General features: G+C 42.3%; 5 protein-coding genes across 6 annotated transcripts; 2 read left to right on the plus strand and 3 right to left on the minus strand.

Moving 5' to 3' along the window:
* Positions 1-18777: 18777 nt before the first annotated feature.
* kcng4a (potassium voltage-gated channel, subfamily G, member 4a) lies at positions 18778-46290 on the minus strand. The gene is made up of 3 exons (XM_069686669.1): positions 46091-46290; positions 45337-45978; positions 18778-20474 (listed from the first exon to the last, which is right to left on the minus strand). Exons 1-3 carry the CDS (start codon positions 46196-46198, stop codon positions 19593-19595), a joined length of 1632 nt encoding a protein of 543 aa, XP_069542770.1. The 5' UTR covers positions 46199-46290; the 3' UTR covers positions 18778-19592.
* Positions 46291-105569: 59279 nt separating this feature from the next.
* LOC138613531 (solute carrier family 66 member 2) lies at positions 105570-177526 on the minus strand. The gene is made up of 5 exons (XM_069687225.1): positions 177439-177526; positions 173739-173994; positions 172141-172274; positions 134691-134907; positions 105570-109717 (listed from the first exon to the last, which is right to left on the minus strand). Exons 2-5 carry the CDS (start codon positions 173945-173947, stop codon positions 109543-109545), a joined length of 735 nt encoding a protein of 244 aa, XP_069543326.1. The 5' UTR covers positions 173948-173994; positions 177439-177526; the 3' UTR covers positions 105570-109542.
* Positions 177527-178361: 835 nt separating this feature from the next.
* Positions 178362-182131, plus strand: hsbp1b (heat shock factor binding protein 1b). Its single transcript, XM_069686433.1, has 4 exons — positions 178362-178540; positions 179909-179975; positions 180194-180320; positions 180890-182131. Exons 1-3 carry the CDS (start codon positions 178496-178498, stop codon positions 180313-180315), a joined length of 234 nt encoding a protein of 77 aa, XP_069542534.1. The 5' UTR covers positions 178362-178495; the 3' UTR covers positions 180316-180320; positions 180890-182131.
* Positions 181968-214228, minus strand: LOC138612909 (DNA topoisomerase I, mitochondrial). The gene is made up of 20 exons (XM_069686432.1): positions 214156-214228; positions 213807-213943; positions 212483-212537; positions 210776-210816; positions 206829-206948; positions 206554-206641; positions 206318-206445; positions 206031-206146; positions 204347-204468; positions 201650-201772; positions 201338-201525; positions 200683-200827; positions 197275-197418; positions 196613-196798; positions 192039-192107; positions 186292-186406; positions 185546-185673; positions 185222-185322; positions 184205-184354; positions 181968-182070 (listed from the first exon to the last, which is right to left on the minus strand). The coding sequence occupies exons 2-20, from the start codon at positions 213926-213928 to the stop codon at positions 181968-181970; spliced, it is 2244 nt and encodes a 747-aa protein (XP_069542533.1). The 5' UTR covers positions 213929-213943; positions 214156-214228.
* A 2653-nt stretch (positions 214229-216881) lies between these two features.
* On the plus strand, positions 216882-232305 carry mlycd (malonyl-CoA decarboxylase). Of its 2 annotated transcripts, XM_069686551.1 has the most exons (5): positions 216882-217483; positions 221731-221843; positions 224854-225010; positions 225418-225570; positions 230463-232305. In XM_069686551.1, the coding sequence occupies exons 1-5, from the start codon at positions 216938-216940 to the stop codon at positions 231006-231008; spliced, it is 1515 nt and encodes a 504-aa protein (XP_069542652.1). In that variant the 5' UTR covers positions 216882-216937; the 3' UTR covers positions 231009-232305. The 2 variants fall into 2 exon arrangements, with proteins under 2 accessions (XP_069542652.1, XP_069542653.1); XM_069686552.1 differs by lacking the exon at positions 225418-225570.
* The last annotated feature ends 56053 nt before the right edge of the window (positions 232306-288358 follow it).

Genomic DNA, 288358 nt, shown 5'->3' on the forward strand with positions numbered 1-288358 from the left:
ATTTAAGATTCAGCCCTGTTTAAGAACCAGATCATGTACACTCACTCACACCTCCTCACACACACCGCTGCTCTTGCGCTGCTGCACACACTGCACACACTGCACATCTGCACGCCCCTATAGCTTGCAGATATCCTTTCATCCATCTCCACATTTTTCACAGCCCCAAAGAATGTTTCGACAGTCGTTTTTTTTTTCTTTTTAGCCGAGTGTGAATTATTCTGGTGAATGAATAGGAGAGCAGAGCGGAGCACAGAGAGCTTCCTCTGCAGGGCGGCTGACAGGGCTGTCAGAAATTCTGCAGACACACGCAAACTCAGCTAACAATTGGTGCAAGGCCGAGGGGGAAAAGATTTGACCTTTTTGATGTGGATAAGCATTAAGCAGGTTATACTTTGCACAAGGGGTGCAGGAACAGGTGTGTCATTAACCCCTCCTTCCCTTTTTTAACAAGCTACTTTTGTAAGAACAATGCAGACAAAATGCTTTAATGTTTGACATCAGCATGTCCGTAATAAGCATCTTTCTTTAGCTAAATGTACTTTAAGGGGGATGAAATGTCCTTAACACTCTCTAAACTGCTAACTTGATTTTATTTACAGTAATGACACTTCAACTGTGGTTTTATCATCTGTTTTAAACTGAGGATACGTTGAAGTAAAGTCTCTGCCTCCATGACTTCCAGCTCTGCGTCCCATCTCGTGCCCTCCACCTCTGCCTCAGTTCTTAAGCCTTTTCTTGTCTCTCTGTGGCACACTCCCAGAAAGCACAGGTGTGTGTGGGCTTACCCAGATGGCGGTGTTGTTGATGCTGAGAAGAGGCAGCCAACTAGCGGGCTGCACACGGGTCACACGGCAGTCACACAAAACCTTTTCTAACACTGGCAAAAAAGACAACTTTAATCAGTGTTTTAATGATTGTGTGTGCAGGTTAGGATGAGAAACCAATTGAAAAATTTGAGGTTTGCCTCACAGAGAATTATCATATCAGTAACAAAATATCTGCCATGGACTTTCTTTGACACCTCTGACATATCTGTAAAGTTATAATGAAGCTAGAGCCGGGGTAATTAGCTTAGCTTAGCATAAAGCACCTAAAAGCAAGGGGAAACAGCTCTTCCCTGCTACTGTTCACTAAACCCACTAATTACCATTGTTATATTTTTCACTTTGCACGGATAAATATTCATTAGTGCGCATTAAAAATGAAGCTAGATGGTTAGCTTAGCATGCAGACAGAAAACGAAGAAACAAAGTAAAGCTGCTTCTGTCTAAAAGTTAAGACGAAACACATATGTGTACCTCTAAGGCTCGATAATTTAAGTACTAGAACATGCACGGTGGCTTCATGAAGGTTACTCAAACTGTTAAACTGCTACTTTACACTTGCTACCTAGAGATCTCCTCTGCTGAGTCATCTACATCAGCAGTAAGTAAAGGGAACTACAGCTGCTGATACTGCTGGATGTCTCATGCCCTTGTTACACACTGACATACACACTGGCAATATTGGTTCCAGATCAATGGCTGACAACTGAGATGTTTGCTTGGTTCTCCTGTCACCATGGCACCACAGCCAACAGGAGAAGCATTAGTGAAACCTGACCAGCTTCTCCTAAACATAAACCATTCACATGCGATGAAAGAGGATTTAACACACAATTATGGAGATAGTGTTAGAAAATGCACAGATCTCAGAACACGAAACTGTAAATGGTTTACCTCTCCAGCTGATGTCGAGCTCTGCTCTCCAGGTGAAAGATGCGTTGAGTCGGGAGGTTGTTTCCAGGAAGTGCAAAGGTGTTTACAGGTAGGATACAAGAGGGAGGAAGAGCTGGAGCTTAATGAGAGGGATCAGCTGCTGTTGGAGCCGTTTTTTGGAAAATAAAGATTTCACAAGGGAATAGCTCCCCTGAGGTTGTTAGCATCCACCTTCCTGTATTGTTGAACAAAGATAATGTTGGAAAAATGAACAAAGAACAACTTGTTGTATAAACAGCAGGACATGCAGCATGTGGCTGGTTTATTCTTGATATATCGATGTTAGGATGCTGTTATTTTTTCAGAAATAACTTGATAGCAATCTGGCAATCCATGCAGTAGCTGCCAATCCCTTCGTCGATTGCCATGAAATTTTCAAACTGTTGTGCAACGTTTAACTTGTGTTGATGCTTGAAAAAAAGTCAGCTAGGTGCACATATGAGGGAAATATATAATCCATTTTATGTGTACGGTAACGAAAAGTGCAAACGCGCTGCAATGGCAGGAAAGATTTCCATTTGGAGAAACATGCTGCAAATTCAAAAACACATGCAAAAGTCCAAAGTCCAAGTCAGAAACACACAGACCCGAAACATATGCAAACAAGCAAATCCAGTTGTCACAAGAAAAGTGCTCCAGGCCTGTAGGGGGCGCTCGGTGGGACTTTTTGAAGCACGTTTCAGTCATTGCTTTTGTTTTGGACTTTTGCATGTGTTTTTGAATGTGTACCGTTTATAAATGTGCAGCCTGTTTCTGCTATTGGAAATCGTTTGAGGCGTTGCAGCGCTTTTGCACTTTTTGGCCACCGTATTTGTTTGTACTCAGGCCATCTTATCCAAACAAAGGCCATGTTGACCGCCATCTACTGTAGGTAATACACTGTGAATATACAACCCTGCTCCAAAAAATCTAAACTCTCCCTTTAAATCACACATCAAAACACTTCACAACTAGTAATACTTTATTTACAAGCCTGTTATGCAGCCAGAAAGAGAGCTCTTGTCCCAAACATATCCATCAACTTTGAGCATTAAACAACACAACCCTCAGAGGAGCTGATTATCCTGACATGCTGTCCACACCTGTGATATTGAGAGGGGCAGCTTTGCCTGACCTCTATTTGAACTACAAGTACAGTTGCCATCTGTGCTTGGCACAAATTACAGTTACACACATTGTGAAGGTCATATATGTATATGGCTAAAACATGGGTTTCATAGTTTGACTTTATTTGAGGAAATAAGTTGCTTTATATTTGTCTCCTGAAGTTATGACAGAAACCTACCAGAGACAGCTTATTTAAACTGCTCTATGACACGATGGGAAAGTTGACCAAGACCAAAGAAGCTGCTCTATTTGATTCTGGTGATGCTTACAGCCTCCCATAGTGACTAACATAAGGCAACTTGACCTCCCAGCTATCAGGGAACATCCCCATAACATTGGCTAACATTACCTACAACGTTTGAAGGATGTTTATCATTTCAAATAAAGTTCTTGTAATGTTAAAGTTAAACTAAGACAAACGTTTTGACTGCAACATTCTTAAGATCTTTTCAGGATGTTATTGAGGCACGGGACGTCAGAACGCCTTTTATAAAACATTTGCTCGATGTTACATAAAAACAAAGGTAGAACATGTTCACTGCAACATGCTGAGGATCTTTACAGGATGTTAGTACGGCCTGAACGATCAGAACGTGATTTATAAAACGTTCCTGAAATGTGATTTCTTAACAAAAGAACATTCTCGCAGCAACTTTCTCCTACTATTAAAAGGAACATTCTGGGAACCAAATAAAACCTTCACGCTCAAAACATTACCAGAACATTGCACGTAACATTCTCAGAACGTTCTTAGAACAATACATTGTTATGTAAATGTACATTTTTCAGACAAATGAGCCTCAACTCTGACTTAACCCTCACTTCAGTCATACATGTTATGTGTTCCTTCCTCTTGTTTTATTTTCCCACTTAGGTCCTATTTATGTTGTCATCATTCACAACTGAAGTAAACAACATGGGGTACGGATCTGGAATTGTGATTCAGTATAAAGAGCCTCCTTTTGTTTTCATTACAGGCCTCATGGCTGCTGCTGAACGCTCCTCCTGCTGAGCTTCAGGTAGTTATTGATAGTTTCTGTTCATGTGTGTGTCCTGTTTTTTCGTTTTAAGGGGAAGTGAATCATCAGAGGGAAGTTAACACCACATAAAGGGCTGATTCAGAGTCCGAGCACATACTTGAGCTCATTATGAAGCTGAATAATGTGTGCCGGGCTTCAGATAAGAAGGCAGATGAAGAGGCAACTTTCTCTCCGTCCGCCCCCTTTCTCTCTTTGATATCTTACCTCATGCTGTCTTTTTGTCTCTCCTCATTTCTGTCGCCCCAAAAGGTGTTCTGTTTTCCTCTATTTCTGCATTAATCTCAACCCCCCACGCTCTCCTGATTTCCCCTGCGCACTCTGCAAAACCACCTTCCACATTTCATATCAGAAATCGAGCAAAACCACTTGTCTCTGTCTTTACATTTGCTGTTAGTCCACAAATTGGTTGGAGTGTCCCCACAGTCATGCAGTGATGGCTGATTCTATAACAGATTTCCCATTTCGTTCCTCCAAATTAGGGTTAGCAGACACTCCAGGACTCCTTGCAGACTTGTTCAGCTGATTAAATTCTACATTTGCAGTCTGAGCCAGGGTCTCTCGCTTGAGATGGTAGGATATGGTCTCTATAGGGGTTTCTGTCCTGATATTATGTATCTGTGAGGTTTAATTGGATCCATGTCTTATCACAAATCTTGTGGTGTGCATCCACCCTGATGCAAACAGCAGGGAGCCGACACAGACAGATCATATCTTATAGAAAAGAAGGAATTAAAAAGCAAAGGAGAAAAAGGGATAAATAGTGGTACTAAAAATAGAACAGAGTATGCATGTTACAGTCTAACATGCAGGTAAAATTCATACTATGAGATCTATCCACTGCAACCTGGTCTTACTGATTTACTGCAACAACATGCAGAACAGCACATTTGCAAACATTAGTGTCAAAAAACAAAATATCCTCCTTTTATTTCTCTGACCTTGAAAAGCCATTTAAACTGTGTATCAGGGCAGAGATGAATATAGTTCAGTTGAACCCTTTTTGCACTATTCAAGTTTTCTTTATAGGTTTCAGTCTATTTAAGCTTTTAGTCAAGACTAGAGTATCAACGAGATCAAAAGAGATCAAACTCGTTTTAATGCACTGGACATGAAAAGAGAGCAATTTGCAAGATTCAGAAGTGTTTTTATCCACAGCTAATGTCTTGAATGGTGATGTTTTTACCTTTTGCTTTATTTTTTCGGACAAACAAGTTATTATTGTGTGCACACTTTAAATTCTATTCATGACTATACGTCACAAATATTATAAATTACTCCAAAGTTGTGCTCAGGTGCAAATAGCAAACATATAATGGATAGAACCATATGATAATTAAGCATATTAACCTTGAAATATCATACAATGTAATTCTTTTGGCCTTTGATCTCAAAAAGATATTTCTTCACAGATGTTTATGCACCCTCTTCTGCCGGAATGCTAGTTTACATTGACAGACCCTTTGCCTGTTGAGGATCCTCAAAACAGTAGTTATACTACATAGATCAGTCACGCTTTATTTAACTGATATGATCTTATTTCCAGAACACAATCAACTTGTGGGTCAGATAATCACTCGTTTGAGTACAAGATTTAAAAGTATTAAAATTAGTAGTAAAATCACCTTACTGAAATTTAGCAGCTCTTTATGTTTCTGCCTTAAAGCAACAGTTCGCCACTGTCAGTCAAAGCTGGTGTTCTCTGTAATCGATAGAAGCAATAATATTTGAAATTGGCGCCATAGCTGTGGAGAAAGTTGCACAAACAGCTCGTGGTTTCGGCCATTCTACATTCCTACAACACCCTGCGTGCATTGCGCCCCTCCCTCTGAAAGGAACGGCCCAGCGAGAGACGCTGGAGTGAAATACTACCGTTTTCACTGCAGGCAACGGCTCAGAGCGGTACAGAATCCGAAATATAACGAGAATATACCGATGTATCGTCTACCAAACTTTGGGACTTCAGTCTACATTTCAAATCTGACGTTTTTGAACGAAACATGACTCAATTATAAATGTGGAATGTCTGGGAGGAAAAACAGGAGAGCAGGCAGCGTTTCGAGGCACCACACAGAACAAATGATTACATTTTACGGTATGGGGTTTTTTCAACCAAACTGCAGACATCGGAGGCGGGCGTCCTAGATTGAGGAAGTGTAGTTTAGCGAGCTCCCTGACCTTCGCCAGATGACGCGTTTTACGTAGTCTGGCGGAGGTTTTCCAGGGTCCATTGGAGAAGCGGATAATGTCCTCCAAAGGCACAGAGCGAAATTGAATTTTTTTTCTATCATAATAGCATGATAGGACTGAGGTTGAAAATTGGTGAAATGGCCCTTTAACCACACCTGTATCTATAACTGCAGCAAAAATGTAATGATTTAATTAAAAAAAAAAAAATACACTCTTGTATTACTGTTAATAATCTTTTAATACAGGATCACTTCTTTGTTTAATTTGATGTAAAGGCAATAGTTATAAACTTACTATAAAACATGTATAATGTTTTGCAGGCTAAAATGTCTGTTACCAATCTGTTTTACAGCATTAGAACATACAGCCAAGATTACTGATGTCTGTCTGATAGTGAGTGGTAAAGAGAGAACAACACTACACTACACTACAGGCTTTCACCAGACACTTTGCTGCATTGTAATCTCTCTGCAAACACAGAAACAAAAGCAAACACAGAAAGTCATCAGACATAAAAAACTGAATTCCTCCTGTTGGATCTTAATCTGCCTCGTGCTGTCGGAGAGATTTGTTTTTCCAAAAGCCACAGATTCAGGTGTGTATACTGGTGAAAGGTGACCTATCCGAAGGGCTGACTACAGCTCAAAGTCAAGCAGCACTCTTGATCCATCTCTTCACACACATAGAAAACACTGTTTCGCCTATATAAAACCTTTGACCATTAATGGCTGTAGAACACTGAAAGTCAAGTGGTGGCTTCACTGTGAAAATTACAGCTCCTCTTGCAGAGCAGCCCTCAGCTCAGACCACCCTCAGCACTTGATTGTAGCTGCTGAGCCCTCATCAGTATATGAATATAGGATGAAAGTTAAGCTGCTATGAATTTTAAACAGGCTTTCTCCATCCTTCCCTTCCAGCCTCTTCTCATGCCTTTGGCTCTCCACAGGGTAAAACCAAACCAAAAAATCAGACCTGGCTCTTCAAGATAATACAGTTCATTAACTGAGTTTGAACGCCTCACTCTCACTCTCTTGTGCAGGAACATGCCCACCTTACTCAGCACACCAACAGTATCACGGTTACCTTTACGCTACTATGCGAACTGCCAGTTACCGTTGCGCTAGCATGCTAACCGCCGGTTACCTTTGCGCTAGCATGCAAACCACTGGTTAGTTTGTCCTACCCAGTTTGAGGCACCTACCTGTCCAATAGAAAGAAGGCCAACTCTATTTATCTATATTTTATTTTTCTAGGAAAATCCTACTTATCATACCTTTGAGTAACTGTTTAAGAGATATGCTTATTAGCCTTCTTGACAAAAGTTAGAGCTAGCAGAAGCTCTGTGAAGGTTTATGCAGCACGGTTATCGGGCTGCACAAACCTGCTGTGGGAGGTGGAATGGTTCCCTCATCGGTTGTACGCGTCCTGTGTACAAACAATCACTGTTAGTCTGATGTAAAGGTCTTAACCTTTCTAAACACTGCAATAGAAATGGTCCACCAACATGGAAATACTCAAAAACTCTACTTACTGGTCTTGTTGGTCTTGGAGGTCTTGGAAGTCTTGGTGGTCTTGGTAGTCTTCTTGGTCTTGGTCGTCTTCGTGGTCTTGGAGGTCTTGGTTGTCTTGTTGGTCTTGGAGGTCTTGGAAGTCTTGGTGGTCTTGGTAGTCTTGTTGATCTTGGTCGTCTTCGTGGTCTTGGAGGTCTTGGTCGTCTTGTTGGTCTTGGAGGTCTTGGAAGTCTTGGTGGTCTTGGTAGTCTTGTTGGTCTTGGAGGTCTTGGTCGTCTTGGTAGTCTTGCTGGTCTTGCTGGTCTTGTTGGTCCTTATGAGCTTGCAAATACGTTCTGTTCATAACTCGTAGGCAACCCTTTTCTTGCTAACGTTACTGTTAATTAGCCAGCGTTACCATTAGCTAGGAAGTGGCACCTTTTCTATCTTGTGGTGTAACACAACAAACCGTAACGCTGGCTAGGAAATGGTTGAATTGTACCTTTAACTGTTGTTAAATGGGTAATAAGTAATAAGTTTTTCTCCTAACAGTCCATTGTCTTTACAGTTTCTGTTCAATTGCAACGCAGTGAAATGATCAATAGATAGATTCATGAAGTATATATGATTAGCAAAACTAGATTACAGCATTAGAACAACATTTGTGCTTTCCACCCTGGGCAAGACGTCAGAGGAAATATCCACTGTGTGAATATGATGAATGAGCTCATTCCCCACAAACCAGTTGATGGAAACACACTTTAAACCAACTTTTAGTACCTTAAGCCTCCAGGTGTCGGACTCCGTCTTTATGAAAAAGAGGTGCGCCCTTATCCCTTGGTTGAGAAGATCGTCAGGTGGCACACCCAGAAGATCGACTATTAACTTCATCTGGAGATAAAAGAGTGTCACGTCAGGAAATGCAGCAGGAACGCTTCGTTTCTCGTCTGCTCTACATGCTAATGCTAGTAACTACTGCCATAGCTAACATTCAAAGATCTCTAAGCATCAAACATCACATTACGTCCCTCAATCATCCTGAAAGTTAACTTTAACAATGGACAAATCGCTTTCTTGCGTTTGTAGCTGGACTCAATCTTTTAGGAAGAGTGGACAAAAAAAAGTCGAGTAGAAAATTACTTACTGCTTCATATTCAGACTTTGCTCTGATTAGTAGACAACCAAAGAGCATGGTGAAAACCAACTGCCCCAATGCCCACATATCAATGGCCTCTGAAAATGGTAGGCCCAAATGAATCTCTGGAGCTCTGTGGAAGAACGAATCACAATGAGCTACACTGTCATATTTTAGGATTCAAAATACACACAGAGAGAACATCTCACAAATCGAATGAATGAATTGAAAATCGTCATTTCTCTGGTTCTTACCTGAAGCAAATAGTTTGCATAGCCATTCCCGGCATGGCTTGAGATCTGGTTATGGCCAAGCCGAAGTCTATCAGCTTGACTTCAAAGGGTCGTGTCAGAGTCACCAGCATGATGTCGTCTGGTTTAATGTCCGTATGGATCACCCCAACGCTCTTCAGTGTGTTAAGCGCTGTGGCCAGCTGCAAGCACAAAGTCAGAAATAATTTCAGAGACTGAACCATGTTTTACAGACCTGTACTTTCTAATGATGGTGCTGTATTCATACCTGTTGGGTGATGATCCTAATGTCATCTAACATCATAGCTTCAGATTTGTTGTAGTCAAGGTAGTCCGCTAAGGCGATATCTAAGTTCTCAAAGGCGAGCCCCGGTCCAAGTGTTATGTCGAAACAGCCGCAGAACTTGACAATGTTGCAGTCGTCCATGTCTTTGTCCATCAACTTTCTCAGTATGGTGACCTAAAGAGGCAATGACAAGTTTTTAAAGTAAGTCATTATGTTTACAATTATAAATATCAGGAAAAAGAATGGCTGCTTAGAACAATTTGAAAGCCATGACATCATGTTGTTACACGTCCTCCAAATGACAGAGAGGTCGATCGTCAGTGACCCCTACACCCACAAAATAATTACCAAATTATAATATAGATTTGTGTTCGTGGACACATATTTCCCTTTTTTCTGTGTCAGTCTACACAAACTTTAAATGAATGTATTTAGATTATCAGGTGATGTAGTTTAGTAGAGAAATGGTGGCGTTCAAGGAAACCAGAGACCAGTTTTAGTCCAATGTGAGACCAAAAGTCAAAGTTCATTTATTCTAACTGATGTAAGTTACATCATGTTCCTGACTTGTCCTGACTTCCTACTCTTAAAGTCTCCTCAAAGTCCCAAATGTTAACTTAAACCACATCAGAGTCAGCATCTCCGAGTCTGACACCATGGTTCTCTGACTGAAATGGTGGATTGCTTCCTCTGGGTGGGGATTAAGTAGTTTAAGAAAAGATTCAGCTTTTGGCTTAAATAATACTAAAGATATTCATCAAATTGAAAAGCAGTTTGTAATTTGTGCTGACCGACAAAAAAAAAAAATTTGTGTCCGTGTGCACTCTCATCATTATCATGGGCAGGCGTTAGACTTTGTTCAGGAAAACATTGTGTTTTGGGTTAAAATGAGCAAAGAAGTTATGAAACTTAAATTCTGTATCGGGAACATATTGGACACAAATATTGGGACTCCTTGGTAAAAGTCTTGTTACGAAGTTTACTCCCTCTTAATTCTACGTCACCTGACTTCCTCCAATGCTTCCGTCATAAAATCTACGGCCACTAGAGGCCGCCACCTTAAAACGTCCTAAATATGGGTCTTATTTGCTGCTTGAATTGACGACATTTACTGCTTTGATGTTGGTGGACTGTCTGCATGGTGGTGGATAATTGTGGAAAAGATGCACACGTTAGCTCAGCGTTGATGGGTATACTGGTGCGTCCTACAATGTAAAACCAGACCTACAGACACATCCAGTTTACATGAAATACACGTCAATAACCCTCGAGAGCGAACCCACTGATTCATTAAGTCCACTGACATTATTTCAAATAGTGATGAGAGCAGGCCTTCACTGCAGCTGAACCTGTCTCACTTCACATTTTAGCACAGAACATAAAGACAGTTTATAAAGACATCAGTGGGATTAAACACATCCTTTATTTCAGACACAAGAGGACAAAAGCAGCTCGTCTGTCGGCTGAAATCACGACTGTAGCAGGCAGACTGTTTCATGTTTTAGACGTAGAGCCTCATCAGGTTATTTTTCAGGACAAAGAAAGAGGACATTTTGAATAAACTGGATGACCCACATGGAGCCATCAGGTCAATTTATAGAAGGACTTATAACTAATAACATACCAAATATCATCAGGGCTCCACACACCTTCAATATAAATGGACAGTGGATCATCATGTACAAAAAGCACAGAGTAATAAGGCTCTATTGAAGTACACTGAAAAATATCCTCAGCATCATATTAATTAGTAGCTCATTATATGCTTCTTAGCTGCATACATGACATCATGCTAACAGACTGATGCTAAAGCTAACAGGCCAAAGGCTAAACATCAACATCCTCATCAGAAGATCCATGTAGAAGACATTTAACCAAAAAACATCTTATAGTGTGAAGATGATTAATCCCAACATTAGTTCAGTATTATACGGACAGTGTAAAATCAGACTGCTAACATGACTTCGTTTTGATGCATCTATAAAAAGCATCACAGAGGTTAAATTTATATGTTTGTATTAATTAAAACAAATTGAGTGAGCTTCTTCACGTTGCATAAAAGACAGATTGTTAACACCAGTGTTGCTCTTAGATCCCCGCGACGGCCCATTGGTAGATTTTCGTGAAGGACATTGGGCTAATCCAATGACATCTCTCAACCCCAGGGGTCGCGTTAACCGAATATTTTCCGTCGTTGACCGTTTTTTTAAAACGGTGACGGAAAAATCTGAAGGCCATCTGTCATTTTGACAGATTGCAATTCACACCCCTGACCACTTGGTGGCGAGTGAGCATATTAATTAGCTATGGACAGGAGGCTTTGGAGTGCGTCTGTGACCACTGTGGGTCACAGACCGGTGCCGCTCAACCACTGGTGCAGAAGGAGCACATACTGCGGGATTTCCTCCCGCTGAAGCAAGTGCTTGCGGGATCAGGAAACCCCTCGTTCAGAGAGTCTTGCCGACTTCTGATCAATTCACAGGCTGGACTGCTTCATCAACTGAGATCTTTGAGATTATATCTTAAATAATTCTTTAAAAAGCTGCGACTTTAAAAACTCTAAAGTCTCAGTGATTTCAATAAAAACCTGTTATGAACGGTTATGGAAAGTCTTACGAAATGATTCCAGGGGTGACTGTGAAATATTGGAGTCTGCTGTGATAACAAAGGTTGTGAAATAAAATCAAACATTTCCTGCATTAACCCTCCACAAACCTGAAAGTACATGTAGGACACCTGAAAGCCTGGACAAGTGAAAGTAGGCTTTGTTAAACTGTAACTTAACTTCCTGTTCAGGGGCGGATCCAGAGGGGTGGTCTGGGCCCCCCTTGAAATCTGATTGGCCACCCCAACTGCCACCCCAAAATCCTAAACTAGGATTGGCTATTTGCCTTGTCAGAGGCGGGACTTGTGTTAAAATGAACTATTTGGGCTCTGTTGCAACAGGCTGCTAGAAGCTTTCTTTCCATTTCAATGTGGCACATTTCCTTTAGTACTGTAAATTGTTACTCTGACCACATCTTCTGTTTGAGTCCTTAAAGAATTGAACTCAGAAGGAAGGGTTAATTAAATGCTATTCATTTGCGTGTGTGTGGACAAATACTTCAAGTCAGTGCCCCAGTTGGGCCAACCCAGTCAAAAAAGTCTGGATCCGCCCCTGCCTATGGCCCACTGATGAAAGCCTTTGCATTTACAGTATTATGGACTGGATGTCTGTGGCGACATTTGCGGAAAAAATCACAAGTGGCGCCCAGTTAGTGATGTGTTTTTCATCACCCAGCAGTGGTTGGTCTGCCAGAGAGGGTAGGCGGAGCTTAGCGGCTGCTTTTCCGGTCTCTGCAAGTGTTGCGAGTAAACAGTAATCTACTATGGCTGAACAAACAAAGAAAAGATCGATGACTACAGATACAACTTCAACAAGAAGTGAAAATCCAAAGAAAAAGAAACAAACTCGACGCTCAGATGAAGCAAACAGTCTGAAAAGGAAAGAGACCATCAGCGAAGAAAAAGAGAGAGTTACAACCGAAGCCAACCGTGGACGTCTGGTTAAATTGGGAAGTGTACTCCTGCAATTACTGTTTATCGCCATTAGGTGGTGCCCACGAGAACAAAACTGAAATATTCAAGATTGTTACTTTAATATCAGGTGGTTAGAATAGCTTAGCCTTAAAACTACTAAAAAATCTCACTAGAATCCATCTCATCCATTAACTATTGTCTCAGGACGATATTGCCTCTAAAAGCGACTATTATTCGTTTCAGTTGTAGCCAGCTGTTTTTCAGAAAAGGGATGAAGGATTTCTCCGCCAAGAATTCTGGGATTGCATTAAGGTCACCTTTTTTCGCTCTCCACCATCAGCCAACATCTGCAGAAACACTAATGGACAATACGACTATGCAAACGTAAAACAGAGCGCTTCCAAGACCAAAAATCTTGAACCTTGCCTACAGATTCTATATTCAAATGCAAAAGCTGTTTATAGAGAACATAGAGAAATAAATGAGGAGCAAATCAGGAACACAAGGATTAATGATTATTTAATGAAGAGCCATCATTCATTAATCATCATCACTTCCTTATGAAGAACCTTATATGATCGTTAATCATCAGATCATTTCTAAATTGTCTCTCACTTGTTACACACATTGATATGTACCATCCTATAAATGTAAGTATTGTTATGCTAAGCTACGCTAAGTATTTGCTATTAACTATTCATATGTGAGAGGGATATTAATCTTCTTATCTTACTCTGGGCAAGAAAGCAGATAGTTTGGTATTCCTAAAATGTCAAACTATTAATTGAACCTTTGCGTTTGTCTTTGACTGCTGAATAAACTTTGTTTACGTTACCTAGCGAGAGATGACAACAGAAGTTCTTATAAAAGGCCAAATTTCAAAGATTATTTACAATTATTTTCTCAACCCTTCCATTGTCATGCCACTGATTATAATTAATGCGCACTGCAATAAAGTCATTCACTCAAATCCTACTCAGTCTTTCTGTAGCCCCGGGAATCTTCAATGACGGCTTTTTCATTAATATTCATGTATTTATAAGAGCAAGTTCAGAACTGAGTCACATTTATAAACCTTCCCCCGAGCTGGATCATTTATCAGAGAGGAGAGGAGAGAGTGTGAAGGAATGATAATTTGAGAATATCATCACATTTTTTTCCTTGACTTTTTTCCAGTATTTTCTGTGACTGTAACACGAGTTTGAAAGGGTTTTTTTAACGTCACAGCGCTAAGAGGGAGGCAGATGACACACATGGGAGTCGGTCCATCTGCTGACTCTCCGTCATCACCGTACAACATCAAAACACCTCTCTCTCCGCCCCACCAGCCCTCTGCACCGCCATCAGTACTTACCAGCAGCAAGAAACTCACATTTGCAAGTAGAGTCTGTTTGCACAGCCTCTTTAATCACAGTTTCAGTCTCAAAGGGCTTCCCAACGCCTACAGTATAGGAACAATGAATGCATGCGCTGACCCCTCCGACCTTTAGACTTTGGATGAGCAAGAAAAACTCCCACTAAAACCTCCGTCTCCAATGTGAGTAGGTGTGTGTGAGAGAGCATTTGTCTGTGTGTATGTGGATGTTAGAGAGAGAAAGAGTGAAACAAAGAGAGAGAGATCACCGACATGTCTTCATAAACTTTTGATGGATGTGTTTACATGTTCTAACTTTTTGAATACATTAGATATTGCTCCATTTATTATGTGCTCTGTTGTTCTGTGAGACTTTCTGAGTAATGGTTTGGTCATACTGTTTCAGCCGTGCAGTCATGTTGGTGATTGATCTGAGAAGAAAGGGACTAAGACAATAAAACAGCATCACAATAAAAGAATTTGAAAACAAGAACAAGACAGTAACAAAGAACATCAGAGAAAGTAACACTGCAGAGATAAAAAAAAAAAAAAAAGATAAAAGAAAAGGAGTCTTATTCTGGTGGGAGTGAAACAATTTGTGTTCAGCGGGAGAGTTTGTAAAAGTCTTTGAGAGCAACAATGTATGTGATGAGCGTGCAGACAAGGTCCTCAGAGACGGCTGATAGAGGGACGAGACAGGAGATCCATCCCAATGAAACAGCCTCTGCTCTATCTGCTTGCCTAGGTGTGTGTGTGTGAGAAGAGACAGTACGACCATAGAAAAACAATGGGATTGTAAATGCATGTTGTATTCTTTAAATGATCATAAATCTTTATTAAAGTAAACAACAACTATGCTAGTTATACAACTGAAAACATTTACGCTGTTGGCTCTTGAAGAGAGACTTGCAGGTTGGAGGACCCCAGTGCATTAATGTGTAGGAAAATGATTAAGCAATTAGTATATTTTCAACGAAATATTGAATTAATACACTGGAGTCATTTTCTGGCATCAAAACAGACAACCGGATGTGACATAACATAAGGGAGACCCGCAGATTAATACAGGGTTTACATGAATACATATGGATCTAAATGCCAGTCTTGTCATTGAAGATGAAGAAATTGTTCATTAATATGCATACGACGGACCATAGCCTTATAATTATGAGCCTGTTAGTCGCAAAGAGACCAGGAACAGGCCAGGATGAAGAGAAATAATGGCCCCAGGAGAGACATTGAGATGTGGTGCGACGAGAACCAGTAGAGAACTAAGCAGGCGTTGTGATGAGTGACCAGTGTAGCTAGCGATAACTAACGCTGTGCTCACATCACAACGTTGTCAAGTTTATCACATATCAAAACAAATCATGAGTAGTAGCAAGTGGGAGCATTAATACTTACCCATTACAGTTACTAATGGGCGAGTGTCAGCTTGCATTAGTTGTATTTTGTATTGCCTTCTTTAACGGTAAACCTGTACTGCATTTTACGGTGCCACAGGGGTGGGTGTGTGAGAGAGAGACAGAGAGGGAGAGAGAGCGATGACAAATCGCACCCAGGCACCAAAGCTCGCTCGGTTCCTTTTCCTGTCAGGAGAACGGTGAGCTTGATGTCCTGTCAGGCTAGAATTTGTGCAACAGGCACAAAAACTAGCCATCATAAGAACTGGAGAAATGCTACGTTAGACTACCAAAATAATATGTATACCATACAACCTCACACTCACTACCACCTACTTCTGCACATTGAGCTAAAGCAGAGTCCCTCTTGTGATGTAATATGGCGTAATGTTGGGGAAAAAAAGCTGTTTTTAGCAGCTTAACTGAAAACGGACACTTTTTCCTCTAAATTTGTGCCCTTATGTCGTTAATAATATGAAATCAAGGATTAACCTTTTCCACAGCAATTTTCAGACAAGGTTATGTATAAATGTTGGGAAAAAATTTAACCTGCAAGTTGCTCTTTAAGCTGTTTCACCAGTTAAATCCAGTGATGTGATATCCCAAATCTGTTTTGACAGTACAATTTAAGACTGAACAAGTGTGTTAAAAACATCATCATCTTACATCAGTTCCACTGACTGCTGTTCGAGGTTATTCAATTAACAGGAATAATGTGAGTCATTATTCAAGCTTAAATATAATGAGAGGTTTGAGTGAAAAGGATATAATCGTTAAAGTTATCGTCCACCCTTTGACTTAAATTGTAATGAGTTAAGTGTTACATGGAGAAAACAGGTTTGTGAGTGAACCAATGACTGTATAAAGGTGGGCGACGCATCTCCACCTCCTCACCCCGCAGCAGGTGCTCTTGAACATTTGTATCCAGAGTGTTCTGCAGTGTGTGTGCAGTAGAGATGGGCTGGTGGAGCCGCAATATTGACGTCCTGCCCCTTCCTCTACCCAAAACACACCTTTACCTTGTGGCCTTGAAGTGTTGGAGCCCTCAGGTGGGCTCAGTCTGCAGCAGAATAGCTTATTGCGATGATCTGAAACAGATATTCACGGTTATGGAGAGTTCAATGACTGTAGTGTTAGTGTTTGTTAAGTCTCCTCTTCCTCTCGCGACCCCCCTTGAGGGTACACTTGTCAGAAAAACTAACACTTGGACATAAATCAGCATGATAAGAACTAAACTATAATGGCAGAATCCATGTTTGAGAAAAAATTATTTGATGTATATTTTGATTTTATAGTTTGACTCATGTCCCATCTGTTAACATGGAGGGGGCGGGCTTTATGACCTACACTGCAGCCAATCAGCAGGGGGCGATAGAGAGAAAACAGCATGTGCAACTTTTAAGAGAAATGGTTGTTTTCTCTATGATGATGCTCCATAATCGAGATAACTGTGACCCTTTTCTGTTAATTCTAGTTTTATGATTTGTGGATTTAGGATTTATGGAAGTATATGGAATCATTTTAATGACAGTTTCATACTGGTGACAATATTAAGAATTATTATTTAAAGAACAGAGCCTTAAATACTGCTGAAAATGGGGCCTATGAACAGAGTTTGTGTCCTTATACAACATTATTTGGACCTTTCATTGTTGCTAATAGCTACATATTGGGGCTAATGTAGAGACATGAGATGTTTTTAATCTCCTTAATAAACTTTGCAAAAAAGTGACTAATTTCCCTGAATGTTGAACTAATTCTAAATTATTAAATCTTTAAGAAATTGTTCGACTTTAAGAGAGTTAGATGTTTTTCTTTCTTACAAAGAGTTACATTAGGAGGCCCACTGGAGCTAGAGCAAAAAGCTAACTAGCTTAGCTTTGTTAGCACTGTTAGCTATCTTAAGGAACTCCTGGTATAACAATGTTCTTTATGTGCAAATTAAACATATATGAGAATTAAACACGTGATGCTTTGTGAGTTTAAGTTGTCCTTTAAGGGAGATTTTTTGAACACCTACATGACTCTACTGCTTTTTTTTTTATGAATCTAACTCTTAACATAAAGGGAACATATTTTCCTAAAGGTCTAAATAAATAGCTTTTATCGTTCTTAAATTTGTTATTAAAATGTAACTGTCCTTGAAAGTGTTTTACTTCAGTGAATGACGAAAGGATGTTTCAGTGTGGAATTCAGTTATTACCTCAGTAAAAGCATTGACTTGTGTCATACATTTATTTCCACGTGAAGTTAAGCCAAATGAGCCTCGTCCTCCCGTCTGAACAGCTAAAAGCATATTTATTACCTGATGTGCATCTTTATTGCTCACACGAGGATGCATTATCCCCATCACTGTTTTTAGAATGATGATGGATGTAAGTCGTCATCAGTGCTGTGAAAATTATGCACATACTGTTACCCATTGTATCAAGGTCTCCTACACTATTATGGAGAATACAGACCGATAACATGGATTGCAAGTGGATTGCCTCCTTCTGATTGACAGCAACTGGGCCATATGTTACTGCAGAGGCTCTGATTACATTGTATACACTGTAAAGAGCTATAGCTGGTGCAACTGGATACCATATGGCCAGTATGTGACTCCACAACATGCCAACGTGAGTGCATGTGGAGTCACTGCCCACATTTTATTTTTCTTTATTTTCAGTCCCTTGAAGGAAACAAAGAAAGAAAAATCATATATAAAACAACGGTATGAGTTTGAGTTGCAGGCAGTAACCCGTTTGCCTGTGGGGCTTTTAATCCCCAATTTTAATCTAGATTACATCCACATCTGGCATGTCCTGCGTGCCTCCCCATCCCTCTTGGACCCCATTGTGTGACTCACCGCTCCTGTCAGATAAAGGACGATGACACTGCCTGTTTCGGAGGTCACCCCAGGATTTGACTGAGGATGAGAGAATTGGTTTATCCCAATCCTGGATATGTAACATTTAGCAGAGCAGAGGCAGGAAGTTCCACATCTACTGAGCACAGATCTGTAGACAGACATGGCACCCTTCCAAAGGGGTGTAATTGTCCTCATGCGGTGGTGTAAGACGGGGATTGTCGCAGAATTGTTGTTCAGAGAAACCATATCTCTGTGTCTGCATGGGACAGCTGTTTGTTTCTGCTTTTCTCAGAAATGTTCGGTGGCAGGACTCTGATTGTGCATCCCCGGCTAGCCAAGGAGATTAGAACGAACGAAAAAACTACAGCCCAGAAAATGGATTTCTCTCAGATTACTAGGAGAGCTTTTATTTGGAGCATTGCAAAGTACATGTCATGGTTGTTATAGCTGGTTCTCTCTCACTCACACATCCTTTCTCTCCAACACAGACACTCCTTTCTCTCCATCCTCCTCAGCTTTAAAAACAAGCTTAACTTCTGCAATATATTACATCACAGTTTACCTGGAGTTCACAGTAGAGAATGAAGAAACTCTCACCTCTTTGAGTCCTAGCATACAGTCATACAAGAGAGAGAGCGAGATGGATATATATCATATCATATATGGGCAAAACTATTAGTTTATATTGTCTCTCAGAACATGGCTTCAAGCTTGTCAAAAATAAATCAAGAGGAGCACCTCTTTGAATCCATGACAGAAAAGTCGAGTATGAGACGCATTTCAGGTCATACTGTAGGCAACATATTCAAATGTAATAAGAATAAAACTAAAAGTTGCAGTTGGGCTGATATATATATTTTCACAGTGGAAGGAAAAGCAACTTTGGATTGAATATTGCATGTTTATGGAAGCAGCCGCTTACTAATATTGCTGCAGAGGCTTTCTGGTCAGACTAACTGGACTGTCCGTTTTAAAGGGTTTGAAGTCTTTCATTGTCTGTGCAGTCAATAAACCAAAGGGCAAAGAAATGCTGTTTATTTAATCTCCCTTCATCCAGTCCAACACAGGTACCTTCACTACCTTGTGGGAAGTGAGGCCTTTAGAGGAATAGTCTTTGAAGTTTGCACTTTTATTGTATGCAACAAAGAGATCAGAGGACTCATCCTCTTGGAAGTTTAGGATTGAGTTAGTCAGTGTGAGTACTGTTCAAAAAGCTGCTGGTGGCAGGCTGTGGTTGTTATTCCCTGCAGCTTCCTCACCCTTTCCTAAAAGAGCGAGGGACTCCAGTGAGTGCACACTGTCCTTGTCCAGGCGTAACCCCAGTCCAGGCACAGATGAGTTCCCCCCATCTCCTTCTCCTCCGGCCTCCTGCAGCTCCCCGGTGGCAGCAGCAGCAGCCGCAGCGGCTGCACACTCCTCTTTGAACAACCGGTCGTGCTCCATCTTGAGCTCTTGGTAGGAGCGGGAGAACATGTGGAAGATGGACGTAGCGGGGAAGGCCATGATGAGGATCCCGCTGAGGATGCTGCTCAGTGCTACAACCTGTCCTGGAATGGATCTAGGCACCATGTCTCCGTAGCCTACAGTTGTCATTGAGATAATGGCCCACCAGTAGGAGGCGGGGATGCTGCTGAAGTCATGGGCGCCCGTGAGCTCGCTCTCAGCCAAGTGGACCAGTGGGGAGAAGAGGGTGACGGCCACGCAGAGGAAAAGCAGGAGGAGGCCGAACTCCCGGGTGCTGCGTCTGACTGTCAGTCCCAGCGTCTGCAGGCCGAGAGAGTGTCTAGCCAGCCGCATCACATAGAGAATTCTCAGCGCCCGGAGAATCCTTAACACCAGGCCCAGTTTGTCCAAGTAGCCCTTACCTCCTCCTGGCCTCTCGTGGTCCTGGTCTGGGTCCTCCTCCTTCACGACCAGGGAGACGTAGTAGGGCAGGATGGCCATGGCGTCGATGATGTTGAGCGGCCCACGGAGGAATTCAAGCTTGCTGCGAGCCTGGATGAACCGCAGGATGAACTCCAGGGAGAACCAGGCCACACACACCGTCTCTATGATGAACATGTTGTAGCACTTTGAGGAACACTCGCCCTGAGGAAGAGAGGGGAGGCAAAGGATAGGGGGAGGAAGAGAGAGTGAGAGAGAGAGATTGAGGATGAGAGGAGCAGGAGTTTGACAGATGGGATAGAAGGCATGGAGGGATGGAGAGAAGACAAAAATCCTGAGGTCAGATAATCACCCTCTGTAGTCATTAATAAAACATGAGCTACAGTCACTCAGTACGCTGAAGCTACTGCAGCAGCACTGATAGATAATACAGTGACACAATCAATCACCAATTTTATTAGGGCAGGTTTTAGAGATCATTTGACACTTAGTGGGAGCGGTGACAGAAAGCAATCAGGTCTGCATGCCTGCCCTCTAACTACAGTATAAAGGAAGAGCAATGCAATAATAGGAAACCCTATATGAACCTTGTCTGTCACTTTTAGAGGCCACTGCTTTCAACAAATAACCTTTATTCCACTCCTTCTCCTCACATTTCCATATCTCAGTGCAGGTAATCTCTATAATCACGTTATGTTTGGAGTAATCTTTCATATCTAACAACAAGATTTCGATATATATTTTCATTTTGATTTATTAAAATAGCAACTTCAAAAGGTAGGCAATGATACCACTACAAAGTGCTTGAATATACATTTCCACTTATAAGCATTGCCGGCTAAAAAAACTAATGATTATGCAGAATGAAGTGGGGAAACACTCTTAAGACAATCAAGGAAGTTAATTCAAAATGACTTTGTAGGTTACAGTTCCATCAAAGGAATCCTGATACCAGGAAGAAGCAAAAGTTTATTTAACAAGTGAAATGAGAAGTCCATTATTCTGTTAGGAAACCAAGTAAGCTTGAAACAAACTAATTAGTCATTCAACAACTAAAGCCAAAGCTGTTTATAGCTTTTCCAAATGGCCTCGCTTGAAGGCTGAGCTAAAGCTACCATCACTGAGAGAGGGGAGAAGAGATGAATCGTACAAGTGGGGATAAAGGAGAGCATTTTAGGACAGGGCTGCAGTTGTGTGAAGAATAACAAAGACGGCTTTAGAAAGAAGTCAAAATCCTGCATATTTTCTCTTCTCCACACAGCTGGCCTATTAGATCCAATGAAGGATGTCCAAGATTGCATACAGTCCCTTTATTCCAACAGTGGAAAAGAGTTTGGAGCAGTTTTACACATTGGCCAACAAGGGCAATCGCGCTGCGACGGCCCAAACTGTTTCCGTTAGAAGAAACAGGCTGCAAATACAGAAACGACACAAAGTCAAAAACACACAAACTCAGAAAACACATGCAAAAGAAAAACGCTGCAAATTCTGTCATCAACAGAAGTGCTCCAGAGTCGCTTCCATTACCTACAGATCTAAGTTAGCCGTGTGCAGCTAGCGGTACTATAAGTTGATTCTGCCCCGTGTCTGGCTCTTAGCACAGGGGTGTGTCAGTGCTCAATCATCTAACTCCACCAGACTCTCAAACCCCCTTGTCATTAATAGTTGTGATTTCTTTGCTCATGTTATCAGTGGTACAAGGACGACAGAGACACTCCGCTCTAATGGCTGATCATTAATAGATTCACTGTCTCATCTCCCTCTCTCTCCCATCAATAATAAACTGTTCCTCTGAGCGCCTCCTACAGGCCTGGAGCACTTCCGTTGTGATGACTGGATTTGCAGCATTTTCTGGGTTTGTGTGTTTTTAACTTTGCATCATTTCTGTACATCTAGCACGTTTAATGTTAATGCATTTTTTCGGGCTTTTGCCACATGATTTATTCAATCGCAGCGCGTTTCTGTCGTTGCATTTGTTTTGGACTTTTGCATGTGTTTCTGAATTTGCAGTATTGAATAGGCATTCACTTGTGACTGTATAGGTGATGGTATACTAGTTGTGATGTTTGCCTTGGGTGTCGGTAAGAACACACAGGATGCTCCGCTATGCTTAATACGTCTTTACTGTCTTATTTAAAACTCAACAGCACAGTATTGCAACCGATGCGGCTCACAGTGACGAGTCTTTGATGGTATGTGTGGTCTATAATGAGCAAAAACAATAATACAATATCAGAACAATAAAGTAGCCAGGTATACTTAACTTTCTCTTAATAAACAATAATAACTCTAGCAATAAGCAATACCTAACAATAGCAGATGCATTCGATATGCCTGTTACTACATACACAGTACATAATAACTAGTTACACAACAGAAAGGAACACAACACTGTCCACTTTGGTTGTAATTCACACTTCAAACATGCCAAAATAGAACAAACTCAAATGATATTACCAGCTTGTTTCTTCTAATGGAAACAGTCTGAGCTGTAGCGGCGCGGCTGCCCTTGAAGGCCACCGTAGTTTGAGCATGTGCCGTTCAACCATACTGAAGCACTTTGAAGCATACTGATGCCCTTAGTGTACACTCAGAAATGGTTGTTGCCACTTCTTTGTCCTCTGGGACTTCACTTGTAATTGCCCTCAGAACAAAACTTATTGCTTTAATTTGATGAGCCAATTAGATCTGCATCATTATTTGTCACTGTCTTGTGAAAGCATTGTGTTTAGGGTCAACATTTTTTCATCCATCCATCCACCTCAAACACTTTAATTCTGTGGGCTCTGTGGCTCTATTACATCACACGGCTTCTTCTTGTGCTCCTGCAGGAGAAGGGTCATTACTCCTTAGTCTTTGTCACTTTAAGGGAAACATCATCAGGACTCTGCATCAGGTTTCTTCTCTTGTAATGAAGAAATAGCATTATAACACTGAATATGAAACCACATGACTTGATGTTTATGATCCTAAAGGTCATATTTTGTGCGTTCTCTCAGCCTCTTTTTTCATCAGCTTCTCCTCACTCCTCATTGTTCACTCTCTGCATTTATCTCTCTGCCACTGTGTGTCTCATCTATTCTCCTTCCCCCTCATCTTTTTTCCCTCTCTTCCACCCTCCTGCCTCTGTCTCCACCTCCTCATCACTCATTCTGTTTCCTCCTCCATCACCCTCTCTGGACTTCCTCCCTCTCATCCTTCATTCTCTGGTTGCCCCTCACTCCACTCTCTTTCTGCTTCAACTCCTTCGTTCATTCAGTGCTCCTCTAAGTGAAACACAACTCCCTCCCCTCTTTCTCGATACATCCTTCACACACGTGTCCCGTTTCTAATGTTCTCATATATCACTCCTATCCTCCCTCCCTTTCCCTGTGATCCTCTCAGTGTCCCAGAGTGACTTTTAGCCTTTCACTTTGTTGCTGCAGAGCGCCATGTATGTGTAATATGTTTTGTTATACAGGGTATGCAGAGCTACTACTGAATTGTAAATGACATTTTGACTTCACATTTCCCTTTACGCCGTTATTCTGCCACCACAGATATGGGTGATAGTGAGCAGTATTGTGCTATATGTGTTCTTATGCATCCATCTTAGCTAATATCATCTAGCCCAGTGGTTCCCAAACCTTTTCTGCAGGACCCCCCTTTGGTAGACGAAAATATTTTCAGGCCATGAACCATACATCGTTTAACAATCGCAGTAGCGATATGGCATGTGCGACAGTCACATTGCAGGACGTGCGATGGTAAGACAAACTGACTGAACATGTAAAGCTGCTACTTTATTGCTGCTTGGTGCAAAAGGAAAAGTCGTCATTTTCTGGTTTTTCACAACTTATCTACAGAATAAGTCTGATATCATGTTAGTGCAGCTCTTCAGCAGAGCACACAGGGAGCTGACCGCTGTGCAGAGTCTGTGTGTCACCTGCCTGTAAACTGTAAACAAGCACCTGACGCTGCTGCTGCTGTCACACGCAATGTTGGCTGGATGATCGAGGCTTTCAGTTACGCCAGGCGGCTTAGTGTATTCCCGTTATCAGCTACACCTCACCGCGGTGCTCGTTAGTGCTGTGGCCACATAAACGGACCGTTCACGAAGCGGACATGCTAATAATGGGGGGGCTGTAAAAAGCTACTTAGAGGCACACCATCACAATGTGGTCTCTCTTGATTACTCACCATTGTACAGGTGAAGCAGAGAGAGATCTAGTAGTTGTGACATATAGATTCATCGTCAGCCTTATGTTTACCTGGCAGTCCCCCCCCCCAGATGTACTGATGTACTATAAAGTACTTCATATAAAGCTTATGTGGCAAACTTACTGCCTTTTTTACTCAGACGAAGAGACTACCTAAGTGTTGATCTGATCTGCTGTTGAATGTAGCTTAAGTCCATTATTTACCCTGGTGTTAGCTCTGTTTTTGGTCTCCTCCAACTCCTTAAGCATCTAAATGCTCCATTTAATCAGCCGCTAGTTGGAGGCTTTGTAAGTCTGCCATTTGACCTGGTAGCACAGAGCTCTTAATCTGAAAACAGCTGCCTGCTGCCTCTGGGAAAAAAGTTAAAGCTATGAAACAATCAGCTGATAGATGGTGTAATGTGCAGCTGAGGGGAACTGAGAACTCTCTGTTGAATTGTCGTCGTTAAAAGTAGACCCATGATCCGATGTTCATACAGTTTGACACAGCGATAAAGCATGTAAAATCCCCTGATCATTGTCCCTGCTGAGGATATTAGCTTTTTCTAACCTCACATTAAAGCTAAATCACATTAATACGGAGCGAAGTAATTAAACCCAAGACTCCGGCTGTGTCCAAAATCATTAATTAATCACTATAGTCCACTAGTGAGTTCCCCTTTTAGTAGTGGTAGAAGTAGAAGTAGTGCACAGCCAATGGTTACTAACCCAGCACTATGTAGCTTACCATGCTTACATATAACTTCCTAGATAGCAAGAAGGGAGTAGGGAATGAGTAAATTACTCTTTTCCCACACAGGTGATTGGTTCTAGCCCAAAACTTTTTAGCATCAAATCAGCTCACCTGGAGCCTCAGCCAAGGTGACTCCAAAACAAATGTACCAAGTACTGAACAATTGCCAATGGAAAATCAGAAAAGAGCAGTTACAAGTGTTGAAGTGTTCAGCTGAGTCACAGTGGAATGAGACAAAGCTGCTAAATGTTAGTCACAAATTTAATTCCAAGTACTTTTTATGACTTCAAGTGGTAAAAAAGCTTTCTGGTAATTCTTGAGATGAATTAAAGTTTATGAAGGATATGTTCTCAACTTAACTGTGCTGTTTGTCAAACTTTACGAGCATTAAGCAGAATCCTGTCAGAGCTTTATTTCAGCTTTTTCATCATCCTTATCGCACCAGATGGTTTTCTTAATTTTAGGTCTATTAACTATTATTACTGCTGCTTTACAAAAAGGACAAACAAAAGGACAGCAAAATTCTTCATGAATAAAAAACAATTAAACCTCAAATATGAACTCCTGTAAATTGCTTTAAAGTCCTGTGTCTTAGTCTGTAACAGCTTCATGTAAAAATAACACATACCCATTCTGGTCTGTGTTTTGTAAAATAATAGAGTTGTTTTTTTTAGGGGAAGCAGATTTAGCCAAAACCACAATATTTTATATCCATCCATCCATCCATCCATTATCTATACCGCTCATCCTGTTCAGGGTCGCGGGGGCCTGGAGCCTATCCCGGCTCTCATTGGGCGAGAGGCAAGGTATACCCTGGACAGGTCTCCAGTCAATCACAGTGAATCAATCTGATTCACACTTACGGGCAATTTAGACTCAACAATTAACCTAAAACCCGACGTATTACGTGGTCAAACGGCTTCCGGTTCTATAATCCTTGGTTCCGGGTCTGTTCAACATCATGTGTCAATACCCGAGTGGATCCGGGAAGACCCGGCTGTGATTAGAAAGGGTTCATGATTAAAGTGCTGTGTGTGCATCTGTGTGTGTATTTTACCTTGCAACAATGTGTCATTCGCATGAGAACGTGTGGGAATTAAAGTGGAAAAAAACATAAGAAAGCGCAGCAATGAGTTGAGTGACGTGTCACGTGACTGCAGGTTCAGAGAAAAGTTGAAGCCAAAGCCGGAAAAGATGGATACCTTCCTCACTGATGTGGACAAAAAGCTAAAAGAAAATTGATACAAAGAGGTAAAACCTTGTTTATGCAAATTGTGGACAAAGACGAGTAAAGTAAGCGCAGTGAAGTGTAACACGTGTGTGTGGCTTCTAAACGAGCCGCGCGTTTGTCATCCGTCTGCATGACAGCAAGTGGACTTTTAATCTGGAACTAGAAAATGCAATTTCTGAAGAAATTGCGGTGTGAATGCTGTCTGCTGAATAGCTTACGCTTAACTGCTAATGCTGTGCTTGAATTTTCAATGAATACAAGTATGAAAGATGTGGAATATGTTGTCTAAGAGCTGATGCTAATCTGCTAATGCTGCGCTTGAATGATGAATGAATAGAAGTATGAAAGATGTGTAAGGTGATGAGAGTTAGTCTGGAGGTGAGGAAGAGGACCAGGAGGTGATGAGGACAATGGAGGAGTTTAAAATGGAAGACCAGCCTTGAAAAATGCTTGAGAGACTGTTCAGATATATGTCCTGTGTGTGTGTGTGTGTGTGTCAACTGAGCTCCAATTGAACTCAAGTGACCCCCAGCTGAACTCAGCTGTTGCCATGGCAATGGTTCATGAGTAGCAGTTGTGTCACTCCTTAGTTTGGCAGTTGATTTTAACTGAGATTTCAGCTGAAAACGTCCTCTCAAACTTCTGCCATTGTGCCAAGACCGTAAATGCTATCAACACAAAAATTAAATCTGACCATCACGAGGGTCTGAGGTAGCTGTCAGGCAAATTTGATGTCTCTACTTCCAAAAATGTGGCCAGAGCAGCGAATACAAAAGTGCTCACATTTGGAGTTCTCCAGAAATGTTTAACATTAGAGCAGATGGGGCAGTTGGTCAAGTTTCTGTGACAGTTGGCCATCTCCTGGCAAAAGCGTTTTGATGCTTTATTTATGTATGTGGAGTGAACATTGTGGGCGCTGTGGCAATTTGTTTGGAAGGCGTCCAAGTTATTTTTCAGCAGCCTCTCCCCTCTGAATTTGAAATCCTGCACTCTGATCTTGAACATTTCACTGAAACTTTATGTGCTTTGAAAGGTGACTGTGAAAAAAGTATGAATGGTATGAAAAATCTGAAACGACCCGATGGAAGCTGAAAAGCGTGTGAATATTTTAAAAGTAGAATGGATTTTCAGAGTGAATGTATGAATGAGCTGTGAGGTCTTAAAAAATGCTGAAAAAGGTTGAAAATGTTGAATTTTTGTACATTCCACTATTCATTTGAATGGGCAAAATTTCCTCTTAAAGTGGGAATATCTCGGACACGATGAATGGTATAAATGAGAAGTCATAGCAACAATGTCCTGAATGAGCTGAATGTTTTAATGTTTGAATGGTTTGAATCAGTTGAAAAATGTGGAAGAAGAAGCGGTGGGAAAAAACGCGGCGGAATAATAAGAATAAGAATAATAAAAAAGAATTCCGTGCGTAGAAGAACATATGCTGTGAATGCCTTCAGCATTCACAGCAATAACTAGTGGATCAGCATCTCTGTTTTTATCAACACGACATGGATACCAGAAAACCTGGAAGTGTTTTATGAACTTTCTTGACGAGGGTGGATTATAGCCACGCACAGTGGAAAAGGCTGCGTCACACAGGTAGGACAAAAAAGTTTGTTATGACAGCTGACTAGTGGTAACTTGTTAATAGCAACCAGCTGCGAAGTCGGTGCTGATCGGGTCTGTTTCGCTCGGTCGGGGTCGGGTCCGACATAACTCAGTTCAGGCCCCAACTTTCAAATAATAGACGGGTCCAGCATCTCTCGGTTCTGCATTGTTGCATGTGCGTCCAGAGCAGCAGGACAGCTGTTGTCAGGTCGGGAAGTGGAACCACATTTTTTTCATGTGGACAGTCCATGATTTCTCCAGAGGTCTGCAGGACTGACTGGGAGACAGAAGGAAAATACACATTTGCCTCCCTGAGAATAACCAACTCAATAAATCTTTAATCAATGATTAACCTTTACACCTCTCCTGCTTTAACTTGCCTGCTTTGCTCATGTTTCTCTCTGCCCGAGGTCCAGCTGAGGTTTCTGGTTGGCTTTCTGTCATGTATCAATCTTCTACACTTATCTTCCCCTCAGGTCACATGTTATTTCTCTCACGTGCACACTCGGCCTCTCATTTGTTACCTCCCTCAATGCTCCCTCATGAGCTGACATTAGGCCCATCAGGGCTTTGTGACACCGTTCTCGCCCTCTGCATGATAGGCCATTTGTTACAGTGTGAAGCTTTCCACTTTTGTCTCTCTGTCTTCCAAACACACACACACACACACACACACACACACACACACACACACACACACACACACACACATACATACACACACACACACACACACACACACACACACACACACACACACGCAATACCTCCCACAATACCCTCTATCTTCCTGACCTTATCTCCTCCCTACGACTCTCTCCGGATCTCATGTCAGTGACAGCTCATTCCAGCACCAACACAGCAGCTGTCTCACACCGTGTTTCATATCATATTAACACAGCTCAATGTCAAATTAAGACAAAGACTGCAGCAGGAGGGGAGTCATCGTACAACATGTTCATGGAACAGAAACATTTGCAGCGACCACGCGGGAAACAACTGTTTCATTATGAGGCTGCATCGTTTCCTTTTGTCAGTGTTTGTTATGTTGAATTTCTCAGACAGAAAATGTTACAGGAAGGAAGGTGGTTGGTTAATAACACACTGAATTAAAAGCCCCTATGTTGAGGAAACCTCCTTCCTGAACAATAAATAAGTCTGTAATGTTATAAAACAAAAGAGTTACCAAGAGGACACTAAAATCCAGACTTATCAGAGCTTTGTTACTGAAGCTCTGAATATCTGAATGAAGCAGGAGGATTATGTCCTTCATGGCCTTAATGAAGATCAGTTCAAAGGGAAAGCTGATTACATTGAAGTTGAAGTTATGGCCCTCAGTGTAAAAGCAACACACAAAGAGGATCCTAAGCTGTATCATTAAGCTGACTGAGAAGTTTCATGCAGAAAACCTGGAAAAAGCAAATGCTCTTGACACTTTGAAATAGTATAAACTGGTTCACAAACAAGGAATAGATTGTAGACAGATATAGGCCTAAGACAAGAGCTGCTGGTAAAAATACTTGAATTCACATACTGTCAGAATTATTAGTGTCCGACCGGGACAAATCATGCTAGGAGTTGGACTCCTTGCCTCTAAAATTCCTAAATGTTGCACCCTTCGATCTACGATCCTGAACATTTTAGTTTCATAATCAATCATAAATTCAGTCCTATTCAGAAGTAAGGAAACTAGAGGACATGAGGATGTTTGAGTGGAAGAAAAAACACTTTGTTCGAACTGAACAAACAAATTTACATGACCTTGAAATGTTTTAGTCTTTCGAGGAGATAAATGAAGAAACTCTAAGTTATTACATTTATATGTGTACTGTTTTTTTAAAGGAAATCCTCAATATGTGATGTCTAAGAATAAAAAGCCACATTTTTCTTCTTACTGAACGAGCTTATAATTGCAAGCTAATGTTTGGCTCTGACTCTGCAGTGTAATTGGTTGGTTTTCAGTCTTCTCTCTGATTAAACATCTGGCATTTATTGCATAATGTGGTTTTCAGGATGTTACATTGATGCCAGCGTTCGCGTTAATGACTGGGCAGATGGTGGGAAAATCGAAATTGGTGCAATATGTTATAATTCCCTTTCACACACACACACACACACACACACACACACACTTTGACTCTCACTTGTGTGGAAGTTAGATATGAATAAGGCCTGATATGGAAAACACACACACATACACTCCTTCCTCTGTTTAGTTATTGTCTGGGTTGAAGGTGAGCACACAGCTTGTCTAAAAATAAAAATCATCTTCAGTCGAGTATACCAACACTGCATCTCCATCCTGCTGTTTTACTTGCACCAATTGAGTTTAACATCCTTGTTGACAGCCTCCCGTCTCCCCTCTGCTGGTGACCCGTCACTGTGCAGTGAGACAGCTGCCGGATGCCTCAACAGCAGGCCAGCAGGGTTTGAAGTGTAAATGTGTCTCTTTATTGTTGGACAAGAGAAAGCTTCTATAGCACTGAATTATGAATGTGTTTTTCTTTCTTACTGGATCAGATAATGCTCCACATTTCACCATCTTCAGTTGGTAATTAGGACGACTCTTCCCCCTATGCAGCTGTAGTCTAGTTCCATGAATGATATAGAGATGCGTGGATACGTGCTCTCTGCTGCGCTATGCACCACAGTGTGTTTAAAATTTGATTATCGTCACTGGGACTGCTCCCCGGTGTTCCCTTCGTGCTTTTAATTTCATTCTCTGACTCTTTCACATTATGTCTCTAACTCCGCAGCTCCTCCTCTCTCTTTTTATATCCCTCTGTTGGGGCCTCTCTCTCAATCATGTAGAAAAGCCCCCCGTGATTATCCTACAGGATCCTTGGGTTTGGGCTGAACAAAAGAAAAGATTCTGCCAATCAATCAGCTTTACCTAGACCACACTTTGCACCACTGAATGCTGCTTTTCTCTCTGCATGCTGTGCGGACCTTGTGCTTCTAGGACTCAGAAAAAGGAGGAGAGAGGGGACGGACGGTGATGACAGAGATGGAAAGACATGGAGGGAGAATGAGGTTGTGTGGCTGATCGCAACACTGCTGGCTTTAACCTGGAAAACTGCACATTAAGCATTGTGTTCACCAGTCATGGGTTATTAAAGGGCTTGTATTCAGTGACACCTGCATCCATCATCAGGCTGTTCTCCGTGTGACCTGATAGCTGCACAAATGCACACAGGGTTACACATGTTATGAGTTTTGTGGCACCTTTAATTTGCGAGAATCCTTGATGTGTATTAAGATAAAAGAGCAACAAACAGCCACCCAGACCCCTCAGACGCCCTGCCCGCCGACTCTAATAACACCACAGTCAATACACCAAACAGTGCACGTGAGTGTGAAAGCAGAGCCGAGCAGTTTTATCCCCATATGAGGCTGCTTTAAGGGCTGCCAAGCATCCTAGCGCTGACAAAGACCAACAGCTTGTTCGTGTAATAGAGAGAAATGAAAGAGGGAATGTGGGGAGGATGGATGGAGAGAACAAAGGAGAGGTGAGAATAGATGGAGGGAGAGTAGGAGGCTCAGAGAGGGATTACAAGATCAGTTTATGAGGGAAAGATGAGGTGACATCTGAGGCATTTAGTTCCCTTCATACCCCATAAGTCTCTATTCTGCTTCTGTCAGGACGCTGCACACACAAACGCACACTCAGTCATAGTAAGACTCACACAAACACGGCAAATTAAGATAGCTTTCCAGTTTGTTGGGGACTCTCCTCCAGGATTATTGCATTAAATATGTGATAGAGATCAGTGTGCATTACATTAAAAACTAAAGGAAAATGAGTGAACAATAAATATCAGCATCCATACACAATCACAAAACTACTACACACACACACACACACACACACACACTGTACAATTCCCTACAAAATGCTGTTGTTAAATCAGTTTCTAAATGTATGAGTGTCTCTTTCAATTCATGATGTTATAGAAACATCAGCAGTGTGCTCACACAGCGACTCAAGTACACACACAGCGAGGGAGCTATGTGCTTTTATCATCCCTACAAAGTAATAAACGTATTTCTCTATTTTTCATCTATTGCGACACACTGAATGTGTCCCATCAATTTGTTGCATCAATAGGCACATCAGAAAAAGAGATTTAAAAGAAACACACGCACACTCACACCCATCTGCTGCTGGCTCTGCAGGCTGCATGAAGGAATGCTGAGGCTTGGTGCAAAGGCTGTGTTCGCGACTGTTATGACAGGACGAATCTGCGGTCTGAAGGAGCTGTTTGCTTGTACAGTAGATTTTGATGTGCTGCAGTGACCCGAGAGAGCAACTTGGCCACCTGCTCTTGGTATGTGACCATGGGGGAACAGACCTGCTGATGTGTTTGCTCGTGTTTGGATTCATGTCATGGCCACAACTGTTTTCCTCTGCATCCCCCTCTGCCCTCCGTTTTTCTCTTGTAATATTGTTTTCATGTAATGTTTTCCTGCCTGTGTCATTCCTCATGTGCTGCATGGTCCTCTGTGTGCTCGGGTTCATCTTTAATCAGCCAAAACCTGAAGCTTCCACAGCTGCTCATATTACCAATTAGTGTCAGTGTATGTAGAGTGAGGTGTTTAGTTTGTTTGTTTGTTTATTTGTCGCCAGACTGTCTGTTGAGACCCTGTCTGCTATTTGCTTGTGGAGGTTACCAGATCTGCACAAACTTTGGTCAATATTGACGTGCGAATTGGTGCCATGGACCACTAGACCAGAATGTTAGAGTCTAAAAGAGAAAGCACAATCTACACTTGTGTCTTAAAACAGAGTATAAACTGATCATCACAATCGGGAGGTTTGCAGGTTATAACTCAGGAATTGATGGAAAAAATACTTGAATTAACACTGTCTACTTATTATCCCATTAGGGAACCGAGCTAGCTGTGTTTTATAACCGTCAGATATTTTGACTTATGCTGACATTACACCAAAGTACTTCAGGAGAGCTCTCTGTCCCAGACAGAGTCAAATGTTCATCATGAGACTTTTGCTGCGGTCATGTGGATCGTTTGGTGTAAGGTGGTCAGAAAACTCAATCCAATCCCAGTCTTTTGGTCTTGGCAAATGCAAAATGTGAAGTTCATTGACAAGAGCATTGCCAACAACTACTACATGCTTGCCCAGCACCAAACAGGAAGCAACAATCACACAGATGGTAAACATGGAGGGGAGTCAGTGGAGGCACGAGCCACTGCATACACAAGCTGCTCTCACCATGTCCTAACTGAATGTGACTCCATAGCTGCTCACTTGTGCGGGTTAAATTTTGAAGTGGGGAGAAAATGCCTCCCTCCCAGCCCATTTAAAAGTCTTCCAGTCTTTTAGTGTGTGTTAGGTATTGCATTTAGTCTCTACATCACTGAGCTTCTGGTATAACATTTTTTTAACAATGTGCAGATAATGCGGGGTACCATATAAACTATTCTACATTAACAGTTGTCCCACATATCCATTCCTAATCTATAAAGTCCAGAAGACAAACCTCACCAGGTCACTTACAATAAGGTGAGTGATAAGGGCCTCACAACAGAATTGCACATACATAAATGAAACATGATCATCTGAGAATTTCTATCCTTTTGAATATAGGAAAAATCTACAATGCAATTCACCTTTCGCTAAGCCCCTCCCTTGAACAGCCACTGTCCAATCCTACATTAGCAACCTCACTAGGCGTGGGAGGCTTGTCAAGCGTTAAGAACAAGGAGAAATGCATAAAAGGTGTGCATATGGAATCTGCAAGTCCAACAGCAGATCCTCAAAGTTTAGAGGGGGGTTTCATATTTTTTCTCAAGAGGAGAGATGTTGGACATGGATAAAAAAAAAAAAAAAAGAAGTCATTTCCCATCGCTGTGCTAGGATAACGCAACATGGGAGTGATGATGTCGGCACAGCCTTTATTTTACCACCCCTTGGGTTGTGCCATTGTTGTGGCAAACTTGCACAGGATTTTGTTGGGCTTTCCTGTTGTGCCTTTAGGAGATCCAGTGTTTGAAACGAGCCCACGATATGCAAGCAATATCCTGATGTGCTTTAAACAAAACAGTTTAGTTTTGCTCGCAATGGGCTAAAACATATTATAAATGAAAGTTATAGGGAGTCATAACTAAACATTAGCTTCAAATAAAACAAAACAATGACTCACACTGCTGTGTGAGAACACTGCTATATCATTGTCCTAAACATAAAGTGTCAAGACGTGGGGTGTCTGACGCTTGCATTGGGACTGGTGAGCTTTTGCCTCGATTTTTATGTCCTCTTCATTCTAAACTCTCTGCTGATACAATATATTCTGGATGTAGCTTTCAAATGTGTGTTGTTGTCCTTTCTGTCGACTTCTCTCTGATATTTTGGAACTATTTGCTGTTTGCTATTATTCCCCTTGGAACATCTCTCACTGTTCTAGTTAAAAATGCCAAAATATATACAGTGTATGCCAGTGCGAAAGCTTAACAGGCGTAGCAACAGTAACCAAGGGAGGCGGGACTTCACGAAGGGTCAAGTAGGAATGCCACTGTCATGATGGACATTATAACGTTCAACACAACATCTGAAACAAAGTGGTAGCCGAAAATTGTGTTTTAGTTTTCTAGGTGGAAAGCATCTGTGAAGAACTTCCCCACAGACTCTTTCTTAATTCTATACCATTTCCCTTTTTAAATTCTGCCACCTGCCATGCAGAGAAAACATTCATAATTTGATTGTCTCAGGTCAGATGACACCTTTTATCAGTGAATCAATAGATCTGTCGACTAACTTGTGACAATCTCTAAGGCTACTCAAAATACTGCAGCCTCCTTTTACACAACATTTGGAGGACAAGTTCCCACAGTCCATCTGGTTCATTCCAGTGTTTGTCAATGTCTGGTTAATCAGGTGCCAGGTTATATCGACAATGTACATGATGGTTATTGACTTAGTGAACTGTATCGTTAAACATTCCCATGTTTTCCATTAATATTTATCAGAGATGTGGACTTGAGACTTGGTGACTTGGACTCGAGTCGACTCAAGTTACTGTTTTGATGACGTGCGACTTGACTTGACAAAAAATAAATGACTTGAGACTCGACTTGACTTGAGCATGATGACTCGGATGAGTTGAGTGTGTTCATAAGTTTGAATGTTAGCTGTTAAATATAAAATGATAAAATCCAAACGTTCTGTCTAACTGTCAAGTATGTATGCAGCGCAAACTGAACGACTCAAAAATGATTGGACGACTCAAAAAGCTCCCCGGTATGTGACTGTCATGATCGGATGGCTGGCTGTCAGTCAAACTCCTCGCTATGGCAACACGCAACATCATAGACCCCAGCTACCTGATGTTTTTCCCCAAAGAGAAGCCTCATCAGTCGTACTCGTTACACAGATACAATTCACTGTCATACTTTTTGAACAGGTTATATAAATTGGCCAATAATATCATTATTAGACGGGCTGCTAACACCTTGTCTTTTCTCTTTATAAAGACTAAATACTACAGGTAAGAGTGCTGGATCTTGGGTGGAAAAAAGTGACTTGCCTTAACTAAGGACTTGACTTGACTTGTCTTGGCCAAGAAAAATGACTCGAGACTTGCTTGGGACTTGAGCAAAGATGACTTGGTCACAACACTGGTATTTATCACTTTGGGTGCTTTTTAACAGCCATGTCCTCTTTTAAACTTAAGACTTGTCTTGTTGATGAACAGTCCATTTCCCCCTAGATGGCCTTCAGTCTTTCATGGACACACTTTTCATAGAGCATTATAGCATTACTCTCCTTTTCCTACTCTCTGCAGAACTGTTATCAGTCCTTGACATTTAAATAGTGATAATAATAGTAGAAATCACTATTTTACTGCAACATTAACAGTCACCAACCATCTCACAACAATATCCACCATATATGACTCTTAGCAGGCTCTACGTCACTCCCTGCATTGTGCTTAAGTCGCCCATGCTGTGTTGTGCATTACAACCCCATCCTGGCACGGACGGGATAAACACCTCATACTTTGCTGTTCTCTCCCATAATCCCACTTGGCAGCCATGTAGCACATCAGACACAGCGGGAGAACAGCTCAGAAGCAGATAGGCAGCAATAGGCATGGAATCTGCGCCACACTGATACGGTCACGCAGGACATGTACATGCCTGCAGACATTAACACAGCAAATGTGAATGCAAGTTATTAGTGCTTGTACATACACTCACATATTAAGCATAAAAATGTTGTACATTAGCCTAAAAAAACAGATGTGGTTTGGGGTGTAAGATTGAGAGTATTGCTTTCACAAAGTTGTAACTAGCATCTTGAATTCAGCAGAATTTTAAAGCTCAAATTGTCTCTTTCACATCATCTCAGTTTTGACAATAAGGTCATCTGCAGTCCCTGCGAGGTCAGCTCCCCCTGACTGTAAGAGTCTGTCTGTGGGAGACAGTATGAATGCAGCAGTGGCATTCAGTGATTCTAACACCCCTCTGTTCTTTTCTGCATCTGCTTTATTTTTGTGTCTCCTTCTCTCCCTCCAGCCACCAGCATATCTAAAGACTTGTTTCCTTCCCTTGACTTACAGTCGCTCTGACTGACTGTCAGCCTCAGTCTCTCCCTGCTGAGCCCACAAACTTTACACACTCGGACACTAATTTATGCTCCATTCATGTTCATTTAACGGCGGTTGAAATTATGAGGAGGGGAAAAAAAACAAATGTGGCACATGAAGAATGCATTCTTAATTTGGTCAGCCTGTTGTTGCGCACTCAAACGAGCGTCATGATGGATGACGGTGCTTTGTCCTCTGGGCTCAGCAGATGTAGCTGCTGACTCTGTGTACAGACACGCACACACAGAGACACACACGCTCACACGCTGACACCAACTGAGTAGTTTAAAGCCTTACTCCTAGGTCTTTGCATCTCCTGTTTCAGTTTGTGTTTCACATGTCAGGTGTGGAATTAAATTACCTTAAATTAAACTATATACTGCAGAGGCTTACAACTGTATTGCCCTTAAAACCGAATTTACAATTGCTTCCTCTTTTGTTGCAGATCAGACTGCTGGCTGTGCTGCTTCAAGCTGCAGGGGAAATTCATTCATGCTTCCAAGTACAGACAGTCAAAAACTGTTGGATAACAAATCACAACTCCCCCTCAGAGATAATAAAGACTGGCTTTGTTGATCCACATAATGCAATTCAGCACAGTTCAGTAATTGGAGACGGTCACGCACAACCAGAAATGCTTCTGAGATTTTATCAAAGAAAACACTTTGATCTTTTCCATGTGATTCTCGGAGGAGCCGGACACTGACGCAAAGTGGCAGATAAGAGAACAAACTTTGCTTTTAGTTTCTGGCCACTGGAGATATGAAGAGCAGATTTATCCAAGCAAAAGATTTAGTCCTTCTGCTCATCCAGTTTGCCTTTTTTCATGTGTATTGTGCTTGATCAGAGTCCTGTATGATCATATCAAATGTACACCAACTCTAGCCATTTTCAAATCTGACTTCATAACTTGTTCTCTTGTGTCCATGATTGATTGTTTTCCCTGCACTTTGAATTTCCTTGTTGGACCTCAGGCAACTTACAACCTATAATCTGCATTGTAATATTTACCACTCATAGTTTTGTTGTGGTTTTATTCCTCTATTTTCTAATGTTGAACGCTTTTCTTTGCCTGTGTAAAACCCTATAAATTGCCTCTGTGTTTGAAATATGCTAAATAATTAAAGCAGCTTTTCCTTCCTTGCTTATTGGACACATTCTTCCTGCATATAAGGAAACTCCCTGGGATCAGTGGATGACCCTGATCTTTAAACAGCTGTTTAAACACCTTCAAGCCAGGAGCGTATGAATCCTCTTCAATAGCCAAACACCTGCGGAGAACTGTACATCCTTATAGGAAAGTTATCTGTTCCAGGTTAATATTAAAGACTGTACATTTATATTCCATCCCTGCAGTGCTGCTGAACATGACAGAGAAAGACAGAAAGAAAACTAATTACCAACTTTTGTGCTCGTGATGAAGAGAAAACCTTTGCTAAACAACTGTTTTTTAACCTATCATTTCTCTTCTCTATTCCAGCTGTCATTGGGAAAGAGGCGGGATTACACCCTGGACTGGTCGCCAGTCCATCACAGGGCTGACACATAGAGACAGACAACCTGTCACACTCACATTCACACCTACAGGTAATTTTAGAGTCACCCATGGACCTAACATGCATGTCTTTGGACTGTGGGAGGAAGCCGGAGTAGCTGTAAGGAACCCACACATGCACGGGGAGAACATGCAAGCTCCACACAGAAAGGCCCTTTTTACACTGCGATTCTGCCTCAGCACCGTAACGAAGCTCCGCCGTCATGCTGCCTTTGTCATTTTACTTTGGACCAAGCAACGCCGGCGTTAGGACGCCGCAGTGTGTGTTTTTAGAAAGCGCTCCGGCACGAGGTGTAAACAAACAGCACATGCAGGATGCAGGCTCCGCCATTTACACAGACACAGTTTCTCCTCTGTTACTTTCTCCGTTGCCAGCTCAGAGGCGAAACGACTTCGCCCCACCATTCCGCCTCCGTGCATTCTACATAGAAGACGTAACGTAACATAGGCGTAATAATCCCGCCTTGAACTGGCAGTGTATAAGTGGCTAATGACTCCCTACGACTGAACCAGGATTCAAACCAGGAACCCTCTAGCTGTGAGGTGGCACTGCTAACCACTACACCACCGTGCAGCCCACCTTGTGTAATACTGGGAAGTGTTGGTTCTTCCCAAAAACCCACACTTGTAAATAAGCTTTTCCAAGTCTTCTCAACAGTCACTTGCGTACGTCTTTGTAAACTTGTCCTATATAATCCTGAAACATATATTTAATATATTGATTGCACTCTTAAAAATAAGAAATATGTTTGAAGGTAACGATGAAAGTATGTGCAAGTGTTTGGAGTTTGTGTGTCTCCTCCTCCTTAAGAGCCCGGGCAGTACTGCTGTGTCTCAGACAGTCTTTAAACTTTTAGGAGCTCCTCTGGGAGAAAATATAAGGGCCGAAAGGAGAGAAAGGAGGCTCCACGGCTGGTTTTGTTTACGTCCTCCCCTCTTACTTTGGTTCTCTTGTTATCTTCAACTTCTCTGAGACACACACTCCTCTGTTTCCTCCCTCTCCTCTGATACATGAAGAATTATCCTCAGACGTCAGAGGACACATTATCTCTGTCCCTCTCTGTCTCTTTCTTTTTCTCTCTTAACATAAAAAGAAATCACTGGCCCGTGTGCCCTCTCAATAATCACTCGTCCAGACAAGTTTGATGGTTCAATAAGATTATTGACAAGTGTCTGCTTGAGAACAAGTGGATAGTCGATCAGAAAACGTGTGACAGTCTGAAGCTTTAGTCTGCTATCTTCCTGAGCCTCTCTCTCTCCATCACTCTCTCTCTAGATACTTGTGATTGATGCCCTGGGAGGTAATTATTGAACCACAAATCCCTCTCCAATTTATGGCATTAAGGATATAAAACAGCCACTTGAATTACTCCCCAGGCCAGAAAACAAGTGAATTAGGAAAAGCAGAGCAGATCTTATGAGGCTGCCTGAAAATGCTCCGTCACCCAGCGAGAATATTAAAGACATGAATCTGAGCGGCACTCGCTGAGACGACAACACTTTGATGCATCGGCGGTAAATTAATGAAAATGAATGCAGAGAAAGTAGCGTTCCTGAAAAGTTTTACTCAAGTGTGCACAGGAAGTAAGACTCTTCAGTGGATGTTTGACATTTAGACAGCAGCGCGATGTAAACTCAGGCAGGTTATCAATGTGTGCTGAGCCCTGCTGCTTTCCAGAGAGAGAAACTGCACACATCCTGCTCTTTGCAATCCAAACGCTGCTGCAGGAGATTACTGGGGTCAGTGCTGGGTTAGGACAGTAGTACACATTTAAATTCATCTCATGAACTACTTAGTATGTCCACTGCACTGTGCAAAGACACATGCACCCACCAGAGAATGATTACATTACAGAGGAAAGACAAGAAAGAGAAGAGTTTACTCCATCGGTTGACATTGAACTAGTGAAAGCAAGGTCGTCACTGCAGTAGTGGATTGTTACATAAAGTGCATCTTTCTGGAGCTTTGGTACCCTTCAGTACTGAGTCCATGTGAAGATATTTTCCACATCACATGAGCTTTTAATACTTTCATTACTTGATTAATTTATTCAGAGTTTTTTTTCATGTTAGCCCATTTCTTGACCTTTGCCCAAACTAATACTAGCAAGTGACTTTTCCATTTCGGACATCATTTTCAAACAACAAGTAGCAGTGGTTGTTGTCATGTTCAGGTTTAAGAGAAAGGGTGAGGACCCAGGTGCAGACAAAAGTCCAATCCAACTGAAACAGGTGAAAACACAGGGAGAGACACCAAATAAAATCCACAGTAGTCCACAGGAAAAGACAAGGGAGACTTGACGATGGGTTTGACAAACAGCAAACTGGCAGAGACAGGGGGAGACAAAAGCTGTGTCCCAATCCAGGGGCTGCAGCCAGCGAAGGATGTATTTGAAGGCTAATTGCGTCACAGAAGCCCTGTCCCAATCTGAAGGCTCCTTCAGATGCAGCCAACAAATGCGTCCTCCGTTTCCCCGTCCGTGTAGGATGCATCGGGTGCATCCTTTGCAGCCCATCGTATCCCGAGATGCATTGTTCAAACGAAATGCCGGACTTTCATATGGCCGAGGAATACACTTTAAAATGTAAACGTTTTTGGTTTCAACTCAATCGAATAGCTGAACACGTTTAACTTACTCAACCTTAGTTATGCTAGCTAGTTAGCCTGCTAGCTACCTGTTGCTAGGTGACAGGAGTGGCGCTTGGTGACGCAAGGGTCGACTGTAACGGTCTACGCAGGCTATGAATGGAGCATCCTCCGTGGACCGCCTCCTTCGAAGGCTGCAGCCCCTGGATTGGGACACAGCTGGTGACTAAATACACTGGGGAGGTGAGGCTAATTAGACACAGGTGACACAATCAAGGGGCAGGTGAAATGGTAAATGGACTGTAGCGCTTTTCTATTCTTCCGATCACTCAAGGCACTTTTACAAGACAGTCACATTCACTTATTCACACACTGATGGCAAAGGCCTATGTGCCGATCTCCAATCAGTATCTATGCACATTTATACATTCATTGCATGCATACATGCACGTTCAGGGATCGAACCGCCAGCCTTCCAATTGAGAGATGACCAACTTTGAGCCACAGCCGCCCCAATAAAGGCAGGGCACATGATCAAACAAGCAGGTGAAAAAAGATCGGCAGAAAGTAAAACATGACAAGGGGAGTAAATAACAAAACAGGAAATGTTATGAGCAACAAAATACACAAGAAATACACAACTAGACAAGACTAACAGTTTTTATAGGAGAGAGAAGAGTAGTTTCATACAGTGTCTACTTTTATATTTTTATATAGTGTATATTTTTGATTCTATTTTAATTTAGTTTATTTATTCTGATGCTCTTTTATCTAATTTTATATTTTGTAAAGCTGACTCGAGGAGAACACACACACATTCCAATGTACCTGTCCTGTCCTGTACCTGTGCAAATGGCCATGAACATCTGTTCTATTCTAACTCACTTTTTAAAGTGGTTAAATAGTTATTGTTTTGTCATTTCTGTGGACTGACAACAACGTGTTCAGTGATATAATCTAATCAAAGGCTGTTGCTGTTCCATTTTTCAGGGATTTCTCCACTTAGCTAACAGGCTACATAGGAGGACATTCCCCTTTCTTCATCCAGCCGACAAGGCTCGGGTTAATTAAAAGCAGTGAAAACAAAATGTGCAAGAGCGTTATATTTGATTATTGACCTTGGACATAAAGTGTTGGACATATGTTTTTGTTACAAGCCAGTCATTTTTCTACTTTAGTTCTGTTCCTAACTTTGAGGTCAGCATGCTATCTGAATATTCACTTACATCCATGTGGATCAAAGACTAAATCTTAACCTCAAACACTGCAGCCCTGCAGAGTCGATGGGCATGTCAGTGTTTCTATCAGGTGGGTCTTCACTGGCATTTGACTCTTTAATTTCATTTTAACATTTCATGCATCTATTTGCAATTCTGACACCCATTACTCGAGGCCGTGCTTCCCATCAGAATGCTGCAACTGTACACAGCCTGAAGGAATGTTAGTGGCTCCAGAGTTAAACTGAGGTTTAGCATAAAGAGCAGAGCACTTATACAGCAGAGACACACTGCAGAGTATGGAGGAGTGATGGAGCAGTTATTATCAGTGGGCCTGAAACTGAGATAAGATAAAGGCCCATCCCAAAGCATTCAGTTCATGGTGATGCACTGTTTGATAGGGGGATCAACTGAGGACATGCAGAAACACATTACAGAGAGGTAGGCAGAGGGGGGGCAATGTTTATCTCTTGTTTTCTCCCACCAGAAACTCACACTCATCCATCCCCCTTTTTAATTCACTCCCTGAAGCATACTTCTTCACTCCATCTCTCATGCTCTCTCTTTCTCTTGCAGAAATATCCTTTATTTTTCCTCTTCCTACATATTCCACTTACTTTATCTCTCCTGTCACACCTCTTACCCAAACTGAGGCAGGCAGAGAGGCAGGATGAATGATGATTGGACGAGGGAATTTTGGCCCACTCCAGCACAAAGCAGACAGGGACAGAGACAAACAGCAGGGCCATGTGAATTAAAGATGACAGCAGTCCTGCTGCTCATGCCCGGGCTAAGCCGAACACTGCGGCTGGAGTTCAGTAGTCGAACACACGAAAACAGTCTGAAACTCAGGAGCATGCGGAGAGAAAACATGAAAGCAGCAGATGGATTTGTTTACTTTTGCGGGCAGCTGCCCTTCTATTTCCAAGAAGGAGCATCGACATGCAAAGAGATGCTTGGGTGAACACACACACCTACAATGTCCCCACAAGGCATTAAGACTGAGACACAATCATTTACACAAATACGCACAAAAGATATCGCTACTGCATAACCCACATTGTCCATACAAGTCAGTGAAAGGTGAGACATAAAAAAAGCAGACACACACACACTCACACACACACGCACACACACACACACACACTCACATGCACAATGTCCTTGCAACCCAGAGTGTCCTCACAAGGCATGAAGATGTTAGACACAATCACATACACAGACAAACACCTAAGATAACCTGACTGTACAACAAACGATGTCTTCACTAGGTAGTGAAATGTGAGACACAATAAAGCACACACACACACACACACACACACACACACACAAAATATCCTTGCGAGCCACAGTGTCCTCGCAAGACATGGAGATGTTAGACACAATCATTTACACAAATAAACAAACAAGATATCACTCCTGCATAACCCACAGTGTCCTTACAAGTCAGTGAAAGGTGAGACACAAAAAAGCACACACTCAATGTCCTTGCAACCTAAGGTGTCCTCACAAGGCATGAAGATGACATACACATACAAACATGCACACAAACACACAGCACTATAAAGTTTCAAAAAACTCAGTTTTTTCCTGAAACACTCTCCAGCCCGGAATCAATACAGTATGATGAAGGGGACTATTTGCGTGCATGTGTGTGTGCCGTGTGTGCAGGTGGAAGTGAGCAGCCCTCTGTGGAGTGTACCGACCCCTGAGGACAGCTTGATTTCTCCCGTGGAGCTCCACCATCTCTGCAGCTGTGTGGACCTGAGAGATTTACAAGCAGGATGCCCAATTTCCTGTTCACATCACAAATGAAACTGTGAAGCTATACATCAGGAAATACAATCTTTTTGCATTCAGCTACACTTTGCGCCCTTGCGTACTCTGCGGCATGAATATCTGCTTTCTTGTGAATGCTGATATCTGATTCTTATGTTGCCACTGCTGTCAGGGAATGAAAAGGACTCCTCTGTGCCTGTTTTCCTACAGGCTAATTCTTACAGATTTTTCCTATCATGTGCTCTAAAAGGTTCATATCGAAGGCATCTCCCAGTCATGCAGGTTTAAAGCACTCAGTGAATCAGACCCAGAGACTCTTTCCAATCCTTCCCATCTGTGTTCCCATGACTATCACAGACTACTGGACTCCTGGCAGCGCTCTTGAAATCCTCTCTTCAGCCTTTACAACTCATCAAGCATTCTGCAACCGTCGCTCTCCTCCGCCTCCTAAATTCTCCACTATCACACCCGCCTGCACTTGATCGTTTGGCTGCCTGCGACTGCTCATATCAAAATCAATGCAGGGGTGCTGCTGCTGAGGACTTCCCAACAGCTGTTGGACAACTGCAGAGAGTTTTCCTGCAGCAACCAGTCTCTGCACACAAAGCTCACACACATGGTTTCCATTTCTTATTTAAGTGCAACCGATCATAACTGAAAAGGGGATACGCTGCAGTCAAATGTAAGTTAAGAGGGAAGAGAAGACTCGAGAGCAAAAGGGTGCAAAATTCAGTGAGAGCTGTATCAGTTACACTGGATGAGTTCATTACTATTGTATGTGCATGTGACCGTGAGTGTGTGTGTGTGTAGGCATGTGACTGCCAGTGCACGCTAGTGTGTGTTTTTACTCGTGCAAGTCTACTGTGTCTACTGGTGCTGTCATTTTTTTGTGTCTTTTGTGGGAGATACAGTAAGCCCATTTCATTATTCCCCTGTGTTTACTGACAGATACTGGACAGGCCTCAGTGAGCAGCTCTGGCTTCATTATCCCACGCTGCTATGGGTAGATACAGATCACAGGACATGCAAGGCCAACACACACACAGCAGCAGCAGCAGCATCCCACTGGGATATTTAAGAGGGTGTGACGACAAGGATTTTTATGCTTGAATATATTGAAGCCTGACTTTTCGCAGCATTACAGTGCCTTCGATCAGAATGTATGAAACAAGCCTCTCACACATTTGTACTTTTTCTCACTCTCTGACATACTGTAGGCACCGTCAGTGATAAAATTCAAGGTTATTTTCCAGGAAACATCCTTAAATAAACATCCAGACATATCAAGCTATAAGCAACTGTGTCACGTCATGATCACTGTGTCTATGAGCAGAGAACTGTGAGAAGAGACAGCTGCAATCACTCCCACCACTCATGATAAATCTCAGTGACAGACAGGGTCGCTGTGGATATCTCACTACAAACCTCGAATTTATGGGCTCTTTTCAAGTTTAAGTATTATTTTTGATTAATGAGTATTAGTTTGGCTTTGATCCAGGGCCATGTGCTGCTAACAGCTAAACTCAAAGCATGCAAACACTCAGCTTTACTCACCCTTTCCTCCTCCTCTCTGAGATCTGGCATGGTGCTGATACACAAGCTGACTACAGTCACCGCCACCATGATCACCGACATGCAGGCAAAGATCTTCCCCGGTAGGCCCGACTGCGGATTCTCCACCGTGTCTCTCAGCCAGTTCATCACCTTTCGGTACCTCGTCTCTTCCACAGGTACACGCTGCATGGCATTTCTCTGCCTGCGCTCCTCCTCGCGCCGTTCCAGCTCGTGCACCTCCTCGATGCGTGTGTACATCTTCCTCTTGCAGCAGCGCTCCATGTACGTCATCTCCACACCCCAGTAGGTCAGCTCATCGTGCAGGGACAGGACGCACATCTCCCGCAGCAGGCGTAGTTTCCCCGCAGCCAGGAAGTTCAGGATTACCCTGAAGGCGGATGGCGAGCGGTCGAAGAAGAACTCCTTGCGGGCTTCGTCATAGTCGTCACAGACTCTGGCGATGTCCTCAGGTGATCTGCAGCCACACAGACGGCCAAGCCGTGTGAGGGGGAACTGCTCCAGGGTGCTCCACGGGAAGGTGTAGCGGTTCCCCCCAACGTTGATCAATGCCAGCAAGGCGTGGTCGATGGATACCAGGTCCTCTGGCCGGCGGATGAACTGAGCCCTCTTGTAGTATGCACCCTGGAGAGTGAACAATGATAAGCTTCAATGCAAGAGCAGCCACATCTGAGTTGTCTACAACTTGAAGATTTATTTGAAAGATTGCAAAAGATAGATGAAATGTTATTCATACCTTGATGGTCTCAGTCTCAGGTATCTCTGTGAAGATGTGGTCCAGACTGCTGTCGTCACTGACGGACAGATTGCTGAAGTCATGGTTGGCGTTGCTGATGATGGGCATGGCAGCATCTGGAAAGCTGGCTGCTCCAGGCTGGGCAGCTCAGACGAGGTAACAAAGACAGAAAAAGTCTACAGATTGCACAAGGTTCAACTTTTCAGTCTCAGGACACAGCAGTCCTTTCTTGTCACAGTGTGCAACAAGTTACCTTAAAACCTCCACATGAGAAAAGCTTTCCTTCCACAGCCCAGGTCTGTTGTAGACGAGCTGAGCAGAAATATGGCTGTAGCTTTCAGTCTTTTTGGTCTCAGAGATCCTCATAACAAGGAGTTTTCCTCACAGCGACAGACAAGCTATGGCTTTGGATTCCAACCAACAAAGCAAAAACCCAGAAAAGAGAGGACTGAGGAGTGTCAGTAAACCTGTTGTCTAATTGATACGTGGATGAGTTCTGACATTGCTGTCAGTCGTCCACAATAGACTCATGTGGCGTATCAGTATTCAGTATCAGATCAGTGGGTAATCCTGGTCTATAGCGAGAGTCTGGAGAAGTAAAGCCTGAATAGAGGGAGTGTGTTAGGATTGATCATTGGCTGATGGCTGCAGCGGATGAGCAGGATGAGTCAAGGAGCCAAATGTGTAGCAGTGAGGCGTCTGGGGACTGAGGGGGATCCTCTGTGTCGCCGGAGCAGGATTAGGAAGGGCCTAGACATGTGGTGGCTTTATGCAGGCACTGAAAGAGAGAGAAAGAGAAATGTCAGAACCAGGATGGACTGGGATTAAGACAGGGATGTGACAATATAGAGCAAAAAAAGGCAGAGATGGTGAGAATACAGAGGGGGTGAGGGGGAATCAGAGAGCACACCTCAATGAGACTGCAGTGCTGTATGCTCCACCCCCCTCTTTAACTTCCTATCAGTGAGGAACACACCAGCTCTGCTGCTATAACGAGCCGGTCACTGTGGTCAGTGCAGGATTTGAACTGATAGCAAAGGAATTTACACTCTCATTAACATTCATTGAGGACCGCCTGGCTTGTTGACTTAGAACGATTGTTGGAGAATTCAAGAATTAGCCAGAGAAAAGAACATTCAGGTCTGTGCTGTTATTCACACGAAGACTGAGTTATTGGCTGTGGTGGATGGGCAGCAATCCTAGCAACAGACACTGAAGCGCAGGGTCCAAAATGCTTCCTTGGCTATACTACCGCCCTGAAACTTATTGGCACAGTTTGTTGCTGCAGCTGCCCAGAATGGTTCAACATGTATCTGAGCCTTAAATAGCTACAGTTAATTTCTACAGGGTCCTATTATCACATTATCGGTCATTTATCTATTGCAACTAACTTGCAGTTTTGTTTACTGCAGTGATATGCTCCCTGCATGAAAACAGTCAAACAGTAAAGGCGGATGTCAAAAGGCCGACATTAAGACTTTTTTTGTCCATCACAGCAGGAAACGCTCACGTGCAACTAATAACATTGATATAAAGCCAGAATTCATCGAGCTGTGCTATTTATAACACCTGTTCTTTTGCTGCTATGACATGTCAAAATGTGTGCTGTGAAAAGGGTACGCATTTTACCAGTGACAGATAGGAGCACATTCAACCAGCTCCACAACCTTTAGAGATAAATGCCACTCACAAAGCAGAGGACGGGGACGTTTCGAGTACTGAATGGTTTGTGGCAGATGATGAAAGAACAAAGCTTAGGCTGAAACAGCTGGAATCTTCCTGTGGAACTCATTGTTCTGATGCTCCTTGTATCCAGCTACTGACAATAAAGCTGACTTACATTTGGGTGGCTGCCCCGCACTTTTCTCCTGCCAGATTTTGTTGTGAATATAAAGCTGTAATACGTCTTCTACACCTGGCACTGCAGTTTAGATACGCCAGAACCTCCAAGGGCAAATCAGGACTTTTCTGAGCACACGTGTAGGTAAAAGTTTCCCTGCACAGAAACAGTAAATCACTCATCTGTCACTGTGACGAGCACTGACTCACAACCCTGATGTGAGCTGTAACACTTCATCAGACCTCCACAGTCAGAGGTACAGTAGCACTGCATTTTTGCTGACTTCAGCTTTTATATAATAATTCTGTGATCATAGTTGAGATTACTCTGCTGGTTCTCTCTCTACAGTAACCACAGGCTTATTGAATGTGTGACTGGACTGCACGGACAGTTTGAAGCATTGGACCGCACCAACATGCGTCACTAACTCAGATCCAGGAGGATCCGATCCTTTAGAGGAACCAATAAATCACCTCTGTCACCATGCTGGGGTTTCATTTCCACCTCACACGGGGAGGAACGCGCGATAAACTATTTATTAATCGATTTGTATTCCCTGGTGATGTGGCAGGTTTTTCTTGGGGGAAGTTAATTGAAGGAGGTGTTTTTAGCATCACACTGGTGTTCTCTGCTACGCTCGACCTCTTCTGCTTCACCGCTGGACACAAATCACAGACAGGAGAGGAAGAATGTCTGAGGAAGTGGAAAGAAGACTGTTTTCTCTTATCTGGAGTCTGGTGATGTGAAGGTTGAATTACTCTGCAGAATTTGCTGTAAACATAAACAAAGTACTAGTGAATTAATCAATATGTTTTATGGAAACGGCATGTACTTTATCTTTAATTACGTTGGCATGCTTTTTTTTTTTTAATGAGAGGGTCTTTCTGCATTCAGCATTCAGTCAGAAAGCTTATATTATATTCATGGGCAAGTCACCAGTGACTGCATTTGCCAGGAGCGGGTGGAGGACCCTGCGCCTCATATGGATCGAGTTGCTCTCTCGCTCTCGGTCCCACCAACTTGCCAAAGCGCGCGCTCACGCGCACACACTCGGTGCCAGAAGTATTTCGCGCCCTTACCAAGCGTAGACCTTTAATTAAGCCTGATTCAATTGGGCGATTAATTTAGATCTCATTAACAAACCGTGTTCAGACGATGCGGTAGTGAGAAAACCAATAATAGGACACTTAAAGTCACATGTGGTTAAGGGGGCAACGTTATACATCTGTCCCATATTAAAGTCAATGTTAAGATGAGACAATATTGTTTTTACATTCTGGAAACACCGACTTAATTACACACATTATCACATTATTACATTAACATTTTGTGCAATCATTCCGTTTGTTGCAGTGTTGGCAACATAAAAATACACCAGCATCCCACACTGAAGTATTCTGACAACATTATAACTTCAGACGGATATTCAGCTACAAACACTGACCCGGCAGGCATCAGAAGAACTTATGAGGTGCAGCTTACCATCCGGAGCCCCGCACTCATCTCCAGACGGCCAAACCGGCTCGGTGATGATTCCCTCTGCCACCTCGCAGTCCCTCCGATCATTCAACACCAAATCAGGCTGTCAACGACTATTCCCAACCACCACATGGTATAATAACAGGGATTCCTCTCCTGCGTCTGCATCATCCCAGCCGGTGGAAGGCGCGCGCAGAGTCTGTGAAGTCTGAGAACATACTAGCGATGGAGGCGGGTAAAGGTTTGGTGCGCTGAAAGTGTCCCGTTACAGCTCGGTTAGTGGTGCTGCAGGAGGAGGGGGAGTCGGAGGAGCAAAGGAGGGGGGGAGTCGGAGTCGGAGCCGCGGTGCGCAACAGAGGAGGCTCCCGGTACCCAAGTTCAAGTTAAAGGTGATGACAGGCGAAATAGTCACAAGGAGTAAATGAGAGAAAGATGCCATGTTACTATCACAGTAGGAGCAGTGTGGCTTTCAATACTCGCTCGACATCACCCCCTTCCTTCTTAGATAAGATGAAATTCAAGGACACTGAGGAGACGCTCTTATCCATGTTTCCTACCCTTATCGCTACACGCGCAACAGGGGGCGCGGTTACCTCCCAAATTACCTTCTCTAAAGGTTGCTGCTGAGTCTGCAGGGGGGACTCGAAATTTCACACACTGCATGAGAATGACGTCAAAGCGCTCTTACAACTGAAAAAAGAGGGGGGGAAAGGTGATTTCATAAAGGTCATTAAAGGAAACGCGCATATTGTATCCAAATAGCAAATATCTTAATTGAGGTTTGATGTCACTACGTTTTAAATATTCTATGTTTTCTATTTTTTCTATTTTGGAAGAAGATACACAGATTTGCTTTGTGTGTTGTCTGAATGTTATAGATAATCTGTTTAATTATGTTTGCTGCATGAGGAGAGAAAAATGTACAATTAAAAACAGAAATATTTTTTGTGGGTACAGATGTTGAACAAACACTGAGTTTGCTGTTTATACATGATACATTAGATCAGCTGCTAAGCTGGAAACATCTAGGCACCAGTTTTCACATAAAGTGCTTATAATGTTCTGTTATTGTAAATATATCACAGCAGTGTCTTGTTATCCCATGTAGGATCGTTCTGGTGTTCGGGTTAGGGTTGAACGTCGGTGATACAAGAGAAAATAGAAGTAGAAAGGGCAGTGATAAATCTAAGTGACACTGAACAGCTGCTCAAACTTGCTGCTGTGTTTTAAGTAAATAGACCTTCCTGTTCACTCCTGACTTTGAAAACCATGATGGATATCTACCTCTGCAGCACTGGAAGCACATTTTTCCAAGGTGAAAGTTCACAGGAAAAATATCATTATTCCTGCTGATTTGTCTGCGTCGCTGGCCTCTCGCATCCACTCTGTCCTTGAGAGGCAGCTCATTAGGTTGCGTCCGCCTGAGGGAGCTGCTAAAACAAGCAAACACTTTGGTCTTCTGGCTGCTAACGGAGCAGACAACACATTAGAGAAGGGAGAGATGGAAACTGGAGAGGTGGGGGTCAGTGTGTGTGTGTGTGTGTGTGTGTATGGAGAACGTATATGTTCAGCTTATTGAATCCCTCCATCACTATTCATTAACCTGCAGTGCAGCATATGCCCAGGGCTGGTTAGTGTATGCAACATGACACTGATCACACATGCTCCCTATTAGTTCTCAGTCAGCTTTTTTTGTCTCACAAAGGAGACGACGTTTCAGTCACAGCTGAATGGATTATGAGCCCTGCAATCTGCCTCACTGAGACAGTAATGCAATATGCCTTTTTAATTCTGTCTGTCATTTTCTCATACTCTATAACACACATACACACACAAACAGTCATGCACACACACACACACACACACACACACACACACACACACACACACACACACACACAGGCGTCTGGATTTTTGCACAGGTGGTAGATGGGGAACACCTCCTACGTTGAAAAAGCTAACTTATTTATGTGTTGCACCACCACCCAGCACACGCTCTGTGTCCCTGCCTCATTGTTTTTTATTAATCTCACACACACACACACCCATACCTGCAGCTGCCAACCATCCATCTCACACACACAAACCATGCAGCACAACAGAAGCCGGCACACACACGCATCAGAAAACAAACAAAGATAGCTGCAGGCCTGTTGGTACTAATAGCGAGCCTCAGTCTGGCGGATTAAGAGTTTAATCCCTCACAGGCGAGAGCGGCTGAGATGAGATCGCAGCAGCCGGCGTGCTGGGGTCTGATGAGCCGGGGTGTGAGGTGCGTGCATGAGAAGATCAATGAGTCATTCAGCTATTTAAAAACTGTTTGAACGCAGACTCTCACACTGATGGCCACCTGAAGGTCCTGCCAGATGGTCCTGTCCAACCTTCCCTCCCTCTCGCCTCAGAACCCTCTCTTCTGCATCTCCTCTGATTCCCCAGTTTCTCCCCTGTCCTCTCTCTCTCTGTGATTCTCTCTCCACCCTCTCCTGCTCAAATTTGTTTGATCTCAGCAAGTTTTGATCAGGTTAATTGCTCTCTCAGCGGACGTTGTGAATAGACAGATTAACACCGGTTGCCCAGGATGGAATAAAGAGCAAAGAGAGGAAGGGAAGAGAGCAGAAAAGGGACAGAATCAGCATAATGGAATAGAGGAGGTGAAGGCATGTGGTGGGATAGACAAACACCTTTGAGAGGCCAGGAGAAACACAGGAGGTGAATTAAAAGGAGAGGACAGGTTGATGAAACAGCAGGCTGATAGGGGAAGACAGCGTCTACATCAGGTCCGTTTCAATTAGTGTCTCAGACAACAGGGCTCATATGATCCTCAGACAACATTGTTGTTCTCTTTTCACATGAATTAAACATCTGAACTCTGTGGTGTTTATCCTTAAACTGTCACCGTGGACCGAAAACTTGAAGGCATAAACAAATCCTCTGGTTTACATCTTGTACACCGCTGGGCAAGACGGCAACAGCATAAACACACTCATAGAGTATTTGAGGCTGGTATTGAGAATTCACAGCAGCAGGGACACAGACGCACCTTTAACACAAAACAGGTGACCTTGACAAAAAGCTCAATAACACAGTAAAAATAACACAGTGCCTAACTGTCGCCCAGTTTCTTTGCTTTATCATTTTGTTAAGTAAACATTCAGCCTGGTATGATGACTTGCAGAAGTTTCACTCAGCTGAGTCAGCTGACAGTTAGCCTCCCACGCTCAGCACACAGATTTTTCAAATTTTATAATTTAAACTTTTAAGCTGCATGTCAGGTAAACATCTGAGCGTATTGTTTCTTTCTTGAAATTGCTCATTTGAGGGATTGAAATGCATTTTTCTTGACTGGCATTGACTCCTTTAAGGTCTGAGGTGTCTGCAACTGTTCACTGCTTCCTGTGAGTCATGCAGAATATAACAGGTCTGGACAGAAATCTCAATCACACCCCAAGACAACAAACTCTGCAAAACAGTCAGTATCGTGGCCCCACCTACACACTCAGAGGTGGAGAGAGTGACAAACGAAATCTTCTGGGTGGAGAACCTACAGCAAAATCAGCTCCTTTTCCCTGCAGAAGTTTGTCATTCTTTGCTGCTTCGTGTTGTCAGACTTTAACGTGGACAGCAGCGAGTAGCAAGGTGAGAGTTAACATCTGCTCTTGTTCATGGTTAAGCAGTGTTAAGCAATGTTAGCTCTTGGTAGTCTCGTGATGGCTGGTTTATTGGCCCAATGGTGGATAGAAATGCAGACAAAGGAGAGATGGACGCAAGAGTTTATCACTCAACAGGTGAGAGTCAGAAATGTGCCGATCCTCGGCAACATATGGTTTGGGCTTTTGCAGATATCCAAAACGTTAAAATTTTAAATATGTTGGTATGTGAGGAAGAGTAATGTGATTCCAGACATGAACTGTATGTAACTCCTCTAGTTTTAATATCCTTCTATCCCGCTCCACCAGACCGTCTTCTCTCATGTTCTGCATGTTGTGGCGGGAAGTTTGGCCAGTGGTTTGTTGCTCATGCTCCTACACTATGCCCCACACTTCCTGCAGGCTGATGGAATCCAAGGTAAAGAGAATTTATGATGTCATTCATAAATCATAAAGGTTGTAGTTGACAGGTTAAATACATTCAGCCGCGATAGCGGCAGTTGCTAAAATAGTGATGAAAGTATGATAGAGTCATGTAAATGGACAGGAATTTCCCTGTTTTCGAGTCAGTCAGCGCAAATTTTAAACTAATGTAGCTAAATTGGAAGTATATTTCCTGCCTGCACACCAAACCTTTGAGTGACAGTCGGCATGGCTGCATTACCCCAGTCGAAAGGCTGTTTCTCTTTTCTTTGGGAATCGCTGCCAGTGTCCCATCAACCAACAGTGGGTGTTGATCTATTATTTTAGCCAAAAGATCTTTACCACACTCTTTTCATAGTTTTATATTGAGTTTTAGTGGTGCAACGGATCATAGTTGATCCGTACAGATAACCCCTAAATATGACACAAGTTCAACCGTTTATAACAGAGCTTATAGCCAGCCACAGCAGGAAGAAAACTTTTGCAACTTCAAACCCTGAAGGTGAAAGTTAACACTGTTGACCTCAATGAAACCAGTTTTAAATCTGACTGCACTTTCACTACAATTGTGGGGTGGATGGTAGCTCAGTCTGTAGGGTACCGGAGGGTGGCTGGTTCAAGTCCCGATACGGACCAAGAGTGGAATGGTAGCTGAAGAGGTGCCAGTTCCTTTCCTGGTCACTTGAGCAAGGCACCGAATCGCCCAACTGCTCGGGGTCCATGTGCAGCCCCCTCACTCTGACATCTCTCCATTAATGCATCCATGGAGTCCTGTTTGTGTATGTGTATTTCGAGCCTATTTTTGTGTAGTAATAAAAGAGTGAAAACATTGAATTTCCCCTTGTATCTCAAAAAAAAAAAAGTTAACTCTTAGCAAACTTTTTTTTCGTATTTCTAAATCACTTTTCTTAATATGCCCACCCTTAAGTATCAGACAAAACTCTCAAGATCACACATTTATAGTGACTTTTTGCATTTTTTGTTTTGGAAATATTCTATCAGACCTATGTATCTGCCTTATCAGCCCTGAGCAAGCCACCTTGGCCTCCGGTCCTCAGACGCAGTTTCACTTAAATGCGTCTCTTGGAGCAAGTCACAGGAAAGTTATAAGTAATTCAGAATCATTTCATACCTTGTTGCTTTTCATGAAACCCCTTTCACAGTCCTGCTAATGATATGAACATCTCATATGTCTCCACAGACGGTCTTGCTGTCAGATTAGTGACAACAGAAGCGGTCACCATTGTTGTCCAGTTGGTTCTTCTGCTTTTCATTTGCTACAAGCTGACGTCCCTTTCCCTTCTGTTGTTCGGCTTCCTCCTGAGGTGGCTGTGTTGGATGCTGAAAGTTGGAATGGTTTTGCTTTTTATTGTTCTGATGTTGAACAACCAGAGCGTCAAAGAAATCCTGATAAACAGACTGCTGTTTATGGGGTCAATCTGCATCCTTCTGATCATGTGGCCACTAAATGGCTAAAACCATAAATAAATATATACCATGGCTGTGAGAGTAAGTCATCTGGAGAAGCCGGTGAAGATCTTAGAAAATCAAGTGAAAGAGATGAAGAAGAAGACTTGCTATTTTGTCCTGTTTTCTGAGAAGTCAGTTGTGTTTGATGGGTTTTACAGCCCTTATTTCTGTCATATCCTTTGCCCATTTAAAAGGCCATGTGAGTCCTATTTTTGTTGTACAGGTTTTAAAACTTCAGGGATGAAACATTGTGTCAGAAGTGTTGGGTTCAATAAGTAAAGCAATGCTATTCTTGTTTTCATGTGAAACTACCACTACTTTTATTTGTGTATCTTTTCATTGAACCTGAACGCTTGTCATCATAACAACGATTGATTCCTTTTTAAAAACATTAACAGCTAAAACAGTAAGCCAAACTCTGCCTTGGACATAGTCAAAGACTCATGGGAGCTGTAGTTCTATCTGTACACTTGGCCAATAAAGCTGTTTCTGATTTAAAGGTATAATAAGTAGGATTTTCCTAGAAAAATAAAATATAGACTTTTACAAATATAATATAAATCATCACTTATGGGCCTCTATACATGGTGGTCTATACATGTGTGTTGGTGAGTGTGTGTGCAGACCCTCGTGAGACCCTTCCCTTTGCATCTATTCTGTTGTTTTGCTTTGCACGGGACGTTTTCAGGAGGGGCGCTGTTGTGGTTCCCTGAGCCAATCACAGCGTACAGGTGAGTGTGGGAGTGGTTCAAATTAGCAACTGGGCCCCATTCAGACCGGCGAACATGGCGAAAGAGTGATGCAGAGTAGGCCTTCTTTCTGTTGGACAGGTAGGTGCCTCAAAGCTAACTGGTGGTTAGCATGCTAGCGCAAAGGTAACCGTGATGCTGTCGGTGTTCTCACACGAGACAGCGAAAGTGAGCTCCTGGTGATGAAGAGTTCAGGAGGAGGGGCCCAGTTTGAATGTGTTGTTGACAAAATGCAGGAAAGATCCTACCTATTACACCTTTAAGGTTCATCAAAGTTGTATAATTTGTCCACTTTCTTTTATTTTAAGACTCAAAGGGTTGGCACACCTAAACCACAATGGAACTTACATTTAAATCAGGAGAGAGAAGTAAATGAAGTAAGGATAAATATGTATCATGCAATGATGATGTGGTATATCCTACAACCTACTTAGCTTGTATTTTTACACTGCTTTTAAAGAAAATACATGGAGCATAGAAAAGATTGACTTTGAGCCTTGATCCTCCAACCTCAACATATTTTTGAAACAATTGAAAAGATAGAGTGCTGTGCTGTTTTTCAGGGAAATTAAGAAGTCTATTTTTTTTAGCTGAAAGTCAATTTCAAAAGCTTTTTTAGCGCATTCTTTGGTTTGATATTGGCAGGGCTGGACAGTAACAAAGTACATTTACTTGAGTACTGTACTTCAATTTTGACTCCACTACATTTGAAAGACAAAGATTGTACTTTTGACTCCACTACATTTCTATGAATGTTCTTGTTACTTGCTACTTTTGCTCTGAAGGCAGCTGATGAATTTTATTTTCTAAAATCTGAAAGACAACAAACTGTGTTCATGTAGTTCTGCGTGTGATTTGTCTAAGTGGTGTTGCCGTACCTGTACCTCGCGCGTCTCCATGGTTGACTGTAGCACGTTTTGGAAAAATTTGGGTTTTTGTTTTTATTTTTCCCAAAAACAACATCAAATTTACAAACCAAAAATGTAACAACTAGGCCTATTAAAGAGGTCAACTTAATATAACTCTACTTAGGCTGAGAGGAACTAAAATGTGAACATAACAAACAGACCTGCCATAATGAGACAACAAGGGAACATATATCCGGCTTTGGCCAAACTAACTCGAACACAAGGGGTAGACAAAATGGACACCAAGTGAAACTTAATACAAAGCTGAACTAAACCCAAATCCCCCCCATGACATCAGAGCATTTGGTTTCTTCCAGTGAGCTAGCTCCAGCATAAGAGAGTTCACAAACCTAGGCGACACCTTTTGCTCCAACCAGGAAGTGCCATCTCCCAACAGTCAGGTAAGTCAAGGACCAAGAAAAAGAAAAAATGATTAGTCTAACAGAAATGTGTCTAATCTTACAGTGTAAAAATGTGCACACTAAATGTAAACAATGTAAGATTAAATGCAAAAATAAACTAATACCAAACCAAACTAAGCGTATCAATTGTTTGTGTGGTTGACTGCATATAAAAAATGAACAGGTTATGTCAGAAAACCAATGAGGTGAAAGTGTAGGTGAAGGTGAGGGTGATGTGACCCTTGTGTGGCTCTGGCAATCACAGGTCGTAATGATGGCTACGGGTGTGTTCTTGACTCAGGCATTGTGAAAATACAAGGTTTTGAGATTTTTTCAAAAGTAGTTTGAATACTTAAGTGTAATATATATATATATATATATATATATATATATAAACTCCAGTACTTTAACTCAATTAATCATTTGACTGAGCAACTGTCACTTGTAGGACCAGCCAAAAACACCTGATGACCAGGGAAAATGTCAGCCAGGCTTTACACAGTGAGAAAACATTATGGCCATGGGTGCTCAGGTGGAGAATGGTCATCCTTCTCTGCTGTAGCTATCACTACCACCACTAAATGAACTGCCTGATCTGAGTGACGTATGCTCTGCGTATGCTCTTCGTTCAGATACAGGTACGGCAACAGCACTTAGACAAACCACACGCAGAACTACACAAACACAGTTTATTGTCTATTGGATTTTAGAAAAGAAAATTCATCAGCTGACTTCCATTGTAACGAGAACATTCATAGAAATGTAGTGGAGTCAAAATTTCCCCAAAAATACTCAAGCTAAGTACAGATACTCAAATGTATTTAAGTACAGTACTCAAGTAAATGTACTTGTTACTGTCCAGCCCTGCCAAAATCAAACCAAAGAATGCAATATAAAGCTTTTAAAATTGACTTTCAGCCCAAAAAATAGACTTCCTAATTTCCCTGAAAAACAGCACATCACTTCCATCTTTTCAACTGTTTCAAAAATATGTTGAGGTTGGAGGATCAAGGCTCTTAGTCAATCATTTCTCAGATTTTAGAAAATAAAAATAGAATTTATCAGCTGCCTTCAGAGCAAAAGTAGCGAGTAACGAGAACATTCATAGAAATGTAGTGGAGTCAAAAGTATATTTGTCTTTAAAATGTGTAAAAGTAACATGTTTCCCAATAATATGACACTCAAGTAAAGTACTGCTACTCAAAAATGTACTTAAGTACAGTACTCCAGTAAATGTACTTTGTTACTGTCCACCCCTGATAATGACAAGGCTTTCTATATTGTATATTCAGTTCTATATGTGCTCACATTAGCTAACTGTTGGATACCACAGTTTGTGTTTCAAATCAGATAGAATATAACAGTTACATTTTTTTAACTGTTTTCATATTTTTTGTAGCTGATCACATACTGATGTTTGGGATGTGGTCGGCTGTTGCAGTGTTTAAATAGACAGAAATAGGACCGACTGCTGGAGCTATGTAACCCTTCTGATTCATAACCATCAACTCAGTCTTTATAATCATGAGTGACTGCTGATTTACAGAAACCAATGTAATGTGATGTAAAAATATTCACACCCTTTACTAGGCTAAGTCGGTCCAAATGAGCCAGTGCTGTGTCGCTGCTCAGGTTGAAATAATTCATATTCAAAGCAGGCTCACAGCTTATCAACAAGGCTCCCTACTGACTTCAGCATATAGAGAATCCTTTACAGCAGACTGCCGGCTACCAGGTGGGTAACACAGTCTGCTGTCACACTTTCTGTGTGTCTTTAATCTAAATGTCTTTTTTCTTGTTTGATCACATCTGCTTAAGTGCGCGTATATCCCTCTTCTTCTCAAGGTGCAGAGCGGTGCTGACTGGCCTCTTTCAATCCACTTAATGCAATAAATCAAAAAATAGAAATAAACAAGCAATAGTTCAAAGCAATCAACAAGCTACTGAATAAAACACCCAATTTGTGTCTCAGCTTTTGGCTGAAAGCCTTGCTGCTGCATTGTAAACAAGCCTGTATGTGAGGTGCTCTTCACTTAGGCAGGAGTAAAGGGAGCTTTTATCTCCCTCAAAAAAGAGAAATAAAAATGTACAAATACCAAATGTGATAAATGTTTTTATTCTGAAAGGTTTTCTCAGCTACAGAAAGCTGAGAAAATACTCCTGACCTGTTCATCAAATCCTGGACGTGTATAAGCCGTTATCTCCGGCAAATTCCAAATCATAACAAATCACATGAGAGAGGTTTGGGAGTCTTGTTCATTTATTCATAAAGGTGTTTGAAATCTGATTTCTGTGCAGCAGAACTCTTGAGCCCCACACTCAAGATAGTTTCTGCAACTGCTTTCAAACCAAGCACCGCTGGGTGGGACTGCCTATCGAATCCTTAGAATGAGTACACCTCCTCAGACGTTTGTTCAGGGGATAACAGGAGTGTTTTTCCTCCCCACTGCCCTGATTTGAACCTTGAGGTTTCCTTTCTATATGTAGACAAAGGAAACAGTAGCCATGCAGTTTGAAACACAACCCTCTCTGACTCAGTACGCTCTCAAGTTCTCACGTAGGTTTATACGTCTCTCCTTCGCTACCTCGTTACAGAATCCTCACTATCGTGCCCTGGGATCAAAGTGGAGACCTTGATAGAGTGATAATATCGCTGGCGAGAAGAAGAAGAAGAACCTAACCCACCCAGGTATCGTCAGTGGTCACCTATTCCATCAGCATTATGTTAATTGGATGGGTATTGATCCTCTTGAGGGAGCGGGCAGCGTCTAGTTGGTTACACAACTCTCCAGGACAGCACGTTCAGGTCTCACTCAACATTCCCATGCATGTGATTTTCTCTGTCTGTGAGAGTGTGTGTGTGATGTGTTTATTAGTTGTGTGCATCCCCCCCTCTTAAATGCTACTCTTCACCATCAGACACAAAGACAACACAGATGAATTTGCAATTATAAGATAACAGTGTTTTGAAATAAATTGTGACTAAAATAAATCAGCACGTAATCCCTTTTTATTTAAAGTACTTAAACAGAAACATCACAGACAGTGTGTCTTCTACCACACTGATAGAAACTTAAACATGGACAGTGATACTTTAAGCCTGCACCTAAGGAGGGTGAGGAGTAGACACCGATGACCTCAGTTCCCGGGTCAGTGTCCTCCCTCTGATTCGGTATTTCCAGTTTCTCTGAATAATACAACACTTTGCTTCTGTAACCCTGAGTAGACAGTGCTGGTAGGAAGTAGGAATAACAGCTATTGCTATCCCTACTTGGCTAGTTTTGACTGTAAGTTCAATCTCCAGCTAGGCTGTCTCTTATTTAAGTCTCTTAAATTGCATCCCTGCATTCCTCACTTGTGTCTTTTCCTTGCAACTTAGGCCCTCCCACTCGGGATGCATGGAGAGACGCTAGGGAAGCAGGCGAGGAGAGACGAAACGAGGAAATGTGACATGAGATTTCCTTTCCTCTGAAGCGTCACGTGAAGCGACGTCCATTTGGGATGACGGCGTCAGCTGATCACAGCTGGATCAGCTGATCACAGCTGTTTGTATCTGCTCACGTGTGCACTGTATTAATGTAATAAAACACACAGTACAGTGTTTCTCTCTGTGTCCTGTTACCTGTTTACCTGTCCTGTTACCTGTTTACCTGACCCAACTCTCCTGATCTCTCTGAATTTAATTTCATTCAGAATAAAACAGGGAAATAACTGATCATGACCAGAGATATTTTTTAAATGTAATTTAATAAAAATGAATCGTTATTTTGTAAGTAACCGATTTTTAGATTTGATTGTGACTCAGACAAATCAAACTGGCAGTTATACTCTCTGTTGTGTTTATTTTATGAGAAGTTAAGCTCAATATTTCGCTTTAAATATGATCCCAGGTAGTCAAATACCAACCCAATACCAATGTCGTATATAGTCGGTTTCAAGGCGTCCTTTAAACTCTGCTTCTTCCTCTCTCAGGTATGAAAATCCTGTTTATCGCTCCTCAGAATTCCCTCCTCAATCCACCGATCAGTGATAAGAGCTTTGGAACGGTTCGAGTGAGGATCGAGAAGCAATGAAATATAAAATAAGAGAGCTGAGCCCTAAAGGCAGCTTAGTCTAACTTCCATTTGTGACCTTTGACCTGTATATGTTTGTATTTGTATTTGTATCTGTTACTCTGAGTCATAAGCACTCTCTAGACACAAACCTTGGTGGAAAGTAAAGAAAAAGTTAGTAATCCAGTAACGAGTGCAGTGAGTATTCAGTGATTTCACAGTATGTTCTGCATTGTAAGAAAAAAAATGGCTGCCTAAAGCAAAATGAGCAGTTAAATCAAAACATTTTCGGTCTGTGTCGGGGTGAAAGATTTAAAATGTATAAATGAAAATAATCAAACAAAGAAAGTGGAACACGTAACTTTCAAACTGTGATCGGATTGCATTTCATTTTTTCACGGATGATGAGCTACACTTTCACAAAGTATAAAAGTTTTCTTGCATCTCATCATGAAAACTAAAGAACACGTGTTTGGTAATGAAACGTCTCTGCTGCCTTCTGCTGGCAAACACTGAAATGCAATAAGTTTAAACTGTTTCTGTGTTGTGCTTTGATTTTAATTTGGCGTCATAATAAAGTAATAAAAAAGAAGACAAAGCTAAGTCATACATAAAAAGTTTGAATTCTCTTAAGTTCTTATTTGATTTGTTTTCAGTCAGACATTTAAAACTTCCATATACCTTCATTCTTCTTCTTTTTCACTAAGATGCAGCGGCACTGTGTGTAACCTTTATACCTTAAAATATAACGTCAAAATCATATTGATGGGTATATGTCGTGTAATGGGACGAATGCCACAATTCGTGGGCATCTCCCGCAGGAAGCGCACAGCACTTTACGACACGGCTTTCAGGCACATCGCCCTGTATTCTGAGTGCTGACATCATGGCAGATGTGAAGATATTGAAATGGACGTTAACAGAAAAAGGCAAGACGAGATGAAGAGAGAAAGACCGAGCAAGAGACGAGATTAGGGCAAATCTAAATCTAGAACTGGATTGCAAATTGGTGAGACTGACTTGCGTCCTGAAACAACATACCAGTTCTTATATAATGTTGACTGCACAGGTCGAGGCAGTGGCCAGCATAGCCCTTTTTAATGAAGACATGTAGACATCTATGGAAACATACACCAATCAGCTATAACATTATGATCACGGATAGGTAAAGTGAATAAGATAGATTATCTGGTTACAATTGCACCTGTCATTGGGTGGGATAAGTTAGGCTGCAAGTGAACATTTTGTCCTCGAAGTTGATGTGTTGGACTCAGGAAAAATGGGAAAACGTAAGGATGTGAGCGACTCTGACAAGGACCAAACTGTGATGGCTAAACGGGTCAGAGCATATCCAAAGCTGCAGGGTTGTTCCCGGTCTGCAGGGGTCAGTAACTACCAAAAGTGGTCCAAGGAAGAAAAATCAGTGAGCCGGTGACAGGGTCACGGGGAGCCAAAGCTCGTTGATGTGCGTGGGGAGCGAAGGCTGGCCCGTGTGGTCCGATCCAACGGAAGAGCTACTGTAGCTCAAACAGCTGAAAAAGCTGGTTCTGATAGAAAGGTGTCAGAACACACAGAGCATCATAGTTTGTTGTGTATGGGGCTGTGTAGCCGATGACTGGTCAGGGTGCCCATGCTGAGGCCTGTCTACTGCCAAAAGCACCTTCAATGGGCACGTGAGCATCAGAACTAGACCACCCCTTAATGGAAACAGTATTCCCTAATGGCAGTGGCCTCTCTCAGCAGGATAATGCACCCTGCCACACTGCAAACATGGTTCAGGAATGGTTTGAGAACCACGACAACGAGTTCAAGGTGTTGACTTGGCCTCCAAATCTCCCCAGATCTCAATCCAATGGAGCGTCTGTGGGATGTGCTGGACAAACAAATCTGATCCATGGAGGCCCCACCTCGCAGCTTACAGGATTTAAAGGATCTGCTGCTCACGTCTTGGTGCCAGATACCTCGGCATACCTTCAGAGGTCTATTGGAGTCCATGCCGAATGTTATGTCTGATCGGTGTATATATTAACTGAAATGTTACCTGTTTTTGGATAACAGATAAAAAAAGAACATGTTTTGACCCTAGGGTGTGTAAAGAAAGCATGTGACTGCATCATCTTGACAGGTGCGCAGGGCTACAGACAAGTTTATGCTCGGGGGAAACATATGGTAGCCAACTAGAAAGGGGTCTAAACATTGACACACTAACAGTGAGTTGCAGGAGTAATGAGAAAGATTTGGAAAGACAGTTAATGACAGCCGTATCCATATTTCTCCTAAATGTGTGCAGAGTTTGGATTTGATCTGTGGATGTGAACTTGTGTTGAAAATTCTGTGTCCTTTGTAGCGTTTTGGTTAATGTGTGTCTTCCTCTGGTTTTATCTTGTTTACTGTGGACCTATAGATTGAAATGTCCATGCATTTCTGTCTGCACATTATGCTAATAAGGTTGGCAAGTGGCTGTGTTGCGTGCCGCTGAGTTTTGCCAGTAGTGTTTGTACTTTTCCCTGTTTAATCTGTGCAGCCTAGTGTGTGAGAGTCAGCTGCCCTCGTTGTTAATCAGAGCGTCCCCTCGAAACATGTCAGCGCGCTATAATGTATGTCGAGTGGTCATTTTTTACCCTTACTGCCCCTGGGTTTCTGGGTGGTGCGGGAATGAAGCACAGCTTTCACTGCCTGAGGTATGACGGCAATTAGTCTCGATGACAGAGGGAGAAACAGAGAAGAAGAAGGAGTGATGAGAATGTGCTAACAGGAGGCGAGGACGGAGACAGTTTCACCTTATTGAATCCCTCCATCACTACACAGGGGCCTAAAGTGGAGCATATGCCCACGGCTGGTCAGTTTGAGACTGATCACAAACAGCCTGTTAGTTCTCACTCGTTTGATGTTTCTGTCACAACTGAAATGGATTAGCCGTCCTGCAGTCTGCCTCTCTGTGTCAACAATGGCTCTGCTCTGTCATCCCGTCGCCGGCCTTATCTGTCTGCTGCCCATTTCACAATCATTTACTCTGACACAATACATGAAATGAAAACAGGTATTCTGTCGTTACTAAACAGCCTGTCTCTAACACTTCTGGTGTATTTTCATATGACGGTGTTAAACGCCCACGTCACCCGGGGACACAACTAAGATTAGAAAACAGCTAGTGAGTCATCAGAAACCCAAGCAGCAGCACGGTGATCATCGTCATGATGAAGGTGACAATACTCAATCGCATAAATACCTTTAACCTTTCTTATGACTATACTGGAGTGTTAATTCTTCCAGGATGGAGTTCCTTTTATATTTTGGAGGCTTGGCTGTGTTATAGCTTATACCACATTTCTTAATTGCACCCAACCTGCACTGCTTGCTGCTTGTTCGTTTGGAGAACAGGTGCTTGGGTGAAAAGAAATTACCAGAGACACAGCAGGGTGAGTAAAAGCCTCCAGAGAGGCTTGGGAAGGAAATAAAAGGTTAAAAAAAACTCAGGTAAATAGTAAGAACTCTTGAACCTCATGGAGCGTCACAACGGCTCAGCGTCAAGTATGATTATCAGACTGTAGCTGCTCTCATAGGACATGGCTCTCAGCCAGCCAAAGTGTACAAAGTGGCAGAAAGCAGTGAAGCAGAGAATACAAAACACCTTTTAAGAACTCAGTGAGAGAAGAAAATGTCACAAAAGTGCCATATTTTATTTTTAACTGCAGCATTTGCAGCCGCGCTGAAGCTGAAGGAACATTTGGAACTGTGCTTAATATCTTAATAAAGCCTGACATTATTCTCAGGGTGCTGAGGGGATGTAAACAGGAGGTTCATTCTGCTTGTTAGTTAGCTGTGGGCCACAAGTGGAACCTTGTTTTCTTTAGCCAGTATTTTTCCATTTAGGAAAATGTGGCCCTTTTAAAGAATGCTGAAGCTTTTAGCTCTTTGCTGTATACCAGCTGATGTCCTGACAACTTCCACTTGATTTTCTTTCAAGAAAATGTTCTGGAGTGAAAAGGAGCATCTTTTCTGCACCCAGGAGTTTGGAAATATTCTGTAATGTTCAGCTTATGTTCCCCTCGACTAAAAACGCCTCCAAAGCTGCTTCTCGAGTGGAGGACTGTGCAGGAGACCAGCTGCAACGCACTCCAAATTAGGGATAGGCATTTCCACATAATAACCAGGCGCTGGTAAAAAACAATGGAAAAAATATATTTTTAAGATGAGATAACAGTCACATTGACTTTTCTATTTTTCATAAATTAATGACAATTCGAATATTCCAAATTCATGACCCATCCCTAGTCCAAACACCCCTATGGAAACAGAGGAGATGGTGTTTGATCCCAAGTTTCACTCACCTGTGGTCATGACCAAACCATAGCACAGGTGCAGTCCTACAGGTATACCTTGGCACAATGCACTTGTGTGAAAGGCCCAGGTGGACACTGTCTGTTCCAAAGTCTCAGAACCTTTGGTGTGACCTGAGAAGTGCAGCTTCTCTTCTATCATGCAGTGGTGGAGAGCCTCCTGAGTTATGGTTTGGTGATTTGACCACCCAGTCAATCATCAGACTCATACAGACAGCCATGGAAATCATGGGAGTCCATCAACATCCCAGCATCCAGGATATTTTGCAACAAACCAAAATCATCTCAGACCCAGCTCAAGGTCTCCACCCTGACTACCAGCTCCTCCCTTCAGGAAGATGATGCATGGTTCCCTTGAGCAGGCACCGCCTGCTTTAAACACTCCTTTGTCCCCCTGAGCATTAAAGCCCTCAACACCACCTCGGCTGTAAAGTGTAGCTGTGCTTTATTTAGTTCATTGCCATTTCTATTTATTTATTATCTATCAAGGTTTTACTGTGTGACATTTTATGATGATTTTAATGTGCCATTGTTGTATTAATGTACGTTTGTGTATAATTTTTTTACTGTATCAGAGCACTGTGAAGTCCAAGGCAAATTTCCCACTGGGACAACAAAAGTCTATCTTATCTTATCTTTAATTTTCTCTGATTTCTAAGCAGATTTTTGAGTTAGTTTGACACAATCATTGTGAAGTGCAAGATGCTCTAAAAAAAAACAATTTCCTTTTTCTGTTTTGATGTTGGGTTAAATAGTCATTCAGAAAAAGAAATTGCGTCCCCTTTAAACTCAGTTCCTGTCTAGGAGGTGTAATAATAATAATAATTATAATAATACATTTTATTTGATGGCGCCTTTCAGGTCACCCAAGGTCCCTTACAGGGAATAAAAGCATAAAATAAAACATCAAACATTATTAAAACCAGACATCAACCTAAAACAAGTGACGTGCACAGTGTCAGAGTGAATAAGCTAGTTTGAACATGTGGGTTTTGAGTTTGGATTTGAATGTTGTGATGGAGTTTGACTGTCTTATGTGTGGGGGGAGGGAGTTCCATAGTCTGGGTGCCGAGCAGCTGAAGGCTGGGGCACCCATGGCGCTGAGGCGTGATGTGGGGATGGTTAATAGTCCAGCAGAGGCTGAGCGGAGGGGCTGTAATCTTGGAGGAGGTCGCCAAGGTAAGAAGGGGCTAGGTGGTGGAGAGCTTTGTATGTGAGAAGGAGTTTTTTGTATTGGATGCGGTATTGTACCGGGGGCCAATGAAGTTGGATGAGAATAGGTGTGATGTGGTCAGACGATTTGGTGCGGGTGATGATCCGGGCGGCGAGTTCTGAATAATTTGTAGTCTGTTGATGAGTTTGGCGGGGAGTCTGGTGAGGAGGGCATTGCAGTAGTCAAGGCAGGAAGTGACAAATGAATGAACCAGGATTTCGGTGCTGGATTGGGACAGTGATGGGCGGAGTCTGGAGATGTGTCGGAGGTGGAAGAAGGCAGTCCGGGTGATGTTTTGAATGTGAGGTGCAAATGAGAGGGTGCTGTCCAGAGTGACGCCGAGGCAATTCACAGTATTACCATCTTTAATTTAAGCCAGTTGACCTAGCAGCAGCTCTAAAACTATGTTAATAGCATGGTATGTGTTGCTTGTTTAATTCATATGAACTAGATGTTTAAATATGACAATACATAAGAATTAGTTTTCATGCTTAGCTAACCAGTTGGTGGGTCCAGCTTTAAATAACAACAGATGTGAGAGTCACATCGTCCTTCTAATTTCACCAACAGCTAGATTAGCTTTTTTTTTTAATACATGGCAAAGAAGGATGGTAAGACAAAGTGACTAAGATAAAGTAAAGGTGAGTGTGAACATGTCAGTGACTGTCTGACCCGCGGTAGTGCTCACATTTTCCTCTGCAAACACACTCAGGCCTCTGGAGTCAATTTACTGGAGGTGCGAGTGTTTTCTAGCCCAAGGACACACACACACACACACGCACACACACGCACACACACGCAGACACACGCATCCACATCCATACATTCTAATCAAATCCCTCAGCGCATTCCGAGCTCAAACAGCAGCGCTACTTAATTCCCAGCCCTGAATGAGGAGGAGGAGTGAGGAGCAGCGAGCAGGAGGAGCCATGTCAGCCGCAAGCAGAATAATAAGAGACAGGAGAAGAAAGAATGAGGAAAGTGTGAAAAAACAACAAAGCGGGCTTTCTCTCCATCATTCTTGTGCTTTCTTTGTGGCCCCGACGGACTCTTACACAAACACTGTCTCCTTTCGCTTCGGCTGCAGCTTCCTCAGGAACACGGACAACAATTAACCATTTGCAGGGATACAGGTTCTTTCACTACAGTGGGCTTCTGTTTCCTTGAACTGTATGTTATGAGGTCCCTTTAGAACTGGCCATCAATAATGGATCATACCTTGCATCGATAGCCCTGTCTTCCGATTGATTCAGATTAATGGAGCAAACAGAAAACCATGAGAGGAAACTGGAGAGCGGAAACAATTGATCGCCGTGCTACCTGCTGGACAGGATCTGCCTTAGCAAGCAGTTTATTCTCTGATATGTTCCACACTTACTGTATGCAGACGTGTGGATTTAATTTGTGATTAAAATGCAAAATCACGCTCAATCCTGACCTGCTTCACGTGGAGAGGAATCAATTTAGTAAACGCAGATTAAAAGACTTATTTGGCACTTTGGAAAATGTGTTTATTCACTTTCTCGCTGAGGGATGGATTAAAAGATCATCACTACCCTCATGTCTGTATGGTAAATATGAAGCTACCAGCATTAGCCACTTAGTTACACTTAGCCTAAAGACTTTCTTCCCCTTTTCCCCAGGCAAACAAAACCTGCCTGGAGGCGTTTGCAGGGTGGCTGTCGTTACCTTCAGACATAGCTAAAGATGGTTTGGTTCCACAACTCAAGCCTCAAATTCGCCATTTGGTCGCTGCCATGTTGGTTTTTTGCAGTCAGAAGTGACCATATTTGGATGAGAGGGTGGTGCTGGAGAGGTACTAGAGTTAGCTGGTTAGTTTACCCTCGTGTTTTCCACAGAACTAGTTTCTACTTATGACAGAAAAGACAGACATGTAGATTGTATTAGCTGTTGATGTCTAGAAGAGAAGGAAAAGAAGATGAGCCCGCACACTTACTCAATGCCACAAAAAGTTTAATACTCACAATGTTTCACACAATGGTCAGGTCAGATGATAGTGTGTCAGGTAAGACAATTGCCTGGAAACCTTGTGATTATTAAACCTTTTGTGACATTGAGTAAGTGTTCTTTTCCTTGCAGCTGTTTTTTGATTGCCCTGCACCTGCACCGTGATGTTTGTATAACCACCGTCCTTTGATGTCCAGAAGACAGGCAGCAGTATCCACCTGTCCCTCAAAGTGACGACGCCCCTAATTATGCATAACTTTAGTTATAATCTAAGTAATAATTTTCATGTAAAGAAATGTCTGTTAAGTCTCTATCTATCGTTGAATGAGGTAACACAATGGTGATTGAGCCTGTGGCCCACTGATGAAAGCCTTTGCCTTTGCAGTATTACAGACTGGCTGTCTGTCGCGAAAAATCAAAAGCCGCGCCCAGTTAATGACGCGTTTTCCATCAGCCAGCAGTGGTTGGTCTGCCAGAGAGGGTAGGCGGAGCTAAGCGGCTGCTTTTCCGCTCTCAGCAAGCGTTGCGAGTAAACAGTAATCTACTATGGCTGAACAAACAAAGAAAAGATGGATGACTACAGATACAACTTCAAAAATAAGTGAAAATCCAAAGAAAAAGAAACAAACTCGACGCTCAGATGAAGGTAAACAGTCTGAAAAGGAAAGCGACCGTCAGCCAGGAAAATCAAGAGTTACAACCAGAGCCAACCGTGGACGTCACACATGCAGCACTGTCTGTATATCTGGGAAGTGTGCTCCCGCTATTACCGTTTCTCACCATAGGTGCCGCCAAAGAGAATGAAACTGAGATCTTTGAGATTATAACTTTAATAATGATGAACAATGATATTAACTTTATTTATATAGCACTTTAAAAACAAGAGTTTTGACAAACAAAGCAGAAACAAGATACTCAGAAGGCAACAGAACAGAAACATGGCCAGACACAGTAAGACAATATGAAGGAACAGTCTTTATGAAGTTAAACCAAGAGGACAAAAGATTGTTAATATAATTAAAACAGGTGAGTTATCTGAAAGTAGTCATGAAAGGAGACATGAGCAACTGAGACTAAAAGCTGTTATCATGATTATTTGTGCTGTAAAGTTGGACATTTTGATATCTGGGATATTTTGGCTTTTGAGGACAGCCTCAAGTGGACACTTCAGGAACTGCAGTGTAATGCACGTCACTTTTCAACATGGAGGCAGCTGCTTCAGATAAACTGGCTATTTCCCCGTTTCCAGTCTTTGTTATGAGCTAAGCTAACATGCTGCAGGCTTTAGCTTAACACCTAACACACAGACGCCAGGTTGGTATCGATCTTATCACCTAACTCTGGACCAAAAAGTGAAAAAACTTGTATCCTTAAATGTTCCATGATTGCTTTAAAGTGGTGTTTTGTCATAGCAAAGCAAGTGTTCATTTTCCTGCATTGTAATGAATGCACAAAAGCGCAGTGAAGTACAGTTGAAACGTGTGTATTCATGTTGTTGTGTGTTTCCACGCATCGCAGCAGTGCGTGTGAGCGAAGGGGACGATTATATTTTCTGTTTGAAGTGTGCTCTTCTGACCTCAGGCAGTGGAAGCTGTTCAAAGCTAGCCAGAGCTGTTTGACAGAAAAAAAGTGCGTGCATGCGTGTGTGTGCGTGTGTGTTTCTGAGAGAGGGTGAGAGAGAGAGAGAGTGATGAAACATGACTTGAATTCTTTAGGTGCCCAAAGGAAAGCCTAAGGAAAAACATCCAGTGATGAGACCACGCTCAATCCTTTCATCAGTCTTTCTCTTCTCTCGTTTTTGTCATCTCATCAATACTCTCTACTTTCTCTTCTCACTTGCTTTCTAGGTTTCCTTTTCTTTCGCTCTCATTCACTCCAATTAAATATTCGTGCACACACAACAATGAAGGGGGCATATTAAATTACAATCAACCTAGAATCATTGTTCACTGTTGAATAGTACAGAGATGTTGTGTGCAGCATCAACATATGTATGTGTAGAGCTGATCTGGGAGGCAGAAAAGGCCAACTGTTCTCTCTAATTGTCACGCAAGGCTCGAGAAACGAGCGAGAACAGTGCTGCAGGCGAGCTAGCTGGTTCGCGAGAGGAGGAGAGGACAGGCTGTGACGCAAAGAGTTTAGAGAAAGAGATCGGAAAGGAAACAAGTTTTAATGAGACGTCGACTCTAACCAGCTTTCTGCGATTGTTTTCTCCACTTTCCATAATTTTTAAATCCCTTCATTCATATTCATAGAACAAATGAGCTCTTGTTCCTCCTCCAAACACACAAAGTAAACAGTATCTCAGAGTTAAACCTGCACACCACAGTAATTGGCTCATTTGTAACTTCTGGTTAACATTTCAGTTTTTGTGTCCTGTGTTTGTGGTTTGCACCCTCTGGAATACAGTAATTACACAGGGCCAGTCCAAACATGCAAATGAATGTGTTGTGTTTCTGTATTTTGAGCTCTACACTCCTCTCTTCATTCCCTCAGCTGTTACTTTTGAGGATTTCATATAAATGATAGAACAAGCTGGCTGAAAGCCACGTTTGTGTGCCAGTAGAGTTCCCATCAATGTGCGATTCGCAACTTTTCACTTTGAGGAAGGAGGTATATTTAGTCGTGCCCTCCTCCTCCTCAGATGGTCAAGTTTCTGGCCCAGCGTTTGTCACTCAACATGATGAGCTGTCTACCTTGAAGAAGCGTCTCGCCTGAGGCGGAAGAAACCGGCGTCTCTCGGGAACAACAGAAGAAATAAAACACAATCACAGAGGATGAGTAATTGTACAAAAGAAAACCTGTCGTTGATTGCGGTGTGGAGCAGGTCAGTCTCCTACATCTTCAACCACGTCGACATCAAATGCATCACCATTCACAAATATATACATAGTCCATTTCTGGTAAATAAGATTTAAGATGACACAGAAAAAAGCAAAAGCACTGTAGTCTGCAAATGTAAAAATATTTTATCTTATGTCACAGCAGATTGTTTTATTTATCATTGCAGGGAGAGCACAGGTTTTCTCTGTGATGTGTTAAAACATGTTCAACATTAAAGATTCAATCTGTATTGTCGTGATGCAAAACAACAAAACAGCGAAGCATCTCCCTGAGATGCATCGTGCAGAATAAGATAAAAAATAATTAAATAAAGATTAAAAAAATAGAACAGAATAAATAGATCTAAAAATTGTCAGCTACTTGTTTACACATAGTGTAGAGTACATTGACTGTGACCTATTGTTCCACGATAAAGGTCCTTGTGTCCCTGCATGAACAACAGAACTGTCAAAGAAATAATGTTTGTACTAAAGTTATCAAACTCAAGCTAATTTCAAGACCTGCTCCAGTCATGTTTTCAGACATACAATGCTCTGCTTGAAAAAATAAATTGTATCTGATAAGATTAATTAACCTTTAAAAAATCCTCCCAAGGCCTCTCCTCCTTCTCCTCATTAAAAATTCCTGAATCTGCATAGGCCCCGCCCACTATGCACATTTTGGCTCCTTAGGTTTGTGACGTCTCAAACCTGCCAATCTGAAAACGTGTTGTTCAGCCTGTCCTTGGTACACTGCAGTTTAAAAGCAGACAGGCCCAGCCATGGAGATGGCTGCTGATGTTGTCCCTGATATGTCTTGTAGCACATGAAGAACACCACATGGAGATGGAGAAGGTCACACACTTGATTTTCACTGGAGGGGGCCTTTAAGACTACAAAGTTAACATTACCATGTCCATAGAAAGCATTTTGTAATCCATTGACCTTAAAATAAGTCCTTGAAGAGAAAAAAAAATGTCACAATGAAACATTTTGGATAACTGAAGCAACATAATCGGTTTGAAGTGTCGATCCACCTCCCTCTGTAAGCATAGCTGGATATTAGCCCTTTTTGTGACTCTTGTGGTTTACAATTAAATTCAACTGAGCTAATGATTTTATTTAAAAAGAGACACCTAATGATGTTTTAAAAAACTATAATGTTATTTATCTGGAAGAAAAAATATGTCCTATACTGCATGATGTATAAAGATACTTTAGACCTGATTTAAGAGATCAAAGATCCATCCATCCATTATCTATACCACTTATTCTGTTCAGGGTCGCAGGAGGGCTTGAGCGTATCCCGGCTGTCATTGGGTGAAAGGCGGGTTACACCCTGGACTGGTCGCCGGTCAATCACAGGGCTGACACTTAGACAACCTTTCGCACTCACACCCACATCTAAGGGCAATTTAGAGTCATCAATTAACCTTACCAGCATGTCTTTGGACTGTGGGAGGAAAGAGGGAACCCACGCATGCACAGGGAGAACATGCAAACTCCGCCGGGGTTTGAACCAGTGACCTTCTAGCTGTGAGGCAACAGTACTTTAAAAAAGCCTGCCTGCTTTTGGCTTCCACAGCTTATCTATTCATAAATTTGTAGTTTTATCTGTCCAGGTTTCTGTGTGTCAGGCTCCATCCCAATTCAATGGACACGACTTGATTTCTCGGTGGTTCTCGCTACAATTAAAACAATTGAATGGAAATTAAAATAAATCATCATAAAAAAATATTCACCTTCAGAGAACCAGAGCAACTTATTTCTCTATGAAGTAATCCATTCATTGCCAAAGTGACCATTCATAAGCAGAGTAACACATCGTACCCATTCTAGTCTGTTTGCACGTCTATATCAAGCCCCTCTCTTTGATTATTCAGGGCTATCAGTGAACATGCAAAGAGTCACATATCACACGATTGAAATGATACGTTGAAAGGAACCGAGGATCCATAATAATCATATGATCAAATGATTTCCGCTCTGTGAATCAGAGGCTCGCTGTGACATACAGTAAATGCAGCGTTTGCACTCTTGTGGCCTTGGCGGTGGCTCGGGTCACGTTTCACCGCAGAGACTGAACAAGCTGTGTGTGTTGTATCTTCTCTTAGTAGACATCTCTGCATGCTGTGGTTCAGCGGCTCCCTTCACAGACTTTGTGATGCATTTCAGGCATTCATCAGAATATGTAATGTTATATATAGTATGCATGAATAAGAAGGTGAATGGGTTCTTACATTGTGGTATTTTGGAGCGTATATATTTCCTGTGGAGCTGCTTGCTATCAAACAAGTGGAAGTCAGGGCAAAATACAGCACGATCCACGCACTAAAGCTAATTCAAATTATTGCTTAACATGTTGAGAGTCTGTAGCAGGAGACGCTCGAAGAAACCAGATAGTAATGCTTTAAAGCAGTGTAGCAGTATCAGGATAATCCTTACTACTGCACTCACACATGAATGCAAGAGAACACTCACTCACTCACTCACTCACATGGCAGAAGTCTCATGGATTTCTGTCTCGTCTATCACCTCGGATGAGGTGTCTCCTTACACAACATTCATTATTGACATCAAAAGAAGAGAAAGCTTCACAAGAGATACATTCTGGTGTTCATGAGCAGACAGTAATAGAGTAAGAGGACACCCCCACCCCACCCCACCTCACCAGCACTCCCACACACTCAGCAGACTTTCCACAAGTGTTTCCATGGCCGGCGGGCGAGTGAGAGGGAAGCACTGCTAAAAACTAAAGTTCTTTTAAGCGGAGTGTCTGAGAGCTGCTCTCCTCTCCTCTCGCCTGTCTAGGCTTGTAGAGCGATAGTTAATAATTCACAGTGGGAACAAGAGGTCCATAAAGGCTCACAGTGATACAGCAGAGGAGAGAGAGGGAGCGAGCGGCGCCTGTTTTAGAAAGCTAGGTGTGTGGGAGGAGAAAAGTCTACTCTCTCCAGCTCAATCACCGTCTCTTTCTGTGTCTGTGCCATGTATCTGAAAGCAACAGAGAGTGACAGTGAGAGAAGACAAAGACAGAGACACAGAGCGCTACAGTGTGTGTTTGTGTGAGCATGAAAGTGATGATGCAACCATACAAGCTCTCCATGTGGGCGGGTAAGTCACTCAGAGGATGCCAGAGTGGAAAAAGGTTGAGGAGTTGTTTACCAGCAGAGAGGAGACTCAGTGGGCATCCCCTGTGTGTGTGTGTGTGTGTGTGTGTGTGTGTGTGTGTGTGTGTGTGTGTGTGTGTGTGTGTGTGTGTGTGTGTGTGTGTGTGTGTGTATGTGTGTGTGTGTGTGGTTTGTGTAGGTTTGTGCATGGTGACTAAGTTGGCTTTTGTGTTTGTCTATGTCACATTGTTTTCCATGAATATGTATAACCCATCAATAATTTCACCAGTGTGTATGTTATGCTTTAAGATTTCAAATATTGGATATTTCCAATGACAGTTTGGGCCGGTTTCACAGACAAGGCTTAAGCCTAGTCCCAGACTAAAATGCCTGTTTGAGCTTTCTTAATTTAAAGCGACTTGCACAGACCTATTTTAAAATAGTCACAGACTTGGCCTGTTCTGGATTAAACTAAGCTGATTGCAAGAGGGAAGGTTAGAGCTACTCTAGGACTAAATTGAAGCTTAAATTAATCCTTCAAAGAGGCAGGTTTAACTTCTGCTTAGTATGGTTTGTGAAGAAGCATGGACTATTTGGAATATCTAAATGATGACCAACATGCACTACAGAGGCCTGCCAGATGAGTACTTGTGGATAAGTGTAATCAGAGTGCTGCACAACTACCTGAAGCAGCGCTGCTGTTCCTGTTTTTATTGTTATCCTAATGCACAAGGGGGGAAGGGGGGGGGTTTGCCTTCTGGGCCTTCCCCTACCCCTACCCCAAACCCTGACCCTGCTGGGGGACATGGGTTTCTGTTGGGGGGCTTTCTCACAGGGGGCCCTGGGGGCAAACTCCTCCCACTAGCTATTACAATTTTAATGTTTTTCCACATTGTTGTATTATGTGAAGCACTTTGTGTTACATTTAATTTGTATGAAAAGTGCTATACAAATAAAGTTTGATTGATTGATTGGTTGCTGTCCTGATCCTGCAATGGAAAATCAGGATCAAGCAGTTGTGACCGTGGCTGAGACCAGCAATGACAAACAAGGACTTGCATACAGAGATGCTTTTACATTGAAGCACAACCAGATGAGATACATTTAAATATGTAGTGTATTTATTAGGGCTTTTTTTATTTAATTTTTTTATTTAAATAGTGTCCACGGAAAATTAAATGAGAAAATCAAGGCAGTCTTAAGTTTGTGGTGATTAAAATACTCCATTAGAAGCAATAACCTCATTTGGTTCTTAGTATGAAAAAAGAATAAAGATTGAGACAGTGGAATATATTTACCAAAAACACGAACCAATTTACTTTCGATCGTCATGTGGTGTACAATTCACCGGCATTAAATCGCTCTTTTCCGATCTCTGCATTCTCTATTTGTTTACACCAGTTTAAGGTTCTTCCACAGAGTCTATAAAGGCAGATATCATTCTAAAGTGTGTCACAAAAATAGAAATATGAGAAAAGTAAAACACTGAAAACAATAAAGATATCTCACAAGAAGTTAAACTTTTCTTGTTATATTTTAATTTGTGTTGAATTTACTGCAAATTGCAGCCCAACCACTCGTCTTCTCTTGCTCAGTGAAAGCAGTCTGGCTTTTACTTTCAGTTACTGGATTGTTTGACACAGTTTTGTTTTAGTTTTTTCAGACTCACTAAAGTATTTTGAACAAATTCTCTTTGCCTATGCCGTTGTTTTATCTCCAGGTTCACACCAGTCACTGTGTTTTTCAATTCCATTCCGGGTTTTTAGGAGCACCATTAGACCAACAGCATGTGCTCATACTTAACCTAATGAGGCTTAACCCTGGTGTTCTCTTTTAGGCTTACTTACCTTACTCCAGGACTCCATAGTCACCGACTAACTAAGCTAAACTTAAGCCATGTCCATGAAAGCCACTTAAATTTCCTGGTTTAACTAGTACACATTAAGGCCTACTCCTGGCTTAATTAAAGCCTTGTCTGTGAAACCGGCCCTTTGTCTTTTTCTTTTATATTTCTACTTCCTGATCAGCGGCTTATTTTCTTTTCCTCTTATTATTTTCTCTTCACTTTCCTCTGTTTTCCGCAAACTGTGGTGATCACTGTGCAGCAAAAACACAACAACACACAATATGGCCGGACAAGACTAGTAATCAGTAATGTTTTTTGCAAAAGCTGACCTTATGCCCTGTGCCAACTTAAAAACAATTCTTGGTTTCTAATTTCTGTGCAGGGCAACACAGCTGGTCCAGGTTTGGGAAAGATCATGTTATCAGTTTAAGGGGGCAATTCCCTAAAGGATTGCGTGATTACAGAATGATACAGAAAGACTCCGCCTCATTCTCTAAGCACATGCAGAGGGTTGAATGTACCCCAAAGTGTGCTGCAGAGCAAACAGTGTCTCTGTGCTGCGGTGCCGTTTGCATGTATTGCTGTTGCTCGCTCGTTTAAAAAATAAAGCTCTGTTCAAATAGTTAAACTAGTAAACATCTGTCGAGTCTGGACTTTACAATAAACTGTGCTCCTCTCCCTGCTCATAATCGATCTGTGCATGGAGTTGAGATCCGTCAGTGTGCGCTCAACTGATGCCTGAGAGAGCAGCAGAGAGTGGAGGTGCAGACAGCTTCTCTCCCCAATCAGATGCAAAACAAGAGCAAACTGCACGTATCTGTGAAACTTTATGGGCGTGTTTGCACTTGAATATCATCAGTGCAGTTTGCTTTGTGAATCGGACCTTGAGACGGAGCAGATAGAGGGGGCAAATAATGCACAATTTATGGAGCTATCAGCGGCCACAATTCATACTTGAATGTTGTATTCATACAGCATGTTAGTTGCAGGAGTGTGAAAAGACATAAACTCAGGTCTCCATGAAAGTCCGACACACTCCGCACTCATTCACCCCCTGATTCTCCATTCATGCTTTCTGCCCTGCTACGACTACGACACACTTCTCCCTGTATTTTCATTTTAATTTGGTTCTGAGGTTGATTTGGAGTTGCAGGTTTGTCCTTTAATATTGACGTCGTATTATAGAGGGGTTATTATGCCATTATGTCATTTTAAGACATTTAGGGCCGGTTTCACATACAAGGCTTTGATTAAGCCAGGAGTAGGTCTTAATGTGTACTAGTTAAACCAGGACATTTAAGTGGCTTTCATAGACGTGGCCTAAGTTGAGCTTAGTTAGTCGGTGACTATGGAGTAAGGTAAGTAAGCCCAAAGGAAAACACCAGGGTTAAGCCTCAGTAGGTAAGTATGAGCACATGCTGTTGCTCTAATGGTGCTCATAAAAACCCGGAATCGAATCGAAAAACGACATGACTGGTGTGAATCTTGAGATGAAACAACGGCAGAGGCAAAGAGAATTTGTTCAAAATACTTTAGTGAGTCTGAAAAAACTCTGCTAAAACAAAACTGTGTCAAACCGTCCAGTAACTGAAAGTAAAAGCCAGACTGCTTTCACTGAGCAAGAGAAGACGAGCGGTTGGGCTGCAATATGCAGTAAATTCAACACAAATTAAAATATAACAAGAAAAGTTTAACTTTCAGTATTTCACTTTTCTCATATTTATATTTTGGTAAATTTTAGAATGATATCTGCCTTTTTAGACTCTGTGGAAGAACCTTAAACTTGTGTAAACAAATAGGGAATGCAGAGATCATAAGAGAGCGATTTAATACTGGTGAATTGAGTGACTTGCTGTCTGGAATAATAGAGCACCAGCAACCTCTGGATGGTGTACCTGAAGATGACCATTCAGACGGTTCAGATGAAAACCTGAGCACAAATGATAAGTATACCAAAGAAAGTAAATTGGTTACTGTTTTTTGGTAAATATATCCCACTATCTTTATTCTTCTTCCATACTAAGGACCACATGAGTTTATTGCTTCTAATAGAACATTTTAATCACCACAAACTACATCTTAAGACTGCCTTGATTTCCTCAAATTGCTGCACACTATTTGAATTTTTAAAAAAGCAAAAATAAACCATAATGAAGACATTCCTTATTTAAATCTCATCTGATTGTGCTTCGGTGTAAAAGCATCTCTGTATCAAGTCCAAGTCTTGCAATGCAAGATTTTCCATTGGAGGATCAGAACAGCAGCGCTGCTTCAGGTAGCTGAAGCACTCCGACTACACTTATTCACAAGTGCTCATCTGGCTGGCCTCTGTGCATGTTGGGCTTCATTTAGATATTCCAAATAGTCCATGCTTCTTCACAAATAGTACTGAGCAGACGTTAAACCTGCCTCTTTGAAGGATTAATTTAAGCTTCAATTTAGTCCTAGAGTAGCTCTAACCTTCCCTCTTGTAATCAGCTTAGTTTAATCCAGAACAGGCTAAGACTACTTTAAGAGAAGTCTGTGCAAGTCGCTTTAAGTTAAGACAGCTCAAACAGGCATTTTAGTCTGTGACTAGGCTTAAGCCTTCTCTGTGAAACTGGCCCTTTATTTTCCCTGCAAAGCCAAGACGATAACATCCTCTCTCCCTAAGGAGACTCCTCTTTCTTTCTGATTGTTCTAACTCATTGAGAGCCTCCTGGTTAGCTGAAATGGAAAGCCACTTAGCTGTGCTCTTCACGACAATCTAGGTAATGGTACGGTCAGTGGAGAACAAGGCCTTGCTGATAGCTCTTCAATGTAGTCATATTTTAGCCTCCTGCAGCCAGTCACTGCTCAATGCAAGGCAGTGTGCTGGAGTGTGCTACATAGTTTGAAGTTGATGGACTTTAAAGTGACAGTAAAACATAAAGTTCACTTTTCCCTTCTCTGTAATGTATAGTTAGTGCTCCAATAATATACGTCTGACCTCTTACTCTTTCATCTTACCTCTTTGAAATATCTCTAATGGACAGACTGTCGTTCTATTTTGGTTCTCTAGCTCTGCCTCATCTGGAGTTGCATGCTTTCAAACAACCAGTGATTCATATCATGGCATTGGTTTTCAGCCTAAAAGCTAAAAGAAACAGAGACTGTTGTCCCCCACAGCAGTCTCGTACACCAGATGTGTAACAGAAGCAAAGCACAGCAAGTAAAAGGCTTTTTACATCTCCTCTTTCCATTTTACCTGACGGCCTTTCATGTTTCACTCGTCCTCTCTGGTTCTGTCTTTCTTCTCCTTCCCCTTTGTTGTCTCTGTTCCAGCCGTTATGTTGCTGTTGCAAATATAGAAGCCATCTCAGCTTACAGACCCATTCATTGTCATGTCTCAGAGAAGCTAATCTAATGGGGTGGAAATATACTATTAGATTTTGTGAAGATCTATTCAGGCAGCCCCTCAAATAACGCTCAAATAACAGAGGGGTCAGAGGCATCCTGGCCTCTCCCAGCTGCAGACATGTTTCACGGTGACCTGACTTGTTTTTCGTCTGTTTTACTGTTGTTACATGTGTAGGTTAATTTAGCCACCAGAAGAAAGCTGAATATACTGTATGTTAAGGTCTATATATAACAAAGAGTTCATTAAACAAAATCAAAACTCTACCAGAGCTATAACCAGAGGGGATTGGAAAACACCACCTTTGGACAGTCAGCCTTTTCCTACCATGCAGCAAATACCTGGAACACTTGTACACTTGCAGAACAGCTTCTCGTGTTGGTCTGACGTTAACGTTCACAGGTATGGAAACTTCAGTGACTGTAGTGATTGTTTTAGTTATGTTTCCTCTCACCGTTCGTCCTCCACTCTGCTCACCCGGAAGTGATTGGCTGCAGGAGCCGTATTTGTCAACAGAGCTGTCAATCATCATTTTGACAGCATCAAATAACTAATTAAAACTAAACTTGTCAGAAAAATGAACACTTGGACGTAAATCAGCATGATAAGAACTAACTATAATGACAGAAACCATGTTACAGAAACATTTATCTGCCGTGTATTCTGATTTTATAGTTTGACTCATGTCCCATCTGTTAACATGGAGGAGGCGGCTTTATGACCCATACTGCAGCCAGTCAGCAGGCGGTGACAGAGAGGGTTTGGCTTCACTTTTAGGGACCTGTCATGTCGTCCATCTTTGTCTGCAGTCTATGATCAAGAGTAGTAATAAGGTCAATGTGAGGTCAAGTGTTTATTGTGATGTGTTAATTACGACTTGTTATCATATGAAGTGTTTGATGTTTTTGTTTGTTTCTTTTATTGTTTCATGTGTTTTCTATCATTTATAAGCCATCAACCTGCCGGGGACTGCAGGTGTAAATTGGCAAAATCTGGCATATTTACATGATGTGTTCAAGTGCTCATGTTGATTAATGTGCATTGTTTTTAGATAAATAAACTCAAACTCAAGGTAGAAGTGATTTGAAAAAATAATGGCCGCGTTTCCCAGATTCGATCGTTCTTAAGGACTTAAGAAGGCTCTTAAGAAGGGTTCGGCTAAGAAGGAGCGCTAAGATAGGGGTGTTTCCCAGACGCGTTCTTAACTGCCTTCTTAAGATCCCGCCAAAGAAGCTTCTTAAGAAGCTCTTAGTGGGAGCTGTCCACCGCCGTGGTGCTGAAACTAAATCAATCGATGCCAGGCAAATCGATCACCCACCACTTTATCAGCGCATAAATCACACACAACACCCTGTGGTCCCCACACACAGGTGCAATTAGGCTACGCGCGCGTGTGTGTGTGTGTGTGATCACAGCTAACAGGTGTATCCAAGTAGTAATCAAGCCCATTAACGCATGTATACCCCCCTGTGGCTAGGCACACACATGTGAGAATGGAAAAAGCAGCCAGCAAACGAAACAAGAGGTCACCCTCGTTTACCGCAGAGGAGATGGCCGTATTAGTGGACGAGGTCTGGCAGCACCGTGATGTGTTATTTGGGGGAACAAAGGGCAAAAAAAACATCGCATTAAAGAACCGAATTTGGCAGGCCATAGCCCAAAAGATGTCCCCCTCTAGTCCCTGTGGCCTGCGAGACTGGGGTGCTGTAAGAAAGAAGTGGCAGGAGTTCCAAAGCCAAACCAAAAAAAAAGGTGCAAAGGTGAGGCGAGAGAGCATGGGCACGGGTGGTGGCGCACCTGGTGCTACAACCCTCACTCCGGACGAGGAAAAAGTCCTTTCCATAATTGGAAAGACGGCCTCTGAAGGCATTAGTGGGGGCATCGATCTTCTGGGGGACGAGGGCCTCTCAGAAAACAGCGAGGGCGAGGAGGAGGAGGAGGAGGAGCCATCTGGGAGCAGAGCGGCGACATACACGTCCCCAGGAGAGGACGACCCCCGACAACTGAGCCCTGTCCCCGCGCGCCAACCAGCAGGGCCCGGTGTCCGCATGCAGGGAGGCTTAACAGGGCGGCCCCCCATAACGACCTGCACCTGCAGCGAGACGCTGGTGCGTCTCGAGAGGGAGAAACTGGCGGTGCTGCGGGGGATAGAGGGCCAACTGGAGAGACAGACTGCCCTCCAGGAGGAGATGGTGCAGATCAAACGCCAGAAGTTGGAGCTGCACCGGAGACAGCTGGCACTTGCCGAGGCGCAGTTCAACCGTCCCTCCATCTCGGTCCCAATAATTCTCCCCCAGGATGGAGGTAAGGGGCATTTCTATTTTTTTTTCTCCGCATTGCACAATGTATCCCGTTCAATTTCACTAATCAATCTCCCTTCATTGCAGGTGATGCAGATGCAGACGCCCAGTAACGACAGCGGTGCCACTGCTTTTTGTTTCTCTTTGTTTTTTTTAATAAACTACTTTTCCTTTTCAACCATGTGTTGTGTGGATCATTTTGCGTCATTTCCTTGCTTTCAAGCCCTATACATGATAGTTGATATGGGTTGTGTGATGGTAGTGGGTTTAATGTTGGGAGTAGGGTGGTGCTGATATCAGTGCTTGGTGACTGGTGGTGACGGGGTAGGGGCAGATAGACATCAAAAGAGATTCACAAGCTCCTCTCTGGTCTGGACACCAGCTTGGTGGAGTGCTGCTCGGGATTCGCAGGGGGCGGGGTTGGGGGCTTCGTCTTCCGATGTTTCCCCATCTTCATTCACAGGAGGCGGCTCATCTGCTCCAACGCGCACTGCTATGTTGTGCAGCATGGCTGTGACAACAATCACGCGGCAACATTTCACAGGTGACAAGCGCAGCCCCCCGACGAACGATGGATACATCGGTAACGAGACTTCCACCTGCCAAACACCCGTTCAATGTGGGTCCTTGTGTGTGTGTGGGCCTCATTGAACCTCTCCTCCTGTGGTGTTGCTGGGTTGGTTATCGGTGTCACAATGTAACTCCGGAGAGGGTAGCCACTGTCCCCGAGGAAGATGCTCCTGCCGAACTCTCCTCTGCCAGCCTTCTGCCCCACAGCTGAGTTGGCCCACACGAAGCTGTCGTGTGTGCCTCCTGGCCACCTGGCAACGATGTCTGTGATGAGGCCATCGTGGTCCACCGCCACCTGAGTGTTGATGGCAGCGTAATGTTTCCTCCCAATCCAGCACGGATCCACCAGGGAGGGATTGTGGATTGGGATCAGTGTGCCATCCACGACACCAATCACCCGGGGGATCCCAGCCATGGCATGAAATCCACGGTGGACCTGGCGGACCTCGTCCCGTGTGGTGGGCATTCTGATGTGTGTCCGGGCATGGCGCAGGAGGATCGGTGTCACAGCTGCCACACTCCGTGAAACCGATGCCTTGCTGAGGCCGGTGCCATCCCCCACCACCTCCAGGAAGCTCCCCACTGCGTAAAAACGCAGCGCGGCCAGGAGCTGCACCTCCGGGCTGAGGGCAAAATTGCAGCGGGTTGCCCTCTGGATGTGTGGTGACACTAGCGTGACGAGGCGTTGGATCTCCACACGGGGAAGCCGGTACTTGGACTGGACAGCCCGGTCCGACAGCACATTAAGTGGGGAGAAGTGCTGACGCACATAGGCATTTATGTAAACCATCTGGCTTCGCGCACGGCGACGCTGTTGGTTAGCAGCGAGAATATGCTGTATTGCAGCCATGGTGTCTCACACGCGTGGACTTCAGCAACGCCTTTATATAGACTAGCAGGTGGAGCCTCTCTTGATGAGGTTCCAGCCGAGTTCAATTACACCTGTCAGTTTCCCTGATATCTGTGAAATACCACAGGGTTGTTGATGTTTTTATAGCTAATGTAAACTCATATGCAGATGCCGAATGTGTGTGAAAACGTAATGAGTGATAGTAATGATGATTCATTTTATTTATGTAGCTACAGGAACACATGGGCAATTCTTTATTTTTATATCGTTATTTTTCTTCTTATGCTATTATTTTTCTTGCGTCAGTGTTCTGCAGCTGTGGGCGCACATTCATCATTACGCATGGTTTTAGTATTCCTTTGAGTGTCAGATATAACTTTCCCTGACGCGGCTGCAGTGAGCGTTTGGTCGCTAAGAAGGCTGTTAAGAGTGGGTCAGGCTGATCTTACATTTCCTTCTTAGTGAAAGATCTTCTTAAGCTAAGAACGACTCTGGGAAACACGTCCTTCTTTCACAGCGCTCTTAAGAGCGCTCCTAAGAAGCTCTTAGCGCTTAAGAGCTTCTTAACGAATCTGGGAAACGCGGCCAATGCCTGTATTTTGGGATTGTTACATGCTTTCGAGGTTGTGCAGTCACAGCTGCCTAACACATTTTCTTGCAAAAACCCATGAAAAAATCGTTCCATTGGCACATTGGGACAAGCATGCAAAAACCAGAAGATTATCAGCCATTTGGAGATGTGTCTTTGTCTACCTGGTGCATGTAGGTCAAATATTGACTCTCTTTTGGTCTCCACCATCCCCTTAGTTAGGAAAATATTTGGATCTTTAACTGCCTAAGGGCCCGATCAGACAGAATGCGTTTTAGCAGCTGGGGGCTTTTTTGTCAATGTTTTCAATGAGAGGGACGCTTTTTTCGTGCTGCTTTTGTGTGCGCGCCTCGCGTTTTTGAGGAAACGCTCCAAGCACCGCGAGTTGAAAAAACTTCAACTCAAAGCAGAAAAGCGCCCCACGACATTTTCTCAGCGTTTTTTCTCATTGTCCAATCAGATGAAAGGAGAGGTGGGTCCTCCGTCAATAAAAAAAAGCTGCTCTTTTTTTTTTTACTGTAGGCTTCAACAAAAAAGGAAATGCGGTGCGCCTCGCATTTTACAGCCTGCAAAACAAGCTCTGTCTGATCGGGCCCTAATGCTTCACTTTGTTCAAAGGATAGTCACTGACTGTTCTTGCAGGGGGATAATCAACTCAGGAGCAGAAACTGGGATGTTGCGAGACGTTGCAATGAGCTAAAAGATGCTAAAATGTTGTGTGAAGCTGAGAGGAACTGCAGAGGGCAACCTGTAAGAATCTGGATTGTCCAGGGATCACACAAAACAACTATTCCAAATCCAGAGTGTGCAATGAGCACAAATGCAATAATTCATAAGTCAGTAGCATGTTGATACAAACAGTTGAGTGGGACTCATAAGCAATCATTTCCACATACATTAAAACATTTACTTACTGTAAATCATCTGTGCTTTATCCTGCAGTTAAAGTGATTTCCTGCAAGAGGGACTGTTAGGATAAACTGTGAGAGCCGTACAGACCTCCATGTCGCGTCTGTATTAAAGAGAGGTGTGATTGAGAATGAAACTGCTGTATCAAAAGATTGTCAGACTGCACAACTGCCAGGTACAAGGTGTTTGTTATTCTCTCTTCATATCACAAGAATCAACAATTTACTGTGATGATAAAGCTGTTATCAACGACAGACTTTCATCACCTGTTGTTTTTTTTTACCTCCCAACACACTGTGAGAAATAATGAGGATACAGCTGAAGCGTGCATACTAAATATCCCTCCACTCCTGTGTGTAGCCTTTAACCTCCCGTTCCTTTCATCGTCTTTTGCATCTTAAATGTCATCCCATCCCTGTCAAGTAGCCTCGCCTTGCAAGTCTTTTTCTTCACAGTCAGACTCACTCATCCTCTCCCCCTCCTCCTCTGCCCTTCTTATCTCCACCTCTGTCCTCTCAGCCTCCAGCCATCTCCCGCAGGGTGAGGCAGGGGGAGGACACCGCTGCCCTTGGATCTCAAGAGCACTGCCAACATCTGTGGCTGGATTTTCACTTTCCTGCAGAGGAAGGTGACACAGCAAACTCACTGCACGCAAAACACTACAAAATGCACGAAGCCCCAGGATGGTGTCAGTTGAAAGCTCTTTTTCCTGAAAGTCTTATGCATTAGATGGCAAAGTTTTAGTTGTTCAGATGATCTTTCAGGAATCTTGCACTAACAGGTTACGATCCTGCATTTTTGGTTAATTCTGACATTTTTACTATGAAAATTGGGGGTTGTGCTATAAGTATGTCTTGCTATAGTTATGTGTTTGCAGGTATTATGAGTGTTCCTACATATTAAAAAGGCAGCTTTTATGTATTGTGCAGTATCAGCATTGTAAAATGTGTGGACCTTGGCTCTAATGTAGGACATAATTATGTGATATATATGTGGGTTTCTTATAAACCAAGGTACCCAGATCGACGAACACATGTAAGTCAAGAGGATACAATACCTCATTTAAAATGAATTAATCTCATGCAGCTACTGAGACCAGTACAGCATAATCAGTCACTTATGTAGGAAATTACTTAATGTAAATTACATTTCCTCGATGTCCTCACACCATTAGGCTGGTTAGCCTCAGAGCAAAGATTACATCCCCTCACATCGATCATCTTGACCTATCAGATGGACTCTCTAATCGACCAAGTTCATCATTTTTCTCAACCAACATGACCACGCCAACACGGATGTCAACCCAAACTAGTGCTATATTTTTTCTTTTATGTATATGTCCTGTCTACCAAACATGGCTAGGTGTTGTATGAATTGAAAATGATGTAGAATTAAGATTGAACCAATGCAGGGTTACAGTAACTTCAGCCATTCAACTAGCCATGCTACTCGTTTGTAACTTTCACATCATATCCCTCGTTTGCCAAACAGTCCATGTGAAAGGGCAACAATGTTAAGCAAGCTAAAGGTAAGGCGTCTTTTACAATGCTAACAGTACCATGTGATGTACAGCTCCGGAAAAAAACACTGCAAACATATGTTTTTCTCCCGGTTGTTCTATTTATAGGTTTGTGTTTGTGTTTGTGTAAAATTAACTTTTGTTTTATTGTAAAAAAAAACAAACATGTCTCCTACTTCCAGATCAAACGTTCTCATTTAGGACTTTATTTGCAGAAATGACGACTGGTAAGGAAACAAAAAGATGTTTTTCAGAGCTCAAATAAAGCAAAGAAAACAAGTTAATCTTTAAACAACTGAATACAAATGTTTGAACTCAGGAAGAGTTGCCAGAGCAAAAAACTTACAAAGAAACCAGGGAACAGGTAATCCAAGGGAACACAAGGAGTCAGGGAAAGCACGAAGAATATCCAGGGTAGAAACACAAGGAACAAAGTACAGGTCACAGACGTAGACTTAACTCCACAGGAAGGACGACAATGAACAGGCACAGAAGGGTAGGAACACAGAGACTAAATACACACAGGGTAATCAGGGACAGGTGAGACTAATTAACACAGGTGAACACAATCTAAAAGGCGGGAAACAGAACAAAGGAAGAAAGTAAAACAAGACAAGACATACAAGGGGCAAGAACTACAAAATAAAACAGGAAATTCTCTTAATAAAATGCAACTAAACTAAACCATGGAAACAAGAGACAAAGTGACCGAGGAAAAAAGGAAATAATATCTAAACACCAAAATACAAATCAATAACATAAGTAAACTAGAATGACTCATGACATGCTGTCCTCCGGTCTGTCACAGTGCTGCTGGGTGACGTTAGGCCGCTCTTTGTTCGATGGCTTGTGACCATCCAACTTCCTCTTGATCACATTCAGGAGGTTTTAAACAGGGGGCCACATCTGGTTTGGGCGGCCATGACATGTAAAGAGAGATGCTGATTTAAGGAGTGCTCTCTTAATTTTTTCTGTATATAATAGACAAACTAGTTAACTGGTTAACTACAATATATGTTAATTTTCCCTTTAAAAGAAGGTCTATGGTGGTCAGCAGCAGAAAAAAGCCTGACGTACAACCAAACCAGATTGACCTCACAGCACTCACTGTGATATTAAGCATCTCTTCTCATTATCAAGTAAGCTTATAATTAATGAGTTAAACAAGTTTGTTGTACATCTACTTTCACTTACACTTTTTAATGGCACTTAATTACAAGGAGTTCTGCAGAGGTTGGTGTTATCTTGGCATGCACATCACACAGATGACCTTTGGTAAACTCACCATCAGCCACATGCTCAGAGGTGTGCTGTGAAACCTGAGATCATCAAGCTAATGCAGAACCATAACATGCAAATGAGCCCCGCTGGTTCATGCTGTCAGTAATGGGGCATAAAGCCTGTGGACTGAGACGTATTGCAGATGGACTTTCCGCCTTTTGATCCTCAAGTAATTGTGAGAGGAAATCAATTTGCTGCTGATGGCGATGAGGGGTTATGACCCGTATCAACATCTTCATCATGGAGGTGTTTTTATCGTCGGCATCATCATCAGTATTAGCCCCCACTGCTTACTTCACCTGTCCAAAGGTCAGTCTGGTGGCTGGTGGGGGTGCTCAGTGGTACGTGCAGCCCCTCCTTGTCATAAAGACATCATAATTACTTCACCTGAGAGCAGAAAATAGCTTCCACCCAAAGATTAATAGTCCAAGAAGCTACAATAGAGTCATGGTGTTCACTTTAACTGCCAGATTAGAGGTGGGTTAATTTGAATCTAAATTGAGTGAGGAAGGTGAAAAAGAAACTTGTTTTTGAGGGAAAGGAACTGGAATTGATTAAAAATGTTACACAAAATGGGCAGCCAAGGAGCAGGGGGTATTGACCTCAATCTAATCCTGAGCTAATTGCTGAGGGAACGGAGGAATTGGATGTGAGAGTGTGAAAAGGAATGAGGGAAAAAAGCCTTTTGGCAATCTCAATCTAACCCTAACCAGAGAATGGCTGCGCAGGGGCAGAGGCATTTATGTTAAATATGCCGCTGAGGTTTCCACTGAAGCCTTCCTGTCTGCTGCTTCTGCTGCCGCACTTTGTCTCAGTGCAAAGAAACAGCTGGTCTGTGTGTGTGTGTGTGTGTGTGTGTGTGTGTGTGTGTGTGTGTGTGAACGGGTGGATGAGTAGATGGGTTTGTGTGAGATTGCTGCGTGCATGACCTTACATGCCAACTACTGAACAGAGGAGAGAAAGCAGCAGAGTGCTGCTGGGGCAAACATGAGGCAAAAGTGGACTGCAAACAAACACACACACCATCAAATGCACACACACACACATACACACACACACGCACACACGCACACACACACACACACCTCGGAGTCGGAGAACACATGGGCAAACAACACAAAAATGCTAGCTACTCTGTTTCAAATTGAGGGCCAGCTGTGCCACGGTGACAAGGTGGATATTTCACTCTCGGACTGCACTCCCCTCCATTAAACTTATGGCGTCCTTTTACATCACAGGGAGACCAGGAGAGATGGAGAGAGAGAGACAAAGGACTGACAGGGAATGTGGCACAAGAAGAAATAATAATGACAGTTTGGAGTCCTCATTTGGTCTATATGCATTTGTTAAAAATACTCTTCCAAAGTCTTCAGATAGCTTCTTTTATCCAGCCAATCATTGAAAACATTTGGTACTTGGTGGCTAGGGCTTTGAGATAGAGTTGAGAGAGTAAAGGTTGGCGGTTCAATCCTCAGCTCCTCCTGTCTGCATGCCAAAGTATCCTTGGGCAAGCTACTGAACCCCAAAATGCTCCCTGTGGTGTAGGGCTGGGCAATATGATCATTGTATCATTAAACAAATTGAAAATGTCTATCATCTGTGTTTTTCTATATCGTCTCTATCGTGATGTCACAAAGCCAGCGGTTGAACTGCTTTACAGCTTTTTCGCAATTCAGTCCAGAAAAGGACTCAGAAACGGAAACTCAGTACTTTATTTGTCAAATATTTTTGACAAAATTTGTTTACCATGTGGTTATTTCATATGCACTAAGGCACCAAGCTTTTTAACCATTTTTACCAAAACTAAGCTATTTAAACAAATTATACTTAACAGTGATATAAAACAAAAAAAGCAGGACAATACATTTGGGAAAGCTAAAATGTTTGGAAACATTTTTGCCTGTTTAATGATTTGTTTCTTTCACATTAAAGTGGTAATCTCGCAGATCTCAGTTTCATTCTCTTTTCGCGGCACCTATGGCGATAAACAGTAACTGTAGGAGCACACTTCCCAGATATCCAGACAGTGTTGCATGTGTGACGTCCACGGTTGGCTCCGGTTGTAACTCTTGATTTTCCTGGCTGACGGTCGCTTTCCTTTTTAGACTGTTTGCTTCATCTGAGCGTCGAGTTTGTTTCTTTTTCTTTGGATTTTCACTTATTGTTGAAGTTGTATCTGTAGTCATCCATCTTTTCTTTGTTTGTTCAGCCATAGTAGATTACTGTTTACTAGCAACACCTGCAGAGACCAGAAAAGCAGCCGCTTAGCTCCGCCTACCCTCTCTGGCAGACCAACCACTGCTGGCTGATGGAAAACGCGTCACTAACTGGGCGCCGCTTGGGATTTTTTTCTGCGAATGTTTCCACAACGTCTGTAATACTACAAATGCAAAAGCTTTCATCAGTGGGTCATAAACTCAATCACCATTGTGTTACCTCATTCAGCGATAGATAGGGAGTTAACAGACATTTATTTACATGAAAATCTTCAAGATTATCACTTTAACTAATTATTAATCAGTACCAATAATTCTCACAATATTTGTAAAACTTTCAAAAGACAAGACAGTTGATATAACGATATTTCAAATCCCTGGATTATGTTCAATGACAACATCAATGACAATGTTGGTATTCCTCGTCTAAAGTCAAACCTTCTACGATAGCTGCGTATTCCAACTACCATATGGGGAAAGGTGGGGACAGATTGTGGTTAAGGCAAATTACTAAAAAATAAATGACTGAAGATTGCAGTTCCATTACATTGTTGGATTCATGTTGGGGTGGCATAAAAAGTGAATCAAAAGAGATATAGCACATGTTGCCTTAAGTTACTCGACTCAAGCAGAGATAAGGAGCGGGCTACAGAGGTCCCAGCCCACCAGTTTATTTTCAGTTTTGTACCTATAGTCTTTGACCCAAAGTGACACTGACTCACAGACATCACTCAAGTGCCAGTTTAGCTCCCTTTGCAGCCACAAAATATTCCATGCAACTTATTCAGAAAAATGCTGGAGCAGCCTGAAGACCTGTCAGCGATACTCAAAATGCAGTCGCTGTATTCCAACCGATCCCCAATTAAGAACAATTTTTGGACGATTCTGCAAAACCTTTTTACATTGACAATCAAAGAACCTCCACAAGGGAAACTGCACGTGGTTACTGTCAGATAAAAATTGTGGCACTGAAAATAATGTCGTACAAAATAGCATCCAAAAAGTCTCTGAATAAGACTTTGGTAAATATCCTCACCTATCCTTTTCATTGACTCCCACTGATTCTGCATCACTCTCAGCAGGACGTTTGTCTTTGAGTTTTATGTTACTTTTCTATGTTGCAGCTCCTTTTAGGTGCCTGAATCACTGCTTGGTGGGATGTGTGAAATTTCCACTAGAAGAGTAAAAATGAAAGAACACTCAGGGGAAAGTTTATTCAAGTCCATGTTGAACACTTTTCCTGTGAAACATTCTCTTGTTAACGTCATTGTTCTCATGCAGATAACCCCATCGGGCTCAAATGTGCAGGTTGAATTCTCTCTAGAGATCGAGCTCATATAGACTTCCTCTGCCTTCTTCACTCTCTGTCGTTGCTTATCTGTTTACCTGCCGGCTGGCATGTCTTCTGGCTCCACTGCAGCAACAGCAGCTCATGTCAGCGTTCCGTGTAACATGACACTTGCTGTGCTGCATTCTCCGCCGTGATAGACAGCATGTACACACCCACACATACTGTACACACACAGCAGTCAATATGACCACGCACACACACAGGCATGCACATTTGGCTCAGTCACACAAACTCCACAGAGAAAAACTGGCAAATGTTCACGGATAAAAGAACCTGTCTCCTTCACAGAACTAATGAGTCCAAAATAAACTCGAGCCAGAACAAGACGATGTAAAAAGAGCGGTTTGGCCATCTGCAGATCTTCAGATGGAGAAATGTCGGTGAAAGCAAAGGAAAACATGCACTCCACAGGGGAGCTGCTGGTGAAGTGAGGGCATCCTCAAGGAGACTTACAAAATGTTCCCATCTCTTCAGTTCCAGCACCAACAGGAGCCTCAAACAAACCCTCTCTATTGCCTAACCAACCCCATCTTTAAAGCTCATATAGAGGTCAGCTCATATAGCTGCATTTATGGATCGTCTCAGCTGTCATGCATGTCCTTTACATGAGCTGTGACGCTCTGCTCTGATCTCTGTTGTGGTTCTGACTCAGGCCAGATGAGACCGTCCATCAGAGGGGTTTGATCCTTGTCCTGCTGGGTCGTCTCCTCCTCCTCATGCTGCGTGAAGCTTTACTGAGCCTCTATACCATCTGCCTGCTTCAGGCCTGGTTTACTCTGTCCACACTGACTAAACACTGCTTAAAAAGGTAAATACATAGCTAAATAAACAATCTTTCATGTTTCTATCAAGCCAAAACTTTCGGGGCTAAGAAATAAAGCCAGAAGTGTTGAAAGCTGCAGTTCCTCGAGTGCCATTTGCTCGAGTTGCCATTTGCTCCAACAATTAATCGATTAATAATCGGATAAAAAGAAAAAAAGCTCAATTTTAGTATTACCATTATATTCAAAACAAAAAATATGTGACTCAAGTAATATCTTTATTAACTTCTCATAATTTCACATGAAAAAGGACAGATGAGGCCACTACAATAAAAAAAAGGACATTGGGGATACAGCCATGAACTGAGTATAACAGGGAAATGTTACTAACCAATATACAAAAATGTTTTTGCTCCCATTTTTCATGAGCTGAACTCAAAGATCTAAGACTATTTCTATGTACACAAAAGGCCTATTTCTCTCAAATATTGTTCACAAATTTGTCTAAATCTGTGTTAGTGAGCACTTCTCCTTTGCCGAGATAATCCATCCACCTCACAGGTGTGGCATATCAAGATGCTGATTAGACAGCATGATTATTGCACAGGTGTGCCTTAGGCTGGCCACAATAAAAGGCCACTCCAAAATGTGCAGTTTTATCACACAGCACAATGCCACAGATGTCGCAAGTTTTGAGGGAGTGTGCAATTGGCATGCTGACTGCAGGAATGACCACCAGAGCTGTTGCCCATGAATTGAATGTTCATTTCTCTACCATAAGCCGTCTCCAAAGGCGTTTCAGAGAATTTGGCAGTACATCCAACCCGTCACACAACCACAGACCACATGTAACCACACCAGCCCGGGACCTCCACATCCAGCATCTTCACCTCCAAGATCGTCTGAGACCAGCTACCCAGACAGCTGCTGCAACAATCGGTTTGCATAATCCAAGAGTCAACCATTTAAACTATATAAAGGCTTAAAGTTATGCAATATTAGAGGAGTGTCCACTTTTAGTGACAGGTGGTTGCTGCTGCTCATTAATCCTTTCCGCCGTGTTCTTTTGTTGGAGCCTTTTGAGGATTTATTCATGCAAATATCAGATGAATAATCTATCTTGCTGTGCGCTTTACTGTTCATCAACAGATCTTTCAAGAAGCCTCGTCTCAAGTGTTTTTCTGGTGAGTGAAATCCTAGTTACGCTTTCTTTATATCTTAGCACCAACTAACAGGCGTCTGTGCAAACCATACTTTGATTGTTAGCTTTTTGTCTTTCTCATACAATGATTTAAGTGTGGCAGCCAGTGCATGGGTATCAGGAGTGTTGTCAGGCTTTCCCAGCAGAGGAGACGGTGGGCAGTCAGTTCTTCAAAGTGACCAGGGCTCTCATTTATTACAGAGTGCGCAGAATCCATACTTCAACTGTACCTACAGAGAAAACCCGGAAATGGAATGTGCTGAAAATAATAAGGAGGATTTATTCTATGTATAGAGAAGGAGAGGGCAAGGTTCTTCTGGGACCGCTTTAAGTTTGCCCTCAGCCTGTAGAGGAGAAGAAGAATGGGAAGTTGGAAGCCACCAAGCAGGAGCTCGAGGAGCACATCAAGAGCCAGGTAGGCAACCCTGAGAAGAACATCCCACCCGGCTTGCCAGGATATGTACCTCGCCCTGCTAAACCAGCTTCCCAGTTTGACACTACACCACCAAAATGGTCTGCGATCAATGTAAGAACTGCCCCACAGTGCTGAAGCTACTCTGGAAACTGATGAGAGCTGCCTGGAGTCCCCCGCCATCCCATCAAAGTTGAGCAGAGCAGTGACCACCTTCATCCTAAAAGAAAAAGATTCCCAGAATATTAACCAGCACAGAGGCATCGCCTTACTGAACGTAGAAGGGAAAATCTTCTTCTCAGTGTTGGCGAAACGATTGACCAACTACCTCTTGGAAAACAGTTTCATTGACACTTGCTGCCAGAAAGCAGATGTTCCAGGATTCCCTGGCTGTGTGGAACACTCAACCATGATCTTGGAGCAGATTCAGACAGCCAAGTGTGAAAAATCCAACCTCCACGTAGTCTGGCTGGATCTAGAAAATGCCTATGGCTCCGATCCCCACCAACTCATCACCTTTGCCCTTGATTTTTTCTACATCCCAACCTGCACCCAGACCATGGTATCCAGCTATTTTGGCAGCTTCCATGTCGGCTATACAACACAGGAGTCTTCAACCGGTTGGCATCAGCTTGACAAAAGCATAGCAATGGGCTGCACAATCTCCCCGATCCTTTTCACAGCAGCCTTTGAAGTCATCCTGATCGGCGCGAGACAAATGGTTCGAGGAGTCTGATCACAGTCAGGCAATCGACTGCCAGCTCATGAGCTACATGATGATGTTACAAGCCTTCTCCAAACAGCAGCTCGCGCTGCCCGGCTCCTTAAAAGGTTGGAGGAACTTGCATGGGCCAGGATGAGGATCAAACTGTCCAAGTCTTGCAGTCTCTCTATCCGGAAAGGATCCAGGAATGATGTCATCTTTTTCACAGCGGAACAACCTGTCAGAAGTCTAGGGAAACTGTATGCAGGAGATCTGTCTGATAAACCACCATCAAGAAACAACTCTTCAAAGGCCTGGAAAGGATCAACAGAGGCCATCTCCCAGGGAAAGTCTGGTGCTTCCAGTTCAAGCTGATGTGGCCGCTTAAAATGTGCGAGACCACCACCTCCACAGTGTTGAGGATGGACTCCAATAGTTACAATCTGTAAGTGGCTCCAGTCCAGTCTCTTCTGCGCTCAGGGGGGACTGTGAAGGTGAGACAGTGACAATAACGTTTGATGATCAGTGAAATTGTGAAAGGCATTGTAAATGGTAAATGGACTGTACTTATATAGCGCTTTTCTAGTCTTTGCGACCACTCAAAGCTGCTTTTACACTACATATCACATTCACCCATTCACACACACACACACATTCATGCACTGATGGCAGAGGCTGCTACGTAAAGTGCCTAACTGTCAATCAGATATCACATTCATACCCGTTGGCTATGCCACCGGGAGCAATTTGGGGTTCAGTGTCTTGCCCAAGGACACTTCGAACCTTATGGAGGAGGACCATACCAAGTGCGCTGACAGCATGGGGGGGGGTAGGGTTTCGTTGTATTCAGGTTTAGTTTGTTGTATGTTGTCCTCCCCTGCACGTTTAGTCTTGGTTTGGTCAGCTTGTATAAATGTCCCCCTCAGTTCTCATTTCGTTAGGTCTGTTGGTTGAGTTCACATCTAGTTTAGTTATTTTTCAGTAGAGTTCTTTTCTGTTGGCCTCTTTTAATTTGCTTGTTTAAGCAATATTGCTTTTGTTAAACCCCTTTGGAATAAAAATCCTGATTTGTGAGCTTCAAACCTGTGTTCCTTTGTGCCTTGACTGTTTGGTCCACGACATTTGGTGGCAGTGGTCGGATCAGCCAGTTAAGGACACAGTTTTTCTTTCTTTTTCTGCTGTTTTGAACCTTTTTTATTTATTTATTTATTTTCTCCAAAGAAATGCAGCGAGGTGGAAGAGGTGGAAGAATACTAGAGGAGATTTTCAAAACCGACTGCCTGAGCCTGCAGCACAAATAAATGGTGAGGAGGAAAATGGAGCTTCTGGAGGGGTGGACAGCACTGAGGATCAAGGTAAGGAGCCGACAATATTAGACCTGCTCTCCCTTCTTCAGTCCCAGATGGGGCAGCAGGAGGCAAGAGAGACTAGGCAGATGGAGGAAAATGCACGGCAAGAACAGCGCTTAAGGGCGCTCCAACACCAATTCCAGCTCCTACAGGTGGAAGTGCAGGCCCGAAACCCCCCAGTCTCTGAGCCTCTGTCAGCCAGGCCCAAACCACCAGATCCTGAACCACCAGGAGTAAACATGCCCTTCCCAGCTGCTCCCAGCAATGAGACAGTCAGTCAGTCCGATACCTCAGCAGGTCGGTCCCGTATTCATGAGCCAAGACTGGAAAAGCTCACAGATGATGATGACTTTGAACATTTCTTAATAACCTTTGAACGCATTGCTTTGGTTTGTCGATGGCAGATAAATGACTGGGTTTTTCATCTCATACCATTACTCACTGGCAAAGCAAGAGCTGCATATGTACACATGGATATGGATGATACTCTCGATTATGATAAAGTCAAAGAAGCCATTCTTCAGAAATATGATATAAATCCTGAGACATATAGGCAGAGATTCCGCTCCCTTGACATAAATCCAGATGAGAACCCAAAAGAGCTGCATGTACGGTTGAAAGAGTTGTACGGGAAGTGGATTAACCCAAAAAGTAAAACAGTCCAGGAATTTGGTGAAATCATAATTTTGGAGCAATACTTGAGAATGCTTTCTCCTGAGTTGCAGGTGTGGATAAAGGAACACAACCCAGGTTCTGCTGCTGAAGCTGCTAAACTGGCTGATGTGTTCGTAGCAGCACGGGGGAAAGAACAGGCATGCAACTACATTGCATGGGAAAGGAAGGATGGCTGCAGGTCAGCCTCTCAGTACCATCAAAGGCCAGCCACAGGTGTGGGTAAGCCCCTCATGAAGGACCGTCAGTCGACTAATAAGCCTCCTGTCAAAATGATTATTTGTTATCTATGTGGGATGGAAGGCCATACAAAACCAATGTGCCCCCAGAACTCATCCAAGATAACCCAAATGTGTTTTGAGCCAAGAATTGTTGAAACTGAAGTTACATTTGACCCATGTGCAAAAATGGTTTCCGTTTAGATCAATGGTAAAGCTCTAAAGGCACTAATTGACTCAGGCAGTGACCAGACTCTTGTACACAGACATTTTGTACCCTCAAATATTATCAGAACTAATGAGACAATCCCCATTTGCTGTGTACATGGTGACAAAAAACCTTATCCAACAGCAGGTAGGTTAGAGTTAGGTTAAGGTGGAAGGACAAACTTACCTTCTTAACGTTGGTGTAGCTGACAATCTTCCATTTTCTGCTGTACTTGGCCGAGATCTGCCTGTTCTGTTTGATTTATTGGATTCCAGCTATGGATGTCATGTGGCAGTGACCAGAGCTCAAGCTCTAAAGATGGAGGAGCCATCTAAGACACTCAGTGCTCTGCCGTTCTATGATGCCGACCTGGAGAAAGCACCTGGGAAGTCACGTAAGTCGCGCCGACAAAGAAGGCAAGAAAAATTCCATCACACTGTTGTATCACCTCCTACTAGCTCTGCATCTGAACTGCTCTTAGGTTTCAGAATCCCTAACAATGTCATTGAAATGCAACAGGATGACCTGTCATTGGCAAAACTTCTGCAACGAGCTGAGGCAAGGGGACATGGAAGTAGCTGGAAACAAGGAGTGGTGAGAAATTCTTAATGAATGGTGGTATTCTTTATCAGCAGCAGGGATCAGACATACAGCTGGTAGTTCCTAGAACAGCTAGGGAAACTGTGCTGACCTTGGGACACTCGGTTCCATGGGCTGGCCATCTTGGGAAGCACAGAAGTTTTGCTCGCATTAAAAGACATTTTCATTGGCCTGGCTTGCGCACAGATGTAGCCCTCTTCTGCAAAAGTTGTCCTCAGTGCCAGAGGACATCCCCCAAAATCCCCTCCAGAGCTCCACTCCAGCCACTACCAATCATCAGCACACCATTTGAGCGGTTGGGCATGGACATTGTTGGCCCTGTTGAGAATAGCAAAGCAGGCAACCGCTACATGCTGGTAATAAAAGACTATGCCACAAAATACCCTGATGTTTTTCCTCTGAAGTCCATTAAGGCGAAATCGGTGGCCTTTTGCCTTGTGCAGTTTTTTTCAAGAGTTGGTTTTCCTTGTGAAATCCTCACTGACCGTGGAACTAACTTTATGTCCACTTTGTTAAAACAGGTCTACCAGCTGCTTGGTATAAAGAGCTTGAGGACAACCCCGTACCATCCTCAGACAGACGGCCTCACTGAGCGCTTTAACCAGACTCTCAAGTAGATGCTGAGGAAATTTGTGAGTGACACTGGTAGGGACTGGGATCAATGGCTGCCCTACCTCCTCTTCGCATATAGAGAAGTACCTCAGGCCTCCACTGGTTTCTCTCCCTTCGAACTGATGTATGGGCATGAAGTGAGGGGCCCTCTTTCTTTACTGAGATAAATTTGGGAGGGAGATAAGACAGGGAAGGGGACTGTTAACATTGTGTCTCATGTTGTGCAGATGTGAGACCAACTGGAGAGGATGAGTGAGCTTGCCCAATCCCACATGGCGGAGGCTCAGCAGTATCAAAAGGCCTGGTATGATCGGTCAGCCCAGCAGAAGTCCTTTAACCCTGGCTAAAAGGTACTCATACTCCTCCCTAGTGATGACAGTAGGTTGCTGGCAAAATGGCAGGGACCTTTTGAGATTCAGCAGAAAATGGGACCAACTACCTACCAAGTTTCCACCCCAGGCCAGCCTCGCTCCAGTAGGGTACTTCATGTGAACTTATTAAAAGAATGGGTGTAGAGACCTGAAAAGAGGGCAGAGGTGTTGCTGATCAGCACGGTTCCAGAGGAGGAAGAAGTGGAGGAACAATACTTGCCCTCTGCTGCTTCCCTGGACCTGGATCTTAGCCATCTCCCTGAAGAAAAGCAACATCAGTTGAAAATGTCATGCAACTCTGAGATTTTCAAGGAAAATCCTGGAAGGACTAACCTGGTGGAACATGATATTGTGTTGAAAGAGGGAGCTTCTGTGAGACGCTTGAGTTACAGGATACCAGAGCGCCTGCTGACCTTGTTAAAGGAGGAGGTAAACCTAATGCTATCCGTGGGGATCATTGAGCCATCAAAGAGTGAGTGGTGCAACCCAGTGGTCCTGGTCCCAAAGAAAGACGGCAGCATACGGTTCTGTATTGACTTCAGGTATCTAAATGCAATCTCTCAGTTTGATTCATATCCTACTCCCCGAATTGATGACCTGATCGAGCGCCTGGGAAAAGCAAAGTATTTAACAACCATAGATCTGTGCAAAGGTTATTGGCAGGTACCACTCAATAACAGCTCCAGACAGCTGGCGGTCTTCCGTACGCCCTGGGGTTTGTTCCAATTCACGGTCCTGCCCTTCAGACTGCATGGCGTCCCTGCAACCTTTCAGAGGTTAATGGACCAGGTACTGTACAATCTCTCAGACTTTGCTGCAGCTTATCTAGATGACATTGTCATTTACAGCACTACCTGGGAGGAGCACCTCAAACATCTGGAGAGGGTATTGGAGTGTCTCCAGTCGGCCGGGCTGACCGTCAATTCATCAAAGTGTATTTTTGCCAAGGCCGAAACGGAGTATCTGGGCTTCGTCATAGGACATGGGATGATAAAGCCACAAGTAAATAAGATCCAGGCCATGAAGTCTTGCTCCCCGCCAGAGACAAGGAAGCAACTGAGGTCTTTTCTGGGGATGGCAGGATTTTATCATTGGTTCATCCCCCATTTCTCTGCCAGAGCAGCTCCCCTCACAGACTTGACGGGGTCCAGGTGTTCCAACCGGGTCCAGCTGACGAAGGAGGCAGAGGCAGCCTTCTGGGACATCAGACAGTCACTGAGTAAGAGCCCAGTCTTGTACAGTCCAGATTTTCAAGAACATTTTACCCTTCAAACTGATGCTTCGGAGAGGGGTCTTGGGGCTGTTCTCTTACAGGGGCCAGTAGATGAGCGACATCCAGTGGCCTTCCTCAGTCGTAAGCTGTTACCAAGGGAAGTCCGGTACTCAACAGTAGAGAAGGAGGTGCTGGCAATCAAGTGGGCCCTGGACTCTTTGAAATACTACCTCCTTGGAAGAGAATTCACACTGGAGATGGATCGCAAAGCTCTCTAGTGGCTGGATAAGATGAAGGACACAAATGTAAGGACCACTCATTGGTACCTTGCAATGCAGCCATTCCATTTCACTGTCCATCACATTCCAGGAAAGAGCAACTGCACAGCAGACTACCTCTCTCGCTGTCCCAGCGAGGAATTAGAAGGGGGGGAGTGTGTGATGGCCACAGCCCCACAGTGAAAGATGTGTCTGTGGGTGGAGTCTGGCTTTATGGAGGAGGACCATACCAAGTGCGCTGACAGCATGGGGGGGAATAGGGTTTCGTTGTATTCAGGTTTAGTTATGTTGTATGTTGTCCTCCCCTGCACGTTTAGTCTTGGTTTGGTCAGCTTGTATAAATGTCCCCCTCAGTTCTCATTTCGTTAGGTCTGTTGGTTGAGTTCACATCTAGTTTAGTTATTTTTCAGTAGAGTTCTTTTCTGTTGCCCTTTTTTAATTTGCTTGTTTAAGCAATTTTGCTTTTGTTAAACCCCTTTGGAATAAAAATCCTGATTTTTGAGCTTCAAACCTGTGTTCCTTTGTGCTTTGACTGTTTGGTCCATGACAGGCATCAATATACAATCTGGCTTCAGTTCCTTCACCATCAACGTCGCCAATTTCACCCGTCTCCAAAATGTACGTACACATATGGGTCACTTTTTTTTTTTATCACAACTTTACAATGAAAGGTTCTGAGAGTACTTCACGTTTATAAATGAGACCCCAAGTCAGTACCTTCCACTGGCTCTTTTAGCTTCTTTGGTAGCTCCACCCTCTCATCAAGTCAGAAAGTGGAGAAAAGCTGGGGGGATAAATCTCTTGTCACGTACCACAGTCATTTTATCGACTCAAATTAGTTTATGTTTAAATATATAGAAGTGCAGCTAACAATTCATGCTGAAACTACAATTTGAATAGCTGAGTAGAAAAGAATCCAACAAAGAGCAGAGTTAACACTGAGGTAGATCCATCGCTCACATCAGTTAGACGGAGAGAAAGTCAGAGTGAGGGATGTATAGAAGACAGGATTATCCTGCAGAGGTGTGCAGAATGATTTCTCTTTGATGGATTGTCTACCTTCATTTCAGCAGCTAATTCCCTTGATCAGTATGCTGAGAAATGTGCTCACCATTCCCTACACATGCCTATACATGAGGGACGCACAAGGTCTCTACATCAAGCTTCTGTGCTGTTATGTAAATGCATGTAATGTAACTCTCGTACTGCACGTCTGTTATGTAACAGGCTTTTAAAACCAAAAGTGAAGGTTTTAAATTAGACATTTTGTGAGCAACCAAATCTAAAAAAGCAATGATTCAAAGTTGACATATATTTCTTTTAAATCCTCAAACATCTGATTTTTAAAGACACCTGAGTGTGTTTCACATTTTGTCCCTCTGGGTGCTTTGCTCCTCTCCTCCTCCCCGCACTCCTCTGTCCTCTGCAGTCTGTGACCTCAGAACAAACTCATCCATCTTGAGAGTTTGATCCTGTCCCACTGTGCCGGGCCTGTCATTACATGCCTGGGGGGGCTGACTGTCCTGGACTGTGGGACCGTGATGCTGCTCTGAGCCTGGAGCCATCTGGCTACGCTACATTTCCCAAAAGCATACAGTTTGAGTTGCACTCTGTCTCTCCCTCCTGTGCCTGTATTCAGCAGTAATGTCTTGTGTTCATTGTTAACCATTACATTCCCGCTCTGACGCTGACATTTACTTCATTAATATAAACTGCCCTTGTTCTGTCCCTTGATTTCTGCATTATGTCTCCCTTCACTTGAACCTTGCTGAATTACAAAACCATCTGGTTGTCAAACTCCCAAAATACTTAGATAGTTTTTGCTGCCTTCTCTCATCACAGCCTCTCCTCTCCTCTCCTCTCTGTATCCCATTATCTAAGTTTTGGCCATAAAAAGGGGTCAAAGGTCAATTTCAGAAGCGACTACTACTAAAAGTGAGCACTGAAATGTTTTGATTGGTTATGATGACAAAATAAAAGATCGTTTTCTCTCCCCGTCTCCGGCTGAAGAGCTTTTAAAGTGGCTCTGCTGCTTACCTGAAACCATTAATATAAGAACATCTGCCTGGCTACACTTTGATCTCTCCTTCTAGCCCTCTGCCCCGCTCATTTTTCTTTTTATCACTGGTGATTCTGCCTTCACAGACGGAAAATAGTCGGCGGTATGGCTTCTTTTAAAACTCAAGGTTCCCATTAACTGAAGCTTTTGTTGGAAGGCGAGTTGGACGTCTGTTTTTGCTGTTACTCTGGAATTTATGAGAGATGTTTCCAAATATACAAATGTGAGTGCTTGATTAGTGTGCAAGGTTATTCAAGTGAGGGACTGATTGTTTTTGTAAAGAAGTCATTATTGCAGCTGTTGGTGGCAGTTTTGAAGCAAATCATTTTAAAACACAGTAAAATACCTGCTCTTGCAGGTTACTGTGCTTTAAAGCCTGATAGGTGTAAGAAATATATACACTACCTTTCAACAATCCAGCCAAGCTGACACAAAGTAAGAACAGAAATGTATAGAAATCTTACATGTGAAATTACCTGAGTGAGAAAATATGTTTTGAAGGCTCAGAAATTGTGATTGGAAATAGTATAAATGCACACATGAAATCAAAGTTGTCTCACTAAAGATTGAGCGATAATGAACATAAATAACTATAAACCTTAAAACACAGCTCATTTTGCTTTTAGACTGTTTTTAAGATTGTGTGGGCATGGCAGATCATCTTTTGACTGACATCAGCATGGTCCCGCCCACAGCAACGAGACATGTGATAGTCAGCGTAGTGCAGCCCTAAATTGTATGTTTCAGTCGACAGGGTCAGAATCAGGTGAAGCAGAAGAACGTCGATCTGTAAAGAGAAATTCAAAAACTGCTTTTCTATCCATGTCATAATTAGCACATGCAATGTGAGCTGAACGGACCCCAATTGTTCCAAAGACATGGATGCAAATCCAAATTATAGCTGTAGTGTTATTCAAACCATAAATAAGAAAACTTTAGAGAAACTTTAATGACATTTTTAGTTTTTGATTGAAGCACATTTGTTATTGTGGAGTTTAAAATCTGAAAATCCCAAAATACTAGTTCAAAAGTGCGTTGAAGTTTTGCAAAGGTTTCAATTTTTTTCGCAAATATTGTTATATATATATATTTACAAAGGCCCTTATCGAACATGCTGCCATATATTTTCTTTACTTATATTTTACTTTATTTTCTTCTCGTGATCTCAACTTATGCATCTGTTATCTTGAGATAACAACGCTGCACCACCGTAACGTCAGGTGATCATCACTCGTGTCCTCAGAGCTGCAAAAGCACAAAACAAACATAGAAACAGGCTTAACTGCAGCATGGCATGTCACAGGAAAACTGAGTAAATAAAATGTATGGATGCATGTCCGCTTAGAGCTTCCGTAGAAATTGATGGAAGGAAATTTGTGTGCATTCATACAAAATTAATATCAATTCATCCCCAAACTAAACCCCGACCTCTAACTAAAGATATGTGGTCCACTAAATCTACTACTGACTGAAATGTGTGTGAGTTAGAAACATTGAATGGAGGTGAAAAGTGCACATTAGTGTCTTTCACAGGATGATGACACTATCATTAATATATGGAGCAGGACAGAGCCGTGCAGCACATCACAGACGTGAAGTGCAGGTGGACAATTTTAGCTCAACTCATCAATCATTAAAAGAAGCCACTGTATAGACGGACAGGTGGGATGATTGGCTGATGGATGGGTGGACAGAGAGACAGGAAGGCAGGTGACAGCAGGCAGGCATACGAGTCCTTTAAGAGCTAGATTTACTGTGAATTATCTTTAATATTTCATAGGTAGAGTCATGTCTCTTATAAGTACTATATGGTGCAGGTACAGGTATGACATATTACCAGCAGGTACACAGAGAAGCTCCAGCCTGACTGGTAGTCAACGTATTACTAATGTATGTACGAGCCAGGACAGGAGATGGAGTAAAGCCTCCAACAGGTGCAGCACGCTGTCTGTCCTTGTCCAACTCATCTATAAACCATAAAGAATCGCCCATTATCTACTGTAACCGTGTTAATATTTTACCATCCACACTGCAGTGCTGCGCTGCAGACTACCAGAGGTCTTACCTTGAGCGTGTATGCATGTGTGTGAGTATGTGTGTGTGTGAAGTGATGCATTAGCCAGAGGGGGATTAAAGCCTTGAAGCAACGCACGTCTTAATTAACCCCACTCATCAGTCCCCTCCCCGGCGCGTCCAGCAGCAGGCACAGTCCGGCTCAGCCTCAATCCGTTTCCTGATTTATTTGGTGCACAGGTACACTCCCAATCCTTTCCAACAGAGGAATTCAACGGTTTTCCCAGGACAACCGGCACACACACTCTTTATCAAAGCTTCCTGTGATCGCCGCAGTGGGGACGGGCTTATATACAGGTGCATAAAAGCAGATTTTTATCCTCGTGTGCTCCAGGGCTGTTTGTCCTGTTCGGCTTAAACTCAAAGGGTTCACATCAGGTTTCAGATCAGATATTTGGTAGAAATGTTCTCCAGCTGATAGTAGCGGCAGCAGCCTGCTGGGCTCACTACACAGGTTTTATTTTACTTTTTAAGTGTCAGTATCAAAGTTTTTCTACCTGACATGCCTCGGGGCGTTCATTTATTTCAACACTCAGGCAGTAACAACACTAGACCACATGCTGAAACATAAATAGTTTATATTTGAGACAATAACATGATAAATATTTCAGACATACAGTCATCAGATAGTGTTGGACAGTAACATTTTGTGTTTATTTTGCATTTATGGTTTTCACTGTCACACACCTTTAAATCTTTCGGTAACAATCACAGTGTCACATCTTATTTCCTTTCGCAGTTTCTCGTCGTTCTGCTGCTCGAGAAATACTTTATAGGCAACATTTATTTTTGGTTTCACAGATCTTGTACAAACATTACCTGAATAAACATATGTGAATATTAAAAAAGTATCTAAAATGCATAAAATGTATTGATAAATTGTTCAATGATATAGTGACATCCATATATGCATGTGGTAGTAGTAACGATCCAGCTCGCTCCCTCCTCAGCACTGAATAACCACCCTTTTCTTATCAGTATTGTAGTGGTAAGGCAATAAGCACATTCACCACAATGTGAACTTGGCTGAGGGATTATCACAGCCAGGCGCTGTGTGCTAATCTGTCCCAACGCCCTTGAGAAGAAAAGGCTACACGGAGCCCAAATGTTAAACTAAATCCAGCGAGGGTGCAGCCCTGAGCGTCTGCTGAGAGCGAAAATATAAAGATACTCATCTGCTGATAAGAGCATATAGAATACAGAAATAATGCAAACGCAATACAACTGTGGTATGCAGCAGGGAGCGGAGATAAGACACATACTGCTCACAATATTGCTCACAGATTAAATGTAAGATAAGTGGAAGTGAAGAACGTATAAATGCCCACATGGAGTGAATTACACAATGGAAGGTCACAGAACAACAAAGATGGCCGTCACAGAAGTCTATCAGCAACCTGAGCTCTTCTATAAATGTCAGTCTGACACTTACAGCACCAGAAGAACAATATTCATGGATGTGTAGGCTCATATATATTGTTTCTTTGAGATAGGCATGTAGGTTTAATATATACATAAACATATAGGGGACATAGATGCATTAAAAGGTAAAAGGAAGTGATTTTTATGTTAGATTTGGATTAAATCTCCTTATAATGTTAAAATGATTAATTAAAAGTTAATATTAAAACATGGTTAGACATTTCGGGAAATACGCTTAAAAATTGGTATAGCTAGCATGTTTATACGGTAAATACAGAGCTACAGCCAGTTAGCTTAGTTTAGCATAAAGACCGAAAGACAGAAACTGCTTAACTACGGAAGCCCTTCGCAAACATGCATCCATGTTATTTACTTGGTTTTCTCGTGATAACGAGTTATTTCTGGTTGTTTTCTCGAGATCTTGACTTATTTTTCTCGTTATCTCTGGAAAACAAAGCTGGATCATTTTCTGCCGATCTAGAAAACAGAACAACAGGCTGGTCACTGATCTTACAGAGCAGGACATGCCATGCTGCCATTGCTCACACTAATGAGGTAAGTTAAGCCTGTTTTTATGTTTGTTTTGTGCTTTTGCAGCTCTGGGGATACGAGTCATGATCATCTGATGGTTTTGCTGGTCATTGTCTCGTGATAACGTGCTAAATAAGAAATAAGTCGTTATCACGGGAAAACAGAGTAAATATAATGTATGGATGCATGTCCGCTTAGGGCTTCCACCTGCCAGCTCTCCTTGAGCTAAATAATGAATACGTTTTACCTTGTTTGCTAAGTCTGCTCACAGACTAAGGTGGTAAAACTAAAAATGTAACAGGCGCTGTGTGGTGATATTTGTTGGCTAGGACCAGTTATTTCCAGGAGCTTCTGAGCGGCTAGGACTGTGACGATTACTGCATGACTGCAATACCCCAGTTACATGATGCCAAACGTGATCAGGATGAAGAAATTTACACCGCAGTGAGTGACAGGAGGGACAGGAAGGACTTTGCTGCTTGTGTTGGCTTTATAGATGTTAACAAAGTTTTTAAAAAACGATTGATAACAAACGTGTTTTCTCCGTCTCTCAAGCGACATTTTTACGGTATGCATTAAACAACAAACAAAATATATACTGGGGTTAACCGCCAAACTGCAAGGGGGTGTTGGTGTTAGAAAAATTCATTATTGTCACAACCCTAGGAGGGGCAGCAGATTGTCTTACCTTACGACAGAACAAAGCTAGCTGTTTACCCCTTTCCAGCTCTAAATTAAAGCTAAACTAACTGGCAGCTGGCTGTAGCCACACATTTACTGTACAGACAAGCTTTCTGCAAGACAACCAAAATGTGCATTTCAAACTCTAGTACAATCATGGGAAATCAATAATCTGATGCAACATCAAAGCTGAAGACCCGACATGATGCTCAGTCACTGTTACATTTTGAAGGATCTTGTTCGTGGTCATATTGGCAGCTACATGAAGATGTTGTCTGCATGATGCAAACCACTGCAGTGTGTAATTTAAAAAAGGTGTTGAGTGAGGAGAACCTGCAAACAGATGGGTTTCGAATAACAGACGGACACTAACTGGCTGCTAAGTAAAAGGGTGACTGGTAGTCTTAATAAGCAGGTACAGTAGATTTATTACTTAATTAACTGGATCCTGGGGGGAAGAAAAAGGAAACCTGTTCTGACTACTGATCAGCTGCTGCTACTGATTGGTTTCCTGCAGCGCTTTTAAAAGAGGAAACAACGAGAAAAAACACAAATCAACCCTGATCATTGTTTTTTTTAATCAGTGTTTGATTACAAACTGAATTTTGAATAAAATATTTGTGAGTATTTTAGTATTTTGGTTGGCTGAAATGGATGAATATTTTTGTAATGGTGTGCTTTACACAGACTTCTTCAGCTCTGGGTGAATGAAGAGGCTTTAAAGTTTGTTTACTAGTTTAGATCGCTGCATAAACAATAATGAAAGGAAAATTTAAACGTATCTAAGGGACTGTACAAAAATAATTTTGGGGTAAGGTAGGATCAGTAGTGTGTAGGGTAGTTTGAGATCTAATTTCAAGCCCAGATCAGATCAGTGCTTCGCAACGCAACAAAACAGATTTAGAATGTTGCAGAGAAAATTGCAGCGGTGTGAACTGGTAAGTTGCAGAGCGTCTGAAGCCGTTGCGTGGAGTTGCAGAAGATTTGACTTGTCAAATCTCCAAATGCAGTTTGAGAACGGAATGATGTAGCTATTTCACTTTAACTCTGTCTCTGGCGCTGCAGTAGCCAAAGACGGCTCCAGATCCTCTCTTCCCAAACTCTCTGTCTTCAATGTTTATTAATCAGTGTTACAGCTAACATTGTGAGCATGTTACTGTCACTGTCATCCACTTCTTTTCAAAACGATAACAGAAATACAGCCAGACAATACATGTGACCTGGACCAAAGTCTAACATTGCGTCGTTGCTATGATGTGAATGGCCCAGTTTTAGAACGTTTACGATCAGATGTTTATGGATTATTTTGCATCCAGTCTTGTTGCCAATCATTGATCTGAACTGGCCTTTAGCCTTCCATTAAAATATGTTATTAATTACATAAATAGCTACAAAGGGATTGTATGTTATCAAAACGTTAGCTACTGTCATTGGATCTTTTTTGCATTGGAATATTTATTCTTTGGAGTCTAGGCTGGCGTGTAAGTATTAAAGCCTAAGTGTCCCAGAGCTGCCTCTTGTACATGCATCACTCAGTGTCTGTAGTAACAGGTTATTTAATAGTGTGTCTGGTGGAATTTTGTATTAGTGGAGGTATAAATTGGGTTGCTCAATCAAACAAGTTGATTCAATTTTGTTCAACATTACTATCAAGGAGAGGCTGCAAAGAAAATATCAATAATGCAGGAAAGGGTCTTACTTCTGAAACTTAAGATGTAGAACCCTCTGGTTCTAATAATTTAATATTCATACAGTCTGTAAAAGTAATTTTCTTTAGCACTCTTCTTGGAAAAAGGGTCTTTCATTCATACATTTTTAAACAAAGTATTTCTTGCTGTGTTGAATAAAAGATGATGGTAAATTGAACTTAATATTTCTGTTGAGCAGGTGGATTTAATGTTTACTTATCAATGATGCTTTCACTGTCGCTGTCTTAAAAAACAAGAAGCCAAACGACATCACAGTAACAACCAAAGATTGGATCCTGAAAACATGATGGGAGGATGACTGATGTGATAGACATGACACTAACTCAAATATTCAGCAATACTATCACTGTCGTATTTTGACCTGCAGTGTAAGTGCATAGCATGCAGCATTTTTTCATTGGCTTTTATATAGCTTGTGTAAGACCTGCATTGCTTGTCAGTTAAACCACCAATGCAGAGCCTTGACAGATTAATGTCCTATGTAGTTACCCTTACTTGGTGTACGCTCTGTAGCCGTGGCTCTGCGCTGGATGCCAACGGCAAAAATCAATTTGGGCTGCGCAGACACACAAAGAACACACTTTCACACACACTGTGCATCATGAGACCAGTCAAGTGAGGTGTGTAGTGTGAAGAGGAAGACTCATCAGTCAGGCAGTAGATTCCAGTGCAGGGCTACCAGTGCAGGACTGGTTGTAACAGCTGCCATTACAGATCTGCTGTTAGTGAGCTGCCAGCGTGAGTAATGTTTCCATGTCCAGCATCCAAGTCAGGTTAAACAGGGAACAAATAAATATTATGAAATACTAAAAATGCACAAAAACATTCATATCTTACTCACCATTTAAAAAGCAAATAGTTTTATCATAAGTGCTTGAATGAAATGCTGCTGTAGGTAATTTGTTCGAGGCTAAAACTTTTTGCTTAATACCACTTAAACATTCTTGGATCTGTGTGAACCCATGAGACAGAATACTTTAAATCAAGGCTGAACAACAAAAAATTCTACACTGACTTTTTCTCCATTTTCTTGAGGCTAAATGTGTCCCATCATAATGCCATCGACTTAATTCAAGGCTCTTTAAAAGCCTTAATATTAGACTTCACACACAATCCCTGGTTTATAAGTTGCCGAAAGCAACAGCCATGATCAACCCAGCTTGGCCCGGGTGTCTTGGTTGTAGAAAAGGACCTGCAGCAGGATGGCCACATCGATGATGATCTGCACCGAACCACAAACCGCGAACTGAGTCGGGCTTTCGTTCATCACAAAGTAGGTGGTCTTGAAGACGTCGCCGGCAGTCCACAGCAGCACCATCTTCACACTGGAGAAGTGGAGACGCAGAGAGACACAGTGAGTATGTGAGGAGAGAGAATTTCAGAGTTTTAACTGAAGGGATATTTTCAAATTTAGGGATTGGAGACGGGAATCAGCACGTCTGGTCCTGTATAATGACAAAAACGGGCCCCTCTAAAGCTTAATGAACATGTTGTATCTTGGTGGTTAATTTCAAACAAATACAAAACTGCAGAAACAACATGTATGTTTTTTTGACAGGTTTATTATTTAAAGCTCGAGTTATTTGTTGGCCGGGACGAGCTGCTTCGCGACCAGTAAAGTTGAGGTGTGAATCTTTCAATATCTCACAATTCGATTTCGATTCTTAAGGTAACGATTCGAAACAAAATCGATTCTCGATTCGACCCGATTCACAATTCACAATCAATGCCCTATTTGTTACAAAGGGTGCTTATTTCAGGATTTACTCCAGTCTGCTGTGTGCTAAGAAAACCACAGTGGGAAATTATTATATGACATTAAAACACAGTAAAATGTGTTCAAGATAATGCAGCTTTTATATTTGACACAATCATGTAAATACACAGAGGCAAACCTAAGACACAAGACAATTTATTTCTGCTTAACTTGCATGAATAAAACATTGTTTAGTACTCGACTTCTACTGTAACATTTTAAGAAAAATAAGTTTAAGTTGTGCGAAATAAGAAATACTCTAACTTAAATAAGACCAGCTACCTCTTTATTTATCAGAAACTTGCCATTTAAAATAATATTTTTACACAAATAGCACTGTAAAAATCCTATTTTCTATAAACAATAAAAGAATAATGCTCGACAGCTCTTTGAGACGTCGAATTTCATCTTGTGTGTGGGCAACTGATTCACGTTCACAGTTGTGTGGCTTTCATGCATCACTTGCGCTTGTATACGAGACCCGAGCTGCCAGGCGTCCGTGATGTACTGAGCTATGAATGTCGCGAATGACTGGGTGGCTCGAGAGGTCCATGCATCGCAGTTAAGAGCTGTTCTGTGGCCGTTGGTCACAGCTTCGCCCGTACATTACCGACGCCGAGAGCTGCAGTGCTACTGACTAGCCAGGACGGACACACTCCTTGCTGGAACTGTGTAGAACGGAAGCTGGGGTGCACAGCAAATAATGCATGCAGCGGGCTGATGTTGAACATTTACTTAGGATGAAAAAAACATTTATAAAAATTGTTTTTTGGAAGCTTCAAATTGAATAAGAATTGCGATTCTGACATGAATCGATTTTTTTCAGCACCCCTACAGTAAAGCTCCTTAAAGTTACCAGTTCCAGCCTAAAACAGTTCAGAACACAACCTCCATTAAATCCCAGCATATAGTTTCTACACTTCAATTTTGTGCAGAATAAACAAGCATAATGTGTGCTTTGGAGGTAGCTCTTTCCCCCTATTTTCAGTGTTTATGCACTCTGTGCTAATGAATCAGCCTGCTAGCTTCAGCTACATACTCATTGTTCATGCATCGTTTCAGTCTTTCCATCCATTTCCTTGCAAAAATCTTATTTCCCAAACCAGTCCTTAAACTCTCTCCTCTTTTACAATTCAGAGCAATTATCCTGTTTTTGACGTTCTCAAAAAGACCCAGAGTAAAAGAAGTAAAGTAAAACAGCTGTCTTCTTCCCACATCCACCTGCTAACGTTTAACAGATTCTTCAAAATGTTTTTTCCTTGATTTAGTTCCTGCTGTATTAGAAACAGTGAGAAGGCAGTAAAAAAAAATCAATGAACAGGGTGAAGCAAACGATCCATTGATCACACCGTTAGAGAAAGTGAAGGGAAGAGAAAGACGCACAAAGATTGCCTGTCTGAGAGAAATGGAGGCGGAGAAGAAAGACCTTGAAGAAGACGCGAGTCATCTGCCGTGCCGGCGGCCTCATGCCAACACGAGACCCTGGAAGAGTTCTCTGAAACTTTGCAGGAAGCGGGAGAGCGTAGACGGGATACTCTTCATCATGAATCACTGCTTGTCGTACTCCTCCACGCTCTGTTTTGTCTCCATCATTCATTTTTTCTCTTTTGCTTTTTCCTTTTTGTCCTCTTTGTTGCCGTCTTGGCTCATTTACTGCCATGTTTTATCTCTACCTTCACAGTCTCTGCCCTCTCGCCTGCTCCACCTCCTCTCCGCTCCCTCCTCTATTCCTGCTCTTTGGACAGTGAAGTCCCATAGGTATGAATGGTGTCTATGCCTTTTATTAGGGCCGACTGGGCATTGGGACGAAGCAGGACCATCAGTCATCAATGAGACATACACTGAGGGTCAGAGGGGTGAGGACAGGAGGGAGACAGAGAGACTGCAGAGGACAGCATTTATTCTGCATTCAGTTAGAGAGGGAGGACAATCAAACCACCAGAGAGAAGGAGAGGACCTCTGTGAGTGGGAGGAGACCTCTGTGAGATACATGGGGACGATGAGTGCATATGGGGGTTCAGCAGTAATGACTATGGGGACAGCTGTCCTGCACTGTCCTTGAGCTCTCTTTGCAGAGTCAAGTCAAACTCCCAACTCTCCCCTGGGCTCCCTGCAGGCCCAGACGAGGACCCGAGGCATTGGTGACAAACTGCCCAACCTGGCATGCAAATGAGGACATTATTATTTAAAATAACTGGGAATGTTTAAATCCACACACTGCACGAGATATTTAAAAAGTGAGAAATAACCCACACTGACGCAAGCTGCAAACACAGGCTGTGCAGGAGAGTGACAGGATATTAATGATAGGTTGTTCCTACAGCTGGTACATTACATGGGACAGTCAAGCGGCACATCTGGACGCTTTCATACACAATCATATCCGCACTGATGCACTCATTAAAAGTGTCAGAAAACGGACTGATCATCACTGTAGAGGAAGTTGTTAAATGTATTCAAGTCACGCTGAAATGAAAATGAATGTTTAGCTAATAAATCAGTTTTTATATCCTGACAAAACCACTGGTGACATAAATAACCCATGCACTTATTTCACCACAAAGAAAAGAAAGTTGTGTTCATGTTTGGCTCTGACTTATCTCAGTAATTACTGGTTATATGATTGGTCGATAATCTTGTGTTGGCAATGTGTGATACGTCTGTAATACCCTCCGATGAACACACAGACAATTAAGCAGACATCTTTATCTGTTGCCTAATCCCAACTGAGATTTGAACATGCCATACTTTATTCTGTAAATTTGGACTGTACATTATAACTCCATGTTTGGATTTAAGACAACTGAGATCACATGACTGCTGGTTAGAGTGAGGTTTGAGAGGTGCTGGTTTAGCTCAGTCGGTATAACAGGCACCCCATGCATAGAGGCAAGTCCTCGACGCCCCAGCCTCTTCCCCATGATTCCTGTCAATCTCAAGCTGTCCTATGTAATAAAAAATGTTCTTACGCTGTGGTGATATACGGGCTGGTAACGGAGCGAACGTGCCGCGGAGTGTTTAACACACTGCGAGAAGTTGTGTGTGCCGACAGGAAGTAGGAGATGGTGAGCTTTCATTTCCTTCCACACCGGGTGCCACATTTCCTTTCATTACCGTCACTGAGCTGGTCACGCCTTATGTCATTAATCGTTTCTAAAAGTGCATAAACGATTAATGACATACCGTATACACTCACCGGCCACTTAATTAGGGACACCTTGCCAGTACAGGGTTGGACCCCGTTTTGACGATTCAACAAGGTGCTGGAAACATTCCTGAGATTTTGGTCCATACTGACATGACAGCATCACGCTGTTGCTGCAGATTTGTCGGCTGCACATCCATGATGCGAATCTCCCGTTCCACCACATCCCAAAGTTGCTCTATTGGATTGAGATCTGGTGACTGTGGAGGCTGTTTGAATTCACTGAACTCATTGTCATGTTCAAAAAAACAGTGTGAGATGATTTGAGCTTTGACATGGCGCATTATGCTGCTGGAAGTAGCCATCAGACGCTGGGTACACTGTGTCATAAAGAGATGGTTAGCAACATTACTCTGGTAGGCTTTGGCATTAAAACGATGCTCCATTGGTACTAAGCAGTGACGTGCGGTCAGGAGAGGCAGGGGAGGCAGAGCCTCACCTGTCATCATAAATAAAATATATAATAAACAGATAAATTAAATGGTTATATTTATCAAATGGTTTGAACTATAAACTGATTTTCCATTTAACGTAAACAATTTGGATCGTTTTTTATTAAAAATCGCTGAATTTTCACATTTCCGTTCAAATACGGGGAAGAGACGCACAGTGAGGCAGCAGCAAGCTGAGCCTCACCTTGGATTGCGCAATCCCTCACAAACTGTGCTCTGCCATGCAATGAGAGCGTGTTACTGTCTCTCTGTATGTCGCCAATAAAACACTTTTAATATATGCCCCCCTGGCTTTCCATAGTTTAGCTGATGTATATAATATATATGTGTAACTTGTTTAGTGTGCTCAGCGATCTTACAACGGCAGTGAAGAGGCACTGGGTGAGGCAGGCAGTTTTCTTGCCTCAACGTAGGGGGCGCTGGTGAGCCCAGAAATGTTTATGCTACTCCGCAGCTGCAGAGTAAGTGGCAGGTCAGTGGCAGCTGCCTCAGACACCGGCAACTGGAGTGGAAGGCAGGAAGAAGGAAGTGCCACTACTCGCTGCCGCTGCCACGAATTGAGCCAGCCCTTGCTGTCAAATGGTGAATAATCTACTCTGTTGTTGGGTTCATATATTTGTAAATCTGATTCTGATGCAGTCAGTGCCTCACCAGCCATGAACCTCACCGCACGTCACTGGTACTAAGGATGCCCAAAGTGTGCCAAGAAAATAAACAAACTACACCACCAGCAGCAGCCTGAACTGTTGATACAACGTGAAAGGATCCATGCTTTCATGTTGTTTACGCCAAAGTCGAACCTTCCGAATGTTGCAGCAGAAATCGAGCCTCATCAGAACAGGCCACGTTTTTCCAATCTTCTACTGTCCAATTTTGGTGAGCCCCAGTTTCCTGTTCTTAGCTGACAGGAGTGGCACCCGGTGTGGTCCTCTGCTGCTGTAGCCCATCTGCTTCAAGGTTCGACGTGTTGTGCGTTCGGAGATGCTCTTCTGCGTACCTCGATTGTAACGAGTGGTTATTTGAGTTACTGTTGCCTTTCTATCAGCTTGAACCACTCTGGCCATTCTCCTCTGACCTCTGCCGCTCACCGGATATTTTCTCTTTTTTGGAGCGTTCTCTGTGAACCTTAGAGATGGTTGTGCGTTTAAATCCCAGCATAGCAGCAGTTTCTGAGATACTCAGACCAGCCCGTCTGGCACCAACAACCACGCCACGTTCAAAGTCACTTAAATCACCTTTCTTCCCCGTTCCGGTGCTCGGTTTGAACTTCAGCAGATCGTCTTGACCATGTCTACATGCCTAAATGCATTGAGTTGCTTCCATGTGATTGGCTGATCAGATATTTGTGATAACAAGAAGCTGAACAGGTGTACTTTAGTAATGTGGCCGGTGAGTGTAAATAACGCAACGGCAGACCAGTCTGTTGGTATTTATTTTATATTTACTGGCACTGCAACTGAACCCTAGTTAGATTGCCCTCTTTAAGGGAGGAAAACAACATGTGTGTGCAGGAGCTGAGGATTGAAGCTTAGACGATGTTTCCAATAATACATCAAAGCAATAAATTTAATTTGCTTCTGACAAACAGAAAATGTAAACAACAGCTGCAGCATCATTTCAGTTTCCTTCCACAAACAGCGCGCAATGTTCAGACTTTAAAGTAAAAATAGATTTGTATTGTTTCTTGAGCTGATCACCTTTATGCCAGAAAATGACCAGGCGTCTACGGTCAACAGATCTTTTATGTAGTCTGGAGAGAGGCCATTTAAAGCTTTAAAAGGGATCAATACATGTTGAAGACTCATCCTGCACTCAGCAGTGTGGATCTGTTTCACGTCCAGCAAGCTTCTTCCCAAACTTTATGTCTCTCCACCATGACAATAGACTCAGTTTCTGTTTGCCGCACAACACCCTCAAGATAGCAAAAGGGTTAGCATCCCATGCTAGCAAACTTTTTGTCTGCCCCTGTCCCTGATGTTCTCCTGGATCTTCTATTCCCACTGTTTTTTTCCCCCCAAATGATGAAAAACCCTCCCATCATCATCATCATCATTTGTTTGTGATTCTGTACTACTACTTGCTGTAGTACTTATCCTGCAGTAAGTTATATACTTATTCCTGACCTCTCCACCATTGCCTTCTGTAAACACCAATCAACATACAAATACAATACAAAAAATAAATAAATACAAATATTTCCAAGCTTTTTAAGGACAACACAAAAATATGCACACACAAGGGAACGTTTAAGTATTTTGTAACTTTGGAAAGAATTCAAATCATTCTTACACGGCATGCACAATATTATGTGCACGTTATCAGAATCTGCAGATCCCGGCTTGAAAATGACATATCGGTATCGGCACATATGTCATTTTTCTGCCGATATTTCCGCTGATAAAACGTTTTATTTCTGCCTAAATGCTCCATGATTCCCTAAACACAGAAAATAAAATGTTACAAATAAAAATGGCATTTTGTACATAACCTAAGTATTTTTTTTATATTGCCCAGTGAACGTGTACATTTAAAAGCACTGTATTGTGTTATTTCTGCATCTGCCAGTGGGCCACTACAATAAGAGTAGGCATGATATCAGTTCCACTACAGTGGAGACTTGATGTTTTCTGCAATTAGGTGGGAAAAAAAACATGTGCCTAATGTATCGGTATCAAACGCAACGAGGGTTGAAAACATCAGCATATCTGAAAAATCCAATATCGTTTATCCATAATTCTTACTTTTACAAATGAAATGTTTTCATCCTTACTTCATTGCCATGACCTGTAGCTAGTAAGCTAATGTTAGCAAACTTCTATTAGTAATATGACATCACTAAGTCAGGCTGACTGTCTTTGTAACTCTTCTCTTGTTCTGCTCCTCCTCTAAGAACTCTTCTAAAGTTTGCCTACAGGCCTTTGATCAGCAAAAGTTTGCCACTTAAGTGTGAATATATTTATTTAAACACAAAGCAAGAACGCGTCTCCCCACAAAGTGAGATGAGCAAACAAACTGCTGCTTCATGTTGTTTCCGTCTTTGGTCAAATCGATCTTCCTCCCTCAAATTTAACCCCTTCAGGCTGCGTTAGAAATCTGTTTCCCCATCTCCCAAAGGCTGACCAAGAAGCACTTGCTACAAGCACATCTGAGTCTCAATGGCATGTCCTGCTCCCCTAACAATTTAAACTTTGGGGTACACACTCCTGGGTTTGATTGAACTGCTCCTAAAATAAGAGCACTAAAGAATTTAAATCTCTCTCTAAGTTTGCAGTATTCCTCTGGGAGAGGACTCGCTCTTTGTTTCACTGGAGTTTTTCTCCTCAGAGAGGTCTCTTTGTTGAACTTCAGAGTTCTCTTTTCATCTCCCTCCTCATCTTTTTCCTTTAACTTCACCACTTTCTTCTTCTCTGCCCTGTCCCACTCAGACGTCATCTTTACTTTCATTGTCTCTGGCACTGCCTTTACTCTGCACCTTTCTGCTCTATGAAAGGGAATAAACTCACATTTATCAGCTTCCACTCATACTATGCTAAAGTTTACTAATAAAGTTCTATCTACAGCACAGTAAGCCAGCTGGCAGGAACAAATACTCCAAAACCAACTAACAAAGAGGTAATAAGACATTTGAAATAATGGCAAAAAAATTGATTCATAATAAAATTGATTTGCGACGTGGCAAACTAGTGAGAATGTTTGAATTCTTCAACTTGGTTTGGATAGGGGTAATTTTTTATTACTCAGATTCAGGCCAAATGTGTAACCCTCAAATTCCACAGGATCCGTCTCTGGCGCATTACGTGTGCGCCGCGACCTCCGCAATCGATTGCGCCCCTTCAAGTCAATGCTCGTGATTCCACAGCACGCGCCGCAGTCCCAGAAGCATCTCTCCTCTCTGCTCCGCTAAAGATACGCGCCGGGTCTAGGCCGCTTCAAACACGCATCAAGCTGAACAGAGCAGATCGTTCCAAACAGGAAGTCAGACATTAAAATAGCATACAGCATCCGGTCATTTCAAAATAAAACACCATGTACAGACCGGACTCCCCGTTTTTTTCACACTGAAATCTTGGAAAAAGAACACTTTTAACTAAGTAGTGTACTCCTCCATGGTAGAAGCACAAAAATCACGGAATGATCTCCAAACAAGCAAATAATCAACCTCGGAGGTGCAAACTGAACTGTTGTTTGTGTTGCTCTGTTTAACACTGATGTTATCGTGAGATTTCACAATTCTCGTGCGATAATGTAGTTCTCCCGCGAATCTAAGGTTGGTGCTCTGCTGCGCTGCAGATGAGACACGCTTCCCTTTTGCTCTCATTTAAGTGTTGAATTCCTTTGTTTTTCTCTGGATTATCACCTCGCTTAGAAGTTACATTTTCAATAGTAGTGATGTAAGATATTGGATTTCTGATATCTTACACCTAATTTAACCAACTGCAGACTCCAATAGCAATAAATGCAAATATTTTTTTCAGACCATAATGTCTATTTAGTAGTGGAATAAACAAACTCTTATGTCTACTGTGATCATGATGGCAGATGCAGACATACAATAGTATTTTTCAAAATGTACACATATTTATTCTTATGTGACATTTTTGAAGGTGCATGCAGCCTCTCTCTGTCAGGTAGTGAACGTCAGCAGCACACATACAGAAACGCTCCTTTGGCAGACGACGATGTGTAACGGTAAAGCCTTGATGAAGTGCTGACATTATTGTGCATGTGTAGTCGGATCTATGTCCTCAGTTTATTTGGCCTTGGTGTTTGTTTGCTTGGGATGCTGATAGAGACAAAAAAATAATGTAGCTGGAGCTTTTTTCTTCAGAATATCCTCACGGACGCCCAGTTTGTGATGATGCAAATGAAGGGGCATTTATCAGAGAGCCAGGGAGATGTTTAATTTAGTTTAGATCATTTTTCACTTTACTTCCAAAATAATGCATCTTTACATTTCACGTTACTATTAGTATTTAACGCTGTCACCTCTGTCCTTCTTTGCAACCCGGTGACTTTCATTTATCCTCCTCTGAGCCTCTCTCTTTCTCTGCTCCCCTCTCTGCCTCTTCCTAACCTTCCCTCCTCTCCTTCGCCCCCCCTCCCCCTTCACCCTCCTAAATTCTCTGCTCTCCCCTTTGGCTAATTTCTTTGCCCAAGAGACGGCAAACATCATTAACGAGGATGAGTCATTAACAATGTAATTAAGGAGGGCGGGTCATCTGTACAAAAGCGGCCTCTCCGACAGTGCTGCAGAATGGAGACAAAATACACATTTGAAGTCGTTCATCTCTGGCAGGAACACACACACACACACACAGACTCTGTTTGTCATGCTAGCTCCATCTGGCTGAGATACCTCTAATCTAGGACGTGTGGCTCAGCTGACAGGTGACGAAACACACACAGAACAAACAATTGAACTTGGTCTTGTGTGAGGCTTTGAGCGTCCACGGGGAGAGGGAGTTATTAAGATATTGATTGAGAATATTGACTGACTGACTACATCACTCTCTCAAACACACGCACACATAGCCATGAGTGCCAGTTTATATTAATTTGCACAAAAAAAACACATTAAACGTGAGAAGCAGAAAATGCAAACGAAATGAAATTGCTCATTTAGTTCACGTTCTCATGAAAGCACACGCACACAAACACTCTGACTCAATCCAGCTTCTCATTGACATCATTGATTACCTCTGACCTGACACCTTCATCTGAGCCAAGTGGCAGAGGTGAGAGAGGAAAGGGTGAAATGGTGAACTGCTCACTTCAGGCTTGAAAGGCGCAGACGGGTCTGGGAGATGGATGAGGGAGGATGGAGGTAAAAGGGAAAATGATGAGAGATGGATGACAATGCAACCTGGCAGGGGGTGATAAATCTACAGCGGGGTGAGAATCGAAGCCCCCTTGATAGCTGGAGAGTGACAGAACAGGGGAGAGCGATGGTGGGAGCAGGAGGGGGTCTGATTGCACTGTGTGATGACTGTGACTCATGTGGGCCGGGCAGTAATTGTACTGTGTATTGAACGAGGGCTGTCAGGCCGGCTATTAGCTCTTCTAAGCAGCCGGAGTGGACGAGTGGAACGCCGACACAGGAAACAGGCTGAGTGACATTTAGAGGGAGAGTGAGAGCAGGAGAGAGAGAATTTAAAGGACATGAGTGTGGTGTGCAGTTTAGTGATTTCACGTCCCAAATATTTGCAACGTGCCTAATGCATCTTTAAATGTCACTTTGCAAAACTGCATCTAATGACGGGCCTTAAATCACCCTAAAGCACACACGCTCTTGTAAGTCATTGCATAATTACTTTATCAGGAATAATTGATACAAGTAAATGTTCTTCACAGCAATAAATAGCTTACAAAAATTTAAAGGTACAATGTAGTTTCTGACCACTGGTTCTAAGACGAGGGCCGAATGGCGTCAACATTATGTGGAAAACAGACATAAATAAACCACATTTTCATCAGAGGCATTATGACAAATTAGTCATCCAGACATATGAACAAACATGAACATACACGTCCCTGAAGCTCGAGGTTAAGCGGAGTGAGATGCTTCGTTACGTCGCACAGAAATGCCAACTCACTGATTGCCACGCTCGCTGTTGCAGTGCATGTTGGGATATGTAGTATCAGCGGTGTGCGTGCTGTATACCGGTGGGCCAGTTATGATAGACATATGACATTATCTCGCGGGCCTGATATAATTTGAGTTTGAGACCCCTGATTTAGAGTAAAAGCTTGAAAATGCAATCAACGATAACATTTTTGCAAACTCACGACTGACTACTAACGTTAACGTTACTTCTACTAATTACTACATTTCAAGCTAGCTAAGTTTCAACAAGTTGCAACTAAACGACGGCAGAGACGTGTTTTGTTTTCGGCTGTAACACAATTTATTATTTCAAGCAGAGCATTTTTATATGTTTTAAAACACGACTGGCGCTGGTCTTTAAATATATACTGTACTTAATATGACTAAGATCTAAAAAGCGACAATGATGAGACTGGAAATATTTACCTGTCTAGTCGTCCGGTGGACAGATGAACCATGTGGAAAATCGGAATGCTAAATTAATGTCATGAGTTATTCTAGTTTCATTGTGGTTTTGATTTGTATTTCGGTGTTCAGTTATTATTTCTTAGTGTGTCACTTTGTCTCTTGTCATGAGTTCTCAATGTTTAGTTTTGTATTTAGTTTATTCTGTGTTCTTGTCAGGGATTAGTCTTGTTTAGTTAGTATTTAATTTGTGCTTCGGTGGTTAGTTAATTTCCTGTTTTACTTTGTCACCTTGTCTCTGGCGTTGGTCCACTTCCTGCCTTTGTGTGTTTCCCGCTTGTTTATGTGCCCTGTCCTTATTGTTTTCACCTGCTCCTTGATTGTCTCACCTGTGTCTGATTAGCCTCACCTCCTATTTTGACCCAATCCCAATCTTCACCCTAAAGCCTAAGCACTGAACACTCAGTCCGTGAGGGTTTGCGAACTGCATAAAAATGAGGAATGGGACACACTATCATGGCATCACACGTTGCCTGGAAACCAGACGGGCCATTAAATCTGATAAGCAGAAAAGCTGACCTGCAGCATGTATTTGTGTGTCTTACAGTGTTTACATATTTTAAGATAAGCTTAATTTAACAAACTATCAAAAGTCATTCATGTTAATCATTTGCAAAGATTTAATTGTTGTCACTTACAACATATTTGTGGTTCCCTTCACCATCCACGCTCGCATTGTTTACATTTGTTAAAACTTTATTGAGTACTACTTCAATGTACGAACATTTGTTTACATTTAGAGGGGGGGCTGGACAATCCCGTTCAAATACGGCAGTTCACTAGTTCACTATGAAGTCTTGGTAATACCCACAGGAAAGTCTGTTGATATGCGGACTCACAGAAAGTCCGTAATATGGCGTTGAAAAGTCCGCATCAGAGCCCTCACGCACTCTGTGATCTGACAGTGGGACAGCACTAAGCACTCACGCACTTACCGGGAACGCGTCTCAAAGTCTGTGAGTCTGTGAGTGTGGAGATTGGGATGGGCCATAGTTTAGTCTTTGTGCTCCCGTCTCTGTGCTGGTTCATTGTCTTTGTCTTTGTGTAAAACCAACGTTCGTCTAAACTTGTATTACCTGCTCCTTGTTTCCTCGTGGCTCCTCGTGTTACTGCTGTTTTTATTCTCTGTTACCTGGATTTAGTTTGAAGTAAGTTTTTGATCTGCCTTTCTGTTTTCCTTTTTTTGTCTTTTGTTGGATTTTAGATTTTGTTTTTGCATTTTTGCTCAGTTAATTGAACTCTTTACTATTGTCTGCACCTGGGTCCTTTACCTTTTTTATTTTACCCAAACCCATGGATCACTTTGACAATCAGAACTTGCATCCCAACAATACATAGTCTGCTTTGCATGCAATCAGTTTACACCCATAGATCTTCATTTTTTATTCAAGTAACATTCCCAAGATTGTTTAGGGCTACAAGGAAGCAGGGGTACAATGGTGCACAAGCAGGTTCCATTTATTGTAGTGTTGTTTATATTAAACTTGGATCGGAGGCCAATAGGATCTCTATTTGTGCAGCTGGTTGATTTATTGCAGGTTTACTTCATCTGAACCAGCACTAGATTTGGTTTATTCTGTGTCCACTTTGCATCTTTCGACCTCCCTGCAAATTGCCCAGTGCCCTCGCCTCCCTAAAACCCTTACACCCGCTGGTTTATATGTACACCTGTCTGTCTCGGTTTTTGTCCTCATTCCTTATACACAACCACCTAATTCTTCACCCTCAGCCTTCCTTTCCCTTCTTCACTCTACTCCTATCAACTGCTTTCTCGTTATGTTCTTGTCCCAGCCATCGCTGCCACCTTTCACTCTGACCACTGCCCAAGGGGCCACCGAACTGATGGATGGATGGATGGATGGATATTGGGACGAATGAATGGCCAAGTGGAAAGAAGGATAGCTGAAAGTTTCTTGCAGGCAAAGAGCAGACTTCTAAAATGTTTCTGCACTCTTGCACATAAATTATGTAAATTTTAGAGATTAAATTCTTCAAAAATGAAATCAACAGAAACATTTAAGGCCGTCTGCACTGGTTTGTTGCTTTCACACTGACTCTGACTCTCTGTCTGGGTCAGGTGGATAGATTTGTCTCCATTCTGCGGTGAATTCCTCACAGCTGAGCACATTTTGGGACCTGAGGTCTCTCAGTGGACTCACAGCCCATTTTCCACGACTGTTGTGGAGATAAGTAGGCAGCTGATCACAAATTAAATCTAGTGCAGGCTTTAAGTGGAGGATCACACTTTGTATGGGAGACTTAAAGAGTCTCCAGAGGGGGGTTAGGCGGTCCTCCTAAACGCTTGATAATACTAATACACAGCTCTATGGGAAAGAGACACACTTAAGCAGCAGGGGCTCATGTTTAAAGCTTCAAAGAGCTTCAATCACTTCCTCCATCTCTTTTATCAGCGCGGCCATGCATGTGTGCTTTGGCATGATATGTGTGTTCACACTTTAGCATCTTTGCATACACACATGTGCGCCCACACATGATGATGTGTGTGAGGTGATTTAGCAGCAGGGCTGTAGCTCTCACAGAGGGGAGCCGGTAGAGTCTAAAATCAAAGGGCCCAGCGAGAGAGAAGCCGAGCTGCTCTTAACCCACTAACTATGAATTATGCATGTTGATCGATCGCACACGGGCAAACAACGAAAAGTTCCCAACCTGCCAGGAAAAGATGGATTCTACTCCACCAAATGAGGCAGAGGGGAGGCGGGGGGAGGAGAAGTATCACACTGAGTTTGCCTGAGGATATTTTGGACGTTTTTTCAGAGACTATAAACAAGTCAGAGTAGATGAGACGGCCTGTTGGGCTATTTCAGTTGATTTATTACGTCTTTAATCTTGTGTAATCCTTAAAAAACACTCAATTTGTCAGAGCTTTGTTCTTAAATAAAAAGTCAGCTGGGAACGCTAATAGAAAACTAAATAAATGTTATTCTGCAAGGCTTCAAATCCACTTACTTACATATTTAATCTGATCATTTATGGCGCACTGAGGATTCCTGACAGGAACACTTCAAGCTGAGCCTCTCTTCACGGTGTGAAGTCAGGCAAGTACTGAAGGAAAGCAGACAATCAACACAATACATCCTATAGTGTCGCCTTTTCTATTGGTCCACATGTCTTTAGAGTCAGTGGATGAGCAGTTCTAGACATAATAAGACAGCAGTTCAAGGCTATAGATGTAATGATTACTGTCCTGCTTTTAAAAAAACCTGCATCTACATTTGTATTTGCATCAAAATACACATAGTGAGAGACAAAATTGGATACAGGTTCATTTAAATAAGTGGTGGGTAATGAGATAACAATGATGCAATGTCAGGAAACACTTCATGGAGCTACACTCAGACATGGAGCTGGAAACATCAGTAACACTTTGAGCAGCAAACTTATTACCTGAATCTTTATTCAACAATATAAATTGACACTACAGCAAAAGATGCTTCTGTATTATTTTCTCCTTTCACCACGGCTAACCTCGCCACAAGACAGAATATATAAGAAATATAAAGTGAACCTGCTGAGCTGCCCTGACTGCAGGGGGTTTATGTATTATTTCACTTCTCCTGTGGATCCAGCTTGTTCAGCCACTGTATGGTTATTTGATATTATCTCGACAGCACCTGGACTGTGGGTTGTGGAGGTCAGATGTTTTTCTTACCACAACAGTAAGTTTGTCATGCAACAGTAAGAGAAAAATATGCTGCTTTTCCCTGTTTGCAGCACTGTGTTTGTTTGGATGGAGAATAATGGGCACAGATGTTGCAGGGTGTTCTGGGGTGGTTGTAGCTCAGCTTCAGAGTTGTAGGAACATTTCTTCTTCTAATATAAGATGTATCTATGGCTGTTATAGAATAAATGTATTTTTGTCAGGAAAATTATTTGTACACGTTCCCAAATACACTTGCTTACTTTAATTCATAAATGTATAGAAGCAGTAAAATAACAAGCGTACACAGAAAACAAACCCTGAATTTCTCCTCTCCAGATTCATAAGAAATCTGAGGCCTCACAGCACACACTCGTGCCCTGCATTGCCCCAGGGCAGACAGGACTGCTGCATTGACTTATATAATGGTTTGATCGTATTAACTACACCATGGTGAACACTTTAATGTGTGCTTTGTTAACACAGAACACTATGCAAGCACAAATGTGTGCACAAACTAATGCAAGCAAACACGCATACATCTCACGTGACATCCCTGAGTACACTCACACTTCACACTGTGGAAATTTAACGTGTACAAATGTTAGTGATGGAAGTGAACTGGTTCTTCATATGCAAAGTAACATGTCAAGTTCCTCAATCATGAGAAGGCATGCATACAAACAATACCTTAATACATAATCCTTTGAAAGTAGGGCTGCAGCTGGATCATTACCTAATAAATTAATGAATACATTTTGTGAATAAATTGTGCAATCATAACCTTCAAAGCCCATGGTTACATCATTACTTTGTGTTTGGTGCAAATTAGTTAATAACATGCTAACAAACTAAGATGGTTAGACATTAAACCTCTACAAAAAGATGGACGGCATGACAGCTCCCTAAAAGTGAAGCCAAACCTCTCTATCGCCCCCTGCTGACTGGCTGCAGTATAGCTCATAAAGCCCGCCTCCTCCATGTTAACAGATGGGACATGAGTTGAACTATAAAATCAAAATACACATCAAGTCCACAAGTTCAATGTGTGTTTTTTGTAGAGGAAGGAGTGGGACGTCAATACTGCGGCTCCACCAGCCGATCTCTATAGAGATCCAGAGTCTGAGCAGTACACTGCTGTCTGGATACAAATGACGTCACCAGCGCAAGATGGCGGCAATATTATGACTTGACATTGGTACAACGAGAGGAGGAAAGAAAGATGGATTTGCATTTAACACGCTGACTGTTAGCATGTTAGCAGGCAGACATTAGCATTTGCTTCAAAGCACTGCTGCTCTACAGCCTCACTGAGATACTAGCATAGCTTTAGGCTCTTGATGATCTATAAGTTTTGTTCATGAATATAACTTTCATTATCATTAAACATTAATAGATGTATTTTTAAATCAAGTCAACTGTCCTTACATTCACCTCTCAGCTCTGGTCCCTTTAGAGACACACAACTCTGGTTCAAGGGTCATAAAGTGCTCAGAGGTCATCTCAGTGTCTGCATGACGTTCTGCGGATCCAGACCGAAAAGGTACGGGCACTTTGTCTGAAATGGCCACGAGGTAATGGCGGCCTCAAGAGAAAAGTGAAACCACCATTAGGCTGCTATTGAAGGGTCATGGTGAAAGGAACACCATTAACGCTTGGAGGGTGTTACCCAGAACTGAGAGCAAGAAACAAGCTGCTGGCTGGAGGGTGTGAGGGAAAGAGAGAAACAAACAGGAGATAGGAGCTAAATATGCAGTATACTCATAATAAAGGGAAATGTGATCATTTATACTTTTATATATCTCTTTTTCTAGACTCAATTAAATGAGGGACTTTGACTATTCTTGTCACATTCCCAGCAAGAAGGACTCAACTGTTCTGAGAGAGACAGAGTGGAAGAGAAGAGACAAAGGAAAGCCGACAAACTGTCTAAAGAAAGGAAAGAGATAAGTATCCATTTAAAAAGGAAGCAGTACTGTATTGGTCTGCAGATTTTCCACTCAGTACGACAAACACACTTCCAGCGCCACTGTCGCTGAGTGACATTGTGAAGGTTGGCTGCTTTGCTGCATAGCCGAGAGAGGAAAACTGGAGAGGATGCAAAACAGATAAAGTTTAATGAGAGGGAAGAGAAAAACAGGCGGGCTTCCCGGGCAGCAGAGCAGAGAGCGCTGAGAAATCATTCACATACAAAAACACAACGTTATTTATTTGCAACTTTACCATTCAATTAGCTTCCACTGGAGCAATGAGTGCCTTTAAATGCCAAGCGGGTGACAGAATCCCTCAATGACTGAATGTGTCAGATGAAAACTGGCATCTACATAAAGTCAGTGTTTAACAAGGAGATGGAACAGCCATATTCTTTTACTTAACAGCATGTTATACTCTACGTGCTGTAGATACTGTTTTTTTTAAACAATATATAACCAGGGCTTGACATTAACTTTTTTGCTCACCAGCCACTGTGGCTAGTGGTTTTCCAACGTTACTAGCCACTCAACATTTTCACTAGCCACAATTTTTTTCTTCACCTTGTCACAGCCATACGCCCTACAGTCAGCGCAGCTACATTATTTTCTTTGTTGGATCATTATCAGCCAATCTCGACCTGACATATTGGTCTTTTCTTTTTCTTTGTCTCTTTTTCATTTTCTGTTCCATCAAGTTTTCTCTTCTGTGTTGTCTCCTCCCCGGGCTTTGTTACACTTATGTGCAGCCACATTATGATTCTTCACAGGGGCTTCATGTGTGGTCACTGGCGAGCAAACGCAAGGCAATACTGTGTGCAGGTAGTGCTCATGTCCCGCTCTGTATGCAAATGAACACGGAGCCTCATTCACCTTCATAAGACTTGAAAAAACATATCATACAAAAAACTGTGATGCAGACTCACAGCACAGAGAGGGGGAGAGCTGCTGCGCAGGCGCACAGAGGGAGGGAGCAGGTGAGTACGGACTGAAGTGATGGCGTGAAACTTTGTTTGATGATGAAGCCTGACGCCTGTGTTCATCAGTGAAATATATGAAGTACGAATCATATGGACACATGACAGCATGTGGAGAGTTTATACTTTATAGTAGCCTACCTGTGCGCGGAAATACGGACAGATCGCAACGTTATTGAGCCAGGTAGAAAGACAGATCTGTGTCATATCTCCTCCTCCCTGTGGATCACATCCGGTTCACTTCATTCACAGCCTGTGGACGTAGCTGCTTTATAAAGATGATTGTTCATGGAAATACGGGGACAGATCACGACCCTATTTAGTCAGTGGCAGAATATGAGAACCACACACAGATCGGTGTCATCACTGTGCTGCATGATTATAAACTGCTCACTGCTGGATCACATGATTATAAACTCTGATAAACTGATAATAGATCACACTCTGGATCATCCCTCCCTCTCGTCGGTTCTGGATTGTCCCGTATTAAAAACTTTAAAGCAGTCTCCTTACTGAAGAAAATGCCATCCGCCAGAGTGGCTAGTGAGAGTGAGTGAGTCTTATTACTTCTTTTAATCCTTTTATGTATTCAGAGAAGTTTTACTAAGAGCATGAGGTTAAATATAATTAAAAATGCTCAGTTTTGCAGGAGAGCACTGCTCACACCCACACATTACACACTTAAAGATGCCCAGGACAACTACAGTCTGATTTCCAGGCGACCCCATCTGAATTTATCCTCCAGTCAATCTGGCGACCTCCCAGTCAGACCAGCATCTCCAAACTTATATCCTATAACCAGTATTTGTTGATGAATAAATGTTAAAGAGGACACAAGCTTAACACATGTCAGGTTTAACCTGTTCTCTCCTGATCGTATTTCAGTCAGACAACTCATGTTTGCGATAGTTTTAAATGTTTATAGCAGCAACAGAACATAGCTTGCGTTTGGCGCCTAGGCTCCGACCTCATCACTCCTCGCAGATTTATTTTACATGCAGAAATTTGAGGGGTGATGAGATAATATCTTTAATCCCCCTAGCCGGAGCCTGCAGGTGGATGCCGGGGTGGTGGTGGGGCTAAAAGTAAGAGCGCAGTACCGGTGCAGGGCAGTGGTGGCAATGAGGCAGAAGGAGAGACCGAAAATGTTGCAGCTTAAAGTCATAATCTCAAAGATTTTCATGTTTCTGTTAAGTCTCTATCTATCGCTGAATGAGGTAACACAATGGTGACTGAGCCTCTGGCCCACTGATGAAAGCCTTTGCATCTGCAGTATTACAGACTGGGTGTCTGTGGCGACTTTCGCGGAAAAAATCCCAAGCGGCGCCCAGTTAGTGACGCGTTTTCCATCAGCCAGCAGTGGTTGGTCTGCCAGAGAGGGTAGGCGGAGCTAAGCGGCTGCTTTCCGCAAGTGTTGCCAGTAATCTACTATGTCTGAACAAACAAAGAAAAGATGGATGACTACAGATACAACTTCAACAAGAAGTGAAAATCCAAAGAAAAAGAAACAAACTCGACGCTCAGATGAAGCAAACAGTCTAAAAAGGAAAGCGACCGTCAGCCAGGAAAATCAAGAGTCACAACCGGAGCCAACCGAGGACGTCACACATGCAGCACTGTCTGGATATTTGGGAGGTGTGCTCCCGCTATTACTGTTTATCGCCATAGGTGCCGCCAAAGACAACGAAACTGGAACCTCCAAGATTATAACTTTAAATAGACAGCAAATTGGGAGGAAGTGTTTGTCAGGTGATTGAGGAGAATGACTCATGTCAAGTGTGAAATCAGTGCAGCATGAGTTGCCTGCATGCTAGCTTGCAGGCGTCGCTCCATATGTTAAAACTGTTACTAAATTATCTTTCATAATCATATAGATTTGTATAAAGTTGCTTAGGAGATCTGTCCTCGACAGTTCCCACACTCAGTGCATGGATTAACTGAAATGTATTTCACGACACAACACCAGTTTGTTTGAATGGCTTTAGACTCTTATTTTCAATCTGTCTAACGTTGGTTGTGCAAATCACACTATCTCAACACACTGAACCAAATGTTCCAACCAACCAGAGTTTTTTATTTCTCTCTCTTCTGAAGTCTTCGTTCCCATAAATATTTACATTTTTATTACATTTTTCTCTTTGTTCAAATCCTGTGCTCTGCCTCCCTTTCACTGCCTCTTTAATAGTATGGGTTTCCCTGAAGTAGTGGAACGAGCGTGGATGTGTGTGCACCCACAGATTGCTACAAGTGACCCAGAAGCATAATTACACAGTGTGATGTACTGTAGCTGTGTGTGGTGTGTTAGTGTGTGTGTCTCTCTCTAACGCTCTGCTCTTCCCGTCATCTGTGGTGAGCAGAAATGGATCCATGCTCTCGCCATCACAGTTCAGTAATAGGCCTCCAGGGAATCTGACCGAACAACAACCGAGTAAGTGTTTCACATGGGGCAACATGAGCGGAGGAGCAGACTACGTGCTGCATCATCGTATCTGCAAAACAGTTAACTCAAGCTTAACTGAACAAATGAGAGAATCCTTAAGTGCACATAACGAGGGTCAAAAGATCTGAAACATGCTTCACACGCAGAGACAGAAGAGCTGAACGGGCTGTTTCATACAGCGGGGTCATTTGTGCAATTAGGCCGCTTAGATCGATAGCGAGGTTAGAAATATTCATGGTGAACTTTTAGTACTTTTCAGAGAGTTGTGAAGCACTTCCCAGAAAGTGTGCGTTTCTCTGGTGGCGTATATCATTTAATTACATTAGTGTGCATGCAGGTAGTGTGTCTGCCATAGATCTGAGTCTCTCTATGTTCCTGACTTATTCATCAGTCATCTCAGAGACCTAATGTAGTGTTATTGAGGATTAAATCTTTGGCATGATTTCAGCTCTGAGTTCTCACAGGAAGCCCAGATGTACACCCTGAGGGCACTTTATGGGAAATGGGGCATATTAAGGAGAGAAAATGTCTCACCATTCAGACAGTAAATCTACTGTACTGTTGCATCTTTAAGTACTCCAACACATTACCTAATAACTTCTAAACTACAGTGTTTCCTGAGATTATTTCTTGTGATGCATGTGAGGCATGAGGCAAAATGTGTGCAGGCTTCACTGAGTTTCTTTGCGTGTGTTTCGGTACGAAAGCTATGTGACAGTGCAGGCAGTTAACCAAGAGAAGACACGGAAGAGGAGGAAGAAGAGTCTATATACGGTATGTGCAGAATATATACAGTTAATTAAATCTATGTCACTTTCCTGCTGGGATTTTCTCTCAGGGGAAAAAAAACATGCACACAGCCTGCATGAATCAAACACCTTCTCTTTTATTTTCCTTCCCAACCAAACAGTATTACTGTGGTGTCCTTGTGCTTGGTTAATAAACCAAACAGATATAATAAAACAAACGAGGAAAGGACAACACTGATGAAAAGAATAACACAGGGATTTGCAAATTAAAGCAGTGAGGAGTTAAGGGAGTCATGTATCTATATCACAGTCTGAGCACCTATTTTATATAAGGCGTTCCACAAAACCGAAGCACTTTTTATGAAGACATCGGGCAACAAATCCATAAAGAAGCTCCACCAATACGCTGAATATTTACACTGAATATATCATATTGCTGCCAGAGTGTGTTTTTACACCGCATGCTTTCATTTCACTCACACAGTCGCCCTTCCAAATTTACACAGATGTTGATTCGACTTTATACTTCTACTGCTGCATAAAAAGCTAAACAACAACAACATTGTCCCCTCGATTCCTTTTTAGTATCTTATGCAGTTATGCAGAACGGGGAGGAGGAATAATAGCTAAACAGCCCCACTTTGAACCGGCTCTGTCAAATGTTCTTATGTTCTGTGTTTTGCATGTTGGCCATAATCTCTATTCTACATAGTAGAATCTGTAGGCAGGGACGTGGATTTCCGGGAAGGCAAGAGTTATGATTTCCATTTGAACTACGCTTGTAGACCGAGTAATACTGACCAATCATGTATCAGCAGGCTGCTGTAAAGCTGTAATGCCAACCCGGCTCCCATCAGCGTGATCTGACGATGATTTATCTTCTTATTAATTTCTATAAACAGACATCTGCATGCTAACAGCTTTTTACTTCTCACAAATCTGCATCATGATGTTGAAATTTGGGCAAAGGTAAGAGCCGTTAATAACAAGTAAATCACAAGAGAACGGTTTCTCTTTCTGTAACAATGCAGCACGCGGGACAGGAAGTCTTGACGGGAAGTCGATTATCGCTTACCGCCCGGCCACTGACTATACCAATGGGATCCCAGATTGGCTGTGACTTTGCAGTTAAAAAATTAAAATGTATCAACTTATCTTTTAGTTAATTGACATAATAAAAATCAGTATTTTAATTATAATCAGTAACCAAATGGATCAAAATCATAACAGTAACTTAATATTCGATGTGAAAACACTCTGTAGCTGTCTCGCAAGTTCTCGCGTGTTCTCTATGCCCTCGATGCACTCTCTTGGTCCCTCTTAGTATCTTTGAATCCACAAAACGTCGCTTTATAATTTACTTTAGTAACAACAACCGTTTGGTGTGTGATAATGATGGCAGAGAATTCAAATCCCAGGCCGGCCGGAGAAAAGATAAGCCTTATTGATCCCCCACAAGGTAAATGTACTCGTTACAGCAGCTAACAAAGCAGGCGAATTAAAAAAGTACTCAAGTAATAAAACAAGACCAAAAGTACAGGTGGCAATGAAAAGATTTTAAAAATATATGACAATATAAATAATAACAGTAACAAAATAATTCAAAATCTATTCAAACGGAGGACGATAATGTCGTAACAGCCGTGACTTTGCTGTTACAAAAATTAAAATGTATGAACTTATTTTTTACTTATTTGCCATAAATATCAGTAAACAAATGGATCAAAATCATAAAAGTAACTTTCACTTGAGTGAGTTACTCGAAGGATTTTAACAACCTCATCAGTCCTTTACAAAACACCTTCAGCACCTTTACCTTTCGTTATAGGAATTGTTTCTAATTTTCAGAAATGCAGTTGTGTAAATGATACCTTGATTAATTAAGAAAATTACTAGATCAACAAAAAGGGAAATTTAAATTTGGTCGCAGCCCTTAAAAATGTATATTTTGTCATTCTGCATTTCTGTATGAAGGTATATTGAAGTATATTCAACTAATGGAAAACAAAAAACAAAATAAATCCCAGTGGGAGACGCTAATCCCATCTGATGTCACAGTAAAATCCTTATTTTAGGATTAACCTGGAATACATGTTTACGTCTGTCTGACTACTAAACTGATGGAAGTCATGATGAAGAAAAATCTAAATATTTAGCTTTGTCTCTGGAGGCTTTTTAAGAGATGAGTGACCATCAAAGCATACAACTACACTACACTATACACACACACACACACACACGGTAAAGCAGTATGCATGGTGTTTGCACTGATGACAGACAAAAGACATAATGAGGAAATAATGATCATAATTAGTTTGACGTTCTGTGCCATTAGGGGAGTAATTGATCTCACAGTCCTTTACCTGAGAGGCTAATCAGTTCACACACTGACCTCTGCACATGGTGACATCATCGGAACATGGAAGACTTTTATATGCAAGCTCAGCTCTTTGTTTGCCTCCCCTCCTTCACCGTCCTTTACCCCCTCTCCATTCAAGGTGACTTTAAACTTTTCACGGGTAAAGTCTAGGGATGCACGATATTGGATTTTTTGCTGATATCCGATATGCTGATATTTTCAAACTCTTTTTGCTGATTTCGATACCGATTTATTAGACACGTTTTTTTCCACCTAATTGCAGAGAATATCAAGTCTCCCCTGTAGTGGAATTGATATCATGCCTACTCTTATTGTAGTGGCCTACTGGCAGATTCTTGAGATGAGCGATTCAACTTGTAGTGTTGAATGAATGAGATTTTGCTCCTCCTCCATGCTGAGCACAAGCTGTCCGTTTCGGAAACTTTGAAAACGGACATCTTGCACCCTTCTTCACGCCTGACGGAAGAGGCGTGGTGCACGCAGTGCGCGCACACTCACGCAGAGTTAATGTCTTAGCATTACGTCGAGGGAGTCATAGAGCATTTAGGCAGAATTAAAGCTTGTTTTACGGTGTAAATGACATATCTGTGGATGCCGATATGACTTAGACTTAGACTTAGACTTAGACTCAACTTTATTGATCCCTTTGGGATGACTCCCTCTGGGAAATTCAGTCTCCAGCAGCTTATACAGTACAATACAATAGGAAAGAATCAGCACACAGAGGGTAAAAAATAAAGATCAAAATATATATATCTATCGATATATATATATATATAAAAAAGTACAACATTAGATAACAAAATATATAAAATATACACTCTAGAAAATGTACAAGTAAACAGTGGGTAATAGTTCGATTAAACTAAATTAGGTTAGTGCACTGTGGTGAGAGATTATTGCACATTGACAGATTTTTATTGCACATATGACCCTTTGAGAAATAAATAAATATTACTATTGAATAAAGGAGGATAACTACTATTAACTTTAATAGTAATACTTTAATACTTTAATATGTCATTTTCAAGCCATAATCTGCAGATACCGATAACGTGCCAATAATATTGTGCATTCCTAGTACAGTCTAAACTCTACAAAGGAATAACCTTAAATGTGGGCTATAATAACACTATCATGAATGTTTCTTTAAGAGTAAATGTTGATTCTTTTTTTAACAGAATTCAGAGGGCCTTTAAGCTTTATTGTCACTGCATTTCTACCCTTTTTGTCTATAGCTTTGTGCAGGTAGTGCAGTGTATTCAGGTCTGAGAGGAGGGACTGTACACAAAATAAATCTTATCTTTAAGAAAAAAATCAATGCATCCTAGTCCGTTGTATTAAAGCATTTATCCTTGTCAGTGAAACAGATATTTCGTAGATAATTGTTTACATTGTCTCTGGGTTTATGCAAACCTTGACTCACTGTTTTGTTCATGTAGCCTCTAATGATTATAAATGACCTTATTAGCATATTGTGTGCATGAGAATTTGAACTACTCTTACTCCCTGCTCATTAAGGTTAATAAGGGTAGTGAGCACTATGGCTATTAAAGTCCTGCTGTGCTACTGAATGCCAGTGGGATTACAGTGACTTTAAATCTCTCTGCAAAGTTCTGTTTGACCTCAAAGCGTACTGTACCTCATGCCTTTGGTGGAACGGTTGTGGAAGTTTTGTAGCAGCTGCGGGAGGCCCAGCATGGCCTCAAACATCACCGCCAGGGAGCCCAGCATCTCCACAAACACAGCAGAGTCCAGCAGCAGCAGGGTGACGACCGCACACAGCACGGTGAAGCCGAAGCAGAAGAGCAGGTAGTCCTCAAACGCGCTCCACTTCCAGAAGTAGCGGAAATCCAAGTCTGGAGAGGAGAGGGAATATAGCAGATACAAACAAATCATTTTACTGGTACTCAATGCTTTTCCTTATTTATATATTTTATTTAGTTTTAATTCAGTCCTGAAAAACATATGAGGTAGAGGAGAGAGGAAACAGGACAATAAAAATTGGAAAAGTGTGTGAGGATTAAAAGGGAAGAAAGCAGATAAAGCCTGAAGAGATGATTGAATAAGAAGCAGAGTATAAGTGGTCAAGTGTGTATGTGTGTGTGTGTGTGTGTGTGTGTCCTTACAGTATGTGAAGATGGAAACAGAACAGAGCAACAGTGACAGGCAAAGATTGAAAGCAGCGAGGCCTGTATAGTGGGAATAGACGGGAGGAGGAGAGAGCAGGAATAGAGCGTTTCATTATAGGATGCATAGAAATTCTGCAAAGACAGCACTCCTAAATCAATACTGTGCACATGCATAAGTGGAAGGAACAAAGATAAATGAGATACTCGAAAGCTTTTACATTTCTATTACTGTGGAATAACCTGGCCTTTGGCGAGGCTGGGCTATACATTTAGAAAGTTTATTACCTTTGGTATGAAGCTATCTTTGCACTGACACAACTCGATTTATCATGTGCGGCTTTAACAACTCAGACCAAAGCTGCCTACAGCTGTTGTTAGTTCTCTAAAAACAGATATTAAAACTGTAGTGACTGAGTCCAAAAGTCAGAGTGTACTTTTCGATTACAGCTGTAACAACAGTTGAAGAGTCAGCGAAGTCCTGCAACCCAAAACGACGCGTCTTCCATCGTCCTCCGAGTCCACAGCTTCAGTTTTGTTTCAGGCGCTTATGAGAGGAAACATTATGCCTTCTACATCTACATTCTGGTCACCACCAGCCACCTCCTCAATGGACCATAATGTGAGATGATTGACGGCCTCTCATTGCTTATGTATGACCATGGAGCTGTGGAAACCAGCTGACATAAGCTAAATGGGATTGATGGCTAAATAAGAGCACATTAGTTAGCGCGAGGACCCGAGTGTGACGCTGCAGACTGCCAAGCACCTGACTTCAACATGTACTGCTGTCACACTCACTGAGTATGTGTGTACATGCGTGTACTGTACATTAGCATGTTAGTGTGCTCTTGAATTTGTATTCTGAAGAGAGACTCATGTTGACATTAAATACGTAACAAAAGTCCTCTCATATTTGTTTTAGTTCATCCATTCATTCTTTTTTTTACCTTTAAAGCTATAAAATGTTAAAAACAGTGTGAAGGTCAGAAAATGAAACAGCAACATCTCTGCTTTTCGTGATTCCTGCTGATGACCTTAGCTTCATGTCAGCTCACTCGCTCTCTCGGCCCTCTATCCACTGTCAGCTATTTAATACACTCAAAAAATTAAAGTCACAAAATAGGGAAAAATGCAATTTTCAAGAGGCCAAGGTGATTCTGCACCTTTTTTATTCAACTAACTATCTAACACTATCACAGATATTTAGTATAATTTCAACACTAAACAAGCAAAAAGTCCTTGAAAGGTGGAAGAGAACGCCTGGCTGTTCAAAAGTGTTGTTTATCAGTTTAAAGAGAGAATATACTCAGCCCAACTTTGGTCAGGACTTGGATTGGAATTAAAAAGGTACTTAACAATTAACAATAAACAATCAATTAGTCACGACTACCCAATTAAACTGCAAACATTGTCCTGTGCAGTATTAAATGTGAGGATGTTCTTGCTGTAGACATCCATCCATCCATCCATTATCTATACCGCTTATCCTGTTCTGGGTTGCAGAGGGGCTGGAGCCTATCCCAGCTGTCATTGGGTGAGAGGCGGGGTTACACCTGGCCTGATCACCAGTCAATCACAGGGCTGACATATAGAGACAGACAACCTTTCACGCTCACATTCACACCTACGGGAAATTTTAGGGTCACCAATGAACCCAACGAGCATGTCTTTGGACTGTGGGAGGAAGCCGGAGCACCCGGAGGGAACACACGCATGCACGGGGAGAACATGTAAACTCCACACACTACGTCTGAACCGGGATTCAAAAAACATCACTGTCAGCTCTAGAAGGCTGTGACAGGTACTAGTGCGACATTTATTAGTTTATTAAAGTAATAACCTTGAAGATTTTCATGTAAATAAATGTCTGTTAAGTCACTATCTATCACTGAATGAGGTAACACAATGGTGATTGAGCCTAAGGCCCACTGATGAAAGCCTTTGCATGTGCAGTATTACAGACTGGCTGTCTGTGGCGACTTTCGCAGAAAAAATCACAAGCGGCGCCCAGTTAGTGACGCATTTTCCATCAGCCAGCAGTGGTTGGTCTGCCAGAGAGGGTAGGCGGAGCTAAGCGGCTGCTTTAAGGTCTCTGCAAGTGTTGCGAGTAAACAGTAATCTACTGTGGCTGAACAAACAAAGAAAAGATGGATGACTACAGATACAACTTCAACAAGAAGTGAAAATCCAAAGAAAAAGAAACAAACTCGACGCTCAGATGAAGCAAACAGTCTGAAAAGGAAAGCGACCGTCAGCCAGGAAAATCAAGAGTTACAACCGGAGCCAACCGTGGACGTCACACATGCAGCACTGTCTGTATATCTGGGAAGTGTGCTCCTGCTATTACCGTTTATCACCTTAAGGTGCCGCCAAAGAGAATGAAACTGAGATCATCGAGATTATAACTTTAAGTAACAAGTGGGGGGAAAAAAATCTTTTAACCTTTAGCAAAATTACTTATTTACTTACTTATTATAAGGTTATATGTTTAATGTTTGTTCATACTGGTATAATAAAATGACTCAATGTCTACTTGGTATATTTTCAAAGTTCAACATTTCCCAGCTACTATTTGTGGAGGTCTAAATGTTTGGATTATTTTTTTTACTTAATGAGACTGAAACAGACCTCTTATGGGTGGTTAGGGATCAGGGACCTTGTATGTAGTCCTGCATACTGAGTAATTGTAGTCCCAACATCTTTCTCTCATCAACAGAGGAGCATTTTCAGTTTGAAGTGCTTCTCTGTCTGAACATTATTTTCATCTAAGACACTGTCTGTGTACGGTCCCACAAAGTATTCAGAAAGCACACACACACACACACACACACACACACCTATTCCACAGGAGTGGGACATGTCCCATTCTGCTTCACTGAGCTGCATCTGCTGTTGCATCCTGGGATGGATAGAGTGAGACATCTTGCAGCGTGTGCACTGTGGCATGTTTGTGGCAAACAGTGAACGTGATTAATGACTTTATTATTGAGAGCCACAAAAGACCTCATCTTCCACCGCTGACAACACACATGCTAGGTGGGAGAGGAGACACCACATGCACACACATACACCTGCTTCTCAGCTCTCACACACATTATGTGTCATATATCGCCTCTTAGGGCATGACTTACATCTGTTCTCACAAACTATGACACAGACAGAAGCGGAGGAGCGGGAGACAAAGAGCCTGGCACAGATTTGCTCTTACTCACAGCTCTCTTCTGACTCCAGATGCCCCTTTTTTTCCACACAACATCAAACCCGAGTCGCTGCAGCCACTGGCGGCTGGCAGAGGGAGGCTGGAGATGCTCAGAGGCTGCTCTTTATCAGCAGCATAAAAGCCCTTTTATCCATTTGAATGGAGCCATGGTGGTAAAGTATAAACATGCTGACAGCAGCAACACTGAGAGAAGTCGTATTTCAAAACTATTGTCAGTGAAGCCTCCTGCTGAGCTTATCATGTTTCCATTTCTTCATTTTAAATTCAGCTTCCCCTCCCTCTCTCTCCTGTTTATCGGCAGCACACACACACACACACACACACACACACACACACACTCTGAAAAACTTTACTCTTGTGCTCTTAGCAGGACATGCAATCCATTTTAATCCATAACGCACCACACCCACTTCCTCTCCCCTTCTCCCCCCTCTCTCTTTTCCATTTCATCCCTCTCTCGTACGGCCTTGTATGTTTACCTGCATAATCAAATTGCCCGGTAGAGTATAATGAAGAGGGAAAGCTTTGCATCATTCATGGAGCCATCTCTTTTATTTGTCTTACTCTCATATCATCCCGGCTTCCTGTCCTCGAGCAGCTCACTTCTTTCTCTCACCGCTTTTTTTTTCGCCGACCTCACAGACTTAAAAAGTGTTTTCACTTCACACACACCTCCTCTGTGGCTGCTCTCCTGTCACCCCAGGAACAGACAGGTGGCCTGGCCTTTTCTAAACAGCATCCTCCTGTCTGGTGTGTGTCGAGGCCAGGGCTGCACTTCAAAGACCCCGGAGACTCCGGAGTGCCAGGAGGAGGTGAGGCGGTGACGCTCTTTCTTCGCGCAGATTCTTTGTCTACACAAAGCCCATTCAAGATCAAACAATTCAATTACTAAAACGGGGAGGAAGCAGCCAGGGGATCTGAGCACCTGACTATGAAGTTACTCTGAGAAGATGCAAAGCTGCTCAGCCAGATAAGTCAATCAATTTGAGTAATTGTGTGTCTGTTCAGGTGTGAGCTCTGACAGATGTAGAAGATCTATATCGAGGAAAAGCAGCCTCACGCAAGCTTTATTGAGGAGGGGGAGAGTGATTGGAGATCGAAGGTGGGTAAGTCAGAAAGAGAGGTAGAGTAGCCTTGAGTCAGTAAAGTAGATTTATGGAGGCTAAACTAAAGGTATTTCCCATCAGGCCATGCAGAGAAATCACAGTCTGTAGCAGAGAGAAGAAGAGACTCTGAGACAGAGACAAGGACAGACTCTGACAGCTAGAGAGCTTCGAGATGTGCTGACTCAGCACCGACAGTCTGCAGCTCAGCTCGGTGCAGTCGCTCTGTGTGTTTCAAGATGTGTGAAAGTAGCTGTGGTGACACTGAAGGCTTTCTATTTACAGCTCAGCTCACTGGTCAAGACTGCAGCATCTTGTAGGACATGTAGTATTTCATGGGCTGTTCAGATTATGATAATAGACAAACAGGTATTTCTAATAATCTTTCTTACATCATCCAGAAACTACTGTACCGGGTGCGATCACACGGTGTCCATGAGCTGGGCCTGCAGACTAGCTGTGCTGTTTCAGCTCATGAACACAGCTCCACAGAGGATTGACAGCACAGGCACACAGAAAAAATACGTCTTGACAAGCTTTAATAGGGACACCACAGGCGCTCTGCAATCATCTGGACGGACAGAAAGTCACTGAACCATTCTGGACTCTCTCTCTCTCTCCAACAGACTGGGGAAATATAACCTCAGAACAGGTTTGATTGACGACAAATAGGAAGGCGCCCACTGCTCTGTGCTCTCTGTGTCTTCCTTTTTCTCTGTCAGCTCTCTGAATAAAACAAAAGCTTCTAAAATATTGTCCACTCATTAACAGACTGTGAGAATACCACACACAGGGACAAATTGCCATCCCAGGGAATTTACTCTCCTCAACTAGTTCATTTTTAACTTGGAAGAACTATCATTATTATTATTAAACCAAACAGAAGTAATGCTGTAAGAGAATTTCCCCTACTTCTCCCTGTAATCCCCTTAGACACACTCTAATGATCAGAAAACAAACAAAAAACTCCACTTTAACACTTATTTATGAAACAATCCACAAATTGACCAGGCAACAAAAAAAGGGAAAAATCCCACAATGATGCAAGAACCATATCATCCACATAATCTGTTCCATCTGATCCTCCCTCCCGCTCAACTGTTCAGATGCTGGTTGGAGGTATTTTAAAGGGGATGCTGCCCAGTGATTGAACCAACACAGGCTCTGTGTGCAGAGCGGACAGCTCGGGTCCAGCCGTGCGTTACAGGGGCTATTTGTGGTATCAAGGTCGGCTATTTCAGTACAAATTTACACCTGCCTGGCTGCAAACTATCCTGCTCTCGAAAGCATCACGCTCAGTCAACAGCTACTGTCATCCTGTCTTCAAACACACACGAAAAGGGAACATCTGAAACACAAGAACAGGTGCTTATTTTGCCTCTTCAGCACCCTGATACGAAGCTCCAAGCTAAGTGTTGTCATTTAGCTGACGCACAAGAAACTCTCTCAGTAAAGTAATTGATTAATTTATAGGAAAACATAACGACAAAATAAATGAAATGTGCAGGACAGTGATAAGAAAAAGTGGACTGAAAAAGCGAAAAGACAATGCAGCTGTTATTTTCACTGTGGAAAGCAGGACTTTCGTGCTGTATTCTTTAGGCTAATTCTTTCTGTGCTGAGAGAGGAAAATGTCTGACCTCATCATGACAATGTACAAATACTGCTTCCTGTATACACACACAAACACACACAGAGGAAATGAGGAAATGCACTGGTAATTGTGATTCCTCTAACTGTTATCCAATAGCTTGTGTGTATGTGCATGTTTGCAGCACAGGACTGGGACATCACATTATTTACTGAGTTTTGATTTGTTTCCATCCCATTATTTCTTCAGCTTACACATTAAATCCAGTTTTGGATTTGTTGCCTTACTGCCCAGTTTGTGAAAAGTACATCCTATTTTATCTTTTGTGTGCAGTAAATTAACAAAACAAATTAAGTCGTAGCAGAGAGCCGCATTGTCTCCTCGGTCCCGGGCGGCACTGCGGTGGTCTCTCTCAGCTCTGTTTGGTCACATCTGAAAAAACACAAAAGCCTGTCTGCATCTTCATATGCATATCTACTCAACTGGCACTTTCATTTGCATAATAATTTATGTATTACAAAATTCACTGATGCAGAAACATCCGAGTAATAAATTCACAAGTCAACAGTTTACAGTTGCTTTTTGAATGCCTAGTTGTGAGGCGTTTTATACTGGAGGTTTGCTACTTACAACTACAAAGAATTAGCTGTAAGCGGCAACGTTAATAGGGGAAATTGAGTTTGACAGTAGGACTGTTAACTTAGCATTAATACTTGATACTAAAGAGGCCAAGAGCAGGTCTTTCATAAAGATAGAGATGTAATAATATGCTACGGCTGCACTCAGGGTGCTTTCACACCTAGAGTCTGTTTGTTTGATCCGAATCAAAAACCAAATTGTTACAATGCTGCATTTTGCCTCGAGTTTGGTTTGTGTTCGGACGGCAGCTTTTCTCAAACGTTTTGATGTGCGAGGAAACTGCTCTCTGATTGGTCAGAATTTCCACCTGGGAAAAGTCCCTGAAGTAAACAAACAGAGAGAGCACACTGATCAATCAGACTCAACACGATCGCAGACTTTAACGTTTTGTTTTTAACCATCATTGTTCCAGAAGATCGATCAGCTCCGATCAGTTTGAACACCTCTGTGTTCTTCTTCTGTGTTTGTTTCCACAATTGTTTACTCAGCTCATATTTCTATTAGAGCCCTCACCTCGTCGCTCCCCCACGTCTGTCCTCTACTCATCGTGCTGCCTAGCTGTGTGGCTGTCCCTGCGAGTGTCAACATCTGTTAACAACCCTAAATTAGGTCCTACTTTAATTCCGTTTATGTTCTCACCTGAATCGAACCGGACCGTGGTTCGTTTGGAAACGGGCCGAGTTTCCAAATGGACTGTACTATCGTCTTTGCGACCACTCAAAGCTGCTTTTACACTACATGTCACATTCACCCATTCACACACGCATTCATACACTGATGGCAGAGGCTGCTACGTAAAGTGCCCAAGTGTCAATTCACATCACATTCATACCCATTGGCTATGGCACCTGGAGCAATTTGGGGTTCAGTGTCTTGCCCAAGGACACTTTGATATGTAGCCTGAGGGATAGGAATGTAGCCTGAGGGATGTAGCTGGGGATCGAACCTCCGACCTTCCGATTGAAAGGTCGGCCGACTCTACCACTGAGCCACAGCCGCCTTCGACATGTAGCCTGAGGGAGCTGGGCATCGAACCTCCGACCTTCCGATTGAAAGACCAACTCTATCACTGAGCCACAGCCGCCCCTTTTCTAGCGGATCATGGTCCGGTTGGTGTTCTCACCTGTCCAAACGAACCAGGCTTTCAAAATAAAGTCGGAGATGTCCGGACCAAAGCTGTCAGATCTGAATGCACCCTCAAACTTTTTCCAATCTTTTCCAATAACAAACATAAAACCTAAAAAGAAACATTATCAGTGACAGTTTCAGCATTTTCATTACAAAAAATGCCAAAACTGATACTGTACAAAAAATTATTAACACTATTTGACCAAAATACTAAACATTACATTGATTCTGACCAGCTGCTGTAAAGTAATCCAGTGGTCGTATTGGACACAAAGCAAAGGTTCAGCATCAGGTCACCGGTTACGAGTCAGTTTCTTTGCAGTGCCAGAAGAAAGACAAGCAAAAGAAAGTGTCCTCTTGTGTTGCTCTTGCAAAAAGAAGCTAGCCTGTGAGCTTCTTTTAGCATCTGCATGGGGATTGCATGGCATACATTTCGTCATCTTCTGTTAATAAACGTACTTTTCCCACTTAGATCCCCTTGTTTACTGCCTCTTTTTACAGCTTATTTGGGAGAGAAATGAGTAATGTCTTGTTCACAGTCAGGTCAGCTTGCAGATATGATCTTTGGTCGAGAGCTGTCAGAGTTTGTGCTGCAGTTGCACTTCTCAAAGTGGGCAGCTTTGACCTTGCCAGTGAACCATGACTGTGTTTTTTCACGATTGATTGCTTTTGCCTGTATGTGTTTGTACTTTCTGGCCTCTTGACCCCGGCAGCGCTTTACTAATGAGCTGATTGGCCTTAACGATCCACGTGTACCATGCTGTGACCACATGAGCGCTGTTATGTTATTGTTTTAGAAAAGAATAACTCCATAGCTCCATATCCAAGTCAGACTACCCACTCCTTCACTGACAGGGGCTGAACAACCTTCACAATGACAGGAGCCTCTTCTGTGTGATACTGCAGTCAATGAATAGAGACAGAAAAGGTCTATTCAAATTCTTTCCTCTTAAACATATACAGCTGATGACATTCTGCTTCAGTGACAGGTAGATTGATGGCCCACTCCTGTGCTTGCTTGTGTGTATCATAACAGAATGCCATGTTTCTGTCAGTGCAGTCAGAACACGACGTCTCCATACCTTACAACATTTGTTTCAGGTTCAGGTCCATTGACTATTCTGGCACACTGTCAAACTCACTCCACCAACATCCAATCTACCTTTTAACATTCACTCTCGCTCTGCTGCCTGCGTCCACTTTCCTCCCGAAAAGTCGCTGCCTGCCGCCTGCTGCTCTGAGATAAAATGGAGTCAGCTGGTCGGCCTCTGGTTCACCACAATCCCAAAAATGACTCCCAGAAAAGAGTGCCAGCTAACTGCCATGACCGGGGTATCTGTCTGTATGTATACATGTAGTGGACATGTGTTTGCTTTTGAGGTGGAATTTGAGTTCATCCATGTGCGCACGTTAGGCTGGCCAATAGTGGAAAACAAAACGATGATTTCATGGACCTTTATTATCATTCAGTTCATTCTAATTAAACCCAACTTCTCCCTCGATTCATTACCTCAGTAAATATTTTCCTAATGAGTTTATGGAGTTAATCTCTTGTGTCAAGTCTCCTTTTTAATACAGCATGATATTTATTGTTATTTATGGTCCTATTTAGAGGAAATCTGACAATAAAGCCAGGTATGCTTTAAGCTGTGGCTACTTGTGATTTACAAGTCAATAACACAGCTTCCTGCCAACCAGGATAAAGCTGTTGCAATGCATATCAACCATGTCTATCACATATGGTACCTTCCAGCTCCAATAAACCAAGACAGCAGAACCCAAGGCTTCAAACAGACAGTCCACAAACCAACAGTTGATGTCCCGTCCACTTCTAACAGACAGTCTAAGCTTTAATGTATGATTAAAATCATAAAATTCACAAAGATGGAAATAAGAAAAGAAACCAATAAAGCTATAAATAACTGAACTAAATTAAATGATATTCTGAGCCAAAGACTTTGCACATTTCATTCTTTCCAAACTTTTAAATAAATAATTGTTCACTCTTAATGAAGTCTCTCCTGTTTGAAACAGAATAAACCAAATCAAGTACACAGCGTGCCTTCTCTTCAATTGCTTGCACATCATAGACGTGCTCCCCTGATAAGCAGGGTCCGCTTTACAAATCCTGTAGGCGATCCTTTTCTCTGAAATGCTCCCAGACTGTAGAAGTTTTAGGACGCGATGTTGTTGCACTTGCCGCCACCATTTTGCTACGTTTTGTTTACCTGTTGCTTCCCGGGTCGCTGTTTAGCATGCGCAACTCTCAGCAGTAAGGCACGACAGGCTCGCTCCTCAGCAAACTCAGCTCAGGAAAAAGATGTGATGTCCATGCACAGCAAGGAAGTTCGTTGGCAACTCATTTTGTCATCTATTTTGGTTGACAATGTCAAGTAATCGCTGTACCCCTCCATCCTAGGTTTATAGAAATGCACCACTTAACAGGGCTGGCAGACACTCACACAAGTATAAGACATATTCACACACACAGGGGACATTTGACAACACCATGGGACCCATTTAACCTGATACGACTGAATACAATGTGCAACCAGCCTGACTCAGGTCCTGGTCCTGGAACCAAGAAGACCTCTACCTCTTTCTGCACCGAGGTCATCTTTATAATTCTTTATATTTCCTTCTCTATTATTCTCCAGTACTCTTGGTTCCATTAATAAGACAAAATCTGAGATAAAGAAACCCTTCATTGGCTTTGTCCTTCACTCGCCCTGATAGCATCCGTATAAGCCTCTGTGTCTTTCCTTGCATGGAGCTGCAGCTTTCTCTCTTTGAAGTCTAGTGCTTGTTAAGTATTTGTTGTCTGCAGCCAAATAAAAGTCTTACTTTCTGTTTCTTTTTTGTGTTCTTTAAAGGTTATCTGAGTTTTTGAGACAGCAGATATTTTCCCTAATTAGTTATGGCTGACATCTAGTCAAAACACTGCAGCTATTTTTGTCTCTGCTTTCAATAGCAGAACAGACACGTAATCAATGTAACCACCCTTTTACCCTATTAATTTATTTTTAACTATTTCTTATTTCTCCTCAGAAACTTCGGTGGAAGACTGAACCGACTCATTCTCACCAGCACAAAAAGGGGCTGAACATCAGGAGAATGAGATAAAGGAAAACAACCCATACTTCTTTTAAGACTTGAGCTTTCAAACCTGTGTTGGCAGCTCAAGCTGTCAGACGCGGGTTGTGTGCAGCTTGTTTGACAGCAGAACAGCAGAGCAGCACAGAGCAGGATGTCCACCTTCAGGCTGTTTTATACCCATTATAGCAACTATGTACAATGTAGCTCCACAGTCTGTGAACACTGACACACTTTCATTGTGCCAACATGCTGGATTAGGAATGAAACTATGAGATAAAGCTATCATCTTTAATAGCCTGACGTTCATGAGCATATTGGGTTAACAATGTTGCATTCAGGGCTTTTTTTACAGTCCGGCTATTTCAGGACAATACAGCAGGACAATGGACTGTTGGCTGTACTGCCTTACTGCTTATGTGAGCAGCATTTCACATTGAATGAGTCACGGTGTTGAGTCTGGTAATTGAGTCATTTCCACCGAGCAACATTTTCCTATTCTCATCCTAAAATCCTTTTACTTTTTGCACGCAATTGAGATTGGGTTTTTGTGTAATCTGCACAAATCATAAATTACTTATTCTAACATGATTCATTTTTCCTTTTAAAGAGGACATGTATAATACCTGCACCTGCACAATGCTCCATAAAGCTACCTGCTCTCCTCCATCTGTGTGCAAATTTTATTCATAGAAGGAGTAAAAATAAGAACTACAGACTGTCCACGTTAAAGTTACAAACAGCTTTAACTGCAATCGAACCGTCGGGTGTCGACAGGTAGTGCACAGAGGCAACACACAGGGTGTACAAAAGCATCATCATCATCATCAACAACATCCTCAATATCACCATCATCAATAGCATCAATATCATTAAGTGCAGAGGTGTTCATGAAAGAGCTGGGTCTTTAGCCTTTCTTAAAGGTGAAAGGGTCTCTACGGACTGAATGGAGTTTGGTAGCTCGTTCCACCACCATGGGACTACTGAGGAGAAGAGTCTAGTTAGAGACTGAGGGCCCTGTTGTGATGTAGGGATTAGATAAAAGCCTTCACAAAAACGATGATAATATGATAATATGAAATGATAATAGATTTCTGCAGGTCCAAGCCCCCTCTTCAGCCAGTGAACATTTGTGGGGTGGACCTCGAGGTGGTGCCAACCTATAAATATCTAGGCGTACACCTGGATAACAAGTTGGACTGGTCCCTTAACACAGACGCACTCTACAAAAAGGGGCAGAGCTGCCTCTTTTCCTTAAGGAGGCTCAGATCTGTAGACATCTGCAGTAAGATGCTGCAGATGTTTTATCAGTCTGTGGTGGCAAGTGTTCTGTTTCATGCTGCAGTCTGCTGGGGAGGCAGTGTAAGACACAAGGATGCAAGGCGACTGGACAAACTGGTGAAAAAAGCTGGCTCTGTGACTGAAGCCAGGTTGGACTCACTGGGGGATGTGGTTGAGAGATGCACACTGAAGAAGGTTGAGGCCGTTCTAAACAACACGGATCATCCACTTCATAACACCTTGATGGACCAAAGAAACAGCGGTGGTGGACGACTCCTCTCTCTTCGCTGCAGGACGGAGAGATGTAAAAGATCTTATGTACCCACAGCCATCAGACTTTTTGATTCAGTCAATGGTAGTCGAGATGCCAGACAAGTGAATATCCCTTTGGGGATCAATAAAGTTATTGTTACTGTTATTGATGAGAGTACCAGGCGCCTTTCAGTGGCAGAGTGTAGTGGGCGGGACGGAGTGTAGACCTGGATGAGGGCGCTCAGGGAGGCAGGAGCCGTTTTTGTTGCTGTTTTGTAAGCGAGCAACAGGGTTTGAATTTGATTTGATCAGAATGGGAGCCAGTGGAGGGACATGAACAGTGGAGTGATGTGCTGTTTTGGGTTGATTGAAGACCGGTCGCACTGTTCTGGATCTTCTGCAGAGGTTTGAATGTGCATGCAGGGAGGCCTGCCAGTAGGGAGTTACATTTGACAAACAGAAAATAAATGTTGCATTTGTGTTGATGTTGGTTACAGATTAGAACCCCAAATGATCTCTGGAAATGGCATTTAATTCATAAAATCAATCAAGTGATATCCAAGTAGAAGACTGATAAGAACTTAACTGATATTAATTAATACATAAATTGAAAGAATGGTGACGTTTTCCTCGCACATGCCACAGAACACATCTGTTTGTTTTAGGGCTTCTTTGTGAGTCCTTTGTTAAACAGTAAGAACATGCACTGAGGTGTAGTGACCTTGGTGCTGATGATGGAGGGAGGAGTGGATGAAATTGAGGAGGTGAAGCATCACTGGAGAAATCACAGTGAGAGAGCACGACAGAGACAGACCTTATGGGCTCTCTTGTGCTTGACTTGTTCTGTCTCCCTAAAACAGACAGAGTAAATACAGTACAGTACTTCATAATAAACACAAAAGTTCTCTCCATGCCCCCTGCCTGTTACCACACACAGACACTCACAGAGTCAAAGTTAAGCCCGGCGGTGTGTGAAGGTGATCTGCTCCGATAATAATCAGCTGTTGACCAGATGGAGGAGTCGGAGGTCCAGATAAGGACACAACAGCACAGGAGACCAAAAGGGTCCAAATTGGGGTCTACAAGGGCAGACAGGTTATCAACGGGAGACTGTCTTCCAATAGAGATAAGCAGGTGTAAATAAAAGATAATGCGACAGGAAAACAAAGTCAGGGGCAGCAAAGCCACTATTATTAGCTGCAGAATTACAGAGTCAAAGCTTTCAGATCAAACTGTGACCTTCAGAGCAGAGATGATGGATGGTGATGTGGCATGACTGCAAAGAGGAGCTCACATTAAACATACATTTCTATTGTTTGTTTTTTATGTTCAAAATATTTAAAGTGACCGTTCAGTTTAATGTTTAACCCACACTGACAACTTATCACTGCCCATGTACTTGAAATGCATGTCTGATATAAACAGCAATATTGCAGTTTATTAGAAGGATTATAAAGTAATAAATGCCCAGGGCTTGTGACAATAACATGATTTAATTATTGGGCACATTAGGGCACATGTGGACATTTCCTAATGCTGTGTATTTAAAATAGTACACACTCAAGTACATAAACCCCGTTGCTCCCTTTTAATCACATCACTTAATTTCTGTGATCGATCCCGCTGATATGAAGTGAACAGCCTGGGTGAGTGTGTTTGCAAATACAAGGCTGTATTTTATTCCTTATTGGTGTAGGGACCGTGCACAATAAAGACTTATTGCACCAGAGCTAGCTAGCAGTTTATTTAGTACAGAGTACTCTGATTTCTTTTTTGTAGTAACACAATACATTACTTCTGCAATTCAAGTAATCTGTTATTTAGTTACTTTTTCATATAAAGTCATCTGTTACTGGAAAAAAATAATTTCTCTTTTCCTTTTGTCACCACAGAAAAAAAAAATCCCTGCACTGTTTCTGTTTCTCTCCTGCTTCTTGGCAGGTTACAATGTTAAAATGTTACAATTTCATTTAGCAGATGCTTTTGTCCAAAGTGACGTACATCTGAGAGTTAATACAACACAAGCAACGATCGAGACAGGAGGGAACAAAGTGCCAACAAACAGCTTCAAGTGCAATCGAACCGCCGGGTGCCGACAGGTAGTGCACAGAGGCAAACGTAGAGCTTCAGATGTGAAGAAGCATCTGCAGCTAAGAGGACTAAGAGCCTGTGTTGTATTGTTGTCATGGAAACAGCTGCACATAATACTGTATGCCTCTGCCCAGTTCATTGTCAGATTGTTAGCATAATAAAGAGCTGTAAAGGCTATACTGCGTCTGCGACTGTCATTCCTGTTATTAGGCTGCACAGTTACAGATTATGGGCCGTAAACGAGGCTCTGCAATGACGTTGAATTCAATTAATTCAAAGGTGTGGTCACCAAACCTGACTGTAATCCAACTCATATGGAGGACTGTATTGATCAGGTTGGGAGTGCAGAATGAAAGGTGACAAGTGGCGCCCCATCTGATTGGTTGCCTGGAAAAAACAGTGGAGGTGCTGCACAAAAAAGGCGGAGCGCGCTTAAAAAAGCGCTTGGTGCAGCAGTTTTTCTCCAGGCGGCCGCCTCATTGGGAACAATTGAATAAAGATGGTGGCGCTCAGAAAAAGGCGCTACGTGGACACGGGGCCTTATATGCACACATTTACGATGACAGTAACAACAAAAATAACAACACCAGGAACTCTGTATCTATTGTGGTCTCGTCTCACATAAACACACACAGACACACACAGGTGCATACACAGCCACAAACACCTCTTCATCTCCCTCATTAGGGTACAGTTTCCTCATCAGCCAGTCTGAGCCGACAGTAATTAGCACCACGGTGCCTCATTAAAAGTCATTATTTAGATAGAATGTCCATTGACCTTCCTCATTACACAACTGGCTACTCACCTTTGTTCCCTTCCGTGTGTGTGTGTGTGCAGTTACCAACCTTAGTTTCGTCCACTGCAGTTTGTTGGGACAGTTGACACCTGTTGCCCTGTATGCTATGTTTCTGTGTGTGTTTGGCAGTAGGAGGTGAACAAATCAAAACATTTACCATCTTTGGCAAACAGCAGGAGGCAACAAAAATATGATGTTGGTGTCATTTATTAGGAATTGTTGAAAGGGTCATGTTCTTTGCCTTTGTCTCCCATTTTTCTAGCATTTTCTACTTTAACAATTCTTCACAGAGGAGACAATGGCATAGGAAGAAGCAAATGAAAACTCAGATTGTGTTTATTTATCAACCATGTTAATTTAAACCTGTGAAATTAAGGTAAAGTCTTACGTGTTTCTAAACTGAGGGCAGTAGAGGTGTTTGCCTGTCAATGTGTTGGTGATGCAAACACCTTGCAGGCTACACTGACGCCTTTTCACCTCTGTTAAGCCTCTGTTAGTACCTCCGATGCCGGCTCAGAGGCGGAGCAACTTCACCCCACCATTCAGCCTTTCATCCATTTTACATAGAAGAAGAAGCGTAACAGAGGCGTAGAAAAAACAGAAAGCTCCGGCACCACAGGATCAAGTAGAAATGACTTTAATGTGCACATTAAAGTCAGTTCTTCTGTGCATGCTACAAGTCTCCCGAAAAAAACACCAAGTCATACAAGGCAAACGAATCATTTCCACAGAACCATATACCAATGACTGTATATATAGATGGACGACGCGTCTCCATCTGCTCTCATTGAACGGAATTGATGCCAAAATAGCCCCTATGATAGGTGCTGCCATCTTGTCATTTGGAGCCAGAGACTGCGCAGTAGAGATCGGCAGGTTAACTTAACTTACCAAAAAACAGCAAGGATCCCGCACGCCGGCGTATTTAACAGCAGAACAGCTTCTCGTGTTGGTCTGAGGTTAACGTTCACACATATGGAAAGTTCAATGACCGTAGTGATTGTTTTAGTTGCCTCTCCGTTCGCCATTCGTCCTCTACTCAGCTAATCCGGAACTGATCTGCTGCAGGAGCCGTATTGGTCAACAGAGCTGTCAATCATAATTTTTACAGCATCAAATAACTAATTAAAAAGAAACTTAGAAAAATGAACACTTGGACATAAATCAGCATTATAAGAACTAACTATGATGACAGAAACCATGTTTGAGAAAAATGTATTTGACATGTATTTTGATTTTATAGTTTGACTCATGTCCCATCTGTTAACATGGAGGAGGCGGGCTGTATGACCTATACTGCAGCCAGTCAGCAGGGGGCGATAGAGAGGGTTTGGCTCCACTTTTAGGGAGCTGTCATGTCATCTATCTTTTTATACAGTCTATGCTCCATACACATCAATTAGGGGTTCAGTATCTTGCCCAAGTATACTTTGACATGTAGACTGGAGGAGCTGGAAATCAAACAATCAACCTTGAGCCACAGCGGCACTAATGATTAATGAAAGGCATGTTGCTTGATTAAAAATATTTGGTATAAACAGATTTGTTTAAAAATAAGGTTGTATATAGACTTTTTTTCCAACTCCATCAAAGAGCAGTAAGAGGTTCCAGCTTCATGGACATTGGCTGCTCTGACAGTACAGCCCTTTCATACCAAACAACAACATATAAACAACATATAGCCTAGCAAACATTATTTGATGATCTCAATAATGTTTGTATGCAAGAAAATACCAAACAAGGAAATGAACTCTGTGTCTACAGTGACAGATGTTGCACACTGAGCTTGCAGAGCCCATTGATGAAGAACTTTATAAGAAACTTTTACCAGCATGTCCTCTCACAAATGTATTATGAGCTCTGGCTCTCAGTGCATGTTTTAAAACATAATGATGATGGAATAGGATTGGAGTATCAGAGAGCATGTTCTTGCTGTGGGGTTGCATCAGTGTCCACTTTCTCGCTTCAACAGTTCAGACAGAAGAGGAGATGAACAGACAAAGATTAAGGGTCGAGAGAGAAGAGGGGAATCGAATCGAAAAGGACCAGGGGGAGTTAATGGAGGGCACACAAAAGAGGGTGGAGCAGAGAAAGAGATGGCTGGCTTCAGAGATCTTTCTGCTGCTTCTCTGAGGAACCTCTCAGGGGAGGAACCGAGAGTTAATGGGACTAGTTGAAGGCGGATCATGAAAACACACATCCTGCAGGACTGAAAGCCGACTTGCTGTGAGAAAGTTGCTGTACAACCACATTAGTAACACATCCTGTCCACATCAAATACGCTTTATATTACCAAAACCTAGCTGATAATGAGAATATATTTGAAATATGCAGTACATAAATCTGAGTGTGCTACCTGTTACTGAGAGTTCGGCCTCTTGCAGTGTTCTTCCACTCTGATCTGACCCAGCCTTCTGGCAGATAGGGCACTAAATCGATTGTGGTGAGCCCGTCTGAGGCAAAATGTCAGGGCTAATTCTTTTGACCCCATCCAGCCCTGCATGCATTGGACATAGCTTAGCATTCAGTGTGCCTGCTGTTCCAGTGTGAGATTGTTCATTACATCTGGGAAAATTGTTTTTCCTTCCATACTTCATCAAGTCAGAGTGGAGCATTTGAGTTGAATAAAAATAAGCCTAAATACAACATTTCCAGTCCAAACACGTTTAAACACCAACTGTCCTAAAATCTGCAGAGAATAAATCTTCACACAGTAAAACAGAATAATAGCGGAGTTTGAACATTTCCATTTCTTTTGCTTGAACTTCTTGTTTGCAAAAAATGACGCAAAATAAAGGAGGCATAGTGGGATGTGCTCTGTGTTAAATAAGCCATGTTAAATTGGTTCTGTTACAATTCGAAGGTGTTGGTCACAGCTATAGACTGTATAAAAAGATGGCCGACATGACAGCTCCCTAAAAGTGAAGCCAAACCCTCTCTATCGCCCCCTGCTGAATGACAGCTGTATAGCTCATAAAGCCCGCCTCCTCCATGTTAACAGATGGGACATGAGTCAAACTATAAAATCAAAATACACGCCAAATACATTTTTCTCAAACATGGTTTCTGTCATTATAGTTAGTTCTTATCATGCTGATTTATGTCCAAGTGTTCATTTTTCTGACAAGTTTACTTTTAATTAGTTATTTGATGCTATAAAAAGGGGGTGTGACCTCATGATTGACAGCTCTGTTGACAAATCGGGCTCCTGCAGCGATCTGTTCCCGAGTAATAGAGTAGAGGATTAACGGCGAGAGGAGAGGTAACTAACACTAACTGTGCGTTCACACCGAATGCAAATGGACGCGAATCTGGGGCGAGATTCAATATAAAATCAATGCAATGCAAAAAAATTTAAATTCCGTGCGAATTTGCGTCACGTGGTGTACCGAAAGCCTATCAACATTGAGATTCTTCTGACGCTGTTGGTAACCAGGACCAGGTAACCGTGGAGATAAGCCCCCTCTTCCTCTCCTCTATTCTGGAAGTGAAGGGCGAATATTCGCCTGTTATTTAAACGCAAATTTTGATCCGCCGGTCAAACTTCCGCGGGTAACGCAAGGCAAATATTGGCTTCATGTTCGGTGTGAATGCACAGTAACACTACAGTCATTGAAGTTTCCATATGAAGATCTGCTTCAGACCAACACAAGTAGCTGTTCTGCTGTTAAATATGCCGACTGTTTTTTCAGTGATTAAAGTGTGTGTTTTGGTTACAGGAAGTGGCCATGGCGGCTCCACCCACTGATCTCTACTGTGCAACTCTGGCTCCATATGACATCACCATCGATGGTAGCGCTCTAATTATCTGAGCTATGTGATCTGTAGGAGCAGTGAAACCTACAAAATGACTCAGGAAAAAGCCTGCAAGAGTGACAGACAACGTTGTCAACAAACAACACACTCTAATCATCTGGTTGGCCATGTTTTCTGGTGCCCTTGTTATTTTTCACGCCGATTTACATATGTGTGTTTGTGTGTATGTGTGTGTGCTGCAGGCACTGATGCACTCAGAGAGCACAGTGTGACATGTTGGAGACGAGTCAGAGAAGTCTGTGCAAGTCTGGAGTCTCATGGATGGCTCGCTGCCCAGGGCACACTAACACCTCTCCAATTAGGACAGCAGCAAAGCAGGCATCCTGCTACATCCGCTGCTGCACACACAGCTGCAAGTTCCGCTTCCTCTGCAAGACTGATCATCCCAGTGTTTTTGTAGAGTTCAGAGTTTAAAAACCTTCTATGACAGGATGCGTTTTCAATAGAGTTGTAGCTCGGATGACAACAGTAGCTCATTAACTTAGTGATGCCTCTAGGGAAATCTGCCACAAACAGATTTAATCATGCTACAAAAATCCCAACACTGTAGATAATGTTTATTTAGCCAGTAATTAACTGCGGAAAATCAATTACTAAATAGTTTAGTGTGCAAATGATCTTTGAGGCAGGAGTTTTTGTGTTGTTCAGTGTGTGAGAGACAGAGAGAGTGTTCTCTTAATGAGCGAGCTGGAGGATTTTTAAAGTTTGACATGTTCACGGTCCCTCTGACGGGGGCTAATCAGAGCACAACACACCAAACAACAAAGCCTGGAGAGAGCAAAGGAGGAAGGGTTGAGGTCGATCTCATTTCAATTTCACTCTCTGAGGAATAATGAGCCTAAACCTCACACATTTCTGAGTTTCTCATGAGGCCACCTTGACATCGTGGAGTCAAGGACTAATGTGCATTAACCTGCCAATAATTGCATGGGTGACTGAGCCATTTTGCTCACATTATATCAATTGCTAGACTTAATAGATAGTCCTGTGTGATATCAAGAGGCCACTGCAATTTCAGATTGGTAAGCATTTAAAAAACTTCTATAGTCTGTAATCAGCAGTTCAGTAGTAAACAGCTTAATGCATTGATCTCCATCATCATCATTTGGTCACAACAGCTGACCTGACAGAAAAGCTGCAAACCTCTAAAACTAACTGATGTTTGGTTCCTCACTGAAGATAGACATGCACCAGGCAAATCAACAGATACTGTATTGCAAAGATGTGAAGCAGAGAGAGAGAGAAGGGAAATGTGGTCAAACTGAGATTATAAATAAACAAAAAGAATAAATAACAACAGAGTGTGGGGTCGAACAACTACTGAGGTGAATTTCTGCCACAGTAAAGTTTTCACTTTCTGCAGGCTGCCACAAGCCACTGCCCTCACCCTGACAAGGAAACTACAACAAAATGACGGTACAATTTTCTCCATAGGGGTGATACACTTACACTGGGAATGTGTATTAAATGTGCTTCTTGGTGTGTGGCTTTAATAATTGAGCCAGCCACCAGCCACAATGGAGCTGTTCAGGCTGCAGTGTGATTCCACAGTGTACGAGTCAGAGCAGCCGTCAGACCAAAGGGAACGACGCAGCAGTGGTGTATTTTTTACCCTCCACACACAGGCGGTTTGGAAATGTAAAAACAGCAAGGCTTGGACAAACATTAGAGAAGTGCAAATGAATCTACAGCCGCAGAGCTTTTTAGAACAGGAAGCTATTCTCCTCCATCACCTGAAAAGGCAACAGACCGGTGGGTACACTGTGAGCACGAAACAGGCTCATGCAGGAGAAACACCACAACAAGGGTATTGTGGTATATTTGGGGTTACAAATCCTAATAATCAGCCGACAATAAAAACATGTTAAGACTGACAAATAACACTGTGTCTGACTCAAACCACCTGAACAGTCAATATGAACTATTATCATCAAACCGGAGGTCCCAGGTTTTAGTGAGGTTAGACTGAAGCACTCTTTTGTTCACCAGTCTGTCCCAACATTAAATATCTGGCTGAATCCCAAATCTAAAGCACGTTAAAGGGCCCTGAACAGTTTTCTGTGTCATGAAATGTTAAGTCAAATGTATGTTTTTTGTATCCTGTCCTTAACTTGAATCTGGACTATGACAATGAAAGTAACAGAAATCAGGAAACTCTTTGTTCATAGAGAACGTTTATGTTTTTTGACCAATTTTGATAATCTCTTAATCATTGAAGTACTCTGGGCTGTTTTAAATCACTCTCAAATGTAATACTTCTTGGATTTGGACTGTTGGTCGAATAAAAAAAACTAATGAATGATGCCAACCTCTTTACTATCAATAGATATTTTTCTCTGTTTTCATGACAGTAAACTAGGTTGCAGCCCGAGACATGTTTGCAGAGTTTAACGTTTATGCAAAACGAAGAAGTTTACAGCTTTAATATGTTTTGGGTCAAAACAAACCATGTGTGTTCTTCAAGCTTTAGACAGTTTCTTTAGCAGGATTATTTATACAGACTAAATGCCATAAAATGTGCATCATTTGCCCCCTCTATCTGCTCCATCTCAAGGTTCCATTCACAAAGCAAATTGCACTAATGATGTTTAAGCGCAAACACGGCCATAAAGTTTCACAGATCCGTGCAGTTTGCTGTTGTTTTGTGTCTGATTGTGGAGAGAAGCTGTCTGCACCTCCACTCTCTGCTGCACAATGCTGCGCTCTCAGCTGAGTGCACACTGACGGATCTCAACTCCATCCACAGATCGATGATGAGCAGGGAGAGGAGCACAGTTTATTGTAGTAGTAAGTCCAGACTCAACAGGTATTTACTAGTTTAACTATTCAAATGGAGCTTTATTTTTTAAACGAGCGAGCAACAACAGCTCGTCCAGATAATAATCCCCGTCCTGCGTGATGGCTCCAAAGTGTGCCCGTGTGCTGGGGTTGAGCCGTGCACAGCCGCAGACTGATTCGTCTCCCGATTATAATAATAATGACAATATATTATTGACAGATTGTTTTTAGACAAACAGATTTTTTGATCACACAAAAGGTGGAATTGTAATCATGATCAGTGTAAACTCACAGCATGACAGCCCTTATAATACTGCACCGCAGTGCCCACCAGCTCTCTGCAGGCGGTAATATTTTCACTCTAACTGTGCGGTGCTGTTGGCGCTGCTGTTTGTGATTTAGGTGCTTTTTGCCACGAGGCTCATTTACATAGAAAGGAGCCAAATTTGCCCCGAATGTTTGCATAATGACATAATTTAAATATGCATAAATGGCACCAGAGCACAGTGACGCTGTTTGTTCTGCAGCGCACTTTGGGGTGCATTCAACCCTATGCATGTGTTTGGAGAATGAGGCGGAGCCTTTCTGTGTCATATGCACAGGTTTTGTGGGCGCAAAAGCCGTGCAATCCTTTAGTGAATTCCCCCCACAGTGTAGTGATAAATATAGATATCAACAATATTAAATACATGTCATTCGTCACGTCAGTCTTTCATCGAATCAGCAGCCAATCGAAAGGTAATGACTTTATGTTCAGTTAGCAGGCAGCTGCCCGGCCTGATACAGACGTCTTTATCGACACGTTAGATACACACACACACAGGCACACATTCAAACACCCACGAAAAAGGCGCACAAACAAGCTGGAACGCACACACTTAAACAGATGCCCTGAGACTCCCAAATCAGACCGGGACATATACCATATCACCCAGTCTCACACACACACACGCACACCTGTCAGGTTATATGGCTGGGATGGAGGGTGATAGATGATGTCTGCTTGTCAGGCCGTCTCTCTGGTGCTGGTCTAATGAGGTGACACACTGTCCTAACTGACACAACCAGATCAGCAGGGTCAAAGACGAGTTCATGAATTACTAACCCACATCCATAAATAACCACAAGGTACCGGGGCAGACCCTCAGAGAGGGGCTGAGAAATATCATTAACATGAAACTTTCCTTTAGAGGAGAGAGTTTTTATTCAGTTTGATGTGACCTTTTCTCAGACAGAGGAGTCAATTAAAGAGCACGTTAGATTCACACTACCGTGAAAGGTTTGATGAAATGTAGTGACTCCATTATATCCTCTTCTTAAGCAAGTAAATTTGAGGTAATGTCTCCCCCTCTGAAACTGAATTATCAGGAGATTCTTGGTTAATTTAATTAGGATTATGATAAATGCTAGAGGGAGCACACTTGACCTAATGTGGACGAAAACGTGGTGCAACAACCTGCTGTTGAGATGCTTTGAGGTGAGTGGAGGGCCTGTTCAACCCCTGCAAGAACTGGAGATTTTACCTGTTGCCAACCACAGTATGCTAGCTAAAATGCTAACGTTAGCCTCGGGGACTATGCTAGGCTACAGCAGCAGCTACGTCTCCTTCTGTATCATTTGCTACTGTGGTCCTGCTCGGAAAGTACCAGACATTAAATAAAACATTTTAATATATTATCTCCCAAATAAACTGGGCCAGACATGGGTAATGACCAATATCCAAAACCAGATTACTGCTCCGATCGTTGGTGGATCGTCTGTCATAAACTCGCATTATTTTGGCTGACCAGACCTCTGCTCAGGTTGGAGTTGGACGGGGTGTGAGCTGTCCTGCCCGGTCAAAGCTTTCCAGGTGAGTGAAGGGAGACACAGGCCTGAATAAAGGTTTAAGGGGAATTCTGTGTGTGTGTAGCTTGTGAGGAATTTACACACTGCACACTACATCAGCTTGTTGGATGTAGATTTTCCTTTGAGTCAAATGTCTTAATCCTCTGGTCGGAGCTTTAGTCGTGTAAGATTTGAGAAAGAATTAATTGAATACATACGCTTGGGTCAAAAATCCAACCCTTAACATAATTGTAGATAGTTTTCAAAAAAAACATAACATGAAATTTGACTATGTCCTATAGGGCTGCACGATTATGGCCAAAATGATAATCCCTATTATTTTGATCAATATCAAAATCACCATTATTTATTTGTTTTAAATTCATTTTTTTATTTACTTTAAATAAACAAAACAACACTTTCAGTTCCATTTTGAACCAGCTCATGTACAAATTTTGCATCAAACTAAGACTTAACTGGGTTCTTTACTTGAATTTGGCTCATCTTCTCGAGGCAAAATGCAGTGAAAATTGCATTGGTAACGTCAGGGTGTCTTTGGGAGTTGCGTGGATAAGGTGTCGTGCTGTACAGCGTCGCTTTTATGGATGTCTGACTCGACGCTGGACAAGGCCGGGGAATAGCTCGTTCTTCCTCTTGGCCTTCATACATTCATCATGCTGCACTTTGTGCTGCTTTTTCAGCTGGCTGAACAAGTTAGTAGTGTTGCTTTGCAGTGCAGACACAGGTTTCACACACTTTTTGCATATTATTTGTTTCTTCTTATCATCACTTGTTCTAACCCTGAAATACCTCCAAACAAACAATGACGAGCCGTTTCTGGGGGCTGGTGTTTCGGTTTAACGAGTGACTCGCCCTCTTCCTGTTTTAGCGTAACAACAAGCAGCGTTCAAAACGCGACTGTATGGATACTTGATTAATTGTGCAGCCCTTTTATGTCCTGTGTCAAAACAAGCTAGATTTTTCCCCCTAATGGGAACACTAAGGTAATGCTGAACAACTGAGCACTGATCACAACACTGTTACGATAGAACAAGTACAGGTTACTGATATCATTAACACCCTCTATGGTACGCATTATGATGCCAGTTGGGAAAAAAATGTTTGGAGTGGTTTTTAGTCATAAAATAGACCAAATAAACATAATCGAAATACATTTTCAAGAAAACAATTTTTTGGGGTACTTTTTGGGGTGCGTTGCCTTGAGGCAACACTGTACCATAATGGTAAGTAATAAAAAAAGAGTTATTGTTTCAAATTTGAACGAAATGTATTTAAAAACACATGGAAAATACTCAGTAGCCTCAACAGGTTACAATGCATGCCATTTGAAATGTAAAAACATTAAAAAATAACTCTTTACATAAGATTGCATGTGAATGTTGCCTGCAACACTGTACCATCGTGGAACAACCTATTGGAATGAAGGTGTCGAGGGTCTAAGCATATTTCATCTCACTTTACATGAACCATTTAACAAAACAAACTATCATAACCTTCTGCAAAATAAGACAGTTATGTCAAATCCCACTGTTTGATCAGTCTCCTGTGTATAACGAAATATAATAAATATAAGCATGTGCTCTGCAAAGAAGACTCAAAAAGATCTCTGTAATTGTAGACCATAGCCTACAGTGTACAGTAATAGCCTGAACTTTACTTTACTACATCAAATTTATCTAGGTTAAATTGTAGAGATAAAAAGAAAATTATGATGACTGGTATGCTTTTGAACAGTATATACACCTAAATACACAATACCAAAATGTCATGGTGAATCCATAATGGTACGGTGTTGCCTCAAGGCAACATTTGCATTTTAACAAGTTTCCATTACTTAATTAGCAAATATAGTACATTAAACTATTATAAATTAAGCTTTACTCATCTATTATTGTGAATCAATTTTTTTCCAGACAGAAAAAGGCCAGGGAAAGACATTTTCAGACCATTTTTGTGGAGAGAAATGGCTGAGCTGATCCTTGGGAGAAAGTCTGCAAAAAAGGGATTCAGGCTAGCCTCCAGAGAGTCATGTGACAAATTTAAAGGGTGCTATTGGTTCCTTATGGTCCTAGCTCTTTTTCAAAGTATTGCATCGTAACTAGGGATGTATTGTGTGAGTGTAAAAGGCCAAAAATGGGTATGTTGCCTAGAGCCGCCATCGTACCATAGAGGGTTTTAACAATGGCTCTGTTCTATTTAAGCATCCAATGATGTGTGACCAAAACTAAAGCAGCTAAAAACTATTAAATCAATTTTGGTTATATTTTGTATAACAGATGCACGTACATACACACAAATTTTAAGATGTACTAGAAGTTCAGTTATCCAATTTAGGACATGACAACAACAAGCCCTTGAGAGTCGCCTCAGCAATCAGACCAAGGACAGAGCCGCTCCTCAGTCTTCTTTTTAATATCCACAATATGAAATTGCTGCTGAATCACACGCATAAGAGACACAGCAGGAAAAACAATGACGAGGAAAAACAGTTCCCTAAGACCAAAAGGTTAATTACAACGCTTATCTTTGGTTGAAGAGAATGTTTTCACATAGCTGTTTCTGCGTTAGCTTCTGTAAAAACTTACAAGAAAAAATTATCTCCACAAATACTCCCTCTGAGGCATGTTATTTCATTTCCATTTTTTAAGCATTCTGTCCAAGTAATCCCATACGCTCGACTGCTAATACAGCACCTCTCACATACCTGACTGCATTTGACTTGCTAATTAAACTTTGCTGTTATCTGGGGTTTAATTAAACACACTTAACGTTCAAAGTAAGCAGAACACTTTTCTGTGTGCTGAACGATATGGAAATGGAATTGGTTGGGCTGCACAGTGTGTGTATTTGTGACACTGTGTGTGTGTCTGTGTGTTTGTGTTTTTTACACTTGGCTTGTCCCACAGCCGTCCTGTCAGAGTGTTGCAGATAAGGGTGAGTGGCAGAGTCCTCACACTCTGCACCATTCAGTGATTACCTTACTGTGACGGCATGTTAGCTCATATCACAAACAAATGCAACACGCATATGACGTCTAGCAGACAGCCAGCAGCATCCACCTTTCAATAAAGTGATCCAGCCCCTATGATTTAAGGCCTAATGTAATTAAAATGGGTGTGTAATGAAAAAATTAATCCCCTGTACAGTTATCGTGAACAATAAAATTCGCTGTTAATAACAAAACCGTTTTTTTGTACCAGGCTGTAAACATGTTTATTTCTGCTGTAAAAATTGGCAATTTTCCACCTGCTGTAATGTAATTTCTTGTTTTCTTGGGGCCAGCCTCAAGTGGCCACTCGAGGAACTGTAGTTTTTGCACTTCCACATTGGCACCGGAGGTTGCCGCTTAATAATAGCACATTCAAAAGTGGCACCCAGCATTAGCATGTATAGGGCATCAGGAAACTAATTCAATCTATAAAACACCACTAAGGATACGTCAGCATTTTTAAATGAGTGTGCTTTCATTTAACATTTAAAGTCCTTAAAGGAAAAACAGGGACACTAGCTACAGTAGAAAGGAACTTTAAAGATCTGTGAGAACGTCCATGTAAACGTAATGTTCGTGATGGAATGTTCAAAAGGATTCTGTTGCGCACAGAGAGAGCCAAGTGTTTTGAATCGGAAACACAAAGATTTCAACTCTGCAAACAGGTGGAAGAGCTAAAGGAGCAGCTAGGTCATCAGGAGAGCCAGGAACAGTTGCTCTACGAGAAGTATCTAACAGATATCAGGGCTGAAAAACAAAAGAATGACACCCTTCAGCAGCAACTTGAGGCTGAAAAGAAGTCGCACGCTAAAAGGGTGTCAGAGATCAAGAAACTGAAGACTAAACATCATGACTTTAGACAAAAGAAGGAGCGGGACATCAAACTCCTGATTCAAGAAGCCTCTGAGAGGGAGCAGTCCTTCCACAGGTACTTAGAGGACCGAGCAATGACACTCCCCCAACAGACCCACCTTGCCCACCTTGAGCCCGAGGTGAATGAATGTTATTCCCTCCGGGATCCGGTGGAGCATTTGATCAATGAGGGCCACAGAGTGAACGCTCTCTCACAGCAACAGAGCGATCTGTTGCGCAAAGAGAGAGCCACGTGTTTTGAAGAGCAAACACGAAGAATACAACTCGGTATACAAGTGGAAGAGCTAAAGGAGCAGCTGTTTCATCAGAAGAGCCAGGCAGAGTTACTGTGTAACATGGAAGAGGAAGCCAGGCGTGAGCTTGACACACTTCGAATTTCATGCTACGAGCTCTACGAGAAGTGTGAAACAGAGATCAGGGCCCAAAGACACAAGAGTGACATCCTTCAGCAGCAACTTCAGGCAGAAAAGAAGTCGCACGCTAAAAGGGTGTCAGAGTTCCAGGAGCAGATCCACGGACTGAAGAGTGAACATGACTACCGCCAACAAAAGAAGGAAGAAGAAATTGAACTCCTGATTTTTGAAGCATCTGAGAGGGAGCAATCCTTCCACAGCCACTTGGAGGACCTGAAAAAGACACTCCCCCAACAGACCCACCTTGCCCACCTTGAGTCCGAGGTGAATGAAAATCATTGCCTCTGGAATCAGGTGGAGTATCTGACCAATGAGACCCACAGATTGAACGCCCTCTCACAGCATCAGAGCGATCTGCTGCACAAAGAGAGAGCCAAGTGTTTTGAAGAGCAAACACGAAGGTTTCAACTTGGCAAACAGGTGGAAGAACTGAAGGAACAGCTGTCTAATCAGAAGATCCAGAACAAGTGGCTGTGTAACGTAGACCAGGAACCCAGACATGAGCTTGGGCACTTAGAGGACCCAACAAAGACACTCCCCCAACAGACCTTGACAAACACTCAGGAAGAGGACAGTCAAGCCGGCCTTGCAGAGATGCCACAACTCAGTGATGAGCTGCAGGATGAAATCTGCGAGGTGGAGAAGGAGGAAGAGGAGAAAGAGTCCCTTCCCTCTCCATTGGCACCTGGACTCCTGGAACAGACCCACGACCCTGACGAGAAGGCTCCTGAGAAAAAGAGGAAGTCCTTCTGGAAAAGAGCTCGCCACTTCCTCGGTTTGAAGAAGATAAAGAAGAAGAAGAAGGAAGAGGAGGGTGCACTGTGATTAGCACTGTTGCCTCACAGCTAGAAGGTTCCGAGTTCGAACCCCGGTTTGGACGAAGAGGGCCTTTCTGTGTGGAGTTTGCATGTTCCCCCTCTTCATGTCTGGGTTTCCTCCGGGTGCTCCGGTTTCCTCCCACAATCCAAAAACATGCTCATTAGGTTAATTGGACACTCTAAATTGCCCCCTAATTTGATAGATGAAATAAATAAAAATAAATTAATTAATCAAATTCTACATGGTGTACTTATGGATGAAGTTTGTATTAGTGGCATAGTTAAGTTGTCAAGAGGTAAATAATGAGAAAAGGTCACTTGTACAAAAGGTTTGAGGTGGACAACAGGGAGATAAAGGTTTATAGTAGTTGTGATAAACCAGAAAACTTAGTTGTGATGAATAAAGTTAAAAAGAGGTAACTAAAAACCCTGAAATGAAGTGAGGTCACATGAGTAGTACGGGTGTCACTATTCTTCAAATACACGTTTTGATCTGACCTTTGATTTAAGGTTGTCGTTCAATTTGATTACATTATTTAAAGACAGTTATACCACTAAATACATTGCTATGCACAAATGTTCCACTATCATTCTGAATATGACAATTTTCTGAGTTTGATGGCGGTTTAAATTATTTGGTTTATTTAAGGAGCAATGAAAATCATGTGCCTTACTGTAATTATGCTGAAACTAGCCAGAATGAGTTACCATCTAGTGTAGGCAGCCTAAAGTCAATCCAAAATTAAGATTGCAATTTAAAACAGTAACCGTGATGTATGAAGTATGTCTCCCACACTCAGCACAAAACTGACAATAAGCAATAAAGAAGAGCATGTAAGCATTTTCACATTTAGAAAACAGGGATTTGATATCAATCAGTCGATTTCAGGAGCATTCTTTGGACAAACTTTAAATGAGCTCTTTCATACCACCCTCAATCTAACTAATCTAGGATAATGCAGAGGTTGTTACTTGACTTAACCCAAGAGGTTAGGTGGGGTACAAATGCAGGAAATGTATCTTTAATTAATCTTAATTTTTTTTCTTTCCAAGTTTGCTCCCCCATTTGAAAGACGACCAGGCGCCCATGGGCAGCAGTGAATCCCTGATATCAAATGTTCCAAAACAGACAGGTGTTCCAAGTGTGACAAAAAAACAACAACAGAAAAATCTTCATTTTTTTCCTGTGCAGAAATGTAAACTTCAAATATTTATTAAAAGAAAAAGTAGCGTAAAATGAATAAAAGCCATAGACTGTATAAATAATGGACGTAGTCTCAGTGACATCACCCACTGGTTTCTGAAGAAGCGATTTGAAGATCGAATTGCCCCGGCGCTGGGGGTCGCCATATTGGAAATGCCAGAGCCGACTAATCCAGAGACGGGCAAAGAGGCATAGCACGACTGAGCTAAAGCCTATGGCTGAGGTCTATGGGCGGGCCGCATGAATCAGCCAGCTACAGTTATGAAGCTAGGCTACTCAGCATAGCTAGAGGTTATTAGCCATAGACTGTATAAATAATGAATGAGCTAGTTTAACTTTGCCAGGAGGAGATTCACTTTGTGATGGTGACTGACTGTAGTTGTTTAGTTATCAGAGTACAGAAGTAGCAGACTCGCGGAGTGAGAGAGCGGCGAGCCGACACGTAACGGGAAACGTAAAATAAGCGGTCTCTTCATCACTACGGTCCGCTGTAATCTCTCCAGGGAAAAGCCAACAACTCCTGACTCCTGTTTACTGGCCGACGATTAAATAAATGTTTGATAAACACTGAACAGGCTAACAAGCAGCTAAAGCGAGCACAGTATGCCTGCTACTTAGTGCTAAAAATATTTCAATATAATAACAGTAGCATTTAACTCACCGAAAAGCTGGAGCTCAGACTTCTTGCACGGCCATAAAGTTCCATAAATCCCACAGAGAGAGATTATTTGTCCAAACTTTGAATGAAAAAATCCCCAAAAGGCTCCAACAACACAAACAGGAGAAGTTAAGCTCAGTGTCTGTGTATGCAAAAATGAAAGACTCAGCATCCCAGCCTGTCAGACCCACAGAAACTCACCCACATGGACAAGGCACTCATATAAATTCAGCTCAGACTTTGGTCTTTAAATGCTGACAAAACACCTTTCCCTACAAAGTGGTACACTGACTCATGGGACCTGTTTACACCTGATATTAACATATGTCCTGAGTGTAACAATCACACATGGACAGCCTTAAGTGGAGGTGTAAATTCACCCAGGACGTATTCAGGACACATTGAGATCCGATCATTCAGCGAGTTTGCAGTCCAGCTAGCTAATGGTGCGGTGCGTTGAACGACTAAATGCCAATCTCCACACTCATAGACTTTCAGGTGCTAATTGTATATTGAAGTATTATTCAAAAAAGTTTAAACAAAAAAACCTAAATGTAAACAGAGCACGCGTGGACGGTCACGGGAACCGCAAATATGTTTATCTGAAGCATATAAGCAGACATAGAGATACAGCATATATATAGTGTATATAAGATACAAGTTTGTCTTTACATAAAGAACACAAGTGTATGGTGTATAATACTTATCTATTGGTCTGTTTTTTCCATAGACTGTATAAAAAATTGACGTAGCCACCGTGATGTCACGCAATTGTTTCTTGACTGCAAAAATGAAGCTGAAATATGGCCGCTGCCATGTTGGTTCACTGGAGCCTGAAGTGACCAACTTTGGATAAGAGGGTGGAGCTGCAGAGAAGCGAGTGGTTGAAAAACGCCAAGTTGTCAAAGCGAAACAGGCTGTGTCTGTGGCTGATTCATTAACTTGTGAATGAGCTAGTTTAACTTTGTGTTTCCCACAGAGGAGATTCTGTTTGTGACGGTGACTGACTGCAGGTGTTTGTTTATCAAATTAAAGAACTTTGAGAGCGGGGGGTGAACGACACACAACTATGGTCCGCCGTTATCTCTCAGGAGAAAAGCCAACTTCTGACTTGTATATACTGGCCAACAATTAAATAATTGTTTGACAAACACTGAACAGCACATTATACCTGCTACTTAGTGCAAAAAATATATCAATACCATAATACTAGAATTAAACTCACTGAAAAGCTGGCGCTCAGACTTCTTGCACGGCCGGATAGTTCCATAAATCACACAGCAAGCTACATTATTTGTCCAAACTATGAATGAAAAAATCTACACAAACAGACAACATTAAGCTCAGTGACTGTGTCTGTGTTGACGTCTAGCAGACAGCCAGCAGGATCCACCTGTCAATCAAGCGAGATGACCCCTATAATTTAAGGCTTAATATAATTAGAACGGGTGTGTTCTAAACCCCCCCCCCCCTGTACAGTTATCTTGAACAATATAATTATAACGAAACTGTTTTTGTACCAGGCTATAAACATGTTTATTTCTGCTGTAAAAATTGGTATTTTGGTGTGAACGGGCTCAGATCACAAATACTGCCCAAAGGCCTCATGTGGACAGTAGTTTAACAAAAATGGGAGTTGGAAGTAAAATGTGAAACATTCAGCTTTATGACGGAGTGAAAAGCACCCGTCAGTAGTTATGTGTCTTTGATTTACTAATGTATTTAAAGGTGAACTCCAAATCAAAGATTCAAGTCAGTTACCACTACTCAGTGCAGAGCAGCAGATAGCTGCAGCTGTGAATTTATGAGGCAATAAGTTGCTGGCAAACAGCACAGGTTATGGCTTCTTCTTTCTTGGGTAAATTAAAGTAGTATACAGGTTAATACTGCAGCATTACAGACAATGAGTTATTCACAGACCGAGCCCACATTCTTTAAACAATTCCAATCACGCGTCCTGTCCTCTCCTGTTATCTAGAGCAAATTGAAATTGCTTTCAGCACTTGAGTGGTAACGGTTTTAAGGATGACCGCGGGGTCAGCACCAGCTATCAAGAGTCCCATCTCTTCCTCTGTTATGGTCTGCTAAGCCCTCGCTGGCTCCCACAAACAGGATGTTAAGTAGAAGTTGTGGCTCTTTGCTGGGTGACTCACGGTGTTGTGGGCGAGAGCGGAGAGTGTTGGTTGGCCAAATGTGGAAAAAATAAAAAGACTATTAAATGCAGCCGAAGGTTACGGATAAAAAACACACTTACAGCTGAGATCAAATGTGATCAAGTCGCCTGGAGGTGCTTTACTTCATCCAACCAGCAGAGGACGATGTTGCTCCACTCTTTATTGGTTCTCTCGTTGCTCAAATCTTAAACTCAATAAATGTTTCCACGTGTAAATAAGTCACAGGCTGAGAGATGAAATGAGAAAGAATTTCCTCACTCTCTCTCCACAGTCCTTGTACTTTCTATTTTCACTTGTTCAAAGTTAGTCCCACGTCACCCGGCCTGACACTTAGCCTCGGGTCACATTTGCCTTTGAACATACTCTCTCCCCTCTGTGCCCCCCTATCAGCCTGCAAATTCCCTGTATCATAAGGCCAGGACTGCTAATGTGGCACCCTGAGGCGTCCACTGGAAGTCACTGCAAAGTCAGAGCTCTGAGTCAGCTCGGCACAGAGGCCGCAACTCTGCTGAGGAAGCACGCAGGCTCCAAACAAGTCACCAGATTTTGAATTTAGTTTGGTCTATGATCCAAAGGCCATATTCCTCAGAGATCATAACTTATACCTTTTGTACAGTCTTGCATATATTGATTAATAGGAGCTGAATAACATTGGAATAGGCTCTGTAATGATGCTGACACTGATGTAAAAACAGCTTCTGTTTTTGCTGACCTTTCATTCTGTAGTTACAGCTACATCACCAGATTTAGAGCTAATGTAAAGAATACCAACATGCACACACACATACACACACACACACACACACACACACACAAAGAAAGAACACTGAATTCATCCAGTCTACACCTGCTCTGACTCACTATTGATAATGAAGGTGACCCTGCCAAGAAATTCAATACTGCTCTAATTATTTTGATTCTCTCTCAGCTTCCACTGAAACGCTTGAAGAGACAAAAATCTGCATTTGCAGCGTTTCCTGTTTTTGTATGTGGCTCTTAGGAAAAGTATTGTACATTCCCTTACCTGGCACTCTTAGCACTTTGAGATTTGCTTCAAATGTGAAGTGCATTATAAATAAAATGTATTCTTATTTTTATTATTATTGCATTGCTAACAAGAAAAGAAGAAGACGAGGACGACGACGAAGATGAAGAAGATAGAGAAGAAGAAGATGACAAAGACGAAGAAGATGAAGAAGACAAAGACGATGAAAAAGAAGACGGAGAAGACAAAGGCGAAGAAGATGAAGAAGACAAAGACCAAGAAGACGATGAAGATGAAGAAAAAGAAGAAGATATACTGTATTAATCCCAGAGGGGAAATACTAGTTTTTTCACTCTGTTAACAGAAACATGCTACACACACACACAGGCCCGAAATACACAGATGCACAAACATATACATACGGACATGCATTAATTGAGAGATGTCAGAGTGAGGGGGCTGCACACGGAGCAGTTGGGGACTCTGTGCCTTGCTCAAGGCTGACAGATGGACAGTGCCCAGGAAAGGAACCGGCACCTCTCCAGCTACCAGTCCCACTTTACATACTTGGTCTGTACCGGGACTTGAACCGGCAAACCTCTGGTTGTGGAGCAAACAGTAGAGAAGTCGAACTTAATGCAACAAAACATTCCTTCAGGTTTGTGGAACAGCGGCGCTTCTTGTTTGTTTCTTTGTGGACAACACTCCTTTCAGCCATGCTAACACGGCTCTACTCTTACATTGTTCTCCATCTGCGTACATCCCGAAGGAATCCAGCATAGTTTCCTGGCAACAATGGAAAACACCTACACTTTGTTAGGGGAGCATTACGTAAACACACCATGGATGGAAACAACGGTAAACAAGGATGAAAGAGGGGACAATCGAACTCCAGCTGGGACTTGAACCAGTTTTTAAAAGGGCCTGAATATGACTCTTTTAAATGTGTTCAACTATATCGAAGCATTTGGGATCAGTGCGACGCTGCACAGTGAGCAGGATTTTGCAGAAACAGCTTGTCAGATTTTGTGTGCAGCATACTAAACAACCCTAGCTGATCTACAGAGCAGAGTTTAGCAGACATATATCACAAAAATATGTAAAAAAACACCTGTAGGCAAGATGCCTTCACAAGTATGGAAAAACGAGACAAAAACAAGTGCAGGCTGGGAAACATCAGCACAAGTAACAAGTGTAGGAATCAATGAATCAATAACATGACCGGAAGTTGCACATTCAAATAAAGAGTAATTTTCCAATACATCAGTTTGTGTTTTTCCTATGTGTGTGTGTGTGTGTGTGTGTGTGTGTGTGTGTGTGTGTGTGTGTGTGTGTGTCTCTTTAGGAACTAGGACATGAGGTCAGTTTGTCGGGAACAGGTGTTGGCAGGCCGGTGGCAGGATCACAGATGACCCTGGTGTGGCACACATGGACTTCAGTCTCAGATGTCTCTTCTGAGAGGAGAAGTTCAGCAGAGGAGGAGGAGGAGGAGAGGTGGGAGCAGATTAAATGGCACCAGAAGGACAGGAAGAGGAGAGAGGACGGAAGAAGAAGAGTGGAGGAGTGTGGTAAAAAAAAGAAGGGAGGTGGAGGAAGAGAAAGATGAAGAGCAGTGAAGGGAGCTGGGTGGGTTTTTGGAGTAATGACAGGAGGAGAGCTCAGCATGAGAAGTCCTCAAATAAAGTAAGAAATGATGCCAACGTGTATCTTTGGAAGAAGCTACTTTGCATAGGAACGACCGTGATGCGTTGGAAAGAGTTAACCAATGGAGTGGGAGGAGCGGACAGTCAGGACGAAAGGCTGATCTATTCTTGTCCTGGTCCCACCATCCCCCATCGGACCCGCGCCCTGTGAAACCGGACCTCAGGCTCGCCCTCCAGAGAGGGAGGCTTTAAGAGGGTGGTAAAGCTGCGTTTTCGTAAGCGGGTTCTGCATCCCTTTGTATCTAAACCTGTGTAACATATAGACTACACAACACGGCCTGCAGGCGGACTTGTTGTCCGATGCATCTGAAACGTGTGTACAAACACTGAGCGACGCCTACGACAGTCATCCACCCTCGGAGAAAACAAACCATCCAAACACCAGTCTTCATAAATGATCACATTCGCTATGAAAAGTTTAAGCGTGGGCTTTAATAAAAAAAGGGCTCATGATGAGTAATACAGCAGCTCTGTTCTGAGACAAGAGAAGCACAGATGCTATGATAAAGAAGATCATTACTCTCATGTACAAACAAATGCAATCCATAGTCCTCAATCAAAAGACATTTTAAAAGGATCACAACTGACGGCGACACAAATACACACTTTGTGTTGATCTTAATAAAGAAATATCCCCCATTTACAAATCAATCAGCGATCATAGTAAGTTGTGCCTTTAATAATGTACGCTGCCCCGCAGGATCAGAACAGTACAAGTTCCCATCGCTCAATTTCCCTCCATCATTGTTGTCTCATAAAAATTGTACTTAAACTGAATTTCTGTCAGCCCATTTGCAAAACCAATCAACTGCAGCGTCTGTAAAAAGAAAAAGACAATTACCTATAAAAGACAGCAGCTTATAAAGAGTGACCCTGAAAATCATGTCTGCACTCCCCGACATGACACCCACATAAAACACACACACACACACACACACACACACACACACACACACTGCACTTTGGAGGCTGATATTTGTCTCGTCTTAGCCCTCTACGTCCCCTCATCAATTCTCCCTCAGCCTGCACCACCAAGCCACTTTTTCTTCCATAGACACACACACACACACACACACACACACACACACACACACACAAACACACACACAAAGACACACATTCCAGCCTAGAGAGACAGAAATAGACTGATCCCAAGTGTGACATTACAGCAACTAATGTATCTATTTGACAGTTGCGCTTTGCCTTGCACTTTTTTGCATAACTAGAATCTATTACAGCATTATTATCATTTCCCTTTGGCTCGAGCATCAGCAGTGCACAGCAGCAGCATCTGTAAGAGGCTGTCAGAGGCATTTTTTTAAACAGCTTAGCTTTTCCAACAGCCCCCTCTTTTGGCAAGTAGAAGCAGTTGAAGCCTCTAAACTGCTGAGTGTGAGTTTTACAAGCATGAATTAATTTACTGTAAATGCTGTTGTGTCTGTTTTATTGTACTGTTGATGTGATTTCTGTCAGTTGTGGATGATTTTGATATAACGCTGGTTACCTGAGAGTCGGTGTTGCTTGGTGCTGACTCGGTTGGTGTTTTGGACCGTGCAGCAGAGGTGGAGCATGGCAAACATGGCGAGGATCATCACCACGCTCTGCAGCAGCAGGGTGAGCTCGAACTGCTTCCCTATCCTGCAAGGAAAGATCAAAAATACTCATCACAATCCAGACTACGGGTGGGCGGTATGGCCTAAAAATTATATCACGATATTTCACAAAATTGTGCGATTCATTTTGAATAATTTTGCATTTATTCATGCAAAATAAATGAAGTGCTTTTACAATTTCCCTTCTTTTCCTATGAACTCGGGGGGTCTGGGGGGAGATTCTAGCTGTAAAAGTCCAAATGTGGTTGCTTCTGGCACATTTCAAAGGAGAATTATGTCTTTTATACATTTTAGACCACTCTGTGCCCACCCAGTCAGTGTTCACGTTTGGATCTATATGACAACATAGAAACACTGCATGACAGGGTATGCTTAGACTCTCTTCTTACTCTTCTTACTGCATCAACAGTCCCTGAGTGTTTATCTTTAAATCAGTAAATAGAGAAGCTGACCACTTTATTACTCTATATATGGCTATGGTACAAATTTCAATTAGATGGTCACCTGAAGTAAAATAAAGAAGAAAAGCGAAATGTAGGCTTTCTTAAAAGTCATCGATGTGTGCATTCATTCAGCACATAAACGTCTGCATAAAACTCTTTAATGCTTACTGTGCAGGCGTCACGTCGTTGCCACCGGCGTTTTCCGGTGTTTTCTGAAGCAGCAGTAATGACGATGGCCTCTCTCTTTGCATTAAAATGCAACTGTTCTTCTCGTCTTCAATTCTTTTACTAATATCTATCAAACACTGAAGTTTGCTCTCTACCAAATGCGCTCTCTGCTCTCAGCTGAGCGGCCTCTCACACACTCCAGGCATGCAGGAGGAGGGTTTACCCGGACAGACAGGCATCTCTCATGCTCGTCTTGATTTAAAGCAGAAGCTTCTAAAATGAACAGGAAAAGCAATACGCAAATTGTTAGCCTCAACAACTGTCTTGCAAATTTACATCTTTATTATCACGTAAAAAAATTATACCGGTTTAATCTGAACGATATGATATGGCACAGCCCTAATCCAGACATGTTCCTATAGCAGAAGGCCGATAGAAAAACCCTAAAATACAGTATAGAGAAACAAATTACAGTGAAAACACAGCTATTCTCTTGTCTATTATATTGGTTTAATGGCAGGACATGTAATGCTATAAGCAGCACAGAAACCCTCATAAATAATACATGGTTCTAACAATATTCTACAAAGGCTTTATTCAATCCCCTCTTCTGATCATCCGACTGTACTGATGACCTGTGCTCCCTCATGTATAAAACAATTTGTGAGGAAGCCTCAAAGTTAACAGCATTTGGCCTCTGATTACATAATAAATCATTTTTTGCGATGCTTTTCATTTTTCCATTTATTTCTGACACACTGACTGATCTGGGGGATGCCCTTGTAAATGGCCTGTGCCATCAAAGGGCACAAAGAAGAAGACTGTAAACAGGTGTGAGAAAATACACGTATCATAGTGCCTCTCCGTCTCTTCCTCACCAGAAGAAGATCCGCAGGATGTTTGCCACGAGCAGCACCAGGCACACTCTGGTGGAGAAGCCCTCGCTGTTGCTGCTCCTCTGGATCTCCTGGTACTGTGGCACGTAAGGCAGCGCTCCTCCAAACACCATGAGGCAGGACGCCAGCCAGGACAGCAACGTCCACGAGCCCTCGATGTCCTCATCCTGCAGAACCACCTCTTCATCCATCACACTAAGAGATGCTCAGAGGAGTCCAGAGGGTTCAGAGGTTGCACCTGGGAGAACGTAAGATGACAGGTCACTGCCAGAATTTTGAAAGTTCAGCACTACTAGATGCTCTGGGGTCACCTGAGGTCAAAAACCTGAAATTAACATTCCCCAAGAGCAGCAGCCAAAAAGTAATAGATTGATTCAATTTAAATGATTCATGTATGGACCAGTTGTTCCTTCACTTGTTTTAAATAATTATCCCTGCTGACTTTACATCAGTCTCAGAAACCACTGACTATCATCTGACAGCAGTAAAGCCTCTGGGAGCGACAGACAATTTGCTTCGGGTTTAGCCAGCCGTTAGAAATAACGGACCTCCGGCCAAGACTTCCTTCCTTCCTTAAACTGCATTGTTTACAGTCCGACTAGCAACTAGAGTTCAGGTACGACCGCTTAGGGCGCATTTTTTGCTGCACATGTGCAGAGATGTTTGTTTATGTAGATTAATAAAAAGCTAAATAGCCATCAGGTGAGCACCGATGGGTTCAGGGATTGCATTACGGCTGATGCATTCCGCCTCCACCTCTGCACTCCACACAGACTGCTTTCCTGCACTTACAGGCAAAGCACACTGAAAACCACAATGCTTCCACCCAAAATCAAACGCATTTATATTCAGAATCTGTAAATAGAGATTAACCATACATTAACGACAGGCAATGGTTCTGTCCTCACAGCAAGAATGATCAAACTTACACCAACTTCACCACATCTCTAGATGATATCTCAGGCCTATAATCTTTTTCAGAAGACATCTAACATTCAGTAAAAGCTCAGGTCTAAATGATGAAATAAATTCCATTTAGCGGCTTCAGTTTCAGGGTCTTAGTCTAGTTCACGTTAGTTTACTGCTTTGATACTGACTTGAATAGAAAAGAGCCAGGTCCATGTTATTAGTGACACCTGCGCTTTTCCTTCAATAACAAGTGAGAGTGTTTGCTGTTAAGAAAAGTTGTTTCTTCAGACATTTTGTCCTTGTTTCATTCTTTCGACTAAGACTTTAAAGACTGTTTAGCTCCCATGTTACTGCAGGCTTTGCTTGTACCTACACTGCATATTTTTCTCAGTCAACTTCTGTACATTTTTTTCAGGTGAAGCACATTTGTATTGTTGTTTTCCTGTATTTTGTTAAGGTTAAATAGAAATGAAGTTGTTTTTTAGGACTCCTCAGTTCTCCTAGTACTCTATTGATGGGCATGGTGTCAGCATTAGCATATCATTGTTCTCAGAAACTGGAAGACACCAAATCCACCGGGCTTCAGAAACTGGTTGCATGAACTGGTAAACGTCTACATAACATACTTTTTTTTTTAATTATCTCTATTTTGTTTTTGCACTCTTCCATTATGGACAGCTTGCATTTAACAACCACATGTGGATGATCTGTAAACTACCCTGGGTGTAGGTTAATTGTGTGGGTGTGTTTGGGCGAGAGTGTGTGAGTGTGTGCAGGTGTGTGTATCTTTAGGTTGGGTTATGGGTTTTGATTTTTGTTTGGTTTATGTGTCCACAGGAAGAGGAAGAAGTGTAGGTATATTATATTAGGTTTATTTATCATACAATTTTAATTCCTAAGATATAAGATTGAATAACTAATTTGGCTATACAGGACACGCCTGACACTGGACTGTGCAAAATGAATGAACAGTAACAAAAGCTCACAAACCTACAGGAGGATACAGATGTGTGCTTTACGTATCAGCAGCTGCAGAGCCAGATAGGAGATGAACAGGAGACAAGGTGTGAAAACATCTCAGAGAGTGAGAGAGAGAGAGAAAGGAAGTGGAGTGCCAGCAAAGGTCAAAGGTCACTACTCAGTGAATGCAGAGCTGACAGGTAGGTATTGGGGGCACTGCCGGGGTGTCCGGGTGGGACGTGTCAGTTTTTGCTGTCAGGGTGGAGAAAACAAGTCAAAATAAAAGTCTGTCTCCTAAACACTGACTTGAACTCGCTCTGAGTGTTCACACGGTTAAACATATTATTACTCAGCTCTCTATTCTGTGTTACAACTCCTCAAGTACGAAGTAGTCTAATCCTTAAAATAGGGTTTTGTAGGATGTTAGCAGTCATTTTTGATGGGATTATAACATTAGTTATACAACAATGATAATTCCCTCTTTCACCTGAGCTCCTTACAAAACAGATCCTTCAGAACAATGTGATTTTCTAATACAGATAAACAACTCCTTGGAAATGGAAATGGTATAATGAGAGAGCCAGTATGTTGCTGTTTACACACAACTATGATGCAAACAATTAGAGGTTCAGGGCTTTGCCATGGTGTGATTCTTGTGTGCCTGTCTCTTGTGTCTGTGTAATCACAATAACAGAATTCATTTTATTGATAAGTCTTAAACAGCATAAATATCAAGTGCAATGTTTCCCTACGTAGTTGTCGCCTGTGTCAGCTGACTAGTCACTCAGAGTAGCTGAGAGAGTTAGTCAACACAACAAGTTCAGTCATGGCAAAATAAAAAACTTCACCAACTGGTTCTATGGTGTTTTTTTATCACTCTCAGGATATCATTTGTGATAATAGGCTACTTCAAAACAAGAAGCTGAACTTAAGGAACTGAGGGCCGTTGGTTTGTTTAAGGGGATCTGATTACTTTTAAGAAATGTGTTATTTCCAATAACTCAGCTGTAAGTAAGGGACACCAAGATGTCAATGTTCCAGCTGAGACCTCACTGATCTGAAGGAAAGACTTAGGTGGATGGATCTGGTAGAGCAAAAGACAATTCTCTTTACAGATTCTTTTTTTTTTTTTTTAGCTCTTTACACCTTAGGATAGGTCTCCCTCTCACTGCTATAGAGCAATAACAGTGCAGAATGAACTACAGAGCAGCCCTTGAGTACAATCTTTAAACGTTTTTTTTTTCGTTTTTTTTACAGGTTTCCAACAGTTAAACATTACTCTGGGATTTAACAATCCAGGGCGTCTTCAGCTACTTCCTCCTGTCTGTTGGTGTTGTAACCTCTCACACCAAAGTAAGTAGCCTAAATGCGTGGGGCCACCTCTAGTAACAGAACAAGCTGTGTTATGTAAGCAAAGCATAGCTTCGAGGGGTTGGGTCACTGACATGCCTAAACATACAGTTATGAGTTTTGGGAATCAAAGCAGCAGCACATAAAGAAACATCTTTTTAGCCGCCTTCTTATTCTGTTATAAATAAATATTAGTTAACAAAGTCGATTTCCCATGCATCCTGTGGAATTCATCAATGAGCTATAGGTCTATAAAATTAAAAACAAACGTTGTCTGAGAAAGTCTGCGTGTTTGTTCTAAGATTAAATTCAGCTTTAAATACCGCGCTCACATTACGCACAGTGCCCACCAGTTTGTTCATACGTCGCTCATGCTTATATGGATTTTATGAACGTTCCAGTTGCAGAATTCAAGATCCAACAAATTCCAGGTAAACCATGGACAACTTCCAGCTTTACTTACCAGCCGCCTTACTTCACCTTTCAAACCACAAACCCGCACACGAAAGTTTCAGCGTCAAAACAAACTTGGTGCCATAGCAGCTCTAACTTTCAACTCGTGCAACAGAGAGGAGAAAAGTGCACGTGCAGACACGCGCGCGCACAGATATACACAGTTCTTCAGTATTATTTACAGACTTACCAGATTCCAGCATCAAATATGCAGGTCTTTTGGGAACTTTAACGGGATGCAGGAACACATAAGGATGAATGGTCTTTTTATGATTAATAAAATTACTAAGTATGGTAAAATTAATGCTCCACCATAAAAACTCAATGTTCCACACTTCTAGTGTTGTGACGTTCGCGAACGATCCGATTCTTTTGAACGACTATTTGGTGCGAACGACGGGAACCAAGTCGTAGGTGAGAGCCGTTCTTTTTATAGCCCAAATTTCCCTGCCTGCCCTAGATCTACACCCCTTTTGCCAAATTACCGTAGACAGCTTTTTTCAACTGCAACTTCGCTATACTAGGTCACGTGTAGCGAGTCATGTCACCACAACATAGTACCGACTATGAGGAACATTATAACCTTCCGCCAAGTTCGTTGACATCTCTGTAGTCATACAGAGTTTTATCATTAATCATTGGCAAATCAATGACATTGACTCATTGTTCCTACATTATTCTGCTGTTTCCTTTTACATTTTAAAAGTGCAGCAATTTAAATATGCACGTGTGCTGACAGGGGAGAATATAGTGCAGGCACGTTCGTGAGACGGACCACTCACCTCTCGCCTCGGATCTTATGGCTCCGTTCCGGTTCTGGGAAAGGAAAGAAGCCATAAGATCCGACTCCCTTCAAAGAGCTATAATTCCCAACACTCCACACTTCTATGTACAATGGCACAACTCTCGCGAGACTTCCTGTGTTGTGGAACAGCTGACCGCGCAGTGGGTGGTGCGACAGACTACTATCTATTTCAAACTGTTACAAACCTGATAGCAAAATAATCGGAAGCACGCCTTCTTAATATAAGTTCTGTTTAAACGCCGATAATCGTTCGCACCACAACATGGCTGAGACGGATCCCAAGTCGGTGCAGGACCTTACCAATGTGGTGAGTCGTGATCGTGATAGCAAGCTAGCGTTAGCTACAGTAGCCTAGCTAGCGGCGTCAATAAGAATGCTAACGATGTCAAGCTAACGTTAGCTAGCCATTAAGCAAAGGTTAGCAAGAATACAGCGTATCTGTAGCATTAGCTTTGGTTTGTGGTTAGTACAATGGGCAACAGGGTTTCTAGTTAACTGGATCCAGGAGATTCTGACTTGTTTTTGTTTTAACACGTTATGTAACGGTCAGTTGATCTTTATAAATGACATCACCCAATCACAACCGAATAACCGCAATAGCATTACATAAACAGAAGTTAGAATGTGTTGAAACGTTATGTCTGTAGAGATTCCAAATCAAACTTTGAGTACATTTTGGTGTCATTGTTAATTTCTGTCAAAGTAAATGACAAGAAGTTCCACTGAAAGACCTCAAACAATTCATTATGCTAATGGAATAAACAGTGCTGTCATGGAGGTGAGCGTTAGTAACGAGTTACCTCCCCCCAGCCTTTAAAATAAGATATAACTTTATTAATCCCGAAGGAGATTATAGTGCCACATAGCTCCAAAAGTACAGTACAAATCACAGAAATGCAATAAACAACTAAAATATAAGTGAAAATATAAAGTGTTTGGGTTAATGCAAAAGAGACAATGCCTAAAAACAATATTACCATAGTTATCTACAAAAGTGAGCAGCACAACCCCTCTGGATTTTTTGGAGCATAGATTTGCTTACTCCAATTGTTTGTCTGTATTACGTTAAATACACTTTTTAATAAATGCCTTTGAATAAGGCTTTGTGTAAACCCAGTTATGTATATTTTCAATGATGTTTTGTCATTGTGTTGCCTCTTGAGATTTGTGGACCACTTAACCACAAGTCCTCAGCTCGGTATAAGAGAAAAACGTTTGAAGACATTGAACCTCTATATCTTGGTTTGGGATTTCTCAGTATGTGAGTAATAGAATATACATTTTTCATATAAAAGTGGGGCAACACACCCCACTTTGAAAAGCTGTCACATAACCACATTATTTGACAAACAGACATGAAACGCAATAACACAGAATATGATTTGGTTGTGAGTTTGTTTTTCTGCACATGTGCGTGTCACATTGAATGAAAGATTTATCTCCCATGGTTACTGAGCTTTCACATAGTTGTCAAGGAAACTAGATACTTTTGTTAATGCTGTCCAGATCCTTCTTAGACCAAAGGTATGGTGTATTAGTGGGCTGATGTTTTTCAGTGGCAGAGGCATTGTTTGTAGTGAATAGCTCATCAAAAGTGTTCTAAAGTACATCCTTTTTAATGATCCAATGTTGATCTATAGATTCATTAAATAGTGACTTCATATTTGCTCCACAGGTTCAGACACTGTTGCAACAGATGCAAGACAAGTTCCAGACCATGTCAGACCAGATCATCGGGAGGAATATCCTTAGTCATAATTTTAAATACCAGCAATGACTTCTTAATTAATTAAATGCTTTATAGTTTAGAGTTCTGATTAGATAATATGTTTACATCTCATTGGTGATTTCTTGCATCTCTTTCACATCCTCTAGTTTCCTTTCACAATAAAAAACAGCTTTACCTAGATGCCCATTTGAGAGACACTCATTTTGTTATTTGCCTTAACTGCTTCCCCACTTGACGAGATGAGCACGCGCATTGATGACTTGGAGAAGAACATTGCTGACCTGATGACCCAGGCTGGTGTCGAAGAGATTGAGGCACCACCAGAAAAGCCCAAAGAGGGTCAAGGCTCATAATGAAGGTAAAAGGGAGCGGGTAGAGCCACCTTAGGGATAGTCAAATAGCTTGACTCCTAATTTATATTTACCAGAAGATTGGATGATGATTCTTCTGCAGCTTTAACAATTATTTAGACTTTTATATAGACGTTACAATTCTTTTTTTTTTCTTTCCGAATACCAATTCCAAAACCTAAACCTCAGTATTGGCCGATAGAGTACCCCTCCGATACTATTCCGATTTAATAACAATGGTGGGAAAACACTGAAATTTTGCTAGCTTTGATTTACATTTCTCTCTTATAGCAACAAACTGTTCGTTATGGTTGAATGATAATTCTACCTGAAACCAGTAGATTTTGTGGGGCTAAATGGTATCGCATAAGTGCATTGACTGGTATATTTGCAGCCATCACATTTTATTATGGGAGGATTTTGCTAGAATTGAAATATCTATAAACAGTAAAAACTGTTTTTTATAAAGCAATTTCATGTCATCTCAATAATTAAAGGACGTATGGTTATTTTGCAGATATAAATGAAATGCAAAATGCATTTACTACATGGACCATTTCTTTTGTCTGTCCTGCAGGTCCCTGAGCAGCCCGGTGTGAAGTCGGTCCTACATTCAGGAGCAGCAGACTTTTCCTTTCTGAAAATGACTTCTATTGATTTGGTGTGTCGTAGTGTGAAATGCTTTTTTATATATTGAATATTGTGATAAACGGTTACAGTTATGTAATGACCTGAAAAGTTGAACCTTGTTTGTAAACTAGAGTAGTGTGATATGCCCTTCAGAACTAGAAAATGCTCGTGTGCAGGAATGCAGTTTATGGATTTTGTGCATTGACCTGCAGGTTATTTCGCTGCAATCATCTATCATAATTAATTAAATCCCACCAGGCGATGGCTGCTGGGGACAGTTTTTGCCTTAGTCAGTGCTGAGAGGTACAACCTGCAACTAACAGGCATGTAGATGCTCCATACCTACCATAATGGGAAATGGGCAGCCTGTAGTGTATCTAGAACAGCACTGCTACTACCAACCATGGGATGCATTCCAATTCTGATTTTCTTCTATTAAAGCTATTTAATACAACACTGTTTGTCATGTATATTACAATAAATATCTGGGCAGGTGCTGAGTGACTTTTTAAAAATATAATTAACTCTGAGGTGCTCACAGTGTTTTTCTGTATTTATTTTTCAAACCAGAGTTGTATTTTATTATGCAAATTACCTGGAACGTCTCAGTGTTGCATGCGTTTTTGGGTCTATATTGTTTATGATGTATTGGATTGACAATTTTAGTATTACACTTAAGGGTCGACTAAGCAGGGAAAATGAAGAATCTATCTTCAATAATACTCCAGACGTTTTTAACTTACACCTATGTTTAAGGAATTTGAGGTTTTCACAACAAACTTTTGCATACCAGGAACCTTTATTCAAAATAACGCAAACACAAAATTTATAAACAAAACAACAAACCAACAGCGATTTTCAAAATCAAGTGCCAAAACGTATTAAAGAGCAGTAAACAAAAAGTGTCACAAGTACATCAGTAGTGAACATTTTATAAATGCAATATTTAAGTACCATGTGTGTAATAAGGTGAATGGTTCCTTAAATCGCATTTCTCTATGAGCTTATGAGACTGAAGTTTAAAGTTAGAATTCAAAGTCCGCCTCCGTCATGTCGATGGCCCAGGCGAACTTGTCCCGTTGGCTCTTGTTGTAGATTTTCTCTACAGGTACCTCCATGTTCTTACTCCTGATGCATGAAAGAGATTGTTCAGATAACACTTTTAATAAATATTCAGTTGGACACACCAGTTCATCTTTTAATAGGTCTCAAAATCTTTTCTCACAAAAACAGAAGGTATCCAGATGAAGAATGTAGACACAGTGGCCATGGGAATATAATTACTTAATGGGCAATACATGACTGAGAATTATTTTACAGGCCACAAGAGTTCTCTTACTTTGAACAAACTATTGGAAGCAATCCAAAACACTATAGCCAGCAGTGCACTATTCACTATCATAATCTTCTCACTTACTCTTCATATTATTCTCTATATTCTCTATTTACAAGATCAACTCATGTTCTGCATTGAATATTGCCAGCCAGCGTCCTTCCGTCTGTAAGAATCTCTTTTAAAACCAGAGTAGACACATAGCTACACTGCAAACTTCTTACATCTCTGAATACATTATCATAGAAAGGCAAGTCTAATGATTGACAAACTTGTTGGTATAATACTGTATGTATTGACTCTAAAAAGATTAGTCAGTCAGCTGGTTGTTGATCAGATCCACTGAGCTGAACCTGCCTGGGGGGGGGGGGGGGGTGTACCACAAAGCTAGATTTGCAGTTATTGAGGTAACTTAAGGGTTTTCAGTACTACAAAGGTGGTTCACTTCTTACCGGGGTAGATCACCATGGTAACTTGTGCTCAACACCTAACCTGCTCCAGAGCAGGTTATTTAGGAGATAAGAGATCAACCTGTACTAAACACCACCTACTGACCAATCAGGTCTCTTGATTCAGGAGCTCTGTGAGCAGATCATGAGAGGGAAGAGGGAGAGAGGTAAAACACTTCTGCTTTCCAGTCTGATTTTATTAAATATATTCATGAAAGATATTCATCAAGCTTTGCTAATATACATCTACAACAGAGACTGATAAACACAATGAAACCTGAAGTACTTTTTTACTTACAAGATATGAGAGTAAGCATTCTGCTTTAAATTGTGGTTGTGTGTTTATTTGATACGGCTGGGGCTGAGGCTAAAAGAATAAGCCTAAGTCTGTCATAAACACATCAAAAATACGTCTGTGCAACGTATTAATCTAATGTAATACACAGGTGTTACAATAAATATATCCTGCTTTAATGCTGGAGCAGTGATATCATATACCCTTTTCCCACCAAAATTAACGCGTTTTTCAGACCCGGGAAGACCGGCGTATAGATGCCGATTGTCTCTTTTGCCATTGCCAGAGGAGTATCCTGCTTTTGGACTCTTTTCTGCTGCATCACCGTCTGACGTCACAAATGCATCGAAACAGTTACGGTGGTTAGGTCTTTACTGTATCCATTACTCATTCAGTTAGTGTATCAGACTCGGCGCCGATGAATTTGGAGCGATGTTCGAGCGCTGCTCGGACGGAGACTGGTTGAATTTGTAGCTGAGATAAGGAGGAGTCGCAGAAGTTACAGATGGAGCATATCATTGCACCGGAAAGGGGGCGGAGACTGGCTTGTCAACCTGGGTTTTGTGTTCCCATCAATGCTGATCTGAGCCAAGGAGATAATTACCAGCAGAGTCATTCGACCCGGGTCTGAATGCAGATTGTAACCTTTCCCATTAAGCAAAAAAGCCAGGTGTTAGCAGGTTTTTTTTGACCAGTGGGAGAATGGCTACAGACTTAAGTTGTGCGTTTACAGTGAGCCATTTTTTGCCAGATCTCCTTCCTGCATTCAGCAGCTGCAGCTGAGTGGATTTTCTAGATTATGTGTAATATCTTCATATCTTTCTAATTTCACAGTTTGCTCTGAGTTTGTAAAAAATGCCGATCAGCTGACGGTAGACTTGCCCTTGTTTAGATTGGTCATTTGCTCCAGTGTTTTGTGACGGTTTACTGCGATTGCCTTTGTCAGGTTAAGTGAAGCCATATTAGGAAAAGAGACCCTGGGTATGTTGAACTCATTTTGTAGTATAGGCCTTTATTGGCCACATAACTCGTGTGAGAATGGTTAATTAAGATAAAAAAGTTACTGCCAAAATGTACATGTGGACCCTTAATCTTTCTTTGCACTACAGGCCCCAGCTGAAAGTTGTCCGGTAAAACTAAGTATATGTGTATGCTCCTGTATAGGCACACAGAGTTTTCACTCACCAGGCCACGCTGATTCGTGGGTCCAGGTAGTTGAGCTTCGAGGTACCCAGTGCAATCTGTTTGTTTTCCTCTCTGTCAGTCGCCTGGACCTCCATCTTCAGCAGCTGCTCCTCACAGCGCTTCACTGCTGCCTTCTTCCGCTCCACCAGCCTGACAGAAAATACACACACAGGCAGAAGTAATAGAGTCAGACACCTCTGCTGGAAATGAGACTCGCTATTTCTTGAAATCTTTTCATGCAAAGTATTTCCACATTTTGGAAAAGCAAAAATAAACAGTTGTCGCTTTGCAGCCCAATTCAGGAGATGTGTTAGCGAGAATGCTAAAGCTGCAGAAAACCCACACATCTATAAAAAAGGGCTCATGTAATAAAGTAAAATAATCTCTGGGTTGGGGGTTAAAGAAAGGGTTAAAAAGTGAGATAAACCCATGTGTGGTTGGATGAGTCCTGGCTGAAATACAAACTTCATGCATGTATACTAAGTTGTCACAAATAGTTGAATGTACATTTTACATTTAAATATCTCACCCTATAAGCAGCAGAGCAAAGTGTTGTGTGTTCTGAAGTCTGAATGTTCCGTAAATAAATGTTTCCATCATGAATTAAAGGCAACAAACACAGGCAGGAAGAAGTCCATATGTGGAAGTCTGACTGCACTGTCACAAGAAACTAACAGAGTGTTTGTAATTTCCTCTTGGCCTGAGGTACAAGCACAAAATTAACAGCTGGGAAGCTCATCTCTTTGAGTTAACAGCGGGGGGCTACTACCACAACAAACATGATTTCAAGTTTAAGATGTTACGTTTCTTTAGCTTCAAACCAACAGCTCATTATTCACAGTGAAGCAGTTATGTCTGTTGTTTGGAGGCACTTAAACCTGCAGGGTACCTTTCTATTGGTACTCGTGTGTGGGGCTTGTGATTAAGAGGCGCTTACCATTTCAGTTTGTTGTCAATCATTTTTAATTGTTTTACCACCACGGCATGCTGGTTTTTATGCACTATTCTAACACTTACGTCTGCAGCTTTGGGTCTGAGCTGCCTTTAGTCTTGGCCTCCTTCTTGGCCTGTTTCAGCTCTGTCTTTGCCAGGGCCAGCTGTTCTTTTCGAGCATCAATCTGGTTGGAGCGCATAAGGAAAGGTTTTTATAAGTGGATTAGTGTCAGCTTCAAAATATCACTGACCTGAACAGGAACCATTACACAATTCAGTCTCCTTAACTCTGCACAGGCTACTTTCAGCTGTTATAGTGACACCACATGCAAATTGTCCCTGCTGATGTATTGTGAGGGTAATGTTAATGTAAGAATGGCTGTGTGCAGGAAGTCCAGCTGATCTTACCTTAGCCTGAAGGTTAGCCATAGACTGATCAAAGGTCTTTGGCGGTGCCCGCTGGTGGTTACACAGAATAGCAACTGCTCTGTTGGCCCGGTTGTAGGACAGTATTTTCTCAGCCACATTTTCCGACTCTTTAGAGGGTGACAGAACAGTATATTCTATTAAAATAGTAAAATCCACGAGAACACATATGTTAACCAGAATTACCCACAAAAATGTAAAAGATAAAATCTCGCTCATTCATTACACGTTGTGACCTTTTCATTTAAATAATTTAGATCCAAGTTAGCTTCGTCTATTCTTCCTGGGGGCCACACAACACAAACTACAATCAAATGTCAGCCTGTCGATTGGCTTCCATTGGCAATCCAGAAAATGTGACACTTCTATCTCTGAATGACAAAGTGTGGCAGAGGCAGCCATCGGGACCCTGATAAGAGCCAGACGGAGACGCACAGCACTGGTTACTGTGATAATCCACTCCTGCCATTGCTGGAGACGCTGGCTGAAGTCGGTGCATCTTAGTATCAAGCAAGCTAAAAATAAGAAATGTCAAAAGTGTGGCAGTTTTATCATCTGTCGCACAAGCAGCAGGTAATTAGACAATGATAAGAGCCAGACTGACACAAGGCTGCAGCATTAAAGCTACTGATACCCGTCGAGCTGCTGAGGAATACGAGCCAGTGCTTTAAAAAACTATTCGTGTTATTTCAGGCTGCTTTAGCTGGGGGAGTGTGTGTTTGACATACTGTTTGTGAGCTCTTTGAGCTGCTGCTGTAGAGTGATGGAGGCGTTGTATGTCCTGAAGACCTTCGCAGTCAGACCTGGCATCAGAGAGCTCAGGTGCTTGTTCAGCATGGTTGTCTGCAATGAGAGGTGGGAAGCACAGAGACAGAACTAAATATTTGCATCATTTGGTCCAGTACAAATACTCTGTCATCACAAAAGCAATGCAGCAGCTTTATCAAAACTCCACCACTAGATGGCACTGTGGTATCGTACCACTGCAGTGGCTGTAATATACCATAACAAATAAAACACATAAAACATCTCTGCCTTCATTATCATCGTCAACCATTAAAGCACAGATTAAAAATTACCACAGAACTATTTTCCCCCTGACATTTCTGCAGGTATTATAACAAGTTGGAGCTGTCATAGTCAGTGGTTAGATAGCCATTAGCTCCTGTCAAATGGCTACAGCGTCAACAGAACAGAAAAGGGATGAAAGAGAGTTAACAGTGTAAGGGCTGGTGTGAATGCAGAATAAACATGAATGCTCCCCTGAATACACACTGATATGAAATGCAAACACACAGACTTGGAGAAGAAGATAACGTGAATTTCTAAACATAGATGAAAGCACGCAGACTTTGCCCAGATCAGCCTGCTGGTGTGGTGAGCTCACAGCTCTGGCAAAAGAAATAATTGTAATGAAGATTGCAATAATAATGTGGTCGGTTTAATCAGGGCAGGGTCAGCACCGGGACGTCTGGGGCCACAGTGTTGCCTGAATGTGTCTCACTGCAGCAGCCCATTATAAAGAGGCAGAGGGAGGCTTCTGGTGTGTACATACGTGTGCATGCATGTGCATAGGTACACATACACCGTTGCTGCCGTGCCTGCCTTGCTAATGAGCTACCTAACTCTGCCCCTGCAATGCTAATGAAGCTTTCTGCAAATCTGAGGGGCAAGTACGATGGCTCTCACACCCCGAACTCCCCTGGCATCATGGGTTCTGTGTGCACAAATGTGTGTATCATCCCTGTCATCTCCTAAGGCATTATTACAGCCTGCCATTACTGCAGTTCTTATTTGCTTTCTATAATACAGGATGCAATGTACTGGACTTTCTCATTAACGTACTGCGAGCCAATTTGTGGTGAAATATTGACTGTTGAGATTCTAAACTAGCGATTATGACCTGCTTTTCATTTTTCCCCGGGTTCAATTTATTTGTTCTCTGCATCAGTTCCCTGTTAAAAAAAACTCTCTTCCCGTAGATGGTTGAAGGGAAACAATGGAGTAAAAGGAAAATAATGAAATGTGCCAAACTAAAGCAGCCCAATGGGAATATATTTACCCACAGGTAGTAATTTAATTTATTTGACTAAGATGTGTTAATCCCAGTGAGGTTAACCTGAAACTGCACTCGGTGTGTATACTGTAACTCTAATGATGTGTACTCTGGAGAGGAAGCAGCAGACAAACCTGACAAACGGTGGCATTTTCAGCTCAGATCAGCCACTCAAACCTCAACATGATGTGTGTGTACCTGCCTGTGTGTGTGTGTGTGCATGTTTAGAGTGCATATATATATATATATATATATATATATATATACATATATATATATATATATATATACACACACACACACACACACACACACACACACACACACACACACAGGGTTGGAGAGCGTTCACTCTCTTTTTCTGAAATGAGTTTCATCACAATTAAATGTTAGCAACACTGAATGTTTATATCTGAAAGAAAGGGCCACATTAACACAACTAATTAAATTGAATTATGCACCCCAACGTTGACATTACACAATATACAATCTCAGACCCCATCGGCTATAGTCTGACGATGATATAGTCTCTAGGGGCCAAGCGGTTAGTGACTATATTTTCCAATCGCTGCATTGTTTATAGCCCAGAGGAGCGCCTGCTCATCTGTTAGTGCTGAGTCTCATTTTCACTGTAAACATGAAGTTACACAGAGGCTGCACTCTGGCTTACTGCAGTGTTCTGAAGTCGAAAAAGAAACAGATTTTCTTGTGATTGACTTTAATTAACGGCTCTTCAGTTTGCTGAAATAACAACATCATGATGCAGATTAGGAACAAGTCAACATGAAGCTTTGTCAGGTCTGTCCTCAAGAGGAGAAGAAGACTACTTTAACATGACAAGTTTGTTGAAACGAGAGTGGAGCCACCATTTCTGATGCATTCGAGAAAGTCGGGAAATCTGAAAGCTGATTCAACTTGAGATAACAAATTTGTCTCTAGTTGAATTATTGATCTAGAACAGATTGTTGCTGAACTTGCTGCAGATGTTTGTTTATGGAGATTAATAAGAAGCTAAATCGTTGTCAGATGACCGCCAATGGGAGCCGGGATGTCATCACGAAGAACAATGGACTGTTTATCCCGCATACGCCGCAGCTTCTTATGTAGAATCTGTAAATAGAGACTACACAATATATAACTGCATTTCAAATTGTTGGAGACAGGACAGACGAGGACAGAAGAGAAACACAATTACTGTTCAAGATGTGAATCCAGGAAGTTACACTGAAATGACATGTAGCTTATTGTATGGTCTTATTGCATCCTAAAACCCCACTCTGCACACTTTCCTCATGTAGGAACTGGGGACCCTCATTACACCCACGTTCAGCTATTGTTCACGTATGTGGAGGTGAGAAGGCATTTTTTTTTTGCCATTACTTCTGTCACTTTTTGAATGAGCACCTGACTTCCAAACAATGACTTCCTTTGGGGAGAGGAAGTCTTCAGGTGCACGCTGTTATCCCAGTTAATACTGTATAATACTGTCTCCCTCTGTATGACGACAGGCTTCAAGTGTGGTCGTTCTGAACAGCTGAGCTGCAGATGTGGTTGAATGGCATGCCCTACAAACCAGTTTCTTTTGAGCATGCAAACACCTTAACACTGCTGAACAGTTTGTAGAATACTTAAATACAGTTTGAGCCACCCTCAGAAAAACAACGGCAACACTGTTTTAATTCTTGCGAACAGGGATATAAGAGAAAATTAACACCATGCTCACCAAGCAAGCAAGATCAGCTTCAAACATCAGAGAGGCCGGTAATTGAATTTTTCGGAGCTTAACCCTTTAACCCCTTCGTTCTTTCTCCTTCAGTCCCATCTTTACCCTTTCATAATTCATCAGCGGTCACCATCTTCTCTCTACACAGGCTTAGCTGAGGATAAAGGCACACTTTACTGTCCACCACTCATCTTTCATCCCTCTTCCAAGTTCATCATCTCCCTCCTGCCTCTCATGTCTGCCTCACAGCTTCTTTGTCCCTCTCTCATTCTTTTCATCCTCTCTTCCACCTCCTACCTTTTCCAGCCACCTTCCACTTTCTCCCTCCTAACCTCCCGTCACCTGGACCAGCTGTCACTTTCCTACAACCGCTACTACTACTCCACACAACCCCCCCTTCCCTTCCGCTCCCTCCGCTCTCTCAGTGGCCTGGCCTTTCTGGATGTCAATCAGGCCTGCCCACAGCAGCCATTACCATTCCACCTCCAACACACCCTGACATTTCCTGACACACTGGAGGGCAGAGAGCAGAGGCAGCGCACTCCTTCCTTCAATTGCTCCATCTCCTCATCTCACCCTCTCATTCCCATCCTGTCTCGCATCTTCTTCTTCCTACCTGTCAGTCTTTACATCTCAACATGTGGCTGGCTTTTAAACCTTCGTTTGCTTTATCTGCATCTCTTTCTGCCCGTTTCCTTCCACCCCTGGTCTGATGTAACTATCATCTGTTGCATACGTTCCCACCATGCTTCTGTTGTGAACAGAACACAAGGGAAGGTATTTCTTAGCAATAACAGCCCAAGGTCCCCATGTTGTGAGCTACTATAGCACTGATTGGACTACAGATCTACGAGCTCTGTTGGTACAGAGGCTATCGTGTGCATGTCGTCCGCCACTCTCTACTCCCAACATTTCCTGTCTATCTTCAGCTGTAAAAAAGACACAACTTAAGCATGTACAGGTCAAAATCAGCAAAGAGATCAGAGGTACAGCTTTGTCCACAGTGGGCGCCAAAATCAACACAAACCGAAAGTTCCTCACAGCAGCTTTAAATTATTAGCCCCTTAATAAATGATCTTAGGTCAGTTCTTCTTTGCAGCTCCAAAACAGAAACCTATAGAGGAAGCTGAGCTGTGCTGCCATCGGAGACAGATCATTGCTGCCATTACGCAATTGCGATGTGTGCATGTGCAATGGTCACATCGCAGGACACGCAATAGTAAAGTAAATTAAATGAAACACATCAAGCTGCTAATTTTTTGCTGCTCAGTACAAAACGAAAATTGGCCAGTTTCTCATTTTTAATAACTAATCCACAGGAAAAGTCCGCCTGATATCACCTTAGTGCAGCAGTGCAGTGCAGAGACTGTTTGTCACCTGCCTGTAATCCGTCAACATGCACGAAAACTCACATCTCCTGCTTCCCGTCAACTCGCACAACCTCACACCGTGTGTGCTGCAGGTGAAGCTGCAGAAAGTAAACACTCCGTGGCACATCCGCTCCATGAACGATCCCTTTATGTAGCCACAGCATTAACCAGCACCGGAACAAGGTGCCGCTGTTAACGGGAATATTCTCACTTATAAGCCACCCCATGTAACAGAGCCTCAATCATCCCGCCGACATTATGTGTGACGGCAGCAGATCCATTACGCGAGGTGGCTTATAAGTGAGAGTATTTGTGTTTACTGTTTCAATAAAGCAATAACAACTCACTCAATCTGGATCTATTTGTCACATTTCTTTTCACAAAGTCAGGAAAGCGCAAACCTCATGTCACCCTCCTCATAAAGAATGATCCCAGTCTGTCACACAGCCAAGCATATACAGACACTTATAAATTAAACGCTGGGATGCAATTGGTACTCGGCATTAGCAGATACAAAAGCCCAGGTATTATGAGTGATAAAGTCGGATCAGTGCATCCCTACAATCTGTCAGCCTGGGCTAAAGTCTCAAAAGACTAGTGCTGATCTTATTTTATGAAGACTGAGTGCACCCAGAGAAGCCCCACATCTCCCTGCGGTGGATTAACCATGTGAACAACTGCTCCATTTTGTGTGGCCTTGCTGCCTGCAGTTAAAGAGAGAAGTTGAGAGGAGGCTAGATTCTTATGTGTGGAAATTCATCCGCCCACCATGTTCACTTTCAATTTCGAGTAGCGCAGTTTCATTTTTATCTGCCAGAGTCCATCCCCTCTCTCTTTTGAAACTCCTTTTCTGCTTTCAGTGTCCCCGCTTCCAATATTCTTCCCCTTCTCCTCACCTCCCGTTTCCTCACTTTACTCCTTTCATCTCTCCACACCGATGGCTCATCCTCATTCAATCTCATCTCTTACACATAACAATTTAGTCCCTGCTTTTCCTTTGCTACAGCCTTCTGTCTCCAGAAAACATTAAAAATAATTTATTCTATTTTGCTTTCACAATCTTTTCCTGCCTTTTCTTCCTATATTACACAGCTCAGGAGAGTTTCTCACACATTTCACCTAACCTTGGACAGGTTCTCTTCAGCACAAAGTTAGCAATTATTCAAAGCACTTGTGAGCAGTTTTTAGCCATACATTTTGTGTCATGGCCCCGGCTGGCAATGCTTCAGAAAAGGTTTGGATGAAACATCCTTGGCTGCTAGAAAGGCTGAAAACGTATACAAAAATAAGGGAATTAAATGTGAAGGCAGTTAGTGAGACACTCACATTGAGGCGGTCGAAGAGGTCATCTCCAGGTTGCTTGTTCTCCAGGAACAGATTAAGATTCTTAAAAACCTGAAAAGATACACAGACAATTTCTGGTCAAGGAACTCCTACAAGTGAACACTGTAAAAATGAAAATAATTTCAGGGTTACCTACCTTACTTACTAACCACTAAAACTGGCAGTTGCACCCAGGATTATGACGTTTATGTTTAAAGAGAATTAGGAATAGTGCACTGGTAGCAGCATTCTATTATTGTATCTATTGTATTCTACCTATTATAAGAACTGGGCAACAAGCAGAAAGTTACCCTTAAATGCTTCCTTTAGATACATTATAATGCATGCCAGTCTAAGGGTCTGTGGTGTCTGTGTCTGGAGCAATGACTGTATATATAGATGGACGACACATCTCCATCTGCTCTCATTGTACAAAGTTGATGACAAAACAGCCCCCGCGATAGGGTCTGCCATCATGCGATGGTGACGTCATTTAGAGCCAGAGTTGAGCAGTGGAGATCTGAGGGTGGCGCCGCCGTAGCCACTTCCGTTAACCAAAACACACACACACACTTAACTTACTGAAAAAACAGCAAGGATCCCACATGTTGGTGTATTTAACAACAGAACAGCTTCTCTGTGTTGCTCTGACGTTAACATTCACAGGTATGGAAACCTCAATGACTGTGGTGATTGTTTTAGTTACGTTTCCTCTCGCGGATCGTCCTCCACTCTGCTAATCCGGAACAGATCGGCTGCAGGAGCCGTATTTGTCAACAGAGCTGTCAATCATCATTTTGACAGCATCAAATATCGAATTAAAAATAAACTTGAACATTGGACATAAATCAGCATGATAAGAACTAACTATAATGACAGAAACCATGTTTGAGATAAATGTATTTGACGTGTATTTTGATTTTATAGTTTGACTCATGTCCCATCTGTTAACATGGAGGAGGCGGGCTTTATGACCTATACTGCAGCCAGTCAGCAGGGGGCGCTCGAAATGTTTTGGCTTCACTTTTAGGGAGCTGTCATGTCGTCCATCTTTTTATACAGTTTATGGTCTGGGGCCTGACTTCGTTTGTCCATCTCAGAGCGGAGCCAGAGGAGTAAAACTGGCACAGTTACAGCTGACATTTCCAGCGACTCCGTTGGTTCCACAGATGCACTGCTCCCCAAATAAACTAGTAAAATATGCAAGACGCCAATTAACAGCAACAGATGTGTTGCTTTATAAAACACACTGACATATTCACCGGCTGATTTGTGTGGCAGTTTGTTTCCTCTTGGGAAATGAACTGAAAATCTAAAGTAAAGTGCAAGTGCTTTTTGGATGAGAATTTAAATCAGTGTCTGTCTGAAAGTCTCAGAGAAGCAGCGACACCTAAGTGAGCTCGCCTAATTAGTTTACTGATGTGTGTGTGTGTGTGTGTGTAAAAAAGGGAAATAATCATTTAGAAAATAAATAAATAAATAAATAAATGTTTAGCAGGCTGAGCATAGCAAACACAATACTTGTATGCATCTGCAGGTGTCCCCGCACAACGCGTCTATCTGATTAAGGCACCCAGCGTCCTAACTGGTGTTCTAATTGAGTTATAAGTGGGTACTTGTTTTTAAGAATTAAACTGATACACTGAGATGCCGCTTTGTCCTTTTGCCTAGCCATTCATGGTTGGAAAAGACACATAAGTGATTACATGGATGCCTACTGCTGTTACTGCTGATTAATATGATTTTTCCCCTTACATTTAAGTACCATTACAAATGGAATACATACAGCATTCGCGGTACATATTATTCATAGCGTGGCTGCACTTCACACGTTGTTGTATGCAGTCCCTGTTGTGCACTATGTTCTCTGCATGCAGATTTTTTCAGCAGCACTGTATTGACTATACAGTATAAAAATATATGCCAAATATTAAGCGCAAGTGTTGCATGTAATAACTTTAAACCCCACCAGAGGCTAGAAGATGAAAATTCCTTCCTTCCACCCTTGTTCCATTTTATTCCAATTGACATTTAGCAGCAATCTCACTGATTTCCCTGGGAATTGATGATGCTAAAATATGCAAGCGACTAATTAATTCTAGCTAATGTGTTGCTTTTGAATGCACTCATTTGAATAATTATATGTTCTGCCAAGAAACAAAACACTTTGGCTGTCAGGTGCTAACATTTCTTTCTCCATCTCTGGAATAGACGATAGCACTGGCTGACACCAGAGGAGGTGTTGGAAATTTACATATGCATACATGCACACGCACACAAATGTGACAGCTGTTTGACAGACTGCAGACGACACAACAAGGTCTGAAAAAAAGATTCCAGGCTCATTTTGTTTTCCTGTATTGTGGCATTTGCTAACCTGCTCCCTACAGTAAACGTCACCATTTACTGTATCATATTAATTCACAACTGACAAGAGTTTCTGCAATATTTAATCACTTTCTGTTCTTTTTAAATAAGCATGTTGGCAATCTATTTGACTGGCATTAGTATAAACCAGAAAAGAGATGATAGCATGAAACCTTGTTTGAAAAGTTTTTGCTCAACCCAAAATTACATTCATAAAGGGATTGGAATTGATTATGCAACCGAAACTGATCACAAGATTTTCTAAATGTATAAGTAATCGTTCTTTTGTCCCCGATATGTGATTATATTCGACACTGAGAGGCAGAGATACTGAATTGAAACACAGAAGCGAAGAGGCTCTACAACAAGCTAAAGTTGGACTGCCACTGTGAAGAGATCAAGCATTTTGAAGGTTATAAGGAAGCTTTAACGGGCTGTTATCAAAATCTTTACCCTGTGAAAATCATCCCAGAAGGGCAAAAACACCCTGTACGATCTTAAGGGTACACTCCAGGCATTTAGACATGAAGAACAGTTTGCACGTGATGACTCGCCCTGTTAAAACTGTTCAATAAGCTCTTGCCTGAGCTTACTGTGACATCAGGGTCTGGCTTAAGCCTCGGATGTTTTAACATAGAACTTGAGTAACAAAGTGCACGAGGACTGAGAGAATATTTGTCAGTCATTAAAAAGTCAGGTTAATGAATGGCCCCTAACATGACTTAGATTCAGGTGATCTCTGCCTCTGCTGCCTTGACTTTGAATTCTCTTTTGTCTCTTGCAAGCAGTGTTCATTCTGGCACCTATTTTAGACACAATCACAATTTTGTCATTTCTAATCTTTATAGTTTTAGTCTAATTTTAGTCGATGAAAACGCAAAACATTTTAGTCCAGCGTTTAGTCAATAAAAAGTCATCACATTTTAGTCATTAGTTTTAGTCAAAACATTTTCTCTCAATCAGCCTAATAGAGGTTCAATCTGATGCAAAGCGTCAGCCTTTGATTAATTGTTCCTGACGATGTTCTCCATGGTCAATATAGATCCTCAGCTGAGTTTATATGTAAACTTTAGTACGTAACGTTACTCAGGCTGACTGAGTGCTGACTGTCCGTTCTACCATAACCAAATTATTGTATCCGTTTATCTTGCAAACAGAAAGCCTATGTTGATCTTTTAAAAGGCATGTTTATGTTTAAATCTTTGCAAGTAAGTTTGTCTGTCGTTGTATTGGTATGATATATAATGTATATCATTGTGATTGTGATTTAGCTGCTGTTAGATGATTTACCATTTGGTTATGAAGCACAATGCCAGATTCATGCTTTGAATTTATGTTCGAGCTAGCTGGCTAACCTTAGCATGCTCGCTAACGTTATGACAACCAAAATACTATCCGAGTGCGTATGTCGGTTGTCTAGCTTGACAAATAACTTTGCCAGCTAACATGATACAAACTTAGGTATTATGACAAACAGTGTCCTGCCTAAAAAACGCTTGTTTTGTCTGACCATCAACGAAAAATTGAAAACAGGTTGTGCTCTAAAACAGTTAGAAAAGACGATGATAAAATGGATTATACCTTATTCTAAGATTTGATAAACTGTTACCATAAACAGTGGCATTAAAGCTGCTACTTAGTTAACTTTGAAAACAAGGGAAAGAATAGTTTTTCCCTGTTGTATGTTGTACTGCTTATGAAATATAAAACCAAAGTCTGTATGAAACAGAGAAGTCTAAAGACATCATGCTGAAGGAATGTGAATTCAGCTACATGAACATATAATCCAAGAGAGGAGCAGACTGGAGCAGAGACAGTTCACCAGATCTAACAGAGAGACAAATTAAACCACCACAGCCACAGGGAACCAATCTACAACCGTGCCCCGAGGACATCTCTCAGTTCCCTCTCTGCCTCGGGCTCTGTGCATGTCAATATGTATGCAAGTGACCTTCTCTGCAGGGACTTCTGCCAAAACCCAAAGGGCAAATCCTAGATTATGATAATGAAATATAATGATTTTGTATTGCAATAAACAGTCCCTGTGTGAGCTTCTTCCATACCCAGGCCATCTCTACTGTGAATGGACAAATTGGCTCCTTTTTAACTAAAACTATTCATAGAATTAGTATTAATATAGCAAACACATAAACACAGGAATATGTGTGTGCAGAAGTGTCTTTGTGTGTGTTTTTTTTTTGTTCTTTTACCTTCCGGATGACGGGGACTTTGTTGTAGTAGCGGATGGAGTCTTTTCCCAGGAAGTCGAACTCCACTACACACTCGCTGCCTTCCAGTTGCTCGTGGAGCGTGATGTGCTCAACACGTAGCGAGCAGCAACCAACCGTGTCTGCTGTCTCTCCTTCCTCCTTTTCGTTACCAGCTCTCAGTGCCAGCTTTTTTTGGACAGAAGACACAGAGATCATCATCACATTACTGTTAAATACATAGATGACATTCCAGCAGAAACAAAGAGCTGCACAGTCAACACAAAGCCAAATCAGAATGTAAATAGTCTTTGGCATGAGCCAAAAGGAATCACAAAATCAATCTATCATTCCCTCAATGCAGAACGACAGAATGAGATAATTAGCTTGAGGTCACTGAAAGAAAATGGTAACGTATAATCCATTTTTCTCCTTGCATAAGTTCTTCCATCCAGCTAAGTGAGAAAGTAGAAGCAGAACGCAATCAGGACAAATTGCATTGATTTCCAATATGTTCACAGGGGTCCTGATATCAGTTCTGAGCACTAAGGTGAGTCAGTGAAACTGATAGCAGGTTATTTCTAGCCACTGTGTAAACATGTAAAACTATTTTCTTATTGCTGCATCTTGACTTCAAAGTTTTTCCTCAACCAACAAAAGCAGACCTTGTCTATGAAGTAGAGGGCCACGGCTCTTTGCCGTCTGACCATCTCTTTGGATTTGAGATCCTGGTGGTACTGGTTACGGATGTCGTCAACACATGTCTTCAGTTTCCGAGCAACCTCATATTTCTCCCAGTCCTTCTCTCCCTGCATTCATAAGACAAAAGGATGAAAGAAGGACGAAGAGGGGTGTGGACACTGAGAAAACAACAGTGAGCAGGAAGAGAAAAAGTGAAGAAAGAGAGAGAAAGCACAAAGAAGGAAAAATAATACGAAACAGCAGAGAAGAGGAAACAAAGAACTAAGAAACAAAATACCAAAATCATTTCCTTTGAAGAGCCTCCAATCAAAACATTCAATATGGTAATCATGACATGAATACAGGCTGTTACATCACACAGAAGAACACACACAGGAAGACACACAACTTAACAACTTTCATGACAAAGTCCTGTTTTCCCGCCGTTTGTTGCTAGTTATTCATTACAACCGAGACACAATTAAACCCACCATCAGTGAACACACACACGAATACACACATGCATACTGTCATAGAGACAAACAGTGGAATAACTTAACCTTTACACATGAAAGATGGAAAGAAGGAAGAGCGAGCAAGCAGAGGAGAGCGAAAGAGAAATGAGAGAAGGGGACTGAATAAAGAGACACACACACATTTTTCAAGACTCATTACAGGAGTTGCCATTTACTCTCGATTAAGGATAATATTTAATATGGAATATTTTTTATCACTTAAGAAAGCCTTTGCATTTGCAGTATTACAGACTGGGTGTCTGTGGCTACTTTTGTAGAAAAAAAAAATCACAAGCAGCGCCCAGTTAGTGACGCGTTTTCCATCAGCCAGCAGTGGTTGGTCTGCCAGAGAGTGTAGGCGGAGCTAAGCGGCTGCTTTTCCGGTCTCTGCAAGTGTTGCGAGTAAACAGTAATCTACTATGGCTGAACAAACAAAGAAAATATGGATGACTACAGATACAACAGTCTGCAGACAGTCAGCGAGGAAAATCAAGAGTTACAACTGGAGCCAACAGTGGATGTCACACATGCAACACTGTCTGAACGAAAGAGAGCCAAAGACAGCGAAACTGAGATCTTTGAGATTAAAACTTTGACGTGTAAGAGCGGGTTTACACCAGCCTTGTTTAGTCTAACTGAACCGAACCCTGAACTGTTTGTCCCCTCGTACAGTTCGTTTAGGTTGGTGTGAACGCCGGAATCGAACTCTGGTGCGGACCAAACAACCGGACAACCGGGTCTGCTAGAAAAGACGGGTCTCAGTCCGTTTCCAAATGAACCACAGTCCGGTTTGATTCTGGTGTGAACATAAACGGACTTAAAGTAGGATCTAATACAGGAAGTCCAACAAGAAACTTGCTTTGTAGGATGTTAATGTGTGTTGACATTTGCAGAGACGAGCAGCAAAATAAGTAGAGGACAGATGTGGGGGAGCAATGAGAAAATATAATATATGCGCTGACAAAATGCTTGTGGAAACCATAGACTGTATAAAAAGATGGATGACACGACAGCTCCCTAAAAGTGAAGCCAAAACATTTCGGGCGCCCCCTGCTGACTGGCTGCAGTATAGGTCATAAAGCCCGCCTCCTCCATGTTAACAGATGGGACATGAGTCAAACTATAAAATCAAAATACACGCCTGATCATTTTTTCTCAAACATGGTTTCTGTCATTATAGCTAGTTATTATCATGCTGATTTACGTCCAAGTCTTCATTTTTCTTTAATATTATTTTTAATTAGTTATTTGATGCTGTCAAAATGATGATTGACAGCTCTGTTGACAAATTAGGCTCCTGCAGCCGATCAGTTCCGGTTGAGCAGAGCGGAGGACGATCCGCGAGTAGAAACGTAACTAAAACAATCACTGCAGTGACTGAAGTTTCCTTACCTGTGAACGTTAACCTCAGACCAACACAGAGAAGCTGTTCTGCTGTTAAACACGCTGACGTGCGGGCTCCTTGCTGTTTTTTCTGTAAGTGAAGTGTGTGTTTTGGTTAGCGTAAGTGGCTACGGTGGCGCCACCCGCCGATCTCTACTGCGCAGACTCTGGCTCCGTATGACGTCACCATCACAAGATGGCAGCGCCTATCACAGGGGCTATTTTGGCATCAATTACGTACAATGGGAGCAGATGGAGACGCGTTGTCTATCTATATATACAGTCATTGGTGGAAACGCACAAGAACACAGAGGTATTCAAACTGTTCAGTGAAAAACTAAAGGAGAATGGAACTGAATGATCTGTGGAACAATGTTAGTTAAAAGTAAAAACATTAAAGTCCACGATCGTGTTGAGTGTGATTGATCAGTCTGCTCTCCCTCTCGGTTTACTTTAGGGAGTTTTCCTACATGGAAATTCTGACCAATCAAAACTTTAGGTCCGCTGTTAAAAGCTGCCGTCTGAACACAAACCAAACTCAAGGCAAAATGCAACATTGTAACAATTTGGTCTTTGATTCAGACCAAACAAACGGACTTTAGGTGTGAATGCACCCTAAAATTGGCAGAGTTCCCTTGTAATCCTCCTTTTAAAGTTACATTTGAACACATCACAAAGCTAGCTCAAGACAGACGTCTTGTGCTTTTAAAAGGAAATAACTACAACCAAAAAACAAGAACAACTAGACTAAGCCTTCCAGCGCATTACAGGGTTTCTCCATAGTTTCCATTTAAAAGTTCCACACTTTTTTAAAGTCTCTTTTATAACTAAGAAATGAAAGGAAGTTGGAAAAAATCCAATTATTAAATTTTCAGTGTGCCGCCTTGTTTATTCACTGTCTCCAGGAAACAACAAGGCATAACAAATATATATAGTTTGATTTATTTCCTGATAACTACATTACTGTTTGACTTACAAATGTTCAGCCAGGCTGATACATAGTTATTTGTGATGCTATGTATGCAATTGCAAAGAAAACAAGCAAGTGGAAAAAGTCTGGAAGAAAATTACTGTTAACATACTTTTCATTTCTTTTTGCTGGTTAGCCACACATGGCAATTACTTAAATAAAATACCGGTACATTATCTTTACATACTTGTTCAAGCTGATTTAACAATGTTGCTTGGAAAACAAATCGAGAATATGTTTGATTAAAATGAAAATGGCACTGTGAAAATAATTTTCTTGTCTTACTTTCAAAGCAAAACACCAATGACAAGAAACGGCAAATCTTAATAGCGTGTTTTAAATACACCCTAAATATGAATTCCTTTATCCTAAATACAACCTTTGTTGACCATTTTACAAAAATTAGGTTATGATTATACATCATTTTTGTTTCCAACATTAAACCAAATGGCTTAATTTAAAAGCTTTAATTTACCCCTAAACTGGTTATGAGTTATGGCGTGTGTCTGTTATATAAAACATACCTTGAGTTTGGAGTTGGCATTGAGCATGATGTATTTAATGGAGCCCTGGATATTCTCAGTCCAGCTGGCCAGCCATGTCACAGTGTTGTCATGCCGGACCTCCTTCCAGCGGTGACCAGCAGGGGGCACTGGGACACAGGATTCTCTGTCAATCAAAGAGGGAGAGCAAGAAAGGAAGCCTGTGTGTAAGCGATTGCAGCAATGGGAGAGAAACCCGCAGCATCCTATAGAGACTCAAGGCTTCTGAACATTCATGTCTGACAGCAGAACCAGAAATGGATTCTACAGCGGTAACCTCTGTCTGTGTGAAATGAATTAAATAATTAAAAATACAGATGTATCCATAGCACACTACTGAGAGTGAAAATTCCATTCTTCATTAATATAATGCTATAATATACCTTATTTCTAAGGTTACCTAAAGAAAAAGACACATGCAATTTGTCCAAATCTAAACAATGCCCCATCTGCAGCATTGATTACCAAAGCCTGTGCAGCTGTCCAACTGGATACACTTTGTTGAACAGTAAGAAAGATCTTGATGCACATTTGGAAAAGACTTAAAGGTGCATTTTTCATCAGGCCAGCCTTAACCTATGCATCATTAAACAATGTCAACTCAGTTCGCAGTTTGATCCCTTTGCCCCCCTCTCACTTGCTGCAGTTGATGATGACATCCTCGGGTTGGATCCTTTTCTTCAGCATGCCCTGTTTGGGATGCTCCCCTCTGCCCCGGAACAGCCCTGGAGGCTCAATCTTAAAGTTGCCGATGCGCTCTTTGTGGTGGTCCAGCAGACAGAAGCCGTACTCTTCCACTATCTTCTGATTGGCTTCTTTCAAAACCTGCAAAAGAAACAAAACAAAACAATAATCCATTAACTAAATGATCTAATCTGAAGGTCTTAAGATAACTGTAAATTATGAACAGCATACACATGCACAGAAGACAAAAAAGCCAAAACGTTACCAGTTTCTCCTCCTTGGTCATGTTTTTCCTGGCCTCAACCTTGGCTTTATGCATTGCATGGATCTCCCCAAAGTTGCATTTGTTTAGATCCTGAATCAGTGTCCTCTCCTCATGGGTCATTTCCTGAACACAAAGCATTAAACAGAGATATGTGGTCTCTTCTTGGGTCTGGAGTCAATGTCGTATCTGCATAAAAGCTGAGATATTCTTTAGCAAAAAAAGAATTGGTATATCAGAAAATTTATCATCAATTTAGATCACTAATAAATCCTTTTAAACCTTAAAGGAGCAGTTCAGCCCTGGAAAAAGCTACTGTCAGTCAAAGCTGGTGTTCTCTGTAATCGATAGAAGCAATAATATTTGGAATTGGGGCCATAGCTGTGGAGAAAGTTGTACAAACAGCTCGTGGTTTCGCCCATTCTACATTCCTACAACACCCAGCGTGCATTGCACCCCTCCCTCTGAAAGGAACGGCCCTGTGAGAGATGCTGGAATGAAATACTACTGTTTCCAGTCAAGGACATTGATCGCTTCAGGCAATGTCTCAGAGCGGTACAGAATCTGAAATACGCCGAGAATATATCGGTGGATCGTCAAGAAAATCTTTGGGTCTCAGTCTACATTTCAAACCTGACGCTTTTGAACGAGGCATGACATCGGAGGCGGGCGTCCTACATTGAGGAAGTGTAGTTTAGGAAGCTCCCAGGCGTTTTACGTAGTATGGCGGAGGTTTTCCAGGGCCCATTGGAGAAGCGGATAGCGTCCTCTAAAGGCACAGAGCGAAATTGCATTTTTTTCTATCTAACCATCCTCACCTTGTGGGGCAGGTCAAAATGAAAAAAATAAAATAAAAATGTAATTAATCCAAAAAAGAAAATAAAACTTTATTGCAGCTGAAGTATCTTAAACGACCAGAAAGACTCTTTGTGCCACTTTGAATAAATAGCATGAATGATGGCTGTAAAATTACTTTTTTCCTGCACAGTTCAATAATTATTCAGTTCAAACTGTTCTAAAAAGCTTCCAGCTGGAGCTGAAATACAGATGAAACAAAGCATGTTTTTAACTGAATGCCACAATATTGATCACAGAAAGAATGAAACATCCACACACTTGATGTGACAAATGGAACTCTTGAACTGAAGATCTCCTCATTCTGATTTATTGAATTAACTGGAGTTATTAATAAACTCCGTGCTGAACCTTTGTCTGTCCAATAGGGCATTACAACAATAATGTATCATAAAAACCGAGTAAGACGTGCAAGATCAAAGCTGATCACTGACATTTGGTTTAATTGTTCATCTTTATGGAGGCGGAGCAGACGGAAAATGAATTAAGTGGTATCGTTATGAAAGGCCACAGTATGGACCATTTCCTCCTTACAGTGGCTGACGGCCTCATCTGAGCAAGCTTAATAAAACAGGCTCGACACAGCAGTACCCTGAAGCAGCAGCAGCAGTAGTTTCAACTATAATTGTCAACTTTCTAAAGGTTATTGCACAGAGGTCAACCCATCATAAGGGCCACTTACAGGGCAGCAATACATCAGAACTCAGAGGAGGCTTTTACGGTTCATCTCAGAAGTTTCTGGTGCTAAAGTGTCATGACAACATGAGTGGCTTTTAATATGGCCTCCTGCTGTAGCTCAAGAAAGCTTCTGCAGCAGGAAATACTGGACAACATTTTGTGGAGCAAAAGCCTCCTTCTGGATGTCAAAGTAACATCATCTCGGCATCAGGTGGCAGAATGTAACAGTACTGTATGAACAGATCTTTTAATGAACATCTCGGTGTTACTTTGTCCACACATCAGACGTAAACAGTCATTGAGGACAAAAAGGGAATGACTAATCTATCAAGCTTTTCAGATTAGTATTGATCTGTTCTAGTTTTGTCGTCTGTGGTCAGAGGACCAGAGATGCAAAAGCTTATCTCTAAATCAGCACACACACACACCTCTCTGCTACAGTATGGACACAGAGTCAGTCTGCATGTCTAAGCATGACTGACAATCGACGGTGGGCGGGCACTGAGGGCAGTGGAGCGAGGAGAGTTTTTTCCGGCTATAATAAAACAGTTTAATTGGATTTGTTCGTATGCAGGGGAGCTACTTGTATGGATTAGCATATCAATGCCTTCACACAAATCGTGTTTTCAAGTGCATTGAGCACTAAGCAGCGCAAAATTAATTCTGCATGATATGCCTCAGGGGTTGGTGCTGTGTTGTCTCTGTGCAGAGGCCACCCTGACAGACACCAGCGTGCAGGTTATCAAACATACGTCACACATGTACTAGAACGTAAAGCTGGAATGAAGACAACTTATACTGCAAGAGAAGGTTTCTGGAGATTACATTACGAGAAGCTAGCACTGCAGCACTTCCCTGTGATTACGCTTAAGTTCTGACTAAGACAGAGGGCTCGTGTACCTAGAAAAGTTCACACAGCTTCATTATCATCGTAGCATCTTCAAGGAAAAACTTGCTGGACAAAAACCACAACTGTTGTTATTTATGGGAAAATATTTCTTTTGAAAAGCACGCGCTTTGATACAAATGTCAAATTCATTGTATTTTCTTTATTGATATTAATTTTAGTACTAGGGAAAAACCTCTGAGGTGTGTGTGTCAACTTTAAGGGGCAATTTGGGCTGTTTTATTTCTTCCAAAACTGACCATATCTATGACGTTTCTTACCTTCCTCCAATCTTTAAAGAAGTTCTCCCGGAACACCGATTTGGTGGTGTACTCATGGTCCAACATCTGGGCAAAGAACAGCGCAACCTCCTCAGCAGCCAGGCTCAGCTTCACCTTCTTACCTGAATGAACACAAACACAAGCACACCTTTTACCATTTCACAACTGATCACGTTACAACACGGGGTTCATATATGCCTTACGTCCTTGCCGTCCTTGCTAACATGTAACAACAAATAAAATCAAGCGTGCTATAACTCCCTTTACAGTCTTATAAAACTAATCAATTCAGTTTTAGAGGAAGGCTCGAAGGCAAGGACGAAGATCTACATTCAGCCCTGATACTTAGAGTGAGGTAGAAACAAGTGAATGCGAGCCTGGGAATTAACAGATCAAACCAACTCCCTGTAGGACGCCGTTGTTGCCAGACTGCTAAACAAAGCAGAAACAACTACAGACAATCACAGTTTGACCTAAAACACCTTCAGCTTCCCAAAGATCCAATTGTTTGTGTTGCTTCGGTTTTTCTGTGTGCCTCAATATCTGCCCACTTCCAAGAGTTCTGATGAGAACAACTTTGTACCTAACTTTATCCACTGACAGATGTTTACCTTTTTGGTTTCCTTCTTTGACTTCTTCTGATCTTGTACTAGTACATTTTGAGAATCAACATTATTCAAGCTCAGGGATTTTTTTTTAGAGATTTTTAGCTTGTGGCGATTTTGGCAATGGAGAAATCTGCCATTTATCTGTATATTCTCATTTTCTTCTCATTTTGCTGTTTGGGACATTTCTGGCTGTCAGCACTTGTGCAGTGGTGTTCCCTGGGTCGGGACTAAATAAAATGGAGAGACCAGGTATCACGGCTGTCTCTCTGCTCTGCTCTGTCGATCTGTCAAAGAGACGCTAATGTAACTTTTACATCTTTATGAGACGTAGAAGAGACTTCACAAAACGTTGGTATTTGCCGACCTGTGAATGAGAACAGTCCGCTGTGTCATTTCTGCATAAGAGCTGTAGGTGACGGAGGGCGGAGCAGACAGACATACCGTTGGGCAGGACAAAGCGCGACTGAATCCTGGGCCTTCCCGGGGTTGACAACCTTAGTAAATAGTGTATGATGAAATGAGGATGAAAAAATCTCATCCTGCTTCCTTTTGACTGTCAAGCACATCACTCACTGTGAATCTTTTCTACAGAACATGTAACGGACAGCATTTCTAGTCTTTGAGCTATAAATTGCTCCCTCGGACGTCTTCTTCCTGACATCTCCTCATAGAAGGTTTTTATATTATTACTCCTCGTGCACTTGTTTTAACTTAACTGTTGCCATTGTCTGTTGCTCCCATTTTTAATTATCTTTATTCAATTTTTGTATCACTACTGCTTCCTGCCCGTTTTAGTCTCACCAGATGTTTCTTTTTGTGTTTTTGTTTTCAATGTCACTTTTTACTTTTGCATGCTGATTTTGTAAAGCACAATTTAACACATATTAAAAGAAAAGACAAAGAACCCCAGTAAATCATCAAACAATTACGCTACTGCCTAGGGCTTAACATTTCTGAATTAACTTTTAATGGTCCCAACAGCGCGCATTAGTGTTAGAGAGAATAAGGCTAGTGTACCAAATATAGGAAAACAGGGTCGAAAAGACTAACACATTCAACCTCAATGCTCAACTGACCATCATAATAGAAGCGAACGTCGTCTGGCACAGGCTGGTACTCAGGAGGAAAGTAGGGTCCTTTGTGTTGGAGGAACTTCCACTTCACCCCGTCCTCATACTTCTCTTCTTCCCACCTGACAGGAAGCAAGAAGATGAAAACATGAGGATCTGTTTGAGATGGTGAAAATTGCTGCTCCCGTAACCCCACGTAGATTGTGTTTGATTGTGTGTGTGTGTGTGTGTGTGTGTGTGTGGTGGTGGCGTCGGGTCCAGGTCAAAGTGAAATCAAAAGAGCATTTCCCAACCATCTCCAGCGATTCTGCTCCTCCTCCTCCTTCTTTTTGATCTTCAACAGTTTTGCCTCTTCAATCTCTTCCTTTGTCCTCTTGGGTTTTTTGGAGACTGGATGCTCTCCTTCCTCTTTCTTTACCATCTGTACAAAAGAACAGTTGAGATGGGAATTCAAACACTGCCATCCTGAACTGCATTTTCAGCAACTCTCAGGTAAAGGGACAATTTCTGGATGGAGACAGATGTTTACCTTTTCTGTTTTCTTCTTTGACTTCTTCTCCGGAGCCTCTCCGTCACTTTCTCCTTCCTGCCCATGTTGCTTACTTTTTCTTTTTGAGCTGCAGGTTCCCAACAGACAGACAGAATACTAACAGCTTATACAATATGGAAAAAAAATATCATTGACTTAAGTACCAAATTTTTATATTTATCATTAATATTTACCAAATTATTTACCAATCAGAGAAGCCTACATGTAGTTTATTTCATGGATGATCCACAGCTCATAGACCCGGTCAGACTTACGTAGGTGTATCAGTGGAGCGTGAAGGGCCTTCCACGGACTCGTCCTTAATCCTTTTCCTTTTCAGCCCTTTCTTCTTTGCAGTAAAGTCATCGTCCTCTCGTTCCTGTTTCACTGATTCACTAAACCACAAAAACAGCAGAACATATGCATTAAATATAGAGCTGAGTGAGCCTGTCAGGGTTTGTATTCAGAAGTCTGTTTTGTCGTCTTGTGTATTAAAAAATGTTTTCATATTTCTTAAAGAGCAGCTCCAGGCATGTTTGAAAATAAATAAATAAATAAAATGCTCTGCTTGAAATAATAAATTGTGTCTGATAAGTTTTTTCTGCTAAATAAGTTTAATTACCTTTTAAAAATCCTCCTTCTCCCTCATTAAAAGTCCTGAATCTGCTATCCCACTAAGCAAATTCAAACCGGTTCTGGAATGTTCAGCTTCTTCTCTCGTAAAATTCCAGCCGAAAATAAAACACGTCTCTGCCATCGTTTGGTGGCAACTTGTTGAAATATAGCTAGCTTGAAATGTAGTAACATTAGTAGCAGTAACGTTAACGTTAGTAGTCAGTAGTGAGTTTGCAAAAATGACGATGACTGTTACAGCTGGCTCGCGCATTGCTGAAGTGGTTACCATAGGTTGCACATAATGATATGCATAGCGTCACCCCATCCATTAACAGGATTGGCTCCTTAGGTTTGTGACGTCTCAAACCTGCCAACCTGAAAATGTGTTGTTCAGCCTGTCCTTGGTACACTGCAGTTTATAAGCAGACAGGCCCAGCCATGGAGATGACTGCTGATGTTGTCCCTGATGTGTTTTGTAGCACATGAAGAACACCACATGGAGATGTTTACAAGGTTAAACACTTGAGTTTCACTGGAGGGGGTCTTTAACACACCGCAGATTTCAGACTGCAGCTTTCAGGCTGAGCTTATTACCAGTCAATCCCTTTTAAACTCTAGTTAACAAGGGTAAGCCATGTTTTTCAAACCAAATTTCTAGTATCCTATTAACTTCCTGTTTTTCCTCAATTTTGTCTTCAATGCTGACGAGAGCTGTTGATTTTGAATTAGCCCTTCTTAACAAGCTAATAACAAGGCAGAATAAAAGCCTAATGGTTTTCTCTGCTGTCTTCCACACTGCTGGCTACAGGGTTAAGACAAAATTACCCGCCATGTGGAATACAGAAAAAAAAACATCCAACTGTGACACACTGACCACAAGAAATCACATATAATTATGGTAATGAAGCAACATTATTGGAACATTAATGATAATGACATAATTACAACAATTTGGAGGAAAAAATAATGACACCACTGGAAGCTTGGATTTCCCTGCAGAGAGAGGAATTGTTGGGAAGGGAAATGGTCCAAATTAAGAAACAACACATTAGAGACAGCGAGCTAATAAACATCAGTGTTCTCCTTTTCCTTCACTAACATTTAGTTAAGGGAAAAATGGCAAAGCTGTAGCACATAATCGTCAAACTGGCTTACAAGCTATTGTGGTAGTAACTACCTGGCACACATTTTATGAGCCTAATGGACTCGGGTTGCACTTCCACAGTGTGACCCCTGATGTCTCCTGATTGAGCATAATGAGCCTCCATTCACTTTCTCTACTCTCGCACTTTGTCTGCTTTTTGCAGCAAATGCTGTACCTGTTCGAGTTCAGATGTAGAACAGAGAGTTGACATGGGACCTTGGTATTAACTCTACAGAAAATACATGTTTTACACTTTAATGGAAAATAACGGTGATACTGCTCCAATGTTATTCAATTCTGCAATCTCCACCAGCTGTGTATGCTGCGCGGGAGGCGGAAAAAATACTCGAGTAATTGTCTGCTGCCTCAATCGTTTTGCGCATCAAGTCTATTTTTCCCTGCTGCTGCGCATCAGTGAAGCGTAGAAAGCCACTGACTGCTCCCTAACCACAACCAAGGAATTCATGTTTAACGATGTGAACTCTTCATTTTGGCCAACTTCGATTTCAGTTTCCTGTTGAAGTTTTTGAAGTTACTGAAGTTATTGAAGTTATTGATAGGCTAGATGAGCAGGCGAGACGAATTTAAAAGAGCAATGATTATGCACATTTCCTCAACATCTGGGTATCCTACTGATTCATTCTCATTTGACTTCTACATCCTATCCATGAATACAGAATTTTTGCACAATTAAGAAATAAGTCTATACATAATTTTGTACTGAGAAATGTCTCCCCTAAATTATTGTGCCAAGCATCCTGATTTAAACCGCTGAACCAACAGTGAATAATAATCTGCATTTCCTGTTATGGCCAGGAATCGCAACTACCATTGGCTAACTTTGAGACTCATCTTTGCTGTAGTCGCAGCCAGTGTAGATTGCAAAATAGCTGCTGCGAGGTTTACCTGTGGCGCACGTTCGTCTGACGCTACAGTGTCGGTGTAGATTCCCAGTAAATAAGAAACCTACTAAAAGCAATTTATTTTATTATTTTCAATAACATTATATTTAATAAAAAGGTAATTCTATTTAGTTATAATGTAAAAGACATAGTAAAAAAGCTGAGGTGCAAACAATAAAATCAATGATGAATTATTATGAATGTTATTTTTGTCAGCGTTTGTTATATGGTTTATTAACACAATGAAACGATCTTTCTTTGCAGTGTGGTCGTCGATTAGTACAGGACTTTTTCACCCTTTCATTTATCCAACATGTCACATTACACTCACAAACTCCTGGCCCTGTTGCCATGCATGCAGTACACGTCAGAAACCACTTCCAGAGAAACCTACACAGCTCAAAAGAGCGTGACAACATAATTTCAGTCCAGGCTTCACTACACTAAAGTCCATTCATACTTAAGAATACTTCAACTTGCATGACATTTTTCATGAGGACAGCATGCTGACTGAAAAACTCTCCCACAATATTAGGGAGAGCATGGGCGGGTTGCCTTTGTATGAGGCTTTGTGCGTCAGCGACCATCAGGGACGAAGGGATTTTAAATATTTAAGAGCATGCAGACACCCCACTGCCTGCCTGCAGGTGTCACAGGCACAATCACAGTCATAGTGACACATCAATGATCTTAACCTCAGCAGTAGGTACACTTTTAGGAGCCAGACATTTTTTCTATTCACCACAAATTACATTTAAGACTTTTACCTTTTTCGGTTCTCTTTTTAGTTTTCTTTTTGCCAACCTTAGTGTGTGCTGTAGCCAAGAAGTGTTCAATGGGTAGACAAAAAGAGTGTGTGTAGAAATGATCATGTTTTTTGCTATACTGCACCGCTGAGCAAAATCCATAAAACGCTATACGAAAGGAAGTTGGGTCACTGCGTCCATTGACATTTACGGTCTGTGGTTCTAATAGCCTTATGTTCCTTTTCTATACTCTGCTATCAGGCCTTAAATTTCCTTCCTGCATGAAACACACTTAAATTGCACCGGCACCACCTTAAAAGGGAAACATTTAAAGCCAAGATGTAGAAAAATAGTTTTTACAACTGACATCTCCTTTCAAATGTCACTGTCATATTGTGCTGGGTTTAGTCCACTTTGGGGAATCAATCCATTATCAACTCTGTAGAAACACTGCTGTGAGACAGATTCGACGCAGCAGGCCTTTGGCCAAAGTCTGCCATCCCAGGCAACACCCTGCTGAGCATCTAACTACTCAAAGCATGCATTCTCATTTATTACTTTGCTGACAAGCCACAGATATTTGTCTTCAATGCAGAGTGAAATTAATTTTCTTTGAGACAGCTTAACACATTGTACAAAATGGGAATGGCTTCTGTCCAAGGCCTTGACATCAAAACACAAGCATTAATTTCCATCACCTCAGGAGGGAGGAAGGAAGAAGATAAACAAAGATCAGAAGGTAGCATCTTCGGCACATAGGCTGTCTGCTCATTATCACGGCCTTTAATAAGATACTGTTATGATATCATTCCTACCTGGGGTTGCTGGCTGACTCCAGGGACTCTGTCTTAGGAGTCTTGCCCTGAGAGGAAGACAAGCATTAACATAACTGTAAAGTAACCAGTCACACAGATGGCCTTTGACACTATGCAAAGTAACTTTATGCTTAAATGCTAATGTATGCATCCAGTTTTCAAACATTAATGCAACCACACAAGGTCATATCTTCCAGGACTCCTGGTGAGTACATCTATGTATTTCTGTTGCGCATCATATTTTGACTCATGACACGTGTAAACATGTGATGCCGAGCCCTGACACTTTTATCCGAGGCTACGGGTTAGACGCTCAGAGATACTTATAGCGTCATGATTCTCTAAATCCTAGATCAGATGTAACTTTCAATTTGAGTTCATGATTCAATTTGATTTGCAATTTAAACATGTTTAAGCACTGGTTGCTATGCTACTAAATACATTTAATTGCACACTTATTTGCCACTGTTATTATAAATACGACAATATTCCAAATGTGATGTGTCTTTATCTATTTTTAATAGGTAGCGAATATGATAAAAATCACTGTTAATATGCAGAAATTGCCCAGAAGGCTAGTTTACAGGCTTCTGCAGATGTTATATCATGAAACAAGTTTAAAACAATAACCATTATGTTATCACGTCCATTACAGTGAGCAGTGCACAATACATGTGCTGCAAAAAAGCAGAGCATGTAAACAGCTTATTCTGAAGTTTCCTGACAAATGTAGCATTTCAAATGAAGACGTGGGATATGCTCACATAACTCGGGTTTTGTAGCAATTGGACATGTGTACAGTACATATACATAATATGAGCTCCACTATGGGATTTGAACATAGTTTAAGTAACAAGGCCTCTTGCCTGTAATTTCTGTTTGTTGTCAACAAAAATATAATATGTTATAAACAGAAATATAAGAAGAATATTAATTTTCTTTAACTGTGTAGACATATTAAGGAATATTATCTTTATTCAAAATAAGGGAATATTTTGTGCATGTAGGTATAGTCATGATAACCCTTCTGTTAGACTACTGAGTCTCAGGGGGAGGACAAAATGTTGCCAACCAGGTGACTTCAGGAAAGCAGGAGGATTTTCCAGTTCTGTTGTTCCTTTGTCATCTGTGACTCCGGCAGTGACCACGGTGTCTCCAAAAGTGCAGTAACAGGCTAACTTAAAGCTACGCTGTGTTGTCTTTGAAGTGCTTTTCTTCCTTAGGATGTGCATAAATAGTCGGGATTGGAGAGAAATAATACAGAGAACAGCAGATCCTGCTTTTGATTTTGATGATAGAAATTGAAAGCTCATTTCAGTCGATTTTCAATTTTGAAATGAAATCCCTAAACCCCTATTTACCTCCACTGGCCTAATATAAGTGTAAATGTATCCTGTTAATGTTGCTGGTTTCAAATAGCATGGAGGTTATCTACTAGGACAAGCTGCTGCACACACTGTAGCTGTGACATTCAGAGACGGGGTTATTACGCAACAGGGGCTGGAATTTCCCCCCTGGTATTTCACGTGCTAATTCCAAACAAGGCAAGAGTTATGGAGGGGCTCAGGTGACCAGCACAATCCCTCCCCTGGTCAAGATAACACTGACGTTACATTGAGACATTCTAAGTTTAGGTCAGATTAAAGACTTTTAGTCACATCAAGCCCTGTGAATTACAGGGAGGGGAGGAGAAAATGAGCGATTTACCTTCTTTTGAGAGTTTCCATTGTGAGTTTTTTCTGTAGATTTAGTTGACTTTGCGCTGCTCATCAGGGTGTCAAGATGGAATGGATGAAAATGTGAGGAAAGGAAAATGCTTGTTAGTGAGGCTGAATTTGCAACACATGAGCAGTGAGAGAAATATTGTAGAAGTGCAAGGAGAAGGCTGCTTCCACTTCTACTGAGACATGACTGAACAGACCCTTAAGAGAACGTTTGAGCTGAACTTTGATCGAGTATAGGCTTACAGAGAGAGCATATTAGGCTGATGTTAGATTCATGTCTTTGCCTGGTTAGTACCATTCCACAAAACGCCACCAATCAGACAAGCAGAGGATTCCTCTACAGCTATGAACATGTTTCTGTACAGTTTGACCTTTCCACTTTTCAGGGCTGGATGTAGCATGAAATTGAGCTGCAATTAGTCCTCAGCAATGTTCATTTTCTATTTAGGACCCCCCATTTCGAGCATCAGACTAAAGGCTGTAACACTTTTAAAGCAGTCCTTGTCCCCCCCTGTCATGCTTGGGAAAATTAGTTCCATGAGTCTTGTAGCTGATGAGGATAAGTTGATCCTTAATCAGTAATTCAGTCAGTGTGCCATGAAATAACATGAGGCTAGCTGTCAGAAAGCTGCCTGCTTGACTGCCAGTACCACTTACAGGTGTCTATTCATCTCCCAGCTCTCATCAATTACACAAGCCAATGACAGATCACTCCACATTCATTTGTCTGCTCACGTATGCATGGTAATAAACGCATCAGATATCAAGGCAAATTAATTTATTCATATGAAGATGGAGTACACACTGTACTCAGTGAAATGAATGCATTCACTCAACACCACCGGCCTGCTCATCAGCTCAGCCAGCATAGCAATCTCTCAGAAACACTTTATTGTGTCCATCTTTTAGCAGCACATGAATACTGCCATATGGTCCTCACTCTCTTCTGACTTATCATCAATGTATATATTAATTTATTATCCAAATTAATTTGTCCTCATTTTTCAGAAATGTGAAAGGCGAAGCAACTTGCAGGATCCGTTCATAAAGAAACAGCTTTGATGTGTGGAGTGGGCTGATGCTGAACAGATGTTGGATGTGAAAAAGTCACGTCACACTCACTTATTATTAGGAAGGTGCTGAAACTTGGCTATTGTGACGGGGAGTCTTACAGGCAACTTATTTGATAATTGCACTTGACGTGCTCTTGATGGAATAGCGATTAAGTGCCAGCTAAACTGTGCCTGTAATTTTTCTTTCCATATGTATAGTCTCAGCTCAGAAACGCATGCGCAGACACCACAGACCTGTTCTTGATGGAAACGTTATCTCCCGCAGCACCAGCGCGTTCATTATCACTCAGCCTTTTCAGCTTTGTTGATTTGTGTTTGGCCTTCCCGTCTCCTTTGGCGTCCTTCTCTCCTCCCATCGCTCACAGGTACCTCTGTTTGGGCAAAGCACAGTAAACATGTGCATTTACCTGTGGACCACCCTGGATGTTAGCCAGCCAATTAGCTAGCTACGTTTAGCTAACACGGACGGATAATAGAAAATACATTATCCATTAAGTGAAAAATAATTACATTAACATTACATTACATTAATAACATTCCAGGCTACCATGTGAAAATCAACAGTATCATAACACTTGCTTACCACATGAAAATCCGGGGTATCTTTCGTGAAAAATACAAACTTTTTAGGCGGTTAACTTGATGGGCACGGCGGGATACCGTTTGTTGCTAGCATTGAGTTAAGCAGGCGTCAAATCCAGCTGAATTCTGATTGGCAGGAAGTTCCGAGTTGCCATTTTGGTTGGTGTAACGCTGCATTCAAGTGTATCGAAATAATCGGAAAATTAAATTCCTACTGGGAAATTCTCGTGAAGATTCTCTAAAGTCTAAACTAAACTGCGAAAGTTTGATACTTGACGTCTGAAGTTGACCAAAATTACGTCATTTTACGCAGAAACATGGCGGACACAGCTCATGAAAGTTTGAAAAATTAAATCAAAGATTATTTCTGCTGGTTCCTGTGATCTCAAGGTAAAAAAAAGACTCTAATCTCTGCTCAGGCAATATTAAGATTGTAAAGAAAGAGTGACACTCTGTGGGTGTAACTGTAAGTCTGACACCCTACAGCTCTTTTCAATCACATACCAGTGAAATGAATCAAAATAATTCAGCGATCAAATATAATAAAAGCAAGGTCTTAGTCACAGTGGTGGCTGGTTCTGGACATGAAACATTGCCTGTCTACTAGTTTTCCTTTTATTCATTCATTTGATTAATTAGATATAAACAAGAAGGAAAAATAAGTCCCATTGTCATAGAGGTTACCTCTTACTTTAATGTAAATAATAAACAGGGTACATCAATGAGCATGAACAAAAGGTTTCTCAATGTATTTATTTATTTAATATTAATTTGTATAGGGACAGGTATGAAGCAAGTAAACTGATGCCACACACTACAGCATTTATAGCCTTAGCTAATTTGCAATGTCTGTCCCTAGATGGGCCTTTAAAGTACATAAAATCAACAACAAACAAGTAAGAGACAGTAAAAAACAGACTTAACCATAAAACAGATATAACAATACAGGATACAAACTATCCTACAATAAAACCTACTGTAAAACAGGAAGCACAAAATCATACATATCATGCAACCTTTCCAAGATGATAAGGAAGGGAATGTGCTCACTATTTCAAGAAATACAATGAATGCTCAAAGAAACATACAATTTATAAACCTTTCTGTCTTTCTGTTCTAATTTGGGGAATCAGTAAATCAACAGAAAAATAATGCTTGGTTGTGAAATCAGAAGAGAACTTTCATGAATAAATGACCTCGTACTGTGCTGCTTGACTACTTTAAAGCACAGAGAACTATGATTTGAACTCAAAATCCACAACACCAATAATAGCTTTAACAGCTGCAACATACAGCACAGTGTGGTTTGAGATGAGACGCAGAGGTGTTTACTGTTAAACACATCTCCTTTGGTAAAACACACAACCCACTTTCAATTAAAAACAGCCCTTTGATTTATCAGCTTCAGAACGGGTATTAAATAAATAATGTATGAACTAGTAATGTATTAACAAACAGAATATCTGCAGACCGTGGTTCAAATTTGTTAATTGTTGTTTTCTTTTGAGGTAATGGGTTTTGGTGTAAAACATATATCTAAATGAAAACATGAGACCATTAATACATGGAGTCATAAGAAGATATGATAATAAAATAACAGCATTTATTTACTTGATTGACTTAAAGTTTGGTTCTTATTTCTGAAATTAGTATACAGTCAGCCACCTTGAACACTAGAAACAACTGAGAGTGAAAACATGTATTGAGAAAAACAAATCTTACACAAAATATAATCTAAGAAACTGAACTCAAGTGTTTGAAGTAGCAAAAGTTAGAAAGGGTTATATGGTCGTATTTCATAGTTACAAAAAGGACACACAAGAAAAATATCTTTCAAATGGTTAGACTTTGTTACATGAGTTAAAGTCATGCAGTATGTTTAAAAGAACCTCTTTAACTCCACCTGCAATAACGAATTTGAAAGGGTCTTTCAAACTGTGTCTTTTGTCTAAATAATAGATAGGCCTACCTGTCGATAGGGTGATAGATATGAATGGTTTTTTTTCCCTTCTTTCATAGAAGCCTATATTTGTCAATTTCCTTACTTCAGATTCTCAATAAGCTAGGATTTTTATATGTTTTTCTTGTTAAATAGCAAATGTCCTGAAGCTTTTAACTTGTTGCCATGAGAGCAGTACACTCCAAATAAAAGTAATTTCAAGAATGCAAAAAAATTGTTTCTGGAAAATGAGTCTTATTTTTTATTAATTAATTAATTAATTATCTTGTCAAGCATGTTTTCATTAGAAAATGTATCTGATTGTAAGAAAATATATCTGAGCTAGATTTAACCAGTAACAAGCTGCAACAATGGTTTGCATAATATCTCAGCAGAGGAACAAGACTGTTTTCCTTGTTTTAATAAGACCACTTGCACAACAAATTATTAATCTTAAATTAAGATAAACATTCTTAAAGTTAGCTCAATTAAGAGATCAAAATACTCTATCTAAGTCTATCTTATATAACAGATTTTTCATTGTTTGTAATAAGCACATTTCCTTAAACTTGGGCACTTCTCTCTTGTTTTTAGGCCCATTATGGCCCTTTTAGTGGTCCTTTCATGCAAGTTTTAAGAATTCTAGCCAAGCAAATTTGGTTAACACCCTTGGCAGATTCTTTTTGCTTAATATATGACAATTTGACTAAATTTAAGGTTGTTTGGTTTATTTCTAGTAAGGCTGTTTTTGCAGTACTGTCTCTTTAAGATTCCCGGAAACGGTTCCTTCCTGTGTGTTCACTGGTCGCGGGTCCCAAACAGACAGCTGAGCTCCCTCCCGGCGATGATATCCCACCCTGTTATTTGGGCTTTTCGCAGCAGTGTGAGGTGCTGGCGACACACGGCTCTCCTTAAAGCGGCTCCGTGGGCCTCGGACGTCACCGGTTGGCGCTGGTACTCGAACTCAATTCGTGGCGGTGTCACGGGCATGGAGGAGATCCTGGCGAGGGTTGTTGCACCTTTACCCACATACGAGACGAGAGACAAATCCCCTCCTCCCCCCGAATCAAACAGTTTGGAGTTCATGCACTACTACAGCAGCCTCGACAAAGAAGACAAGCTCGGTGTTTTGACGAAGCTGTCACAAGACTTCGGAGTAGATCACAAAAGCGTGTCAGAGCTCTCTCTGAAGCTGCTGGACACTCAGCTTCGAGACTTGGCGACCATTTTGCAGGTCGAAGACAGGCTGCGGTACAGCTTGACTCCCCGTTATAAACAGTTGCTTAATCATATAAGCAGGGTCGAGGGTGGAGTGAAGTTTCTGGTGGATCTCCGAGCCGATGTGCTTGAAATAATCGCCTCCAAAGCTAGCGAGAGCCCGCACGTCAGGGTAAAACGTGTTTACTTTTTTCTACGGGTGCTCGCATGAGTCAAGCATTGCCATTCGCGTATAGACGTTTGGCACCTTCGCTTGAAAAGTGGGCCCTGAATATTTGCCATTTAAAGATATTGCATTTGTTTGATATTAACAGAAGACTGCGTTGGGCTGCTAACACAACTAACCCCCCACACTGAGCCATAAATTGCACCCCTTGCTTAGCCTCAGCTCATGTGGTTCACATTTCATCACAGCTTGAGTGGAAGTTACCTTTGCCCCAGTTTACCATAACCAACTTTAGGGAAGATAATAAGATTTATTATATTCCCTCATAGTTTTAGAAGTTTTTGCAGATACAGAGCTTGTTTGGCACCAGGCACAGTCAAGCTTAATTTTAGGGTTTCCTTCATATTTTCTGCTTCTCTCGACATCAAGATCAACTTACAGTACTGTTCAGAGCTTCTCTTCATTGGTGCTGGAATGCTCTCATGTTAAAAAGACCCTGTAACAATGTTTCACTTATTGTATGAGGAGGCAAGAGCTACTTTCACTACTGAAAAGGTGAAAGCAGAAAGAAATCAGGCATGTAATGATCATTGGATATAATTTTCAAGTTGAAAAACTTGAAAAATATTGCTCCCATGCTCTTTGCCCCACTAATGGTACACTTTTGGCAACTTATTTTTTTAGGAAAAGAACCTTTTGTAGTGTTTTGTACCTCACAGTTTAGTCATTCATGTTCTGTCAGGTATAATGACAATCTTCAATCTGGTGCAGCAGTGGAGTGTAGGCGTTTGCACACCTTGAAATGAGAGTGGAGCATTTTTCATATAGCAAGCTTTCTGTCATCTTAATTCCATGCAGTTTGTTTACAGGTGCAGCACTTGGACTAAAGCACTGAGTAGATTTGTGTTCTACCAGCCCTCGTTTGTATTTATCGTGATGGAAATCTGAATTAGTTTAGCAGCAGAAGAACAAGATACCTAATGAGTTTTATTGATTAATCTGCCAGTTATGTTCTTCATTGGTTATTTAATTGGTCTACAAATCAGAAAGTTAAGAAAAACATCCTATCAGAGTTTCATAAAGCCAAAGATGATCACATCAAATAGCAACACAACAAAAAACATCATTAGATTATCTATAAATAGATTTTAAGGAAAATATATAAGACAAAGAAGAAACTACTCAATCTTCACCAATTAACTTGATCTTGAAATAGTTGTAATTGTTGCCTTATGAGTCAGTTAGAGTATAAATTGACTCAGCTGTAGTTTTATTGGTGGAATCGGAGTCTGCTTCAAGTAGAGCATAATAGAAATGCGTGAAATGAGGGCAAGCAATATTCAAGTTGTCCACAAGATAAAGAGGATATACTGTATTTTATTTTAACAATTATTTTTAAGCTCAATTAAGGTTAGAGAACTGTTAATGTTTGTGTTTATCAACCATCAATCTGGCTTACTTTCACGATGTTGGCTGTATGAAGCCTGTGGGCTAGAGAGAGGATGGCTTTTTGTGCGTCAAAGGCCACCAGCTGCTCTTTTTACGACTACAGTATAAGCAGCAGCATATAGTGGAGATGTAGGCATAATCTTTAACAAGCCCAAAACTAACCATAAAGAAAGATGCTTTGGTTTTGAATTGGATCACACACAATTGGAGATTTAGTGGCCTAATGTAGAGGAAATAATCCCTCTGTGTCCATTTTGCTCAAACTTACTAGATGACGTGTAAAGCTGTGATACAAAAATCGATACATAATACGCAGCTGGTGTGTGGGTCATAAAAAGCTGTAATGGTCAAACTAAAATCGCCCTGCTTGAGATCATATGAGGCCATTGCGAGCATGCATACGTGTCGTGACAGCTGCTGTCTCTGGATACTGAACATGGAAGAGTAAATGTTTTTGTCTTTCTGATCAGTTTTGTTTTGCTTTGGAATAGACCTTTAAGCCTGTGTGCCTTTGAGCTTACAAATATTATTAGTGTTGAGTGCTATTGCTTAATATGATTTCCAAAGACCCTGACTGCACAACGCCAGAGGTCTTCCAGCCTCCTCTCTCCTGCTTGAAATCTATTTTATTCCTGCTGAGAAGAAGTTCAGATGAATTTAATCCCAATAAGCAAGGCCCACTGAGACCTTTTGTCACTTACAAAGGTCTAAGCTACCTACAGAGTACTTGCTTACACTGACTGCTGACCGCCTTGGTCTTGTGGGGTACAGAAATCTTTTCTTGCTGTTATATCCAGAATCGATTGTGCTAAAAATGAGAAAAGGTCATATAAAGCTTTTAGTTCATGTATTGAAGGCATGTGCAAACCAAAGGGAGGGCAATACTTGCAATCAAACTTGATGCATATAATCAAAGTAGCATGGAAACATAGAGGGGAGAAAAAAATCAAAAATGACTGAAGAAATGAAAGTTTGGAATTCACAAGGCTGCAATTATTGCGCTTCTTGCAAGAGCCTCACTTTGAATTCTACGCTAGATTAGTCTCTCTCGGGTGGGTAATTGATTTTTGACGTTGCTCCTCACTCACTCCTTCTTGCCCCCCAGCCTTTCTTTCTTGTTCACCTGTGCACAAACAGAGTGGATAAAACATGTAAAGAAATCATTTTGGGATTTCACAGAGTGTCAGTGAGGCTATTTTCTCCCCTCAGACAGACTGTCAGGCTGACAAGTGGCATGCAGCCCACTGGAGAAAAGGTATTGGCACACCGTGAGTTTGACCTGTATGCACTTCTGCAGTCTGTGGTCATTCAGCCTTGGATAGACGGAGTGTTCTTTCAAGACACTGCGGTCTCCATTGCTCTGTGTAATGGCAATGTAACTGCTCAACAGCTCAAGGTAGCAGAGACTGTATCAGCACACAATATTGATGTCTCTCTGCATTGATACAGCTCCAGTGTCAAGAAGTGTTGCTTATTTTATTTCTGATGGAGTGAAGGATTTTCTTCTTTTCCTTAGCCTTCTTTCCTCAGTCTCTGTCCTCACCTCAGGCTTCAAATACAAGACCCCTCCATTTCAAAAGGCTTCATCTTCTGCTAGGTCAATGTAATACACATCTCAGTTTGGCCTTCCTTTTGTGTGGGTGAGAATTGGCTACCCAAGGCAGCGGATGTGCACTCAGGGTTCGCTGATGTGCTGCGTTTTCCAAAGAAATGCCGCGCTGGGATTATCAGCCATCGTAGATTATTTCACCTCAGGCAGCTCCTGAAGTCAGAGGAACACAAATACACACGTACGTATGCCATCACATAAAGAAGTGATGAAAGTTTAGCAGAACTTTTTTTGTTTGTTTTTAAGCAGAATTACTTTTGATCTGCTTGTCAATCAACAGAATATTCCAGCGTGAAACCTCTCACCCATAGAGCTGAATAATGCAGGGCCTGACGCACATTTGTGTGGAAGAATTTAAGATTGAGTACGTTTTAGTTTAATAGTTACTCGCAGAGAATATCAGCCAGTGGGTTTTACAGCACGACTGTATTTAGGCTTGTTTGTATTTGCTCTGATTATGACTGACAAGCCGGCAATAAAGTAAGCCTGAAGTGAAGTCATCCTATGGAACAGCCAATATAAGCTGTATTTATGTGCGTGTGTTTGTTTTGTGTTTGCAAGAGATTTGCTTTAAATGAAGTCTGACCTTTGCAGGAGGACAGGCCTGCTTTGAAATGGCGAGTTGTTTATTGAAGTGCCTCCTCCACACCCATTGCAAGCACAAACAAATCACTGCTCATAATGTGAAAACATTCAAACAGCATACGAACCCCAGGGACCACACATCCCTGCACAGTGTGTAAGATGCTGCTATGGAATTGTTGATTGCCTACAGTAAAATGTAAGCAGCTTGGCTGTCACTCAATAAGATTGAGCTTGTGCATTCTCTCCATGAAAGAGGCCATGGGGTTGTAAAGAGTGTGTTTATCTGTTTTTTTAATAGTCACTTAAAGCTGCAATTTCTAAAGAATGCCTTTATGGTGTTTCTCCTTCATAAGATATCTCTTATATAGCTACAGGAAAGGGACATTCCTTACAGTGCTCAGATAACTTTGTATAGCATGACCTTCTTTTTCTTATTCATTGTGTGCATTTAAATGTTTTATACAATATATATGTGCTGCACTGCTTCTGCTTTTATTTTCACACAAGACTGTTACTAGGCTGCTCTCCACAAGGGAAAGAACGTGGTGAATTTTCTTTTACAAGCTGGATGTGGATGTTAATTGTAAACCCTCACCTTTTCCCCTCCCAGGACCTGAACGGCACGCTGAAGAGCTTGCTGTCTGAGTGGTTCTCCGTGGGTCTGCTCCGTCTGGAGAGAATCACCTGGCAGTCCCCCTGTGAGATCCTGCAGAAGATCAGCCAGTAAGGACATTCATGCTTCCCAACACTGTCTTTCTCTAATTTCTTCCCTCACCTGCTCTTTAATCCTAACCAATTTCCTCACATACCAATTATACAACATGATAAAAATGACCGATTGCTAAACCCCTCCTCTGCCCAGAACAGTGAATGTCCAGTTATGGCTTTCCAGAAGGCTTATCCTTAATTTGATTTCTCTACCTGCCCCGCTGAATCTTAAGAGTTTGTATTTAATCTTTTTAAAACAAGAAACAAAATGGCAAAAGTGTGACAGGGTTTTTCCTGCATAGAGAAATTTTTGGCGCGTTGGTGACTTCACTTGGAGCCAGAGACTGCACAGTAGATATCGGCGGGTGAAGCAGCCGTAGCCACTTCCGCTAACCAAAACACACGCTTAACTTACTGAAAAAAACAGCAAGGATCTCGCCCGCCGGTGTGTTTAACAGCAGAACAGCTTCTTGTGTTGGTCTGAGGTTAACGTTCACAGGTATGGAAACTTCAATGACTGTAGTGATTGTTTTTGTTACGTTTCCTCTCACCGTTCGTTTTCCACTCTGCTAATCCAGAACAGATCGGCTGCAGGAGCCGAAGTTGTCAACAGAGCTGTCAATCATCATTTTGACAGCATCAAATAACTAATTAAAAATAAACTTGTCAGAAAAATGAACACTTGGACATAAATCAGCATGATAAGAACTAACTATAACGACAGAATGTTTGAGAAAAATTAATTTGACGTTTATTTTGATTTTATAGTTTGACTCATGTCCCATCTGTTAACATGGAGGAGGCGGGCTTTATGACCTATACTGCAGCCAGGCAGCAGGGGGGCGATAGAGAGGCTTCACTTTTAGGGAGCTGTCATATCGTCTATCTATATACACTACCAGTCAAAAGTTTGGACACACTTTCCCATTCCCTTGTATGAGAAAATGTGTCCAAACTTTTGACTGGTAGTGTACAGTCTTTGATCTCACATGACAATCTCCTGTTGTGTGCTTTAATTGTAAAAAAAGGAAACTCCGGAAATTGTCCCGACCTGATTCTCGGGACATTGTAAGCTAGCAAACCTTTTGGAAGACCGTCACAGATCACCTGTGAGGTTTTTCTCTGGCAGGAAACCTGCATCAGGGTGCTGAGGAGCGCTTCATCCCTGCGTTTTTCTTCAGTAACAGTTTCTTTATTTAAAATCTTGACTACAGGTCACCACTCAAACGACCACTGCATGAAAACGTCAGTGACGGCACCATGACGCCTATCTGAAAGTTAATTATCAATATGCTGGAGTTGCCAATACATTTTCTGCCGATCAATTAACTAATTGTTTTAACTTCACTTGTACATTTTATGTGTAAAAATCTTTATGTGTAAAAACTATATTTCCCTCTGAAATGTTGCTGAGTAGAATTAGGAAATTGCATCAAATGTAAAGTGTAGTACTTGAGTAAATGTTCCACCACTGCCCTGCCTTCTCCACACTCCTCTCCCTTTAACTCACTTCACTCCCCCTCTTCAAATGTGCTATGTAATTAATTAATTTTAACCAGTTTTGTAAATTTTGTTTACATTTGCACTTGTAAATTTACTGAAGCATGATAGACATTTTACCAAATGATCAGAAATAACAGGAAATGCATAGACTTCTGTAAAATAAGGTAACACAGACCTTTTGCCTTTATTGAACGTGGATTGATTATGCTGTTGTGCGTCGCGGGCCCCCAAAGGCCCATTCTGAACCAGGAAAAAGCCCTTCGTGAGGAACAGATAAGCCAGTTTGTTTATCAGCTTTAACTGCAAAGGCCAAGGAGCATTTCCTTAGCTAAAACCTTTTGTGTGTTTAAAGATGAACTTAGTAAACCCTGTTTCTGACCAAAAACAACTGTTAATGACTAAACATTTACCTATATATAACCTTGTTACAACCCAGGACTTGCTGGAATATAGTCCCAAAATACTACACAGAGCTCAGGTTGGTGACTCTCTCCTGCTCCTTCTTGGATTTGGGGAAGTTTAAACCTCCACCCAAGCTCATTGTGGCTTTGACTAACACAGTGATTAGCCCAAATCCTGATAAAACTTTCCTCTTATAACATTTAAAGTGAAACGTTGTGTTTGATGTAAAACATTAAACTAACCCGTCATGCTTGTCAAACTATGTAGGCTTCCAAACAAGGTTTTAATAGAATTAAATAAGGAAAAATGTAAGCTCCGACTCTTATAACAGCTTTCCTTTTCTTGTTTTATTATTTACATGGTTTCTTCATGAATCCTCTAGCAGTGAAGGTGCTGACTTGTGGAGTCGTGCGCTAGCAGCAATCATGTAGCATGCTATCATGACCCATCAAGTGCATGTTTAAAGCAAATGTGAGAAACTCTCATTTTGTGTTGATCTTGGTGACCCCTGTGGACAAAGCGGTACCTCTGTCTCTTTACTAATCAAGTCAAAGTCAAACGGATCACTAATGGTGAGTCTTTGCCGTGGGTATAATAAACAGAGGCTGTTCCGGCAGCATACTGTTGATCACCTCGTGTGACAATGACCCGGTGGCAGTGGTTACAGGCAATAAAAGTAACTATACATAAAAGTCAATAGCTTGTTTGCTCTTGTAGGTCATACAGAGTTATCAGTATTACTTTTAATCAGTTTCATAAACAGTTAAAGACTCCCCACAGGAGCTTTCGGTCATTTCTCAGGGTTCTCATTTTAAGTGGTTTGGAAACATTAAAAGGTCAAACTGAGATGATATTTTCACCAACTCCCAGAGCTAATGTTAGCTAAACCAGCATGGTAGACACCACTAATTAAACATGCAAGCGACGGATGTGTCAGGAGCAAAATTAGTTGTAAATAAAAGCCCTTCTTATGTAATTTGAGTGCTTGATCTGTCCCTATCTTTTAAAGATAGGACTGCATGCCATATGGGAATGGAAATCTTACGTAGCAACAGTAGCCTTACTAAGGATGGTGAGGGTCAACAGAAAACAAAAAGGTTAACGATCGTCCTTCTTCCAGGTACGAGGCGGTGCACCCTGTAAGGAACTGGACTGACCTGAAGCGCAGAGTGGGCCCTTACCGCCGCTGTTATGCCTTTATCCATGCCGCCATGCCAGGAGAGCCCCTGGTTGTTCTACACGTGGCGCTCACCGAAGACATCTCTGATAACATTCAGGTCAGAAACAATCGCTGCAGGCTTTTGTATTGCTTTGTCTCACTTAATCACACCTTGGAGGATGGTTTAACACCTGGGATTTACTATTTTGTTCCTCCTCTGAGCTGACAAATGGATTGTGAGAAAAACAATACAGAGACCTTTAAACTGCACAGCCCTCTGGGAACAACCTTTGCCGTGCTGACCTTCTTTACTGTTTACAGTGAGGAAAAGGTGCTTCTGACAACACTGAAATTTGAGAATACTCCATTGTGTCAAATAGCACAGTTTTGCTCCAGCAGCTCTGAAATAGCTGTGAAAAACCTCCTGCAGCTGCAGCTCCACAGCTCAGACACTGAGAAAAGGTTCATACCAGGAGGTAAGAGTTTGTCTTTTTGACTCCACACAAATGTCTGTTTGTCTCACAGAGTATCGTCAGGGAGTTTGCCACTCTTGACTCAGAGGAGGATGTGAACAAGATAAATGCTGCAATTTTCTACTCCATCTCCTCCACCCAGGCCGGCCTACAAGGGGTGGAGCTGGGCAACTACCTCATCAAGAGGGTAGTGCGAGAGCTACAGGTGAGGGGGGGGGGCGCTCAGTATGTAGTGTATAGAACATTTCTCTGCAGAAGTTGGTTGGAGAACTAAAGTAAACCTTTAATGTTGGGGCACGTTCAAGACAAAAAGTTTTCAGTTCACTTGGTTTAGCTCAGTTGGTAGAGCAGGCGCCTCGTATACAGAGGCTACAGTCCTCGTCACACTGATCGCAGAGGTTTGACTCCTGGTCTGCCGATCATTTGGTGCATGTCATCCCCCACTCTCTGCTCCCCACATTTCCTGTCTCTCTCTCTGTCTTATAAATAAAGGCAAAAGCCAAAAAAATTATCTTTTTAAAAACACATTTTGAAGAATTTATGTTTACTTTGGCTCAGTTTTAGGGCTTCAGAGGTCTTAATTAAAGCATTTAAACTTACTTCATACATTGTGTCCCTGAAACACAAAATGCTGTGCATGCATACAAAGTCCAAAACACTAAATAACATGCTCAGTCCAACAAATTCAGCCAAGTCAAATTGGCACAAAAAAGGCAAAAAGGATTGTAGTTCTGTCCTTTGCTTACTGCTGCTGTCAGTGTATAGAGAATTTGTGATGGTAATTTAAATTCTGCTTTAATGTTGCAGGCTTTCCTGCATTACAGTATTACTGTAGCATTCTGTATTTTAAATGATTTCACTTAAAAGTTAAATACATTTTTGTAAATGTAGCCCTAAATTACAACTCACATATGCCTTTGCCTTTTTAAATGTATCCTTACAGTACAGTATGGTAAAGTCAGGGCTTAGTCTTTGTTTTAATGTTTGAATAGAATAGAATAAAATAGTTAAGATAAGATAAAGATGAAAAGAACAACAAATATTAACACAGAACAACAGTAATAAATAAATAGTCTTGGTCATGATAATGGAGCAAATTCAAAAAATAGATAAGCTATCTGAATCTGTTCAATTTGCATTCTTAGAAGACTTTGGTGTAGGTGAAGCAAGGTTAACTCAGTACAGTAACCGGAAAGTGCCCCATCTTATCAGTGAAGCTGTCAGACCACCCTGTCTCATTATAGCAAGATAATACCACCTTATCATGACAGCGCTCACGACACATGCACAGATACAGCTGTTCGCTCCTGCTGAGCTCCGCGTCTCCTCCCCTATGGTGTAGCAGCAGAAAGTGTTGTTTGTCTCCTCCCCTGTAACAGCAGGCTTCACTCTGTATGATTCACATCTTGGATTCAATTAAAAGCTTATACGGTAGCCTTCAGGTGAGGCCCAACTGGCACAGCGTTAATCCAGCGGGGAATATTGCTGTGACGTGCAAGATTTTTGTTTGATTGCTTTCCAAAAGTTTTCATTTTTATGTAAGTGCCAGTGCTGAATCATAAATCTCCCACTTGTTTAAGCACTTGCCGCCTGCATACACACATAAACAGAGCAGTATTCACTAGACAGGCAGTAATGAAATCTCATCCATCCCTCTCAATAAGCACAGAAGAGCCCTCCATGTCGGGCCACTCCAGCTAGCACTTGTTAAATGATTGGTACATTGAATGGAACATCAAAAGCACTTTACCCAACAGATGGGAAAAGGCGCTTTATAGTGTATCCTCATAAAAATCAGGTTTCACAGCTTTAAGCTGCCTCCACTTTATTTATTCAGACAATGGGGCTGTTTTGATTGCTGCGAGCTTTTCACTTATTGGCGTTTTTATTAATGTCAACATACAGTTCAGTGAGGCGGATATTGCTTTGCATTTTGTGCATCAACATTAAAGCTGTTTGTGTTGGAGGTTGGAAAGTAGGTTATATTGCACTGCGTTGTGAAAGCCTTACAGACAGGCACTGTTGTCTTCATCAAGAGGTCTACTAGTTTGCATGTCAGCATCTCCTCCTGTCATCTTTGTTGTCTTTCTTATGCAAATATCATCAGAAAAACATTGGGTGTGCTACTTTTAGCACTGAGCCGTAACAAATCAGTGATGCGGGGGGACAAAGATAGGCTATTCAAGTTTTCTGAGGAGCAAACAAAAGAAAAGAAACAATTTTTTACACATTCTTTTTCCCAAAAGAACATATCAATACAACGTGCAGAACCCCAGATACAATTCTGTGCTTTTGAATAAAATGTATCAAAAGACAGTTTCTATTGACAAGATAATTGTTAGCTTTCTTGTCCAAATTTTGTATGAAAATAGTTTATCATTGGAGGTACCTTAACATAGTCAGTCAGTAAGCTAGTTATGTTAGCTTTAACAGGATATCTCTTTCACTGTTAAATATAATAAAACAAATCTATTAACCTGCAGGTTGTTTCAAAAGACAAAATATGGATCCAAGAAGTTGGTTTAACATAATTAATGTTTTTAATTACAGACAGTTACTTGGGAAAAATCAATAAGTACAGTTTTAGCTAAAGCTGAGTATACCACTAGCTAGCTTGCTCGTGACATAGCTCTGTTGCTTTAGCTGTCTAGTTTGCTTTATGTGGTAGTAAGAGCTTAAAAGTGATTTTTCAGACTTAGCTCAATGTCATTAGGGCCTGTGTCCACTGACGTCACCAGCGCCCACAACCTCAATTTCAGAGCGATTCTCACCGGCGCTTACTGTTGCTAGGTTACGAAAGTTGTCTAGCGACACTTCCGCTTCCCTTGGTAGTGATCGTTAAGTCTGTTTTAAATCGCTCTGTATGCTTAACATTTGCTTTTATTCAAGGAAATTTTACAAAGGAAACATAAAACGATGTAAAGGAATCGTGTCCTGGCGTTAGCAGCAGCTCTACACCTGCAAATTGTACCCTCGATAAAACGAAACGATAACAAAGTCCCGCCCCTTTTTGTTTTTTTGGTCGGTGTTCCAAAAGTTCAACTTTTTTTTAACTAAAACAGCTGACGCCGAGGACGTTTTTGCGCTGAGGACGCTGAACTGCATTGGTGTTGTACAGAAAATAAAACTGTTACTGTGTTTCTGTGTATTGGCTTTGTCGAGCAGTGTCCTGTTTAGAAATTTAACTCTGCTATGTGACTTTTATAACTTTTTCTGGGCGTTTTTTATGCTACCCAAGAGTGCAATTATTTTCTTTAAGCCTAAAGAGAATTGAACCCCTGACCCCGACAGAGTAAGAGCACTATGGCTGAGACCACAGCACAGTGGTATTATGCAGTGGCCCCGACTGTCTGACAGGGCATTACCTTACGTAAAGGTGAAAAGAAGAGCAGCACAGCCACAGAGGGACCACTGTGATGATGGATGTATGATAGAGTGGAAGAGAAAAGGTCACAGTCGTGATTTAAGGTGAGCGGAGGAGGTCTTGCTTGTCTTTGTAGATTGGACCCTGGAGCACAGTTCTGGCGCTGCTCCATCTTTTTTCTGCATCCTTTTTTCCTCACCTTTCCTACCTTCTCTTACTATGTTCTTACCTTATTGTCTGTGTTAACCCTTTGTTGACTCACAACATAGGGAGCATTCAAGAAGTTAAAGGGAAGGTTGGAGTGACGAAGGGCAGATCTTGATACATATAGTTTGAAAGGAAACCCACAGCTGGAGTTAGTGGTACAAGAAAAATGAGAAGGGGTTGAAATCTAGGAGGAGGAAAGGCAGGCAGCATCGGGTCCCTTCAGGGGCTGTCTGACACTTCCACTTCCATCTGTAGCCTTTCACTCTCCTGCCTGCCACATTGCTCAGGCCAGACGCGGGGCCGCGGACATGGGCGGATATGAGGGGGAGGAATTTGGCGAGAGATAAGGGTTGGAAGAGAATGCTGGATATTGGTGGGTGGGTGTTGTGTGTGTGTGTGGGTGGTCGAGGCGAGACAAAGTGGAGAGGCAAGTGAAAGGGTTGGGTATTAAAGGTGAGAGTGCAAGCAACAGAGGAGGAGGAGGATGGAATAAGAGGAAGGGGAGTAGAGAGGGGACCATGCAGGTTCGTGAAGCAATGAGTTGATTTGTAACGCCGTCGCTGTCTGAGGAACTAAAGGCCGGAGCAGCAGCTTGAGCACAGACATGAAAATTCAGTTTTGTGTTTTGATGCTGCTGTTGAGTTTTTATCTCGCCTTACTTCTGCTGCAGAGAAGCTGGTGCCCTTTGCATTCTGGAGGGGATCAAACTTCTGCTGCCTCTCATCTGTTTTCTTTCTACCTTTACCTTGTTTTCTCTTCCCAGCCCTTTTTTTATATGTTCTTTTATTTTTGTTCTTTGAGCAGGTCACAGCAGGTTAAAGCAATTCTCTGTTCAGCGGTCTCTGCATGCATGTAAATGATTCTTCAACAGTTTGTGTTTCAGAACAGAAGATTAAATACTCTCGAATTTAGGCAACAAATTAAAATAGGATTACTTACCTCTTCTGAACAAACCATTAACAATTATAAATCAAAAACATTTTTGCAGGCAGTTTTTTTTATGAATGCAAACAATGTTCACTCCTGCTGTCTGGTGGTTTTTGCAACATACACCAACCAACAAAAAGGTCATGACCTCTCAGCAACATTTTCATAGTCATGCTCCAGTTCTGCCTCAGAATGACCTCACTGATAATTTACATAAAACCTAATCCTCACCTTCACTCGCTTCAGGCACGTCTACATTTTCTGATATGTCATGAAAATCGTATAATATCCAAGCAAATCCCACTCTGCACTGTGTCTGACACAACGCTGCTGCACCATCATGTTACTGTGACATAAGCAAACATTGTCAGTGTTGATTTATATTTTCAGTGACACAGTTGAGGCCAAAATGGAAACAAATGCAAAAAGAGTTTCAACATTTTTGACATTGCAACTCAAGAAACACTTTCAGGAACAGCAGGGAGTGAAAGTCTTAATGGATTGGAGAGGGTGTAAAACAGTCCTAGGCCTGTAAAGACCTGAGGTATGGGTTTAAGGATTAATTGTTCTCCCTTCTTCTCTCTCCTCTTGTCTTTCAGAGTGAGTTTCCTCACATGGGCCAGTTCTCCAGCCTGTCTCCGATCCCTGGCTTCTCCTCCTGGTTTCAGGGCCTGCTGAACCAGTACAAGAAGGAGGGCTGGGGCTCTGACCTCCTCTCTGAGCAGGAGTGGAAGGAGGTGGAACAGGCCACCGACTCAGCCCCGGGGACCCCGGCCATCGAGGCCCTCCGCAAGCTGATCGGCACCAGTGAGTGGATGCACTCTGAGCGGCTGTCCCGTGTCCTGGAGCCCGCCCTGATGCGTCTGTGTGCCTGGTACCTGTATGGGGAGAAGAGGCGGGGCTATGCGCTTAACCCAGTGGCCAACTTCCACCTGCAAAACGGCGCCACAATGTGGAGGCTCAACTGGCGCGCTGACACCAGCCCTAGGGGTGTGGCCAACTCCTGCGGCATCATGGTGAACTATCGATACTTCCTGAACGAGACTTCTAAAAACAGCGCTCTGTACCTGCAGAATAAGGTCATCACGGCGTCGGAGCAGGTGCTGGGACTGGTGACCCAGTTTCAGAAGAACAGCAAACTGTGAGATGAGGATTCAGTCCTAAATCCACCTCTGTTCTGTTTGATTGCACTTAATATCATTAATATGGAGACTTAATTTATTTTTAATTTAAATTTTTTGTCAAATATCCAAAAGACTAAACAGCTTGGGAACTGTTTGGACATCAGTTGATAATATTTTTGATTTGAAATGAGAACATTTCTCACACGTGTCTCCCACCTCCTGTATGTAGAGCATCGGTTTGTCTCCCTGCGTCATTAGGTTTCAGGTTGAAGCTGTTTGATTATGTGTAAGTGCTTCCCAGGCTGAGAGTCTGCAGCTAATGAAGCACGAGGCATCTATCAATGCTTTACCATGTTCCTGGATAACAGTGTGTGTAATGGTGATGCAGGAGCGATGAGAGAGCTACCGGAATAAATGATGCCGAGGTTCTTTCATTCTGCTGAACAGACTCGCTGCGAACATGTTGGACAATGGGAGAGGATCGGATTCTGTCTGATTGGGTTTATAAGCACCTGCTGTTAAAGTGCTCGTTCATAGTAAAGCTCAATACACAAAAGCATGAAATCACTGCCTGGAAATATTATTTCATATTAAATAACGTAACAAAGCTGCTTCTTTTCTGCCATATATAATGACTACATATTTTCTGTTGATGCTAACTGTGATTCACCTTCCTGCTGCCTCCATTCAGGGGATCTTTTTGATAATCGTGCACACACACACACACACGCACGCTAACAGCAGCCTCTCCAGAGAGCCCTCGCTGATGTTCTAACTGCTCTGTACAGGTGCCAAGCAGGGCTCATATCAGCCCACATCCCATTGTTGTGAAATAATATATCACAGCAAGTTGACTGTGAAATTACATTTTATCTCTCCAAGGAGCCAAACTTTCTTTTCATTTTTTCACACTCTCTATCTCTCCCCCCTCACCCCCCGTGCCGCTCGGTGTCCTAGAAACTAATGGAGTGAGAAATAAAGTTAAAGTAAATGGCGAGATTGATGGTGTTCAGTTGTGGAGACGGGAGAAGGGGGAGGGGAAAGAAAGAAGCATAAAAAGGACAGTTGTTTAAAGGATGCCCTTCACAGACAGTGTGAGAGTCTCCTTAGATATTGGAGACAAATAAGAGACCCTTACCGCTCCGTGTCCCGCACCCACATGCATGCACAGAGGAGTAAGGACGCTGTCAGGCAGTCTAACAATGGAGCCTGATGCTCCCTGCGGAAACAACAACATATTCACCTCTTGTTGGCAGCTTGTTTTAGGTCACCTCTCGTCAAGAGTGATAGTGAACAAAGAGCAGTTTGGGTTTAAATGTCCAGCAGGTTTTAATTAAAAACTTTTTTAAATATAATATTTCACACAGTGATAGTAATGACTCCTTCAAAGTTATCAGTCAGGTGTGAGTTCCCAAAGGACTATGAAGAAAAATGGCTCACACAGAGAGCAGCTACAGCCCTGAGTGATTTATGAACACATCGGGTCTCTTTAATGAAATGATACAAACCTCCTCAGTGGAGGCTAAAGAGGGCGGCGCTGCACAACTATCTGAAGGGGAGGTTTTTAATTGTTTCAAAACGGTAAAGCGCTAATCAAGTCCCCTTTTCATGTCCTGAATGGAGCTAATTAGAAAATGATTGTTCAAAGGAAAGAATCTGAACATGTTATTACAGAAAATCTCAGTGAGACAAAGGCAGCGTTTGATGCTGTTAAACATCGGTGATCAAATGGCAGTGAAATTGGATCGCTGTGTTCGAGCGTTCTTTGTAGGCAAATGTAGCAGGAAGGATTCTGATCACTGACAGCTTCCACGTTGGAGCCGTGTGTGCACAGAGCAGTCTCCATTTGTATGCAGTCAGATTGCAGTTTTGTCACATCTCCAGCCCTGCACATGTTCATAATGGATTCACAGCCAAGTTCAATATTGTGCAGCTCCGTCATCTGACACGTCTCAGGTTCAATACTTTCCAAAAAGCAGCAAAAGACCTGATTAAAATTGATTAGAAACTGTCTGCTGTGGAAATTCATGCCTCACCTAAAAATAATCCAGTAATCCAGACGATCCTTTTATTCTTCCGAGGACGGGGAGTGCGTGTGTGCGTGGCGCTGGTGTATTTCATTTCTTGTCCCTCGTTCGGAGGAAATTGCCTTACAAATGAAGGTAATCCATTTTTTACAGTTCACAGTGGCCGGAGCGGCGGCAGAGGGGTGGCCGTGGCATTTTCATGTTCTAATTCATTCTGATAATGATTGAGATATAAAAGCCTTTTGTCTTCATCTGAGCCGGGAGTTTAAAGGGACAACCTTTGAAGTAAGTGCTGACTTTTATCACCTGTAAACGCTGTTGTGTTTATATTCAAATGTTATAATGCAAATAAATAACTAAACAAGATGTGACAAAAGAATGAAACAAAGTTCGTTTTTCTCCCAAAGGAAATGCTTCTATATAATTTAATTTCACTAAAGTACTTGATTATGTTAAACGGTGAAGAGCATAAACACAAACAAACCCATTTCAGCTCATCTTAGTAAAATAATTCTTCATTCTCTGTGCCACTGTGGAAAACTCAGAGCGTTTAAACATGATTCAGATTCAATCAGTATTTTAAAAAAGGTGAAAATGTGATTTTAGTTTTGACATGCAAACATGATGGGAAAACTTCTCACTGAAAATTCCTCTTGAGCTACTAATTCTCAAAATGTGTCTCCGATAGCACACGGTGACCTCTGACCTCGCCAAATCCTGAGGAAAAGCTTTGTTCCTTTTTATACACAACAAAATCTACTTAAGTCTGCGAAGGTTAAAGCCCCTGAAAAGTTTTAAATATTGTGTTTGCGTAAAATAACATTAGTAAAACATAGTAAACATAAAAAACCTCAGTGTTATTGTTTGAACATTTAACACAAACATTCTTCAAAAATAAGTGAAAATCCAAAGAAAAAGAAACAAACTCGACGCTCAGATGAAGGCAAACAGTCTGAAAAGGAAAGTGAGGAAAATCAAGAGTTACAACCGGAGCCAACCGTGGACGTCACACACGCAGCACTGTCTGGATATCTGGGAAGTGCGCTCTTGCAATTACCGTTTATCGCCATAGGTGCTGCCAAAGAGAACGAAACTGAGTTCTTCGAGATTACAACTTTAAGTTTGCTGAAATGTCAACATCATGATGCCGATTAGTAAAACGTCACTATGAAGCTTTGTCATGTCTGTCCTCAAGAGGAGAACAAGACTACTTTAAAATGACAAGTTTGTTGAACGGAGGTCGGATCGATCATTTCTGATGCATTCGGGGAAGTCGGGACATCTAAACACTAAACGGCTTTCATGACACAGCGTCAGGGGAATTTACCTCAAGCTGACTTTTAGATCTAGAACGGATTGTTAGCCGTTAGCCTGCAGATGTCTGTTTATAGAGATTAATAAGAAGCTAAATCGTCAGATCACGCTGATGGGAGCCGGGATGTCATTACAGCAGATTACGCTCTGCTTGCTTTTGCTCTCCACACGGACTGGTTTTCCCGCAAACACTGCAGCCTGCTGATACGTGATTGGTCAATACTCGGACTACAAACATATTACAAATGGAAACCAGAACACTTCCCGTACTAAAAGCCACATCCCTTCCTAATTAGAAATAAGGGCAGAGATACCTGTACCATATCGACCCTGTTGTCCAAATGTAGTCACTTCTGGCTCCGAAAGACCAAGATGGTGACGGCCAAAATGCCAAACTGAAGACTTCTAATCTTACATCCACAAATGAAAGGGTGGCTCCTCCCACCTCTTCGAAACAGTCTATAATGGATGGTCATGTGGAAGCTCACCCAGTGCAGCCTGTGTCCAATGTGTAAGTCCTCTTCGTGGTAGCCTGGGCTTCATTCTAATCCTTGCCCTTTGCTGCACGTCATCGTCTCTCTCTCCCTCACATTCCAGTCTCTCTTCAGCTGTCTGTATCAATAAAGGCAAAAAAAGCCATAAAATGATCTCTAAAATAAATTAAGAGCCATTTAGTTGCCTATAAAAGTGAGTAAACTTTCTGGTGTGTGTTTTTAGGGCATCAGCTCAGGCTGAAGGATGTGTCCTCTGAAATTTTATCGGGTGTGGCATTTTATTGTAACACTTACTCCTGACATTTGAGGGAAATCAATGCACCCCGCTTTTCCAGCTTGAGCCATTTTTCATGCTGCGGACCCTCGCACACATGTTCTAAATGTCATCGTGTGGTCTATTCACAGCAGTGTTTGCAGGTAAGTGATGCTGTGAGGAAAGAAGGATTTTCAGTTAGAACTGAGAGCGAGAGGAAAAAAACAACCTCATAAAAGGTGGCCTCTACCTGCAGGCCACTCACTTCCCTGGTGTGTGTGTGTGTGTGTGTGTGTGTGTGTGTGTTTGTGTGTGAGGAGAGGGTTCGTCCAAGTGTGTTAATCCATTCTTCCTGGTTGCTGTTGCTGGCCCTCCTTCATGCTTCTCACCTCACATCAGCACCATTCTCCTCCTCCTCCGCCCCCCGGTAACCCGACCCTGCTCCCACACCTCATCCAATCCCCTGGTCCGTCTTCAAAGGGCTTCACGGTTTTACGAGCAATCAGGACACAAACACACACACACACCTACACGCTCAACATGTACATATCCACACAACCACCGACACACACACTGCCTTTTGAATGTGCACATATTTAGCAGAGTGTGACCTTTAGAGGGCAGCAGAGTCTCACTCAGAGTGTTTGACACATCTGAACAATGCTTCTCTGGTGTGTTGCTGGCAGAACATCCTTTCTCCCTTGCTTTCCTAATTCACCATAACCTCTCTCTCTTCTTTCATACCTTCCTCTTTTATTCCCTCCTTCCTCTCCCTTTGGGCCTGTGTCGTTACTTCCACACTCACATAGTGAGTTTGAGATTGACAGATCTGCTATATCTGGTTATCGGCTGTAATTAAAACTAATGTGGCTTGCTGATGGCATTTTCCGCCCCCCCTTCATCCATTGCAATTAGTCGGTATTAGTTGACCTGACGCCTTGTATCAGATTGGGTTATTGAATGCAAACAAGGTAAACAGGCAGAGGTAGCAGTGGCGTCACCCGGGGGTGACAGCCACTCTAGGTCTGATATAGTTGCCAGACAGATTGATATGAGAGTGTGAAAACTCTCTCTCGCCACCTCTGTCAGCCTCACACACACACACCAGGACCAAGTCAGGACCAAGTCAATCGATCCTCCTCGTTGCTTCCTCGGATCACGGAGACAGTTTTTCACCAAAAGTTGAACAAAAGTTAAACACATTCCATAAAGAGCACTGGTATGCACACACACGCAGACCTTACACACACACACTCACACACACACACACACACGCTGTTGGTTTAGTTTCAGGGTTCATTGATCAAGTAAACAGCCTGAGTCCCAGAGGTGACGGTCGCTCACAAATCGCTCTTCATTTGTCCTTTCCTCTCTTCATCTCTTGCCCTCGACATCCTGACCACCTGGAAATGTCTGCAGAAATCTTCCTGTGCCGCTTAATGCTAATATAAAAATGCCTCCTACGGTGCACAAGTCAAATTTCCAGAAGTTTTGACAGTTTGGAAACAAACCAGATGTCGAGAAATTTAGCGAAACAGATGTTCAGACACACATTGTGTATACCTGCTCTATAAGTTTAAGTGAGGACAAAATCTGTCTTCCTCTGAGGAGAACAAAATCTTGTCAAGACCCATGTAAAAAATATTTCATGTAAAAGTTTAGCGTGTATAATGTGATGTATTTGGATGCTAACGTTTGTTTATTAGCACTGAATAGAAAGTACAGCTGAGGCTGATGGGAATGTCATTTTCTTTGTATATTGATAATATAAGACGGGCGAATTATCTGAAGCGTGTTTCACTTGCATGAAGCATGCTGTTTTAATACAATGTGTCAGAGCTTGTTTTGAAGACAGACCGTCACGTGACCGATGACGTCTGAAGCTTCAAACGTCACCAGTGCTTCAGAAAACGCTTCATTCAGCTCCACAGCTGCAAAGTATTACAGGTACACATTAGAAATACAACTATAACATTTCCACCTGATATTCAGAAATAATGTAATAAAAGTAATAAGCTAATTTGATGAATATTAGTCTTTAATATCAACCAACAAGTTACAAAACATGAGCCCACAGAAGCACTCATACTACAGAAAGAAGGTTCATTGATCAGTAAATCAGTATAAGGCCTGTTTTACAAGGCAAAATTATTTTATTGCAACTAGTGTTGGGAATTACAGCTCTTTGAAGGGAGCCGGATCTTATGGCTCTGTGCGTTTCCAAAGGCCGCTCAAAAGAACGACTCATCGTTCTTTTTTTCCCCCTTTTATTTGGTTCTCACTTAAGCCTGCTCTCAAGGTAGAGTGGTCAGACTCACGAACGTGCCTGCACTATATCCTTCTGTGTCAACACACACGCATATCCACGCCTGGTCAATTTGACTACTGTAATTCACTGCTCACTAGTATCAGTCAAAAATACCTCTCCCACCTCCAGCTCATCCAAAACTCTGCTGACAGAATTCTGACGCGGACTAGGAAACATGACTGCATATCGCCGATCCTGGCATGGCTTTTAGAATTGATTTCAATACTTTATTTATTGCCTATAAAGCCCCCAGAGGCCTTGCCCCAAGCTATTTAGCTGATCTCCTCTTGCCCCATGTACCCTTCCGCTCCCTGAGATCCTCAGATGTGTTGTTACTTGTTGTTCCAAGGTCCAGGCTGATACACAAAGGTGATGGAGCCTTTGCAGTCCGGGCTCCTAGACTTTGGAATGACCTGCCTGAGGAGATCAGGGTTGCAAACTTTGTCTTATCTTTTAAATCAGTTTAAAACTCGTGATTTTTAAACTGCTTTTCCCACTGAAATGAGCGCGTGGACGCAGGTTTTCGGGCCTGGGAAGACCAGATTATAGATGCTGATTGTCTCTTTTCCCATTGCCAGTGAAGTATCCTCCTGTCGGTCTCTTTTCTGCTGTGTCTGTGGCGTCAGACGGTGACGCCACAAACACAGCAGAAATGCCGTTTGGAGCCGAGGCGATAATTACCCGGGTCTACTGCAGAGTCATTTGACCCGGGTCTGAATGCCGGTTGTAACCTTTCCCACTAAGCAAAAAAGCCAGGTGTTAGCAGCTTTACTCTCCTTGTGTTTTATCATGTGTTTTTCTTCTTTTGTTGCAGCTGCACTGGAGCTGATAGGTATCTGCTCATGAAACATTAATATAAATAACAAATAGGTCCTCCAAAATTTTTACACTTCATCCTAAGAGTACCTGATATCTGCCAGTTTTAATGATAATCCAGATCAATAGTTGTCAAGACATTTCTAAAACAAAATCTAAAAGGTGAACTTACTGACCAAAGTTATTAGGATTCATCCTACTGAGCCATGACTGTCTGTACAAAATGTAAAGGCAATCCCTCCAATATTTTCCTGGAGATATTCCAGTCTGGACCGAGGAGGCCACTGACTGACTGATGAGCTGACACTGCCACCTCCAGAGTCAGTCAGATATCCTGACATTGTATCCTACATTTCCCATGACGAAAATATTCAACAATTGATTGTACAAAGTGAGCACTACCCAACACCTTTCTATGTAAAAGCAGTGATTCCCCCTTGAAATGTTTTAAAGAAATCTCTTAGAAGCCGAAAAAGATCAGAACTTACATTTCTCATTCACATTATTAACAGAATATTTGAACGTCCATTTTCGAGGTCATGCTTCTAAGTTATATTTCATTGAAAGCTCACAGGTGTGTCATTCCTGATCCATCTAAAGCCCAAACCTCCTAACAGCAGCAGAGATTAGCATTTTTAATGAATTTCAGCTTGTCTCTTCAGAAGAATCCGTTATCTGATGAAATATAAACGCATGCAGCGAGAGAGAGACTTGTCTTCTTACTTTCCCTCTCTTCCCCTGACAAACTGAGTAATGAGTCAATGGCTTTTCCTGTCAACCCGGTTTGTCTTTTACAGTCACTGCGTGCATCCCGGCGACCCATTAAGGCTACAGACCTCCTCCACACTCTCAACCCCGCCCCTGCATCTGCACAGTTATCTATAAAAATTGGTTTACTCGTCGTCTCTCCCTCAGATCAGCTCACTCTGCACCCTCTCCGTCTCAACTCTGTGTCTCCCTCCCTTCACCCAGACATGCACAGCGGTTGCAGAGCTGCATATTGAAAGGATACGTGGTCTCACTTCATGAAGCTGTGAGTCTCATTTAAATAGATGCAGCAGCTGGGCCGACACGCAAGCTTCGCCTCGTGAATCCATGCTCCTCTTGCAACAGGAGAGAGGAGTGAGGGGAAGCCCACAATTGTGTGACAAATTGCGTTTTCTTATTTTTCATTCCGCTGATTTATTCCTTTCCTCTTCTGCACTGCCGCCCATCAACACCCCAGCACCCGCACCCCTCAGCCACTCCCCCATCCTGTTTCCCATCTCCTCCTGTCCTTCGGAGCGGAAGGCCTATAGCAGTGGTAATGAGGGAGGTTAATTGGGCTTGCTGTGTCTTTAGGAGGTCGCAGAGAGACGGTGGCAGCGGTAGCAGAGGGGGTGACAATTTTCTCAATTTTCTCTTGATGCCCTCCAACTTACCCTCTGCTGTTTTCACATCATCTGAAATCTTCCCACTGAGAATCCTCTTTATCCAGGCAGCGTGTGGATAAAAGAGAGACTTGCCACGTGGAAAACATTCACACGGAGACTCACACCTTACACACTATTCAATTACTCAGGGGTCACACTTTGAGTCTGCATGCCGTCAGAGAGTTGATTTGCATTTCCAGGGAGTGATAACAGAAGTTGCACAAAAATAAAGAAGATGAACTGTTCACGGTGATGGATTGCCTGTGTCAGGAAGTTTTCAAGGCTCTGCAAGCTGATTTTTATGCAGAAATGAATGAAAGCTATAGAGTATGTTTTATGTGCACTGCGGATTTTAGGTTGGGATCACATTTGGGTTTTTTTCACAGGTAGGCCTGTCTGACTTCCTCTGTATGAAGTTATTACAACATAGTTTCAGGAACAAGACCACGCCTCCCTCACTAACTCCATCACCTGTGTCTCGTTACCTCCCACACCTGTGCCTCTATAATGCTATTACCCGTAAGTACAGTATTTAAGCCTGACTAACCTCTTCTCTCCTGTTTCTCTCAGTTCTCAACATCCTCCCCCCCAACCCCATTCCTCTCCTCTCTCCTATCTCAACACAGAAACCACAGGGGGATGCTGAATCAGTAAGCATATCGAGACGTGCCCCCACCCTGAGTCTTGAGCCCCAGGTTTCTGATGGCTCCAGCTACCTCGACACCATTCAACCCCCTCTCATCCCACCCTACCTCGACCCCTTTTCGTTCCACCTTACTTCGACCCCTCTCATCCCATCCTACCTCGACCCCTTCTCATTCCACCTTGCCTTGACAGCTTCTCATTCCACCTTACTTCAACCCCTTCTCATCCCACCCTACCTCAACCCCTTCTCATTCCACCTTACTTCGACCCCCTCTCATCCCACCCAACCTCAAGCCCTTCTCAAATCCACCTTGCCCCGACCCCTTCTCATCCAACCCTACCTCGACCCCTTCTCATTCCACCTTACTTCGATCCCTCTCATCCCAACCTACCTCGACCCCTTCTCATCCCACCCTACCTCGACCCCTTCTCATTCCACCTTACTTCGACCCCTCTCATCCTACCCTACCTCGACCCCTTCTCATCCCACCCTACTTTGACCCCTCTCATCCCACCCTACCTCGACCCCTTCTCATTCCACCTTACTTCAACCCCCTCTCATCCCACCCTACCTCGACCCCTTCTCATTCCACCTTGCCTTGACCCCTTCTCATTCCACCTTACTTCGACAGCTTCTCATTCCACCTTACTTTGACCCCTCTCATCCCACCCTACCTCAACCCCTTCTCATCCCATCCTACCTCGACCCCTTCTCATTCCACCTTACTTCAACCCCCTCTCATCCCACCCTACCTCGACCTCTTCTCATTCCACCTTGCCTTGACCCCTTCTCATTCCACCTTACTTCGACAGCTTCTCATTCCACCTTACTTCGACCCCTCTCATCCCACCTTACTTCGACCCTACCTCGACCCCTTTTCGTTCCACCTTACTTCGACCCCTCTCATCCCACCCTACCTCGACCCCTTCTCATTCCACCTTGCCTTGACAGCTTCTCATTCCACCTTACTTCAACCCCTTCTCATCCCACCCTACCTCAACCCCTTCTCATTCCACCTTACTTCGACCCCCTCTCATCCCACCCAACCTCAAGCCCTTCTCAAATCCACCTTGCCCCGACCCCTTCTCATCCAACCCTACCTCGACCCCTTCTCATTCCACCTTACTTCGATCCCTCTCATCCCAACCTACCTCGACCCCTTCTCATCCCACCCTACCTCGACCCCTTCTCATTCCACCTTACTTCGACCCCTCTCATCCTACCCTACCTCGACCCCTTCTCATCCCACCCTACTTTGACCCCTCTCATCCCACCCTACCTCGACCCCTTCTCATTCCACCTTACTTCAACCCCCTCTCATCCCACCCTACCTCGACCCCTTCTCATTCCACCTTGCCTTGACCCCTTCTCATTCCACCTTACTTCGACAGCTTCTCATTCCACCTTACTTTGACCCCTCTCATCCCACCCTACCTCAACCCCTTCTCATCCCATCCTACCTCGACCCCTTCTCATTCCACCTTACTTCAACCCCCTCTCATCCCACCCTACCTCGACCTCTTCTCATTCCACCTTGCCTTGACCCCTTCTCATTCCACCTTACTTCGACAGCTTCTCATTCCACCTTACTTCGACCCCTCTCATCCCACCTTACTTCGACCCTACCTCGACCCCTTTTCGTTCCACCTTACTTCGACCCCTCTCATCCCACCCTACCTCGACCCCTTCTCATTCCACCTTGCCTTGACAGCTTCTCATTCCACCTTACTTCAACCCCTTCTCATCCCACCCTACCTCAACCCCTTCTCATTCCACCTTACTTCGACCCCCTCTCATCCCACCCAACCTCAAGCCCTTCTCAAATCCACCTTGCCCCGACCCCTTCTCATCCAACTCTAACCCGACCCCTTCTCATTCCACCTTACTTCGATCCCTCTCATCCCAACCTACCTCGACCCCTTCTCATCCCACCCTACCTCGACCCCTTCTCATTCCACCTTACTTCGACCCCTCTCATCCTACCCTACCTCGACCCCTTCTCATCCCACCCTACTTTGACCCCTTCTCATTCCACCTTACTTCGACCCCTCTCATCCTACCCTACCTCGACCCCTTCTCATCCCACCCTACTTTGACCCCTCTCATCCCACCCTACCTCGACCCCTTCTCATTCCACCTTACTTCAACCCCCTCTCATCCCACCCTACCTCGACCCCTTCTCATTCCACCTTGCCTTGACCCCTTCTCATTCCACCTTACTTCGACAGCTTCTCATTCCACCTTACTTTGACCCCTCTCATCCCACCCTACCTCAACCCCTTCTCATCCCATCCTACCTCGACCCCTTCTCATCCCACCCTACTTTGACCCCTCTCATCCCACCCTACCTCGACCCCTTCTCATTCCACCTTACTTCAACCCCCTCTCATCCCACCCTACCTCGACCTCTTCTCATTCCACCTTGCCTTGACCCCTTCTCATTCCACCTTACTTCGACAGCTTCTCATTCCACCTTACTTCGACCCCTCTCATCCCACCTTACTTCGACCCTACCTCGACCCCTTTTCGTTCCACCTTACTTCGACCCCTCTCATCCCACCCTACCTCGACCCCTTCTCATTCCACCTTGCCTTGACAGCTTCTCATTCCACCTTACTTCAACCCCTTCTCATCCCACCCTACCTCAACCCCTTCTCATTCCACCTTACTTCGACCCCCTCTCATCCCACCCAACCTCAAGCCCTTCTCAAATCCACCTTGCCCCGACCCCTTCTCATCCAACCCTACCTCGACCCCTTCTCATTCCACCTTACTTCGATCCCTCTCATCCCAACCTACCTCGACCCCTTCTCATCCCACCCTACCTCGACCCCTTCTCATTCCACCTTACTTCGACCCCTCTCATCCTACCCTACCTCGACCCCTTCTCATCCCACCTTACTTCAACCCCCTCTCATCCCACCCTACCTCGACCCCTTCTCATTCCACCTTGCCTTGACCCCTTCTCATTCCACCTTACTTCGACAGCTTCTCATTCCACCTTACTTTGACCCCTCTCATCCCACCCTACCTCAACCCCTTCTCATCCCACCCTACCTCGACCCCTTCTCATCCCACCTTACTTCAACCCCCTCTCATCCCACCCTACCTCGACCTCTTCTCATTCCACCTTGCCTTGACCCCTTCTCATTCCACCTTACTTCGACAGCTTCTCATTCCACCTTACTTCGACCCCTCTCATCCCACCTTACTTCGACCCTACCTCGACCCCTTTTCGTTCCACCTTACTTCGACCCCTCTCATCCCACCCTACCTCGACCCCTTCTCATTCCACCCTACTTTGACCCCTCTCATCCCACCCTACCTCGACCCCTTCTCATTCCACCTTACTTCGACCCCTCTCATCCCACCCTACCTCGAGCCCTTCTCATTCCACCTTACTTCGACCCCCTCTCATCCCACCCTACCTTGACCCCTTCTCATTCCACCCTACCTTGACCCCTTCTCATTCCACCCTACCTTGACCCCTTCTCATACCACCCTACCTCGACCCCTTCTCATTCCACCTTGCCTTGACCCCTTCTCATTCCACCTTACTTCGACCCACTCTCATCCCACCCTACCGCAACCCCTTCTCATTCCACCTTACTTCGACAGCTTCTCATTCCACCTTACTTCGACCCCATCTCATCCCACCTTTCCTCGACCCCATTTCACCCCACCTTACCTCCACCCTCTAGCATATTCCAAATCTACTTTTATACCGTACAATTTCACGGTCTTGTTAGTGAATTGGTTAATAAATGTCTGAACTCTGTCTTTACCCCTCGGCTGGATTTGGCCTCTTTATCTGATCGCTAGTTATGAAAGACACCAGGGACACCTACTCTCAAGCTTTTCACTTTCATTTCAGCAAATACATCATCATTACATCATTTATGGTCATGTACATTTTACTTCCACTGACTTTGTATCCCATACAGAAACCTGTGTTGAAAATTCACCTGTGATTTCAACACACTAATCAGAAACCTGGTAAAGACAGAGTTCAGAATTGTTCCAGTCTTAAAAGAAACCTTCATGTGCCTGAAATGTTGATGTAAGATCACTGACACCTGTTTTGCTAACTGTAATCATCCCTCCGGTTACGCTGGCCCTTAAGACCTCCCTTCCATATGACCATCTCTAATAATACCATGCACCTGCATGCACACATTACGACACTTCACAACAGTCTCACAACACTACCACTCAAAGTTACCATCAACAGTCTTTGGTTGCCATGGCCTGTGGTGAAAACAATGCCTTCACTGGGTGGAAATTTCACCATCATTTTGTCTTCACAGGAGAAAATGGGAGCAACATCATAGTACAGAGCAAGTTCTGCCTTCCGGCTGTGAGAAAGCTGTCATTATCCAAGGACTCGACATCTAATTTAAAGAAACATTTACTGGTAAGACCAACAGCTAACGTTAGCTGCACAGAATTACAGTTAGAAATGTTGGCTAACCTGTCATTTTCTACCACTACTACTGAAAAATACGGCTAGCTTCAGATCAGCTTTGTACAGATCGAGGGCTGGCTGTCCTCCCAATGAAAAATTCTTCAGTTTTTTCAGCCCCAAAATGACACGTACAACAGTGACAGAGCTCTCTACCTTCTATACTGTAACAATGATGGCTGTTGTCCATTGAGGACAAAGCAAAAAAAAAGTGGCATTGTTATAGAACCTCAAAATCCTTAAGGTGGAGGTCAGGATGGACAGGTATCCATCTATTATCTATACCTCTTATCCTGTTCAGGCTCTCGGGGGGCTGGAGCCTATCCCAGCTGTCATTGGGCGAAAGGCAGGGTACACCCTGGACTGGTTGCTAGTCAATCACAGGGCTGACACACAGAGACAGACAAACTTTCGCACTCACACCCATTCCTATGGGTAATTTAGAGTTGCCAATGAACCATGCAAGCATGTCTTTGGACTGTGGGAGGAAGCCGGAGACCCCAGAGAGAACCCCCGGGGAAAACATGCAAACTCCACACTGAAAGACCACCTTTCGAACAGGTGTTTGAACCAGTGACCGTTTTGCTGTGAGCGCTAACCACTGCACCACCGTGCAGCTTGGATGGATGGGCCAACAATACAAAATAAAATAAACACATTTTCTCCATCACTTACATTGGAATTGATCTCATAATGGCCAGTATAAAGAGCAGAGATGATTACAGTGTGCAAATACAGTTTCAATGTACATGTCAGTACTGCTCTAAGCTGTGTCTAGGTTTCGGTTGGAGTGTATCAGCTAACATCCTCCAGTCTTATGGAGTTTTTCACTGCTTCTTAAACAGGATACAATGTTTACATGAGTATCACATAATCAAGATTCTCTAAAAACTCAATCATAACCTGTGTGTGCAGGTCAACATTGGGTATCTTGCAGATTGGGAATCTGTGCAGAAGCTGATCGCTGTGGGAAATGTCAGCAGTAATCTCAAGTACACACAATTTTGAGTTACAGTAATGGAGTCAAACAAAGAAAAAAAACACCAGTGTGTTTCTTAAAGTAAGTCGGTCTCACTTCAAATATTGGATTGCGTATACAGAATTGTAACGACCACAGAACCACAAGTGATAGGACATTAAACAGGATAGAAGTAAACAGTCTTTACTTGCAAAAAAAGGCACAGGCAAACAAATCCAAAAAGGGAACAGGTAAGGTCGTAGTCCAGAAAACACAGCAAAGATCAATACCCAAAGAAGTCAGACACGAGAAAACGCTGGAACACCTGACACTGGGGACGAAGACGAACTGGCACAGGAGGAAGAGGAGACGCAGACTAAATAGGGCCTAACCCAATCGCCACCCTAAAGCCTGAGTATACTGAGCCCTCACGAACTCTCCTGATGTCGGGTGGGCAGTGCATGAGTGCATATGAAATGTATAAAAATGAGGAACGGGACACACTATCATCACACGTTGCTTGGAAACTAGATGTGCCATTAAATCTAATAAGAAACAAAGCCAGCCTCCAGTATGTATTTGTGTTTCTTGCATTACAGTGTTTACATATTTAGGAAAAAGTCAGAGAGGCATTGATGTTAATCTTTTGCTAATATGTAAGTGAAAAACAAAACCACCTCTACAAACGTGCTACAAAAAACCACATAAGTAATGATCTACATGCTGTCACTTACAGATATATTTTCTGTCACCGTCCATGCATGCTTTGTTTACTTTTTTTTCTGTTCAAACATATCCTTACATTTAGTGGGGGGCTGGACAATAAGGTCACCATGTTCGCTATGAACTACCAAAGGAAAGTCAGCAGATATGCAGACTCATGGAAAGTGCATTATTTGGCGTTGATGATTTGACAGTACGGACGGGACGGACAGCACTAACCACTCACAAACCAACTGTGTCTCAACTCAGAGGCTGCAGCCTTTGAAGGACGCGGTCTACTGAGGATGAGTCATTCGTAGCCTGTGTGGACCGCTAAGGCCAACTGAAATGAGACGGCCTGGTCTCACCAGCTGTTTCTTCCCCTTAAGATAAGATAAGATAAGATAAGATAAGATAAGCTTTACTGATCCCCCAAAGGGGAAATTTACTTCTTATAGCAGCTCACAAAACAGGCAAATTGCACAGAATTATTGCTCAGCATGATGAACTATGCATGGAAAGGAGAATTTGTAGTATGAATGTTGATGACAGTTATTACATTATTATTGAGGTGTTATAGAGTCTGACAGCAGTAGGGATGAAGGACTGTGGTAGCGCTCCTTCTTGCAGGGTGGGTGTCTCAGTTCGCTGCTAGAGGAACCATGGTCACCAAACGCACTTCCTGTCGCCTAGCAACAGGTAGCAAGCGGACTAACTAGCAATCATAATTAACGTCATGTAACCTATTATTCTAAAGATAATTCACAGTAGCAAGGCCCCTTAAACGATGAATCTTGGGATACATTGGGGCATGACGGATGCACCTGATGGATCCTTTGTGGCCGGGGAAAAGAAGGACGTATTTGTCGGCCACATCCGATTGGCCCATTCTAAGGTGAGAGGAAGACAGTGAGACACAGCTGGAAACAATCGGGGCGGGGCAGACAATCACACAGGTGGGAAACACATGAGGGCAGGAAGTGGAAGAACTGAAACGAGAGGAGAGGTAAGCAACACAAAATTAATAATAGAAGGAAAAATTAAAACATAGTAAGACGCACAGCTGGACATGCAAAAAATGCAAAATGAGCTTGTTCAGAAAACAGCGTGAATTGAATCTACATCATTAATCACAGTTGCAGGAAGAGTCTGTGAAAGGCACCTTGTTGAAAACATTTTTCATTGCCCTCAGTAGCTTCAGGTACACTGTTACATGTACAGTTATATTGCAGTGTGTGTTAGCACCACACATGGCTTGTTAACTGTGTAGCAACACAATCCATGTATTCAACCTGCAGTGATGTGTCTGATCATTTTAACTAAACAGAAGTGACCACTGAAGCTATTTTGTTATAACAGCATTTTTGTCTTATTTTCCTGAGCACATAACTCGGCGTCTGCAGAGAGGGGTCGTAAGGTCAATGCTATCCATTATCCATGCTTCTCTTTCTTTCCCTGTCTCTCCGCTCGTCCACACTTTCATCCACACGAGCACCTCCTTTCTCTCTATTTCCACTCAATCTCAGCCACTCCCTTCTTTCTCCATTTCAACCCTTCATCCATCTCCGTGCTGCGGTCACTTAGGCCTCTCCAGGTGACCGATGAGAAGAACCATTGATCACTATGAAGTCAGCCTTTTACACCTAATGAAATCCCTCTTCGCTCATTCCACACATGCAAAGTGTCAGGAGATGCGCCAACACACACACGCACACACACAGAGACACACACATTGAAGTCAACTTGATTAAATCGATACAGATAGAGAGAGATGGAGAAGCAGGCAGATGGATGGTTTCAGAAGGGCATATTCATGTTTTACTCACACTGCTTCTTATGCTCCGTCAAGCATCTGTTCCTTTTTCTTCTTGACCTCTTGCCCTCTGTCTCTTTCTGCCTCTCTGCATGTTTTATCTGTGGGAACATGGCATTGATGAATGATATGAGGGAGCCTTTGATTTGTGCTTTCAGGTGCATCTTTATAGATTGCACTGTGTCAAGATTCATTTATTATATATACTATATATACCTTGATCACAATCACGTCTCAAAGTGCTTCAGAAACAAACAAAGACAACAGAGAAATACTGACAGAAACGACGGCTTATATCACTTGAGTACAGAAAAAACTGTTGCTAAGACGCTGTGTTACATGAGCTCAAGAGGCAGCTTGATATACCTCGGATGTTCAGTGTGTGAGCGTAAAGGCAATGCACAAACACACCAAACTAAAAGCTTGATGGAATTAACAATAACACATAAATGTGTGTATGAAGGACATAATGAAAGTTCCCCCGTAGTTCATAAGGCCAAGTTGAAGCAGAGGTACGATATCCTGTCAGATCTATTGCACAGGTTGCTTTGGTGTTGCAGCATAGAACAAAAAAGTGCTATGAATGATCTCAGGGCTTACTGATGATTGTTATCTGTCTTTACTGTATGTCAACAAAACAATATTATGTTTGGATGATATCTTCCACCTAGTTCTCTTCTTCTTCTTGCTAAATGCTTTGCATCATGTTGTTGTGGATGGTCAGTTCCACAGACTGTATAAAAAGATGGACGACATGACAGCTTCCTAAAAGTGAAGCCAAACCCTCTCCATCGCCCCCTGCTGTTTTTAGGCAGCTTTGCTGCTACATTTTTCTCAAAGATGGTTTCTATCATTATAGTTCTTATCATGCTTATTTATGTTCAAGTGTTCATTTTTCTGACAAGTTCAATTTTAATTAGTTATTTTATGCTAAAAAAAGGGGGTGTGACCTCATGATTGACAGCTGTGTTGACAAATACGGCTCCTTCAGCTGATCTGTTCCGGATTAGCAGAGTACAGGAGGAGAGGAGACGTAACTAACTGTCAAGGTTGTAGTAAAACAAAAGAGGTAGAGGACCCAAGTTTTATTAACAAAAGGCAAAACCCAAAATGGCTGAACAAGCCTAATACACAAGGCAAAATCCAAAACGGTTACTAAGAAAAGTCCAGGGTAGACATCCAACAAAGTAAGGTATTGTCCAAAAGGCACACGCAAAAACACAAGAAATCCCACAAGGTACTTCACAGGGAGAAAGGGTAGACGAAAGATAAACGATGAACTGACTCGGAGACAAGGGAGCACAGAGATTAAATTAATGTAGGAGGTGAGGCTAATCAGACACAGGTGAGACAATCAAGGGGCAGGTGAAAACAATAAGGGCAGGGCACATAAACAAACAAGCGGGAAACACAAAGGCAGGAAGGGGACCAACACGAGAGACAAGGTGACAAAGTAAAACAGGAAATGATCGAACCCATGAAACACAAATAAAATACTTAACTAAACAAGACTAATTGTAACAAGAACACAGAAATAAACTAAATACAAAACTATACAATGAGAACTCATGACACCAAGAGACAAAGTGACAAAGTAGAACAGGAAATATCTGAACCCAAAATACAAGAATAACTCTTGACACTAACACTACAGTCACTGACGTTCCCATATCTGTGAATATCTGCTTCAGACCAACACAAGACGCTGTTCTGCTGTGAAATACGCCGGCGTGCGTGTTTTGGTTTGTGGAAGTGGCTCCAGCGGCTCCACCCGCCAAGCTCTACTGTGTAGCTCTGGCTCCAAATTATGTCACCTGCGCAAGATGGCTGCGCCTATCACGGGGGCTATTTAAGCTTCAGTTCCATACAATGAGAACAGATGGAGACGCGTCGTCCATCTATATATACAGTCTTTGGTCAGCTCTGAGTTGTTGGTGACTATTTGAAGGAATATGGGCTGATCCAATCTAAACTGCAACTTTACTTTTAGACGTGTAAAAAAATGGAAATTGCAACACACATTGCTCCAAACTGTGTGACTGTTTCCTTGAACCACTCACGCTCGAGAGGGATCTGCTGAAGAGCCCCTCCATACACACTCCAGCTGTAGCATCCGTCAGCGTGCATTTCAATTGGCTGCATAGAAACAAATCTACATTTCAAATTTAGGGAAAATGTCAGGACTAATTATGTGGAAATAAAAGCTGAATTAATGGATGATTTTGGAGGTGAGAGCAGAAGGCTTTATCTTCCATCCAGCAGCCCCCTGCTGAGTTTTAATATGCACTAAGGTAGGGAAGAGCAGCAGCACATTTATGCTTCACCAGAAATGTTTTGGCAGGAAATGTATTCAAGCCTCATACTTGGTAAAGCTACACAGTATGAGCAAACATTCATCAGTTAGTAGCAGTGCACATAAAGTAATAAGTCTACATGTGGACAACGGAAAGTTTCCCATACTGGAGGGCATGTGGCTCATTTAAAGCACTTAATATCTCCTGACGTCATGAAGGTAAAGACTGGCACACCAGCTGTCAACTGTAACCTGCACCTAATGGTTTAAACCTAAATTTGTTTATGTGATGTACTTATTCCTGCATTAAGAAGGACGTTAACCGGAAGACTCTTTGCCAACCATGAACGCAGCCGCGACAGGAGCAGATCCTGTCAGTACGCTCTGCAGGAGGCCGTCTAAGCCTGCCGCCGCGGGGGAGTCTTTAGTCATCGTCTAGTGGCAGGTGGCAGTGGGTACCTGCTAGATGATTGACACAGAGAATGAGGAAAAGGCTAATTCATGAGTGGGAATAACAAAAATAATAATAATGAGAGTGAACCAGGAAGCGAGGAAGTCATTGAAGGGATGACATGAAGTGTTAGATAGCGGGGATATGCTGGAGGACACTGACTGTATCTTGGCTCAGAGTCTGCTGAAGTTCAGTAAACTTCCAAAACTATTTTCTTCTCTTCTACTTTTAAAACGACAGAAATATAAATGTGAAATTGAAGTGGAGCTGTGCAGGGAGGGCCTTTGGATGTGGATGTTGCTCGTGGCTGTGACTGATTGATAAAGCTGGGGACGTATCGTGGACTGTGGCAGCTGAGGTGAGGGAGTGGTGCTTTTTATAATGGTAGATTAGTGATAGATTTGTACACAGATGGCCTGTTTAGTTTGGCACAGAGGCACAAAGGTTGCAGCGTAGCATCAGTTGGTAATGGATCTGAACAGAGCAAGGTTTGTCATTTGATTTACTGGATGCAGCAATGGAATAACATAACTGAGGTGCATGTATGAGACCTGTTTTCATGATGTCAGTGCAAGTCAAAAGGTTGAAAGTCCTGAAAGATAAGCAAATGCACGTCACAGATGCTTTGATCATATTTCATCCTGTGCAGAGATTGCAGAGAGATTTTGGTTTTGCGTTGCTCCTTTGCATCAATGAACCCTATGAGAAAGACCGGAAAGAGTCTGCTCTTTCTACAGGAGCTGTTTTAGACTTATGCAGTGTGGTCACGTCCATATTGAATACAGTAAAGTGCTGTGTGCCCAGTTTAAACGTCACTCAGCACAAAATAAACTGAGCCCCTAACAGCTTCTGAATCCTGTTTTTGGTCTGTTGACCTCAGGAGAAAGTAAAAGATAACTGTCGTAGCAGTTACCCGCAGGAAGCAGTGTCATTAGTCTCAGAGGGACTTTTGGAAGGCGTGGAGCTTGGGGGGAAAATTGGTGTCGACATCGACCACCGGTCATCAGCCGTGACCCAAAGAAGTCTGCCACGTACGCTTCTCTGACCTGACCTGCTCCTGAACACACAGGACATTCAGGTGGCCTGAGAGTCCACTGCTGTCACAATATTTATGACTCTTCTGCCACATATTTGATGCAATGGAAATTATTCTGCTGCACTTCTCTTATAAAAAAGACTGGAAAGATTTCTTGTACACCAGCGTACCATGAAAACCCTACGTTGCACTTTTAGCTATTATTAACTGAATATGTTGGTCATGTGTTCTTTTTATCCTCACTGAGGTGCAGAGCGTATTATTAAGTCTCGGCTCTTTGTTCCTTTTACATACATGCTGCATGTGGCTTAGAAATTACATTCGTCTTTAACTTTGATGTGGCATAAAAGATCTGTGACCACCTCCAGAGGCGGTTTGAAATAGTTGATTAAGACCTGTTTTCAAGACATCTTGTTGCTTTCACATCAGAATTTTAATTAACTTTAAGCTTATCGCAACACACACACAAGCACGCAAACACACACATGGACATGCATTTTTGTCTCTGACACAGCACACACACAGCCTCACGCAGGCAGTAATGTGTTTGTGCAGCCTTGAAATGGAAGACCAAAGGAACATTAACGCATCTATCAAGCCTCTCTCTGTCCTCCTTCCAACAATCGACGCTTCACAAACAACCTTGTTGCTACTCTGCCATGGACAGCTTAACCAATCTGCGGCTGGGCAGAGGAATAAACAAGTCTGCAGAAGAGAGGAGAGAGCAGAGGGGAGAGGAGGAGAGGTTGAAAGGAAGAACATGAAGGAGAGGAGATCTGTAGATAGAAAGAACGTTGAGGTTTTTAGGCAGCTTTGCATGCAGCATTATTAAAGTGTTTTATTTAACCACAGGGCCCTGAACACATCTTCTCAGATGGTCTCACATAACTGTCGATCGACCCAACACACACTCCCCTCCAAACATTATCGTCCTTGTAATGGTATAGATTCATAAGAAGGCCTGATATTGTTGATACGTCTCTGTGCTTTACTTTCCAAAACAAAAACACAAGATGAAAAAGTAAAGAGTGGACTGCTTGTTCATTTCCATGTATTATTTATGGATCTTCAGAAAGATTTTGCAGCTTAAAGTGGTAATTTCGAAGATCTCACTTTCGTTCTCTTTGGCGGCACCTATGGTGACAAACAATAATTATGGGAGCACGCTTCCCAGATATCCAGACAGTGCTGCATGTGTGACGTCCACAGTTGGCTCCGGTTGTAACTCTTGATTTTCCTCGCTGACGGTCGCTTTCCTTTTCAGACTGTTTGCTTCATCTGAGCATCGAGTTTGTTTCTTTTTCTTTGGATTTTCACTTATTTTTGAAGTTGTGATGTATGTATAATGTTATACCATTGTTTTACCTCATTCAAAGATAGATAGAGACTTAACATTTATTTACATGAAAATCTTTGAGATTTTCACTTTCAGCATGACATCATGTATTAACTGTAGCTGTCAAGCTCAAAGAGTGATAAAGAATGTTTTTGGGCACTACCTTTTATCACCTTGCTTTCGGCATTTGATTGTACACTGGTGATTTTTTCAATACATATATTGTGTGTAAAATGTGACTTTTAAATTTAAAATTGGCTCGTACATGTGTGCTTGGATTTTACTTGAAAGTGGGGTTGGAAGTGCTCACAACTCTCGTCATGAGCTGTGGTCAGCTCCTAATCATGTTACCAAACTTCTGTTTTTTAAAAAGGAAATAAATATGACTGACTTTTTAAGCTCCACCAGACTCTCACTCTTTTTTTCTGCCAAAGATCGGCTGTACATTGTTGTACATGCTACACACATCTCATTTACTACCCCCCATGTACCCAGAACCCCCCAACTTTTTTCAACGTTTAAGTAAGTTAGGAACAGAGGGGTTAATGGGCAAATTTCTTCACACACTCACACACACACACACACACACACACACACGCACACACAGTAGATATATATTTATTTAAAAAGAGTTTGTCGATCTATAGGTCGCTCAAGGGCAGCCAGCTTCTTCCAGAGTTAACTCGATAGCCAATATTCGATGGAGAGCAAAGAAGAAACTCGGAGAGAGAGACATGTACGAGATCAAATCAGAAATCAGTCCTTGAACAAGAGGTCGGAACTCTATTTCCAAATGCAAAGAGGCAGAGAGATGATTGTGCCTGTTCTCCTCCGTCAGACTGCCATGACTCCAGGCGACGAGCTCAGCTGTGATCAGGAGAAGTGGCTCCTCTCTGCAGTGTGTCGACGTTTTGAATCTTAACTCACCTTCTGTGACTCCGGGCCGCGTCTTTCTTTCCATCCAGCCCGTTTTACCCATCTGCCTCTCCGTGTTTCACCTACTTTACATCACACAGCCTCCGCCTATCTGTGCCTGCCTTTATCTCCTCTCCTCATGCCCAGTGTGCCTCCTCTGCTTTGCATCTGATTGAGATTCCAGTTTCTATTAGATGTAGATTACACAGGCATTAGAATAATATTGCTTACAAACCCAGAGGGCCCGTCCTGCTTCTGGTACTTTTAATGAAGAAATCCTTGGTAATCTACAGCCCTATCTCTGTGTCTGTCTGTCTTTCACATCAAATATGCACGTGGAGTTCTAGTAACATTGCGGCAAACAGCAGCTGTGTTGCACCATGGAAACGTGCATGTTAATGGAACAGATAGGTACGTGATGTCGAAGATTTCAATCAGTGGCATTAGTTCAAAGTGCCAATCTTCCCTTTAAACCCATCAGTTAGACAGACCTTCTGCAATGTGTGTGTCCTGTTAAAAACAAGTGTGCCACTATGATTATATTGCAATAGGCCCAGTTTTAACAGCACAAACATTCCCTTTAGCTCCACATGTACGGTTGCCATAACTGCTGGAAGCAGCAGGTCACATATGCTGGAACAAAAGAGCTTCGACAGGAAGTTTGATGTTCATAAAAGAATTGTACAATAACCTTCGAATTACAACAGAAATGCTGCAGGTCAAAGAAAAACAATGGAGCCTGAAAAAAGGGACAACAAGGGGGCTTAACGATACGTCTCTTTTCCCACTACATCTCAGCAGCTACATGCAAGAGGGTGTTTTTAACCATGGATTTGTCATGTAGGAATTTTAAAATACTGTATAGGGTCAGGTGCTCTATTATAAATCATCAAGACTGTTGCAGGCATGTAAGTCATTCACAATGTACTTTGCTTCTATGAGTGTCATAATAAAGCCATATGTGTAATTATGTGTAATTACAGTAATATAAGGCGCTGCATTCTTACTTTCTGGAACAGTTAAATATAATAATTTCACACACCCAGCATAAACACTTATTATGAAGCTTCATAAAAACCTGACAATCAGTTCAGTTGCTTCACAAACTTTCTGTTTCTGTTTACAGTTATTTAAGGGACGGACGAAGCACAGAGGCTTTACTTTCTTTCAGTAGTAAATAGTCATATTCTTACAATGTTTTTGCACCAGCTAGTAGAAACTTATTGTTGGAATTAAGGATGATTTTGTTAAACCAAAGACGACCCCCATATCTTCACTACTTACACCACAACAATTTCTATAAGGAGAGACTGTGGGGCGGCTGTGGCTCAGTGGTAGAGTCGGTCGTCTTTCAATCAAAAGGTTGAAGGTTGGAGGTTGGAGGTTCGATACCCAAATGGCTCAGGTACAGTCAAGTCAAGTCAAGTCAAGTTTATTTATAAAGCACATTTAAAAACAACCAGAGATTGACCAAAGTGCTGTACAAGTTAAAATAAACGGCACACCAAAACAACAAAAGCAACAATATATAACAACAGAAAAAATACAAAGCAATAATATGTTTCTAAAACACTAGAAACACAAAGAGCAACCAAAGGCCATAGAAAACATGTACGTTTTGAATTTTAACTTAAAAGAGTCAATGGAGGGGCAACATTTGATGGAAAATGGTAGGCTATTCCAAAGCTTTGGAGCTGCCACTGCAAAGGCACAGTCTCCCTTACCAACTAGCCCTGATCTTGGAACAGCTAAAAACAGTTGCTCTGAGGATCTGAGGGGCCTCGTGGTAGAGTAGGGGCAAAGGAGTTCTGAGATATACAGGGGGGCCAGCCCATGTGTGGCCTTAAAAACAATTAGAAGAACCTTAAAATCAATCCTGTATTTAACAGGCAGCCAATGCAGGGATGCTAGTGTCAGTTTAAAGCTGTCTCTTTTTCTTAAACCAGTTAGAAGTCTCGCTGCAGAATTCTGCACCAGCTGCAGGCGAGACAAAGAGGACTGGCCAACACCCAGGTACAGTGAGTTGCAGTAATCTAGTCTTGGGGAGATTAATGCAGTAATGATGGTTTTCATGTCGTTGAGAGAGAGGATGGATTTGAGTTTGGCAATGTTCCTTAGCTGAAAATAGCAACCTTTCACCGCAGAGTTGATCTGTTTGTCAAATTTTAATTCCAAGTCAAAGATGACCCCGAGATTCCTGGCCTGGTTATGGAGGTTTGATGACAATGGCCCTAGGTGGCTGGCTATACTACCTGTGGTGCTGGGGGGGACCAAAAACAATCACTTCTGTCGTGTTGTCATTAAGCTGAAGACAGTATTTTGCCATCCAGCATTTCACGTCCTGGATGCAAGAAAGAATGGATGTGATGGAGCTGGAATCCCCCGGATTCAATGGAACGTATATTTGCATGTCATCGGCGTAACAGTGAAAGGAGACATTGTGCTTGTGGAAGATGGAGCCTAAGGGAAGAATATACAGCGCAAATAAAATGGGCCCTAAGATGGAGCCTTGAGGTACACCACAAGTTATATGGGCAGTAGAAGAGGAGAGGCTGTCAATCTTAACAGAGAAAGTTCTGTCAGTTAAATAGGAAGCAAACCACTTGAGGGCAGAGCCCTGGATGCCAACCTGGTCTTTAAGACGGTTCAATAAAATACAATGATCCACTGTATGTGTGACGTAATGACTGTTGCATGTTTAAAACAGGCCGGGACAGTTCCATTTGCAAGACTGCTATTAATAATAAGGGAAATTGTGGGACCTACAGTGTCCAACACTTCACTTAAAGGTGATGTGTAGGAACAGTGTCCAGGGGGCAGGTGGTTGATTTTGTGTGAGAGATTGTGTCATAAATGCTGGAGAGGGACACAGGCTGAAAGTCATTAAGGATGGCAGGGCAGGCAGACACCAGAGAGGGATCATAAGTGGACTGTGAAATATTAGATCGTATGTGATCAATTTTTGTGGAGAAAAAGTTTAAAAAGTCCTCACAAATGGCTGGAGATGATGGTGGCAAAATAATTTGCTCTTGCGGCTTTAACAGATTGCTGATAATTCTCCAGACAGCCTTTCAGTATCTCAGAAGACACCTGTAGCCTATCCTTTTTCCATTTGCGTTCTGCATTACGACATAGTTGCCTAAGAGAATGGGTGTCACTATTCAGCCAGGGCTGAGATTTGGCTCTCGGTTTCCTGACTTTCAAGGGGGCTACAGAGTCCGAGATGTCTCCACAAATTGAATTAAAATTTGAGACCAATTTGTCTGTGTCCAGCTGAAGGGGTTGTGCCTCAATAGTGTTGAACAGAGAGGAGGTTCTGTAGGCATCTGAGAAATTACTTGCAGTAGATGGTTTTATGGAGCGGGAGTAGCAAACAGGTAATTGAGAATGGTGGATGGTGTGAAACAAGGTGGAGAACCTGATACATTGATGGTCTGAGACATTCAAGTCTTCCACAGCGAGAGAAGCAATGGACAGACCAAGCATAAAAACTAAGTCCAAGGTATGGCCACGGTTGTGAGTTGGACTGGTTACATGCTGAGTAAAGTTAAAAGAGTCCATGGTTCCAAAGAAACTGAGCGGTGCTGGTGTTGGACTGAGTGTCCACATGAAAGTTAAAATCCCCAGAGATAAAGGCTAGGAAAATGGCATTCTTTTTGGGCGTGGGCGATACACAGTAACACATAGGATGGGATTTGTACCTCCTGTTTTAAAAACAAAAACTTAAAAACTGGTGTAAACTTTAGTCCCGATGGGAGTGCACAGGTGGCATTTTTTGAAAATGACTGCAACACCTCCTCCACGTCCACAAAGCCTGGGTGAACTAAAAAAGTCATAATTTGTGGGACATCATTCTAAGAGCTGGCTATTTTCACCAGACTCCAACCAAGTTTCAGTGAGGAACAGAAAGTCTAGGAGGGCGGAGGAGATAAACTCATTTAGAATAAAAGTCTAATCAGGGAGAGACCTCACATTTAAAATAGCCATTTTACACATAGTGGGTGGTGGTGGAACAGTGTTACATTTTATGTAACGAAGATTGATTTTGTTTACCCTTTTTAAAGTGCATCTTGGACGGGAAGCCCTTTCTGTGACAACAGTCTGAATAGGAAGATGAGCCGGTGAAGTTGTTATTGCCAGTGGACCACAGTAGGGGGGGCTGGCGCTTGAAACAGTAGGCAGACATGAAACCGGAGAAGAAGAAGGGGAAGCAGGCTCCGGGGCGTGTGTGCGGAATGTAAACAGTCAATCACGTGGAGAAGACTGCACTGCATGTTGTATATTAGCGGCTAGCATTCCTGAACCCATTTTGTTTGGGTGAATTCCATCTTTGTTAAAAAGTGATGGTCGGTCGCAAAACAGATTAAAATTATCAATGAAACCCACATCGTGAGCCCTACAAGCAGACTGAAGCCAGGTGTGGAGGCTAAGGAGTCTGCTGAAACGACCAGCACCGCGGCCCAGCGTAGGAATGGGACCCGAGATAAAAACAGACTTTCCACGGCACTTTAGAAAATTAAAAAGGTGGTTAAAATGAGACTTGGTCACCTCGGACTGTTGAAGGGATGTGTCATTTGACCCCACGTGGATTATTATTCTTTTAACTGAGGATGGGAGTGAGAGCAATAGGCCCTGAAGCTTTTCGTGAATGACAGGAACTGTGGCACCTGGGAGACAATGTGTGACAGCGTTAAAGAAGCGCACATTCCTGGTTATGGAATCACCGATAATCAATGTTGATGGGAGAAAAGCGGACGGGGGAGTGTATGCTCAGCATCCACATTGCGCGCCACGTTCACTGGCCGAGGATGGAAGGTCACAGATGGGGACTGTTGCAGCGAGGGGCCGGCGTCCTTCCCTGCAGAGAGGCTCCCCGCTGGAGAGCTGGACGCAGGAGAGGGGGGGTGTCGTTGAGAGCGACGGTCGACAGGAGAGAAGTACGGCTTGGACACAGTCTTGGAGAGTGGGGGCGGCAACAGGGGCCCATCAGACTCCGGAGACGATGGGGGGGTGCGGTGACCGGCGAATGGGGGGAAGTCCTGCTCGCCTAGAATGGAGAATTTGTTGTTTAGCTGGAGGGCCTGAGGGCAGCAGTCCACGGCTCCTTCTGGCTAGGAGTGGAGCTAACCAGGGCCTTGGGTCCGCAGCCAGTGTAGCTGCCGCATCCAGACATGGGACGGTCGAGTCCAGTTCTCCGGCGGTTGTGGTGGTGACAGCCTGACCCATGGTGACCACAGAGTCCAGGATGCATTCTTCATCTCTGATCTGGTAAAGGATGGATATTCTCCCCTCCAGCTTGGATATTTTTTGGGTCAGATGGAGACAGCTGTCGCATCCGGATGGTAAGGTGAGTGGGGGCATGATTGTAGGGTCCGTTGGTGGTCGCTGGGGAAAGAGAAACAGCTATGGCCAGTAAAGGAGTCGTGACAGGGGTAAATGCTTTTCTTTTTTGGTGTAGAAGGCAGGCAGTGACACAGGACGAAAACTTACACGCAGGGGCTCCACAACGGGAGCCCACGGCGGAAAGTAGGCTTGTAACGTAATAAACAGGAGGTCCTGAAAGACAAGACGAGACTTACCGGCACAGGCCCAAAGACTGGGCCTGCTGCGATGGATTGGCCTCCGGCAAGCAGGTTATGTGGCCGTGAGTTTCTCCCGGTTCAGTCTGCGGTTGACAGTTGGCTCCGTCTTGCAGGTGTATCAGTAGTCCCTGTTACCATGCTAGCTAAAAGCGGCTAAAAACAAGCCGGTAGTGCTAGCCTTGGAAGGCTGTCCGGACCGGCGAACTTCAATGTTTAAAGATCGGAGAGCGTGATCGCTAAAACAATTACACTAGGTGAAACATGCAGATAAAAACTGCCAGGATCTAGAGGTGCAGCGTAGAATGCGAATTAGAAACGAGATAAAAACTAGGGAGCTCCCGGACTTTCTGTGAACAGGAAGTGCGGGATAATGGATGAATATCGGTGCTGTATCACATTCATAGCCAACAGGTATGAATGTGATAACTGATAGTTGGGCACTGTAGGTAGCAGCATCTGCCATCAGTGTGTGAATGAGTGAATCTGACATGTAGTGCAAAGGCAGCTTTGAGTGGTTGCAAAGACTAGAAAAGCACCGTTTAAGTGCAGTAATGAACCTCTGTCTTTGGTGCTTGGACTTTACAGAGATGAGTGATCGAAGAGTGTCGGCCCTGAGCAACAGTGGAGTCCATACACTGGTGGTGGAGGTGTTGGACAAAGATGTCATCTGATAAAAACTGGGGGGTGATTGGTCACACATAATGATGGCATGAATGAATTGCAGCCATATAACAACAACACGAGAGGCTAAAGCAGGGCCCTCCAGGCGCAGTGTGAAGCTGAGGACTGCTGGTTGATATTTGAAAGCCCGTTGTACAGGTGAGGTTTTGTTTTCTGCTTTGGTATTTCAGCCTGTCGCACCTCCTCTGGTCCCATTAGGTCAGCTGCAGGGTCGTCAGCTGCAAAACCGCCGTTCACTGATGTTTAATCCCCGATACCAGTACATCTCTCGGCGAGGGGGCATGACATCTCCCCGCCACCCCCTGCAGCTGCCTTTACAGGGGTATTAGCCCCCAACCGATGTCCTTTAAAGCGGTAGCTGGCTTTCTCTTCCTCTTCACCTAGCTCCTTCACCTCTTCACGCATGTTTGACCTCGTCACGCCAGCACCATGGAGCAGCTGAACAACTGCACTGTTGACAAGCACCAGCATCAATCCTCCACGGGGGAAACCTTGGCTTTCCAGCCAGCCTCTTGGCACTCTGCTGCCAGTTTGGCGTATTTCAGGTGTTTCCTTTCGTGGGCTGCTCTCTTGCAGGGGATGGTAAGCTCGATGATGAGGGCCCTTCTCTCCCAGGTTATCGTGATCTTTCTCTGAAGAAGACCACTGCTAAGATAAAGACTGCTGATTGATGTTTAGGTCCCTTCGTTGATTCAAGGTGAAAGTTTATCACACTTTAGTTTGACAAGCAGATTTTGAAAATGAAGAGGCCAGGCTGTCAGGTCCTACAAATGATCAAAGTCAGTATAAAACCAGTCTGAAGAAAAGGCCAATGATTTCCAAGCTCAGGCCTTTGCATGACCATCTGTCTATTAACATTAGTTTCAATATTATATGCAATGGTTAGACTTTGGGCGTTCACACACGCTTTCTTTTGTATATCACAATGTGTGTATTTAATTAGACCAAGTTATAACTGCCATTTCGATTTCCATTCCCATCTTTACCCATAACAAAGCCTTTATTAATCTAAATATAACTTAGTAAAATTGAATTCTTTTTATGAACTTCTTATCTCACTTTTCCTCTCTGACTGCTTTTCCAGTTCTTCTCTGATGTGTCTTTTCTGTGCCCCTGCATTCTTTCCGGCCCTCTTCCTGTAAAGTCCTTTCACGCCTCTGCAGCATATAACATAAAGAAAGTCCTACTTTCAACCATTGGAACAAAAATATCTGTTCACAGCAAAGTCTGCTCAATATATTGAGACATCATGTTGCTTCTGCAAAGAAACTTTTTTTGTTGAATTTGCAAAATATCCTCCTGCAGGTGCTGCTGAAGTGAAACATGATGGAAAAGAAATGGTGCGTGCAGTTCAGTAAATTTGATCAGATATATGAAAATCATGTGTTGTCTGCTCCCTGAGAGTAGAACACAGATTCAGTTATTTAATGCTGAATCCACACATGATGAGTTAAGGGAGACAGGAGAAATCCTTGTCCTCTGGATGTACCACTAGTGTCAAAAGAAATGGGAGAAGTCAGGCGCTAAATGACTCATTATGATGTCCACGCATGACATCCGGCGTTAGCATATCAAATCATGCTAGTCCTGAGCTGCCCTTGAGTTAAGGCAAGGAGGAGCATGTGTATGTCTGCATGTAAGAACACACGTGCAGGCGACACGCCTCAGTCTCTCTCTCTCCTCTTTGTAACACCAGAGAAGCCATTAGCAAACTGTTGAGCTGTTACAAAATGGCAAATTCATAATGGTATCAAATCAGGCTCCGGAAACAGTGTTTGTGCTGCTACTGATTCTCTCCATCTGTTTTCATTAAAATGAAAATGAGACAGTTCATCCATCTTTCTGCCAACGTGATACGCCTGTATCCTGGGGAATGTCTAACATCCATTCAGAGGACGATGAGACTGGTATGTACAGTATGTGTTTTAATGAATGAGGTTAGGAAACTCACATTTCTAAGGACGACTGGATCCATCCATCCATCCATCTGTTATCTATACCGCTTATCCTGTTCAGGGTCGCGGGGGGCTGGAGCCTGTCCCAGCTGTCATTGGGTGAAGGGCGGGGTACACCCTGGACTGGTCGCCAGTCAATCACAGGGCTGACACATAGAGACAGACAACCTTTTGCACTCACACTCACACCTATGGGCAATTTAGAGTCACCAATTAACCTTACAAGCATGTCTTTGGACTGTGGGATAAGCCAGAGACCCCAGAGGGAACCCACGCATGCACCAGGAGAACATGCAAAGTCCACACAGAAAGGCCCAACATGCCCAAACCGAGGTTTGAACCAGTGACCTTCTGGCTGTGAGGTGCTAACCACTGCACCACCGTGCAGCCCAGGAAGTATACCAACAGATGTTACTTCTACACTTAATATTTACCAAAAATGTTCATATATTTTACTTGTGATAACGACATTCACAGAAGTGAACCAGCTATTCAACACAATTACTTTGTATCTATGATATCTAAAAATCACATATTGTGAGCTTTGGGGTTTTAATACAGAGGGTGAGGACCCAACTGCAGACTTTAAGAAGGAATTTAATAAACAAAAAGACCAAATCAAAAAGGCTCACTGTAAGTAGAGTCACAGGGGAGCTGGCAGAAATAAACATCCAAAAGAAAAGTCCAGAAAACACAGTAAAACACACACACAAGGAGCGAGGGTAGAAAAATTAACTTGCTACGAAACAGGAAAGACGCAAGCTGTGTCGCAATTCAGGGGCTGCGTCCTTCGAAGGCTGGATTTGAAGGCAGATTCTGCGCGTCAAAGACTGTCTCATAAGGCTCCTTCAGATGCTGCTGACAAATGCGTCCTCCTTTTCCCGGCCATGAAGGATCCATCGGGAGCATCCTTCGTGGCCCAACGTATCCTGAGGTTCATTGCATGCCAATTCAAACAAGATGGTGGACTCTCAACGAGGAATACACTTTAAATGTAAACGTTTTTGGTTTCAACTCTGTCGAATAGCTAGCGATACAAAAAACCAAAGGGTCCTTCAGACTATAAGTTATCTTTAAAGTAACAGGTTAAGTTATGTGACGTTATGATAGCTAGTTAGCCTGCGCTTTGTGAGGCAAGGGTAAGGGCGGGAACAGCTGATGACCCAAACAGGAAATCCTCCATAGACCAGACAGTCTCATTTCAGTTCATTCTTAATGGTCTACACAGGCTGGCTACGAAAGACGCATCCTTCATAGTCTGCATCCTTCGGAGGATGCAGCCCCTAAATTGAGACACAGCTAATGACTAAATGCACTGTGGAGGTGAGGGTAATCAGGCATGGAGGTTAAAAATAAATAAGGGTGGGGAATACAATCACACAAGTGAGAAAAGACAGGAAGTAAAGCGCAATACAACAGAAAGGAAAGTGATACAGTAAATCTGAATGATAACACTAAAATGTGTTAAACACAAAACCAAACAGGGATAAAACACGACACAAATGAATCAAGCTCAAAATCTAGCTTTAAATATCTGCAGTGTAGAACAATAACAATGACAGGTCTACCATTTCAATGTCAGTGTATTATTTTAAAGAGGTTTAGACACAAGAGAGATTCACAAATCCATTAAGGGCAAGTCAGCCAAAGAGTTACTCTTAAATATTACATAGTAGCATCAAGGGTCTCCACCAGCCTCCACTGTGTGTTACTTCCTCAACAGGGCTTTAAATAACTTATCATGTAACCCACAAAGTCAGGCATCTGGCTTCTGAACTCCTGGCCTTAGAAGATGTTAATCAGATGTGGCAAAAGTACACACGTACTTTACTCAAATAGAAGTACAGATACTGTAAAACTTTGGTAAAAGAAGTACTGCATGAGCTTCTTTGCTGCGGTAAAAAGAAGAGGAAATTAACACAAAATATTAAAGTAATAAGTCGTCCTCTGAAAGATATTTTTACCAGCGGTTTCTGTGCAAAGCTAACTGAAACTCACATCTTATTTGGAAGAATATTTACCTATAATCTTTCAAACTTCAAATAAATAAAAAAACAATACAATAATACAATACATACTTCGAGGTTATGAACAATAACTTTGATCCAATGTCAAAGTCAGGTGGACAGGAGATGTCTTGCTGCTCTGAATCTGCCTCATGTTGTCGGCCATGTCGGCTGCTTCTCTTTCATCCATGTCGCGGAAAGTTCTCCCTGTTGGACACAGACGTCACATTTACTTGACGCCTCTTCTCTGCGTTTGTCTGTCTTTTATGTTGTTTTTGTCATGTTATGTCTTTCTTATGTGGCATGAACCGATCGATACACCAAGGCATTGTCTTTTCTATTTGTAATTGTTCCAATTATTTAGCTTGAAATCGGTCTTGACTTCAGGTTTGCACACAATGAAACAAAATAAATCTGTTATTCCTCTGAAATATTTAAAACTTAAGGAAAAATAAATACTTAAGTATACCTGAAAACTGTACTTCAGCACAGTAACACATTTATTGTCCTTTGTTACTTCCAATGCCTGTACTTCAGTGGTAATGTTATTTAAACCACCCAAAATAAATCACCTCAATGAGGAAACAAACTTTACAATTACCCAGAAAATGCTCAGCTGAAGACTGAAAGGACTTTAATCTTATGTTTAATATTCCTTGAGATCTTGTTTTGTTCCTGCAAATCCCATTTCCTTTGTTTGAGCTCCTCTCCCCTGCTCTCCGCCTCACTGTGGTTCCCTCTCAGTCATCAGGCCTGAGTCTGGACCTAAGCCAGTTTGTCACTTTGCCACTGAAGTAACCCTGCCAAAGAGCTTCTCCTCACCTCTTCCAGCTTGCTCACCCTTGCTAACACCATTTCTCTTCCACCTCCTTGAGTATGGTGGTTGGCATCCTCTCTCATGAGCTCCACTTCTCAACTCTGCCGTGATCACTGTTTAATCTTTTTCAGAGGCGGTTCTGATCTCATTGCTGTCATCTTTCCAGCAGCTCAGTGTTTATCTCCTACTGAGCAAGGACAGTTTCTCAGAGGAGGAAGATCTCCTTTTCTTTGTCTTTGGTCTCCTCTTCTTACTACCAGTATTTCATGTCAAATTGTTGTTTGATTCTTTGTTCCCTGTGTTTTTGGCATCTGTTTCAGGTATGAAAACTTTCTCTCCAATATTCTCTGAAGACACTTACTTGCATTCACCAGTTTTACTCTTTTATCTTCCTTGGAGAGGCACTTCACGGTTCCACTTCCTTTTGTTTCTTGGAGGTTCTTGTTGCCAAAAAACAGCTCGGTTGAGTTTGCCTGACCAAACGCCTGTAATTTTGAATCTGTTCTTTATCATATGAGTAAATATTCATGAACACGTATGTGATCATTGAGAGGGTGCTTATTTGGCAGCTTCACACCTCTGTGCTCATAGGTCCTCACATGACACATTTCTGTATTCTCCAACAAGAAGAAATTCTTGTTGCATGAGTGTAGCTTCAAATCCACGGCTGCATGAAATCCAGTTATCCTCAGTGAGTGTAACAATACGGTGTGGATGTGGAGGTGAGGGCAGCGTGGGTTGTGAAATGTGTGAAAGTAATGTGACTCACCTATCATATGTCAGTTTGCGTGTGATTTTTGTGTTCCTTTTAGAATTCAATAACAAGTAGTCATGAGTCACACTGTCCCTGTCTTTCATAAGGGCTGGTAAATGGGCAGCCAAGTACGTACTTCCAGTGTGTACTGCAATATTCTTCCAATATTGCTGTCAATATGAGCATGACATTTCTGTTAGATGGATATCCACTGAGGAAAGGTCTGCAAGAGGACTTGTTGATGAAAAAGTGAAGGTGACACCTCTTTGTATTTATTTCTGAGGAACAGAAGTCTGGAAAAAAAACTGTGAATTTGCAGTTAAACACTAATTTTACTGGTTTCCAGCAGTGGCATCGTTAGAGACAAACATCTGGGGCTTTAGCACATAGCTGTAGAGGATCATCAGGCTTCCTGATAAAAGTTTCACATCACGTGATCACCTCAGTCCGTGATCACCCGCTCCCTCCCTCTGAGCGCCTGCACAGCAGCATCGCCCCTCTGTGCCGCGAGTCTGCAGTGTTTTTTGTATAATAGCCTATGATGTTTTTTGAAGTATTGTAATTACCGGGTCTTACCTTTGCCGAAATTTCAACATCATGATGCAGATTTGTCAAAAGTAAAAATGAAGCTTTGTCAGGTCTGTCCTCAAGAGGAGAAGAAAACTACTTTAAAATGCTCGTTTGTTGAACGGAGGTCGGATCGATCATTTCTGATGCATTCGAGGGAGTCGGGAAATCTGAACGCTGAACGGCTTTTGCAAACTAAAGTTGTTTGTGTCCGTTTTGGCTCTTGTTTGTGTTATTCTCATTATGTGTTTGCCCTACAATCTGGCACAAGGCCACAGCTCTTTGGGCTATGCCCATAGTCGTCATTTAATGATAATCACCTGCTATTTGATTTCTGTTACCTGTTGTTTGAACAGTAGTAATACAGCCTTGATATAATGAGAGGCTTGAGGCATTTGCAATAAATCTAGTCAAGCTTTAACAGTAAATAAGTGTCATACTTTAATCAAATGAAGAACTCTATATCAATTTAAAGGGAAGCAATGTCAAAATTTAAATTTTTTCATTAGGCAGGGTATGTTGTCTTGATGTTTTAGTTTATTTAAAGAGTGTAGCAGCCAGAGAGAGAGGGAGAGAGAGAGAGAGAGAGAGAGAGAGAGATTTGTTATTTCTGATGAAAACATCCTGTTTTGTTTACTTTTATTGCTTTTACCATAGAAATGTCATTCCTTGTTAATAGTTTAATTTGATAGGTCATTTATGTTGGTATATTTATAGCTTGTTAGATGTTTATTTTGTTAGTCACTTAAGTTTCCCCTGTTGTGTGCCTTGGACTAGTCCATTGTGTATATAACCCCCACGTGTGTCATTTGAAGCAAGGTCTATTTAGTAATAGTTTATTAAGTTATAGCTTTAGTTCTTTATTGCTTAGTTGACTTCCTTTCTTTATTTCGTGTGTATATTCAGATTTACCTTAATTTTTTTCAGTTTTTGAGATTTTTTAAAAGTACATTTTGTCATTGTTATACCTTTGCGTGATCCCTTACAATAACCATCCAGTTGTTACAACTTTTCAAACCATGCAGGACCAGTGGCTGCAGTCCGCTCCACTTCAGACTGCAGAGAAAAAGTATATTTTTCATCGTCTGCTTTTTCTTTTGTTATTGTTTCTACAAACTGAACACATCTCTTCATGTTTTGAGTCAAACATTTATTCAAGACATCTCTGAATACTCTCTGAGACTCATTTCATGATTTATCAACTAAAATTATTTGATTGTTATTAATGATTTTATGTAATTATTGTTATGATGGGTATACCTATTCTGCATACCTTAAACAATGCACATTATGAATGTTATACCATAACACTTTCTTCAGTTCACCCAGAGCTTTCAAAAAGTTATTTTTAAAGGTTGATGAAAAATATAATGAAAAAGACATGAAGGCATCATAAAGTGAAAACATTAGATTTGATTTTATATATGAAAAGTTGTTTTTGCAGGATGATCCTGTTAAAACTGTGTAAATCTTTGTCCCGAGTGCGGTCTCTCAGATGGAGTGTTGAGTCTGGTCTTCGCTCTGTCATCTGTTTCATCATCCTGGGGCTGTCCCGCATCCCGTATCTCCTCCTGAGGTCTTCAGGGTTCTTCTTTTAAGCTCCTGGTCCTGCAGTGTAAAACCAGGGCTGGAGGGAAACAAACAACAACAATCATGCCTTAGCATGAATGAAGGTAAACAGATTTCACTCAGAGGGCCTTGCTATGTACTTGACATACAAACATGACACACCTACATAACCATTATCCCTTTCATAACCTTCCATGTGATCTCATTTGCCTAATCTCTCTTTGCATCTCGGGGTTATTTCTCATCTCTTCAAGTTACCATTGTTCCTGAGAGCTGTCCCTCATCTTTCACCTCCACGCTGGTCATAGGCCTGTTCCCTCGTCTTTCCTTTTGGGGCTGTATCTGTTTTGTTACCCTGGGGCTGTTCTTCTGTTTCTCCTCGTGAGGTCCTCAGGAGTCTTCTTTTCTTTTAAGCTCCTGGTCCTGCAGTCTAAAACCAGGGCTGAACGGAAAAAATGAATGAAGGTAAACAGATTTCACCCAGAGGACATTACTATGTACTTACTATACTATATACAAATCATTTTCTTTAATTACCTCAAGCACACACTGCCCACATATTGATGAAATTCTTTTTGCAGGATGATCCCTTTAAAACTGTGTAAATCTTTGTCCCGAGTGTCGTCTCTCAGGTCGATCCTGCCTCTTTAGATGGAGTGTTGAGTCTGCTCCTCTCTTCGCTCTCAGCTGAAACAAACAAACATTACAAAGTTTAATTGGACTCGTGCACACAGAGGTGGTGTGGTCTGATGTTTGTTTTTGATGTTGGGGCTTTCCTGAGTGTTGCTGTTATTTAGGGACAGAATGAAAATCAATAAACCTGTCATCGATTGATTTCATGTAGAAATAAAAGTAAACAGATTTCTCCCTCAGGGTTATTTCTCATCTTTGAGCTGCTCTGTGATCTTTTAAATCATTTGCACTTTTTTATAATACAATCTTGAATTAAAGCACTTCATGAAATTTAGGATAAATGAAAGCATTTCCTCATAGAGCACTTTATACTTTCACAAAAAGTAGAGCCATTTTTCTTCAAGTTACCATTGTTCCTAAGAGCTGTCCCTCATCTTTCACCTCCGCGCTGGTCATAGGCCTGTTCCCTCGTCTTTCCTTTTGGGGCTGTCTGTCATCTGTTTCATCACCCTGGGGCTGTCCCGCATCCCGTATCTCCTCCTCAGGGCTCTTCTTTTAAGGTCCTGGTCCTGCAGTCTAAAACCAGGGCTGAAGACAAACAAACAATCAAACAGGATCACACTTATTACATCAGCATGAATTCTTCTGGTATCAAACTCACCTTTTCATATCCCAGTTGCATGCTAAGTGAATCCATCATGTAGAGTTGATTTACTCACCCATTGAATGAACCTCTACAAGATTCCACTTTGATAAGCTACATTTAGAGGATTCATCTTGCTGCATCTGTTTGTTTCCCGCTCGTAGTGATGAGAGTAACTGGGAGGCAGTGTTCCCACTCCAAATGCCATCACACATTTCTCAGCATTGTGGTCCTTGTGACTGTCTCTAGTGTTTGTACAGTGTGGACATACATCAAATTAGCAACAGACAGCAAATTAAAACACGTCTCATCACAACATATGACAACTCATCACATTGCTATGTTTATGCACCTTTAAAATGACTGTATCAGTGTAATCTGTAATTTGGATTTCAACTGCTCCTTGTAGTTAATGAAATCAAACATTTCAGCTAACTCCAGTGCATTAAATCTGTTCCATGTTAATTAATGTACATTCTCTTTTCAAAAGAGGAAATAGAAAAACAGCCCATTACATTACAGCCCATAACATAGGACAATAATGGACACTGAGGACGGAGGGGAGGAAGTTCAGTGGGTTAGCATTCTGATACTTTAAAAGTGTTACACCAGCAGCATTGAAATTATGCATCATGTTTAAGGACAAAGGAACAAACTTTATCAGCCTTTTCAGTCTACTACAGGTTTTGTTTGGTCCGTATTTCCATTTGCACTTTGTCCAAGCTGCCTGCCAGCTGTCTGGTGTGGTGGATAAAGTGTTGTCTAATAGATGCCCTCTGTGCATGTCTTTTAGCAAGTTGTAGTGAAACCAGTCTTGGTGGTGCCTGCTCTTATGGCAATGATTCGGGCTGTGTGACACTGATATAGCTCTGTCAGACTGGGCTACCTTACCTTTGTTATAAGAGACTTATTACAACACATGGGTTATTTGCCCATAGCTGAGGCAGTGGTTGACGGGCAGGCCTGCACGCCGCGTCTCTGGGGCCCACTGCTGCTCCGAGATCCCCTGTAGTTTAGCCTGGGACCGTGAGATACCCAGTTTCCATGTGTGACCGCGAGGAGGCACTGCAGGAGTCTTGGTGGTGGAGAGGCTGCATGCTAGCAGAAGAAAGCTTTAAAAACTGTCTGTTAGCAAGGTGAGCCGGCAGCAGCAGCTGTAAGCAGAGAGAGACAGGCAGAGAGCACGGAGCTGCACGCAGCATGCACCGACTACCAGCTCCTCTACACTACTGCGCTACTGCATGAGACACTCCACACACCCTGTGTGCAAGCACACCCACACACATACATTCACACGACGCAGACAAACACATACATTCACACACACACACACACACACACACACACACACACACACACACACATTCACACTGACGCAGACAAACACATTCATTCACACACACACACACACACACACACACACACACACACACACACACAAACACAGACAAACACACACAGTAACACAGACACACACACATTAACACAGACACACACACACACATTAACACAGACAAACACACACATTAACACAGACACACACACATTAACACAGACACACACACGCACACACAGACAAATGGACTGTACTTGTATAGCGCTTTTCTAGTCTTTGCGACCACTCAAAGCTGCTTTTACACTACATACCACATTCACCCATTCATAAACTGATAGCAGAGGCTGCTACGTAAAGTGCCCAACTGTCAATCAGTCCTCACATTCACCGGGAGCAGTGTCTGTTCAGTGTCTTGCCCAAGTACACTTCGACATGTAACCTGATGGAGCTGGGGATCGAACCTCCAACCTTCCGATATGCACATGTTAACACAGGCAAACTCACATGTTAACACGGGCAGACTCACATGTTAACACGGGCAAACTCACATGTTAACATGGGCAGACTCACATGTTACCACGGGCAGACTCACATGTTAACACAGACAAACTCACATGTTAACACGGGCAGACTCACATGTTAACACGGGCAAACTCACATGTTAACACGGGCAGACTCACATGTTAACACGGGCAGACTCACATGTCAACATGGGCAGACTCACATGTTAACACGGGCAGACTCGCATGTCAACACGGGCAGACTCACATGTTAACACGGGCAGACTCACATGTTAACACAGACAAACTCACATGTTAACACGGGCAGACTCACATGTTAACACGGGCAAACTCACATGTTAACACGGGCAGACTCACATGTTAACACAGACAAACTCACATGTTAACACGGGCAGACTCACATGTTAACACGGGCAGACTCACATGTTAACACGGGCAAACTCACATGTTAACACGGGCAGACTCACATGTTAACACAGACAAACTCACATGTTAACACGGGCAGACTCACATGTTAACACGGGCAAACTCACATGTTAACACGGGCAGACTCACATGTTAACACGGGCAAACTCATATGTTAACACGGGCAGACTCACATGTTAACACGGGCAAACTCACATGTTAACACGGGCAGACTCACATGTCAACATGGGCAGACTCACATGTTAACACGGGCAGACTCGCATGTCAACACGGGCAGACTCACATGTTAACACGGGCAGACTCACATGTTAACACAGACAAACTCACATGTTAACACGGGCAAACTCACATGTTAACACAGACAAACTCACATGTTAACACGGGCAGACTCACATGTTAACACGGGCAAACTCACATGTTGACACAGGCAGACTCACATGTTAACACGGGCAAACTCACATGTTAACACGGGCAGACTCACATGTTAACACGGGCAAACTCACATGTTAACACAGACAAACTCATATGTTAACACGGGCAGACTCACATGTTAACACGGGCAGACTCACATGTTAACACAGACAAACTCACATGTTAACACGGGCAGACTCACATGTTAACACGGGCAAACTCACATGTTAACACGGGCAGACTCACATGTTAACACGGGCAGACTCACATGTCAACATGGGCAGACTCACATGTTAACACGGGCAGACTCGCATGTCAACACGGGCAGACTCACATGTTAACACGGGCAGACTCACATGTTAACACAGACAAACTCACATGTTAACACGGGCAGACTCACATGTTAACACGGGCAGACTCACATGTTAACACAGACAAACTCACATGTTAACACGGGCAGACTCACATGTCAACATGGGCAGACTCACATGTTAACACGGGCAGACTCGCATGTCAACACGGGCAGACTCACATGTTAACACGGGCAGACTCACATGTTAACACAGACAAACTCACATGTTAACACGGGCAAACTCACATGTTAACACAGACAAACTCACATGTTAACACGGGCAGACTCACATGTTAACACGGGCAAACTCACATGTTGACACAGGCAGACTCACATGTTAACACGGGCAAACTCACATGTTAACACGGGCAGACTCACATGTTAACACGGGCAAACTCACATGTTAACACAGACAAACTCATATGTTAACACGGGCAGACTCACATGTTAACACGGGCAGACTCACATGTTAACACAGACAAACTCACATGTTAACACGGGCAGACTCACATGTTAACACGGGCAAACTCACATGTTAACACGGGCAGACTCACATGTTAACACGGGCAGACTCACATGTCAACATGGGCAGACTCACATGTTAACACGGGCAGACTCGCATGTCAACACGGGCAGACTCACATGTTAACACGGGCAGACTCACATGTTAACACAGACAAACTCACATGTTAACACGGGCAGACTCACATGTTAACACGGGCAAACTCACATGTTAACACGGGCAGACTCACATGTTAACACAGACAAACTCACATGTTAACACGGGCAGACTCACATGTTAACACAGGCAAACTCACATGTTAACACGGGCAGACTCACATGTTAACACGGGCAAACTCACATGTTAACACGGGCAGACTCACATGTTAACACGGGCAAACTCATATGTTAACACGGGCAGACTCACATGTTAACACGGGCAGACTCACATGTTAACACGGGCAAACTCACATGTTAACACGGGCAGACTCACATGTCAACATGGGCAGACTCGCATGTTAACACGGGCAGACTCGCATGTCAACACGGGCAGACTCACATGTTAACACGGGCAGACTCACATGTTAACACAGACAAACTCACATGTTAACACGGGCAAACTCACATGTTAACACAGACAAACTCACATGTTAACACGGGCAGACTCACATGTTAACACGGGCAAACTCACATGTTGACACAGGCAGACTCACATGTTAACACGGGCAAACTCACATGTTAACACGGGCAGACTCACATGTTAACACGGGCAAACTCACATGTTAACACAGACAAACTCATATGTTAACACGGGCAGACTCACATGTTAACACGGGCAAACTCACATGTTAACACAGGCAGACTCACATGTTAACGGGGGGAAACTCACATGTTAACACGGGCAGACTCACATGTTAACACAGGCAGACTCACATGTTAACACGGGCAAACTCACATGTTAACACGGGCAGACTCACATGTTAACACGGGCAAACTCACATGTTAACACGGGCAGACTCACATGTTAACACGGGCAGACTCACATGTTAACACGGGCAGACTCACATGTCTACATGGGCAGACTCACATGTTAACAAAGGCAGACTCACATGTTAACACAGGCAAACTCACATGTTAACACGGGCAAACTCACATGTTAACACAGACAAACTCACATGTTAACACGGGCAGACTCACATGTTAACACGGGCAGACTCACATGTCAACACGGGCAAACTCACATGTCAACACGGGCAGACTCACATGTTAACACGGGCAGACTCACATATTAACACAAACAAACTCACATGTTAACACAGACAAACTCACATGTTAACACGGGCAGACTCACATGTTAACACAGGCAAACTCACATGTTAACACGGGCAGACTCACATGTTAACACGGGCAAACTCACATGTTAACACGGGCAGACTCACATGTTAACACGGGCAGACTCACATGTCTACATGGGCAGACTCACATGTTAACAAAGGCAGACTCACATGTTAACACGGGCAAACTCACATGTTAACACGGGCAAACTCACATGTTAACACAGACAAACTCACATGTTAACACGGGCAGACTCACATGTTAACACAGACAAACTCACATGTTAACACGGGCAGACTCACATGTTAACACAGGCAAACTCACATGTTAACACGGGCAGACTCACATGTTAACACGGGCAGACAAACTCACATGTTAACACGGGCAAACTCACATGTTAACACGGGCAGACTCACATGTTAACACGGGCAAACTCACATGTTAACACGGGCAGACTCACATGTTAACACGGGCAGACTCACATGTTAACACAGACAAACTCACATGTTAACACGGGCAGACTCACATGTTAACACGGGCAGACTCACATGTTAACACAGGCAGACTCACATATTAACACGGGCAGACAAACACATTAACACAGACAAACTCACATGTTAACACGGGCATAGCCAACGGGTATGAATGTGATATCTGATTGACAGTTGGGCACTTTACGTAGCAGCCTCTGCCATCAGTGTATGAATGGGTGAATGTGATATGTAGTGTAAAAGCAGCTTTGAGTGGTCGCAAAGACTAGAAAAGCGCTATATAAGTACAGTCCATTTACCATTTACATTAACACAGACAAACACACATTAACACAGACAAACACACACATTAACAATCAATCAATAAAACTGAAACAGAGGACGCTTATCTTTGGGGGCACCCTCGGCCTCCTCAGCTGGTCTCTTCAGTCCTCTGCTCCCACGCTGACGGTTCCTCCCCATCAGGGCCTGCAGGTTCTCCATCCACTGCCTGGGTGGATCAGAGGAGGAGTTAGAGGAGAAACCTGAAGACAGGCTCCCAAACAAGTCAGCAGAAGAGGTGGAGGGTTTAGGAGAGGAGGTCAACAGAGTACACTTATCTTTAGGGGCACCCTCGGCCTCCTCAGCTGGTCTCTTCAGTCCTCTGCTCCCACGCTGACGGTTCCCCCCCATCAGGGCCCGCAGGTTCTCCATCCACTGCTGAGAGGGGTCCGCTGGGACGGACGTCTTCGGACTGCTGGTCGGGGGCGTGGTAGCAGGTGGGCTGGGTGGATCAGAGGAGGAGTCAGAAGAGAGGCTCCCAAACAAGTCAGCATCAGAGGTGGAGGGTTTAGGAGAGGAGGTCAAGGGAGAGTTAGGAGGTTCGTCAGAAGAGGAGTCAGAAAAGAAGCATAAGGACAGGCTGTCGGACAAGTAAGAAGAATTGGTGGGGGATCTGGGATAGGATGTGAAGGAAGAGTTAGAACGTTCGTCAGGGGAGGCGTCAGAAAAGAAGCATGAAGAAAGGCTGTCGGACAAGTAAGCAGAAGTGGTGGGGGGTTTAGGGGAGGAGGTGAAGGGAGAGTTAGGAGGTTTGTCAGGAAAGAAGCATGAAGACAAGCACTCGAACAAGTTAGCAGAAGAGGTGGAGGGTTTAGAGGAGGAGGTCAAGGGAGAGTTAGGAGGTTTGTCAGGGGAGGAGTCAGGAAAGAGGCATGAGGACAAGCTCTCAAACAAGTTAGCAGAAGATGTGGAGGGTTTAGGAGAGGAGGTCAAGGGAGAGTTAGGAGGTTTGTCAGGGGAGGAGTCAGGAAAGAGGCATGAAGACAAGCTCTCAAACAAGTTATCAGAAGATGTGGAGGGTTTAGGAGAGGAGGTCAAGGGAGACTTAGAGGAGGAGGGGAAGGACTTGCGTGCGCCGCCTGAGCGAGCTGGTACACGGATCCAACGCAGTCTCAGCCTTGGGATGCCAGCCTCGTCGGGGGACGGTACGAGGGTCGATGTCCACGTGAAGTGCCGGCGGACCTAAAGACAGCAATACATCCGACATTTAAACTTGTGCTGCAGGTCACATGAACATACCAAAATCTGCTCTACCATAATGAATACCAGGAAAAGTCCTCACATTTACCATCACAATTCAATAAAAACACACTTGAAGACGTAATCAACTGTCTCTGTGCTGATGGTGTAATGTGAATGGACACCTTGGATTCTACATTATTGGAAGAGGGAATGGCTTAATCAGGGAAACTCACCCTAACCCAAACAATTAAAGTAAAAACTGTATCTGTAGTCGTGTCAGACAAACTGAATATAACTGAACAACCTCTCTGCACAGTACATTTTAACACACACGTTACAGTTAAAGCTCAAATTGGTGGCCTCTGGCACTTTAAATGCCACTATTCCACCATATCCTCCCATTTTATTACGTAATAACATATTTAAATGACTTGCCCATTAAGGCCAGACACTGTAATATTGTAAATAAGTAATATTTTAAACAAGCCCATTCCTGACTGATCTGAACTTGATCTAAAACTGACTAAATTGTCTTTTTCACTTTGTTTGCATTCATCTTAGTAATTTCATACTAATATAAGTCAGAAAACATTCAGTGAAAATTAAAATTACAACAGAGAACTACTTGTAACCTTCCCAAGAACGGTTTAGGGTCAAATATATTTTAGTTTTTTTACAGTAATAGGCCTGATAAATGAACAACTAGGTTAAGTCATATGGTGGAAACTTCTGCAAACTTCTGTATCATCAAGAAGAAAAAGACAGTGAAGCCAAATGTCTCTGCTGCAGTCAGCAGGGTTTGTTTATATTTAAAATGCCTTTACATAACACCTGATGCAGATCATTCCCTTTACCCTCAATATGTCCTGTGTTTGCCTATGTTAAGAAAAATAAAATTGTTTCATACAATTATTGACAAAACTGTATTGAAATAAAACCCAAAGTAATTTGTTCAACATTTAAATCTTCTCACAATATTTCAGTGTAACTGTGCACAGTGATTATTGAGTTTTGTCAAAAGTCTGTCAGATTTAATAAATTAAGCTTGAAAATTACATTTTAAAAAACTTTTCATCATCTCAATGCATCGTTGGGGTCTAACGTGTCAACCATGAAACACACAGCAAAACAAACTGGGTAATAAAATAAGTCTTACGTCCTCCATGCTGAAACCGGTGTGGTCCAAGTCCGTCGAAGGTCAGTGGATGTCAGGTGGCGAATAAATCTGTCGTAGGAGGTCTGATTTCGAAGAAAACTCTGAATAGAGGCGCTGAAAAAAAAGTGTCTACGTTTTCTCTGCAAGAAACTTTGCGACTGTTCAGATAACTCTGAGTATGTTTGTATTCAATATCTCTGCCTTGGCTATCTGTAACCATGACTTTATTTACATTTTCAAATAAGTCGGAGTTTGTTACTGCTCGAAATGTTCTAATTATGTCAACGTTTACGACGTCACTCACCTTCCGGTCTGCAGCCGCGCTGTCGATTCTAAAAGCTTTAGGCTAGCCTACTTATTTTTGATATAGCCTACATATTTGAAAGTTAATGTACACAAACATTATCTAAATCTTACGACGGAGTATTAGGGCCTCCTTAAAGAAAAAGAAAAAAAAGATTTCGAGAATAAAGTCATAATATTACTAGTATAAATTCATAATATTACGAGGACAAAGTCATAAGTCAGTAATTTTAGGCTATGGGTAGCCTGTCTTATTTTGAAGGGTAATATCAGAAGAGCAGCCAGTCGCCTGCGCTGCAATGACTAAGATCACTTCATTTCATTTTTCAAATAAATGCTATGTTATGCTTACATGCTACCGGGTGTGTTCAATAAAGAATACATAAACACAATAAATACAGCTCCGGCAAAGGTTGTGTTAAACTCCTGGGATATGTAGTGTCGCAGGATAGCTTAAGAATGGATCCAAGCAAAGTCCAAGCAGTTCAATAACAACAGACCTCATACGACAGATTTTTTCGCCACCTGACATCCACTGACCATCGACGGACATGGACAACACTGGTTTAAGCATGGAGGACGTAAGACTTATTTTATTACTCAGTTTGTTTTGCTGTGTGTTTCATGGTTGACACGTTAGACCCTAACGATGCATTGAGATGATGAAAAGTTTTTAAAATGTAATTTTCAAGCTTAATTGATTCAATCTGACAGACTTTTGACAAAACTCAACAATCACCTGGCACAGTTACAACGAAATATTGTGAGGAGATTTCAATGTTGAACAAATTACTTTGGGTTTTATTTCAATACAAATTTTGTCAATAAATGTATGAAACAATTTTATTTTCTTAAAGCCCCCGGAAACTCAGCTTGAAATAGCAAAAATGCATATATATAAATTGTGAGTGTGTCATAAAGCATCCACAAAAATGGATGAAAATCTTTCTACTAGAAAATCTTCTTGAAAAACAGCTCGTTTGGCTGGTCAGACAATTTCTCAGGACTGTGTAGGCGTGGCAGCTCCCGTGTTGATTGACACCTGCCGGGGTCCGCCTGTCCGAGTTCTCATGGCATCTGTCAACACAACAATGGCGCATGGGAAAGCAGTGTTTCCTCTAGGATTTTTTTCAGCAGCAGGGTAGAGAGTGTTGTACCACCCAGGTATGTGCGCATGTGCACATCATATCAAAACTATTGCTGTCAGGTGATAAAAAAAAATGAATCTAATTAATTACAGGCTTTGTAATGAATTGATTTCAATTAATCTCATATATCAATGATTTCTGTGAGAAGCACATAACATGTAACTTACCCTCTTTCTAGATGGTTATTTCTTACTTCCACACTTTAATTGTTCTCTCTTCTTCACCTCATTAAGTTTTAATTCACAAACTACTTTAACCTGATCACTTTGCTTCAGTCCCCCAACACACCTGCACCTCCGCTCCCTGCACCACTACTGGCCCCGCTCAACCCCCCCGCCCCGGCTTCTGTCTGTCTCTCTGTCTGCTGTGTTGACTGTCTTCATCAGCAGTCTGTTTAATTAGGTCACAAATGTTACATATTTTCTCTTTCGCAATTATAAGCTTTATAAAGCGCGACAATCACTGTATTTACAGTAGGGACGTACGGAGTTAGACAGACAATATCTCCTCATTTCAGTATAATATTGTGCAGCTTGCTGAGGGAGATCGCCAGGGAGCTGAAAGTTTGATACTGAGCGCACAGCTGATATGGGCACGTGGATTGTTTACACTGTGTATTAGAACTGCGTATGTATGCCGATGTCAGCGATGCGGAGCGGACCCTCTTTTGCCGTTAGAAGTAAACTGGTTCCGCTGTTGTTTATGTGGTTGCCAAGACTTCACGAGTTCACTGTTTCAGTGGTCTTCCTCAATAAGGAGAGGATGGACGATCGTTGATTTGCAGCGGAATTCTCCAAAGAGTCGCTCAATTACAACTTGCGGCTGCAACAATTCATTAAATGTATGTGGCGGAAACACTGCTGCTTCTCCAAGTCCGCCACATTTAGAAGATAAAAGAATGACACGTTGTCATCTCAGATGGTGGATGTGCACCGGGGACAGCACACACAGGCATGATGGGGAAAAAAGGCGAGCGTTAGGTAGGTAACTGCAACAGGTATGTGCAGAGATGTTCAAGGTATGTGGACACCAGTTAGCGCAGACTCAGAGAGAGGGATTGATCGCGAGCCCAGAAGTGTTATTGCACCTGTGAGGGCGGGGCAACTACTGTTGATTATTTCACGATTGGTTCGAGAAAATGTATGACGACATAAATATCTTCACTGACCACGCCCAATTTAACCCCGCGTCAGGGAAGTTAACAAAGTAAGAATGGCAATAACTCCAGTTTGGACTATAAATCATTTCTAGAATGTTTGTATGTACATAAGAGTTTAAATTGCATAGTGAGAAGGATTTTGTGGATTTGGGTTTTCAGGGGCTTTAACATAGGCAGAGAGCAGATTTTGGTATTTTCATGTGACCTTCAGCACAAGTTTAAATGTCGGATGTATTGCTGTCTTTAGGGCCGCCGGCACTTCACGTGGACATTGACCCTCGTACCGTCCCCCGACGAGGCTGGCATCCCAAGGCTGAGACTGCGTTGGATCCGTGTACCAGCTCGCTCCGGCGGTGCACGCAAGTCCTTCTCCAACTCCTCTAACTCTCCCTTGACCTCCTCTCCTAAACCCTTCACCTCTTCTGCTAACTTGTTGGAGAGCTTGTCTTCAGGCTTCTTTCCTGAATCCTCCCCTGACAAACCTCCTAACTCTCCCTTCACCTCCTCCCCTAAACCCCCCACCACTTCTGCTGACTTGTTTGAGAGCCTGTCTTCATGCTTCTTTTCTGACGCCTCCCCTGACGAACGTTCTAACTCTCCCTTCACCTCCTATCCTAGATCCCCCACCAATTCTGCTTACTTGTCCGACAGCCTGTCCTTATGCTTCTTTTCTGACTCCTCCTCTGACGAACCTTCTAACTCTCCCTTGACGTCTCCTAAACCCCCCACCACTTCTGCTGACTTGTTAGGGAGCCTGTCTTCAGGCTTCTCTTCTGACTCCTCTTCTGACAAACCTCCTAACTCTCCCTTGACCTCCTCTCCTAAACCCCCCACCTCTTCTGCTGACTTGTTTGGGAGCCTGTCTTCAGGTTTCTCTTCTGACTCCTCCTCTGATCCATCCAGCCCACCTGCTACACCGCCCCCGACCAGCAGTCTGAAGACGTCCGTCCCAGCGGACCCCTCTCTGCAGTGGATGGAGAACCTGCGGGCCCTGATGGGGAGGAACCGTCAGCGTGGGAGCAGAGGACTGAAGAGACCAGCTGAGGAGGCCGAGGGTGCCCCCAAAGATAAGCGTCCTCTGTTTCAGTTTTATTGATTGATTTATTGATTCTATTTATTTATTCATTTATTCATTCAATCATACATTCATTTATTTATTGATTGATTGATTGATTTTAGTATTCTATTCATTTATTTATTTATTCATTCATTCAATTATACATTAATTAATTAATTGATTGATTGACTTTAGTGTTCTATTTATTTACTGATTCATTCATTCAATCAAGCATTCATTTATTTATTGATTGATTGATTGATTGATTGATTCTAATCAAATAACCCATGTGTTGTAGTAAGTCTCTTATAACGAAGGTAAGGTAGCCCAGTCTGACAGAGCTATACCAAGACTGGTTTCACTATAACTTAGACGCATTGCACAATTTGCCAAAAGACATGCACAGAGGGCATCTATTAGACAACACTTTATCCACCACACCAGACAGCTGGCAGGCAGCTTGGACAAAGTGCAAATGGAAATACGGACCAAACAAAACCCGTAGTAGACTGAAAAGGCTGATAAAGTTTGTTCCTTTGTCCTTAAACATGATGCATAATTTCCTAATGATGCATAAATTGGTTGAAATCCAAATTACAGATTACACTGATACAGTCATTTTAAAGGTGCATAAACATAGCAATGTGATGAGTTGTAATATGTTGTGATGAGACGTGTTTTAATTTGCTGTCTGTTGCTAATTTGATGTATGTCCACACTGTACAAACACTAGAGACAGTCACAAGGACCACAATGCTGAGAAATGTGTAATGGCATTTGGAGTGGGAACACTGCCTCCCAGTTACTCTCATCACTACGAGTGGGAAACAAACAGATGCAGCAAGATGAATCCTCTAAATGTAGCTTATCAAAGTGGAATCTTGTAGAGGTTCATTCAATGGGTGAGTAAATCAACTCTACGTGATGGATTCACTTAGCATGCAACTGGGATATGAAAAGGTGAGTTTGATACCAGAAGAATTCATGCTGATGTAATAAGTGTGATCTTGTTTGATTGTTTGTTTGTCTCCAGCCCTGGTTTTAGACTGCAGGACCAGGACCTTAAAAGAAGAGCCCTGAAGACCTCAGGAGGAGATATGGGATGCAGGACAGCCCCAGGATGATGAAACAGATGACAGAGCGAAGACCAGACTCAACACTCCATCTGAGAGACCACACTTGGGACAAAGATTTACACAGTTTTAACAGGATCATCCTGCAAAAACAACTTTTCATATATAAAATCAAATCTAATGTTTTCACTTTATGATGCCTTCATGTCTTTTTCATTATATTTTTCATCAACCTTTAAAAATAACTTTTTGAAGCTCTGGGTGAACTGAAGAAAGTGTTATGGTATAACATTCATAATGTGCATTGTTTAAGGTATGCAGAATAGGTATACCCATCATAACAATAATTACATAAAATCATTAATAACAATCAAATAATTTTAGTTGATAAATCATGAAATGAAATATTCAGAGATTACTTGAATAAATGTTTGACTCAAAACATGAAGAGATGTGTTCAGTTTGTAGAAACAATAACAAAAGAAAAAGCAAACGATGAAAAATATACTTTTTCTCTGCAGTCTGAAGTGGAGCGGACTGCAGCCACTGGTCCTGCATGGTTTGAAAAGTTGTAACAACTGGATGATTATTGTAAGGGATCACGCAAAGGTATAACAATGACAAAATGTACTTTTAAAAAATCTCAAAAACTGAAAAAAATTAAGGTAAATCTGAATATACACACGAAATAAAGAAAGGAAGTCAACTAAGCAATAAAGAACTAAAGCTATAACTTAATAAACTATTACTAAATAGACCTTGCTTCAAATGACACACGTGGGGGTTATATACACAATGGACTAGTCCAAGGCACACAACAGGGGAAACTTAAGTGACTAACAAAATAAACATCTAACAAGCTATAAATATACCAACATAAATGACCTATCAAATTAAACTATTAACAAGGAATGACATTTCTATGGTAAAAGCAATAAAAGTAAACAAAACAGGATGTTTTCATCAGAAATAACAAATCTCTCTCTCTCTCTCTCTCTCTCTCTCTGGCTGCTACACTCTTTAAATAAACTAAAACATCAAGACAACATACCATGCCTAATGAAGAAATTGAGATTTTGACATTGCTTCCCTTTAAATTGATATAGAGTTCTTCATTTGATTAAAGTATGACACTTATTTACTATTAAAGCTTGACTAGATTTATTGCAAATGCCTCAAGCCTCTCATTATATCAAGGCTGTATTACTACTGTTCAAACAACAGGTAACAGAAATCAAATAGCAGGTGATTATCATTAAATGACGACTATGGGCATAGCCCAAAGAGCTGTGGCCTTGTGCCAGATTGTAGGGCAAACACATAATGAGAATAACACAAACAAGAGCCAAAACGGACACAAACAACTTTAGTTTGCAAAAGCCGTTCAGCGTTCAGATTTCCCGACTCCCTCGAATGCATCAGAAATGATCGATCCGACCTCCGTTCAACAAACGAGCATTTTAAAGTAGTTTTCTTCTCCTCTTGAGGACAGACCTGACAAAGCTTCATTTTTACTTTTGACAAATCTGCATCATGATGTTGAAATTTCGGCAAAGGTAAGACCCGGTAATTACAATACTTCAAAAAACATCATAGGCTATTATACAAAAAACACTGCAGACTCGCGGCACAGAGGGGCGATGCTGCTGTGCAGGCGCTCAGAGGGAGGGAGGTCACATTTTGAAGTGTGGAAGCCAGCATACTTTCCTGTCTATTGGAGGATATGAAGAAGGTGATACTATTTTTCCCCAACAAAACACACCTTTTTTTTAACTTTTGAAAACTTTTGACTGCCAAACATTAGCAGCAGCACGGTCTGTACATGACCACAAAGTCCTAAAAAGAGGTGTAAGCTTAACAGTTGAGGCATGGAAGACACACTTCTCCGCCTTGACATAGAGCTGATGCTTATAGAGCTGATGCTTAGCTCATGATTACTAGGTATTCGTAATGCCCCCTGGGGGTGTTGAAAGCCGTCTTCCACTCATCCCCATCTTGTATGCGCACCAGGTTGTAGGCGTTTAAGGTCCAACTTAGTGAAAATGGACGTACCCTGTAAGTGCTCAAACGCCGTAGACATGAGTGGTAGAGGGTAGCGGTTCTTTACTGTGATCTTATTAAGACCCTGGTAATCTATGCAGAGTCTTAGCCCCCCATCTCTCTTTCCCACAAAGAAAAACACAGCTCCAGCTGGGGACGTGGAGGGGCGAATGAAACCCGCAGCCAATGCCTCATCAATGTAGTCTCTCATAGCCATTGTTTCAGGTCCCGACAAAGAGTACAGGCGGCCCCTCGGAGGTGACGTGCCCAGGAGGAGGTCAAAGGCACAATCATATGGCCTATGAGCGGGTAGGACAGAGGCTTTCTGTTTACACCTCACTCAATTCAGCATATTCAGCAGGAACCCCAACAGAAAGAACAGGCAAGGCAGACCCAGGAGGAGCAGAACTAGAAAGGACGAGGGGCTTGAGAGACACAGGAGTCAAGAGATTAGGGCAGGAGGAGCTTCCAGAGGAGGTCAAAACAAGAGGGGAATCCATCGCTGGGCTAACAAACTTGGAGGTAGAGGGGCTTGTGGCAGAAAGGTCAAGTTGAACAGGGGTAGTATCAACTGAGTGAGATGCACACTGAGGACCCCAACGTAATATCTCCCCAGACCTCCAGTTGATATGTGGGTTGTGCTCAACAAGCCATGGGTGTCCGAGGATAAGTGGCAACTGTGGTGCATCAATAACAAAGAACTGCATGTTTTCTATTTGATTGTCTACGCAAATTAGAATCTGGCCTGTAATTTTTTCAACTCTTCCAGTACCCAGCGGTCTTCCATCCACTGCCATGATGGCAAGTGGACAAGGGAGAGGAGAGAGAGGCACTTGAAGATTTTGGGCTAGGGAGGAATCGATAAAACTACCAGCTGCCCCTGAATCTACAAATGCCTTGAGGTTTGTTTTATTATTGCAACAGGATAACACAATGGACAGAAAAGTGTTATTGGTTGCACGAGGGGAGATCTTTGGACTCGACAGAACCTCCTCACATTCGAGTCTACTCGTTTCCCGGAACATCCTTGCCCCTCATTGCGGGGCATGTGCGTATGAAGTGGCCCATCTTTCCACAGTACAGACAATCTCCACTGCTCATGCACTTCTCTCTCTCTGCCCGAGTGAGCCGAGTGCGCCCTATTTGCATGGGTTCATCAATGCCTGAAGACCCTTGGGGCATATCCTGTGTCTTATGAGGGAGGTTTAAATTCTCCAGTGGCATGGGGCAATTGTACACAAGCTTCCTCTCTCTATGTCATTCACGAATACGGTTGTCAATCCGAATTGCTAGGGAAATCAAATCCTCTAGTGAGTCTGGAACATCACGAGATGCCAACTCATCTTTAACCTTTTGAGACAGGGCGTGAATAAAGGTAGTTGTAAGAGCCTCCTTGTTCCACCCTGACTCTGTGGCTAGTGTGCGGAATTGGATGGAAAATTCTGCTACACTGGTAGAGCCCTGACGGAGACCTATGAGGCATTTTGCAGCTTCCTGCCCACTAATATAATGATCAAATACTCTCTTCATTTCAGCCATGAAGAGAGCAGAATCACCAGAGACCAGAGCCTGCTTCTCCCACAGGGCTGTAGCCCACGAAAGAGCTCTGTCTGATAGCAGGGATATAATGTATGCTACCCGAGCCCCTTCTGTGCCAAACATTGAGGGTTGTAGCTCAAACACCAGACTACACTGGGTGATAAATCCCTTGCACTTCCCTGAATGGTCATCACACCATGCTGGAGTTGACAACTTTGTCTCCTGCACTGCAACAGGGCTAGGAGGTGGAGCCATGGGTGCTTGGTGGACTACTGGATTGGGTGCTTGTACTTGGGTTGAAGTTGTCCCTGCTGCTTGTAACCGGACAATAATTTCCTTCAACATACTATCATGTGAGGCCTGCTGCTCAGCTATGGCACAAAGCATCTGCTCATGAGAACCCAAGAGTGCCCCCTGTGCAGTGATTGCCTGCCCCTGAAGAGCAAGTCTATCAGTGAGGTATGAGTCACTGACTACAGAATCCGCTGTGTCCGCCTTTGGCGGACTCATTCTGTCAGGGTTCGGGGGAGTGGGACACAATTGTGGACTGGAAAGGGGTTCTAAAAGCTATCCCGAAGGAATAGCCACTGAAAATCGCAAGCGATTGAAAGGGAGTGGGAAAGGACAAATAATATTGAGCAAAAAGCAGGCTCCACTAACCAAAATCAAAGGCAAACTAAACCACCACTGCAAAGCCGCGGAACCAAAAGTAAACTCTCAGGGAGACCCTGGAAAAACTCCTTTGTGAAACAAAAATGGGCCAAGAGATTTGAAGGGAGAATAGAAAAGGCTTTTGAGATAATAAGCCCAACAAAGTTTGTTATTTTGATTTCTACAAGCACACTGAAAACGCAGGAAGACGCAGAGAGATGCTCTCACTATCTCTGGAGGCGAGACAATGAGTCAGCACCGGGTGCTGGACTCAAAGGGTATATATAAGCTCCCACCACCTGCTCTCAATCAAGAGCAATCTGCTCTTTAATGATCCCTCTGCAAAGCTAAATGACTGGCCAAAGTGAGTGCCCCCCACCCAAAGAACGGCACCTGACGTTCCAGCAGAACCGCTGGGACCGCGACGCTGGAATTGCCGGATTAGCTCTGGGTCCAAAATGTCCCTAGCTGGGACCCAAGCCCGCTCCTCTGGGCCATATCCCTCCCAGTCAACAAGATACTGCACCCCACGTCCTGCACGACGCCTTTTTAAGATGCGTCGAACCGTGTAGGCTGGGTGGCCCCCAACTAGCCTGGGAGGAGGCGGAGAAAACTGTGTGTCGCTTTCAATGTGTTCATGAATGACAATCAGTGGTGTACAGTACTAAGTATTTTCTCGGAGTATCTGTACTTTACTTGAGTTTTTAAATTTCTGACAACTTCTAATTTTACTCCACTACATTTCCTGTGTAAAATGTGTGCTTTAAATCCGATACAGTTCTCTGAACAGTCGCTACTCATTACTTCGTCAAATGGGAGACATATGTTGGTCTAATGAGTGTAGATTTTTAACTGAAAATATGGCTTCAAATGACCAGAAACTGATAGGTAAAACACTGATGGTTGCAGTAAAGCAACATCGTGGACGCCAACTGGTGTAAAAGAGTGCATAAACAGCATCAAAATAGAGGTTGATTATCCAACAAATGGGATCTTAAGTTGCTTTTTATTTTTCAGGTGAATCCATGTTTGAAGGCTAACAGTAAAGAATAAAGTTAATAACTCTCGAAATTCTGAATACTTTCTTTTCTATTAACATCATGTACTTGTACTTTTACTTTTGATATTTAAGTACAATTATGAGAAAAATACTTTTGATCCTTAAGTACAAAAAAGATCAGATACTTTAAGACTTTTACTTCTACCAAAGTCATTTTCTGGTTTGATATCTGTACTTTTACTATGGCTTTCATGTACTTTATCCACCACTGATGACAGCATGTTGCTCCATTTCCAAATACTGTGTGAAAATAAAGTCCAAAAATCCTGGTGTAATGACAGAGTGATGACTTGTCTTCTGCCACGAAACTTGAGTACATGCTAATTTGTCTGTGAAGGAAACTTGTCTGTAGGCATTTCTGAACAGGCCTCTATAGCACAGGCAGCAGCCTTGACATGTCCAGCCACTGCTACACTTTACTTCAATTGAAAAACCACTCAAAAGTATTTAGCTTTTAAAGTAAAAATCTTTAAGATTTTCATGTAAATAAATGTCTATCGCCAAATGAGGTAACACAATAGTGATGGAGCCTTTGGCCCACTGATGAAAGCCTTTGCATTTGCAGTATTACAGACTGGGTGTCTGTGGCGATATTTAGTGAGTGACGAGTTTTCCATCAGCCAGCAGTGGTTGGTCTGCCAGAGAGGGTAGGCGGAGCTAAGCGGCTGCTTTTCCGGTCTCTGCAAGTGTTATGAGTGAACAGTAATCTACTATGGCTGAACAAACAAAGAAAAGATCGATGACTACAGATACAACTTCAAAAATAAGTGAAAATCCCCCAAAAAAGAAACAAATTTGACGCTCAGATGAAGCAAACAGTCTAAAAAGGAAAGCAACCGTCAGCCAGGAAAATCAAGAGTTACAAC

This window comes from Semicossyphus pulcher, unplaced genomic scaffold (genome assembly GCF_022749685.1).
Source record: "Semicossyphus pulcher isolate SPU_LCO1_2020_fin unplaced genomic scaffold, fSemPul1.0.p SCAF_8, whole genome shotgun sequence".
Classification (NCBI taxonomy): Eukaryota; Metazoa; Chordata; class Actinopteri; order Labriformes; family Labridae; genus Semicossyphus; species Semicossyphus pulcher.

Bases quoted from the DNA above. Each gene is read 5' to 3' on its own strand.
- kcng4a (XM_069686669.1), bottom strand. From the start codon at position 46,198: ATGCCCATCATCAGCAACGCCAACCATGACTTCAGCAATCTGTCCGTC. The intron at 45,979-46,090 runs GTATGAATAACA...TTCACTCTCCAG, and splicing joins CTGAGACTGAGACCATCAAG to GGTGCATACTACAAGAGGGC. The intron at 20,475-45,336 runs GTGAGTAAAGCT...TCTCTTCCTCAG, and splicing joins TCAGAGAGGAGGAGGAAAGG to GGCGAGTGTTCCTCAAAGTG.
- LOC138613531 (XM_069687225.1), bottom strand. From the start codon at position 173,947: ATGGATGAAGAGGTGGTTCTGCAGGATGAGGACATCGAGGGCTCGTGG. The intron at 172,275-173,738 runs GTGAGGAAGAGA...CTTTCCTTGCAG, and splicing joins ATCCTGCGGATCTTCTTCTG to GATAGGGAAGCAGTTCGAGC. The intron at 134,908-172,140 runs GTAACCAGCGTT...TCTCCTCTCCAG, and splicing joins CAAGCAACACCGACTCTCAG to ACTTGGATTTCCGCTACTTC.
- hsbp1b (XM_069686433.1), top strand. From the start codon at position 178,496: ATGGCTGAGACGGATCCCAAGTCGGTGCAGGACCTTACCAATGTG. The intron at 178,541-179,908 runs GTGAGTCGTGAT...TTTGCTCCACAG, and splicing joins TGCAGGACCTTACCAATGTG to GTTCAGACACTGTTGCAACA. The intron at 179,976-180,193 runs ATATCCTTAGTC...CTGCTTCCCCAC, and splicing joins AGACCAGATCATCGGGAGGA to TTGACGAGATGAGCACGCGC.
- LOC138612909 (XM_069686432.1), bottom strand. From the start codon at position 213,928: ATGGGAGGAGAGAAGGACGCCAAAGGAGACGGGAAGGCCAAACACAAA. The intron at 206,446-206,553 runs GTAAACATCTGT...TCTTTTGTACAG, and splicing joins CAAAGAAGAAAACAGAAAAG to ATGGTAAAGAAAGAGGAAGG. The intron at 201,526-201,649 runs GTAACGTTTTGG...TTTCTTTTGCAG, and splicing joins TGACCAAGGAGGAGAAACTG to GTTTTGAAAGAAGCCAATCA.
- mlycd (XM_069686551.1), top strand. From the start codon at position 216,938: ATGATATCCCACCCTGTTATTTGGGCTTTTCGCAGCAGTGTGAGGTGC. The intron at 225,011-225,417 runs GTCAGAAACAAT...TTTGTCTCACAG, and splicing joins ACATCTCTGATAACATTCAG to AGTATCGTCAGGGAGTTTGC. The intron at 225,571-230,462 runs GTGAGGGGGGGG...CTTGTCTTTCAG, and splicing joins GGGTAGTGCGAGAGCTACAG to AGTGAGTTTCCTCACATGGG.